General features: G+C 41.5%; 1 protein-coding gene and 2 non-coding genes across 3 annotated transcripts; all 3 read left to right on the forward strand.

Annotated features, from left to right (window-relative positions):
• Positions 1-13218: 13218 nt before the first annotated feature.
• Positions 13219-13325, forward strand: LOC131247708 (small nucleolar RNA R71). The gene has a single exon (XR_009171980.1). It is a non-coding gene; the product is annotated as a small nucleolar RNA R71 (small nucleolar RNA).
• Positions 13326-48193: 34868 nt separating this feature from the next.
• LOC131247668 (small nucleolar RNA R71) lies at positions 48194-48300 on the forward strand. Its single transcript, XR_009171943.1, has one exon. It is a non-coding gene; the product is annotated as a small nucleolar RNA R71 (small nucleolar RNA).
• Positions 48301-118055: 69755 nt separating this feature from the next.
• On the forward strand, positions 118056-232072 carry LOC131247046 (vegetative cell wall protein gp1-like). Its single transcript, XM_058247490.1, has 2 exons — positions 118056-118178; positions 231764-232072. Exons 1-2 carry the CDS (start codon positions 118056-118058, stop codon positions 232070-232072), a joined length of 432 nt encoding a protein of 143 aa, XP_058103473.1.
• The last annotated feature ends 56286 nt before the right edge of the window (positions 232073-288358 follow it).

Here is a 288358-nt window from a genome sequence, read left to right on the forward strand (position 1 = left end):
GCCTTATGGAGTACTTATGCACTCTATGTTGATTAATTCAACATGCGCTAGTACTAATCGCACTTGTCAAATAACCCGATTGCCTACTGTGTGTTTACCATGTATAGACACTACTGCTTGAATCTAAGGTACCACTTACCAATGTAAAACCCATTTCAACCATGGTACTAAGATCTACTAAGCCTCATGAGCCAGGCATGGTGGTGTATGGGACACTATGGTCGAGCTGTTGGCTTACGCTAGGGTGACGAACCTCCCCATAGTGTCCAATGAGCAACCCAACTCGTGAGCTAAATATGGTGGTGTATGGGACACTGTATTCGAGCTGTCGACCTATGCTGAGGTGACGAGCCTTCCTATAGTGACCTTGAGTATAAATTAGGCCTACGCCGAGGTGACGAGCCTCCCCATAGTGACCTCTAGTGTAAACTCCTAAATTTACCTACCACTGCTTTCATTAGGGGTGATACCCTATAACTTGCCTATTGTATGTGACTAACTCAGATTGATGACCCTAGATGGATCTGTATTTAGGTTAATGATATAAAGGGAGGTACCTTAGCTTCTCAAATTTACTGTATGAATAAGCCTAATTAAGTACTTGGCTAACACGATCATGCATCGCATTGCATGTGCTTTGGCGAGGAAGCGCGAGCTTAGGGAGTTTACCATGTGCGATCGTTTGATGAAGTCACTGAGGCAGTGTAGGTGAGGGCATGCATCATTACTGCATATCATTTATGCATTAACAAGAGTAATTAGGAAGTGATTGTTGTATTCTTTATCATTACTACTTGATTGAATTGATAACATGTTAACCTTTGCCTTATAGTACCATTGAGTTGATCACTCACTCCCACTCTAGGACAGTGTTTTAAAATACCAACCAGACTCTGATTTAGATGTAGGTTCCGATGAGGCTTACGCGATGGAGCTGAATTTCTTAGGTGAGGAGTTCTCCTATGTTCACTTATCAGGCGAATCTATGCAGACTTCATGCTGATTCGATGGGATTTATGGGATACTTGATTAGTTGTACATTCACATTTTGTCATTTTGTATATTTTGAAACAAATTATGTATATATTCAGCCCGGTACCACGTTCATACTCTAGAGGTTATGAAACATGTATATATACTTTATATATTTAGTTCAGTCTTTCGCTTAATTATTTACGTTAACTCTGGAGTATGATATGCTAACTTAGTGTAATCCCACTCATGTTTAATGCACTAACATGGATAACATTTAAATATCATTATCTATGTTGCAGAGGTGATACGTTGGAACTCAGGAGTTGCGCTTTGCTCAATCCCCAATTTTTAGGGCATTATAAGTTGGTATCAGAGCATGATTTAAATTAAATTGGACCTGGATTATGGTAACATGACACACACTGACGTACTTTGACTTAGGGTGGTCGAAAAATGTAGAAATGATCGTAGGATCCCAAGTTCCACCGACGGGAGAGATTGACAGTTGAAATGTGACTTGTACGTGTCTGAGATCATTTGAAATGATCTCAATTCCTTTTTAGACTCTCAATCGATGGGTTTAAACTATTAGTCAGCGAATCCCAAACTTAAATCACGTCAAAAGGCATGAATATGCATGAAATGGACCAAGAAAAGCCGTCACACGGATGTAGAGGCACAAAGTCCATTTTTCGGTGGGACCCAGGGGGTCCCCCGCACTTGTCCAACACCCTGGGAGGGGGAGGCCACCGCAACCAGTCCAGAGGACTGCGGTCGGTTGGGGGCGCGCCGCGCCCACCTCCAGCAAGTCACAGTAGGCCCATGGTTTCGGTGGCCCAGCGCCCTCCACACACACATGTGGGGCCCATTTTCATGTGAGACCACCCTATTTGGGTCCCCTTTACTCCGTTTTGTCCATTTCACCCCCTCCTAGCTCTCAAAACCCCTCCAAAACCCCATTTTCCGTCTCATATCTCCCTTCCATATACACCAAACTTCATCTTCTTCAATACCTTGCACCCACCTCTTCTATTCTCTCAAAACCCCTTTCTTACAATCCTCCATCTCCCCATTTCCTACCTATTTGAGCACAAAATCTCTCTTTTTGCCTCATAGCCCTCTAAATCCACAACCCATCTCACCTTTCAAGCTTTCTTTAACTCCATGGCTCTTATTAAGCTAGTTGCTACTATTTTCTCACGCTCAACGCTCCTTTCCCTTTTAGGAAAGAAGAGGGCATCCATGGATGAAGTCGGGCCTAGCCGCCCAACCCATTCAAGAAAGAAAATGGGTCCAAAGCAAGCATGAACACCGAGCAAGAGAGAAGGTCAAAATGGGATCTTGACCCACGGATCCCTATCGAAAGATCACTATCGGCGGGAGTCGAATTAGGTAGGTTCTATAACCAAAAAGTTATTTTCGAGGCTCATGTGGATGAAAGGCTTTTTGGGTTGTACCCAGTGATGGACATGCTCTTGGAAAATGGATGGAGTCCCATATTTGAGGGAAATACCCATGCGAGTGAAGGAGTAGTGCATGCCTTTTATGCTCATATACGGGACCCATTACTAGAGTCGCTGTAGTTTACTATCCCTTTGGGAAGAGAGGAGGTCATAGTCAATGTAGACATGAGAGCTCATATCATGGGTATGGAGCGTGGACTTGTACATGCTAGCAAGACAAACCTTGCTAGTGAACGAGAAAGGAATCGCCGCACCTGTTTTCTTTGCAGCCAACTTAAGCAGTGGAGATGAGGAAATAACCTTGCATTGACCAAATTGATGAACGACTTCTGCCTGCTCCATGACATAGTTACGTATAATGTATATTCTAGGTGGAGTAACTGCACGAAGTGTACTCAGCTCATGGTAGATTTCTTATACAAGATGGTCAGGGAGACAAGCTATGCTTGCCTACATTAGTTTTGTCTCAGATTGTGAGAACTGCACGGTCCATACGGGGAGATGTCTCACTTCCCTTTGGTCGACTTATTTGTAAAATTGCCTTCAGTTTCAAACTCCATATGGAGAATGTTGCCCCGATCCACATTATCAGTGAGAACATGCTCAACAATATGGGCATAGGCCTTAGGTAGCGACAAGCAAGACTCGATGAATATGGAGATGAGATAGAAGATGAAAGTGAAGAGGAAGATGAAAGTGAAGATGAGGAGGAATTTGAGGAGGAAGGAAGGGGAGAGGGAGAAGACATTGAGGATGAGGAAGAGCAGGGAAAAGAAGGGGAGGCCCAAGACTCAGATAGGGGACCTCCTGGTATAGAGGAAGACCGCCATGATCGGGACGCCCTGGAAACTTGCATGGCCAAAATTGAAGAGAATCAGGCTTACCTAAAACAAAAATTTAAGAAGATGTCTCGCACTCTAAAGGCCCTCCTGTGCTGTATGGAGGACAAGGGTGCGCCTCCGCCTTCACCAGAGTCGGTCGACTAGCTATATGTTGCAGTCATCTTTTGGGTTGCTTTGTTCCTTACTTTCTATATAGTACCCTTGGTAGGCTTAGTTTGTTGTTAGTGTGCTTAATGTTTAAAGCTTTTGTTAGATTAGCTTACATGCATCTTCTATCATGATCCATGTAAGATTACATCTCATGTATTGTGACAATTTTGGTTAAATGAAATGCATGAAGCTTCTTTTGACTTGGAATGTGTAGAATGCTTGGAAAATTGAGTGTTGTTCTTCAAAATCTTACACATGTTGCACCCTATGTTGTATATAGGGAATGCCACCAAAGACCACTCAGAGTACGACATGTCTTGCACTTGGCGAATCGATTGACAAGGCACCTCCCCTGAACGATAGCCAGTCAGACCCTAGCCTGGGCCTGAATTTTACGACGATGCTAGATTCTCAGGTGGCCACTGGCCACATTAATGGGCCAACACCTTGTGCACCACCGGTTCTGAAATAGAACCATCTATCTACATCGACGCCACACGTACCTCAGTCGGCTCCTCCTCCTAATAGGTTGGAGCAGATGATAAATTTGATGCAGCAGCAGCAACAGTTTTTTGCCATTATTGCGGGGGCCATTGCCCAGAACATGAATGTGGTCCCGCCTACACCACCTGTGCAGCTTGCTAGAAATATGAATACCAATGGCCTTTTTAAGCGCTTCCAGCATTTTCGTCCTCTCACCTTTATGGGCACTCATAGACATGAGGAAGCCAAATACTGGCTAGATTGCATCTCTAAGAGGTTGGAGCCGCTGCACTGCACTGAGGCAGAGCAAGTTGAGCTGGTCACCTATATGCTCGATAAGGAGGCTAGTCTATGGTAAGACAACATCCAATGAATAGTTCCCACATAACACATGTGGACGTGGGGCGCATTTGAGGCTCACTTCCATAGAAAGTATTTCCCCCTCACCGTAACGAAAAAGAGGGTGAGTTCCTTCGCCTCCGATAGTGAGGAATGATCATATCAGAATATGAGAACAAATTTACGGAGCTAGCCGGATATGCTCCTTTGATCCTAGCAGATGAGCCGATGAAAATGTGGCATTTTTCAGATGGTCCGCGGCTCAATATCCACACGAAGATGTGTTGCACTAGCATTCCCAACTATGCTGAGCTAGTGAACATGTCCCTGAGAGCTGAGCAGGATGGAAACAGACTGTCTCGCACACGTTTACCAGTGGGTTCGAGGCCTCGACCTAATTTTTTGAACCGACCGTTCCTCGGCAAGAGGCCACATGTAGATTCGCCTCCCAGACTTATAGCCCCACCGACCCAGCAGAGGCGATCAGATCTGTGGTGCACCTACTGTTAGAGGATGGACCATACAGACACCTATTTCTTTACTAAGATGAGGGACAATGGTTTTACACCACCTTAGAGGATCAACCGACAGCCATCACAAGCTATATCAGCTCTACCTCTACAATTGGCACCGACAGCACAACCATTTTATCGACCACTTGTACCTCGAAATAGGCCACCTCAACGACCTATGGCAGTGAAACCTAATCGTCCTCAACAGGTACGTGTACATGCACTAGCAGCTGGTGCATCTAAGACTGCAACTGTAGTACCTTTAGCCTTTGAAGTCATTGCCCACATCCAAGGTACACTCGTATTTCTGTTGATGGACACTGGGTCCACCATTTCAATAATATCATGTGTAGCAGTTAAGCAACTAGTGTTGAGAACTACTCCTATGATTGGGGTAAGACTCCTTACCTCCATAAGGACCTTCTCAGATGCTACTAGGATTTGTAAGGATTGCTCGATAGACTTAGGAAGCAGAACAGTGCTCGTTGACCTGATTGTTGTCCCACTTTGTCACTATGATGTCATCCTCAGTATAGTCTGTCTCACTAAGATGAAGGCAGAGATCGACTGTGATACCAGATTGGTGACAGCCCATGGACCTGAGGGTACGACCTTTACTTTCCCAGTGCAGGTTAGTTGGCCCTACCGTATAAGTTGTTACACTTCTTTATTGGATAATTTTGATGGTTCGACACTTGGGGACACGCCTGTAGTCTAAGATTTCATAGATGTATTTAGGATGATACCTGGACTACCTCGGCCTGAGATCGACTTTACTATCGACCTTGTGCCTGGTGCGACGTCCATTTCCTTGCCAACATACCACATGCCTCCATGTGAAATGGAGGAATTGAGGAGACAGATTGATAATCTGTTGGATTCAAGTTTCATACGGCCTAGTGTATCCCCTTGGGGAGCACCTGTTTTGTTTGTAAAGAAGAAGGATGGATCGTTGTGATTGTGTATTGATTATCGCAGGTTGAACCAAGTGATAGTAAAGAACAAGTATCCTCTGCCTAGGATAGATGATCTGTTTGACCAGTTGAAAGGGGTACAATATTTCTCTAAGATGGACTTATAGTCTGAATATCATTAGTTGCACATCAGGGATGAAGATGTGCAACAAACAACATTTAGAACCAGTTTTGGGCACTATGAGTTCCTTATGATGTTGTTTGGACTTACAAATGCACCGGTCGTATTCATAGACCTCACGAATCGGGTGTTTCAGTTGTATTTATATCAGTTCGTCATCGTATTTATAGATGACATTTTGATATACTCCAAGAGCCGAAAGGATCAAGAAGAACACCTACGGTAGTCTTCGATACTCTTAGGAAAAATCAGTTGTTTGCTCAATAAAGGAAATGCGACTTCTGAAAGGAAGAAGTCAAGTTTCTAGGGCACATGGTGTCCAAGGAAGGTATTGTCATGGACCTTGTTAAGGTGACAACAGTACAAGACTAGGAACAGCCCAGTTCGGTTACAGAAGTGAGGAGTTTCATTAGCCGTGCAGACTACTATTGTAGGTTTATCAAAGACTTTTCTAAGATAGCCAGACCATTGTCTCAACTCACTTGAAAGGATCTTAAGTTTGCTTGGAATGAGAAAGCAGAAGCAGCCTTTCAGGAATTAAAGGACAAGTTGATGTCCGCACTCGTGCTAGCATTGCCAGAGCAAGGGGTCAGATATAATATATACACCGACGCGTCTCGTGTTGGTTTGGGTTGTGTCCTTATGCAGAAGGACAGAGTGATTGCCTATGCATCGCGATAGTTGAGGAAACATGAAGAAAAATACCCTACATACAACTTGGAATTGGCAGCAGTTATCTTCGCATTAAAGCTCCTATGGAGAAGAGTTTGAGCTCTTTTCCAACCACAAGAGCTTCAAGTACATATTCACACAGAGAGACCTGAATATGAGGTAATGTCGTTGAATGGAAACCTTGAAAGACTTCAAGTTTGAGGTCTCTTATCATCCTAGCAAGGCTAACCTTGTGGTTGATGCGTTGAATAGTAAGAAGACAATAGAATTTGTAGCTCCGCTGATGATAGAAGAATGGAATATGGTAGAGTTTGTGTGAGACTTCGAACAGAGGCTTACAGTAGAGGAGTCATTCGAGAGCACCACACACATCCACGTACAGCCGCTTATTGATGACCAAATCATTGCGGCACAGAAAGAAGATGAACTGTTGATGAAGATGAGAAGGCGAGCAAGTGACAGTGAAGACTCTAAATGGAGGGTTGGCTTAGATGGAGGTTTGAGATATCGTGGCCACCTATGCGTCCCGAACCTCCATGACTTGAAAAGGGAAGTTCTAGAAGACGTACATAATTCAAGATTAGCAATGCATCCCGGTAGTACAAAGATGTATCGGGATTTGAAGCGTTTACACTGGTGGGACAACATGAAGGCCCAGATAACAGATTTTGTATCCCGTTGCCTCACATGCCAACAGGTCAAGGCCGAGCATCACCGACCTCCTGGTTTGCTTCAGCCCATGCCCATAGCTAAATGGAAATAGGATTTCATATCTATGGATTTCATTTTCAGGTTACCAAAGACGAGGAAGGGACATGACTCCATTTGGGTGATTGTGGACCAATTAACAAAATCGGCTCATTTCCTCCCAATTAAAGTTTTAAACTCAGCAAATGATTTAGCCAAGTTGTACATCAGGGAGATCGTACGTCTGCATGGAGTCCCTATGGAAATTATGTCAGATCGAAACACGCGATTCACCTCCATTTTCTGGACTCGAATCCAGGAAACAATGAGAGTGAAATTAAAGTTCAGTACCGCGTTCCACCCACAGACCGGTGGGCAGAAGGAACGAGTAAATCAGATACTTGAAGATATGTTACGAGCATGAGTGCTTGATTTCAAGGACAGTTGGGATGATTGTCTTCCCTATGCCGAGTTTGCTTATAACAATAGTTTCTAAGCAAGCATTGACATGGCTCCCTACGAAGCATTGTATGGGCGCTCATGTCGAGCACCACATTGTTGGGTGGAAGTTAGCGAGAAGAGCCTGATTGGCCCAGATTTGGTTCAAGTAACCTAAAAAAAGATTGATATTATTAAGCGTCGACTTCTTGCAGCATAGAGCAGACAGAAGAGTTATGCCGATACTCGACGACGACAGTTGAAATTTGAAGTTGGGGACCATGTATTCCTTAAGGTTTCCCCAATGAAGGGAGTCCTTCAATTTAGCAAGAAGGGGAAGCTTACGCCACGATTTATTGGTCCGTTCTAGATTCTAAGCCGAGTGGGTGTGGTAACCTACCGCCTTGCTTTACCCACACCACTCAAAGGCATGCACAACATATTTCATGTATCGATGCTGAAGAAATATGTTCCTGATCCTACTCACATTATCAAGTGGGAGCAGGTGGAGCTAAATGAGGATGCTACCTATGTACCACGACCAACATAAATTCTTGATAGGAAGGAACAGGTGCTACACAGTAAAGCGATCCCGCTCGTGAAAGTATTGTGGACTCACCACACTGAGGAAGAGGCTACTTGGGAAATAGAAGCCGAGGTCCATAAGAACTACCCTTAGATCCTTGAGGAGTACAAAAAGGTACTAATTTCGGGGATAAAATTTTTCTTTAAAGGGGGTAGATTGTAACATCTCAAAAAAATCTGTACAAAGACTCGAGTACCACCTCAGGCAGAAATCCCTAAAGACCGTATATTGTGGAAATTAGACGAAAATTAATTAAGTACTAAACTAAATTAATCAGTAAATTAACCTGAACCACTATCTATACAAGCTGCAAGACCCAAAATCATTAAAATCGCTAACTCAATATTACTTGAAAACCTCGAAGAATCCCATAACCCAGTTGCTCTTGGGAGCACATTAAAACTCTATATCGGACCTAGACCGCACGTTGAAAGTCTGATGACCGCGAAACCATAGGGTTACGACCGACATATTGGGTTTGACAACCATAGTGGGAATCGAGCTCAAATAGTATCTAGAAACGCATAACTTAAGCCTTGAGCAAAGTGTGTGAGAAACGCGAATATGTTTAGAAAGTGACATGAAACTTAAGTGATTTGGGCCATTCACTTACAAGCAAAATTGAAGGCTTTAGACTGTCAGATTCTGACCAGACTTTACCCATGGATCAAAGAAATTTCCCTACTCTTATCCGTATACTTGTGGCCCTGATCGAGGAATAACGACCGTTGATCTGAAGCAGGTCCTTCACGGCCGATCAATTAGTCAGATCGCACCATAAGCAAAGTCCTGGTATAGATCCATTGTCAGGGACCATTGATATCACTTATGGGCCTATTTAAAGACCTTAAACCACCCACTCTCTCTTTCATATGAATTTCACAAACCCTAGGTGAGAGAAGAGAGAAAAGAGGAGGAAAGAGTGAAGAGAAGAGAGAGAGGTAGGGAGATCATTGTTGGGATCATTTCGCACGACTCCATACGTCGTTTCGTCTCCCCGCCAACGCTACACCATCAGTTCTAACTGCGATTTGGGTAAGAAATCGTAACCCAAAATTTGTTTTAGAAGCCAAGATTGGGTAATCAGTGAAATAACTAACCTATTTAGATGTTTAGGTACTGTTATTCTATATACGGGGACGTAGGATTCGAACCGAGAAATCCAACAAAAGGTTTGGACTATAAATGTTTAAGTTATGGTTTTCAAGGCTTTCAATGTCAGTAATGATTTATGTCTGACTTGATTACTACCGTATGATCTTAGTTACGGTGTATTCGATAAACTATACATGTGTGTGAACTATGTGAATATATAATGCATTCCATGTGTTTGTTGAAATGCTTGAATGAAAGTGCAATTTTGATTTATGCTTGCCATGACTATTAATTTAGAATACATGTTTGTTGTATGTATGACAACTCCTTTGCGAAAGGATTTGCCATAATATATGCTATAATTAATTTAGCTCATGTATGTAGTAATGTGTAGTCTAAGTGTTTGATAAAATGCCCGAATGAGAAATTGTTCGACGAATCATTTTTAATAAAGGTGTTGAGATAAGATTTTCGACCACCCTATCCATATATATAATTTCTTTCATGTAATGTAAATTGCCACTATGTGATTTATGGATGAAATGCATATGTATATTAACATGTTCGATGTGTTTGATAAAATGCTCAAATGAGAATTACGTTTGAATTTTTTGTTAAATGTTATTATGATTAACATATGTGACTACCTATTGTTTGAGTATGATTGGGACTATTGCATAGTCCAGGCAATCGGTAATAGTTCTCGATTGAGTGGCCGAACTAGTTTCACCAAATTAGATACGTTCGATGAATCCAAGCTGTATGCTGATTGTCGATGGTGGTTAGGTCACGTGGAGTCCTTATGCGCTCCATATCGATTAATTCAACGTGCACTCGTACCAATCGCAGTTGTCAAATAACCCGATTGGCCTACTTTGTGTTTACCATGTATGAACACTACTGCTTGAATCTAAGGTGCCACTTAAAAATGTAAAACCCATATCAACTATGGTACCAAGATCTGCTAAGACTCATGAGCCAGGCATGGTGGTGTATGGGACACTATGGTCGAGCTGTCGGCCTACGTTGGGGTGACGAGCCACCCCGTAGTGTCCAGTGAGCAACCCAACTCGTGAGCCAAATATGGTGGTGTATGAGACTCTGTATTTGAGCTATCAGCCTATGCTGAGGTGATGAGCCTTTCTATAGTGACTTTGAGTATAAATTAGGCCTACGCCGAGGTGACGAACCTCCCCATAGTGACCTCGAGTGCAAACTCCTGAATTTACCTATCCACTGCTTCGATTAGGGGTGATGCCTTACAACTTGCCTATTGTATGTGACTAACTAAGATTAATGACCTAGATGGATCTGTGTTTGGGTTAATGATATAAAGGGAGGTACCTTAGCTTCTCGAATCTACTATATGAATAAGCCTAATTAAGTACTTGGCTAACATGATCATGCATCGCATTACATGTGCTTTGGCGAGGAAGCGCAAGTTTAGGGAGTTTGCCATGCGCGATCGTTAGATGAAGTCACTGAGGGAGTGCAGGCGAGGGCATGCATCATTACTACATATCATTCCTACATTAACAAGAGTAATTAGGAAGTGATTACTGTATTGCTTTATCATTACTGTTTGATTGAATTGATAACATGTTAACCTTTGCCTTATAGTACCATTTAGTTAATCACTCACTCTCACTCTAGGACGGTGTTTTAAAACACCAACCAGACTCTGATTTAGATGCAGGTTCCGATGAGGCTTACGTGACAAAGCCAGATTTCTTAGGCAAGGAGGAGGAGTTCTCCTATGTTCAGCTATCAGATGGGTTTATGTAGACTTCGTGCTGATTCGATGGGATTTACAGGATACTTGATTAATTGTACATTCACATTTTGTCATTTTGTATATTTTGAAACAAATTATTTATATATTCAGCCCGGTAGCACGTTCATACTTTGAAGGTTATGAACACGTATATATACTTTATTTATTTAGTTCAGTCTTCCGCTTGCTTATTTACGTTAACTCTTGAGTATGATATGTTGACTTAGTGTAATCCCACTTATGTTTAATGCACTAACATGGACAACATTTAAATATTATTATCTATGTTGCATAAGTGATGCGTTAGAACTCGGGAGTTGAGCTTTACTCGACCCCGATTTTCGGGGCGTTACACTTCATGCACCGACGCGGTATCCAGCATGGTCCCCATCTCCTTAATCATGTCATCATCAAAATCATGGGGTTGGGTCAGGCATGTCTATAGAGGGTCAGAGGATAAGGTCAAAAGTGCTTTATCTTCTATGAAAGAATTAATCATGTTAATGTCATGGAAATCATCATCATCCTCTAAACGTTTGCATGTGTTGAAAAAGATATTCAACTCCAATGTTATATTCTCGAAAGACATACTCATGAGTCCATTCTTGCAATTAATGATTGCGTTTGAAATGGCAAGGAATGGGTGATCAAGAATGATGGAAATTTGAGTACACATGTTACTGATGGGTTTCGTATCCAGGACGATAAAATCTATTAGGTAATAGAATCTATCAACCTGGACCAACACATCCTCAATTATCCTTCTCGGTATACGAACTGAGCGATTAGCAAGTTGTAATGTGGTTTGAGTGGGTTTCAATTCACCCAAACCTGACTGTTTGTAGACCGAGTAAGGAATCAGATTTATGATTGCTCCTAAGTCAAGAAGTGCGTACTCAATTTGGTAGTTCCCAATTACACAAGGTATGGTTGGGCAACCAGGATCTTTGAATTTCTGTGGCACATCTTAATTTAGGATGGCACTCACTTTTTTAGTTAAAAAGATTTTCTTGTGAGTATTTTTCCCTCTTTTGGTCATACACAAGTCTTTCAAAAATTTGACATATGAAGGTATTTGTTTTACGGCATCAAGTATAGGAATATTAACCTTCACTTGTTTCAACACCTCTAGAATGTCCTGAGAGTTAGAGAGAGGTTTTGGTGCAACCAACCGTTGGGGGAATGGGGCAATCGTCTTGCCTTGAAGTTCCGATTCTAATTCTTATAGAGCAATGCTAGCTCTATCATCATTGTCCTCTTCTGGGTCCTTAAGCTTTTTAGCCCTAACCGGAATAGATTTGTCAATTATTTTCCCACTCCTAAAAGTGGTGATAGACTTAGTTTGCTCCATCTGATTTGAAGAGCTTGGATTACTTATCTGATATTGCGGTTTGGGGTTGGGGAAATGTTAGGTTGAAAAAATCCCATTTTCCCCAATTGAATTTTTATCTCACGCCCTTGTATGGCATTTGAAATGTCTTGAAGGGTTTGCAATATACCCTGAATGATAAGCTCTTGGTTTTGAATATGTTTTAGAACCGGATCCTCTTGAGGTTTCACTTGATTTGGAATTTGAAAAAAGAAACCTTGAGGTGTAGCAATTTGTCCATTCCTACAACTGAAGTTTGAATGATTTCTCCAACTAGGATTGTATGTATTGGAGGTGGGTCCATTAAGAGGTCTTTGGTAATTATTCAGGGCATTGGATTGCTCATTCAACACCTCTTGAAAGGCAAGTATTGTTGGACAATTTTTAGTTGTGTGAACGTTGCAAGCACAAATACCGCAAACGGTTTCCTTAACCTTATCCTTCTTTAATTTCATGGCCTCGAATTTCCTTATAAGATTAGACACTTTAGCATTGATATCATCATCCTCTTTCAAAAGGTATAATCCGCCCCTCTCCTTTGATTGAGTTGGCCTAGAAGTGATGCTTGATTTTGGGTAGGTGTCCCATGATTGTGAGTTTTCAGCAAGTCTATCCAAGTAATCACACAAATCATCGAGATTTTTATTTATGAATTCCCCATTGCACATTGTCTCAACCAATTGGCACGTGGAAGGTGTCAGTCCATCATAGAAAAAGTGTATAATGCGCAATGTTTCAAAACCTTGTTGTGGGCATGAACTGACAAGATCCTTGAACTGCTCCCAACATTGGAAGAATGTTTCATCCTCCTTTTGGGCAAAGTTCATGATTGACTTTCTAAGGGTGTCTGTTTTATGATATGGAAAAAATTTCTTTATGAACTCCCTTATCATATCATTCCATGTGCTAATAGATCTGGGACATAGTGAATGCAACCACGTCTTAGCTTTTTCTTTCAAATAAAAGGGAAAGAGTTTCAGTCTGACCGTATCCTCAGACACGTTAGGAAAATATGAAGTGGCTATAATCTCATCAAACTCTTTCAAGTGCAAATATAGACTTTCAAATTTAAGTCCATGGAATTTTAGAAGGAGTTGGATCACCCCTGGCTTAATGTTCATATGTCCCGTATTTTCTAGAAAAACCATGCATGAGGGTGTGCTCATCCCCGCCGATTGTAAATAATCTTGCTAAGTACAAGGTGGGGGTACTTGATGCACCTCATTCTCATCTTAGACTTTAAAAAAGGCCGAGCTATATGTCCTAGATGGGGGGGGTTTGAATAGGACTATGCCAAATTAAAAAAAAATAATAGAGGAATTTAAATAAATTAAATACAGATAGCAATAGACAATCCCACAATGTTGAATTTAAAGACAACCTCAAAAGAACGAGTATTGAGAGGTTGATACGATGTTGTTCCAAGGACAACCTTATACCATAAAAACCAAGGGTTTATGGCAGGACAACCTTACTAGAACAATTTGTGTATCAAAAACTCAAAATTGATATAGAGGAATAAATAAATAAATAGTAATGAAAGAAATCTATGCTATGCTATTACAACATTCTCCACATTTGCATGAAAGAAATTATAACATTCTCCACAATGCAAAAAGGAAATTGCAACCATCCACAAAAAGAAATAAACAATCAAACCATAAGACTAGAAATTACAATGGTTCTCTTGTGTGTACACCAACTGTTTAGAAAAACAACCACACAACTACTCCACTCCTAATATCCTCACACAGTGGATATTAGCGTTCACAATGAAAATAAGTTTTTCTAGGTTTACCTAAAACCCTCACAATTGTATCTTTCAAGTGGGCTTACACAATTCAAAAAACCCCACACTCTTGAGTTTTCTAGATCACCTCAAACAAACCAAAACAGAGATTTTTCTAGCACAATCTCAAAAATAAAAAAAAATAAATTACAATAATGTAAAATACCTGGATATTCTCTTTTTGATGCCGCCTAAAAGAACCAAATCAGAGTAGAAATTCAACGTAGAAGTTCAATGTCCAAACTCACTTATGAAATGGTTATAGGTTCTAAATTAATTTTAAATTAAATCAAGTTGGGCTAGCTTTATTTGATTTTGATTCCTATAAAAGGGTAATCCTCAATCCATTCTTCAAATATGAATGGAATATAGAATACAAAATCAAATATAACAAAGCTAAATTAATAGAATATTAAATGAGCACAATATAGCTTTAAAAGAATACTAACTTATCCCTCAGAGTGGCGTATTGATTTATCTTAAATTGAATGTAAAACTTTAAAATTTGCACTCTATTTATAAGTGAAGAAATTGCATTCACGACTGGTCTTGACGACACTACGATTGGTCGTAGGACCAACAAAATTTTGAAATTTGGGCACGATAAGATAAAACCGTTCCACGACTGGTCGTAAGCCTTGCACGACCGGTCGAGGGACCTCCACGACTAGTTGTGACCTGTCCATGACTGGTCGTGTGGAACCTGAAATAGTTGTTGGACTTTGAGTCATAGCTGAAGGACTGGTCGAGAACAAGTCGAGCAGTGTTCACATGACCGGTCGAGCAGTCTCCAGGACTAGTCAAGGCTGAGCAAAAAATTCTGAAAATCTCTAATAAACTTAGGACTGGTTGAGGAATTTCTTGGACTGGTTGAGCCGGTGCTAGGACTAGTCGAACAGAGTCCAAGACTAGTCGAGAAACAGACTATTCACTTATAAAATGATATAATTGAATTATGTATTCAAAATGACCTACCCTATGGTCAATTTAGGGTCATTCATACCTTAAACATGATGTATGAACATTGAAACTTCTTTTTCTTCAGTTGATAGTCGTTCTTTAAAGTTCACAAAACTTGAGATCTTATCATGGAATGAAGCTTGAACTTGTGACCTTTCGAAGAATATTCAAACTTGAATTTGTAGCCTTCAGAAGCTTGAACTTGAAATATCTTGAATCTTGAGTTTGAGGTTCAAAGTAAAAAAAAAAAAAAAAAACTTTGTCTTGACTTGGAGCTTGAATTATGAATCTTGAATAGTGAACAATCACTTGATGACCATGTAATCTTGCATTTCTCAAAGTAAAGACCTTTATTCTTGAGTGATGCAAAGTCTTCATAATGTAGAAGAGCTGGATAAGACATAGATTCCAAGAGAGGTTTTGGCACTATAAAATTTGACAATTATAGGAGCTAGAAACTGTAGCACTTACAGACTTCCACAACCCTAGGTTGTGGTTGTCTTCCCGGTTGATTAACTGGTTGATTTGCAGCCATAACCTTAATTAATTCTGAGGATCTTGAGTGGTGTCTAATCCTATGATGGATAGATAACCCCTCAACCAATCCTCCTTCACTCAAAAGACGTCGGGTGTTATCACGGACCCACTCGGGCATGAAACACTCTTAGCCCTCAATTTCAAATTCTAACTTAAACCCAAAAGAGAGAAAGGAAATAGAAATCTAGAAATAGAAAGAGAGAGGGAATTGGGAAGAAGTTACTAAATTCGAAGTTCCTAATTAAAATCCTGCAAAACAAAACAAAACCGAGTTAGTTTCTAAAAATAGAAATCCTAAAATTAGAAAGTTCCTAAAAATAAAAATAGAAAGTAAACTAGTTTTTAAAAAGTGAAAAAGGAAAGTTTCTAAAAAATAGAAAATAGAAAGTTTCTAAAAACTGATTAAGAAAGTTCTAAACGAAGAATTAGAAAGTAGGTTAGTTTCTAAGAAATCTTAGAATTAGAACGTTTGTAAAAACAGAAAACAAACCCTAATCTAAAATAAAAAATAGAAAAACCATAATCTTAACCTAATTCTAAAACTAACTAATCTCATAAAAATGCAACCGTTAATCCCCCGGCAATGGTGCTAAAAAACTTATTCACAACCCCAAGTATAGGGCTGCGATGTAGTAATAATCTCGGTGAGACCGAGGTCGAATCCACAGGGACTAATCTCATGTATTTTCTGAAAGCAACTAGAAAAAGAACTAGAAAAAGATGAAAACCTAAACTTGGAATATTTGAGAGTAATTGTGAGAGATTTAAGGAAAAACTTAAGAAATTCAAAGGTGGGAAACTAGGGTTTCCAAGGATCCACTTATAGAGATCAAGGAGATCTATGCTTAATTCAAGTAATATGATTCGAATCAGAGTCCCATCCTATCCAATTGGAAGATATCTTAGTAAAATCAAACCTGAACTTCCTTTGGCCTAGTTCTCAATGGATGGGAGGTGTGAGAACTAGAAGTGATTTCGTCACAAAACCATGCCTAGGAGACAAGGTAAACAATAAGATTTACCAATCCCATAACCAAACTGGGAGAATTTTGAAAGTTAGAGATGATTCCATCATCCAACCATGCCCAAGGGACGATGGAGAACAATAGGATTTCCTAATTTCACAATCTTAATACATGAAAAGAACATACTTAAAGCTATCACAGATCTATTGTAATTTGCATCACAACAAACCATTAAAAAATGAAAGTATTCCTTATAATCAAACTAGAATCAAAGAGAGTTCAATATAAACATGAATCAAAGTAATAGAAAACATCCCATCACGCTACAAGCTTCACTTCTTTGTCCCTCTTAGTCTAGACCATGACAACCCTCGAATGGTCGAGGCTCACCTTTGACTGGTCGAGGATTACCTGATTTTAGCAATTTTAGTTGCTACATTTCAAGTGGAGACAGCTCGACTGGTCGAGCATGGACTGGTCGAGCAGAGTCCAGGACTAGTCGAGCGTACGCAGGACTAGTCGAGCCAGAGTTAGGACTGGTCGAGGGTCACAGAAATTCACTTCAAAACTTTGATTTTCTTTATTCTTGACTTAATTTTTTAAAAAAATCTTTATTATGTGCCTTCTTCATTCTTGGTCTTAGCGATTCTTTAGCATTAAATCTATGCTTTAAACATCCTTTTTAATCCAAGATCTTGAATTCACCTTACACCACAAACATGATTAAAATAGAACATTAAGCATTATCATATTCATAAAACCAAGGAATAAATGGGGTTCAATATGCAATATTTGACCCTCAACACAATCCAAAACCAGCATTTTGCTAGTCTCGAGCAAAGTATGTGAAAAATAAGTTTAATGCGCAATGTTCAAACCTTTACCAGAAAATAATCTTTTGTGTAATCAAGTATGAATAAGTAGACTCAAGATGAGAATTTGAGATTTTGAAAACCTAGAGTTAAATCAAATAAGCAACCAATCAAATAAGTCCTTTATCCATTAGGCCAGAGCATAGTTCACATATCAAGTTTTTCAAGTGCTCAGCGAAAATACTATCTTTTTGTAATGTTGGCCATGCTATCACTTCCAGATTGATTGAAAACACAAGTACTAATTCTGAACTTATCCCCTTTTCCTTCTTTTTCCAATTTTTGATTTTATATCGATGGTCATTTATATTTATTCCTCTTCTTTAGACATTACATTCTTTTTAAAGACATTTTTCATTCCCCTCAAAGATGTTGTCATTTTTCATTATTTATGACCTCTTTGTCGATCTCCTATTTTTCAACTGGTTCTTTCTTCTTTTAAAGTGAATAAAATTCTCCAGACTTGGTTCTCAATATCTTTCAATGATCATCATACTAACAATCAGAAAATCTAGTACTATTCATTAAAAACAATTTGAATAACATAATATTTAAACTTACTCTTAATCAGTTGAATGTAAGAACCATAAGTGATAGGTCACTTTGTTGCTCCAACTCCAACAATTCAGAATTTGATTTCTATCTTATCTTCATACTCTAAACATTCTAAATACACAACTTATCACTTTCCAAACAGATAAACATTGAAATTTTTTCAAAATTTTTGTAAATTTTGCTCAAAACTGAGAAAACACTGATTAGGTAACCTAATTTCCTATCCCCAACCTAAAATCTACATTGTCCTCAATGTAAAAGAAATAAGCATGATTTACAAAAGAGACAATGTCGTTGAAAGAGAAGTGATGGAAACATAGTACCTAATGAAGAGATTTTGCGGCTTTTTCCAAATGATCTCAACGTGAAGGTGGGTTAGCATAAGAGTTAATCAACAAAAAACAAACTATCCTAAAACGGTGGAAGAAAACTATCCTAAGCAGCATAAAGCCGACTATCCTAAAATGGCATAAAGCAATAAACCTAACTATACCTCCATTAGAATAAGAGATCAAGGGAAAAGTTGAAAGTGCCCTGGCTTGTCAATTAGCGTGTGTTGTTGAGCCAACTAGACAAAGAAGCTCTATAGGAAGATCATTCAATCATTTGCCTCAACCGGATGTGTGTCCGAACTCGCCACAGGTAAATCTAAGCCTCATGTCCCATGACCCAAAACACCAGGTAAATAAAACCTTTAAAACTGATTAGAATATCATAAGGTTTTTGGGTTAAAAAACTTTTTTCAAATTCAGAAAATCTCTAAGTTTTCTACCTCCATCGATTCATCGATAGACTGATCGATATTATCGAGAAACGTTATCTGTCTTCGAAAGCTCAATCGATAAAATCGAATGAGAACATAAAGTGTCCAGCAACTACATATACTTCTAGACGGAATGATCAATATATCGATAGCTGTATTGATATCCTCGATATTTGAATTTCGAGTCTATCGAAGTCAACTTGACGAGATCGTCAGCAGAGTTTATGTGTCCCTTTTTTTTATAGAAAAATTATGAAGACCTTCGATATATCAAAGTACCCCTCGATATCCTCGAAATTCAAATATCGATGATATTAAAAGGCCTTCAATGATATCGGTCTTGGACACAGTTTTCCAACAGATATTTTCAGGTAGTTTTTATCTTGTATCAACGGTCACTCAATAGAATCGATATTTAAATATCGATGATATCGAGGCCGTATCGATGGCATCGAGAATGGATATAACCTGTCCAGTAAGCTTACTGGAGAATCATTTGGATTTATCGATGCATCGACAATGTCTTCGATATCATCGGTATTCAAATTCTGATGATATCGAGTGTACCTCGATCATATCTATTGACCTGAGATATTTCAAAGCAAGTCTCTCTCATTTTCAAATGTCATGGAATCGAACCTCGTATCAATACTATCAGAGTTTGAAATTCGATGATATCGACACCTGTCCTCGATTTCCTCGACCAACTGGCAAAAAGTTTCAAAAGCATATGACATTGAGTTTGAGTCATCAAGCGGCTAGTTGATGCAATCGAGAGTATACACTCGATGATATCGAACTCTGTCATAAATGTGACCATTTTATATCTGTTGGAACTTTTTGCTTATATATAGAGAGCTTGTCTTCAGTTGTTAGTAGAGAAAGAAGAGAGTGCTTTTGTGTGTTTAACCTTAGATCATATACCCAAAGCCCTTTTCTCATGGAAGTTCATCCTCCAATCCACCCTCATTATTGACATTCAATAGAGTGGATTGGGGAATGAACTTACGCATTTAAGGATCCTCCAACTACCATCTTAATGATAAATCATTGAGCTATGATACCTTGAATGCATAGATGAATAGAATCACTCTATCTTCCTTATAAGAAAACATTTGAAGAGTAGGATTCCATCATAGCCTTGACCCAACCCGTTGCCATGTATTGGTACATCTTTTGAGTTGCGGATCAAGGAAGCTGAAGTTCTTCATCAAAGGAGGATATCTTTAACAATGCGCTGAAAGGGACTCATCTGCTTATCTGTAAGTTATTCGAGTCCAGAGGACCCTTGTGAACATTCCTATGTAGGATTGGGTCTAAGGTGTTCCTCACCCCTTACAAGTCCTCTAGGAGGCCTCCTGTGGGAGTGTATGTGGTGGGTGCATTGTGTTGACCCTTACTTTATGGAGAGCATAAACACTTAGGGACTTGTGGAAGATCCTTGGTCAGTGTGCCTAAAAGTGGGTGTTATGTGTTGACCATTGCTCATGAGAGCATAAATAGTCAGCCTAGGTGTAGGTTGTAAAGGTTAAAGGTGAACCTAATTTAAAACCTTGGGTTTGGGGTGAACCATGGGAAACCTCCTTAGTGAAATCCGGTACACTCAAGGGTGGAGTGCGGTTACCGGGAGCGGATTAGACAAGTAGTCGAATCACTATAAAAATGACTGTGTTTGAGATTGTTTTTGTCTTTCATTTGTTTATGTGATTTCCTTAAATACTTTCATATCTGATCATCTGAGATCACACCTCATACACACTTACAGTCATATCCATCATAAACTAGTCTGCATAGTGTTTATCTCTCAAATAGTTTGTGATTGGATCCTCTACCGGGCTTGGAAGCCAGTAGAGTTACTCTTGAGTAATCCTAATATATGCTTGTTGTTAAGATTAGAATGATAGGATTTTAAACTATTATAAAATTCTTAAAAAGTCCTATTCACCCCCCTCTAGGACATATTGGCATATTCTTATTTCAACTAAAGTGGTCTTTTCCGCAATTTCAATTTGGTATTAGAGCGGGTCTCTCTTTAAGGGCTTCACCGCCTAGAGAGTGATCTTAACTGAAGTTGGAATCATGATCAAAAGTGTCTAAGAGGGTTTGATAAACCACAATAATTACCTTGTAATTCATACTTCTTTGAAAGTCAGCAATAGTTCAAAATGGTACCTTGATAGTGGATGCTCCAAACACATGACTAGTGATCAAACTCACTTTTTTGAGTACTCAAACTTTGATGGAGGATCAGTCATATTTGGAGATGGTAGCTCAGCCAAAATTGTTGGACAAGGAACAATAGCTGTACCAGGCCTTCCAAAAATTAAACATGTCCTCTGTGTAGAAGGTCTGAAACATAATCTCCTTAGTATCTCCCAAATCTGTGACAAAGAACATCTGGTCATTTTCTGAAAGGATGTGTGTAGAATTTTAGATCATACAGGAAAATCTCTTATAAAAGGTTTACGCACTAATGATAATTGTTATGTCATTGAAAATACAAGTGAGAGTGTGTTATCTATAAAGTGTAATATGACTGTAAAGAATGAATCCAAATTATGACACTAAAGGTTGGGACATGTTCACTACCGAAATATAGCTAAGCTCAGTTCAAAAAATTTAGTTAGAGGACTTCTCAAGATTAAAAAAGAAGAAAAAGTTATCTGTGGAGAATGTTTAAAAGGAAAACAGATAAAAGTCCAACACAAAAAGACAACCACCATAGCAACAACAAAACCTTTAGATCTGCTGCATACGGATCTGGTTGGTCCAACCAAAGTGGAAAGCCATGGTAAGAAAAGATACTTCCTGGTGGTAGTAGATGACTATACCAGATTTACTTGGGTCGCATTTCTTCAAGAGAAATCAGATGCCTTTGAGGAATTTGTGATCATGGCAAAGTGACTTCAAAATAAAAAAGGATACGGCATCAATCGCATCAGAAGTGATCATGGTGGGGAATTTGAAAATGAAAGATTCAAAAAATATTGCAATGAGAAAGGAATTCGTCATGAATTCTCAGCCCCAAAAACCCGACCGCAAAATGGAGTCGTTGAAAGGAAAAATTGAGTATTGTAGAAAATGGGGTCAGTTATGCTAAATGGGAAAGATATGGAAAAAAGTTTTTGGGTAGAAGCTATCAATACTGCCTGCTACATCATAAATAGAGTATATCTTAGAGCAGGTCTGAACAAAACTCCATATGAACTATGGTATGGGAAACTGCCTAGTGTGAAATATTTTCGGGTCCTTGGTAGTAAATGTTATATCTTAAGAGACAAAGATCACCAAGGGAAATTTGAGTCTAAGAGTGATGAAGGTATCTTTCTGGGGTATGCCATGAATAGTCATGCTTATAGAGTATACAATCTAAGAACCCTTACTATTCAGGAGTCAGTAAATGTGGTAATCGATGATCAACCTCATGAAGAAGATACCCCTGTGAATGAATTCGAAGATGATGTAGATTCATGCATACTAGATAAATCGGATGACAAATCTCCATTGTCCAATGAATCCCAACCATCATCTAACATACCTATCATTAAGGATCACCCTTGAGAACAAATTATTGGGGATCCTAATGTCGGTGTAAGAACTCGATGGTAGATAGAACATATCTATAGTCATTTCTGTTTTACATCAAAGATTGAACTTAAAAATATTGTAGAAGCTCTTCAAGATGAACACTAGATTAATGCTATGCAAGAAGAACTTCAACAATTTCAGAGAAATGAGGTATGGCAATTGGTTTCCAGGCCACTCGATACTAATATCATTGGAACCAAATGGGTCTTCAAGAATAAATCCAATGAATCAGGAAATGTGATTAGGAACAAAGCGAGACTTATAGCTCAAGGGTACTCACAGATAGAAGGCATTGATTTTGATGAGACATTTGCCCCTGTAGCTTGCCTTGAGTCCATTAGAATTCTTATGTCTGTCGCATGAGCATTAAAGTTTAAATCATTTCAAATGGACATAAAAAACACTTTTCTTAATAGGGATCTTGCTGAAGAAGTTTATGTAGAACAACCAAAGGGATTCTTAGATCCTAAGTATCCCCATTATGTTTATCGTCTGAACAAAGCTCTTTATAGGCTCAAATAAGCACCTCGTACCTGGTATGAACGATTGACGAAATTTCTTTTGGACCATAAATTTTGTAGAGGAAGTGTAGATAAAACATTATTTACTCAAACAAAAAAGGACTCACTTCTTATTGCACAAATTTATGTGGATGATATAGTCTTTGGTTCAACATGTGAAGAGGCCGCTCTCAAATTTGCCAACCTCATGAAATCAGAACTTGAAATGAGTATGGTTGGTGAATTAAACTTCTTCATAGGATTACAAGTCAACCAGCTATATGATGGAATCTTCATCTGTCAAACCAAGTATGCTAACGATTTGGTGAAAAGGTTTGGTCTTGAATCTGGTCACTCTTATCACATTCCCATAAGCACCACACCCAAACTTTCCAAAGATGTAAATGGCAAGATTGTGGATCAACATCTCTACCGGAGTATGATAGGCAGCCTATTATATCTCACAGCTAGTTGTCCTGATATATCTTTTAGTGTGGGAGTATGTGCTCGATATCAGGCAGATCCTAAGGAATCTCACCTAACGGCCGTTAAGAGGATCATTAAATACATAGCAGGAACTACCTCCTTCGGATTGTGGTATCCATTTGAAACATCCACCATCATCGCTGCATACTCTGATGCCGGCTGGGTAGGAAATTTGGATGATCAAAAATCAACAAGTGGAGGATACTTTTATGTTGGAAACTGTCTAGTCTCCTGGCAAAGTAAGAAGCAAAACTCAATATCTTTATCCACTGTCAAGGCTGAATACATTGCCGCTGGAAGTTGCTGTGAACAACTCCTTTGGATGAAACAGATATTGTTGGACTACGAGATTAAACAACCCACGATGAGTCTTTTCTGTGATAACATAAGCGCAATCAACATTTCAAAGAATCCTGTCCAACATTCTCAGACCAAGCACATTGACATCCATCATCATTTTATCCGAGAACTTGTTGAAGACAAGATTATTACATTGGATTATGTTTCCAAAAAAAAGTAACTCGCAGATATCCTCACTAAACCTCTTGATACAAATAGGTTTAGTTATCTTCAAAAATCTATTGGAGTATGCACTCATTGAAAATATCCCAGTGACCATGATCCATATAAGTAAATCTTCACACTGGGTCATTCATGGTTAAGTATCAGCCACAAGTCTAAACCACATGAATTAACCATATCAGTTTTTGGGATGCCAGATTATGATCTTCTCAATGAAATCTAGACTGTGTTGATATCATCAATATTCAAATATCGATGATATCGATATTCACCATCGATGTAATCGACAGATCTGGGAAAGGTAAGCCTGTATCCATTGGAACTTTCAAGTGACTGCTAGTTTTTCCCAACAGTCATCGACATGGTCCTCAATGCATTTATGAGCATGTGTTGGATATCATCGAAATTATATCGATGACATCGACAAACCTGTTATAAAAGTCGACCGACAACAAGAAACAGATTCACTTGGCTTCCTTCCCTTTGGTTCACTCCATTATCTTGTTGGCTCCCAAACATTCAGTGGAGCAAAGAAGATGGTTAAAGGGAAAGGTAAGGACCTCTTGTCCTAAAAATCTTCCAAGGCTAAGAAAGTGAAAATTGTTAAATCACCTCAAAACCAATCCGATTGGGAACAAGTGACAATCGTCGATCGTATTATTCTCAAAAGTGCCATTGAACCCTATGGGGTAGATCTCCTGTTAGAGACTATTGGCTGGCAGAATGTGCTTAATATGGGTGGCTCGTACCAATTTGACATGATTCAACAATTTTTCAATTGTTGCCATATTGTTCGTCTAGAATTTATGCAACACTCTAAACTGATTACCCCAATGGTTCTTGGGTGTCTTCTAGACATTGGCGTAACCCAAATCCCAGTCATTGGTAGAAGTTTAAATGAATTAGGAATGTGGGGGGAAATCACTTGAGCACTATGCCAGGGTGCTACAATTCCTAGAAATGATGACAATATACTTCCTGTAAAACATCTAGGAACTTTGTTCAGAATCCTCCACAGCATCTTTAGTACGAATGTATACCCATGTGATGCCAATGACATCGGCCTGACTCCCTTTGCACTCAATGTCTTGTATGATGTATATCAAGAGGTTCCTAATATGTGTTTGCCAACTCTTATTCTGGAACAACTGATTAAGGTAGTCAAAAGGGGGACCATCTTGATACACTTCCATTTCCATCCCTTATCTGCAAGCTTACACACTATGTAGGATTGCCGGTAGCATCAGACAAAGTACATCCTAAAGTATGGTTAGACCATGATGTAGTTCAACAAGTGTATGTCTTAGCCTCTTCTCATGCAAAGAGTCCTCCACCTGTTGGTGTAAGCAGTCAGCAGCCAAATGAAGAAACACCTTGGGGATCTAATCAGACACCCCTCTATAGCCCTGCATCTGTCACAAATCATCAGCATCATGTACTTGAACGTCACCTATTGAACAGTCTAGCTGGAATTGACGAGCGGCTCCATAACTGTGAGTGACGATTGTCAGGGATAGAGGACAAGATATAAGCTCTCCAACCCTCTGTGCAACAGATTCTTGAACTGCTAACAACTGGCTGATCTAGTATGCTTTAGAAGGTGGTATCGTTAGTAGATTAAGTGTGGACACTGTGATTACTTTTTGACATGCCCTCACGGTTCTTTAAACTGACATGCTATGGGTTCTGATCGATGTTTTTTTTTTGGGATACCTTGAATGGGCTTAGTAAATGTTGGGATAACTGTTAATCTACTGCCAATCTTAGGTAGTACAGATATGTTTTTGGATAATTTTTAAAAATGGCAGATATGTAGAATGCATGTGATGGTTTGATCATTAGTCTATCTGCGTATATCATTGCTCTATTTGGGCTGCTATGCATACATAGTTTCTGAGAATAATGTCTGATTAATCAACTGTTTGACCTTTATATATCTATCTTTTATATATGTGTGCTCTCTGAATGATGGTTCTCCAAATTGCTTAAACTTCAATCAATATCAACTACTATATCCATCTTTGTCAATGACTGACAAAAAGGGGGAGAACAATCCCAACACCCCAAAAGGAAAATTGTTTATCTACTTGAATTATGATACAGGTGTTAGGGGGAGCAGCTGCATCAAGATAGGGAGAGAATGCTGTTAGGGGGAGCAGCTACTAAGTGTGTGTATGATTTTACTAAACATTGTAAAATTGTGTAAAATGCATGTACACACAATTTAGGATGTGTTTGTCTAGATACTGTTCTAGGGTGTTTTGGTATTTTGTCATGTAATTGACAAAGGGGGAGAATGAAAGTACCCTGGTTTGTCAATTAGCATGAGTGTTGAGTCAACTAGACAGAGAAGTTCTATAGGAAGATCAATCAATCGTTTGCCATAATCGGATGTGCGCCCGAACTCACCACAAGTAAATCTAAGCCTCACATCCCATGTCCCAAAGCACCAGGTAAATAAAACCCTTAAAACTGATTAGAATATCATAGGGTTTTTGGGTTAGAAAACTTTTTTGCAAATTCAGAAAATCTCTAAGTTTTCTACCTCTATCGATTCATCGATAGATTGATCGATGTTATCGAGAAATGTTATCGATGTCCTCGAAAACTCAATCGATAAAATCAAATAAGGACATAAAGTGTCCAGCAACCGCATATACTTCTGGATGGAATTATCGATATATCGATAGTTGTATTGATATCATCGATATTTGAATCTCGAGTCTATTGAAGTCAACTCGATAAGATCGTCAACAGAGTTTATATGTCCCTGTTTTTTATAGGAAAGTCATGAAGACCTTTAATATATCGAAGTACCCCATGATATCCTTGAAATTCAAATATCGATAATATTGAAAGGCCTTTGATGATATCGGTCTTGGACACAGTTTTTCAGCAGATATTTTCAGGTAGTTTTTATCTTGTATCGAATGTCACTCGATAAAATCGATATTCAAATATTGATGATATCGAGGCTATATCGATGGCATTGAGAATGGACATAACCTGTCTAACAAGCTTACTGGAGAATCATTTGGATTTATCGATGCATCAACAATGTCTTCGATATCATCGGTATTCAAATTTCGATTATATCGAGTGTACCTCGATTATATCGGTTGACTTGAAATATTTCAAAGCAAGTCTCTCTCATTTTCAAATGTCGAGGAATCGAACCTCGTATCGATACTATCAGAGTTTGAAATTTAATGATATCGACACCAGTCTTGATTTCCTCGACCAGCTGGCAAAAGGTTTTAAAAGCGTATGACATTGAGTTTGAGTCATCGAGCGCCCAGAAGATGCAATCGAGAGTATACGCTCGATGATATCAACCCTACTCGATGATATCGAACTCTGTCATAAATGTGACCGTTTTATATCTGTTGAAACTTTTTGCCTATATATAGAGAGCTTGTCTTTAGTTGCTGGTAGAGAAACGAGAGAGTGCTTTTGTGTGTTTAACCTTAGATCATATACCCAAAGCCCTTTCTCTCATGGAAGTTCATCCTCCAATCCACCCTCATCATTAACATTCAATATAGTGGATTGGGGAATGAACTTCTGCATTCAACGATCCTCCAGCTACCATCTTAATGGCAAATCATTGAATCAGGATACCTTGAATGCATAGATGATTGGAATCGCTCTATCTTCCTTATAGGAAAACATTTAGAAGAGTAGGATTACATCATAGCCTTGACCCAACCCGTCACCATGTATTAGTACATCTTCTGAGTTGTGGATCAAGGAAGTTGAAGTTCTTTATCAAAGGAGGAGATCTTCAACAATGTGTTGAAAGGGACTTATCTGCTTGTCTGTAAGTTATTAGAGTCCAGAGGACCCTTGTGATCATTCCTGTGTAGGATTGGGTCTAAGGTGTTTCTCACCCCTTACAAGTCCTCTAGGAGGCGTCTGGTAGGAGTGTACATGGTAGGTGCGTTGTGTTGACCCTTACTCTGTGGAGAGCATAAATAGTTAGGGTCTTGTGGAAGATCCTTGGCCAGTGTGCCTAAAAGTGAGTGCTATGTGTTGACCCTTACTCGTGAGAGCATAAACAGTCAGCCTCGGTATAGGTTGTAAAGGTTAAAGGTGAACCTGATTTAAAACCTTTGGTTTGGGGTGAACCGTGGGAAACCTCCTTAGTGAAATCTGGTACACTTAAGGGTTGAGTGCAGTTTCTGGGAGTGGAGTAGACAAGTAGTTGAACCATTATAAAAATGACTATGTTTGAGATTATTTTTATCTTTCATTTATTTATGTGATTTCCTTAAATACTTTCATATCTGATCATTTGAGATCACACCTCACACATACTCATAGTCATATCCATCATAACTAGTCTGCATATTGTTTATCTCTTAAATAGTTTATGATTGGATCCTCTACCAGGCTTGGAAGCCAGTAGAGTTACTCTTGAGTAATCCTAATATATACTTGTTGTTAGGATTAGAGTGATAGGATTTTAAACTATTATAAAATTCTTAAAAAGTCTTATTCACCACCTCTAGGACATATTGGCATATTCTGACTTCAACTAAAGTGGTCTTTACCGCAATTTCAAAAGTTACTCAGTCATGCTGCAAGGTTCCTCCTCTGGGCAATATCTTGATAAATTGCTCAGAAAGTTTCTCAACAAGATCATCCAAAAGCCCTTTTCATAATAGGCTTGGATGCCCTGGAGCATGAATTTTCAGAGAAATTTATAGACCTCAGCAAAAAAATTTCGTTGGGTCACCTGATGTATTCAAAGTATATATGTTTCACCTGTGACAGAAAAAGTTTCAATGTTAGTACTCCATGGTGTATCAGAGACTACAAGTAAATGAAATTCAGAAAAATTCTTAGCAGGTGGGGTACTCTCAACACACTTGAAGTTTTAGTCTTCGGTTCAATTTTTAGCTCATCCTCCTTTAATGGTAAACATTCAAGATCTGGGGAAGGAGATTCTTTAGAATAAGGGTTTTCTTGGTCAATAACAACTACCGAGGTATTGCCTTTCTAGGCATCCACTACATTTTGTATAATGTGATTATTTATATCCACAAAGTGTATCGGGCAATCTTCTAAAGAGTCGAACATTTAATTGAAAGGAGTTCATTCATCACATCGAGATCTGTGATGATATGCCCAATAACTCCTTTATCTTCTTCGAGAGTAGAAATGAGCATACTCTCTTACTTTTTCTCATGGTGGGATGAAATCACCACTGGGTATGTCTCTTCTTAACCTAAGTAAACCTGTTCAAGATCAGTGGGCAAAGGTTTTAGGTCAAGCTTCGGTGTCTTGAGGTTAGACGATAAAAGTATTACATCAGTTTGGGGCAATTCTTCAAATTGTGGCCTCTACTGGTTAACTTCAAGTACCGGCACGGTATCAAGCATGGCCCCTGTCTCCTTAATTATGTCATCATCAAAATCATGGGAGTGGGCCAGGCACGTCTCTAGAGGGTTAGAGGATAAGGTCAGAAGTACTCTATCTTCCGTGAAAGAGTCAATTATATTAATGTCGTGGAAATCGTCATCATCCTTTAACTGTCTGCTCGTATTGAAAAAGATGTTTAACTCCAAAGTCATATTTTCAAAAGAGATACTTATAACTCCATTCCTGTAATTAATGATTGCGTTTGAAGTGGCAAGGTGGCAAGGTGGCAAGGAATGGGGGACCAAGAATCACGGGAATTTGAGTGCTCATGTTAATGATGGGTTGCATATTTAGGACTATAAAATCTACCAGGTAGTAGAATCTATCAACTTGGACTAACACATCCTTAATTACTACTCTCGGTACATGAACTGAGCGATCGGAAAATTGTAATGTGGTTAGGGTGGGTTTCAATTCACCCAAACCTAGCTATTTGTAGATCGAGTAAGGAATTAGATTTACGCTCGCTCCTAAATCAAGAAGTGCATGCTCAATGCAGTAATTCCCAATTACACAAGAATCACGCCCCAAACTCAAAAACTGGGCTCACAAAATCCCCGATCGCCAAATCCAGTGCTGACAGCCTCCGTAGTACCCCATTCTCGGCTCCTAGTGCCCATACACCAGGTTCCGATCCTGGGATCCTACAAAGAGGATTTTTAGTATGAATTTTTTGTAATGAAGCATAACCAAGTCACAAAACAACATCACCACATATCCACTATATCAAAAACTTTAAGTATAATACGTATAAAAGGGAAATACAATATAATGAAAGTAAAAGAAACTCCAGAAGCTCGGCCACATGCTCCAAGCTCAACGCTGCTGCAACCTAACACCACCTGCACGCATCTATCGTGCATAAGCTCATAGAAAGCTTAGAGGGTGGTGAAAGTACGTGTAAGGCAAGTGTCAAGTATACATGTAATGACCCGAAAAAATTTTGTGTCAAGACCCGAGTACTACCTCTATTTTCCTTAGAAGCTTATTGGGGTAATTAGTGCTAAACTCGATTGCTTGTGAAATTAGCATCAATCACTTTAAATTGGATCTGCATGACTCATAACTTGTAGAATCATTAGCGCTAGGTTACTTTGAAATCTGGGATTCATCGCTAAATCCAGTTGCTCTTGGGAATTTTTAGAAGTCCTGGATCGGACCTGGACCGCGCGTCGAAAGTCCGATAGCGATGATCTTAGGCAGTATTGGTCACCATGTTGGGCTTGACCATCACCTCAAAAATCAAGTCCATATGATGTTCTGGGTCGATTTGATTGAGTCCGGAATGAAGAGTGTGAGAATGGTGAGAAATTAAATGTGATTTTATGAAATCTGAGTCATGTCGCTTGCGCGACGATTTTAAGCAATCTGACCGTTGGATTCTGACCCAATTTCACCCTCTGATCAGGAAAGATGGCCCAGGCATGTCATAGTGCTTGTGGTCCTGATCGAGTTTCGGTGACCGTTGAATTGAGTGTGGTCCGCCACGGCTGATCTGAAGATCCGATCGGTACGGAAACTCAGCCTGACCTAGATCCATGGTCAGTGAGCTTAAGTCCGACCTCTCATGGGAAAAGGCCCATCGAAAGTGTTCTATTGGATCGAGAGAAGCCTGCTTTGGTTATAACCTAAGTATACCTTGGCCCTGGGGTTATTTTCATCACTGTTAGGCCTATATATAGACCTTAAAACCCTAACTCTCTTTTCCATACGAATTTCCTAACCCTAGCTAAGAAAGAGAGAGAAAAAGAGAGAGAAAGTGAGAGAGAAGTTGGTGAATCATTCTTAGATTCTTTCCTGTTACTCTTCATCCTTAAACCATCACTTTTGAATCGTTCTTCCGGTGATTCTGAGTTCATCTTTGGGTAAGTTAACCTAACCCTAATCTGTTTTAGAGCTTAGAATAGTTTATGTGTGTTGTAGCTCATTTCTATTCTTGCCTTAGGTTACCTTGTCGCCGTTGACGAAGACATATCGTTTGAATCAGTTCAGTGTTCTATTTCTGGTTTAAGGTGCGGACTTTAATCGTATAGGTTATGGTTTTCAAGGCTTTCAATGCCAGTTAATGGTTTATTCTTGTTATGGATGAGATTTCACATGCTAAATAATTTTTTTATATTGTATTCCTGATATATATGCCTTGTGTAGAGATTTGTGTATTCTATGTATATGTAGGAACTACCGTATATGTATAAAATATGCACATGTGTTTGCCATGATTATTTGTCGTTTATTTATGCTAGATGTATGTGTGTCAACTCCTTGGCAAAAGGAATTGTCCAAATGTGTGTATTCCAACATACGTCATGTATGTTGACCTATGTATTCTAAGTGTTCGTAGAAATGTCTAAATGATCAGGTGTGTAATATATCAACCTAGTACAGGCATTGAGAAGCGATTCTCAACACTCCTATTGATGTGTATGATTTCCTACATGCAAGTCATATTCCTTGTTGTTTAATTTCAAGTATTACTTATGTGAAAATCCATGTTGAGTTGATATTCTTCAAATGCTTACATACCACGTGATTTAGTTGTTGTTCCATTACTATTCTAAATTGTTGATATGAATGTCTGTTGTAGTGGAATGTGTGTGGGACTATGAATTAGTCCAGGAAATCGGTAATCGGCCTTGAGATCGTGGCTGAGGGTTGCTTTCGCCACGTAAGACGCGATTTGACGAACCCGAGTCGTATTAGAGTTGTCGGCAGTGGTTTGGCCACATGGAGTGTTTGCACACTCTATGTCATTCAACCCAACGTGCGCTCGTGCTAGTTGAGTTCGTCAAGTAACCTGATTGTCCAATATTTGTTCACCATGTATGGACGATATTGCTTGAATCTAGGGTACCAAACTTACCAGTGCAAATCCTGTTAACCGTTGTACCTTGATCAGCTAAGACTCATGAGCCGGACATGGTGATATGGGACACCGTGGTCGAGCTGTCGACCTACGCTGGGGTGACGAGCCTCCCTATAGTGACTAGTGAGCAACCAAACTCGTGAGCCGATTATGGTGGTATATGACACTATATTCGTGCTGTCGGCCTACATTGATTGGTGACGAGCCCTTTGTAGTGGCCTCGAGCATACCTGGATACCGCAGTGAGGTGTCGAGCCTTATTGTAATAACGAAGGTATGATAGGCGTGCATTGATTGGTGTCGAGCCCTTTGCAACGACCTAAAAACATATGATCGTATGAGATTGTCTAGGACTGATGACCCTAGAATGGATCACTGTTTGGATGATGATATGAGGAAGGTACCTTAACTTCCCAATCCTGCTGTATGAAAAGGACTAATAACAATTGGTAATCATGTTCATGCACCGCATTTGCATGTGCCTGGAAGAGGTGGAGGACTTTGAGGCGATGTCATACGTAACGTAAGATGAAGACGCTGAGGGTGTACGCGCGAGGGCACGCATCATTCTATATACATCCCTGCATTAACAAGAGTACTTAGGACATGTTTGATTGTTCTACTTTATCATTACTGCTTGATTGAATTGATAACATGTTAACCTTTACTTTATTGTTCCACTGAGTTAATCACTCACTCCCACATTCTGGGACGATGTTTAAACACCCACCAGACTGTCTTAGTTGCAGATATTGATGCGACCTCTGAGGCAGAGCATGAGATCGAGGATGATGAGACTGCATTTTCTTTCATGCAGTTTTCAGGCGGGTTCTAGTGAGCCTTGTTCTGTGCGTGGGATTCTGGGATTTCTTTTGGGAATAGATGATGTAATTTAATGTCTTGTAATTTTGATAGTAACACTTATAAGTATGACCTGGTATGTATATGTATTTCAGGGATTTGCACATGCACACATATATTTCTTTAAGTCTTCCGCTTGCGTTCTTCACTTAACCCTGAATTATATTTACAGTTTGGCCTAATCTATTCCATGTTTTATGCACTCATATAGACAACATACATCCATCATTCAATATGTTGCATAAGTGATATTTTTAAACTCGGGAGCTGAGTTATGCTCGACCCCCAAATTTCAGGGCGTTACAAGTTGATATCAAAGCATGAATTGGATTAAACCAGACCTGGGTCATGGTCACACACCGCACGTTGTCGCCACTTTAGTGTATTTGGGTGCGAGTTTATCGTAGATTTTGTGTTTGTGTCTCGTTGCTTTTATCGGGGAAAGTTTACTGAAAACGATCACCGAGATCGAGTCTATCCGCACTCCTGATCACACACATCAACCCAAAATCTCTTCTAGACCATCTGTTAATGAGTCTAGATGGTTTATCTTCCCATCTCAACCCTTCAATTGTCAAGAAATCTATGTTTGTATCAGATTTCTACCCGAGTGGCCCGTTAGGCGTCAAATCAAGCAAAGGGGCCGATCGAGGCATTTCCAGGGGGAACCAGGGGGGCCCACCTCATTTTGGAGCTAAGGGGCCATGAGAACCTTACCCAAATGGTGAGCCATCGCCCGACGGTTCAGAGACCAGCGATGTCCTCGCTGGTTCGACCAGCCCTCGCCGCCCAACGGGCCGGCTCCGGCTGACGCCCATGGGGCCTAGTGTGGCCCACTCCTCCATGGTTGTTCAGTTATATCCCTTCCTAAACCCTATTCCCTTCACAAATCACCCTCCCTAGCTCTCATTTTCTTCAAGTTCCTCTCAAAACTCCACCAAAATCCTTCCCAAATCTTCTTCTTCTTCCATTTTCGTGCACACCCAACTAAACCATCTCAAAAACCCATCCCCATTGCTGATTTCACTCCCTTTTCTTCTCATTTGGGCTCTCAAATCCTCCTTTGGGATCTCAAGTGTGTGGAAGCTTCACCATTCTTCCTATTCTTCCCTTTCTCTCATTTTTCATGGCCCTCTTTGAGTTTATCACGGCCATATTTTCCATCTCTACCCTTCTTTCTTTGATAGGGAAGAAGAGAGCACCCGTGGATGAAGCCGGGCCTAACTGTTCAACCCGTGCATGGAGGCCAAGAGGTGCCACCGCGAGCACGACCGCCGCCTGTGAGTTTCAGACCAAGTGGGACCTTGATCCTCGAGCTCCCATTGAAAGAACCTTATTGACGGAGTTATCACATGGAGTCTATGAAGGCCGTAGGGTCCTTTTTGAGGCTCATGTTAATCCATGGCTATTTGACGAGTTTCTGTTATTGGAGTGCCTGGAAGGAGCTGGTTGGTGTCCCTTGTTTGAGGGCGAGTATCGTGCCAATGCAAGCACTGTTCGAGCTTTTTATGCCAACATTCATGATCCTTCACTGGAGCCTCTACAGTTCAAGATTCCTTGTGGTAGCGGTCGGGAGGCCACGGTCAATGTCACCATGATATCCCGACTCCTGAATGTGCCACTTGGTGAGGTGCATGCCAGTGAGAAGAATTTGAACTGTATGCGCGAGAGGGATCGTCGCACCCAATTCTTGTGTGGTCGTTTGGTCGAATAGCAGCCGAATAGAAGTCTTCTAGCTACCAACATGACGGACGACTTTCGCTTGCTTCACCACATGTGTACGTTCAATGTATATCCAAGGTGGAGTAATCGCAGTGAGTGTACGCGCCTAATGGTAGATTTTCTGTATCAAGTGGGGCAAGGAGCGAAGTTATGTGTTCCGACGTACATCTTGCGTCAGATTATCCTTATCGCTCGTTCGACTAGGAGGACCGAATCACTTCCATTTGGTCGCCTCATTTGTAAGCTTGCACATGAGTTTAGCTATCGGCTTGGGGCAGAAAAGTCGGTACCTATTCGTCATATTAATCTGACGACCCTTAAGCAGATGGAAATTGGTCCTGGTCGACAAGCCTCTAAGAGTGAGGATGAGTCAGAGAGTGATGAGGATGAGAGTTATGCTGAGGGTGGAGCTGAGATTGAAGAAAAAATAGAGCAGGACGAGGAAGAGGTTGAGGCACAGGATACGAGTGAGAGCTCTCCTCCTATGGCACCAGAGCAGATCGCAGATCAGGCTGCCAGGGATGCCCGTATCACTCAGCTTGAGGAAGGGCAGGCTACTCTATGCCAGGATATCATGGATCTTTGAGGCCTTGTGAAGCATAAGTTCAAGAAGGTGACTCGAGCTTTGAAGTTTATCCTGTGTTGCTTGTAGGATAAGGGTGCCCCGCCTCCATCTCCTGATTCCGACGAGTAGTTGTCGTTGTAGTCATCCTTTGCTTTGTTTAGTTATTTGCTCTTGTGTGTAGCCGTTATTGGCTTTAGTAGTTGGAAGTTGTTTGTTGTTGTTTGAAGTTTTAGATGTTTAGTTCACATGCTTCCCTGTCGTGATTCATGTAATGCTGCATTACTTGTATTGCGATAAATTTTGTTAAATGGAATGCATGTTGTTTATCATTGAAGTTGTGCTGTGATTGCTGTATGGGTGGATTTTGTGGTTGTTGAATCTTACAGGTTGCATCCTCTGTTGAATGTAGGGTATGCCTCCTAAGGGTTCGAAGACTTCGGCCCGTCTCTCTTTGGTTGAGTCGCTTGTCGGGGTTCCTCCCCTGAGCAATAGCCAGACGGATCCACAGTCGGGCCCGTCTCATGCTGGTGTTGGGCCGACACCTATGGCTCGCCCAGTCACGCCTTTGGTTCCTAAGCCGAACCGTGCATCTTCGTCTACTCCGCCTTCTGATAGGTTTGAGCAGATGATGCTGTTGATACAGCAGCAGCAGATTCAGCAGCAGCAGCACAACCAGCAGCAGTAGCACTAACACCAGCAGTTCCTGTCTTCCATGGCTGTCATATTTGCTCAGTCAATGGGGGCGACTCCACCTGCTTCACCTATGCCCTCATCTGGGAGCGTTAGTGCGAGCGGCACTTTTGAGCGATTCCAGCACTTACGACCTCCCACATTTGCGGGTTCTCATAGACCCGAGGAGGCCGAGTACTGGTTCGATCGCATCTCTAAGATGCTGAGACCGCTGCACTATTCAGAGGTTGAGCAAGTCGAGCTTGCCTCCTTCATGTTTGAGAAGAAGGCCAGTTTATGGTGGGACAGTGTTCTTCGCATTGTCAAGGAAGGATATGAGTGGTCGTGCCAGGCGTTTGAGGCACGCTTCCACGAAAAGTATTTCCCGGTTACGTACCGACATGAGCAGGAGAGTGAGTTCCTTCGCCTCCGCCAGGGAGGGATGTCGGTGACGGAATATGAGAACCGGTTCATTGAGTTAGGTCGCTATGCTCCCTTGATTCTGAGTGATTAGCCGATGAGGATGCGGCATTTTTCTGAGGGATTGAGGCCTAAGATTCGATCGAAGATGTGCTGTGCTAGCATTTCTTCTTATGTGAAGTTGGTGAGCATATCCTTGCGAGCAGAGTAGGACGGGGACAAGTCATCTCGTATGCGAGCACCTATGGTTCCTAGGCCGTGACCTGATTTTCAAAGTGCACCTTTTCTCGGCAAGAGGCAACGGGCAGATTCTCCTCCTAGGCGATCAGCGCCACCCGCTCAGCAGTTGCAAGCTGATCTTCGCTGTTCGTACTGTGGGAAGATGGGGCATTTGGATCATTTTTGCTTTTCGCGTATGCGGGCCAGTGGTTTTACTCCACCGTAGAAGATCAGCCGTTCGATACCTCAAGTTATATCACCTCTACCTCTTCGTTCAGCGCCAGCTCATCCATCCTTCAGACCTGCTGTACTTAGCTTCAGGCCACCTCAGCGGCCCATGGTTTCTCCGCCGAATCGTCAGCAGCAGGCTCGAGTTCGTGGGCTCTCAGCTGAAACGCCTATGTTTGACTTGGTGCCGAGATCCTTCGAGGTTACAGCGCACATTAAAGGTATTTCCGTTTCTATGTTGGTAGATACAGGGTCCACTACCTCTCTTATATCATATGCGGCAGTTAGGCGTCTAAGTTTGAGCACTGTTTCTATAAAAGGAGTGACGCTCACTACCGCTACGGGGATCTCCTCTGCTATGAATAAGCGTTGTTTGGATTGTTTGATTGATCTTAGAAGTGGATCGATTCTTGTTAATCTTTTTGTCGCGCCTCTTTTCCATTACGATGTTATTATAGGTATGGATTGGCTCACGAGGATGCGAGCAGAGATTGATTGTGAAGCAAGGTCGGTGACAATTCATGGACCTGAGGGCGAGACAGTTACTTTCCCTGCTCAGGTCAGTCTCCCTTTTTGCCTTGATTATTATACTTCTCTATTGGAGAGTATGGCTGAATCGGCGTTTGAAAGCACGCCTGTAGTTCGGGAGTTTGAAGATGTGTTTGAGTCGATTCCTGGATTACCTCCTCAGCGCGAGATTAATTTTACTATCAATCTCATGCCTGGTACGGCGCCCATTTCTTTGCCCACCTATCGTATGCCTCCGAGTGAAATAGAGGAATTGAGGAAGCAGATAGATGGTTTATTGGATTTGGGCTTTATTCGGCCTAGTGTGTCTCCTTGGGGAGCACCTATTCTGTTTGTGAAGAAGAAAGATGGTTCTTGCGATTATGTATTGATTATCGCAGGTTGAATCTGGTAACTGTGAAGAATAAGTATCCTTTGCCCAGGATAGATGATCTGTTTGATCAGTTGAAGGGGGCACGGTACTTCTCGAAGGTTGATTTGCAGTCAGGGTATCATCAGTTGCGCGTCAAGAATGAGGACGTGCAGAAGACCGCTTTCAGGACTAGCTTTGGTCACTATGAGTTCCTTGTGATGTCGTTCGGTCTTACGAACGCACCAGCCGTGTTCATGGATCTGATGAACAGAGTGTTTCGGCCATTCTTATTTCGATTCGTCATTATCTTTATCGATGACATCTTGATATATTCTGCCAGTCGGGAAGAGCACGAGGAGCACTTAAGAGTGGTCTTGGATACTCTTAGGAAGAATCAGCTTTTTACGCAGTTCAAGAAATACGATTTCTGGAAAGAGGATGTCAAGTTCCTAGGACATGTGGTGTCCAAGGAAGGGATAACTGTCGATCTTGCTAAGGTAGTTGCAGTTCAGGATTAGAAGCAGCTTGGTTCAGTTACTGAGGTAAGGAGCTTTCTGGGTCTAGCAGGCTATTATCGATGCTTCATACGAGACTTCTCGAAGATTGCTAGACCGTTGTCTTAGCTGACACGGAAAGATTTGAAGTTTGCTTAGAATGAGAGGGCGGAGGTAGCTTTTCAAAAGCTGAAGGACAAGTTGACGTCCACCCCTGTGCTAGTATTACCAGAGCAAGGGATTAAGTATATGATATATACTGACACCTCTCGCATTGGTCTGGGTTGTGTCCTTATGCAGAAGGACAGAGTGATTGCTTATGCTTCGAGACAATTGAGGAAACACGAAGAGAATTACCCTACACACGACCTGGAGTTGGTAGTTGTCATTTTCGCATTAAAGCTCTGGAGACATTACCTCTATGGAGAAGAGTTCGAGCTCTTTTGCGACCACAAGAGCCTTAAATATATTTTCACGCAGCGTGACTTGAATATGAGGCAGCGCCGATGGATGGAAATATTGAAAGACTTTAAGTTCGATGTTTCTTACCATCCGGGCAAGGTGAACCTTGTGGCAGATGCGTTGAGTCGCAGGAAGGCTATAGAGTTTGCGGCTCCGCTAATGATAGCAGAATGGGACATGTTGGAGTTTGTGCGAGACTTTGAGTAGAAACTTACGGTAGAAGAGCCGTATGAGGTTATCGCACACATTTGTGTACAGCCCCTCATTGATGAGAAGATCGTTGCAGCTCAGGCAGATGATGAGCTTTTGGCGAAGATGAGAAAGCGGGTTGGTACACATGAGAACTCCGAGTAGAGTGTTGATTCTGATGGGGGCCTACGTTTTCGTGGCCGGTTATGTTCCTAGACATTCCTGACTTGAGACAGGAGGTTCTCGAGTTAGCCCATAGTTCTAATATTGCGATGCATCCAGGTAGCACGAAGATGTATCAGGATATGAGAAGATCTTATTGGTGGGACAACATGAAGGTCCATATTACTGAGTTTGTATCTCGTTGTCTCACGTGCCAGCAGGTCAAGGCAGAGCATCGCCGACCTCCTAGGTTGCTTTAGCCCATGCCCATAGCAGAATGGAAGTAGGACGTCATTTCTATGGACTTTATTTCTAGGTTGCCGAGAACGAAGAAGGGACATGACTCTATTTGGGTGATAGTCAACCGATTGACGAAGTCGGCTCATTTCTTGCCAATCAGAGTCACAAATTCTGCAGACGAGTTGGCTAGGTTGTATATCAAGGAGATTGTACGTCTACATAGAGTTCCCTTAGAGATTGTATCTGATAGAGACATGTGTTTCACATCTATCTTCTGGACTCGTATCCAGGAAGCGATGGGTGTGAAATTAAAGTTCAGCACCACGTTTCATCCGCAGACAGATGGGCAGACGGAACGTGTGAATCAGATCCTGAAAGACATGTTGCAAGCTTATGTTTTGGACTTCAAAGACAGTTGGGATGATTATCTCCAGTATGCAGAGTTCGCGTATAATAACAGTTTCCAGGCGAGTATCGGCATGGCTCCCTATGAGGCATTGTATGGTCGCCCGTGTAGAGCACCACATTGCTGGGCAGAAGTTGGCGAGTGTAGTTTGATTGGCCCGGAATTGGTGCAGGCGACTTCAGAGAAAGTTGACATTATTCGACGTCGACTTCTGACAGCCCAGAGTAGGTAGAAGAGTTATGCTGATATGAGGCAGCGACCGCTTGAGTTTGAGGTTGGAGACCATGTATTTCTTAAGGTCTCTCCTATGAAGGGAGTTCTGCGGTTTGGTAAGAAGGGAAAGCTCACGCTGAGATTTATTGGTCCATTTCAAATTCTGGATCGAGTGGGAGCGATAGCATACCGCCTTGCTTTGCCCACACCTCTTGCAGGTGTGCATAACGTATTTCATGTTTCTATGCTGAAGAAGTATGTTCCTGATCCTTCGCATATTATCAGTTGGGAGCAAGTGCAGTTGAGCGAGGATGCCACATATGTACTGCGACCGACGCGTATTCTAGACAGGAAGGAGCAGGTCTTGCGAAGCAAGGTCATCCCTCTTGTGAAAGTTCTATGGACGCATCATAGTGAGGAAGAGGCTACTTGGGAGTCTGAAGCTGAGGTTAGAAAGAGCTACCCTCAGATCCTTGAGGAATATGAGAAGGTATGAATTTCGAGGATGAAATTTTCTTTAAGGGGGGTAGATTGTAATGACCCAGAAAAATTTTGTGTCAAGACCCGAGTACTACCTCTATTTTCCTTCGAAGCTTATTGGGGTAATTAGTGCTAAACTCGATTGCTTGTGAAATTAGCATCAATTACTTAAAATTGGATCTGCATGACTTAAAACTGTAGAATCATTAGCGCTAGGTTACTCTGAAATCTGGGATTCATCGCTAAATCCAGTTGCTCTTGGGAATTTTTGGAAGTCCTGGATCGGACCTGGACCGTGCGTCGAAAGTCCGATAGCGATGATCTTAGGCTGTATTGGTCACCATGTTGGGCTTGACCATCACCTCAAAAATCAAGTCCATATGATGTTCTGGGTCGATTTGATTGAGTCCGAAATGAAGAGTGTGAGAACGGTGAGAAATTAAATGTGATTTTATGAAATCTGAGTCGTGTCGCTTGCGCGACGATTTTAAGCAATCTAACCATTGGATTTGACCCAATTTCACCCTCTGATCAGGAAGATGGCCCAGGCATGTCATAGTGCTTGTGGTCCTGATCGAGTTTCGGTGACCGTTGAATTGAGTGTGGTCCGCCACGGCTGATCTGAAGATCCGATCGGTACTGAAACTCAGCCTGACTTAGATCCATGGTCAGTGAGCTTAAGTCCGACCTCTCGTGGAAAAAGGCCCACCGGAAGTGTTCTGTTGGATCGAGAGAAGCCTGCTTTGGTTATAACCTAAGTATACCTTGGCCCTGGGATTATTTTCATCACTGTTAGGCCTATATATAGACCTTAAAACCTTAACTCTCTTTTCCATACGAATTTCCTAACCTTAGCTAAGAAAGAGAGAGGAAAAGAGAGAAAGTGAGAGAGAAGTTGGTGAATCTTTCTTATATTCTTTCCTGTTACTCGTCATCCTTAAACCATCACTTTTGAATCATTCTTCCGGCGATTCTGAGTTCATCTTTGGGTAAGTTAACCTAACCTTAATTTGTTTTAGAGCTTAGAATAGTTTATGTGTGTTGTAGCTCATTTCTATTCTTGCCTTAGGTTACCTTGTCGCCGTTGACGAAGACATATCGTCTGAATCAGTTCGGTGTTCTATTTCTGGTTTAAGGTGCGGACTTTAATTGTATAGGTTATGGTTTTCAAGGCTTTCAATGCCAGTTAATGGTTTATTCTTGTTATGGATGAGATTTCACATGCTAAATATTATGTTTATATTGTATTCCTGATATATATGCCTTATGTAGAGATTTGTGTATTTTATGTATATGTAGGAACTACTGTATACGTATAAAATATGCCAATGTGTTTGCCATGATTATTTGTCGCGTATTTATGCTAGATGTATGTGTGTCAACTCCTTGGCAAAAGGAATTGTCCAAATGTGTGTATTCTAACATACGTCATGTATGTTGACCTATGTATTCTAAGTGTTTGTAGAAATGTCTGAATGATCTGGTGTGTAATATATCATCCTAGTACAGGTGTTGAGAAGCGATTCTTAACACTCCTATTGATGTGTATGATTTCCTACATGCAAGTCATATTCCTTGTTGTTTAATTTCAAGTATTACTTATGTGAAAATCCATGTTGAGTTGATATTCTTCAAATGCTTACATACCACATGATTTGAGTTGTTGTTCCATTACTATTCTAAATTGTTGATATGAATGTCTGTTGTAGTGGAATGTGTGTGGGAATATGAATTAGTCTAGGAAATCGGTAATCGGCCTTGAGATCGTGGCTGAGGTTGCTTTTGCCATGTAGGACGCGATTTGCCAAACCCGAGTTGTATTTGAGTTGTCGGCAGTGGTTTGGCCACACGGAGTGTTTGCTCACTCTATGTCGTTCAACCCAATGTGCGCGTGTGCTAGTCGAGTTCGTCAAGTGACCCGATTGTCTGATGTTTGTTCACCATGTATGGACGATATTGCTTGAATCTAGGGTACCAAACTTACCAGTGCAAATCCTGTTAACCGTTGTACCTTGATCCGCTAAGACTCATGAGCCGGACATGGTAGTATGGGACACCGTGGTCGAGCTGTCGACCTACGCTGGGGTGACGAGCCTCCCCGTAGTGACCAGTGAGCAACCAAACTCGTGAGCCGATTATGGTGGTATGGGACACTATATCCGTGCTGTCGGCCTACATTGATTGGTGACGAGCCCTTTGTAGTGGCCTCGAGCATACCTGGATACCGCAGTGAGGTGACGAGCCTTATTGTAATAATGAAGGTATGATAGGCATGCATTGATTGGTGTCGAGCCCTTTGCAACGACCTAAAAATATATGATCGTATGAGATTGTCTAGGACTGACGACCCTAGAAAGGATCACTGTTTGGATGATGATATGAGGAAGGTACCTTAGCTTCCCAATCCTGCTGTATGAAAAGGACTAATAACAACTGGTAATCATGTTCATGCACCGCATTTGCATGTGCCTGGAAGAGGTGGAGGACTTTGAGGCGATGTCATGCGTAACGTAAGATGGAGACGCTGAGGGTGTACGCGTGAGGGCACGCATCATTCTATATACATCCCTGCATTACAAGAGTACTTAGGACATGTTTGATTGTTCTGCTTTATCATTACTGCTTGATTGAATTGATAACATGTTAACCTTTGCTTTATTGTTCCACTGAGTTGATCACTCACTCCCACGTTCTAAGAATCTAGTTCCAACCCACCGGACCAATGTCTTAGATGCGATTAATCGACCTCCGAGGCGTGGAGGTCCAGGATGATGAGAACATTTTCTTTATGCGATTTTCAAGTGGGTTCAAATGTGAGCCTTGTACCTGCATGTGGAATCTCAGGTTTCTTTTGGAATAGATGATTTCATTTTAATACTTATTGTTGATAGTAACACTTGTAAGTATGAACTTGCTGATATGTATTTCAAGGATTTGGACATGTACACATATATTTCTTTAAGTCTTAAACTGCTCTTCACTTAAGTCTGAATTATATTTGCCGATTGGCCTAATCTATTCCATGATTTTATGCACTCATGGACAACATACATCCATCATTCAATATGTTGCATAAGTGATGTTTTGAAACTCGGGGCTGAGTTATGCTCAGGCATGGCCCGTCATAAAACATCATTACACAAACCATGGGTAACATACATTGAATGCCTTTAGCACTGCCTAAATATTATGCAATGGGTCATCACATGGCCTAACAAGTCATCAAGTTGGCACTCAATGGCCAATCAATGGGCAATAAAACAAGCGTGTCAGTACTCATCAAGTACACATATCAGTATAGTTCCTCTCTGGATATCACTGGGGTCTAGTACACTCACACTGACTGCCTCCTCCCTAGCTGCACAGCCAAGCAAGTGGAAGTGACCACACTATCCGCCTGACCAGTAGTCTACCAATACCTACCCGGCTCGTCGATAGCGGACTCATTTGCGAGCTGGTCAAACTCAGCCTAGCTTATAGCCCCCTCACTCGGGCGGATAAGGCCACACCCCCTTCCAACCGACCACGACACAGTGAGAGATGCGACCTACTGGTATTCGGCACTTGAGCGCTCGTGTATCCACTCGGTCTAGACGTTGGTGTAACTCATGGTACCAAAAAAGTTCTAGGATTTTCACCTAAGGACATCCTAAGTGCCCATAATGATAGAGCCAATATTTTCGATATCCGATACGACCATCCATGATGTGCCTGTGGAGGCCACGGCCCTGATGTCGCTAGGGCGTATAGTGAATCACGACACATAATGCGAAATGCATGAGTCAAACCGTCAGTCATGTAGCAATCTCACGGTACCACACGCTCATGGGGGGCACTTCGTCTCATAAGGAGTCCCGTAAATGTCTCAGCTCAACGGCTTATGCTATGATCAAACATTCCTCATATCAAACATTTATATGATGCATATGCGTATGAATCATGGGAGTGTACTAAGCATGTTATAAGGTAATGAACTATCCTTACACCAAAGATGGGCCTAGACGGCCTACACATAACCAGTATGGGCCTATCAATGGGCCCAAGGGAGAGTCATAATGCGGACATTTAACCAACATCATTACAATGTGGACGTCAAACCGATATTGCTCCCAAGGCATGGCCCATCATAAAACATCATTACACAAACCATGGAGGAATCATACATTGCAATGGACCTTTAGGACATCCCATTGGGCCTTAAATATATTAAATGGGTTATATCACATGGGCCTTATATTCATCAAGTGGGCCACATCAATGGACCGCACCAATGGGCCCTATATATATTACAATGGGCCATAACCCATAAGCCTTGAATATATCACAATGAGCCTTATAACATGGGCCTTACATTCATATTAAGGTGGGCCTCAACAACGAGCCATAAATATGACAAGATGGGCCTAATCACTTGGGCCTTATATATATACCAAGGTGGGGTCCTCTTGAATTATAGATCTGTCTTACTTTTAGTCTCAAGTCTTAAAATGGGCTTTCAAAATGATGGAGTGGATAACCGCTTAATTTAGTGTGAGGGTGTGATGGAGTGGATGGGTATGAACAAGGCGGTGTAGTGAGTTGGGGCTGATCCCTTAATCATGAGGTCATGTAGTATAAGTATGGCCACCTAATCTTGTACAAAGGTGGTGTATATGTAGCCATCTAATCGTACGATTGTGAAATATGCACAAGGCCACGTAATAGTATGAAATCAAGTGGCATTGGTAGCCACCCAACCACGTGACCACATTCTTATGGACATTTTATGGTACTCGAATCATGTACAATCAGATTGTATGTTTGGATTACCTAGTCATGATATGAATTGTGATGTGCAGTTGGATTATACAGCGTGATATTAGCATGACCCTTAATTCAGTGTAATATGACATAAATACGATTATTATATTATGCTCATTAATGAGACTGATTTGGGGACCACTAAAATATATGTGATGTGATGAAAGGTAGTACTTGGCCCTTAATCATGTGACACCGAATATGAGTCATTAGTTATATGACGTGTGAAATAGTTGTAGTATAAGACTTAGTATAATGTAGTGTAGCCATGAATGGCAGGTGCGATTGTGATTGTTCAACTAGGTTTGGATATTTTGAATTATTATGACAAGTAGAGTGACATTTGTGTGGCCACTCAACCATATGGACTTTTGATAACGGAGTGGCCATAAGACCATGTGGGCATATGAGAACTGTGTGATTACTTAGACTTGTGGACTATGCTGATGGTGTAACCTCTTGGGTATGTGAACTTAGGATGCATGTCAGATTAATTATGGATCCTACCTTGATGTAAGCATTGCATATTTCACTATTTATCCATTAGGCTGGCTAATTCTAGAACATGATTCCAAAATGACCTAGATCCAATTTCTAATTAAGTCAGATGATATGAAATAGTGTTAATTGAACGTATAACTTTCGAACACTTGTGAACCCACTCAATGTACGTATTTTATCCGCATTGTTCAATTGTTTTACCAACCAAGGAGTTTGATCATGGAGCCCGCAATCGTGTGCCTTGTACATCTGAACTGTTCTTCCTTGTACTACTTTAATTTATGTGAGATACCTATACTATCTACTTATTGGGAGTCATCATAATATTTGTGTGTGGACCCATCTACTTAAAGTACCACTTAGAAGTAGGATCCACTATGTCATATAAGACAAATCTGCATTAGCCAACCATAACTAACTCTTATGTGTATATTATATACCAAGTCATTCAACTTAGGGCTCATTATATCTTGTGAAGTTTACTTGTGCCTTCCAAACTATTGTAGAACTACTACAATAATTATTTGTAAATCCAATCTACTAACAACCCATGTGAAGATGAAGTCCACTACATTATATGAGTTTCATTAACACCATTCATCCTGTGGCTCATTTACTATATGTTATGTCTAAACCTTTCATCTCATAACCACTTGGTGCATATACTTTGCATCACCACCACTCATTAACCATAAGGCCCAGTTAGGGTATAACCATGTGGTCCCAATAGAAGAAAATCATATCGGGCCAAAGCCACGAATGGAATATCTATCTTGCGAAGGATATGGTGTAACTCTTATTATAATTAATGCTCGTAATTATGATAGTTATGGATGATATTAGTGATGTCAGTGATTGTAATTAATAGAAGCATGTGATTTAATACTTGATAAATGTTGCTCCACTCCCTAGCATACTAAATTCATCTACTTAACCATGTTAATATTGATCATACTCATGTACTATGGAATGATGGTATGTGCAAGTGTACTTCAATACATTTGTTCATGTATAAGCATGTCTTCTTCAGTTTAGTCACATGATCATGGATTGATATAGTTAATAGTGGCATATGATGATTATACGTCATTTTTGTCTTAGAACGTATGCCTTATCATGATTACTTGAATTCATGTATAATCATGACATACATGATGATCGAAATACCATAGTCGTGCCGTATAACATGAGTTGGATCTTGACAATGAAATGTATATCTATGATGATGACTTGGGTTATCCCTGAAAATGAACGGGACACCGAAAGTGTGGAAATAGCAGGGGATGATGTGCCCCTTGGGTTGAAAGTCCTTAAACCCTTATGCTAGCTAGGGTTGCCTCACCATTGGGTCGAGTGGATACATGGGTCATGGATTTGACTCCCACTAACGAGGTTGGGTTGAGAAGAGGATGGTCCAACCTCCTTAAGGGCTGAGGTGCAAATAGGGACCGGTCTAACTCGCCGGCGAAGAGAAGCGAGAATGAAGTCCGCTACTGGCATGCCGGGTGGAAGTCCACCGCAGGGCGGGTATGTGAGGTCGATTATTGGTGTCTGGTGCATGGGTATCAACCACGGTGTTTCCCATGATATACAGTTAGTGGAAGTCCACCACATGATTATTAGTGTCTGGTGCATGGTATCGACCACAATGCTTTCCGAGATATACAGTTATGATATGGTATGACAATATGATGATGATGATGTGATTACGGGTGCATGCAATACGGTTATGGCTGTAGTATAAGAGAAATGAAAATATGAATTGGTGATGCTGGTAGCATTGATTCAGAGTATTACTATGATACATATGCATTACATTGGCATTGACATCATACCTTATGTACTACATGCCTTTCACCATACATGATTTCTTTGTGGCATATTTATCTTACTTGCATATATGACACACTGCACACACATGTGTTCTCACTAGGCTTTTTGCCTAAGCTTCCTATTTTCCATTTTTCTCAGGGCTGGAGAAACTTGGAAGACTTAGCTTTCTCGATGCATTGCATCTATTTTTTGATTTGGCAATGTTGACGTTATATACCTTTTGGGAAGCATTGTACTTGTAACCATCAGGATTTATAATGGAGAGTGTTGCTTGGTATTTTGATCATGGATCTTCATGCTTAGGTGTATATATATATATGATTCAGTTAAAAATCTTCCTTATGGTGTGCCGAACTCGAGACTTGGTGTATGAAAGTTGAGTGCTGGATTCGAGGCATCATGGAAGTTGTCCGTCCCCGGATTTAGGGCGTGACAACATCATCGACATTTTTATTCATGAATTGCCCATTGTGCATTATCTCAGCCAATTGGCACATGAAGATGTCAGTCCATCATAGAAAAAGTGTGTAATGCGCCACGTTTCAAAACTGTGTTGTGGGCATGAACTGATAAGATCTTTGAACTGCTCCCAACATTGGAAGAATGTTTCATCCTCCTTTTGGGCAAAGTTCATGATTGACTTTTTAAGGATGTTCGTTTTATGATGTGGACAAATTTTCTTTATGAACTTCCTTATCATGTCATTCCATGTGCCAATAGATCTGGGATGCAGTGAATGTAACCACGTCTTAACTTTCTCTTTCAAAGAAAAGGGACAGAGTTTCAGTTTGACTACGTCCTTAGAGACGTTTGGAAAATATAAAGTGGATATGATCTCATCAAACTCTTTTAAGTGCAAATATAGACTTTCAGATTCAAGTCCATAAAATTTCTGAGGGAGTTAGATCACCCCTGGCTGAATATTCATGTGTCTATATTTTTTAGAAAAACCATACATGAGGGTGGGCTCACCCCCACCGGTTGTAAATAATCTTGCAAAGTACGAGGCAGGGGTACTTGATGCACCTCATTCTCATCTTGGACTTCCTCAACCCCAGGTTTAGGTTGTCTGCCCGGTTGATTAACCGGTTGATTTGTAGCCATAACCTCAATTACCTCTAAGGATCTCGAATGGTGTCTAATCCTGTGATGGATAGATAACCCCTCAACCAATCCTCCTTCACTCAAAAGACATTGAGTGTTATCACGGACCCACTTGGGCATGAAACACTCTTAGCCCTCAATTTCAGATTCTAACCTAAACCTAAAAGAGAGAAAGGAAATATAAATCTAGAAATAGAAAGAGAGAGGGAATTGGGAAGAAGTTACCAAATTAGAAGTTCCTAATTAAAAGCCTACAAAAAAAAACAAAACAAGTCAGTTTTTAAAAATAGAAATTTTAAAATTAGAAAGTTCCTAAAATTAAAAATAGCAAGTAAACTAGTTTCTAAAAATGAAAAAGGAGAGTTTCTTAAAAAACAGAAAATAGAAAGTTTCTAAAAACTGATTAGGAAAGTTCTAAACCTAGAATTAGAAAGTAAGTTAGTTTCTAAGAAATCCTAGAATTAGAAAGTTTCTAAAAACAGAAAACAAACCCTAATCTAAAATATAAAATAGAAAAACCCTAATCTTAACCTAATTTTAAAACTAGCTATTCTCAGAGAAACACAACCGTTAATCCCCTAATGGTGCCAAAAAACATATTTACAACCCTAAGTATAGGGTTGCGATGTAGTAATAATCTCGGTGAGACCGAGGTCAAATCCACAGGGATTAATCTTGTGTGTTTTCTTAAAGCAACTAAAAGAAGAACTAGAAAAATATGAAAACCTAAACCCGGAATATTTGAGAGTAATTGTGAGAGATTTAAGGAAAAACTTAAGAAATTCAAAGGTGGGAAACTAGGGTTTCCAAGGATCCACTTGTAAGGATCAGGGAGATCTATACTTGATTCAAGTCACATGATTGGAATCGGAGTCCCATCCTATCCAATTGAAAGATATCTTAGTAAAATCAAACTTGAACTACCTTTGACCTTGTTCTCAATGGATAAGAGGTGTGAGAACTGGAAGTGATTCTATCACAAAACCATGCCCATGAGACAAGGCAAACAACAGGACTTATTAATCCCATAACCAATTTGGGAGAATTATGAAAGTTAGGGATGATTCCGTCATCTAACCATGCCCATGGGATGGTGGAGAATAACAAGATTTCCTAATTTTACAATCTCAATACATGAAAAGAACATGCTCAATGCTATCACAGATCTATTGTAATTTTCGTCACAACAAACCATTAAAAACTGAAAGTATTCCTTATAATCAAACTAGAATAAAAGAGAGTTCAATATAAATATGAATCAAGGCAATAGAAAACATCCCATCATGCTACAAGCTTCACCTCTTAGCCCTAGCTAAGAGGTTTAGCCAACCATAGACATGATTGAACTAGAATCTCTTAAGAAAAGCATAAAAACAACTAAGGCAAGGGAAGAAAAACTCTTGGCGATGGTTTCTCCACACTTTTGTTCCATGCCATAAACCCTAGATGATGCCTAGGGGTGTCCTAGGGACCCCTATTTAAAGTATTAGGCCTTAGACTTTTGCATTGGGTTGGAAACTTTTAGAAACTGCTTCAAATTTATGCACTTTGTTTGCTGGTTGTGTAACCCAGGACTAGTCAAGGACAACCCTCGACTGGTCGAGGCTCACCTTCGACTGGTTGAGGATGACTTGATTTTAGCGATTTTAGTTATTGGAGTTCGAGTCGAGGCAGCTCGACTGGTCAAGCCAAGACTGGTCGAGCAGAGTTCAGGACTGGTCGGGGATCATGCAAATTCACTTCAAAACTCCGATTTTCTTCATTCTTGACTTGATTTTCCTATATCTTCAGTATGTGCATTCTTCATTCTTGATCTTGGTGATTCATGAGCATAAATCCATGTTTTTAACATCATTTTTAATCCAAGCTCTTGAATTCACCTTACACCACAAACATGCTTAAAATAGAACATTAAGCATTATCATATTCATAAAATCAAGGAATAACTGGGGTCCAATATGTAATATTTGACCATCAACACAATCACCAACCAGCATTTTGCTAGTTTCAAGAAAAGTATGCGAAAAATAAGTTTAATGCACAATGTTCAACCTTTTTCAGAAAACAATCTTTTGTGTATTAAGTATGCATGAGTAGACTCAAGATGAGACAATGGGATTTTGAAAACTTAAAGCCAAATCATATAAGAAATCAATCGAATAAATCATTTACCATTAGGTCAGAGCATAGTTCACATATTAAGTTTTTTTCAACGTGTACAGGGAAAATACTATCTTTTCATAATGTTAGCTATGCTCATCACTTTAAGATTGTTTGAAAACCCAAGTACTGATTCCGAACTTATCCCCTTTTCCTTCTTTTTTCAGTTTTTTGATTTTATATCGATGGTCATTTATACTTATTCCTCTTCTTTAGACATTACATCCTTTTTAAAGACATTTTTTATTCCCCTCAAAGATGTTGTCATTCTTCATTCTTTATGACCTCTTTGTTGATCTCCTATTATTTAACTAGTTCTTTTTTCTTTTAAGGTGGATAAAATTCTCTAGACTCGGTTCTCAATATCTTTCAATGATCATCATACTAACAATCAGAGATTATAAGACTATTCATAGAAACAATTTGAATAACATAATATTCGAACGTACTCTTAATCAATTGAATGTAAGGACCATAAGTGATAAGTTACTCAGTTGCTCCAACTCTAACAATTCAAAATTTGATTTCTATCATATCATCATACTCAAAACAGTCTTAAATACAAAAATTATTACTTTCCAAATAGATAAACATTGAAATTTTTTCAAAATTTTCACAAATTTTACTCAAAACTAGGAAAATAGTGATTAGGTAACCTAATCTCCCATCCCCAACCTAAAATTTACATTATCCTCATTGTAAAAGAAATAAGCATGATCTACAAAAGAGACAACATAGTTGAAAGAGAAGTGATGGAAAGATAGTACCTGATGAAGAGATTTTGCAGCTTTTTCAAAAGGATCTTGGCGTGAAGGTGGGTTAGCACAAGAGTTTATCAACCAAGAACAAACAATCCTAAAATGGCGGAAGAAAACTATCTTAAGCAGCATAAAGCTGATTATCCTAAAGCGATAGAAAGCAATAAACCTAACTACACCTCCGTCAAACTAGGAGATTAATCTTGATAAATAGGATCATTCAGAGGTATGGACATGTCCTTTGAATCAAATTTCTCAACAAATGGCTTTAATCGATGTCCATTTACTTTGAATTCTTTGCCATTGTTCAAATCTTGTATCTCGACAACCCCATGAGAATAAACATTCGTAACAGTGAAAGGACCGGTCCAACGAGATCAGAGTTTGCCCGAAAATAGATGTAACCCAGTATTATACAAGAGAACTTTCTAACCCGGTGTGAATGATTTTCAAAGAATGTGTTGGTTATGAAACACCTTCACCTCATCCTTGTAAATTGTTGAGTTCTCATACGCATCATTTCGGATTTCTTCGAGTTCATTCAATTATAGTTTATATAGCGAGCCAGCGTTGTCCAGATTCAAATTTAAATTTTTGATTGCCCAATCGGCTCTATGTTCCAACTCTAAGGGCAAGTGGCAAGCCTTCCCATAGACAAGTCTAAAGGGAGACATCCCAATAGGGGTCTTAAATGCGATACGGTAAGCCCATAAGGCATCGGTCAATCGGATTGACCAATCCTTACGGTCAGGGTTAACCGTCTTTTCTAAGATGTGTTTAATTTTCCTATTGAAAATCTCAGCATGCCCACTTGTTTGTGGGTGGTATGGAGTGCTCACTTTATGGGAGATGGCATATTTCTTTATTAAGTTCTCAAATGGCCTATTACAAAAATGTGAGCCCCCATCATGTAATGACCAGAAAAATTTTGTGCCAATACCCGAGTACTACCTCTATTTTCCTTAGAAGTTATGTTTGGGTTAATTAACGTTAAACTCAATTGCTTGTGAAATTTGCACCAATCACTTTAAATTTGATCTGCAGGACTCAAAACCTATAGAATCGTTAACGCTATGTTACCCTGAAATCTAGGATTCAATGCTAAATCTAGTTGCTCTTGGAAATTTTTAGAAATTTTGGATTGGACCTGGACTATGCGTCGAAAGTCCGATAGCGTCGATCTTAGACAATTTTGGTCACTATGTTGGGCTTGACCATCACCTCAAAAATCAAGTCCAAATGATGTCCCGGGTCAATTTGCTTGAGTCCGGAGTAAAAAGTGTAAGAAAGCTGAGAAATTAAATAAAATTTATGAAATCTGAGTCGTGTCGCTTGCGCGACAATTTTAAGCACTCTGACAGTTGGATTTTGACCCAATTTCACCCTCGGATTAGAAAAGATGGCCCAGGCATGTCCAAGTGTCGGTGGACCTGATCGAGTTTCGGTGACCATTGGATTGAGAGTGGTCTGCCACGGCTGATCTGTAAATCCAATCGGTATGAAAACTCAGCCTGACCAAGATCCATGGTCAGTGAGCTTAAGTCTGACCGCAGGTGGAGAAAGGACCACCAGAAGTGTTTCATTGGATCGGAATAGGCCTGATTTGGTTATAACCTAAGTATACCTTGGCCCTGGGGCTATTTTCAACTATTTTAGGCCTATATGAAGACCTTAAAACCCTCACTCTCTTTTCCATACGAATTTCCTAACCCTAGCTAAGAAAGAGAGAGGAAAAGAGAGAGAAAGTGAGAGAGAAGTTGGTGAATCATCTTAAGATTCTTTCTTGTTACTCTGTATCCCTAAACCATCACTTTTGAATCGTTATTCCGGCAATTTTAAGTTCCTTCTTGGGTAAGTTAATCAAACCCTAGTCTGTTTTAGAGCTTAGACTTGTCTAAGTGTTGATGTAGCTCATTTCTATTCTTACCTTAGGTTTTCTAGTCACCGTTGACGAAGAATTATCATCTGAATCAGATCTGTGCGCATTTTCTGGTTTAAGGTGCAGACTATATTCATATAGGTTATGGTTTTCAAGGCCTAATGGTTTATTATTGTTATGGATGCAATTTCACATGCCAACTGTGATGTTTATTTTGCATTCCTAATATATATGTGTTATATTGAGATTTGTGTATTCTATGTATATGTAGGAAGTATCGTATACGTATAAAATATGAACATGTGTTTGCCATGATTAATTGTCGTGCACTTGTACTAGTTGTATGTGTGTCAACTCCTTGACAAAAGGAATTGTCCAAATGTGTGTTATCGCCAACATACGTCATGTATGTAGGACCTCATAGTCTAAGTGTTTGTAGAAATGTCATGAATGGTTAAGTGTGTAATATATTAACCAATCATGGGCGTTGAGAAGAGATTCTCAACTCTCCTATTGGTGTGTATGATTTCCTGCATTCAATTTACATTTCTTTGTTATTTACGTTCAAGCACTACTTATGTTGAAATCCATGTTAAGTTGATATTCTTCAAATGCTCACACATTGTATGATTTGAATTGTTGTTCCATTACTGTTCTAAATTGTTATTATGAATATCTGTTATAATTAAATGTGTTTGGGACTATGAAATAGTCCAGGAAATCGGTAACAAACCTGGAGTTCGTGGTCGAGGTTGTTTTCGCTACGTAAGATGTGTTTGATGAAACCGAGTAGTAATAGGGTTGTCGACAGTGGTTTGGCCACACGGAGTGTTAGCGCACTCTATGTCGTTCAACTCAACGTGCACTCGTGCTAGTCGAGTTCGTCAAGTAACCCGATTGTCCGATGTATGTTCACCATGTATGGACGCTATTGTTTGAATCTAGGGTACCAAACTCACCGATGTAATTCCACAACCATTGTACCTTGATCCGCTAAGACTCATGAGCCAGGCATGGTGGTATGGGACACCGTGGTCGACCTGTCGGCCTACGCTGGGGTGACGAGCCTCCCCGTAGTGACCAGTGAGCACACCAGACTCGTGAGCCGATTATGGTGGTATGGGACACTATATTCGTGTTGTCGGCCTACATTGATTGGTGACGAGCCCTTGTAGTGGCCTTGAGCATACCTTGATACTGCATTGAGGCGACGAGCCTTAGGGTAGTAACTAAGGTATGATAGGTATGCATTGATTGGTGACGAGCCCTTTGCAGCGACCTAAAACCATATGATCGTATGAGATTGTCTAGGACTGACGACCCTAGAATGGATCACTATTTGGAAATTGATATGAGGAAGGTACCTTAGCTTCCCAATCCTGCTGTATGAAAAGGACTAATAACAACTTGGTAATCATGTTCATGCACTGCATTGCATGTGCGTGGGAGTTGTTGGCACTGTGGGAGGTTGTCATGCGTACCGTAAGATGAAGACGCTAAGGGAGTGCAGGCGAGGGCATGCATCATTTCTTTATATATCCTTGCATTAACAAGAGTACTTAGACGTGTTGTTTGTATTGCCTTATCATTACTACTTGATTGATTTGATACCATGTTAACTTTTACTGTATAGTTCCACTGAGTTGATCACTCACTCCCACGTTCTGGGATGGTGTTTCAACACCAACCAAACCCTGTCTTAGATGCAGATGTTGACGCGATCCCTGAGGCAGAGCAGGATTACGAGGATGATGAGGACGCATTTTCTTTCATGCAGTTCTCAGGCGGGTTCATGTGAGCCATGTCCTGTTATACGGGGATTCTGGGTTTTCTTTTGTAATAATGTCATTTTGATACTTGTATTTTTAAAAGCAACACTTGTAATTATGACCTGGTAGGTATACGTATTTCAGGGACTTGCACATGTACACATATGTTTCTTTAAGTCTTCCGCTTGCGCCTTTCACTTATCTTTGGATTATGTTTGCAGTTTGGCTTAATCTATTCCATATTTTATATACTCTTATAGACAACATACATCCATCATAAAATATGTTACATAAGTGATGTTTTGAAACTCGGGAGCTGAGTTATGCTCGACCCCCGAATTTCAGGGCGTTACAAGTTGGTATCAGAGCATGATTTGGATTAAATCGGACCTGGGTTATGGTCACACAACGCACGCTGTAGCCACCTTAGTGTAGGAGGGTGCGAGTTTATTGTAATACTTGTCTATGTTTTCTCGTTGCTCCTATCTGCGAAAGTTTACTGAAAACGATCGTCGAGATCGAGTCTGTGCTCACTCCTGATCACACACAGCGACCCAAAATCTCTTTTAGACCATCCATTGACGAGTTTAGATGGTTTATCTTTCCATCTCAGCCCTTAAAATGTCTGTAAACTCAAATCTGTATCAGATTCTATTCCTAGTGGCCCGGTATGCGTCGAATCGGATTAAGGGCCCGATCAGGGCAATTTTAGGGGGGGCTAGGGGGGGACCCACCTTATTTTCAAGCTTAGGGGCCACGAGGACCTCTCCAAATGGTGAGTCATCGCCGGACTGTCCAGGGACCGGCGATGACCTCGCCGGCTCGGGCCGACGCTCATGGGGTCTTGTGTGGCCCACTCCTCCATGGTTACCCGATTTTAACCATTTCTAAAACCCCTTTCCTTCACAAACTCACCCTCCAAGCTTTCCTTTTCTTGAAATCTCTCTCAAAACCCCACCAAAATACCTCCCCAAACTCCTTCCATTTTCGTGCACACCCATCCAACCCATCTTAAAAACCCATCTCCATTGCTGTTTTCTCTCTCTTTCCTTTCCATTTGAGCCCCCAAATCCTTCTTTTGGGTCTCAAAATCGTGGGAGCCTTATCATCCTTCCCATTTCCCTCTTTTCCCTCATTTACCATGGCCCTATTTAAGTTTGTAACAGCTATATTTTCCATCTCCACCTTTCTCTCTTTGATGGGGAAGAAGAGAGCGCCCATTGATGAAGCTGGGCCTAGCCACCCAACCCGTGCACGGAGATCGAGAGGTACCGCCATGAGCACAACCGCCACCCGTGAGTTTCAGACGAAGCAGGACCTTGATCCTCAAGCTCCCATTAGAAGAACTCTGTTGGCGGATCTATCTCATGGAGTCTATGAAGGCCATAGGGTCCTTTTTGAGGCTCATGTAGATCCACGGCTATTTGATAAATTTCTTTTGTTGGAGTGCCTGAAAGGGGCCGGTTGGTGTCCCCTGTTCGAGGGTGAATATCGCGCCAATGTGGGTACTGTTCGAGATTTTTATGCCCACATTCGGGAACCTTCACTGGAGCCTTTGCAGTTCAAGATCCCTTGTGGAAGAGATCGGGAGGCCACGATCAACGTCGTTTTGATATCCCGACTCCTGAACGTGCCGCTTGGCGAGGTTCATGCGAGTGAGAAGAATTTGAGCAGTGCGCGCGAGAGGGATCACCGCACTGTGGTTCCTGTGTGGTCATCTAGTTGAATGGCAGCCGAATAGAAGCCTTTTAGCTACCAATATGACGGACGACTTCCGCTTGCTTCACCACGTGTGCACATTCAATGTTTATCCAAGGTAGAGCAATCGCAGCGAGTGTACGCGCCTGATGGTAGACTTCTTGTATCAGATGGGGCAAGGAGAGAAGCTATGTATGCCAACGTACATCTTACATCAAATTGTCCTTATCGCTCGTTCAAATAAGAGGACCGAATCGCTCCCATTTGGCTGACTCATTTGTAAGCTTGCACATGAGTTTGGCTATAGGCTTGGAGCAGAAAAGTTGGTACCTGTTCGATACATTAATGAGACGACCCTAAATCAGATGGACATTGGGCCTCGTCGACGACAAGCCTCATTTGAAGAAAGTGAGGATGAGACAAAGAGCGATGAGGAAGAGAGTTATGGCGAAGGTAGAGCATAGATAAAAGAAGAAGAAGAGCAGGACGAGGAAGAGGTAGAGGCCTAGGACACAAGTGAGAGTTCTCCTTCTGTGGCACCAAACCAGAGTGCAGATCAGGCTGCCAGGGATGCCCGTATTGCTTGGCTTGAGGAGGGTCAGGCTGTTCTACGCCAGGATATCATAGATCTTTGAGGCCTCGTGAAGCATAAGTTCAAGAAGATGTCTCAAACTCTGAAGTCTATCCTGTGTTGTTTGCAGGATAAGGGTGCCCCTCCTCCATCTCCTGATTCTGATGAGTAGTTGCAGTTGTTGTCGCCCTTTGCTCTGTTTATTATTTGTTTTTGTGTGTAGCCGTTGTTGGCGAGTAGTTTAAAAGTTGTTTGTTATTTGAAGTTGTAGATGTTTTAGTTCACATGCTTTCTCTGTCACGATTCATGTAATGCTGCACTTCGTGTATTGCGACAATTTTGTTAAATGGAATGCATGTTGTTATCTTTGAGTTGTGATGTAAATGCTGTGTGGGTGGATTATGTGGATGTTAGATCTCACAGGTTGCATCCTCTGTTGAATGTAGGGTATGCCTCCTAAGGGATCGAAGACTTCAGCCCGTCTCTCTTTAGTCGAGTCGCTTGCCGGGGTTTCTCCCCTAAGCGATAGCCAGACGAATCCACAGTCAGGCCCGTCTCATATTGGTGTTGGGCTGGACTCTCAGCCAGCTACTGGCCCCGCTGCTGGGTCGACTCCTGTGATACCACCCATGACTACACCAGTCACGCCTTCAGTTCCTGAGTTGAACCGTGCATCTGTGTCAACGTCGTATGCATCTTCATCCGCTCCGCCTCCTGATAAGTTTGAGCAGATGATGCTGTTGATGCAGCAGCAACAAATTCAGCAGTAGCAGCAGCAGCAGTTTTTGTCTTCCATGGCTGGCATCTTTGCTCAGTCGATGCGGGCAACTCTACCTGCTTCCCCTATGCACCCATCTGGGAGCGCTAGTGCGAGTGACACTTTTGAGCGATTCCAGCGCTTACGACCTCCCACATTTGTGGGTTCTCATAGACCCGAGGAGGCCGAGTACTAGATTGATCACATCTCTAAGATGCTGAGGCCGCTGCACTGTTATGAGGTTGAGCAGGTTGAGCTTGCCTCCTTCATGTTTGAGAAGGAGGCCAGTTTATGGTGGGACAGTGTTCTCCGCACAGTTGCGGAAGGGTATGAGTGGACGTGGCGGGCGTTTGAGGCACGCTTCCATGAGAAGTATTTTTCGGTTACATACCGACATGAGAAGGAGAGTGAGTTCCTTCGCCTCCGTCAGGGAGGGATGTCGGTGATTGAATATGAGAACCGGTTTACTGAGCTGAGTCGCTATGCTCCTTTGCTCCTGGGTGATCAGCCAATGCAGATGCGGCATTTTTCTAAGGGGTTAAGGCCTGAGATCCAATTGAAGATGTGCTATGCTAGCATATCTTCTTATGCTGAGTTGGTGAGCATGTCTCTGCGAGCTGAGCAGGACGGGGACAGGTCATCCCGTATGCGAGCACCTATGGTTCCCAGACCACAACCTGACTTTTCGAGTGCACCTTTTCTTGACAAGAGGCCGCAGGCAGATTCTCCTCCGAGGCGTGCAGCGCCGCCCGCTCAGCCGATGCGTTTTAACTTACGCTGTTCATATTGTGGGAAGATGGGGCATTCGGATTGTAATTGCTTTACGCGGTTGTGGGACAGTGGATTTACTCTACTGCAGAGGATCAGCCGTCTGATGCCGCAGGTTATATCTCCTCCACCCCTTCGTTCAGCGCCAGCTCATCCATCCTTTAGACCTCCTGTACCTCACTTTAGGCCACATCAGCGGCCCTTGGTTTCACCGCCGAATCACCCACAACAGGCTCGAGTTCATACGCTTGCAGCTGAAGCGCATGTGGCTGACTTGGTATCAAGATCTTTTGAGGTTACAGCTCATATTGAAGGTATTTTTGTATCTTTGTTGGTGGATACAAGGTCCACTACTTCTCTTATAGCGTATGCGGCAGTTAAGTGCCTAAGTTTGGGCGTTGTTTATATGAAGGGAGTGATGCTCACTACCACTATAGGAATCTCCTCTGATATGACCAGGCGTTGTATAGGTTGTTTGATTGATCTAGGGAGTAGATCGATTCTGGTTAACCTGTTTGTCGCACCTTTATACCATTACGACGTCATTTTGGGTACGGATTGGCTCACGAAGATGCAAGCAGAGATTAATTGTGAAGCTAGGCTGGTGACAATCCATGGACCTGAGGGTGAGACATTTACTTTCCCTGTTCAGGTCAGTTACCCTTTCCGTTTTGGTTATTATACTTCTCTGTTGGAGAGTATTGCTAGTTCGGCGCTTGAAAGCACGCCGGTAGTTCGAAATTTTGAAGATGTGTTTGAGTCAATTCCTAGATTACCCCCTCAGCGCGAGATTGATTTTACTATCAATCTCATGCCTGGTGCGACACCCATTTCTTTGCCTACCTATCATATGCCTCCGAGTGAAATGGAGGAATTGAGGAAGCAGATAGATGGTTTGTTAGATCTGGGTTTTATTCAGCCTAGTGTGTCTCTTTGGGGAGCACCTGTCCTGTTTGTTAAGAAGAAAGATGGTTCCTTGCGATTATGTATAGATTATCGCAGGTTAAATCTGGTGACTGTGAAGAATAAGTATCCCTTGTCTAGGATTGATGATTTATTTGATCAGTTGAAGGGGGTACGGTACTTTTCGAAGGTTCATCTGCAGTAAGGGTATCATCAGTTGCGCGTCAAGAATGAAGACGTGCAGAAGACCGCATTCAGGACTAGTTTCGGCCATTATGAGTTTCTTGTGATGTCGATCGGTCTTACGAACGCACCGGCCGTGTTCATGGATCTGATGAACAGGGTGTTTCGGTCATTCTTGTTCCGATTCGTCATTGTCTTTATTGATGACATTTTGATATATTCTGCAAGTCGGGAAGAGCACGAGGAGCACTTAAGAATGGTCTTGGATACTCTCAGGACGATTCAACTTTTACGCAGTTCAAGAAATGTGATTTCTGGAAAGAGGAAGTCAAGTTCCTAGGGCATGTGGTGTCTTAGGAAGGGATAGCTATCGATCTCGCTAAGGTAGCTGCAGTTCAGGATTGGAAGCAGCCTGGTTCAGTTACTAAGGTGAGAAGCTTTCTGGGTCTAGCAGGCTATTATCGACACTCCATACGAGACTTCTCGAAGATAGCCAGACCGTTGTCTCAGTTGACACGGCAAGATTTGAAGTTTGTTTGGAATGAGAGGGCGGAGATAGTTTTTCAAGAGCTGAAGGACAAGTTGACATCCGCCCCTGTGCTAGTATTGCTAGAGCAAGGGGTTTAGTATACGATATATACTGACGCCTCTCGCATTGGTCTGGGTTATGTCCTTATCCAGAAGGACAGGGTGATTGCCTATGCTTCGAGACAGTTGAGGAAACACAAAGAGAATTACCCTACACACGACCTGGAGTTAGCAGCTGTCATTTTCGCATTAAAGCTCTGGAGACATTACCTCTACGGAGAGGAGTTCGAGCTCTTTTACGAACACAAGAGCCTTAAGTATATTTTCACACAGCATGACTTGAATATGAGGCAACGCCGATGGATGGAAACATTGAAAGACTTTAAGTTCAATGTTTCTTACCATCGGGGCAGGTAAACCTTGTAGCAGATGCGTTGAGTCGCAAGAAGGCTATAGAGTTTGCGGCTCCGCTCATGATAGCAGAATGGGACATGATAGAGTTTGTGCGAGACTTTGAGCTGAAACTTACGGTGGAAGAGTCGTATGAAGTTATCGCACACATTCGAGTACAGCCCCTCATTGACGAGAGGATCGTTGCAGCTCAGGCAGATGATGAGCTTTTGGCGAAGATGAGAAAGCAAGTTGGTACATACGAGGGCTCCGAGTGGAGTGTTGGTTCAGATGGGGGCCTACGATTTCATGGCCGGCTATGTGTCCCAGACATCCCTGACTTGAGACGGGAGGTTCTCGAGTCAGCCCATAATTCTAAGCTTACGATGCATCCAGGTAGTACGAAGATGTATCAAGATATGAGAAGGTCTTATTGGTGGGACAACATGAAGGTTCACATTGCTGAGTTTGTATCTCGTTGTCTCACGTGCCAACAGGTCAAGGCAGAGCATCGCCGACCTCCTGGACTACTTCTGCCCATGCCCATAGCAGAATGGAAGTGGGACTTCATCTCTATGGATTTTATTTCAGGGTTGCCGAGAATGAGAAGGGGACATGACTCTATTTGGGTGATCGTCGACAGATTGACGAAGTCGACTCATTTCTTACCGATCAGAGTCACAAACTCTGCAGACAAGTTGGCTAGGTTGTACATCAATGAGATTGTATGTCTTCACAGAGTTCCCTTGGAGATTGTGTCTGACAAAGACACGCGATTCATAGCTATCTTCTGGACTCATATCCAAGAAGCGATGGGTGTGAAATTGAAGTTCAGCACCATGTTTCATCCACAGACAGATGGGCAGACGGAACATGTGAATCAGATTCTAGAAGACATGTTACGAGCTTGTGTTTTGGATTTGAAGGACAGTTGGGATGATTGCCTCCCTCATGCAAAGTTCGCGTATAATAATAGCTTCCAGCCGAGTATCGGCATGGCTCCCTCCGAGGCATTGTATGGTCGCCCGTGTAGAGCACCACATTGCTGGGCAGAAGTTGGTGAGCGCAGTTTGATTGGCGCAGAGTTGGTACAGGCGACTTCAGAGAAAGTTGACATTATTCGACATCGACTTCTGACAGCCCAGAGTAAGCAGAAAAGTTATGCTGATACGAGGTGGTGACAGCTTGAGTTTGAGGTTGGAGACCATGTATTTCTTAAGGTTTCCCCTATGAAGGGAGTTCTGAGGTTCGATAAGAAGGGAAAGCTCACGCAGAGATTTATTGGTCCATTTCAAATACTGGATCGAGTGGGAGCGGTAGATACCACCTTGCTTTGCCCATACCACTTGCGGGCATGCATAACGTATTTCATGTTTTTATGCTGAAGAAGTACGTTCCTGATCCTTCGCATATTATTAGTTGGGAGCAGGTGCAGTTGAGCGAGGATGCCACATATGTACTGCGACCGACATGTATCCTAGACAGGAAGGAGCAGGTATTGTGTAGCAAGGTGATCCCTCTTATGAAAGTACTATGGACGCATCATAGTGAAGAAGAAGCTACTTGGGAGACTGAAGCTAAGGTCAGAAAGAGCTACCCTCAGATCCTTGAGGAGTATGAGAAGGTATGAATTTCGAAGACGAAATTTTTCTTTAAGGGGGGTAGATTGTAATGACTCGAAAAATTTCGTGCCAAGACCCGAGTACTACCTCTATTTTCCTTAAAAGTAATGTTTAGGTTAATTAGCGTTAAACTCAATTGCTTGTGAAATTTGCACCAATCACTTTAAATTTGATCTGCAGGAGTCAAAACCTGTAGAATCGTTAACGCTATGTTACCCTGAAATCTAGGATTCAACGCTAAATCTAGTTGCTCTTGAGAATTTTTAGAAATTTTGGATTGGACCTGGACCGCGCATCGAAAGTCCGATAGCGTCGATCTTAGACAATTTTGGTCACCATGTTGGGCTTGACCATCACCTCAAAAATCAAGTCCAGATGATGTCCTGGGTCAATTTGCTTGAGTCCGGAGTAAAGAGTGTAAGAAAGCTGAGAAATTAAATAAAATTTATGAAATTTGAGTCGTGTCGCTTGCGCGACGATTTTAAGCATTCTGACCGTTGAATTTTGACCCAATTTCACCATCGGATCAGGGAAGATCGCCCAGGCATGTCCAAGTGCCGGTGGACCTAATCGAGTTTCGGTGACCATTGAATTGAGAGTGGTCTGCCATGGCTGATCTATAAATTTGATCGGTATGAAAACTCAACCTGACCAAGATCCATGGTCAGTGATCTTAAGTCCGACTGCACGTGGAGAAAGGACCACCAGAAGTGTTCCGTTGGATCGGAATAGGCCTGATTTGGTTATAACCTAAGTATACCTTGGCCCTGGGGCTATTTTCATCTATTTTAGGCCTATATAAAGACCTTAAAACCCTCACTCTCTTTTCCATACGAATTTCCTAACCCTAGCTAAGAAAGAGAGAGGAAAAGAGAGAGAAAGTGAGAGAGAAGTTGGTGAATCATCTTAAGATTCTTTCTTGTTACTCTGTATCCCTAAACCATCACTTTTGAATCGTTATTCCAGCGATTTTAAGTTCCTTCTTGGGTAAGTTAATTAAAGCCTAGTCTGTTTTAGAGCTTAGACTTGTCTAAGTATTGATGTAGCTCATTTCTATTCTTGCCTTAGGTTTTCTAGTCGCCGTTGACGAAGACTTATCGTCTGAATCAGATCTGTGCGCATTTTCTAGTTTAAGGTGCGGACTATATCCGTATAGGTTATGGTTTTCAAGGCTTTCAATGTTGAGTAATGGTTTATTATTGTTATGGATGCAATTTCACATGCCAACTGTGATGTTTATTTTGCGTTCCTGATATATATGTGTTATATTGAGATTTGTGTATTCTATGTATATGTAGGAAGTATCGTATACGTATAAAATATGAACATGTGTTTACCATGATTAATTGTCGTGCACTTGTACTAGTTGTATATGTGTCAACTCCTTGGCAAAAGGAATTGTCCAAATGTGTGTTATCACCAACATACGTCATGTATGTAGGACCTCGTAGTCTAAGTGTTTGTAGAAATGTCATGAATGGTTAAGTGTGTAATATATTAACCTATCATGGGCATTGAGAAGAGATTCTCAACTCTCCTATTGGTGTGTATGATTTCCTGCATTCAATTTACATTTCTTTATTATTTACGTTCAAGCACTACTTATGTTGAAATCCATGTTAAGTTAATATTCTTTAAATGCTCACACATTGTATGATTTGAATTGTTGTTCCATTACTATTCTAAATTGTTATTATGAATATCTGTTATAATTGAATGTGTTTGGGACTATGAAATAGTCTAGGAAATCGGTAACAAACCTGGAGTTCGTGGTCGAGGTTGTTTTCGCCACGTAAGACGTGTTTGACAAAACTGAGTAGTATTAGGGTTGTCGACAGTGGTTTGGCCGCACGGAGTGTTAGCGCACTCTATGTCGTTCAACTCAACGTGCGCTTGTGCTAGTCGAGTTCGTCAAGTAACCCGATTATCCGATGTATGTTCACCATGTATGGGCGCTATTGTTTGAATCTAGGGTACCAAACTCACCGATGTAATTCCGCAACCATTGTACCTTGATTTGCTAAGACTCATGAGCCAGGCATTGTGGTATGGGACACCGTGGTCGACCTGTCGGCCTACGTTGGGGTGACGAGCCTCCCCGTAGTGACTAGTGAGCACACCAGACTTGTGAGCCGATTATGGTGGTATGGGACACTATATTCGTGTTGTCGGCCTACATTGATTGGTGACAAACCCTTGCAGTGGCCTCGAGCATACCTTGATACTGCATTGAGGCAACGAGCTTTAGGGTAGTAACTAACGTATGATAGGTATGCATTGATTGATGATGAGCCCTTCGCAGCGACCTAAAACCATATGATCGTATGAGATTGTCTAGGACTGACGACCCTAGAATGGATCACTATTTGGAAATTGATATGAGGAAGGTACCTTAGCTTCCCAATCCTGCTGTATGAAAGGGACTAATAACAACTTGGTAATCATGTTCATGCATCGCATTGCATGTGCGTGAGAGTTGTTGGCACTGTGGGAGGTTATCATGCGTACCGTAAGATGAAGACGCTGAGGGAGTGCAGGCGAGGGCATGCATCATTTCTTCATACATCCTTGCATTAACAAGAGTACTTAGACGTGTTGATTGTATTGCCTTATCATTACTAGTTGATTGATTTGATATCATGTTAACTTTTACTGTATAGTTCCACTGAGTTGATCACTCACTCCCACGTTCTGGGACGGTGTTTCAACACCAACCAGACACTGTCTTAGATGCAGATGTTGACGCGATCCCTGAGGCAGAGCAAGATTACGAGGTGATGAGGACGCATTTTCTTTCATGCAGTTCTCAGGCGGGTTCATGTGAGCCATGTCCTGTTATACGGGGATTCTAGGTTTTCTTTTATAATAATGTCATTTTGATACTTGTTTTTTGAAAGCAACACTTGTAATTATGACCTGACAGGTATACGTATTTCAGGGACTTGCACATGTACACATATGTTTCTTTAAGTCTTCCGCTTGCATCTTTCACTTATCCCTGGATTATGTTTGCAGTTTGGCTTAATCTATTCCATGTTTTATGTACTCTTACAGACAACATACATCCATCATAAAATATGTTGCATAAGTGATGTTTTGAAACTCGGGAGCTGAGTTATGCTCGACCCCCGAATTTCAGGGCGTTACACATCACTAATGATGACTCAAGGTGTTCGAAACCGGGAAAGGATGTTCTCTTTTAAGAATTTAATGACCATTTGATGGTCATTATTTCGGCACAGAATTGCTTTGATCCATTTAGTGACATAGTCTACGACGAGCAAAATATATAAAATTTTAAAAAATTGGGGGAATTGCCCTATGAAATCAGTGCCCCTACAATCAAATGCTTTAATGATCATAATACGGTTAAGAGGTATCATATTTTGACGGGACAATGCTCCCATCTTCTCACAATGCTCACAAGCTTTGCAAAACTCATGAGTGTCCCTGAACATAGTGGGCCAGTAAAAGCCACACTGTAGAATCTTAGCCATGGTCCTTTTAGCAGAAAAGTGACCAGCACAGGCCTGAGAGTGATAGAAGGAGAAGACACTTTGATGTTCATTTTCTGGCACACATCTCCTTAAGATTTGGTCTAGGTAATATTTAAACAAATATGGATCATCCAAGAAGAACTTACGAACCTTAGCGAAGAATTTATTCTTATCTTGCGCAGTCCAATATGTCGGCGTGATACCTGTGGCAAGATAATTAGCAATATCAACAAACCAAGGTGAATGGGAGACTTTGAATAATTGTTTGTCAGGGAACATGTCATCTATATGTGTCGTCTCAATGGAATCAGAGAGATCCAGGTAGGAAAGATGGTCAGTCATTACGTTCTATACTCCCTTTTTATCTTTTATTTCCAAATCAAATTCTTAAAGTAGGAGGATCCATCTTATCAGGTGGGGCTTAACATCATTCTTAAAAAGAAGATACTTAAGTGCTGTATGATCTGTGTAAATGATGATCTTAAATCCAATCAAGTAGGACTTAAATTTGTCTAAAGTGAACACTATGACCAAGAGTTCCTTTTCCGTAGTAGAGTAGTTCACTTGGGCAGGATTTAGAGTTCTACTTGCATAATGAATAATATAGGGCTTTTTGTCTTTTCTCTAGGCTAAAACCACTCTAAGAGAATAGTCAGACGCGTCATACATAAGCTCAAAAGGAAGGCTCCAGTCGGGTGGCTGCATGATAGGTATAATGGTTAACATGACCTTGAGCTTAGTAAAACCTTCTTGGCATTGTTCATTCCACTCGAATGGTGCATCCTTTTGAAGTAGATTATATAAAGGATGAGAGAGGTGACTAAAATCCTTCATGAATCTTCTATAAAAACTAGTGTGTCCTATGAATGAACGCACATCTCGTATGTTCTTGGGTGAAGGTAGGTTAGAGTTAACATTAATTTTTGCCTTATCTACCTCAATTCATTTGGATGAAATGATATGTCCAAGCACAATTCCCTTACGAACCATGAAATGACCCCCAATTGAGTACCAAATTCTTTTCTTTACATCTTTTCAGCACACATTTAAGATTCTCTAAGCAATCATTGAAAGATGGACCAAAGATAAAGAAGTCATCCATGAAGACCTCTAGATATTGCCCCACCATGTCATAAAAATACTCATCATACTCGCTAAAAAATGGCGGGGGCATTACACAGTCCGAATGACATCCTTCAATAAGCAAATGTGCCAAAAGGACATGTAAACATGGTCTTTTCTTGATCTTCAGGGGGCTATCTCTATCTGGTTGTAGCCCGAATACCCGTCAAGGAAACAGTAATAGGAGTGACCAGCTAGCCTTTCCAAAATTTGATCGATGAAGGGTAAAGGAAAGTGGTCCTTCCTTGTGACGGTATTCAATTTCCTGTAGTCAATGCACATTCTCCAACCAGTAGTAACTCTAGTTGGTACGAGTTCATTGTTGGCATTAGCTACGATGGTGATTCTGGACTTCTTGGGAACCACCTGAGTTAGACTCACCCATTGACTATCGGATATCGAGTATATGATACCCATATCTAATAGTTTAAGAACCTCGACCTTAACCACTTCCTTCATGTTTGGATTTAGTCTATGTTGTGATTGTAGAGAGTTCTTCGCATTATCTTCAAGATAAATGCGGTGAGTATAAATCGAAGGGTCAATTCCCTTGAGGTCCACAATTAACCATCCAAGGGCTCCCTTATGCTCAATGAGAGTAGAGATGAGCATACTCTCCTGTTCTTGCTCAAGGTGGGAAGAAATCACTACCGGGTATGTCTCATCTTGACTTAAATAGACATATTTCAAATTAGAGGGCAAAGGTTTTCGGTCAAGCTTCGGTGCCTTGAGCTTAGACGGTAGAGGCACTACATTAGTTTGGGACAATTCTTCAAATTGTGGCCTCCATCGATTAACTTCAAGTACCGACGTGGTATCATCATGGCCCCCATCTCCCTAATCATGTCATATTCCTGAAAGACATACTCCATTCCTGTAATTAATGATTGCATTTGAAGTGGAAACGAATGGGTGACCAAGAGTGACGAGAATTTGAGTTCTAATGTTATTGATGAGTTTCGTATCCAGGACGATAAAAATCTACCAGGTAGTAGAATCTATCAGCCTAGACCAACACATCCTCAATTATCCCTCTCGGTACACGAACTGAGTGATCTACAAGTTGTAATCTGGTTAGGGTGGGTTTCAATTCACCCAAACCTAACTGTTTGTAGACCGGTTAGGGAATCAAATTTATGCTTACTCCTAAGTTAAGAAGTGCGTGCTCAATTTTGTAATTCCCAATTACATAAGGTATGGCTGGACTATAGGGATCTTTGAGTTTTTGTGGCACATCTTGCTTTAGTATGACACTCACTTTTTCAATTAAAAAGATTTTCTAGTGAATATTTTGCGTCTTTTGGTCGTACACATGTCTTTCAGAAATTTGGCATATAAAGGTATTTGTTTTATGGCATTAAGTAGAGGAATATTGACCTTCACTTGTTTCAACACCTCTAGAATGTCCTGAGAGTTAGAGAGAGGTTTTGGTGCAACCAACCGTTGGGGGAATAAGGCAATCGGCTTGCCTTGAAGTTCCAGTTCCAATTCTTGTAGAGCAGTGCTAGGTTTATCATTGTTGTCCCTTTTTGGGTCCTTAGGCTTTTCAGACCTAACCGGAATAAATTTGTCAATTATTTTTCCACTCCCAAGAGTGGTGATAGACTTAGCATGCTCCATCTGATTTGAAGAGCTTGGATCACTCATCTCATATTGCGGTTTAGGGTTGGGGAAAGGTTGGGCTGGAAAAATCTCTTTTTCTCCAATTGATTTTTTTGTCTCACGCCCTTGTATGGCCTTTGAAATGTCTTGAAGGGTTTGCAATATACCCTGAGTGATAAGCTCTTGGTTTTGAATACGTTTTAGAATGTTACGTCCTGAAAACATCTGTACAAATACTTGAGTACAACCTCAGGCTGAGCAACCCACCGATTGCATCCTATCGTATAATTTAGACGGGATTTAGTTAAGTACTAAATAATTGGTGGATTAAGCTTTGGCCACCATTTTCACAAATGAGTAGGCCTAAAACCATGAGTACCATTGACTCAATGTCATCTTAAGACCTAGGAGAAATCCCAAGGGCCTGTGGTTGTCGGGAGTACACTAAAACTCGGTAATGGACCTAGACTGCACGTCGGGAGTCCGATGACGGCAAAATTATAGACCACACGTTGGGGGTCCGATGACCGTGAAATTATAGACCGCACATTAGGATAATGGCTACACGCCGCCTCAAAGGGTCAACCGCTAGCCCCCACACGCTATTTTAGCCCCTCCTTTATGATCTGTAGCACCGGAGCAACCATACAACCAACCTCCTGTATCCCGAAATAGGCTGCCTCAACGACCTATGGCAGTGCCGCCTAACCGCCTGCAACAAGCTCCCGTACATGTACTCGCCACTGAAGTAGCTGAAACAGTGGTTGTAGCACCACTAGCCTTTGAAGTCACTACCCACATCCAATGTACATTTGTATTCCTGTTAGTGGACACTGGGTCCACTATTTAAATGATAGTATGATCTATAGTCAAGCGATTAGGGTTGGACACTACCCCTATGATTGGGGTGAGAGTCATCACCGCAGTAGGGACCTTCTTAGATGCCACTAAGCTTTGTAAGAGTTACCCGATAGACTTAGGGAGCAGAGTGGTGTGCGTTGACCTGATTATAACCAAGATATATCATTACGACATCATCCTCTGCATGGATTGGCTCACTGAAATGAAGGCAGAGATTGAATGTGAAACCAGATTGGTGATAGCCCATGGGCACAAGGGCACGACCTTCACCTTCCCAATTCAGGTCAGTTGTCCCTATCGTATTCGTTATTACGCTTCCCTATTGAAGAATTTTGATGGTCAGTCACTTGGGGACACACCAATGGTCCAAGATTTCACAAACATATTCTGAACGACCCTGGACTACCTCCTCAGCATGAGATCAATTTTACCATCGACCTTATGCCAGGTGCGACACCTATCTCCTTACCGATGTACCGCATGCCTCTGTGTGAAATGGAAGAATTGAGGAAGCAAATTGATAATTTATTGGACTCGGGTTTTATACGCCGAGCGTATCTCCTTGGGGAGCACTTGTGTTGTTTGTGAAAAAGAAGGATGGATCGCTGCGGTTGTGTATAAATTATCGCAGGCTAAATCATGTCACGGTAAAGAACAAGTATCCTCTACCCAGGATAATGACCTATTTGACCAATTGAAGTGGGCTCAATATTTTTCTAAGATAGACTTACAGTCCGGGTATTATCAGTTGCACATCAAGAATGAAGACGTGCAGAAAACAGCTTTCAGGACCATCTTCGGGCACTACGAATTCCTCGTGATACCATTTGGACTTACAAATGCACCGGCCGTATTTATGAATCTTATGAACCGGGTGTTTCAGTCGTATCTTTATCGATTTGTCATCGTATTCATAGATGACATTTTAATATACTCAAAGAGTTAGAAAGATCACAAAGAACACCTACGAGCAGTCCTTGATACTCTCAAGCAGAATCAGTAGTTTGCACAGTACTGAAAATGCGACTTCTAGAAGGAAGAAGTCAAGTTCTTAGGACACACGATTTCCAAGGAAGGAATCGTGGTCGAACTTGCCAAGGTGACTGCAGTACAAGACTTGGAGCAGCCCGACTCAGTTATAGAAGTGAGGAGTTTCCTCGGACTTGCCGGCTATTATCACTGATTCATTAAAGATTTCTCCAAGATAGTCCAACCATTATCCCTACTCACTCAGAAAGATCTTAAATTTGCTTGGAATGAGAAAGCAGAGGCAGCCTTTCAAGAATTAAAGGACAAGCTGACGTCTGCACCCATACTAGTGCTGCTAGAGCAAGGGGTCAAATATACTATTTACACTGACGCCTCTCATGTCGGTTTGGGTTGTGTGCTTATGCAGAAGGATAGGGTGATCACCTATGCCTCACGATCATTGAGGAAACACGAAGAAAATTACCCCACTCATGACCTGGAGTTGGCGGCAATCATTTTCACATTAAAGCTTTGGAGACATTACCTCTATAGAGAGGAGTTCAAGATTTTTTTGTGACCGCAAGAGCCTTAAGTACATCTTTACGCAGAGAGACCTGAATATGAGGCAACGCCGTTGGATGGAGACATTGAAAGACTTTAAGTTTGAAGTCTCCTACCATCCTGGCAAGGCCAACCTTGTGGCCGATGCGTTGAGCAACAAGAAAACTATAGAATTTACAGCCCCACTGATGGTAAGAGAGTGAAATATGGTGAAGTTCGTGAGAGATTTCGAACAGAGGCTGACAGTGGAGGAGCCATTTGAGAGCGTCACACACTTCCACATGCAACCACTTATTGATGATCGAATCATTGTGGCTCAGAAAGAAGGTGAGTTATTGGTAAAAGTGAGACAGTGTGCAAACGACAGTGAAGAATCAGAATGGAGGATTGGCTTAGATGGAGGTTTGCGGTATCGCAGTCGTCTATGCGTCCCGAACCTTCACGACTTGAGGAGAGAAGTTTTAGAGGCCGCTCATAATTCAAAATTGGCGATGCATCCGGGTAGTATAAAATGTATCGCGACATGAAGCATTCGTATTGGTGGGACAACATGAAGGCCCAAATAGCTGACTTTGTGTCCCGATGCCTCACGTGCCAGCAAGTCAAGGCCGAGCACCCTCGACCCCTGGTTTACTTCAGCCCATGCCCATAGTTGAGTGGAAGTGGGATTTCATATCTATGGATTTCATTTCTAGGTTACTAAAGATGAGAAAGGGGCATGACTCTATTTGGGTGATTGTGGACTGGTTGACAAAGTCAGCCCATTTCCTCCCAATTGGAGTTTCTAATTTGGCAGACAACCTAGCCAAGTTGTACATTAAGGAGATAGTCCGATTGCATTGAGTTCCTTTAGAGATTGTGTCAGATCGAGATACACGATTCACGTCTATTTTCTGGACTCGAATCCAAGAGGCTATGGGGCTGAAACTGAAATTCAGTACCGCGTTCACGGAGCAGGTGAATCAAATACTTGAGGACATGTTATGAGCGTGCATACTTGACTTCAAGGACAGCTGGGATGAATGTCTCCCTTATGCCGATTTTACCTATAACAACAGTTTCCAAGCAAGCATTGACATGTTTCCTTATGAAGCCTTGTATGGACGCCCATGTCGGGCTCCGCATTGTTGGGTAGAAGTTGGCGAGAAGAGCTTGGTTGGCCCAGACCTGGTTTAGGTGACCTCAGAAAAGATCGATATTATTAAGCGTCGACTCCTTATAGCCCAGAGTAGGCAGAAGAGCTATGTTGATACGAGACAGACAATTAGAATTTGAAGTTGGGGACCATGTATTTCTTAAAGTTTTCCCAATGAAAGGAGTACTTCATTTTGGCAGGAAAGGAAAACTCACGCCGAGGTTCATTGGGCCATTCCAGATTTTAGACCAAGTGGGTGAGGTGGCGTACCATCTCGCCTTACCCATGCCACTCGCAGGCGTACACAATGTGTTTCATGTGTCAATACTGAAGAAATATGTTCCCAACCCCACTCATATTATAAGGTGGGAGAAAGTACAACTAAGGGAAGATGCTACCTATGTATTGCGGCCCCGCGCGTGTTCTAGATAGGAAAGAGCAAGTATTGTGTAGTAAGGTCATCCCACTCATGAAAGTATTATGGACACACCACACCAAGGAGGAGGCTACTTGGGAAACGGAAGCTGAAGTCCGGAAGAACTACCCACAAATCCTCGAGGAGTATGAAAAGGTACTAATTTCGGGGATGAAAATTTTCTTTAAGGGGGGTAGATTGTAACGTCCTAGAAAAATCCATACAAAGACCCGAGTACAACCTCAAGCAGAACAACCCATGGACTGCATCCTATCGTATAATTTAGACGAGATTTAGTTAAGTACTAAATAATTGGTGGATTAAGCTTGGGCCACCATTTTCATAAATGGGAAGGCCTAAAACCATGAGTACCACTGACTCAATGTCATCTTAAGACCTAGAAGAAATCTCAAAGGCCTGTTGCTCTCGGGAGTACATTGAAACTTGGTAACAGACCTACACCACATGTTGGGGGTCCGATGACCGTGAAATTATAGGAAGATGTCCGTCCTATTGGGCTTGACAACCATCGCGGGAATCAAGTCCAGATAGTGTCCAAAAATGTCCAACTTGAACCATGAGTGAAGTGCGTGAGAAACGCGAATATCTTTAGAAAATGATCCGAAACTTAAATGAATTGGGTCGTTCACTCTCACGCAAAGTTGAGGATTTCTGACCGTTAGTTTGTGATCAAAATTCACCCATGAGGAAAGAAAATTTTCCTGCACATATCCGTATAACCGTGGCCTCGATTGAACACATAAGACTATTGATCTGAATAGCCTCTCCACGGTTGATCGGCTTATCTGATCGCACAGAAATCATGTTCTGGCATGGATCCATTGTTAGGGAGCATACCCTATGACATAGATGAGTCGTGGGCCTCCTTATGAGCCATGTTCGTCATAAACAGCCGCCCATAAGGTATAAACCATGTATAAAGTGGCCCTAGGGCCATTTGCATCACATTTGAGGCTATAAATAGCCTCCCACACACCCCCCTCCCTCACAAATACCAATTTCAAACCCTAGATAGAGGGAGAGAAGAGAAAAGAGAGAAAAGAGGAAAGAGAGAAGGAGAAACTTTGGGAGATCGTTGCAGGAAACTTCTCCCACACGCCAAATCACTACCCCGTTATGCTACCAAATCTCTTTTGGCTATGATTTCGGGTAAGAAATACCAACCCTAATATCAAGGTAGAGCTCCAATATAGTTTTTCGTCAACTTAGCTAACGAGTTTCATCATTTAGGTGCCCGACGTTCCATTTTTGGAAACGTAGAGTTTGGACTGAGTCCGAGTCGAGCATTCTAGTGAAAGGTTTGGACTATAAATGCTTAGGTTGCGGTTTATCAATGCTTTCATGACAGTTAAAGATTTATGTCTGTCTTGATTGCTACCGTATTGTCTTAAATACATTGATTTCTGTATGAGATATGCCTATGAATTGTGATAAGTAAATGATGCAACCTATGTATTTGTTGAAATGTCTAAATAGGAAAAAGAGAATGATTAGTGCTTGCTATGATTCCTAATCTAGGATTCATCATCGTCATATGCATATAGATTTCTCTATATGAATAATTGATAAAACACATGTTGTAACTAATGTAGTTTATGTGTATGATAAATTGTTTAAATGAGGAATTGTTGATGATTTGTATTTACTATAAGTATTAAGATAGGATTCCCTGATGTCTTATGCATATGTATGTTTTCCTCTATGAAATCAATTGATAAAATTCAAGTTATATTTGACATGGTCTATGTGTTTGATGAAATGCCCAAATGACAATCCACTTGAATTGTTTTGTTGAATGCTGGGATGGATATCACACATGGTTGTAACAGCTTTTGAATAGGATTGAGGCTATAAATGTAGCCCAGGCAATCGATAAAAGTCCTTGTTCGGGTGGATGAATTAGTCTCACCATCTTGGGTAAACTCGATGAATCCGAGTCGCATGACAATTGTCGATAGTAGCTAGGCCACGAGGGGTGCTTACGCGCTCCATGTCAATTAAGTCAGCGTGCGCCCATACCAATCGAGCTTACCTAATGAACCGATTGACCTATTGTGTGTTTACTATGTATGGACACGACTGCTTGAATCTAAGGTACCCCTCACCAATGTAAAGATCCACTTTAACCATGGTACCACGATCCACTAAGGCTCATGAGCCGAGCATGGTGGTACGGGACACCATGTCCAAGCTGTTGGCCTACGCTGGGGTGATGAGCCTCCCCGTAGTGACCAGTGAGCAACTAAGACTCGTGAGTCGGGCATGGTGGTATGGGACACTGTGTTCATCCTGTCGGCCAACGCTAGGGTGACAAGCCTCCCCGTAGTAACCGCAAGCATAACTTTTTACAACTTGCCTATTGTATGCGTTTGACGAGGAGTGGCGAACCTACAACTTTCCTATCGTATGTGTTTAACTAGGAGTGATGGACCTAGATGGATCCAGAATATAGGAGTAGGACCACTACAATTGTCTAATCTCGAGTGTTCAATTTGGGTCAATGTTATAAAGGGAGGTACCCTAGTTTTCCAAACTTACTATATAAATGAGCTTAATTAATTACTTAGCTAACACGACCATGCATCGCACTGCATTAGTTAGGATGTGCCAAAAAGGTGTTGGAGTTACACCATTTTAAGGAAGTGTTGTCATATGCGAAATAGGTTGTCGGAGTCGCGTGTGAGGAAGCATTGATGTGAGGGCATGCATCATTACTTGTACCCTATTTCTGCATTAAAAAGAGTAGTTAGGAAGTGATTGTTATGATTACCTTATCATTACTACTTGATTGACTTGATAACATGTGTAACTTTTGCCCTATAGAAACACTGAGTTGATCACTCATTCCCACACTGGGGCGGTGTTTTAAAATACCAACCAGACTTTGATGTAGATGTAGGTACAGATGAAGTCTATGCAATGGAGTAGGACTTCTTGGATGAGGAGGAGGAATTCTCCTACTTCCAACTCTCGGGCAGGTTAATGTAGACCACGTGCCATTATGCAGGGACCACTGGGACACTTGGCCTTAGTTGAACACATTTACATTTCCCCATTTTGTTCGTTTTGGAATGATACATGTATATATTGGACCCGGTTACGCACTCATTCTCTGGAAGAGGTTTTGTGAAACACCTGAATACTTAAATAGATATGTTTTAGACTTCTGCTCTTGCTTAACTTAATTAAATCCGGAGTATGATGTGTTGTTTAGTATAATCCCACACATGCTTAACTCATTAACATGGAAGAAATCTGAATATCATCATCCATAATGCATAAGTGATGTTCTGAATCTCAGGAGTAGAGCTTTGCTCGGCCCTTGAAATTCAGGGCATTACATAGAACCAGATCCTCTTGAGGTTTCACTTGATTTGGAATTTGATTAAAGAAACCTTGAGGAGTAACAGTTTATCCATTCCTGCAATTGAAGTTCAAATAATTTCTCCGACTAGGATTGTATGTATTGGAGGTGGGTCCATTGAAAGGTCTTTGGTAATTATTCACTGCATTGGATTGCTCATTCAACGCCTCTTAAAAGGCAGGTATTGTTTTACAATTTTCAATTGTGTGAACGTTGCAAGCACAAATGCAGCAAACACTTTCCTTAACCTTATCCTTCTTTAATTCCATGGCCTTGAATTTCCTTATAAGATTAGACACTTTAGCATTAATATCATTATCCTCTTTCAGAAGGTATAATCCGTCCCTCTCCTTTGATTGAGTGGGCCTAGAAGTGGTGCTTGATTTTGGGTAAGCGTCCCATGATTGTGCATTTTCAGCAAGTCTATCCAAGTAATCCTACACATCATCGACAATTTTATTCATGAATTCCCCATTGCACATTGTCTCAACCAATTGCCGCATGGAAGATGTAAGTCCATCATAGAAAAAGTGTATAATGCGCCACGTTTCAAAACCGTATTGTGGGCATGAACTGACAAGATCCTTGAATTGCTACCAACATTGGAAGAATGTTTCATCCTCCTTTTGGGCAAAGTTCATGATTGACTTTCTAAGGGTGTTCATTTTATGATGTGGAAAAAATTTCTTTATGAACTCCCTTATCATATCATTCCATGTGCCAATAGATCTGGGACGTAGTGAATGGAACCACGTCTTAGCTTTCACTTTCAAATAAAAGGGAAAGAGTTTCAATCTGACCATATCCTCAGACACGTTAGGAAAATATAAAGTGACTATAATCTCATCAAACTCTTTCAAATGCAAATATGAACTTTCATGTCACGCCCCAGACTCGGTAACCAGACTCATAGTGAATCCGATAGCTGGTTCTGACCGCAATAACCTCCATAGTACCGCATTGTCGGCTCATGAGGCAGGTTCCGATCCTGGGATCCTACAAGGAGGATTTACATAATCACCTAACCATTCCAATACGAGCATACCCAAGATTATGGCAAGTATATCTCAGAATAACAAAGGCACACATCGCAAAATCCACTATAAATTTGAGCTTTTCAAGTACATAGCTGAAAGGAAATACATCTAATGATAAGAGAAGAAGGAATGAAGATCTACAACACTGTGCCCTTAGCTCAACCCCTATCTAAGCTTAGCTGCTACAATGCTGACCTAGGATCTCCTGCACGCATCAATCGTGCATAAGCTTATAGAAAGCTTAGAGGGTGATGAAGGTGTGTGACAAAGGTGCTTAGAAGAAGATAGAGAATGTAGAAAGGAAACATGATCAATGTCAATGCCACAAGCCTTACCAAGGCTATGCAATGCAACAAGGCTTATACAGTCGATACCACTGCAATGCGAAGTGATGTCAATGCTTATAACCAGTCCATATATCTCATATAGTTCCATCATAAGGAATATCACTAGGGTCTGATGCACTATAGGATGACTGTCGCTGTCAAGACCGCATAGTCAACGAGCGTAAGAGACCACACTACCTGCATGTGGACAACTATGGTAGCAAACTGATTCACGAGCCGGTTAGACTCAGCCTAGTCATACCCTCTCACGTAGGCGAATAAGGCCACATCCCATCTCAACTGACTACACAACAGTGGGAGACACGGCCTAACGGTGTAAGGCACTCGGGCGCTCATGATTTCCACTCGATCACGGTATTGAGGCATCTTCTAGGTACCTTGAAGGTTTAGGGGCTTTCACCCAGGGATATCTTATGCACCCCAATGCTCAAATGATATATTTTCGGTGTCCACATACAGCCATCCATGAATATAGCAGTGGAGGCAAGGCCCTGATGAAGCAAGGGCAATAATGTCCATGAGCTGCAATGCCAGATGCATGAGTCACGCATACCGATATGCACTAGCTCCAAGCACTCAATGTGCACAAGAGGGGAACTCCATCCCTCTATCATATCAGCCTAATGACCACACATAATGCAATCCAATCACTCAATGATGCATATGGGTCATGAGGGTGTATCATACGATGATTATGACTTAGAACATACTCCTTCCCAAGGAGGGAATCAAGTCTAGGTACTTAGATAATTAAATCTGAGGAACAAACCTCTAGTGGGGGCCCAGTACTTTGGGGTAGCCCACAAAGCTAAGAAGGGCCATATATAAGCCTAAAGGAATAAGTGGTCCTAACGAGGGCCTGTGGTGGGCCTTAAACCACCCATAGTAACCGATAGGCCTACCTTAGGGCCACCAAAGAGGACATCTAACCTTAAATGGGTCCCAAAAGATAGCCCGCCACTACTCGAATATGAAACAGGGCCCAAGGCCTAAGGCAATCCATGGCCTAGTGGGCTATACACGAAGCCCAACACATAGGAAATATGGTGGGCCCTTAAGCAAGGTTTGAGCCCAACCATAAAGTTCACAGATCCACATATTGTGGTGGGCCTAGTGGGCAGCCCGGTAATCCAACCATATGGGTAATTTCTATGCTTTATCCAAGTGAGTTGGGCCTCACAACTTGGCCCAAGTACAAGGTTATTTTGGTGGGCAACCAAGGGCCCAAATACTTGCCCATTATGGCCTACAAACCCATCACAATAAGTAGTGAGATACAGGCCCAAAGGTCAAGGGACTTAAGTAGAAGATTCCAAGATAAATGGGCTCACAAAGTCCAACCAAAACTATGAACATAGATCCAAAATAAAATCCAATTGAGGTAGGCCTCCAAGTGTGCACAAATGAAGCCCAAATGCACCTTGAAAAATGTCAAGCTTATGTGCATAATTCATCCTTAAATCAGGTAGGCCATGCTACCCCAAATCATGCCATTAGGGGTAGCCAATATGGGTCTATTATTAGAATGTCCTGCCCACCCATTTCTGGGCTTGCTGGAGTCCAGCAATAATAAATATAATTTAAGTTTATGTTCACTGGTGGCCCACATATATCCCTGTGGGTCCCACCATATGGGAGTAATGAATCACAACATAAATCAGGTGAACCATACTGCTGGACTGGAAGTCCAGCAACAGTCCAATGGGCCCGGGCGTCCCAAGGTGAAGGGTCCTATGGGCCCGGGCAATTGGCCCAAAGACACATTAAATTGGGTTCCATAAATGGATAAATCTTAGGGAGGTGGCCCACGTCCCACGTGGACCACAAATGGATGGATAGCGGGGATAAAAAAATATATCAAGATGGGCCCATAAAGGGGTGGATGGCCTAGCCATGGCTTGATGTCCGAGCCTGGGCATCCCTGCCTGGTGGGCCGGTCCAGCCTAGCCACCAAATGTACAGGGGTCCATTGGCCCCGAAACTTGGTAGGTGGGTCCTAACATGGGTGGGTCACCTCTCTATAAAATTTCAGAACTTTAGGAATAGCAGAAGTATTTTATTTAATTTAAAGAAAACTAACTGTCCAAAAAATCTGTTTAGTGCAATTTTTGAATAGGCCCTGATCTGAGCTTCGAATGGTGTGGATTAATGGCCTCAAAAAATTGGGAAAAATAGTTTTGTGTCCCCTCATATGTGTACCACAAGGTGGGCTCCACAGATGTGGCCCACCAATGGAAAATTTATTTTATATTTAAGAAATTCCAAACTGACATGTTGCTGGAAGCTGTGCAGAAAATTCGACTGTCCACCTCACTTGGGCCACACCTTTGGGACCTCAGTCAAGGTCAGATGGGGCTGAAATTTGGGGGACATTGATGGGATCCCAACCTTTCAGAAAAATATATTTGATGGGTATTAAAAGTCCCCCAAATAGTCCCAAAGTCAGGTCCAAAAACCACCAGAAAACTGTCCATAAAATTTTGGACAGCAACATACATTAGGATTAAATTAAATGTATGAGCCATAAAACAAATGATTATCCTAATAATTACATGTCATGGCACACCCTAGTGGTCCCCACAAACGTCTAGATCTAAACCCAGAATTTCTACACTTGCATGCAACAGTTAGGGTGGCAAATGGGACACCCAAGCCATGAAGTAGGTGGCTATGGGCGTCCCACCCTAGCTGGGCTCCCTGGACAATCCAGGCCCAATAAGTAGACCATACATATCATCATAAGAAATTCAAGAAAGAGAGCAAGCAAGAAGGACATCCGGCCATAGTGAGAAGGCTCCGCCACTATTGAACCTTCCCCAAAACAATCACAACCACATATACTATACATATACAATGTACAACATGGATTTCATTGTGTATGGTCTAGATTTAAGATCAATGGTTGAGATGCCATCCCAACCATGATGCAAGGGTCTAAATGACCCATCATGCCCAAAGTATTGGAAGAAATCCACCATGAAAGGGGTCCATCAAGGAAATCCCCATGCATGGACATGCATGTATAAGGTGGGCCCATTGGCCACATCTAGGAGGTTGTGTAGGATCTCCACCATTGATTGGTGGGTCCTACACATCCCAAATAAGAGAAAAGAAGGGATCTACACCATGAGGAAGGAATATACATGAAATGGGGAGCACCCACCTTGGATTCTCCACAAACTCTATATCTTCTAGCTCCTCTAGCTTCTAGGAAGGGGGATTGATAGGTGAGATGAGCTTCTAATGGAGAGATTAGGAGAGAGAGGGGAAGAATGTGGCTAGAATTAGTGAAGAGAGGTGGGGATGTTCCATCCTCTTACAGGGGAAGGAAAGGAAATGGGAAGGGAGAAATGAGAGAGAGAGAGAGAGAGAGAGAGAGAGAAGAAAGAGAGATGTTGTAGAAGAGGAATGATTGTAAAATGTCTGGGGAACAGAAAACTTCAGATTTTCTCTTGAAAATGGTGCTTGGGATAGAGGACTAATGATGGGCTAGCAAAAGAAAGCCTAATTGAGGCTATAGGCTAGGGGGTGGGTGGTGTTTGGGAGATAGGTGGTGTAAGAGATGGGGTTTTGGGTAGTGTGTGGGTAATGTGTGTTGAAAATTGTACCAAGGGATGGGACCACCTAGAAAAATGTGTGCACCACCCCTAGGTGGGCCACGTGATCATGATCAAGAGCTATAAGATTACATGTACATAACAAATGATCTATACATCGGATGGACACACATGACACATCATAGGAACAACAACAACGATGCGGACAAGATGGCATAGGTTTCAGATCGATCCAAGTCGGGTCTACATGACTAAACTTAAGGATGACCGTAAACACTATCTGAGGGTTGCGGGTCACAAGGATTTGACCGGTAGGACTGCGGGAACAAATGAAATGAAATTCACACTCATACACACACATACACACCCACACATTTAGGTCAAGTCTTACAACCCTCCCCACCAACAAAGAAATTTTATCCTCGAAATTAACTAATCCCGGGACAAAATGAAATGCAGAACACTACCATCATATAGTAATTATGAATGAGAAGGCAATACAACAATCATACATCAATCGATCATCAAACAAATGGGGATAACTCTCTCTAATCTCGGCCTCGCGTTCCCAAGATGCCTCGGCCTCTGAATGATGACCCCATTCCACTTTCACCAAGGGAATGACCTTAGTCCTGAGAACCTGCTCCTTCTGATCAAGAATATGAATCGGCTGCTCAATTAAGAAGCATCCTCACGGACCTCGAGGGGCTGTCATTCAATCACAGGAATGGTGTCTGACCCACACTTCTACAACATAGAAACATTGAATACATCATGGATCATGGACAACTCAAAAGGTAAGGCAAGCCTATAGGCCACAGTGCCCATGCACTCAGTAATCTCAAAAGGTCCAGTAAATCTCGGGGCAAGCTTACCCTTCACACCAAATTGAACTACGCCTTTCATAGGCGAGACCTTGAGATATATCATCTCCCCAACTACAAACTGAGGGGTCGACGCCGACGATCTGTAAAACTCTTCTACCGGCTCTGAGCTATGCGCATTCTCTGCCTGATAACACCAATAATCTCAAACGTCCGTTGCACAAGCTTGGGACCTAAGAGATGATGCTCTTCAACCTCGATCCAACAACTAGGAGATCTGCACAGTCTACCATAAAGTGCCTCGAAAGGAGTCATGCCGATGATCGCCTAATAGCTATTGTTGTATGCGAACTTGGCAAGACACAAATGCTCGTCTCAACTGTCCATAAAGTCAATCACACAGGCTCTGAGCATATCCTCAAGGATCTAGTTGACCCTTTCAGTCTGCCCGTCCATCTGCAGATGATAAGTAGTGCTGTGATGTAAAGTGGTCCCCATTGCTTGCTGGAAACTCCTCCAAAACTGAGACGTAAATTTGGAGTCTCGGTCAGAAATGATCAAAACTGAAAGTCGTGCAGTCTCTCTATCTCCTCAATGAATACCTTTGTAATCCAATCCATAGTCCAAGAAGCATGTATTAGAATGAAATGTGCCAACTTCGTTAGACAATCAACGACAACCAAATGGTATCGTGACCACACTGAGTCCTCGATAAACCTGTGATGAAATCCGTTAACACATGATCCCATTTCCACACTGGAATGCTCAACGGTTGTAAGGGACCAGGTGGTCTCTGGTGATCTGCCTTGACACACTGGCATGTGTCACACTCGGCCACCAAGCTAACAATCTGGCGTTTCATCCCCGACTAAAAATACTACCTCCTCATACCTCTATACATTTTCGTGGAGCCCGGGTGAATAGTAAGTCTCGATCGGTGTGCCTCGATCATCAGATCACGATGCAACTCTGACACGGCCGGGACACACAATCGGCCTCTGAAGCGTAATCCACCATTGGAACCAATCTGCCAGTCTGACTACTCCACGGATGTGGCCTCTACTCGGTACTCTTGAAGTGACTCGTCCGTCTGCTGAGCCTCGATCACCCAAGCCGCCAAAGAGGGTTGAATCGACCAGCTCAAAAGATGAATAATGGAAGACTGCAGACCAAACTCGAAGTCAAAATTTAAAACATCCTCAAGATTTGCCACTCTCACACCATCATCTAAGCCACTAGGCCTCGTAGCTGAAAGTTGAGCTCATCCGCCACCACGTTCGCCTTACCCGGGTGGTATTGAAGGTCAAAATTATAATCCTTCAACAGCTCCATCCATCGCCTCTGACACAGGTTCAACTCAGACTGTGAAAATAGATACTTTAAGCTCTTATGATTCAAGAAGAGCTCGAACCTAACCCCATATAAATAATGTCTCCACACCTTCAGTGCGAAGACAATCGCTGCTAGCTCCAAATCATGGGTGGGGTAGTTCAGCTCATGGACCTTAGTCTGGCGTGAGGCATACACCACTGGCTTCCCATGATGCATCAGGACAACACCCAAGCCAACTCTAGAGGCATCGGTGAAAAAATAAAACCCTCACTCCCATCAGGAAGAGTGAGAATAGTAGCGGATGTGAGGCGATCCTTCAACTCCATAAATGACTCCTCACAGGCGTCACTCCAGACAAACTCGGTGCCCTTCCGTGTCAACCTGGTCAGCGGTGCTGCACTACGGGAGAAACCCTCGATAAACTGTCGGTAATATTCCGCTAGACTAAGGAAGCTACGAATCTCGGATGCATTGGTGGGCTGGCCCCACTGACGCACTCGATCAACCTTCGAGGGGTCTATAGTGACACCCTCCCTCATCACCATATGACCGAGGAACTTTACCTCCTCCTACTAGAACTCGTACTTCTCCAACTTCGCATATAGCTGGTGGGCATAGAGGTCTCCAACACAATTTACAAGTGCTCAACATGTTCCTTCTAGGTCCTTGAATATACAAGGATATCATCAATGAATACCACCACGAACTGATCGAGGAATGGCCGGAAGACCTCGTTCATCAGCTGCATAAACATGGTGGGTGCATTAGTCAGTCCAAACGACATGACCAGGAACTCAAAGTGACCATAGCACATCCAAAAAGCCGTCTTCGGAATGTCCTCCTCTCAGACCCGAATCTGATGGCAACCAAAGCGTAAGTCTTTCTTGAAAAAATACTGTGCACCCTGCAGCTGGTCAAACAGGTCATCAATACGGGGAAGCAGGTATCATTTCTTGATGGTGACTCTGTTGAGCTCATGATAATCCACACAAAGCTGCAATGACCCATCCTTCTTCTTCACAAACAATACTGGAGCTCCCCAAGGTGAACTACTGGGATGAATATAACTCAACTCTTGAAGATCATCTAACTGCTCCTGCAGTTCCTCAACTCCATTAGTGTCATCCGGTAGGGGGCCTTCGAGATAGGTGCGGTATTGGGCACCAAATCAATTTGAAACTTCGCCTGCCGACGCGACGGCAAACCCGGGATCTCTTGGAACACATCCGGGTACTCACAAACAACTAGTAGCTGGTCAATACACCCTGCCACAGAATCCTCAATGACACAAGCCAACAAGCTCGACAATGGCTCTCCTCTGGGCTTAGCGATGAACTAGAACACTAGTAAGCCGGGAATGTGAAACATAACTGTCCTTGCAGCATAGTCCAAGATGACATAATACTCCAAAAGCCAGTCCATACCCAGGATAACATTAAAACTTGCCATCGACAACATGAACAGATCGGTGAGAAGGAACATCTCGCCCACTAACATCAAGCAAGAAGGGCAACGACAGCTCAATCTTACAGACTTCCCCAATGGAGTCGAGACTGCCAAGGCCTTAGACGTGGACTCTAATGGAATATCGGTCGATTGGTGAAATTGCTCAGCCACAAAGGAATGAGAAGCATTGGAATCAAACAAAACATGGGCAATGGAGGTAGAAACAAGAAGAATACCCTCGACAACTCCGCTGGTCAAAGACTGTGCGTCTTGGCCCAGTGCCTACTTCGTGGAATAGAATCTGCCCTGAGCTGGCAAAGGAAGCAAGCTGAAAAAATGTAGATCCTGAGTCTACCCCTGTTAATCTGCGATACATACTCGACTTAAGGACTGGACAAGTGGATATCCCCCTGCTGCTACTAATGTGGCTATTGGGGAGGCCTACCTGACTGCCTCTGCTGCTAAGGAGGAGCCCAAGGAGCGAGAGCTGGAAGTTACGCTCGTTGTTGATGCTGCTGCTGAGGAGGACGAGGAGGAGGCAATTGTGGTGGTCTTTGCTATTGCAAGGGGAGAGGGCAATCTCGCCTCTGATGCCTAGTCTGCCCACAACCATAATAAACACAGAAAAAAGGGCCGGAAGATGAAGCGGCTGGCTGCATTGATGATGACGAGGAAGTTGTTGTTTATGCCGCGGGCTACCGAAACTCTGATCTACCCCTCCATCTCTGCTGACAATGCTGCCTGAAACTACTAGCTAGTGCTCTCCTCTTCCGGTCTCCACCAGAACTCTGCTCACGAGATCTCTGGGTCATAGCCTAGTCCTCCTCATAAACCAAGGCTCTATGCACGACCTCATCAAACATCTTTAAACAATGGCCTACTACACGGCTACGGAGTGGGGGTTGCAAACCGTTCTGAAAATGGTGAGCTCTCATCTTCTCGTCACCAGTGAGATGAAGATAAAATCTAGACAACTCCAAGACATGGGCCTCATACTAGAACACCGACATATCACCCTAAACAAGGGTCCCAAACTCCATTGCTCTCTGCTCACGCACATGCTCAGGGAAGAACTTCTTGTTAAAGCGTACCACAAATTTCTCCCATGTCCAGACAAAATCTGGCCTAGGCATCCTAGATATAGACGACCACTAATGACGGGCCTCGCCTTGGAGAAGAAAAGTCACCAAGAAAACACATTGGTCAGTCGGACATTGCATCTTGTCAAAATCTCTATGCGCCAAGCCTCAACGGCAGATGGGTCTGGCTCACCCTTAAATCTTGGACCGTCATGCTTCCTGAACTCTCTAGAAATAACACCATCACACAGAAAATCAGTCTACTCGGGAACCGAAATGGCTGCAGGCTAATGAGTCTACAACGCAGCAGTGACAAGCTACATCAACTGCTAAAAATGCTCGGCACCGACTGACACTGTCGAGAATGCAGGAGTGGCACTCACCTCAGGCAAAGGCACGAGTGCGGCTAACAGAACTGGAGCCTCTGTAATCAGAACAGTAGGATCAGATGGGGGAACTTGAGCAACCGGTGGAACAGGTACAGTCGGAGGCTGAATCAGGACCTCAGGAATTGGATCCTCTAAGATGGGAGCTAGATGCGCTCGAGTCGAATGGGTCGGTGGAGCAAGATGAGAACCACGGCTAGGGGCACCACGACCATGGGTACCACAACCATGAACGCCCAGCTTAGGTGGCATCGTCTACAGAAAAACAAGGACGATGATGCATAAGGTTAAAACATTGCAGGCTCAAATGAAAGGAAGGTCCTTGGGACACTACTTGTCCTAGGCTTGTACCAGATATGCGATGTTATCCCAAGTTATTCCAGAATTACTTGCTATGCTCTGATACCAACTCCTATCATGCCCCAGACTCGGTAACCGGACTCACAGTGAATCTGATAGTCGGTTCTGACCACAACAGCCTCCATAGTACCCCATTCTCGGCTCCTTAGGCAGGTTTCGATCCTGGGATCCTACAAGGAGGATTTTCATAATCACATAACCATTCTAATACGAGCATACTCAAGATTACATCAAGTACATCTCAGAAATAGCAAAGGCACACATCACAAAATCCATTATAAATTTGAGCTTTTCAATTACTTAGCTAAAAGGAAATATATCTGATGACAAGAGAAGAAGGAAGGAAGATTTGCAAATTGGGTCCTCAACTCAACTCGTATCCAAGCTCATCTGCCACGATACCGACCTAGGATCTCCTGCACGCATCAATCATGCGTAAGCTTATCGAAAGCTTAGAGGGTGATGAAGGTGTCTGATAATGGTGCTCAAAAGAAGATAGAGAATGTAGAAAGAAAACATGATCATTGTCAATGCCACAAGCCTTACCAAGGCTATGAAATGCAATAAGGCTTAAACAACCGATACCAATGCAATGCGAAGTGATGCCAATGCTTATAACCAGTCCACATATCCCATACAGTTTCATTATAAGGAATACCATTGGGGTCTGATGCACCACAGGATGATTGCCGCTGTTAAGACCGCACAGTCAATGAGCATAAGAGACCACACTACCTGCCTGTGGATTGCCAATCACCACCAAGGCTCGATGGTAGTGGACCCATTCACGAGCTAGTCAAACTCAGCCTAGTCATGCCCTCTCACTCGGGTAGATAAGGCCACATCCCATCTCAATTGACTACGCAATAGTGAGAGATGCGGCCTAACGGTGTAAGGCACTCAGGTGCTCATGATTTCCACTCGGTCACGGCATTGAGGCATCTTTTAGGTACCTTTTAGGGGCTTTAACCCAGGGATACCTTATGCACCCCAATGCTCAAATGATATATTTCCAGTGTCCACATACAACCATCAACGAATATACTAGTGGAGGCAAGGCCCTCATGAAGCAAGGGCGATAATGTCCATGAGATGCAATACCACATGCATGAGTCATGCATACCAATCATGCACTAGCTCCAAGCACTCAATGTGCACAAGAGGGGAACTCCATCCCTCTATCATATCAGCTTAATGACCATACATAATGCAATCCAATCACTCAATGATGCATATGGGTCATGAGGGTGTGCCATAAAGTGATGATGACTTAGAACATGCTCCTCCTTCCCAATGAGGGAATCAAGTCTAAGTACTTAGATAATTAAATTTGAGGAACAAACCTCTAGTGGGAGCCCAGTACTTTGGGGTAGCCCACAAAGCTAAGAAGGGCCATATATAAGCCTAAAGGAATAAGTGGTCCTAATGAGGGCCTATGGTAGGCCTTAAACCACCCATAGTAAGCCATGGGCCTACCATAGGGCTACCAAGGAGGACATCCAACCTCAAATGGGTCCCAAAAGATAGCCCGCCAGTACTCTAATATGAAACAAGGCCCAAGGCCTAAGGCAATCCATGGCCTAGTGGGCTATACACCAAGCCCAACACATAGGCAATATGGTGGGCCCTCAAGCAAGGTTTGGACCCAACCATAAAGGTCACAAATCCACATATTGTGGTGGGCCTAGTGGGCAGCCCAGTAATCCAACCATATTGGCAATTTCTATGCTTTATCCAAGTTAGTTGGGCCTCACAACTTGGCCCAAGTACAGGGTTATTTTGGTGGGAACCAAGGGCCCAACTACTTGCACATTATGGCCAACAAACCCATCACAATACGTAGTGAGATACAGATTCAAAGGTCAATGGACCTAACTAGAAGATGCCAAGATAAATGGGCCTATAAAGTCCAACCAAAACTGTTGTAAGACCCGTATCATAGTCTGTACCATATCGTAGGCTTCCGCGATCATCCTGGTCAAATTCTGGCAACCCTCAACTTGTATCCGACGTTTGCGCGTGATCCTAAGCTGAGTCCTGCATACCAATGTTGGCTCAACCTGAGACTTGTACCAGTGCAATCATGTCGTCACCGAGGTTCCGATGTCGCGTCTTGCACGCCGATGTGACACCCTGGCCAGGAGATGTGGGCCCACGTTCATTTCAAGAAAAATGTCGTGCGTTGCGAATTTCGAGGGAATCTCTACAATGTGTCCCATCAATCAATTAACCACCTAAGTCAAGTCCAACCCATACCCTAAGTACATGGACCCATCCCTCTTTTTCCACAAAGACAACTCTCGCTCCCCTAACCATCCCTCTAACCATCCCTCTTTTATAATTTTCAACCATAACCATACCTTCCCATTCCCTTCCTTACAACACCCATCCCTTTTTAAAATATCATTTCTCTATTTCTCTCATTTCTAAGAAAAAAACACTCTCCCAAGCTCCAAACGTCCAAGCCCTCCCAAGCTTTCCCAAATCAACAAGTGTGGCCTACCCTCTCATCTCTCATCCCCACCATCAAGACTCCATCATCCACCGTTAAACGTTGAGCATTGGTGCATAGAAGACTAATGGACCAAGGAGAAGGCTAGAGGTGGGTGATGCACTGTTATTTCTCATTTTTTGGGCCACATGTGGTGGGACCTGTTTGAAGTATGTATGTAAGAAACGGAGGGCCCATCATGGCGGGGTCCCTCCTTTCCATCACCGTCTCTCTCGTTTCTCTCTCTCTCTCTCTCTTTATCCTACCCCTAGAATGATGTGGGCCCCATCGATTTGTGTTAAGCCTACTCCATCCATCAGACGGTGAGGGCCCACTGCATTTCAGGAGAGATCCACCATCTATATAATATATATAATATATTATATTTATATTATAATAATACTATATTAATATATATATATGCATGGTGGGCCACGTGCATGTGGGACCCATCATGGTGCTGTGTTATTCCACACCGTTCAGCGTCTCTGGGTGCTGGACGTGGCTCAGCAATGAAGTGTGAACTGGCATGGGTGCGGCTAACAGTGAAGTGTGAACTAACGTTAGGGTGTACTGAGCTTGGGTGTGGGCCACTCATGCAGGCCCCATCTTGATGTATGTATATAATCCACGCCTTCTATCTCGTTCCCCAGCCCATTTTAGGCGTTGAACCGAAAACTGAGGCCAATTGGATAATCAAGCGGGCCATACCATAGGAAATAGTAGTGTTTACCGTTAAAACCTGCCTTGATGTTTTTATTCACCAAAACATGCTGCATATTGGACTTGATGGGTTTGTAGTAAGCCATAGAGACTGATGGCTGGGTCGGATCCACGTGATGCGGGCCCCACATGGGAAAAACTATGAAAATTCTATTTAAAAAAAATGTTAGGCAAGAGACAGCAAGCGTTGTTGCTGGCACCAGCGGACGCTACACAGTGTCCTACTTCACTCCTGCGGTAGGTGCGAATGGCCAGGGACCCACGGTCCCAGCTGCGGGCCCCACCGTGATGTGTGATGCCATCAACACCATGCACTTTGTGGGTCCCTTAGGGTAGTCGGCTCCCCTCCCAAAAATCAGCCGTATACAATCTCAGGTAGCCCACATCACAGGGAACAGTGAGGATTAAATGTTGACCATTAAAATCCTTTTGGGTTGTAGAAGTTTTGGATCATATATGGAATTTGTTTTAGTCCTCACCCAGGTCCGTGTGACCACATCCACAGGTTGGGTGGGAATTAAACATTATGGTGGGCCTCAAGGTCCGTATGACCTTGTCAACAGGATGGGTGGAAAATAAACATTTTGGTGGGCCCCAGATCTGTGTGACCTTATCTACAGGTTGGGTGGAAAATAAACATTATGGTGGGCCCCACATGGGACCCACTGATGTATGTATGTATGGTATTCCACACCTTCCATCAGTGTGGACCCCACCTTGAGTTATGTAATTCATCTATACCGTCCATCCCTATGGGACCCACCATGATGCATGTGTTTCATCCAAACCATCCAATCATTTTAGAGATTATTTTAAGGCCTGTGATGGAATAAAAATTATATATATATATAAGACAGATCTAGGATCAGGTGGACCACATTATAGAAAACAGTGTGTTTGAACGTCCACCATTAAACCCTTAGGAATTCTAATGGTGGAAATCCTTATCACCACTTATATTTGAGTGTGGCTCATTTGATATACATGTGGCCCATGTGGAGTGGCCCACTTACCATATTTATGGCCCATTGTTGAGGCCCACCTTGATTTGTATGAGGCCCGTAGTTGAGGCCGCCTTAATAGATATGAGGCCCATGTTATAAGGCCCATTGTGACGTATGCAAGGCCCATGTGATTAAGCCCAACTTGACGTAATTGTGGCCCGCCCAGTGAGGCCCACTTTGATATATATGAGACCCATGGTATGAGGCCATTTGACGTATTGGAGGCACATGGGTCGAGGCCCAATGGGATGTACATAAGGCCCATTGTATTGTGTTTCCACCATGGTTTATGTGATGATCTTGATGGCAGGCTATGCCTTGGGAGCAATGATGGTTTGGCATCCACATTGTATGGATGATGTTAGTTAAATGTTCGCATTGCCACTCTCCCTAAGGCCCATTGTTAGGCCCATACTTGTAGCATGTAGGCCGTCTAGGCCCATCTTCATTATGAACAGAGCTCATAACCACATGACATATTTAGTATAGATCCATGATTAATGATCATACGCATCATATGTATGACTAATATGAGGGGTGACTAATCATAGCATATGTGGATACCGAAAATATTATTTCTAGCATCGAGGTGCCATAGATGTCCCTGGGTAAAAATTCCTAAACCCGATGGTACTAGAGGATGACTCCAACATCGAGACTGAGTGGATATATGAGCGCACGAGGGCTGTATACCAGGAGGTTGCATCTTCCACTGTATCGAGGTTGGTTGGAAAGGCGTGTGTATTTACTTGCCCGAGAGTAGGGAGCAATACTAGGCTAAGTTTGATCGGCTAGTGAATGGGTCCGCTATCGATGTGTCAGATAGGTATTGGCAGACTGTTGGCTAGGTGGATAGTGAGGTTTCTTACGCTAAGTTGGACTATGTAGCTAGGAGAGTGGTAGTGCCATTTGGAGTGTACTGGACCCTGGTGATTATTGAGAATGAGAACTGTGCTGATATATGATGAGGATTGGCATGCTTGAACTGCATCTCGCATCGCATGGTCTTGACATGGCCGATAGCATTCATATCTTGCACCGCATAGCCTTGGTACGACTGATTGCATTCATGTACTCATCAGCATGATTCTGCATTTCTCTGACCTTGCATTCTAAGCACACTTATATTGTGCACACACTTACACCACCCTCTAAGCTTTCTATAAGCTTATGCATGATTGATGTGTGCAGGTGATGCCAGGATGCAGCCGTAGCCTTGTCGCAGTTGGAGCGTGCAGTCCAGCTTTTGGAGTTTCTGTTATTATCATTATCTTGTATTTTCCTTTCATACGCATTGTACTCAAAAGTTTTTTTTATCATAGTAGATTTTGTGATGGTATTCTTATGGTTATTGTTCGTGGGTTATGCTTATGGTTATGCTTATTACGAATCAAATTGATATTTGAAATCCTCCTTGTAGGATCCCAGGATCGGAACCTGGTAAATTGGTGCCGGGAGCCGAGAATGGGGTTCTATAGAGGCTGTCGGCGCCGGATTCGGCAATAGGGAATTTTGTAAGCCCGATTTATGAGTTTGGGGCATGACAGAAGTTGGTATCAGAGCATAACTTGGGAATAACCAAGAACAACATCACATGTTTACTATGAGTTTAGGACGATTAAGTTCTGAGTGCGTAACCTTCCGATTGAGTTCTCTAACGTGTGATTCCCAAGGTTAATTGGCATCCTTGTTCTTTCTATAGGACATGTCGTGTAGGAGAGTAACCCGATCGACTCCCGCTCCACTACCTGAGGTTCTAGCTTTACCACCTGCAGCTTCCGTTCCACCCCCAGAGATCCCTGCTTCATAGCCTGAGGATATCGTTCCTCCACCCGAGGCCATTACGGATCTGACCGTACCTGTGAGTACCTCTTAGTTATAGCAGATGTTACAAGCTATGACAGCTGCACTTCAGGGATAGGGCAGGCACCCAGTTGTTTCTCCAGCCCAGGTAGAGCAGGAGCACATGAGCGCCCTTCTTTGTGAGTTCAGATAGCTCGATCCTCTGCGTTTCTAGGGCGAGCCAGATCCAACAGCAGCTGAGAGGTGGCGCTCCGATGTGGAGAAGATTTTTTACACTATGGCGTGTACAACCAAGCAGCGAGTTCAGTTGGCAGTATTTCTTCTCCAGGGTGAGGCCGAGCACTAGTGGACCTCCATTATCCATGTTGCAGGGACTGATTATGTCTGGACATGGGATGATTTATAGACCAATTCGAGCAGCAGTATTTCCCCGACCACATTCCTCATCAGAGAGCATTAAAGTTTGAGACTCTAGTGCAAGGGGACATGTCCGTGGCGTAGTACGCGACCCATTTTGTGGTGCTATCGAGGTTTGCACCGTATCTGGTTGACGATAAGGGTCGGAAGGCCCCCCGTTTCGAGAATGGCTTGCATTTCGGTCTTCGAGGCCATGTTATTAGGCATGAGCTCTCAACCTTTTAGGTGGTAGTATGAAGGGCCCAGATATACGAGACTGAGTGGGCCGGCTCACAGGGCGATTGAGATCAGATGAGAGGCCGGAAGAGGCAGGCCCCCTCCAGTAGCTCCTAGCAGCATCGACGCCCACAAAGGTACAGGAGCCACCCACCTGCTAAAGCACCAGCAGCCCTAGCAGCACCTCCAGCACCACCCCAGCAGCCATTTGTAGGGACCTGTTTTGGGTGTGGTGGGATAGGGCATCGCCTGTCTGAGTGCTCTCACCCTCATATGTAGTAGTCGAGAGGGCCAAAGTAGCCTCCAGTGAAACAGCGACCTCAGCAGCAGCTTCCAACACAACAGCGACCCTATCAACACCGACTGCAGTCACCTTAGTCTCCAAGGCCCTAATAGCAGCAGGGACAACAGTACAGGCCGCCGCAGAGGCAGCAGCACCACCAGGGACCTCAAAGGGGACAGGCACCTCCCCAGGCAGCTCAGGCTAGGTTCTACGCGGCTTAGTAGGACGTGTACTATTTGATTTTGGTGCATCACATTCATTCATGTCCGAGGATTTTTATCATTCGACTAGATTGCCGACAGAGTCTACCAGCGAGGGGTTGACCGAATCGACACCCTTGGGGAAGACTACAGTATTGAGCCGTTTCTGTTCATCTTACCTGGTTCTGGTCGGTGATATCTTTTTGCCCACTGATTTATTTATGCTTCCGATGTCAGATTTCGACGTCATCCTGCGCATGGATTGGCTTGCCGAGTAACACACCATGTTAGACTATTCTGCGAGCTCCGTTACATTTTTTATACCCGGCTTGCCATAATTCTTGTTCATTACCGAGCCCAGAGGAGAGTCGTTGTCTTGCGTCATGTCCTACGCAGTTGAGGAGCCTGTTGCCTTGTGTATCGATCAGTTGCTGGTGGTCTGTGATTTTTCCAATGTTCCATGAGATTCCAGGATTACCACCGCGTAGGCATATTGAGTTTTAGATCGATCTTGTGCTCGGTACCGCACCTATATCGAAGGCCCCGTACCGTATGGCACTAATGGAGTTGCGTGAGCTACAGCGATAGTTGGATGAGTAGCATGAGTTGGGATTCATTCATCTGAGCAGTTCTCCTTGGGGAGCGTCAGTACTCTTCTTCAAGAAGAAGGATGACACGTTAAGGCATTGCGTAGATTATCGCCAACTCAACTGGGTCACGATTAAGAACAAGTACCTGTTCTCGAGGATAGATGATTTGTTTGATCAGCTGCAGGGTGCACAATTCTTTTCGAAGATTAACGTGTGTTCCGGTTATCATCAGATTTGGGTCAGAGAGGAGGATATCCTGAAGACGGCTTTCAAGACTCATTATGGTCATTTTGAGTTTCAGGTCATGTCCTTCGGACTGACCAATGCATCCGTGGTCTTCATGTAGTAAATGAACGAGGTCTTTCATCCATATCTCGATCAGTTTATTGTGGTCTTCATCGATGACATTCTGATATATTCAAGGACCCATGAGGACCATATGCAGCATCTAGAGACCGCTTTGCAGACCCTTCATGCCCACCAACTATATGTGAAGCTGGAGAAGTGTGAGTTCTAACAGGATGAGCTAAGGTTCCTCGGTCACGTGGTGACGAGGGAGGGTGTCATAATGAACCCCTTGAAGGTTGAGGCAGTGTGTCAGTGGGGCCAGCCCATGAATGCGTCCAAGATATGTAGTTTCCTTGGTTTAGCAGGATACTATCGACATTTTATTGAGGGCTTCTCCCGTATTGCAACCCCATTGACCAGGTTGACTCGGAAGAGTGCAAATTTTATTTGGACTGACGCATGTGAGGGGGCATTTGTGGAGTTGAAGGACCGTCTGACGTCTGCTCCTATCCTCACTCTTCCCTCTGGAAGTGATGGATTTGTTGTATTTACCGATGCCTCACGTATTAGTTTAGGTGTTGTCCTGATGCAACACAGCAGGCCTGTAGCCTTCGTATCTCGTCAACTCAAGGTCCATGAGCTAAACTACCGCACACATGATTTAGGGCTGGTAGCAGTCATCTTCGCACTGAAGGTGTGGAGGCATTATCTCTATGGGGTCAGGTTCGAGCTCTTCTCTGACCACAAGAGCTTGAAGTATCTATTCTCTCAGTCTGAGGTGAACATGAGGCAGAGATAGTGGATGGAGCTCCTGAAGGACTATAATTTTGACCTCCAGTACCACCCAGGCAAGGCGAATGTGGTGGCGAATGCCTTCAGCCGTCAGCCATTAGGCCTGGTGGTACATATGATGATTCAGGAATGGAGGATACTCGAGAATATAGCAGAGTACGACTTCGAGTTTGATCTGTAGTCTTCTATCGTTTAGCTATCGAGCCTGTCAATTCAACCCTCTCTTGTCTCAAAGGTTATCGAGGCTTAGCAGGCAGATGAGTCGTTACAGGATTATCGAGCAGAGGCAGCATCAGAGAGTCAAACAGATTGACAGATTGGTGTTGATGGTGGACTTCACTTCAGAGGCCGATTGTGTGTCCTGGATATTCCTGAGTTGTGCAGAGACCTTATGATCGAGGCACATCGATCGCAGTTTTCTATCCACCCTGGCTTGACGAAGATGTATCATCATATGAGGAGACAGTATTTTTGGGCGGGGATGAAGTGCTAGATCGCCAGTTTTGTGGCAGAGTGTGACACATGCCAGCATGTCAAGGCCGATCATCAGAGACCCCCTGGTCCATTATAGCAGTTGAGTGTCCCAACGTGGAAGTATGAGCACGTATCTACTGATTTTATCATGGGTTTACCAAGGATTCAACGTGGTCATGACGCCATTTGGGTTGTCGTGGACCGTCTGATGAAGTCGGCACATTTCCTTGTGATTCGTGCGACTTGGCCTTTGGACCAGCTTGCGAGATTATTCATTGAGGAGATTATGAGACTACCCGGTGATCCAGTCTCGATCGTTTCTGACCGAGACCCGAGGTTCACGTCGTAGTTTTGGAGGAGCTTTCAGAGAGCAATGGGCACTGATTTGCAGCTCAGCACCGAGTATCACCCACAGACCAATGGCCAGACCGAGAGGGTCAATCAGATCCTTGAGGACATGCTTCAGGCCTGCGTGATTGACTTCGGGGGTAGCTGGGATGAGCTTCTGCGATTAGCTGAGTTCGTATACAACAACAGCTATCAGGCGACCATTGACATGGCTCCTTTTGAGGCATTGTATGGCAGACCGTGTAGATCTCTGAGTTGTTGGACCGAAGTTAGAGAGCAGCGTCTCCTAAGTCCCGAGCTTGTGCAATAGACGTCAGATACTATCGATATCATCAGGCAGAGGATGTGCACAGCTCAGAGCCAGTAGAAGAGTTTTGCTGATCGCTAGCATCGTCCCTTGGAGTTTGATGTAGGGGACCACGTGTATCTCAAGGTCTGGCCCATGAAGGGCATAGTTCGATTTAGAGCAAAGGGTAAGCTTGCCCTGAGATTCATAAGACCTTTTGAGATCAGTGAGCGCATTGGCACCGTGGTCTATCGGCTTGCCTTACCATCTCAGTTGTCTAGCGTCTAAAACATTTTTCACGTCTCTATGTTGAGGAAGTGTGGGTCAAACGTAGTTTTTGTTATCGATTGGCAGCCGTTGGAGGTTCGTGAGGATGCTTCTTACATTGAGCAACCAGTTCGTATCCTTGATCGAAAGTAGGTCCTTCGGACTAAGGTCATTAACTTGGTGAAGGTTCAGTGGGGTCACCATTCTGTTGATGAGGCGTCTTGGGAGCGCGAGGCTGAGATTCGAGAGCACTATCCTCATCTCTTTGATGATTGATTGTACGTTGTATCTTATATGTTGTCTCCAATTTTATATTTCCACATCCTTATGAGTTATGTTTACTTGCTATGATTATGTAAATTTTGAGGATGAAATTTTTATTTGGAGGGGAGAGTTATAAGACCTATATCATAGTCCGTACCGTTCCGTAGGCTTTCGCGATCCTCCCGGTTGAATTCCGGCAACCCTTAACCCATAGCCGATGTTTGCCTGCGATCCTAAGTCGAGTCCTGTATACCAACGTCAGCTCGACCCGAGATTTGTACCGGTGCAATCGTACCGTCGCCGCGGTTCCGAAGCTGCGTCTTACACGCCAATGTGGTACCCTGGCCAGGAGATGTGCGCCTATGTTCATTTCAAGAAAAATGCCGCGTGTTGCGAATTTCAAGAGAATCTCTACAATATGTCCCATCAATAAATCAACCACCCAAGTCAAGTCCAACCCATACCCTAAATACAAGTACCCATCTCTCTTTCTCCACAAAGTCAACTCTCTCTCCCCTAACCATCCCTCTTTTTACAATTTTCAACCACAACCATACCTTCCCATTCCCTTCCTTACAACACCCATCCCTTTTTAAAATATCATTTCTCTCTCTCTCTCTCTCTCATTTCTTAAAAAAAAACTCTCCCAAGCTCCAAATGTCTAAGCCCTCCCAAGCTTTCCCAAATCAACAAGTGTGGCCCACCTCTCATCTCTCATCCCCACCATCAAGACTCCATCATCCACCGTTAAACGTTGAGCATAGGTGCATAAAAGACTAAGTTACCAAAGAGAAGGCCTAGAGGTGGGTGATCCACCATTATTTCTCATTTTTTTGGGCCACATGTGGTGGGACCCATTTGAAGTATGTATGTAAGAAATGGAGGGCCCATAGTGGCGAGGTCCCTCCTTTCCATCACTGTTTCTCTCATTTCTCTCTATCTCTCTCTCTCTCTCTCTATCATATCCCTAGAATGAAGTGGGCCCCACCAATTTGTGTTAAGCCTACTCCATCCATCAGACGGTGTGGCCCACCGCATTTCAAGAGAGATCCACCGTCTATGTAATATATAATATATATAATATATTATATTTATATTATAATAATATTATATTAATATATATATACATGGTGGGCCACATGCATGTGAGACCCACCATGGTGTTGTGTTATTCCACACTGTCCAGTGTCCTGGGCGCTGGACGTGGCTCAATAATGAACTGTGAACTGGCATTGGTGCGGCTAACAGTGAAGTGTGAACTGACATTTGGGTGTACTGAGCTTGGGTGTGGGCCACTCATGAAGGCCCCATCTTGATGTATGTATATAATCCACGCCTTCTATCTCGTTCCCTAGCCCATTTTAGGTGTTGAGCTGAAAACTAAGGCCAATTGGATAATCAAGCGGGCCATACCATAGGAAATAGTAGTGTTTACCGTTAAAACCTGCCTTGATGTTTTTATTTGCCAAAACATGCTGCATATTGGACTTTATGGGTTTGTACTAAGCCAGAGAGACCGATGGCTAGGTCGGATCCACATGATGTGGGCCCCACATGGGAAAAACTGTAAAAATTCTATTTGAAAAAATGTTATGTAAGAGGCAGTAGACGCTGTTGCTGGCGCCAGCGGACGCTGCACAGCATCCTGTTGCGCTTTAGCGGTGGGCGCAAATGGCCAGGGTCCCACGGTCCCAGCTGTGGGCCCCACCGTGATGTGTGATGCCATCAACACGGTGTACTTGGTGGGTCCCTTAGGGTAGTGGGCTCCCCTCCCAAAAATCAGCCGTATACAATCTCAGGTGGCCCACATCATAGGGAACAGTGAGGATTAAACGTCTGCCATTAAAACCCTTTTGGGTTGCAAAAGTTTTGGATTATATATGAAATTTGTTTTACTCCTCACCCAGGTCCGTGTGACCTCATCCACAGGTTGGGTTGAAATTAAACATTAAGGTGGGCCCCAAGGTTCGTTTGACCTTATCATTAGGATGGGTGGAAAATAAACATTTTGGTGGGCCCCAGATCTGTGTGACTTTATCCACAGGTTGGGTGGAAAATAAACATTTTGGTGGGCCCCACATGGGACCCGCTGATGTATGTATGTATAGTATTCCACACCTTTCATTAGTGTGGACCCCACCATGAGTTATGTAATTCATCTATGCCGTCCATCCCTATGGGACCCACCATGATGCATGTGTTTCATCCAAACTATCTAATCATTTTGAAGATTATTTTAAGGCCTGCGATGGAACAAAAATTATATATATAAGACAGATCTAGGATTAGGTGGACCACATTATAGAAAACAGTGTGTTTGAATGTCCACCATTAAACCCTTAGGAATTCTAATGGTGGAAATCCTTATCACCACTTATATTTGAGAGTGGCCCATTTGATATACATGTGGCCCATGTGGTGTGGCCCACTTACCATATTTATGGCTCACTGTTGAGGCCCACCTTGATTTGTATGAGGCCCGTTGTTGAGGCCACCTTAATAGATATGAGGCCCATGTTATAAGGCCCATTGTGACGTATGCAAGGCCCATGTGATTAGGCCCAACTTGATGTCATTGTGGCCCGCCCACTGAGGCCCACTTTGATATATATGAGATCCATGGTATGAGGCCATTTGACGTATTGGAGGGTCATGGGTCGAGGCCCAATGGGATGTACATAAGGCCCATTTGTAATGTGTTTCCACCATGGTTTATGTGATGATCTTAATGGCGGGCTATGCCTTGGGAGCAATGATGGTTTGACGTCCACATTGTATGAATGATGTTGGTTAAATGTCCGCATTGTCACTCTCCCTAAGGCCCATTGTTAGGCTCATACTTGTAGTATGTAGGCCGTCTAGGCCCATCTTTATTATGAACTGAGCCCATCACCACATGACATGTTTAGTATAGATCTATGATTCATGATCATACGCATCATATATATGCCTGATATGAGGGGTGACTGATCATAGCATATGCTTTCGGGCAGATTGTTTATGGGCTCCCTGATAGGAGGAGTTGCCCTACATGAGCGCATGGTGTACGCAGGATTGTTGTATGTCTGGTAGAGTGATTCATGCACTTACATGTGTGTAATTATGATTATTGTATGCCTTAGCGACATCAAGGCCATAGCCTCCACATAGATATCGTGGATGGCTGGATTGGATACCGAAAATGCTGTTTCTAGCATCGGGGCGCCATTGATGTCCCTGGGTGAAAATCCCTAAACCTGATGGTACTAGAGGATGACTCTAACATCAAGACCGAGTGGATATATGAGCACAAGAGGGCCGAATACAAGGAGGCCACGTCTTCCACTGTGTCATAGTCGGTTGGAAAGGGGTGTGGCCTTACTCGCCCGAGAGTAGGGGGCAATACTAGGATAAGTTTGACCAGCTCATGAGTGGGTCCGATATCGACGTGCCGGATAGGTATTGGCAGACTATTAGTTAGGCGGATAGTGAGGTTTCTTATGCTCACTTGGACTGTGTAGCTAGGAGAGTGACAGTGCCATTTGGAGTGTACTAGACCTCGGTGATTATCCAGAATGAGAACTGTATTGATATGATGAGGATTGGCATGCTTGAACTGCATCTCGCATCGCATGGTCTTGACATGGCCGATAGCATTCATATCTTGCACCGCATAGCCTTAGTACGGCTGATTGCATTCATGTACTCATCAGCATGATTCTGCATTTCTCTAACCTTGTATTCTAAGCACGCTTATATTGCGCACACACTTACACCACCCTCTAAGCTTTCTATAAGCTTATGCATGATTGATACGTGTAGGTGACGCCAGGACGCAGTTGGAGCATGCAGTCAAGCTTTTGGAGTTTCTATTATTATCATTATCTTGTATTTCCCTTTCATATGCATTGTACTCAATAGTTTTTAATCATAATAGATTTTGTGATGGTGTTCTTGTGGTTATTGTTCGTGAGTTATGCTTATGGTTATGCTCCTTACGAATCAAATTGATATTAGAAATCCTCCTTGTAGGATCCCAGGATCGAAACCTAGTAAATGGATGCCAGGAGCTGAGAATGGGGTTCTATGGAAGCTGTCGGTGCCGGATTCGGCAATCGAAAATTTTGTGAGCCTGATTTCTGAGTTTGGGGCGTGACAACTATGAACATAAATCCAAAATAAAATCCAATTGAGGTGAGCCTCCAAGTGTGCACAAATGAAGCCCAAATGCACCTTGGAAAATAGCAAGCTTATGTGCATAATTCATCCTTAAATCTGGTGTGTCATGCTGCCCCAATTCATGCCATTAGGGGCAGCCAATATGGGTATATTGCTGGAATTTCCAGCCCATCCGTTTCTAGGCTTGTTGGAGTCCAGTAATAATAAATATAATTTAAATTTATGTTCATTGGTGGTCCACATATGTCCCACTAGATGGGAGTAATGAATCACACACATAAATCAGGTGGACCATGCTGGTGGACTGGATGTCTAGCAATAGTCCAATGAGCTTGGGCGTCCCAAGGTGAAGGGTCCTATGGGCCTGGGCAATTAGCCTAAAAACACATTAAATTTGGTCCCAAAAATGGATAACTCTCAGGGAGGTGGGCCACGTCCCACGTGGACCACAAATGAATGGACAAAGGGGATAACAAATACATCAAGATGGGCCCACAAAGGGGGTGGATGGCCCCACCATGCCTGGACGTCCCAGCCTGATGGGCCGGTCTAGCCCTGGCTACCAAACACACATGGGTTTGTTGCACTAAAACTTAGTAGGTGGGTCCAACTATGGGTGGGCCACATCTTTGTAAAATTTCAGACTTTTTGGAATAACAAAAGTATTTTTTTAATTTAAAGAAAACTAACTATCCAAAAAATTTGTTTAGTGCAGATTTTGAATAGGCCCTGATTTAAGCTTCCAATGGTGTGGATTAATGGCCTCAAAAAAATTGGGAAAAATAGTTTTATGTCCCCTTATATGTGTACCAGAAGGTGGGGTCCACGGATGTGGCCCACCAGTGGAAAAGTTATTTTATATTTAAGAAATTCCAAACTAACATGTTGCTGGAAACAGTCCAGAAAATCCAGACTGTCCACCTCACTTAGGCCACACCTCTGGGACCTCAATCAAGGTCAGATGAGGCTGAAATTTAGGAGACATCTAGATGGGATCCTTAAATTTCAGCAAAATATATATGATGGGTATTAAAAGTCTCCCAAATAGTCCCAAAGTCAGGCCTAAAAACCACAAGAAAACTTACCAGAAAATTCTGGACAATAGCATACATTAGGATTAAATTAAATGTATGAGCCATAAAACGAATGATTACCCCGATAATTAAGTGTCATGGCCCACCCTAGTGGTCCACACAAATGTCCAGATCTAAACCTAGAATTTTTACACTTGCATGCAACAGTTACGGTGGCAAATGGGACACCCAAGCCATGGAGTAGGTGGCTATGGGTGTCCCACCGTAGCTGGGCTCCCTGGATAATCTAGGCCCCTAAGTGGACCATACATATCATCATCAACAATTCAAGAAAAGAGAGCAAAGAGGAAGAACATCTAGCCATAAGGAGAAGGCTCTGCCACTATTGAGCCTTCCCCAACACAATCACAACCACATTGTAATGCCCCGAATTTTGAGGGTCGAGCGAAGGCTCAACTCCCAAGATCCTTTGCATCACTTATACAACATAGATAATGATGTTTAAATGTTGTTCATATTAGTGCATTAAACATGAATGGGATTATATTAAATCAGCATATAATACTCCATAGACAATTAGATTACGCAAGCAAAAGACTGTGATAAATATATAAAGCACATAAGTGGTTGTAAGTCCCCAGAGTATGAACATGTTGAAAAGGCCTAGCTATATGTCCTAGAGGGGGGGTGAATAGGACAATGCCAAATAAAACTTATAACAGCGGAATTAAAAAGAATATGATAGCTAAAGTAAATCACAATGCAGGAAAGTAAAACAGCCTCAAAATTCAGATCTTGAGAGGTTGATACAAATGTTGTTCTAAGGACAACCTTACACCAAAAACCAGAGTTTATGGTAGGACAACCTTATTTCTAGAAAGATCTTTGTATCAAATCTCAAACCGAAAATGAATACAGAAATAAATACAAACTGAATTAAAATAAATTGTAATCACAAATGTATTGTTCTAGGGACAGCCATACACCATAAAAATGGCAGGGCAACCTTGCTGGAACAACTTTTAAAGGAAATTGAATATCAAGCTGATAAAGGAATAGCAGAAAATAAATTTTAAACTATTACAAAATTATCACAATGCTTGAATTAAATGATTACAACATTCACCACCATACATACATCCCACAAAAGAATAATTAAATATCAGAAGTATAAATCATTCAACCACAACACAAGGGATTATAGTGGTTCGCCTGTGTGTTCACCAACTGTTAAACAACAGCCACACAGAATGCTACTCCACTCCTAATATCCTCACACAGGGGATATTAGCGTTCACTAACAAAATAGGTTTTCCCAGGTTCACCCAAAACTTTTACAATTGTGTCTTTGTCTGTGGGCTTACACAATTAAAAAAACCTCACTTCTGAGTTTTCCTGGCTCTCCTCAGATAACCAATACAACAAGATTTTTCTGGCAAATCTTGAAAGAAACCAAAACAGAAAGGAATTTACAATTAAATGTAAAATACCTGATTCTCTCCTTTGTTGTAACAGCCCGGTAGAACCAAATCAGAGTAGATGATTGAATGTCCAAGTTCAATGTCCAGTACTCAATTACAATGGTTCTAATTCTAATAGATTTTAAATTAAACCAAATAGGGCTTGCCTTAATTGATTTTGATTCCAAAGAAAGGGAATAACAATTCCTCTTATCAAATTAGATTGGAATAACAGAAACAAAATCAATTAAATAAAGCTAAGGAAAGAGAATATTAAATAAGCACACTTAGCTTAGATGGAGCACAGAATTATCTCTCAGAAGTTCGACGAAGATTGGCTTGAATGGATTAATTAATTCGATGATTTCTTCTGAGATTCGTGCACTATTTATAGGTGAGCAGATCGCGTCTTCAACTGGTCTAGGGAGCTCTTCGACTAGTCGAAGCAATAACAGATATTTGAAAAATCAGGCGCGATAAAATTTAACCGTTCTACGACTAGTCAAAGGTCTCCTTCGACTGGTCGTAGGTCACCTTCGACTGGTCGAAGGTTTCCTTCGACTGGTCGAAGAACCTGAAAAACATCGCTGGATTTTAAGTCGAAGATTTTCGACTGGTCAAAGATGCAGTCGACACTGTTCCTTCGACTGGTCGAATAGATTCCTGGACTAGTCGAAGCCTAACAGATTTTATCCGAAATTTGTAACAAACTCACGACTGATCAAGGAATTTCTTAGACTGGTCGAAGCAACTGTAGGACTAGTCGAAGAGGGCCTATGACTAGTCGAAGAACAGACCAAACTTATGTAAAATAAATATTCGATTTATGTATCCAAAATGACCTACTTCTAAGGTCAACCTATGGTCAGTCAAACCTCAACCATGAAGTAAGGACATTGAAACATTAGGAACTAGTGACCTTGAAGTATGAGCCTTAAAGTCTTGATGTAGTTGAAATCTTGAAATCTTGATGTAGCTTAATCTTGAAAGTGTCTTGAGTTCTTTACAAACTGCCTTGTACTCTTCTTGAAGTCTTGCAGCTTGAGTCTTGTCTTGTGAGCAGTTCTTACATTCAAGATTGATCCTTGTACTTGTGAGCTTTGCTTGTTGTGAGCTTAGCTTGTTCATGAATGTTGATCCTTGAGAGAGCTTCACTTATGCAAGATATATATAACAGTGATTTTGGCACCACACATTTGACAACAGACAGGGATATAAACTATAGCACTTACAATCTCCCCCTTTGTTAAATTAGTGACAAAACACATAACCAAGATAAACATAAAGTAAAACAACTGGTTAAAGAGTTATGAACTAGGTCATATCAACTGGCTTACCTGCAAATCAATATTCAATATTCAACATTCAACATTCAACCAGTTTCATTTAACTAGTTCAAACATACTCCCCCTGAGTAACATAACCAATGCTACTCCTCCTCTCACAATCACATCGTTAAGAACAAACCATTCTCCCCCTTTTTGTCACAATATAACAAAGAAAACAACAATAAAGGAGAACTAAATAAAGGGATATATGAGAGTAAACATGAGGAGTTATGAGAGTATAGCAAAACAGAGATAGAGATACTCAGCATAGCTTCACATAGAATAAATATCCAGCATAAAACATAGATAGTATCCAACTCAAAATCAGTCAACCAAGTGCTAAGTTATAAAGTTATTACAGACCAGAAGTCTCATATAAACTAGTCAGAACCAGAACCAGATGACGGAGCAAGAATAGAGGGATCAAGTTGGTGCATGCCTTTGTTCAATCGCCTAAGATATTTGCGCATGTACTTGAATTGTAAATCATGAGCAACAGACATGTTTTCCATCTTTACATTTATATTCTCAACTTTATCCTCTAATGCACTCAGACGAGTATCAACATCAGATGGTTCAAAATCTAGTTCATTTGTTAAGTCAGAATCCAGTTCCTCAAAAATGTCATCCATATTAATGTCATCACCAGCTTCTTCATGACCACCACCACCACCACCTTGTTCAGGAAGTAGATCCAGCTTCATCTTATTGATATTAGTATTGTTGAAGATCAGATGATGGATTAGTGCCTCATCAACCGGCATATCAACTAACATATGTGTAGCCAATACAGTCATTAAATAGGCAAAAGGAATGTCACTATGACCAGGATGGAGTCTAAACTGAAGAATGAAATGACAGATTAAGGATGGTAAATAAATCAGAGTACCATTGAAAATAGCATGGATACCACGAACCATAAACAAAGTCAAGTCAGATTTATTACCCGAACGAGGATACAGATTAGACACAAAGATTTTGTGGAGAATTCTGTATTTGGGTAATAAATACCTTGCGGGAAGCGCATTCCCTTTTTGTGTCCATTGAACATCCATGTTGCACAAATCTCTAGTGAGCATGCGTTTTTCAGACATTGAGGGTTTATCAGTTAAGTTATGGATAGGAATACCCTCATCATTCACAGGAATGTCCATAAGGGCTGAAATTAAATGACGATCAATGTCAAAAGGCCCTTCTCTAGTAGATATTTTAAAAGTTAAATTATCCTGTGAGAAAGCACCAATACATGTAAACATGGATTGGACAATGGACCGGTATGCAAGCCCACCCCAATGTAATAAGTTAACCCAACCTATAGCTTCAACCATAGGAAGGATGTCAAAAGGTGCAATATGATTAACATCAACAGGATGTTCAACAATAACATTACGTAATCTAATGTCGCTAACATATGATGGATCATTATTGGGAACAAGAAGATGACGCTTAGAGATCATGGTCGATCTGGAGGAAGAAGAAGGACCACGAGAAGTAGTTTTTCTGCCTCTAGAAGCCATTTGCAACAAGGATATCAAGGAAATAAGAAGTTACAAAGGATTGAGAAGTGGGTTTACACAAAACAGATTTTTCAAAACCTAAACCCCAAATCTCAATGAAATCCAAAATACAAAGCTTAAAGCTTGAAAAGAAAACAATCTAGACACAAATCTGCAAGAAAAACGTGATTTGGAACACTAACCTTGAAGAACATGAAAGATGGGTTCGACAAGTCGAAGCACGGCTCCTTAGAGAAGAAAACCGAAATGAGGAAGAAAGTAAAAATCTCCAAATTTTAAGTGATTCACAAGTTCTACGACTGATCGTGGATATCTACGACCGGTCGAAGGTCGACTGGTCGAGTATACTCACGACAGGTCGAAGAATGACCAAAAATTCATATTTCTTGCAAATTATACAAAAATTAGAATTCAATCTAGCAAATATATACACTATAATACAAGTAGGCATAAATAATCATTTTAAAATGCACATGCCAAGATCAAATTTCATCTTTTTGAACCTGCTTTTATCGAGAGGTTTTGTGAAAATGTCAACTCGTTGATCTTCGGTAGGAATATATTCTAGAGATATAACTTTTTCTTCTACTAATTCCCTTATATAATGAAATCTAATGTCAATGTGCTTAGTACGAGAATGCTAAATAGGATTTTTTGAAATATTTATCGCACTAGAATTATCACAATGTAATAACATAGAATCCTGTTTAATTCCATAATCACTCAGCATTCGTTACATCCAAACAAGCTGTGTACATGCATTACCAGCTGCGATATACTCTGCTTCAGCTGTTGAAAGTGATATAGAATTTTGTTTCTTACTAAACCATGAAACTAGACAATTTCCAATGTAAAAACAATCACCACTGGTTGATTTTCTATCATCTAGATTACCAGCCCAGTCAGCTTCCGAGTACCCAGCTAATTGGACACTGGTCTCATGAGATACTAGAGACCGAGATTTACAGTACTTGCGACATATCTAATAATTCGCTTGACAGCAATCAAGTGAGATTCTTTTGGATCAGATTGATATCTTGCGCAAATACCAACACTTAGAGAAATATCAGGTCTACTAGCATTTAAATATAACAAACTACCAATCATACTCCGATAAAGTTTTGAGTCAACATTTTTACCATTAGAGTCTTTTGAGAGTTTCAGGGTAGTACTCATAGGAGTATCGAAATTCTTGTCATTCTCAAATCCAAATCTCTTGATTAGATTCAAAACATACTTAGATTGAGAAATGAATATTCCTTCAGGTTGTTGCTTTACTTGCAATCCAAGGAAATAAGTCAATTCCCCAACCATGCTCATTTCGAACTGTGATTTCATCAAATCTGCAAACTCAGTAGTCAAGTCAGTACAAGTTGATCCATAAATGATATCATCAACATAAATCTGCACCATTAAGATATGATCATTATGTTTTTTAACAAACAGAGTTTTATCAACAGATCCCATTTGAAAATTAGGACTTAAAAGAAATTTCGTTAGTTTCTCATACCATGCCCTAGGTGCTTGTTTTAATCCATAAAGTGCCTTTTTAAGCCGATATACATAATCAGTATTTTTGGAATCTTCAAAACCCATTGGCTGTTCAACATAGACTTCTTCATGTAAATCACCATTTAGAAAAGCACTTTTCACATCCATCTGATAGATCTTTATCTTTCTAAAACATGCAATGGATATAAATAGTCTAATAGATTCAAGACGTGCTACTGGTGCAAAAGTTTCATTGAAATCAATCCCTTCAATTTGAGTATAACCTTGTACCACTAGTCTAGCCTTATTTCTAATTATATTTCCACACTCGTCAGACTTATTTTTGAAAATCCATTTTGTTCCAATGATGTGTTTATCTTTAGGTCTTGGTACGAGATACCAAACATCATTTCTTACAAATTGGTTGAGTTCTTCTTGCATCGCAACAATCCAGTTCTCATCAGCAAGAGCTTCTTTTACATTAGATGGTTCTATTTGGGATGTAAAACATACATAATTACATATATCCTCAAGTTGTCTACGGGTGCAAACACCAGTGAGAGGGTTTCCAAGAATTTGTGTGGTTGGATGATCTTTAACAGTCCTCAACTCAGAATCAGTCTGATTCGATGAAGTATCAGGTTTATCAATGATTAGTACTTCATCATTATCTGAATTAGAAATTGGCGTGTTTAAGTGATCATCAATGACAACATTAATGGATTCTTGAATCACACCAGTCCTTTTGTTCAGAACCCTATAAGCTCGACTGTTTAAGGAATATCCTAAAAAAATACCTTCATCACTCTTCGTATCGAATTTTCCCAAATTTTCACGATCACGTAAAATATAGCACTTGCTACCAAAAACTCGAAAGTATTTAACAGTAGGCTTTTTATTGAACCACAATTCATAAGCCGTTTTATTATTATCTTTGCTAGTGTAGACTCGGTTAATAATATAGCAAGCTGTGTTGACTGCTTCAGCCCAAAGATTTTTAGAGAGCTTCATGTTATTCAACATGACATTAGCCATTTCTTGAAGCACCCTATTCTTTCTTTCTACAATTCCATTTTGTTGTGGAGTTTTGGGAGCAGAGAATTCATGTAATATTCCTTGGTCGGTACAGAACTTCTCAAAATTGCTATTCTCAAATTCAGATCCATGATCACTACGAATTTTACTGATTTGAGAAGATTTTTTAGTTTGAATCCTTTTGAAAACTTTTCTTACTTCTTCAAGGGTTTCAGATTTATCCCTTAAGAAGACTACCCAAGTGAATCTAGTAAAGTCATCAACTATTACCAGGATATACTTTTTTTCACCACGACTTTCTGTTCTGGTAGGTCCTATCAGATCCATGTGGAGAAGTTCGAGTGGTCTTGATGTGATATTTGAATTCACCTTTTTGTGTGAGTTCTTTGTTTGTTTGCCTATCTGGCACTCACCACATATTTTATCTAATTTCTGAAGTTTGGGTAAACCTCTTATAAGTTCTCGTTTGCTCAATCTATATAAATTTCGATAATGTACATGTCCAAGACGTTTGTGCCATAAATCAGTCTCGTCTGTATGGATCATGTAACATGTTTGATTAGATGAGCTGGATTCGCTAATAATATAGCAATTTTTAGATGTTCTACGTCTAGTTAATATTACAGAACCCTTATTGTTTAGTAGCTCACAGCTTTGATTAGAAAACCGAACATTATGGTTATTATCACATATTTGAGATATACTAAGCAAGTTATGTTTTAAGCCTTCAACATATAAAACATTTTTAAACACAGGAAGATTAAAAAGTTGAACCGTACCTTGGCCTATAATCTTGCAGTTGCTACCATCACCAAATGTGACTGAACCATCAGTCATATCTTTCAGATCCGTGAATAAAGCTTTGTCACCTGTCATATGCCTGGAGCATCCACTGTCTAGGTACCACTTTGAATGACTTGTTGCTTTGAAAGCAGTGTGAGCAACCAAGCAGGTAACTTTAGGAACCCATTTCATAACTGTTTTGGGTTTAGGAACATAGTTGGTCTTCTTTTGTGTATTTTTGTAGGAATGACCTATAGAGTTAGATTTTAAGAGCTCCTTGAGTAAATCAACTATCTTTTCAGCTAGTGGATTTCGTTTCTGATTAAAGTTGACATGGCTGCTTCTAGGTTTTTGAAAAGTTTTTGAATTTCTAGAAAAATCTTGATAAGTACTTTTCCCTTTTGAGTTTGAGGATTCTCCTTTAACAAACATAGGAGGAGTATACTTTTGTTTAGGAGGTAGATTTTTATCATAGCCCAACCCAGATCGATCGCCACATTTTCTTGATCCGAATAAAAGTCTCTCTAACTTTGGATCACCTTGGGCATATTTCCATGTGTCCTTTAGACTCATAAGAGAAGATACTTCAGTTTTAAGTTTCTCAATTTCAGATTTTAAATCAATAATTAGGGAGTTTTTGAACTCCAAATCGCATTTTGATTTTTCAAAACAATCTAAAATTTGTGATTTTTCTAAGACAAGTGATTCAAAACATTTTTTCAGTTTAGAAAACTTTTCTTTTTGAAGTTTAAGTTTGACAGCAATTTTACAACTTTCCTTATATAGGGCATTGTAAGCGTCTTGAAGATCATCTTCATTTTCACATTCACTACTCAGATTTCTTCACTTGTTGAGTCATTATCTGAAAATGTGAATTTGGCTAGAGTCATAAGAGCTTTAACCTCATTGCCCGACTCAGTTTCAGAATCTTCTGATTCAGAAGAACCTTCAGAATCAAATGATTCATCCCATGTAGCCAACATACCCTTCTTCTTAGGTTTGTCCCTTTTAGGACATCTATTTGCTAAGTGCCCATATTCTTGACAGTTGTAACATTGACTATCTTTCAAAGATTTTTGAGATTTGGGTCTAAACTTCTTTTTATCATTTGATTTTTGAAAATCAACCCTTTTCTTGCTTTTGAAAATCTTGTAAAATTTCTTAGCTAAAAGAGCCATATCATCTTCTGAATTACATTTAAAAGATTTTATTACGATAGATTTACCTTTAGGAGCTTTAAAGTTTAACTCATAGGTTTGTAGAGAACCAACTAGTTCTTCTACCCTCATATTATCCGTATCACGAAGTTCCTGGATCGTGGTTACTTTAGAATTGAACCGTTCAGGAAGTGAGCGTAATATTTTTGCACACACTTTACTTTCTGGGATTTTATCGCCAAGACCCCACATTGAGTTTACAATGTCATTTAATCTAGTGTAAAAGTCCATAAACATTTCATTTTCCTCCATATGAATTTCTTCAAATCTGGTTGTGAGGAGTTGGACTTTAGATTTTTTTACAATTGTAGTACCCTCGTGTGTCATTTCTAATATATCCCAAGCTTGCTTTGCAGTATCACAGGAAATGATTCTTTTGAACTCATCCGGTGATAGTGCGCAAGTAATTGCATTTAGTGCTTTAGCATTTGCACTACTCTCACTTTTCTGAAGAGTGGTCCATTGGTAATATGGTGTGTCTTTCATAGATTTTGAACCATCAACCTCAGTAACTTCCATGATAGGAGGTTTCCATTCAATCACTGTGCCTTGCCACACATTTTCATCCATTGATTTGAGGAAGATCCTCATTCTAGCTTTCCAATAGGCATAGTTGGAACCATCAAAGGGTGGAGGCCTTGTGACTGAAAGGCTATCAAAATTTGACATCTTAAATAGCTTAAATCGTTAGCTCAGGAATTAAATCCAAGAATTAAAAAAGAACTATTAGGCTCTGATACCACTTGAAAAGGCCTAGCTATATGTCATAGAGGGGGGGGGGGGGGGTGAATAGGACAATGCAAAATAAAACTTATAACACTAACTTAAAAAGAATATGATAGCCAAAGTAAATCACAATGCAGGAAAGTAAAACAGCCTCAAAATTCAGATCTTGAGAGGTTGATACAAATGTTGTTCTAAGGACAACCTTACACCAAAAACCAGAGTTTATGGTAGGACAACCTTATTTCTAGAAGATCTTTATATCAAATCTCAAACCGAAGATGAATACAGAAATAAATACAAACTGAATTAAAATAAATTGTAATCACAAATGTATTTTTCTAGGGACAGCCATACACCATAAAAATGGTAGGGCAACCTTGCTGGAACAACTTTAAAAGGAAATTGAATATCAAGCTGATAAAGGAATAGCAGAAAATAAATTCTAAACTATTACAAAATTATCACAATGCTTGAATTAAATGATTACAACATTCACCACCATACATACATCCCACAAAAGAATAATTAAAGATCAAAAGTATAAATCATTCAACCACAACACAAGAGATTATAGTGGTTCGCCTGTGTATTCACCAACTGTTAAACAACAGCCACACAGAATGCTACTCCACTCCTAATATCCTCACACAGGGGATATTAGCGTTCACTAACAAAATAGGTTTTCCCAGGTTCACCCAAAACCTTTACAATTGTGTCTTTGTCTGTGGGCTTACACAATTAAAAAAACCTCACTTCTGAGTTTTCCTGGCTCTCCTCAGATAACCAATACAACAAGATTTTTCTGGCAAATCTTGAAAGAAACCAAAATAGAAAGGAATTTACAATTAAATGTAAAATACCTGATTATCTCCTTCGTTGTAGCAGCCCAATAGAACCAAATCAGAGTAGATGATTGAATGTCCAAGTTCAATGTCCAGTACTCAATTACAATGGTTCTAATTCTAATAGATTTTAAATTAAACCAAATAGGGCTTTCCTTAATTGATTTTGATTCCAAAGAAAGGGAATAACAATTCCTCTTATCAAATTAGATTGGAATAACAGAAATAAAATCAATTAAATAAAGCTAAGGAAAGAGAATATTAAATAAGCACACTTAGCTTAGATGAAGCACAGAATTATCTCTCAGAAGTTCGACGAAGATTGGCTTGAATGGATTAATTAATTCGATGATTTCTTCTGAGATTCGTGCACTATTTATAGGTGAGCAGATCGCGTCTTCAACTGGTCTAGGGAGCTCTTCGACTAGTCGAAGCAATAACAGATATTTGAAAAATCAGGCGCAATAAGCTTTGACCGTTCTATGACTGGTCGAAGGTCTCCTTCGACTGGTCGTAGGTCACCTTCGACTGGTCGTAGGTCACCTTCAACTGGTCGAAGGTTTCCTTCGACTGGTCGAAGAACCTGAAAAACATCGCTAGATTTTGAGTCGAAGATTTTCGACATTGTTCCTTCGACTGGTCGAACAGATTCCTAGACTAGTCGAAGCCTAACAGATTTTATCCGAAATTTGTAACAAACTCACGACTGATCGAGAAATTTCTTAGACTAGTCGAAGCAACTCTAGGACCATATGACATTTGAGTTTGTGTCATCGAGCGGTAAGTCGATGTAATGGAGAGTATACGCTCAATGATATCGACCCTTCTCGATGATATCGAACTCTATCATAAATGTGACCGTTTTATATCCGTTGGAACCTTTTGACTATATAAAGAGGACTTGTCTATTGTTGATGGTAGAGAAAGAAGAGAGTGCTTTTGAGTGTTTTACCTTAGATCATATGCCCAAAGCCCTTTCTCTCAGGGAAGTTCATCCTCTAATCCACCTTATTCAATAGAGTGGATTGGGGAATGAACTTCTGTATTCAAGGATCCTCCAGCTACCATCTTAATGGAAAATCATTAAGCTGGGATGTGTTGAATGCATAGATGATAGGAATCACTCTATTTCCTTTATAAGAAAATATTTGAGAGTAGGATTCCATCATAACCCTGGCCTAACTCGTCGCCATGCATCGGTACATCATCTGTGTTGCGGATCAAAGAAGCAGAAGATTCTTCATCTATAAGGAGGAGATCTTCGTCAAAGTGCTGAATGGGACTCATCCACTTATTTGTAAGTTATTAGAGTCTAGACGACACTTGTGATATTCCTTTTTAGGATTGGGTCTAAGGTATTTCTCACCCTTATAAGCCCTCATAGGAGGTCTCTGGTGAGAGTGTACGTGGTGGGTGCATTGTGTTGACCCTTGCTTTATGGAGAGCGTAAACAGTTAGGTTCCTTATGTGGATCCTTGGCCAGTGTGCCTAAAACTGGGTGCGTTGTGTTGACCCTTGCTCGTGGGAGCATAAACAGAGGTTCCTTGTGTGGATCCTTGGCCAGTGTGCCTAAAACTGGGTGCTATGTGTTGACCCTTGCTCAGGGAGCATAAACAGTTAGCCTCAGTGTAGGTAGTAAAGGTTGAAGGTGAACCTGATTTAAAACCTTAGGTTTGAGGTGAACCACTGTGAAACCTCCTCAATGAAATCCAGCACACTCAAGGGTTGAGTGCGTCTACCGGGAGTGGAGTAGACAAGTAATCGAACTACTATAAAAATGATTGTGTTTGTGATTGTTATTTGTTTCTTATTATTTATGTGATTTCTTTAAATGCTCGCATACTTGATCACACTTCACACACAGTCACATCCATCATAAACTCTAAACTGTTTTATGTTTATCATTCAATAGTTTTGTGATTGGATCCTCAATTTAGCTTGGAAGCCATTTGAGTTACTCTGATGATATCCTGATGCCTTTCATGCCTATTCACTCAGGATTAGATTAATAGGATTTTTAATAAGCATAAAATATTTAAAAAGTCCTATTCACCCCCCTCTAGGACTATTGGCATACTCCTTCTTCAATTAAAGCAGTCTTCACCGCAATTTCACTTGGTATCAGAGCGGGTCTCTCTTTAAGGGCTTCACCGCCTAGAGAGTGATCTTGACTAAACTTGGGAATATGGCCAAAAGAGAGGGCTCATCGGTCACTAGGCCTCTAGTATTTGATGGCTCAGATCACGCATACTGGAAGGCTAGAATGCATTACTTTCTGAGATCTTTAGATCATGCTGTTTGGGACATAATTGAAAGTGGATATGTGTCACCTTTTGAACAAATTGTAGTTGTTAATGGCACAACCATCACAAAACCCAAACTCAAAGAAAAGTGAACGGCGTTCGATAAAGAAAAACAAACTGCTGAAGCTAAAGCTATGAACGCCACTACTGTACCGTATCCCAAGATCTTCAATCAAATAAGTATGTGTGGGACATCCAAAGAAGCATGAGATCTATTGGAAACAACCCATGAAGGCACAAGCACTGTAAAGAGGTCCAAACTACAACAACTAACCTCACAGTTCAAAAATCTTAGAATAGAAGAGCATGAGACTTTCATGGAGTTCTTCACAAAGTTAAATATCATTTGTAACTCCATGGTTGGATTGGGAGAAAAAGTTCAGGTTCCTAAAATTTATAGGAAAATACTGAGATCACTGCCGGAACGGTTCAATCCTAAAGTAACAACTATTGAAGAGTGTAGGAACATAGATGAGATGAAAGTAGAAGAACTAGTAGGTTCCTTACAAACTTTTAAACTACACTTCAAACAGACCCCTAAATCCAAAAATACTGTCCTAAAAACTTTAAAGAAAACAACAAATGAGGACATTGAAAGTGAAAGAGAAGATGAAGATGAGGAAGTGACTCTATTGGCTCAACAGTTCAAAAAATTCTTTTAGAAAAATCATGGTTGTCCATTTAAAGGAAGAAAGATGAACAACAGACCTTCTACAGGCAAATTTGGTAAAAAGACTAAAGAATCACAATGTTATGCCTATCAGAAGTATGAACATCTGTCTACTGAATGCCTAAACAGAACAACTAAGGGCATGGCAATGGCTGCCACATGGGATGATACAGAAGAGTTAAACTCAGAATCTAGTGACTCAGAGAACGATGGTGACCAGAAATCCTTGAAAATTCTTATGGTCTCCACCACTCCAATCATTCCCATTGAAACTGAAAATGAGAAGGAACCACAAGCCACTGAATCATTTCCATCTGATAATGAGGAAACAGAGGAGGAAGAAGAGAAACAAAATAAACTACAAGATGCTTATAATCAACTCTATATTCATAGCATCAAAGTTGTTAAAAGACATGGAATATCTAAAAACAAAAAGGAATTGCTGCAAAAATATTTGGACAAAACCTTAAAAATTAGTAAACTTCTAATCAATGATTTACAGAAATATCATTTAGATAATGATAAGTTGAAAAAATAAAACCTATCCCTAAAAACAGAATCATCAAAGCTTACTAAACAAGTTGAATTATTAAAAGATGAAAATGACCATCTCCAGAATGAGAATCACACACTCCGTTTTGATTTAAAGAAACTTAGAAAATTTGCTGAAATAAACTATAAATTTTTCCAGAGTGGTGATAAGCTAGAAAAATTGTTAGGGATGGGTAGAAGAGGAAAAGACAAGAGTGGCCTAGGGTATGATAAAACTAAAATAAGAACTGGAAATGCGGCACCATTAACTGAAAAATCGGCTACTTCAGGAAGTAATACGAGAACTACTCCAGTTTGTCATTTATGTGGTTATTTGGGCTATTATAAGTTTGAGTGCTTGACACCTAGAAGGACTCCACATTACTCTGGTCAAAATCATATTAGTAAATTCAAACCGATCAAAGAAATACAGAATGTCAAAAGTCCACCTAGGAGACTGGTTAAAAGAAATACTCATCCATCACCACCTAGAATGAATGACAGAATGATGGAGTCAGTTGATCAAGCGGGTAAGATAAACATGAAAACTAAATCTACCATAGTAAAAAATTTTGTCTCAAAATGGGTAGTGAAAGAAAAGCTGAATTTTCTGATAACTCACTCTATACCCTGAAATAATAAGCATGAAAGGACAAGACCAGCTCATGCATCAAGATCTAGATATTTGCTAAATGATGCAATTTTACTGAGCTCTTAATGATATATCTCAGGTTCCTCACCTCAATCTTTTTGTATATAAACAGTCTAATGTTTATAATTTTGATTTGTACAATACATGTACAAAATTTTTGCAGTGTATACGTTGATTCATAGAAATACTGAAAGTATACATAAAGGGTTGTTTGAATGTTAAGAATTGAAAATTCTCATCTCTGATATGTCGGTTGATAACTCATGAGCATCATCGATCAAATTGATCAATAGTTGATATCATCGCTTCAAAATTTGGAAAGTCACTGAGACTGTTATTGAAGTCATTATCGATAACATCGAATGAGGATCATCAATATAATCAAAACTAAGTTCGATGATATCGAAAGATGGAGCCCAATAAAATACGGACGAGCTGAAAAAAATTCATTTTTTTCAAAAAAGCATTTCACTCTTTTCTGTTCATCCTCTCGGCCAGAAGTACATTGGTGAGTCCCGGAAGCTCCTTAAAACTGTGATTACCCTTCCATTCCTTCCATTACAGATTCTATCTTGCTTTTGCGTCGGGTATTTTCAGTTTTTTTGAAAGAGGAGTTTTGTTCGTTCTTCCCAAATCTGTCTTTATGGGTAAGGACAAAGAGAAGATGTCTGGTCCTGGGGAGTCCTCTGGAGTCTCTCAACGTAAAACCCTTGCTTTAAAAGAGACGACAACAACTCCTGAACGAGGGACCCCAACTCGTCAGAGGTCACGACAAACTTCACGTGGCGGGTCCCAGTTCGAGGCACCGACACCTCCACCGATTAAAGTAAATCCAGTCTTGGAGAAGTTCACTGAGAAAAAGGTTATTCAGGAGAGAAAAGTCAATAGGAGTTGTCTAATCCATATAACATGGAACCTCAATTTCGGATCCTGCATGGAATCTTTGCTTCGAACATCTATTCTAGAGGTTCCAATAAGGCCGATCTTACGGATTTCATGACTATGATAATTTATTCGGTAGCCTCTGGAGTTAAGATCTGCTTGCCTACTCTCATTGTGCACTAATTGGTCTATGCCTTTCATACAGCTAGGGATGTTCACCTGCCCTACCCCTAGATCATACACACAGTATGCAACGCCATTGGTTTTCTGACTACGAGTGATCCGGATCTTCCAATTCAAGTCTTTAACAAAAGCAACATTAGAAGAATGGACTTGAAGTTCCATAAGTATCCCGAGGATCCTCCAGAGGAAGGCATTCAAGCAGAAGGAGAAGGAGATGCAGGTGACACTCCTATAACAGAGACTGAGATGGCTGGAGATGACTCTCCTGTACCCCATCAAGCACTATCGACATCAACTCCCAGGCATTCTAAACGATTTAAGCTCCATCAGGATCGGATTGGACCGATTGAGCGGGATGTTTCCCAGTTCAGGAAATCGATGAATGAGCGGCTTACCGTCTTGAAATGGCTGGTCCACGGAGTGCAAAAGACTATACAACAATTGTATATGCCCATGGTTGGGCTAAATACTGATGGTTATTTTTAGGTGCCCATGAATGGGCTTGTTAAGTTGGTTGGGATAACTGCTTATCTACTACCAATCTTGGGCAGTTAATTTTTGGATATTTTTGCATATGGCTGATATAATTCACATATTTACTGCCATACTTATGCCTTACAGATCCCCTAGTTTATCTAGTCTCTGAATGCATGTGATTTTTTTTAATGATTAGTCCATCTACTTATATCACTGCTCTATTTGGTCTACTATGCATACATAGTTTCTGAAAATGATGTCTGATTAACCTGATTTGATCATTATGCATCTATCTTTTATATATATATGCTCTCTGGATAGTGGTTCTCCCAAATACTTCAAACTTCAGTCAATATCTAACTATTATATTTATCTTTGTTAATGACTGACAAAAAGGGGGAGAACGACTCAAACACCCCGACGAGAAATGTGTCCTTGCTTGTGTATGGTGTTGCAGGTGTTAGGGGAGCAACTGCACCAAGATAGGGGGAGTTTGAAGTCAGGGGGAGCAGCTTCTGTATCCTTCTGAATGATTATGTGTGTGCCTACTAGATTAAATTGTAAAATTGTGTAAAGTGTATGTACACACAATTTAGGATGTAAGTATAAAAGTTGTTCTAGGGTGTTTTGGTATTTTGTCACATAATTGACAAAAGGGGAGATTGAAAGTGCCCTAGTTTGTCGATTAGCATGAGTGTTGAGTCAACTAGATAGCAGAGCCTCATAGGAAGATCGACCAGTTTGTCAATTAACATGAGTGTTGAGTCAGCTAGACAGCAGAGCCTCATAGGAAGATCAATTCAAAGCATCTGCCTCAACTGGATGTGTATAAGCTCGCCACCGGTAAATCTAAGCTTCACATCCCATGTCCCAAAACATTAGGTATATAAAACCCTTGAAACAAACTAGAACATCATAGGGTTTTTAAGTTAAGAAAACTTTTTCAAAAATCAAAAAATTCTCTATGTTTTCTTGCCTTGTCAATTTTATCGATACACATCTTGATATGATCAACCTGTGTTGTCGATGTCCTCGATGCTTAAACGATATCATCGAAATGAGAACAAAATATGTCCAGCAACCACATATACCTCTGGACGAATTTATCGATGTATCGATATACCTATTAATATCATCGATATTTGAATCTCGAGTCCATCGAAGGTGACTCGATAATATCGACAGATAGATCTCTGGTGCCCCTGTTTTTACTTAAGAAAATCACTTGTGCATCGATATATCGAAGCCCTTCTCGATACTATCAAAATTCAAATCTTGATGATATCAGAATGCCTGCGATGTTATTGATCATGGGCGCCTAGTCTTCCAGCAATTATTTTAGGATAGTTTATCTATGATCGAGGGTCTCTCGATAGAATCGATATTCAAATATTGATGATATTAGTACGGTTTCGATGGCATCGAATAGGGACAGAAACTGTCCAGCAAGCTTAAACGAAAATCCCTTGGATTTATCGATGCCTCGACACAGCTATCGATATCATCGACATTCAAATTCCGATGATCTCGAAGGTCCCTCGATCATCCTTATAAACCTAAAATATTTCATAGCAAGTCTCTCATTTTTTAAAGTGTCGATGAATCGAACCTCTCATCGATGATATCGGAGTTCAAAATCCGATGACATCAACATGTGTTTCGATTCCATCGACCAGCTGGCAAAAGGGTTCAAAAGCGTATGACATTTGAGTTTATGTCATCAAGTGGCAAGTCGATGCAATTGAGAGTATACGCTTGATGATATCGACCCTTCTCGATGATATCAAACTCTATCATAAATGTGACCTTTTTATAATCATCGGAACCTTTTGCCTATATAAAGAGGACTTGTCTATTGTTGATGGTAGAGAAAGAAGAGAGTGCTTTTGAGTGTTTTACCTTAGATCATATGCCCAAAGCCCTTTCTCTCAGGGAAGTTCATCCTCCAATCTACCCTATTCAATAGAGTGGATTGGGAAATGAACTTCCGCATTCAAGGATCCTCCAGCTACCACCTTAATGCAAATCATTAAGCTGGGATGCATTGAATGCATAGATGATAGGAATCACTCTATCTTCTTTATAGGAAAATATTTGAGAGTAGGACTCCATCATAACCTTGACCCAACCCGTCGCCATGCATTGGTACATCATCTGTGTTGCGGATCAAATAAGCAGAAGATTCTTCATCAATAAGGAGGAGATCTTCGTCAATGTGTTGAATGGGACTCATCCACTTATTTGTAAGTTATTAAAGTCTAGAGGGCACTTGTGATCATTCCTTTTTAGGATTTGGTCTAAGTTGTTTCTCACCCTTGCAAGCTCTCGTAGGTGGCCTCCAATGGGAGTGTACGTGGTGGGTGCGTTGTGTTGACCCTTGCTCTGTGGAGAGTATAACTAGTTAGTTTCCTTGCGTGGATCCTTGGCCAGTGTGCTTAAAACCGAGTGCGTTTTGTTGACCCTTACTCGTGGGAGCATAAACAGAGGTTCCTTGTGTGGATCCTTGGCTAGTGTGCCTAAAATTGGGTGCTATGTGTTAACCCTTGCTCAGGAAGCATAAATAGTCAGCCTCAGTGTAGGTTGTAAAGGTTAAAGGTGAACCTGATTTAAAACCTTAGGTTTGAGGTGAACCGATGTGAAACCTCCTTAGTGAAATTCGGCACACTCAAGGGTTGAGTGCATCTACCGAGAGTGGAGTAGACAAGTAGTCGAACCACTATAAAAATGACTATGTTTGTGATTGTTATTTGTTTCCTATTATTTGTGTGATTTCTTTAAATGCTCCATACTTGATCACACTTCACACACAGTCACATCCATCATAAACTCTGAACTATTTCATGTTTATCATTTAATAGTTTTGTGATTGGATCCTCAATTTGGCTTGGAAGCCATTTGAGTTACTCTAATGATATCCTGATGCCTTTCATGCCCATTCACTCAGGATTAGATTAATAGGATTTTTAATAAGCATAAAATATTTAAAAAGTCATATTCACCCCCCTCTAGGACTATTGGCATACTCCTTCGACTAAAGCGGTCTTCATCGCAATTTTAGAGGCATGTGTGGTGTTGATGAAGACGCACAGTTCTATTGTGGAACCGGTGGTGCAAAAGGTGTCGGCCCATTTGTGAGGCCAGTGGCCGGCTGAGAATCTGACATAGTCTCACTACCCGGGCCCAAACTAGGGTCCATATGGCTATCGCTTGGGGGAGGTGCCCTGTCAATTGATCTGCCAAGTGTGAGATGTGCAGTGCTCCGAGTGTTCTTAAGGGGCATTCCCTATATACAATATAAGGTGCAGCATGCGTGAGATTTAGCATAATAACACTCAATTTCTCAAGCATTCCATAAAAAAAGAAGCTCCATGCATTTCATTTAGCCAAAATTATCACAATACATGAGGTTTAGTCTTACATGGATCATGACAGAAGATGCATGTGAGCTAATTTAAACAAAGCTTTAAATACTAAAACACACCAACAACTCTACCACACTACTAAGCCTATCAAGGCTATAACATATAAAGTAAGAAAATAAAGAAAACCCAATGACGACTACTACATATGACTAGTCGTCTGACTCTGGTGATGGAGGAGGAGCATCCTTGTCCTGCATGCAGCACAGGAGAGCCTTCAAGGTGCAAGACACCTTCTTAAATTTTCGTTTCATGTAGGCCCTATTCTCTTCAAGTTCGGCCCGGTTCTCTTTAACCTCCTATCGCAGGCCAACTTAGCCCTCCTCAATCTGAGCCAAGCAGGCTTCTAAAGTAGTCCGATCATGGTGGGGCTCATGTGTAGTAAGAGGAGAGCCCCCATTAGAGTCTTGGGCCTCCTCTTCTTCCTCTTCTTGTTGTCCCTCTCCCTCACTTCCTTCCTCTATTTCATTTTCGTCCTCTTCTTCATCACTCTCTTCCTCTTCACTTCCCATCTCATCCTCACTCTCATTGAGTCAAGCTTGACGTTGTCGAGGGCCAATTCCCATGTTGTTGAGCGTAGTTTCATTAATGTAGTAGATCGGCACAAGCTCTGTGTCAATTCAGTAGCCAAACTCTCAAGCAAGCTTGCATATGAGTCAGCCAAATGGGAGTGAAATATCTCTCCTAACAGATCGTGCGGTCTGTACTATTTGTAACAGGATAAATGTAGGCAGGCACAGCTTGTCTCCCTGCCTAGGTCTGTAAAAGAAGTCCACCATCAAATGCGTGCATTCGGAGTGATTGCTCCACCTAGGATACACATTGTGTGTGAATATGTGCTGGAGTAGGTGGAAGTCATGAGTCATCTTGGTCGCTGGGAGGCAGTTGCCTCGATTCTAGTGGATCAGTTGGCCACAAAGAAATAGCGTACATTGATCTCTTTCACGTACACTCCTGAGATTCTTCTCGCTAGCATCAACCTCACCATGTTCCATCCCCATAATCCGAGCTATCACACAAACATCAAATATGGCTTCCCGCCTTCCCATGGGAATAGTGAACTATAAAGGCTCCAGCAATGGTTCCCGTATGTGGGCGTAGAAGGCTCGGATAGTGCTTTCACAAGCACATGACTTGCCTTCAAATATGGGACCCCATCCGGCATCCAACATGAGGTTCATCACCGAATATAACCTAAATAGCTTTTCATCCATATGTGCTTCACAGAGAACTCTACGACCCTAGAACCTACCATGTGCGACGCCCGACGTTAGGGCCCTTTGGAATGGAATTTGGGGATCGAGATCCTGCTTCATCCTTTGCTCTCATGCAGCGCTTGTACTGGTTTCGGCACCTGATTTCTTCCTTAGACGGGTTTGGCAGCTAGGCCCAGCTTCATCTGTAGAAGCCCTCTTCTTTCCCATGAGGGAAAGAAGTGTAAAGAGAGAGAAGATCCTAGCCACTAGCTCAAAAACAGCCATGGAAGTCGAAAAAGCTTGGGAATAGGGTGGATTGTGAGGCTTGTGTGTTATGAGACACAAAAGCATAGGCTTTGAGCTCAAATAGGTAGGAAATAAGGAAAATGGGGAGTTGTATGAGATGGGTTTAAGGAATATGATGGAGGGTGGGTATGTAATAAAGAAGTTGAAGAAGATAAGAGATTGGAGGGAGACTTGAGAGAGAAAAATCAGATTTCTGAGAGCTTGGAGGGGTTTAAAAGCTTGGAAATGGAAGAATGAAGCAAAAGGGAGCATATAGAGTAGTCCCACACGTGTTTTGTGGCCCCCACACGAGTGCACACGGTCGGCCCACCACGGCCAGCTGGACCTGGACCACGAGGCCTCGCAGTCAGCGCAATGCCATCGCGGTTCACTGGACCCTTGGGCGATGGCTCACCCTGGGGGCGATGGCATCCCCCTCCCAGGGTGCCGAAAATGCACGGAGGTTGGTTCCCCCCAATTTGTGTCGTTTGGGCTCCCGAGTCCGTTTGAGACGTTTTCAGAGTCCATCTCGCGCATATTCACACGTTTCGGTCATTTGAGTGTGGAATATGCTAAATTATCATCTAAACCCATTGATTGATGGTTTAGAGACGAATTGGGATCATCTCACATGATCACAGATGCATACGGGTCCCATTTCAACGGTTAGTTTCGCCCGTCGGTGAAACTTAGAATCCTATATTCGTTTCTATGTTTTAACGCTCCCTCTTAAGTCAAAGTATATCAGTGTGCATCGTGTTACCATAACCCAGGTCCATTTTAATCCAATTCATGCTTTAATACTATAATGACCCAGAAATTTTTGTGCTAATATTTCCTTAGTAGTTTTTTTGGGGTAATTAGCACTATACTCGATTGCTTGTGAAATCTGCATCAATCACTTTAAATTTGATCTGCATGACTCAAAACCTGTAGATTAGTTAGCGCTATGTTACTCTGAAATCTGGGATCCATCGCTAAATCCAGTTGTTCTTGAGAATTTTTTTGAAGTTCTGGATCGGACCTGGACCGCACGTCGAAAGTCCGATAGCGATGATCTTAGGCTGTTGCGGTCACCATGTTGGGCTTGGCCATCACCTCGAAAATCAAGTCCAGATGATGTTCTGGGTCGATTTGTTTGAGTTCAGAGTGAAGAGTGTGAGAACGGTTGGAAATTTAATAAGAGTTTATGAAATCTGAGTCGTGTTACTTGCGCGACGATTTTAAGCAATCTGACTGTTGGATTCTGACCCAATTTCACCCTCTAATCAGGGAAGGTGGCCCAGGCATGTCCTTGTGCTTGTGGACCTGATCGAGATTCAGTGACCGTTGAATTAAGTGTTGTCCGCCACGGCTGATCTGAAGATCTGGTTGGTACGAAAACTCAGCTTGACCTAGATCCATGGTCAGTGAGCTTAAGTCCAACCTTTCGTGGTAATAGGCCCACCGGAAGTGCTTCGTTGGATCGTGAGAGGCTGGTTTTGGTTATACCCTAAGTATACCTTGGCCCTGGGGTTATTTTCATCAATATTAGGCCTATTTATAGTCCTTAAAACCTTAGCTCTCTTTTCCATACGAATTTCCTAACCCTAGCTAAGAAAGAGAAAGGAAAAGAGAGAGAAAGTGAGAGAGTAGTTGGTGAATCATCTTAGATTCTTTCCTATTCTTCTTCATCCTTTAACCTTCACTTTGAATCGTTATTTCGCCGATTTTGAGTTCATCTTTGGGTAAGTTAACCTAACCCTAATCTGTGTTAGAGCTTAGAATAGTCTTGGTGTTGTTGTATCTCATTTCTATTCTTGTCTTAGGTTATCTTGTCGTCGTTGACGAAGACATATCGTCTGAAATCAGTTCGGTATTCTTTTCTGGCTTAAGGTGCGGACTTTAAGTGTATAGGTTATGGTTTTCAAGGCTTTCAATACCAGTGAATGATTTATTCTTGCTATGGATGAGATTTCACATGTCAAATGTTATGTTTACTTTGTGTTCCTGATATGCATGCGTTATATTGAGATTTGTGTATTCTATGTGTATGTATAAAGTACCGTATGCATATAAAATATGAACATGTGATTGCCATGATTATCTGTCGTGTACTTATGCTAATTGTATGTGCGACAACTCCTTGGTAAAAGGAATTGTCCAAATGCGTGTATTTCAACATACGTCATGTATGTTGTATTATGTATTCTAAGTGTTTGTAGAAATGTCTGAATGATCTATAGTGTGATATATCAACCTAGTATGGGCATTGAGAAGCGATTCTCAACTCTCCCACTAGTGTGTATGTTTCCCTTCATGTAAGTTACATTCCTTGTTGTTTAAATTCATGTATTACTTATGCTTACATTCATGTTAAGTTGATATTCTTCAAATGCTTAAGTACCATATGATTTGGGTTGTCGTTCCATTATTATTCTAAATTGTAAAGATGAATATCTATTGTAGTGGAATGTGTGTGGGACTATGCATTAGTCCAGGAAATCGATAATTGACCCTAAGTTCGTGGCTGAGGTTGCTTTCGCCACGTAGGACGTGATTAGACGAACCTGAGTCGTATTAGAGTTGTCGGCAGTGGTTTGGCCACGCGGAGTGTTTGCGCACTCTATGTCGTTCAACCCAACGTGCGCTCGTGCTAGTCAAGTTCGTCAAGTAACCCGATTGTCCGATGTATGTTCACCATGTATGGACGCTACTGCTTGAATCTAGGGTACCGAACTTACCAATGAAATCCTATTGACCATGGTACCTTGATCCGCTAAGACTCATGAGCTGGACATGGTGGTATGGGACACCGTGGTCGAGCTGTCGGCCAACGCTGGGGTAACGAGCCTCGCCGTAGTGACCAGTGAGCAACTAAACTCGTGAGCCGATTATGGTGGTATGGGACACTATATTCGTGCTGTCGGCCTACAATGATTGGTGACGAGCCCTTTGTAGTGACCTCGAGCATACCTGGATACCGCATTAAGGTGACGAGCCTTAGTATAGTAACGATGGTATGATAGGCGTGCATTGATTGGTGACGAGCTCTTTGCAATGACCTCAAACCATATGATCGTATGAGATGTCTAGGACTGACAACCCTAGAATGGATCACTACTTGGATGGTGATATGAGGAAGGTATCTTAGCTTCCCGATCCTGCTATATGAAAAGGACTAATAACCACTTGGTAATCATGTTCATGCACCGCATTTGTATGTGCTTTGTAGAAGTGGCGCACTTTGAGGTGGTGTCATGCATAACGTAAGATGAAGACGCTGAGGGTGTATGCATGAGGGCACGCATCATTCTACATCCATCCTTGCATTAACAAGAGTACTTAGGACATGTTTAATTGTTCTGCTTTATCATTACTACTTGATTGAACTGATAACATGTTAACCTATGCTTTATTGTTCCACTGAGTTAATCACTCACTCCCATGTTCTGGGGTGGTGTTAAACACCCACCAGACTCTGTCTTAGCTGCTGATGTTGCAGATATTGACGCAACCTCTGAGGCAGAGCGGGAGATGGATGATGATGAGGCTGCTTTCTCTTTTATGCAGTTTTCAGACGACTTCTAGTGAGCCTTGTTCTGATGGGAGGGATGCTGGGATTTCTTTTGGGAATTAAATGATGTAATTTGATACTTGTAATTTTGATAGCAACACTTACTTTACGACCTGGTATGTGTATGTATTTCAGGGATTCACACATGTACACATATATTTCTTTAAGTCTTCCGCTTGCTTTCTTCACTTATCCCTGAATTATATCTGCACTTTGGCTTAATCTATTCCATATTTTATGCACTAACACAGAGAACATACATCCATCATTAAATATGTTGCATAAGTGATGTTTTGAAACTCGGGAGCTGAGTTATGCTCGAATTCCGAATTTCAATGCGTTACAAGTTGGTATCAGAGCATGTTTTGGATTAAACCGGACCTGGGTTATGGTCACACACCACACGCTGTCGCCACTTTAGTGTATTTGGGTGCGAGTTTATCATAGATTGTGTGTTTGTGTTTCGTAGCTTCTATCGGCGAAAGTTTACTGAAAATGATCGCCGAGATTGAGTCTGTGCTCTCTCCTGATCACACACAGCGACCCGAAACCTTTCCTAGACCATCTATTAATGAGTTTAGATGGTTTATCATCCTATTTCAACCCTTAAATCTTTAAAAAATCTCTGTTTGAATCAGATTTCTGCCCGAATGGCCCGATAGGCGTCAAATTAAGAAAAGGGGCTGATCGGGGCATTTTCAGTGGGGCCCAGGGGGGAACTACATCATTTGGGAGCTAAGGGACCAGGAGGACCTCACCCAAATGGCGAGGCATCACCGGATGGTCCAGAGACCGGCGATGCCATCGCCGGCTCGGCGAGGCCTCGCCGATCAGCGGGCCGGCGCGGGCCGACATTTGTTTGGCCTAGTGTGGCCCACCCCTCCACAGTTCGTTGGTTTAAACCCCTTCTAAACCTATTTTCTTCATAAACTTCCCTCCCTAGCTCTCCTTTTCTTGAAATCCTTCTCCAAACTCTTCTAAATCTCTTCCAAATCTTCTTCTTCCATTTTCATGCAAACCCCATCACCCCATCTCAAAATCCTCACCCCCATTGCTATTTATCCTTTCTTTCCTTCTCATTTAGGCTCTCAAATCCATCTTTGGGCTCTCAAGTGTGTAGAAGTTTCCATTTCTTCATATTTCTCTCTTTCTCTCATTTCTCATGGCCCTCTTTGAGTTTATCACGGCCATCTTTTCCATTTCCTCCCTTCTTTCTTTGATGGGGAAGAAGAGAGTGCCCGTGGATGAAGCCGGGCCTAGCCACCCAACCCGTGCACGAAGGCCGAGAGGTACCGCCGCGAGCACATCCGCCACTTGTGAATTCCAAACCAAGCGGGACCTCGATCCTCGAGCTTCCATTGGTAGAACCCTGTTGGCGGAGCTATCGCATGGAGTCTATGAAGGCCGTAGAGTCCTTTTTAAGGCTCATGTTGATCCACGGCTGTATAGTGAGTTTCTGTTGTTAGAGCGCCTAGAAGGGGCTGGTTGGTGTCCCTTGTTTAAGGGCGAGTATCGCGCGAATGCAAGTACTATTTGAGCTTTTTATGCCAATATTCGTGATCCTTCGCTGGAGCCTCTGCAGTTCGAGATTCCTTGTGGTAGTGGTCGAGAAGCTACAGTCAACGTCGCTTTGATATCCCGACCCCTGAATGTGCCACTTGATGAGGTGCATGCCAGCGAGAAGAATTTGAACAGTATGCGCGAGAGGGATCGTCGCACCCGATCCTTGTGTGGTTGTCTGGTCGAATGGCAGCCTAATAGGAGTCTTCTGGCTACCAACATGACGGACGACTTCCGTTTGCTTCACCACATGTGTACGTTCAATGTATACCCAAGGTGAAGCAACCGCAGCGAGTGTACGCGCCTGATGGTAGATTTCCCATATCAGGTGGGGCAAGAAGCGAAGTTGTGTGTGCCGATGTACATCTTGCGTCAGATTATTCTCATCGCTCGTTCGACTAGGCGAACCGAATCGCTTCCTTTTGGCCACCTCATTTGTAAGCTTGCTCATGAGTTTGGCTATAGGCTTGGAGCAGAGAAGCCGGTTCCTGTTTGTTATATTAGCCTGACGACCCTTAAGCAAATGGAGATTGGTTCTCGTCGACATGCCTCAGAGAGTGAGGATGAGTCAGAGAGCGATGATGAAGAGAGTTATGCTGAAGGTGGTGCTGAGATTGAGGAAGAAACAGAGCAGGACGAGGAAGAGGTAGAAGCACAGGATATGAGCGAGAGCTCTCCTCCTATGGCACCAGAGCAGAGCGCAGATCAGGCTGCTAGAGATGCTCGTATTTCTCGGCTTGAAGAAGGGCAGGCTGTTCTACACCAGGATATTATGGATCTTCGAGGCCTTGTGAAGCATAAGTTTAAGAAGGTGACTCAAACTCTGAAGTCTATCCTGTATTGCTTGCAGGATAAGGGTGCCCCGCCTCCATCTCCTAATTTCGATGAGTAGCTGTCGTTGTAGCCATCCTTTGCTTTGTTTGTTATTTCTTTCTGTGTGTAGCCGTTGTTGGCTTTGTAGTTAGAGTTGTTTGTAGTTGTTTGTTGTTGCTTGAAGTGTTAGCTATTGTAGTTCACATGCTTTCCTAGTCGTGATTCATGTAATGCTGCACTACTTGTATTGCGACAATTTTGTTTAATGGAATGCATCTTGTTTATCTTTGAAGTTGTGTTGTGATTGCTGTTTGGCTGAATCGGCGTTGGTTAGCACGCTAGTAGTTCGGGAGTTTGAAGATGTGTTTGAGTCGATTCCTGGATTACCTCCTTAGCGTGAGATTAATTTTGCTATCGACCTCATGCCTGGTGCGGCGCCCATTTCATTACCCACCTATCGTATGCCTCCGAGTAAAATGGAGGAGTTGAGGAAGCAGATAGATGGTTTGCTGAATTTGGGTTTTATTCAGCTTAGTGTGTCTCCTTGGGGAGCACCTGTTTTGTTTGTGAATAAGAAGGATAGTTCCTTGCGATTGTGTATTGATTATCGCAGGTTGAATTTGGTAACTGTGAAGAATAAGTACCCTTTGCCCAGGATTGATGATCTGTTTGATCAATTGAAGGGGGCACGGTACTTTTTGAAGGTTGATTTGCAGTCAGGGTATCATCAATTACGGATCAAGGATGGGGATGTGCAGAAGATCGCTTTCAGGACTAGCTTCGGTCATTATGAGTTCCTTATGATGTCGTTCGGTCTTACGAACGCACCGACCGTGTTCATGGATCTGATGAACAGGGTGTTTTGGCCATTCTTGTTCCGATTCGTCATTGTCTTTATCGATGACATCTTGATTTATTCGGCGAGCCGAGAAGAGCACGAGGAGCACTTAAGAGCGGTTTTGGATACTCTTAGGAAGAATCAGCTTTTTACGCAGTTCAAGAAGTGTAATTTGTAGAAAGAGGAAGTCAAGTTCCTGGGACATGTGGTGTCCAAGGAAGGGATAGCTGTCGATCTTGCCAAGGTAGCTGCAGTGCAGGACTGGAAGCAGCCTGGTTCAGTTACTGAGGTAAGGAGTTTTTTGGGTCTTGCAGGCTATTATCAATGCTTCATTCAAGACTTCTCGAAGATTTCCTGACCGTTGTCGCAGTTAACATGGAAGGATTTGAAGTTTGCTTGGAATGAAAAGGCGGAGTTAGCTTTTCAGGAGCTGAAAGATAAGTTGACGTCCGCCCTTGTGCTAGTATTGCCAGAGCAAGGGGTTAAGTATATTATATATACCGACACCTCTCGTGTTGGCCTGGGTTGTGTCCTTATGCAGAAGGACAGGGTGATTGCTTATGCTTCACGTCAGTTGAGGAAACACGAAGAGAATTACCCTACACACGACATGGAGTTAGCAGCTGTCATTTTCACATTAAAGCTCTGGAGACATTACCTCTATGGTGAGGAGTTCAAGCTCTTTTGCAACCACAAGAGCCTTAAGTATATTTTCTCACAGCGTGACTTGAATATGAGGCAGCGCCGATGGATGGAAACATTGAAGGACTTTAAGTTTGATGTTTCTTACCATCCGGGCAAGGCGAACCTTGTGGCAGATGCGTTGAGTCGCAAGAAGGCTATTGAGTTTGCGGCTCCGCTGATGATAGCAGAGTGGGATATGTTGGAGTTCGTGCGAGATTTTAAGCAGAAGCTTACAGTGGTTGAGCCGTATGAGGTTATCGCACACGTTCGTGTACAGCCCCTTATCGATGAGAAGATCGTTGCAGCTCAGGCAGATGATGAGCTTGTAGTGAAGATGAGGAAGTGGGTTGGTACAGATGAGAACTCCGACTGGAGTGTTAGTTCTGATAGGGGTCGTGGCCGGTTATGTGTTCTTGACATCCCTAACTTGAGATGGGAGGTTTTCGAGTTAGCCCATAGTTCTAAGCTTGTGATGCATCCAGGTAGCACGAAGATGTATCAGGATATGAGGAGATCTTATTAGTGGGACAATATGAAGGTCCAGATTGTTGAGTTTGTTTCTCGTTGTCTCACATGCCAGTAGGTCAAGGCAGAGCATCGCCGACCTCCTGGGTTGTTGCAGCTCATGCCCATAGCAGAATGGAAGTGGGACTTCATCTCTATGGATTTTATTTCTGGGTTGCTGAGAACGAGGAAGGGATATGACTCTATTTGGGTGATCGTCGACCGATTAACAAAGTCGGCGCATTTCTTACCGATCAGAGTCACAAACTCTGCAGACGAGTTGGCTAGGCTGTATATCAAGGAGATAGTATGTCTACATGGAGTTCCCCTAGAGATTGTGTCTGATAGAGACACGCGTTTCACATCTATCTTCTGGACTCTTATTCAGGAAGCGATGGGTGTGAAACTGAAGTTCAGCACCGCGTTTCATCCGCAAACTGATGGGCAGACGGAGCGCGTGAATCAGGTCCTGGAAGACATGTTACGAGCTTGTGTTTTGGATTTCAATGATAGTTGGGATGATTGTCTTCAGTATGCAGAGTTCGTGTATAATAACAGTTTCTAGGCGAGTATCGACATGGCTCCCTATGAGGCGTTGTATGGTCGCCCGTGCAGAGCACCACATTGCTGGGCAGAAGTTGGCAAGCGTAGTTTGTTTGGCCTGGAATTGGTGCAGGTGACTTCAGAGAAAGTTGACATCATTCGACGTCGACTTCTGACAGCCCAGAGTAGGCAGAAGAGTTATGCTGATACGAGGCGTCGACCGCTTGAGTTTAAGGTTGGAGACCATGTTTTTCTGAAGGTCTCTCCTATGAAGGGAGTTCTGCGGTTCGATAAGAAGGGAAAGCTGACGCCGAGATTTATTGGTCCATTTCAAGTTCTGGATCGAGTGGGAGCAGTAGCATACCGCCTTGCTTTGCCCACACCTCTTGCGGGCGTGCATAACGTATTTCATGTTTCTATGCTGAAGAAGTACGTTCCTGATCCTTCGCATATTATCAGTTGGGAGCAAGTGCAGTTGAGTGAGGATGCCACTTATGCACTGCGACCGACGCGTATTATCTACAGGAAGGAGCAGGTATTGCGTAGCAAGGTTATCCCTCTTGTGAAGGTGCTATGGATGCATCATAGTGAAGAAGAGGCTACTTGGGAATCTGAAGCTGAGGTTAGGAAGAGCTACCCTCAGATCCTTGAGGAATATGAGAAGGTATGAATTTCGAGGATGAAATTTTCTTTAAGGAGGGTGGATTGTAATGACCCAGAAATTTTTGTGCTAATCTTTCTATAGTAGTTTTTTTTAGGGTAATTAGCGCTATACTCGATTGCTTGTGAAATCTGCATCAATCACTTTAAATTTGATCTGCATGACTCAAAACCTGTAGATTAGTTAGCGCTATGTTACTCTGAAATCTGGGATCCATCGCTAAATCCAGTTGTTCTTGAGAATTTTTGAAAGTTCTGGATCGGACCTGGACCGCGCGTCGAAAGTCCGATAGCGATGATCTTAGGCTGTTGTGGTCACCATGTTGGGTTTGGCCATCACCTCGAAAATCAAGTCCAGATGATGTTCTGGGTCGATTTGTTTGAGTTCAGAGTGAAGAGTGTGAGAACGGTTGGAAATTTAATAAGAGTTTATGAAATCTGAGTCATGTCGCTTACGTGACGATTTTAAGCAATCTGACCATTGGATTCTGACCCAATTTCACCCTCTGATCAGGGAAGGTGGCCCAGGCATGTCCTTATGCTTGTAGACCTGATCGAGATTCAGTGACTATTGAATTGAGTGTGGTCCACCACGGCTGATCTGAAGATCTGATTGGTACGAAAACTCAGCTTGACCTAGATCCATGGTCAGTGAGCTTAAGTACGACCTTTCGTGGTAATAGGCTCATCGAAAGTGCTTCGTTGGATCGTGAGAGGCTGGTTTTGGTTATACCCTAAGTATACCTTGGCCCTAGGGTTATTTTCATCAATATTAGGCCTATTTATAGTCCTTAAAACCCTAACTCTCTTTTCCATACGAATTTCCTAACCCTAGCTAAGAAAGAGAAAGGAAAAGAGAGAGAAAGTGAGCGAGTATTTGGTGAATCATCTTAGATTCTTTCTTATTCTTCTTCATCCTTTAACCTTCACTTTGAATCGTTATTCCGGCAATTCTGAGTTCATCTTTGGGTAAGTTAACCTAACCCTAATCTATGTTAGATCTTAGAATAGTCTTGGTGTTGTTGTATCTCATTTTCTTGTCTTAGGTTATCTTATCGCTGTTGACGAAGACATATCGTCTGAAATCAGTTCGGTGTTCTTTTCTGGCTTAAGGTGCGGACTTCAAGTGTATAGGTTATGGTTTTCAAGGCTTTCAATGCCAGTGAATGATTTATTCTTGCTATGGATGAGATTTCACATGCCAAATGTTATGTTTACTTTGTGTTCCTGATATACATGCGTTATATGGAGATTTGTGTATTCTATGTGTATGTATAAAGTACCGTATGCGTTTAAAATATGAACATGTGATTGCCATGATTATCTGTCGTGTACTTATGCTAATTGTATGTGCGACAACTCCTTGGTAAAAAGAATTGTCCAAATGCGTGTATTTCAACATACGTCATGTATGCTGTATTATGTATTCTAAGTGTTTGTAGAAATGTCTGAATGATCTATAGTGTGATATATCAACCTAGTATGGGCGTTGAGAAGCGATTCTCAACTCTCCCACTAGTGTGTATGTTTTCCTTCATGTAAGTTACATTCCTTGTTGTTTAAATTCATGTATTACTTATGCTTACATTCATGTTAAGTTGATATTCTTTAAATGCTTGAGTACCATATGATTTGGGTTGTCGTTCCATTATTATTCTAAATTGTAGAGATGAATATCTGTTGTAGTGGAATGTGTGTGGGACTATACATTAGTCCAGGAAATCAGTAATTGACCCTAAGTTCGTGGCTGAGGTTGCTTTCGCCACGTATGACGTGATTGGACGAACCTGAGTCGTATTAGAGTTGCCGGCAGTGGTTTGGCCACGCGGAGTGTTTGCGCACTATGTCGTTCAACCCAACGTACGCTCATGTTAGGCAAGTTCGTCAAGTAACCCGATTGTCCGATGTATGTTCACCATGTATGGACGCTACTGCCTGAATCTAGGGTACCGAACTTACCAATGAAATCCTATTAACCATGGTACCTTGATCCGCTAAGACTCATGAGCCGGACATGGTGGTATGGGACACCGTGGTCGAGCTGTCGGCCTACGCTGGGGTGACAAGCCTCCCTGTAGTGACCAGTGAGTAACTAAACTCGTGAGCCGATTATGGTGGTATGGGACACTATATTCGTGCTGTCGGCCTACATTGATTGGTGACGAGCCCTTTGTAGTGACCTCGAGCATACTTGGATACCGTATTGAGGTGATGAGCCTTAGTGTAGTAACGATGGTATGATAGGCGTGCATTGATTGGTGATGAGCCCTTTGTAACGACCTCAAACCATATGATCATATGAGATGTCTAAGACTGACGACCCTAGAATGGATCACTACTTGGATGGTGATATGAGGAAGGTATCTTAGCTTCCCAATCCTGCTGTATGAAAAGGACTAATAACCACTTGGTAATCATGTTCATGCACCGCATTTGCATGTGCTTTGTAGACGTGGCGCACTTTGAGGTGGTGTCATGCGTAACGTAAGATGAAGACATTGAGGGTCTACCGTGAGGGCACGCATCATTCTGCATCCATCCTTGCATTAACAAGAGTACTTAGGACATGTTTAATTGTTCTGCTTTATCATTACTGCTTGATTGAACTGATAACATGTTAACCTATGCTTTATTGTTCCACTGAGTTGATCACTCACTCCCATCTTTTGGGGCGGTGTTAAACACCCACCAGACTCTGTCTTAGCTGCTGATGTTGCAGATGTTGAAGCGACCTCTGAGGCAGAGCGGGAGATGGATGATGATGAGGCTGCTTTCTCTTTTATGAAGTTTTCAGACGGGTTCTAGTGAGTCTTGTTCTGATGCGAGGGATGCTGGGATTTCTTTTGGGAATTAAATAATGTAATTTGATACTTGTAATTTTGATATCAACACTTACTTTACGACCTGGTATGTGTATGTATTTTAGGGATTCGCACATGTACACATATATTTCTTTAAGTCTTCCGCTTGCTTTCTTCACTTATCCCTGAATTATATCTGCACTTTAGCTTAATCTATTCTATGTTTTATGCACTAATACAGACAGTATACATCCATCATTAAATATGTTGCATAAGTGATGTTTTGGAACTCGGGAGCTGAGTTATGCTCGACCCCCAAATTTCTGGGCGTTACAAATACCAACTTGTAATGCCCCGAATTTTAAGGGTCGAGCGAAGGCTCAACTCCCGAGATCCGTTGCATCACTTATGCAACATAGATACTAATGATTTATTGTTATCCGTATTAGTGCATTAAACATGAATGGGATTACACTAATCACCATATCATACTCCAGAGACAATTAGATTATGCAAACGAAAGGCTGTGATAAATATATAAAGCACATAAGTGGTTGTAAGTCCCCAGAGTATGAACATGTCACCAGGCTAAATAATTACATGTATAGTTTCAAATTTTGGAAAATGATAAAATGTAATGGTCGTCTAATCCGTATCCCTGTAATCCTGGCGACGTAACTCCAGGTCTACATAGACCTACCAGAGAGTTGCATGTAGGAGAACTCCTCGTCGTCATAAAAGTCAGGCTCTATCTCGTAAGCCTTGTCATCACCTGCAGCTACAACAGAGTCTGGTTGGTGTTTTAAAACACCAACCCAGAGTGGGAGTGATTGATCAACTCAGTGAAGCTATAAGGCAAAGGTTAACATGTTATCAATTTAGTCAAGTAGTAATGATAAGGTAATACAACAATCATACCTAAGTACTCTTATTAATGCAAGAATGGTATGCGATAATGATGCATGCCCTCGCCTGCACTCCCTCAGCGACATCATCTCACGATCGTGCATGCACCACTCCGGACATGCGCGCTTCCTTGCCAAAGCACATGCAATGCGGTGCATGGTTGTGTTAGCTAATATTTAATTAGGCTTATTCATATAGCAGATTCAGAGAGCTAAAGTACCTCCCTTTATATGATTTATCCAAACAATTATCTATCTAGGGTCACTAATCCTATTTAATCACATACGATAGGCATGTTATAGGGCAACATCACCCCTTATTTAAAAGCAGTGTATAAGCAAGTTCAAGTCGCTACGGGAGGCTCATCACCTCAGCATAGGCCTGGTTTATACTGAGGTCACTATGGGAAGGCTCGTCACCTTAGCGTAGGCCGACAGCTTGAATACGGTGTCCCATACCACCGTATTTGGCTCACGAGTTTGGGTTGCTTACTGAACACTACGGGGAGGCTCACCCCAGCGTAGAATGATGGCTCGACCACGATATTCCATACCGCCATGCCCGGCTCATGAGACTTAGCGGATCGTGGTACCAAGGTTGAAACAGGCTTTGCAATGGTAAGTGGTACCTTAGATTCAAGCAGTAGCATACATATATGGGAAACACACAATAAGCTAATCAGGTTACTCGACAAGCTCGACTGGTATGAGCGAATGTTAAATTAATCCACTTGGAATGCATACGCACTCCTTGTGGCCTAACCACCATAGATAATCACCATATGACTCGGATTCATCGGATGTATCCGCAGTGGCGAAACTAGTTCGGCCACAGATCGTAAACTGTTACCAATTACCTGGACAACGTATTAGTCCCAATCATACTCAAATACAATAGGCATTCATATGTGATAGTTAAAATAGCATGTGACAACCAATTCAAATATAAATCTCATTTGAGCATTTTAACAAACACATAGTGCACATGTTATCATACATAGGCATTTCATCCATAAATCACATAGCAGCGAGATAGGTTACATGAAGGAAACTGTAACTATAGATATGGTAATTGAGAATCCTATCTCAATGCCCCTATTAAATACATTACAACAAGAAACTTCTAATTCAGACATTTTATCAAACACTTAGACTACACATATCAACATACATGTAATAAAATAGTTATAACATATATTATAGCAAATCCTTTCGCAAAGGAGTTGTCACACATACAAAAATCACGTATTCTCAATCAACAATCATGGTAAGCATAAATCATAATTCCATATTCATTCAAACATTTCAATAAACACATGGAATGCATTATATTCAAGATAGTTCATATATATGTGTAATACACGGAAAACATCGCATCTTAGTACATGTGACACCAATCAAGTCAGTCATAAATCATTAACTGATATTGAAAGCCTTGAAAACCATAACCTAAATGTTTATAGTCCGCACCTTTCATCGGTTTACTCGTTACGAACCCGGTTCGTACACTACGTCTCCGTCTACAGTGCAACGGCTACCTATATCATGAAATAGGTTAGCTATTCCCTGACTTCTCTATTTAGATTCCTAAAATAGATTAGGGTTAGTATTTCTTACCCAAAAATGGATTTGGATTCGATAGTGTAGCGACACGGGAGAGATGATTTGGCACGTGGAGTGGTGGGAGTGAATCCCAGCAACAAAGCACAAATCTCTAACATTTCTCCTCACTCTTTTCTCCTCTTTTATCTCTTCTCTCTCCTAGGGTTTTAGAAAATTCGCATGGAATGAGAGAGGGGTGGGTTTAGGGCATTATATAGGCCTGGAAGTGATGTCAATTGCCCTAGGGCCTTGGTATACTTAGGATATAGCCAAAAGGTGGCTGTTTTAGGCTAGCTCATCAAGAGGTCCATTACCTACATACGCTCTAGCGAAAGTTCCTTGACAATGGATCTATGCCAGGTTAAGATTTTGGTCTGATCAGATTAGTAGATCGATCATGAAGGACCCGTTTTAGTTCAACGACTATCGTCACCCGATCAGGGCCACAAGTACACTGACATGTGCATGGAAATTTCCCTGATCCCAGGGTGTAGTTGAGTCAGAATCTGACGGTCTGAAACCTTAAATTTGGCATGCAAGCAAACGGCCTAATTCACTTAAGTTTGAGTTCATTTTCTAAAAATATTCGTGTTTCTCACATACTTCGCTCTAGGCTCAAGTTATGTATTTCTAGATACTATTTGGACTTGATTCCCGCAATGGTTGTCAAACCCAGTAAGTTGGTCATAACTTTATAGTTTCGCAGTCATCAGAATTTTGATGCGCAGTCTAGATCCGATACGGAGTTTCAATGTGCTCCCAAGAGCAACTAGGTTTTGAGATTTCTCCTATGTTTTTAGGTAATGTAGAGTTAACGATTCTACTAGTTTTGGGTCTTGCAGTTCGTAAAGAAAGTGGTTCAAGATAAATTCCTGATTAATTTAACTTAGTACTTAACTAATTTTCGTCTAATTTCTAAAGAATTCGACCCTTAGTGATTTCTGCCTGAGGTGATACTCAAACCTTAGTGATTTCTGCTTGAGGTGATACTTGGGTCTTCGTATGGATTTTTTTCGAGATGTTACACACATATACTATACATATACAATGTACAACATGGATTTCATCGTGTATGGTCTAGATTTAAGATCAATGGTTCGGATGTCATCCCAACAATGATACAAGGGTCTAGATGACCCATCATGCCTAAAGAATTAGAAGAAATCCAACATGAAAGGGGTCCATCAAGGAAATCCCTATGCATGGACATGCATGCACAAGATGGACCCATTGGCCACATCTAGGAGGCTGTGTCGGATCTCCACCATTGATGGGTGGGTCCTACACATCCCAAATGAGAGAAAAGAATGGATCTACACCATGAAGAAGGAATGTACATGAAATGGGGAGCACCCACCTTAGATTCTCCATAAAATCTATATCTTCTAGCTCCTCTAGCTTCAAGGAAGGGGGATTGATGGATGAGATGAGCTTCTAATGGGGAGATTAGGAGAGAGAGGGGAAGAATGTGGCTGGAATTAGTGAAGAGAGGTGGGGACGTTCCATCCTCTTACAAGGGAAGGAAAGGAAATGGGAAGGGAGAAATGAGAGGGAGAGAAAATTGAAAGAGAGATGTTGTAGAAGAGGAAGATTGTAAAATGGCTTAGGAAGAGAAAATTTTAGATTTCCTCTTAAAAAATGATGCTTGGGATAGAGGACTAATGATGAGCTAGCAAAAGAAAGCCTAATGGAGGTTATAAGCTAGGGTGTGGGTAGTGTTTGGGAGATGGGTGGTGTAAGAGATGGGGTTTTGAGTAGTGTGTGAGAACTGTGTGTTGAAACTTATGCTAAGGGATGAGACCACCTAGAAAAATGTGTGCACCACCCCTGGGTGGGCCACGTGATCATGATCAAGGGCTATAAAATGAGATGCACATAACTTATGATCTATACATCGAATGGACGCACAAGATGCGTCATCGAAATCGTAACGATGATGCAGATAAGATGGCATAGGTTTGGGATCAATCCGAGTCGGGTCTACATGACCAGACTTAAGGATGACCGTAAATACTATTCGAGGGTCACAGATTGCCGGGATTCGACTGGTATGACCGTGGGAGCAAAAGAAATGAAATGCACACTCATAGACACCCACACATTCAGGTCGGGTCTTACATTTTAGATTCAAGTCCATGAAATTTTGGAAGGAGTTGGATTACTCCTAGCTTAATGTCCATATGTCCCGAATTTTCTAGAAAAACTATGCATAAGGGTGTTCTCACCCCCATTGGTTGTAAATAATCTCACAAAGTACGAGGCGGGGGTACTTGATGCACCTCATTCTCATCCTGGACTTTCTCAACCCTAGGTTTAGGTTTTCTTCCCGGTTGATTAACCGGTTGATTTGTAGCCATAATCTCAATTAATTCTGAGGATCTCGAGTGGTGTCTAATCCTGTGATGGATAGATAACCCCTCAACCAATCCTCCTTCACTCAAAAGGTGTCGAGAGTTATCACGGACTCACTTGGGCATGAAACACTCTCAGCCTCAATTTCAGATTCTAACCTAAACCTAAAAGAAAGAAAGGAAATAGAAATCTAGAAATAGAAGGAGAGAGGTAATTGGGAAGAAGTTACCAAATTAGAAGTTCCTAATTAAAATCTTACGAAACAAAATAAAACAAGTCAATTTCTAAAAACAGAAATTCTAAAATAAGAAAGTTCCTAAAAATAAAAATAAAAAGTTCCTAAAAATGAAAAAGGAAAGTTTCTAGAAAATAGAAAATAGAAAGTTTCAAAAAACAGATTAGGAAAGTTCCAAACCTAGAATTAAAAAGTAAGTTTCTAAGAAATTCTAGAATTATAAAGTTTCTAAAAACAGAAAACAAACCCTAATCTAAAATATAAAATTAACTTAAATATAAAACTAGTTAATCTCAAAAAAAATGCAATCATTAATCCTCGACAACAGCGCCAAAAACTTGTTCACAACCCCAATTATAGGGCTACGATGTAGTAATAATCTTGGTGAGACTGAGATCGAATCCATAGGGACTATTCTCATGTGTTTTCTGAAAGCAACTAGAAGAAGAACTAGAAAAAGATGAAAACCTAAACCTGGAATATTTGAGAGTAAATGTGAGAGATTTAAGAAAAAACTTATGAAATTCAAAGGTGGGAAACTAAGGTTTTCAAGGATCCACTTGTAGAGATCAGGGAGATCTATGCTTGATTCAAGTCACATGATTAGAATCAGAGTCCCATCATATCCAATTGGAAGATATCTCAGTAAAATCAAACCTGAACTTCCTTTGACCTAGTTCTAAATGGATGAGTGGTGTGAGAACTGGAAGTGATTCCGTCACAAAACCATGCCCAAGAGACAAGGCAAACAATAGGATTTACCAATCCCATAACCAATTTGGGAGAATTGTGAAAGTTAGGGATAATTCCATCATCCAACCATGTTTAAGGGACGATGGAGAACAACAGAATTTCCTAATTTCACAATCTCAATACATGAAAAGAACATACTCAAAGCTATCGCAGATCTATTGTAATTTGAGTCACAACAAACCATTAAAAACTGAAAGTATTCCTTGTAATTAAACTAGAATCAAAGAGAGTTCAATATAAACATGAATCAAAGTAATATAAAACATCCCATCATGCTACAAGCTTCACCTCGTAGCCCTAGGTAAGAGGTTTAGCCAACCATAGACATGATTGAACTAGAATCTCTTAATCAAAGCATAGAAACAACTAAGGAAAGGGAAGAAAAACTCTTGGTGACAGCTTGTCCATGCTTTTGCTCCATTCCACAAACCCTAGATGATGCCTAGGGGTGCCCTAGGGACCCCTATTTATAGTTTTAGGCCTTAAACTTTCACACCGAGTTGAAAATTTCCAGAAATTGCTTCAAATTTCTAGACTTTGTGTGCTAGATGCGTAACCCAAGATTGGTCGAGGATCACCTTCGACTGGTCGAGTGTTTCCTTCGACTAGTCAAGGATGACCTGATTTTAGCGATTTTAGTTGTTGGAGTTCGATTCAAGGCAGCTTGACTGGTCGAGCCAAGACTAGTCGAGTAGAGTCCAGGACTGGTCGAGGATCACACAAATTCACTTCAAAACTCCGATTTTCTTCATTCTTGACTTGATTCTCTTGGATCTTTAGTATGTGCATTCTTCATTCTTAGTCTTAATGATTCTTGAGCATTAAATCCATGCTTTTAACATCCTTTTTAATCTAAGCTCTTGAATTCATCTTACACCACAAACATAATTAAAATAGAACATTAAGCATTATCATGTTCATGAAATCGAGGAATAACTAGGGTACAATATGTAATATTTGACTCTCAACATCACTTACGCCACCCTCTAAGCTTCATGTAAGCTTATACACGACCGTTGCGTGCAGGTGACACTAGGACGCAACCGAGCTGAGGCAGGAGCGTGCGGCGATATTTCTGGAGTTGTGATATATACATGTATTTCCCTTTTGCATTATACTTAAACGCTTTGATTATAGTGGATATTTGGTGATGTTGTTTTATGTCTTGGTTATGCTTATGGTTATGCTTCTTTTTACAAAATTTTTTACTGAAAATCCTCCTTGTAGGATCCCAGGATCAAAATCCAGTATATGGGTGCCGAGAGCCGAGAATGGGGTACTACGGAGGCTATTGGCACTGGATTTGGAGATCGAAAATTTTGTGAGCCCAGTTTTTGAGTTTGGGGCATGACAGAATCTACTCTATTAAATATGAATCATTAAGATATAGAGTAATTCTAGGGTTTATGCATTCAAGAGATTCCAGCCTAATGATTTGCCATTAAGAGGTAGCTAAAGGATCCTTGTATGTTGAAGTTCATTCTCCAATCCAATCTAGAGAGTATTCAATGAATAAGAAGGGATTGGTGAATAAACTTCCATAAGAAGAAGGTTAATGATGGTAGGTAAGAATTTACCTCCTTGGAACTCTCTCCTTTTCTCAATCAATTTACTAGAGGTGAGCTTCTGTTTGTAAAGGCAAAAAGTCTAACGATAATATAATTGTCAGAATCTGACTATGTTCGATGCCATCGAGCCTGTTTCGATGTCATCGATATTTGAATCTCGATATCATCGAATCTAATTCGATTCCTCAAATTTCTTCTTGATTTATCTTCAAACTTTGCTAAACATTTTTGGGACCTTATTTGATGTCATTAAACCTGGTTCGATGTCATCAAGTTTTGAATCTTAATGTCATCAAACCTAGTTCGATTCCTCTAACTTTTTAAGAGTTTTTCCTTAGAAGCTCGTTGGGCATTTTCTTGTTCGTTTTCAATGTCATCGAACCTATTTCAATGTCATTGAAGTTTGAATTTCGATGACATCGAGTCTAGTTCAATTTCTCGAACTTTTTAGGGTAATTTCCTTGAAAGCTTGCTGGACAGTTTCTTGTCCTTTTTCGATGTCATCGAACCTATTTCGATGTCATCGCAGTTTGAATTTTGATGTCATCAAGTCTGGTTCAATTCCTCGAATTTTCCAGTGGATTTTCCTAGATGCTTGCTGGACTGTCACTCTTATTTCTTCGATGTCATCGAGGCACTTTGGATGTCATCAAATATCCATGTTCGATGCCATCGACAGTACGTTCGATGAATCGAATTTTTTACCCATATTTTCATTTGGTTGCTTGACATGTGGGAGTCACTTTCGATATCATCGTGATATGTTCGATGTCATTGAACATGAGTGTTCGATGACTCGAAGTGACATGCAGAGAACTTTAGAAAGTTTACCTATTTGTCCAAAGTTTTCAAACATTAAATTCCTTTGTTGTTCTACCATTTTAAAGGGAATTATATATGTGGGTGTTTTGGACATGGGATGTGAGGTTTAATTTACCTTTAACGTTCTTGAATCACATATCTAGTTGAGGCAGCATCTTGTATTGTCTTCACTTGGGGCTCACTTGACTTATCAACTTAACCATCATGCTAATTGACAAACTAGGGCACTTTCAATCTCCCCCTTTTTCAATTACGTGACAAAACACCAAGAATAACAACCTAAATTGTGCGTACATCAACTTTAAACAATTTTACAACAATTCTAACACATAACCATAAAGTCTTTTCTTGTAGCTACTCCCCCTATCATCTTACAATTGTTCCCCCTATCAACCTACATTACCATGTTCTTAAAACATATAACCATAGAGATTACATGGTGGGATGTATTCTCCCCCTTTTTTCAGTGATTGGCAAAGGGTTAGTGTATAGAAATATCATATAGTATGACTGAAGTTCTACTTGTAAAGAGGGGAACTAACAAAGAGGAGGACATTTAAACTTCATTACACAATATATAATCTGAAATCCAAGCATAGATATCATTCAAACACATGTGCAATATAAAGAGTTAGCATCATTTAACCAATATCATACTGCCCAAGCTTGGCAGTTATTTTGTTGAGGGTCAAATATTGCATATTGGACGTTTAATGTTCTATTTTAATCATGTTTGTGTTGCAAGGTGATTTTAAGAGCATGGATTAAAAAGGATGTTAAAAGCATGGAATTAATGCTCAACAATCACCAAAGACAAGAGTGGATCTGATGAAACCAAGAATGAAGAATGCATATACTGAATATCCAAGAAAACTAAGTCAAGAATGAAGAAAATCAGAATTTTAAAGTGAAATTTGGTGATCCTCGACTAGTCCTGGCTCCGACTCGACCAGTCCTGTGTACGCTCAACCAGTCGAGGCTCGACCGGTCGAAGGTGTCTCGACTCGAACTCCAACAACTAAATACTGAAAAATTCAATCATCCTCGACCAGTCGAAGGAAACCCTCGATCGGTCGAAGGTGACCCTCGACCAGTCTTGGGTTACGGAGCCAGCACACAAAGTGCGGAAATTTGAAGCGGTTTCTGAAAATTTCCAAATCGGTGCGAAAGTTTAAGGCCTAAAACTATAAATAAGGGTCCTTAGGGCATCCCTAAGTATCATCTAGGGTTTGAGGAGTGGAGCACAAGTGTGGAGAAGCTGTTGCCAAGAGTTTTTTCTTCCCTTTCCTTAGTTGTTTTTATATTTTTCTTAAGAAATTCTAGTTCAATTATGTTTATGGTTATCTAAACCTCTTAGTTAAGGCTAAGAGGTGAAGCTTGTAGCATGAAAGGATGTTTCTATTGCTTTGATTCATGTTTATATTGAACTTTCTTTTATTCCAGTTTGATTATAAGGAATACTTTCAGTTTTTAATGGTTTGTTGTGACTCAAATTACAATAGATCTACGATAGCTTTGAGTATGTTCTTTTCATGTATTAAGATTGTGAAATTAGGAAATCCTATTGTTCGCCATTGTCCCTTGGGTATGGTTGGATGATGAAATCATCCCTAACTTTCACAATTCTCCCAAATTGGTTTTGGGATTGGTAAATCCTGTTGTTTGCCTTGTCTCATGGGCATAGTTTTGTGATGGAATCACTTCCAGTTCTCACACCTCTCATCCATTGAGAACTAGGCCAATGGAAGTTCAGATTTGATTTTATTGAGATATCTTCTAATTGGATAGGATGGGACTCCGATTCCAATCGTGTAACTTGAATCAAGCATAGATCTCCCTGATCTCTACAAGTGGATCCTTGGAAACCCTAGTTTCCCACCATTGAATTGCTTAAGTTTTTCATTATATCTCTCACAATTACTCTCAAATATTTTAGATTTAGGTTTTCATCTTTTTCTAATTCTTCTTTTAGTTGCTTTCAGAAAACACACGAGATTAGTCCCTGTGGATTCGACCTCGGTCTCACCGAGATTATTACTACATCACGACCCTACACTTTAGGGTTGTGAACACATTTAAGCATCAAAATATTTTAAAACAAATATCCAGTCCATCCATGAGCACAACTAAACAACCAGAAATATTTGATAACATTTAGCCTTCCAAGGGCATGACACAATAACAAGTTAGCCTATCCAGGTCAGTGGGTCATCACATATACGCATATATGCTTAGGGCACTTAAAAAGATATACATGCCCTAAGCATCAATAGATAATCCAGTGTATGTGATGAGGTAAGAAAACATGCTATGGCGCCGAAGCCATATCTAATGGAGTAGTGTCGTCACGTATGCAAGTCAGCAGATCCACAATGTGTTGGGCAGTGCGCTGTAGTGCCGCAACCATCTGTTCTAGTCCAGAGAGCCTTTCCTCCTGTTTGTCAAATTGGTCCTCTAGTCGCGCCTGTCCACGTAGTGTTGTCTCAACACGATCCTAATGCCACTTGTGGTACTTTGCATGTCTGGAATCAGGGGTGGTTGGGATAATTGGTGGTGGCCATGCCTCGTCCTCTATCATTGCAGCTATCTCCCCCATATCTGTTTCAGCTTGCATTTCTTCTTCATCCGGAGCTCTCGGAAGTAGATGAAATTTAAGGTCCATCCTTTTAATGTTTAGTTTTGTGAAGCGTTACAAACGACGCTCAGGGTCATCCATTATGGGCAAGCCGAACTCATTACTCACCACATTGATAAGGTGTGGAAATGGGAGATGAGTGGGTCTAGAAGAGTGAATGACTACAACAAGTTGATGAACAATCAGGGAAGGAAGACATAACTTCGCACCAGACGCAATACTATATAGGAAGAGAAGCATGAACGGGGTTAAATCGACATGATTTGTCCCTCTTGGATACACATTTATAGAGAAGATACCATGAAGGACTCGATACTTCGGTAGCATGTATTTGGTCTTGAGAGTATTCCCTTGGTGCCAAGGGACGTCTCGACCATAACATGTGAATTTTGTCATTAAGGAGCGAACCATAGGATCATCAATATCTAGTTCAAACAGACCAATTGGGGATAGAGTGAGACCAAATTGATTTGCAATAGTTTCAGCAGTGATCTCTACACTAATGTCCCCGAATGTGACCGTTATAGAAGGTGGGTCCAAAATAGGAGAGTAACAGTAAGCAAGAAAATAGTAGACTCTCTCATCACGGCATGGCCCACCCAAATTCAATAGTGGCAACAATCAACATCCGATAAAAGGGGTTCATTCTCAAAAACCCGAATACATTCCCGATCAATCTACCTGTCATGCACAAGTTGCCTCCCTATGTATTTTTTCAATAGGTTGGCAGGAGGTGGAGGAATCAAAGGTTCGGTAAGAGGTGCAAGAACAGTAGGCGGAGCAGCACTCTGCGACGGCTATCGGGCAGTGTTGCCTCATTTGGGGGATGGAGACCCTTAATCTGATGCCCTAGCCCTTTCTCTTAAGGCTAGGGTTTTCTTCCTTGTTGGTCGTGAAGATTCCCCTTTGGCTGGGGCCTTGCCTTTATCCTTGGCCATGATTGATGAGACAGCGATCTCTTAAAAAGATGAGGGAAGAAGAAAAAGAAATTATTAAGATATACCCTGATGCAATACAATCTTCGATTCAACCTAACTGTACAAACTATAGTGAAGGGATGTGGGGTTTTTTAACAGGAAATTTCGATTTGAGCTCAGGACCACCACCACAGCTTCAATGGACAGAAGGGAAGTGAAGAAGATGACTTTTTGCCCAAAAATGAATTTCACACTTGCCCGATCTTTTATAAGTCGGGGATCTTCGATGTCATCAAAACTGATTTGATGACATCGATCAATCAAGGTAAGGTGTCATTGAAGAGGTGTTCGATGACAGCTGGCAGTTTCCGACGTTTCAGTTCTTGTTACTCCTTCGATGTCATCGAAGTGTCATTCGATTTATCGAATGTTCCATCGAAGCAATAGATTCAACATTATTCTGGGCGCTTTGATTAGTTCCAAAGAGATGTACAACATATCATTTGCTTCTTATCAATTTGTACACTCAACAAAATTTATACAAAAAGTGTGAGAGCCAAAATTATAAGCATTTCCTATGTTTATGTTCAAAAATAATTTGGAGGCTTAAAAATCCTCTAATATATCATTACGACCACAAAAAGCATCATTTCACACATATCCAAATCTTGATGCCATGACTTGGGCTTTATTGTTCTTGGTCTCATGGTATCAGATAGACAGATCATTCTCTCAACTACTTTCAATTACATAGCAGTTGTTACTTGTGCGAAGACCCTTCATAATGCATTTTCCTGATAGGTCTGAGATCTTGCACTCTTCATTGGAGAATATGACCATGTGTTCTTTATCACAGATTTGTGAGATACTAAGAAGATTGTGTTTTAATCCTTTTATGCAAAGAACATCTTCAATCATGGTCATCTTAGGGCCAACAATTGTTCCTTGCCCAATTATCTTGCCAGAGCTCCCATCTCCAAATGTAACCGCCCCACCATTAAATTTTGAATAGTCGTAGAAGTGGGATTGGTCACTAGTCATGTGTCTAGGGCAACCGCTATCTAGATACCACTTGTAACCATTACCTGTATTAGTATCAGAATGAATTATCAGGCAAGTGTTCTTATTTTTCACTACCCATTTGGTGAAAACTCTTCTTGGTGAAGGCACTTTGTCTTTACCATGGGCCTGTTTGGATTTTTTGGGCAATTGAATCAAATTTCCTTGTTTCATTAATTCTTCGATTTTCTGATTTAGTTGTGACACCTGATTCAAGAACTCCTCCATCATTTTTGTCATTTTAGGTGGGGTAGGATGTTTACTTCCTTCTTTTGGTATGTATTTTGAAGGACTCTTGACATTCTGCATTGTTCTTCCGGTTGGTTTGTATTTACCAGAAAAGTTCAAACCAGAAGTGGAGTGAGACCTTCCAAACGTAAGACATTCAAACCTATAATTTCCCAAGTCTCCACATAAATGACATATATGGGTGTCCCTAGTATTGCTTCCAGATGCCACATTTTTCTTAATCATAGGTGGTGCAGGAAAGGAGTTTGATTTACAAGATTCATAGCCTAAGCCTCTCCTATCCTTCTATGTTCTTCCCATTCCTAGAAGTTTTTCTAGTTTTTTGCTACTTGGGAGAATCTATGACTAAGTTCAACAGATTGTTTTGATTTACCTAAATCAAAAATAAGTTTATGATTTTCATTCTTTAGGTGCATGTTTTCAGATTCTAAGAGTTCAATCTGTTTGTTTAATTTTAGCATTTCAGATGTGAGGGAAGTAGTTTTCCTTTCTAGTTTGTCATTTTCAATGTGGTATTGCTGAAGATCATTTATCAAGTGGGTATTGATTTCTAGAGTTTTGTTCACCTCATCTTGCAAAAGTTTGTTTTTATTTTCAGCAACACCAAGTTTCTTAAGGACACTGATGATATGGATATAAAGTTGATCATAAGCATCATGGATATCATCCTTTTCTTCTTCTTTTACTTCATCCTCATCATCAGAGGGGTGTGTCTCTTTGGTTTGTGATTCATCTCTTTCCTCATTATCCCTTGAATTAGGAATGACTGTAGTGGTGAAGGCCATAAGTATTTTTAAGGATTTTTGATCTACATCACTTTCAGAATCACTGCTTTCAGAATTGGATTCATCTGTGTCATCCCATGTGGCTACCATAGCCTTTCCTTTTGATTTCTTGGTGGGACAATTCGTTGATAAATGGCCATATTCCTTGCAATTATAACATTAAGGTTCCTTAGACTTTTTAAATGATTTTCCTATTTGGTGCTTATTGTCCAGTTGTTTCCCTTTATTATTGTATGGTTTTCCATGATTCTTGTTGAAGAATTTTTGGAATCATTGAGCCAAGAGAGCTACCTCCTCATCTCCACCTTCATTTTCACTTTCCTCTTCCTCTATAACTGTTATGTTCTTAGAGGTCTTAAGAGCATTGTTTTTGGACTTTGTGTGTGGTTTAAAGTGTAGTTCAAAGGTTTGTAGGGAACCTACTAGTTCTTATACTTTCATTTCCTCAATGTTCCGACATTCTTCTATGATGGTGACCTTGGGGTTAAATCGTTACGGCAAAAATCGCAGAATTTTCCTACAAATTTTAGATATCGAAATTCTTTCCCCAAGTCCCCCCATGGAGTTACATATGATGTTTAACCTAATGTAAAACTCTATGAATGTCTCATGTTCTTCCATTTTTATATGTTCAAATTGAGATGTCAGAAGTTGGAGCCTTGACATTTTTACTATGGTAGTTCCTTCATGGGTAGTTTCTAATAACTCTCAGGCTGCCTTTGAGTTTGTAAACATACATATTTGATTGAAGACATCTAGTGAAACTCTACAGTAAATTGCATTCATGGCTCTGGCTTCACACATCCTCATTTCTTTGTCATATTGAGTCCACTTCTCCTTTGGTTTGGGTTTAGAAATTGTTGTACCATTTTCGATAACCACCTGTTCAGTAGGTGGAACATATCCATTCTCAACAATCTCCCAAACATCATGATCTAACGTTTATAAGAAGTAGATCATTCTTGCTTTCCAGTACGAATAGTTTAGGCCATTAAAGATGGGAGGACGCGAGACTGATGTTCCATCTCCTTTACCCATAATTCCAACTTCAGTTAAGATCTTCCTCTAGGTGATTAAGCCCTTCAAGAGGAACCTACTCTGATACCAATTAAAATTATGGTTTAGACTACTATAGTAGAAGTATGGAATAGGTCAAAGTCTTTTAGAGGGGGGTGAATAGGACTTTTATAAAATTTATGCCAATTTAAAATCCTAATTCCTCAGTCTTGATCTAATATGCAATTAATCAAGATGTTGCAATCTTAACTCTACAGGCTTCCAAGCCAAGTAGAAGATCCAAACAATAAACTACTTATGATAGTTTAATAAATCAATTAGTCTATGTAGAATGTATGAGTGTGTGGGATGTGATTCACATTAGTTCTAACCATTCACATGCATCATTTTAAGCATTCAAGATAAACATGATTAAATGAGTACTCAAATAGCAATCCCAAACACAATCATATATAGTGGTTTAGCTATGTGCCTACTCCACTCCCGGCGGACGCACTCAACCCTTAAGTGTACCGGATTTCACTAACGGAGATTTCAAATCAGGTTCACCTCAAACTGTTACAACCTACACAAGGTTGACACTAGGACCTACATAAGGCTCCTAAGGATGCCTACATAAGGACTCAAACATGCCTACACAAGGCAACATACATGTCTACACAAGGTAACCAAATGTGTCTACACAAGACAACTAATCATGCCTACACAAGGCAATCAGATGTGTCTACACAAGGCACTGAATTAATGCCTACATAAGGTAATCAATGCCTACACAAGACAACCAAATGTGTCTACACAAGATAACTAATCATGCCTACACAAGGAAATCAGATGTGTCTACACAAGACACTCAATCAATGCCTACATAAGGCAACTAGTCCTACACAAGGACTTTATACCTATTCTCTCGTTGGAGGCCTGTAAAAGGTCTTGATGATCTGTAACACACAACCTGAGGAATCAATCCAACACAAGGAAGGATCCCGAGGATTTGTGGAGTCTTAAACTTTACCTGAAAGTAGGTGAGCCCTATTTAGCACATGATGAAGACAATCTCCCCTGATGGCGGAGATTCTTCAACTCCCTTGACTCGTAACACTTGAAGATGCTCCAATATAAGTAGTCAGGGTTGGGTCAAGGTTTTTAAGGTGGAATATACTCTATTAAATATGAATCATTAAGAGATAGAGTAATTCCAGGGTTTGTACATTCAAGAGATTCCAGCCTAATGATTTGCCATTAAGAGGTTGCTAAAGGATCCTTGTATGCTGAAGTTCATTCTCCAATCCAATCTAGAGAGTATTCAATGAAGAAAAGGGATTGGGGAATGAACTTCCATGAGAAGAAGGTTAATGATGGTAGGTAAGAATTTACCTCCTTGGAACGCTCTCTTTTTCACAATCAATTTACTAGAGGTGAGCTTTTGTTTAAAAAGGCAAAATGCCCAATGGCAATATAATTGTCAGAATTTGACTGCGTTTGATGTCATCGAGCATGTTTCGATGTCATCGAGGTTTGAATCTAATTCGATTCCTCGAATTTCTTCTTGATTTATCTTCAAACTAAGCTGGACATTTTTGGGACCTTATTCGATGTCATCGAACCTGGTACGATGTCATCGAGATTTGAATCTCGATGTCATTAAACCTAGTTCGATTCCTAGAACTTTTTAAGAGTTTTTCCTTGGAAACCCACTAGGCATTTTCTTGCCCTCTGTCGATGTCATCGAACTGATTTCGATGTCATCGAAGTTTGAATTCCAATGACATCGAGTCTAGTTCAATTTCTCAAACTTTTTAGGGTCATTTCCTTGAAAGCTCGCTAAACAGTTTCTTGTCCCTTTTCAATGTCATCGAACCTGTTTCGATGTCAACGAAGTTTGAATTCCGATTTCATCGAGTCTGGTTCGATTCCTCATTTTTAGTTGATTTTCCTAAACGCTTGCTGGACTGCCACTCTGCTTTCTTCGATGTCATCGAGGCACTTTCGATGTCATCGAATATCCATGTTCAATGTCCTCGAGAGTACGTTCAATGAATCAAATTTTTTGCCCATATTTTCATTTGGTTGCTGGACATGTGGGAGTCATTTTCGATGTCATCAAGACATGTTCAATGTCATCGAATCAAGTTTGATGACTCGAAGTGACATGCATAGAACTTTAGAAAGTTTACATATTTGCCCAAAGTTTTTAAACATTAAATTCCTTTGTTATTCTACCATTTTTAAAGGGAATTATATACCTGGGTGTTTTGGACATGGGATGTGAGGTTTAATTTACTTTTAACGTTCTTGAATCACATATCCAGTTGAGGTGGTATCGTGTATTGTCTTCACTTAGGGCTCACTTGACTTACCGACTCAACCATCACGCTAATTGACAAACCAGGGCACTTTCAAGGACGAGTCGCCTTGTGTAGGCATTTAAGGGAACCTCATGTAAGTCCCTTAGTTAACCTTGTATAGGTTGTGAAGGTTCATGGTTAACCTGATTTAAAACCATTGGATAGTGAAATCTGGTACACTCTAGGAGAGTGTGTTTTCCAAGAGTGTAGTAGGCAAGTAGTGAAAAAGTCAAGCTATATGTCCTAGAGGGGGGGTGAATAGGACTATGCCAAATTTAAGCTTTAACAGCAGAATAAAAGAATATGATAGCCAATTAAAAGAAATCAATTCACAATGCTGAAAATGAAAAGCAACCTCAATAATCAAGAACTGAGAGGTTGATACAAATGTTGTTCTAAGGACAACCTTACACTATAAAAACCAAGGGTTTATGGCAAGACAACCTTATTTCTAAAACGTTCTTTATATCAAGAACTCAAACAAAAAGGAATGAATAAATAGCAATGAATTGAAATAAATTGCAAGAATTTAAATCTAAATTATTACAACATTCCCCACTGTACTTAAAATGTAAATATTACATCATTCACATCCACAGAAACATTCCACAATTCTGAATGATATAAGATAGGAAAAATTAAACAAACATTCAAACCACAAGACACAAGAAATTATAGTGGTTCGCCTGTGTGTACACCAACTTTTAAACAACAGCCACACAGCTACTCCACTCCTAATATCCTCACACAGGGGATATCAACGTTCACTATCAAAATAGGTTTCACAGGTTCACCTAAAACCTTCACAATTATGTCTTTTTAACTTGGGCTTACACATTTCAAAAACCCACTTTTTGAGTTTTCTGGCTCTCCTTAGATAACCAACATAATGAGATTTTTCTGGCTTAACCTCAAGCAAAACCAAAATAATGGAATTTACAATAAATGTAAAATACCTAGATTTCTCCTTTGTAGTAGCCCAGAAGAACCAATTGGAGTAGAAGTTCAAATGTAGAAGTTTAATGTCCAATACTCACTTTGAAATGGTTCTAGGTTCTATGATTTTAAATTAAACCAGTTGGGCTAGCTATATTTGATTTTGATTCCAAGAAGAAGGAATAAAACAATTCCTCTTTTCAATTTAGATTGAAATATAAAAACAAAATCAAATTAAATAAGCTAACAAAAGAGAATTTTAAATATGTACAATGTAGCTTAAAATAAACACAAACTTATCTCAGAGTGATGCCTTGATTTTCCTTAAATTGAATTATCAAACTCTGAAATTTGTCGTCTATTTATAGATACAAAAATCACATTTAAGACTGGTCTTGGGAACCTTTCGACTAGTCGTAAATGAAACGGATTTTTGAATTTTTAAGCGGGATTGAATCAGATAGTTACATGACCAGTCGTAGGGTGTCTACGACTAGTCGTAGGACCTCGACGACTAGTAGTAGAATACCCACGACTGGTCGTACTCAAAGATTGGTTGCTGTAGTTTAAGTGAAGAACTAGGACTGGTCGAATGACTAGTCGACACTGTTCACATGACCGGTCGAACAGAGTCCAGGACTGGTCGTAGATGAACAGAAAATTCTGAACAATTGCAACAAACTTAGGACTAGTCCTAGATTTTCTAAGACTGGTCGAGCCAGTGCTAGGACTAGTCGAACAAGGTCCAGGACTAGTCTTAGAATAGACCAAATACTTATAAAGTGATTCAATTTGAATTATGTATTCAAAATGACCTACCCTAAGGTCAATCCATGGTCTTTCATACCTGGAACATGAAGTATGGACATTGAAATACCATTTCTTCATATGGTAGATGACCTTGGAAGATTGTGAAGCTTAAGATCTCTATGCTTAATGTAGCATTGAGCTTAAGATCTTCTAGGGCTTATATTACACTTAATCTTGAGTTGTACTTCTTGTAGCTTGAATTTCACTTGACTTGGGTCTTGAACAAGATCACTTCTTTGTAGCTTGTACTTGCATTTCTTGAAATGGATTGAAATAGTTCTTCGTTCTTAACTTGAAGCAAAGTGTTTAGAGTGGTGATGCAATGTCTTGATCATATATACCAATGAGCTACACAAGACATAGATTGATGTTTTGGCACCATAAAATTTGATAACCAAAGGAACATAAAACCATAGCACTTACAATCTCCCCCTTTGTCAAATTTGTGACAAAACACACTCTAATAAAAATAAGATAAGCACAACATGCTCAATAAAGAATCATGCACCAGTTTGGTTAAAGAATCATGCACCAGTTGTATAAGAGAACTAGTTACAGCCTGGTTAAAGAATCATACACCAGTTGTCATTAACTAGCATAAATTCTTCTTTACTTATTTACTCCCCCTGAGTAGCACACATATAAAAAATTTAATGCTACTACCCTTTAATACATATTCCATTCCAATCAATACTTGAAATCTTCTCCCCCTTTTGTCACAATATGACAAAGGAAGAAATCAAAAGGATAATTAGCTGTAGAGTAAGAAATGTATGAACTAGTCAAGATATAAGCAAAAAAAGTTCACACAACATAAGCTAGTTCAAACAAAAACTTAAGGTTCACACAACACCAAAAGTAAAAGGAATAAAGTTAATATAGACGAATATAATCACTTAATTAGATCCTGAAGGAGCAAGAATAGAAGTATCAAGTTCATGAAGGCCTTTATTTATACACCTGAGATACTTGCACTTATATTTAAACCTTAAATCATGGGCAACATTCATATTTTCTACCTTCTCTTTCAGAGCACGTAAGTGAGCATCAAACTCAGATGGCACATAATCAGGATCATTTCAAGAGTCAGATTCTATCTCATCAAAAATGTCATCCATGTTAATGTCATCAGGAGGAAGATCACCAACATCTTCTTCATTCCCAGCTTCAGCTCCACTTCCACCAACATCCACTTGGCCAGGAGCAAATCCCAATTTCATCTTGTTTATATTAGAATTGTTGAAAATGAGATGATGGATAGGAGCCTCTCCAACAGGCATAGCCACTAGCATATGATTAGCTAAAACAGTCATAAGATATGTAAATGGAATATCACTATGACCTAGATGGAGATGAAACTGAATAATGGAATGACATATCAAAGAAGGCAGACAAACTTTAGTACCAGAAATGATAGAATGCAAGACCCGAACCATAAAAGATGTTAGCTCTGTTTTATTAGCAGAACGCGGATACAAATTTGAGATAAATATTCTATGGAGCACCCTGTATCTCGATAACAAATACCTTGCGGGGAGCGCATTCCCTTTATGAGTCCACTGCACATTCAAATTGCAAAGATCTCTCGTTAGCATACGTTTCTCTGATTCAGAGGATTTTTCAGTTAAAGTATGAATAAGAATACCCTCATCATTAACAAGAATATCCATTAGACCAGATATCAAATGATGATCTGCATCAAATGGCCCTTCTCTAGCATCAATCTTAAAAGATAAATTCTCAGAAGAAAAGTCTGAAAGACATGCAAACATGGCCTATGCAATAGATTGGAATGCAGGCCCACCCCAATGTAAGATGTTATCCCATACTACAGCTTGGAGTAAAGGTTGGATACCAAAATGAGCAATATGATTAAGATCAACAGGACGTTCAATAATGACATTGCGCATACGCAAATCCTGCACATATGAGGGATCATCTTCAGGATACCGAAGATGGCACCAAGTTAAGTTCAACCTAGAAGAGGAAGCACCACATGTTGTTTTCTTTTTCCCTCTAAAGTCCATTTACAACAAGAAAGTCTAGGAAACAAGAAGATGCAAAGAATGTAGAGTGAGGTTTTTTTAGATCAAATTTTTCACAAGAAAACCCCAAAATTGCAATAAAAGATCAAATAGATTACTCCAAGAGTGAAAATGAAGTGGTATAGACTAGAATCTACAAGAAAAACACAAATGACGCACTAACCTTGAAGATCTAAGTCGGTGGCTTCGACTGGTCGGGCGTCGGCTCGTTAGAGAGGGAATAGGAAATGAGGAAGATGAGATATTTTCCCAAATCTTAAAAGACCCAAAGCGCTCCACGACCGGTCTTGAGCTGTCCTCAACTGGTCGTACCATGACCGATCGAGAACATCCACGACTAGTCGTGTAAAGGAAAAAAACATCTATTTATCATAAAAATTTATAATTTAAATACATAAAGTATCAAATATATATACACTATGATACATATATGCATGAATAATCAATTTTGAATGCACATACTAAGATCAAATTTTAATTTATTAAACCTGCTTTTGTCAAGCGGTTTAGTGAAAATGTCAGCAAGTTGAGTCTCAGTCGGAATGTATTACAAAGATACTATCTTTTCTTCCACTAATTCATGAATATAATGATACCAGATGTCAAATGTGCTTAGTGCGTGAATGTTGGATTGGATTTTTTAAATATTTATCTCACTGGAATTATCACAATATAATATCATTGATTCTTATGCAATTCCATAATCGCTTAACATACGTTTCATCTAAATAAGTTGAGTACATGCATTTCCTACTGCGATGTATTCAACCTCAGCAGTTAAGAGCGATATAGAACTTTGTTTCTTGCTAAACCAAGAAACTAAATAATTTCCAATATAAAAACAACCACCACTGGTTGATTTCCTATCATCGATATTACCAGCCCAATCAGCATTAGAGTAACCAGCCAATTGAACACTAGTATCATATGGATACCAGAGACCCAATTTATCAGTACTTGCGACATATCTCATAATTCACTTAACCACAGTTAGATGTGACTCTTTAGGGTTAGACTAATATCTAACGCAAATACCAACACTTAAAGCAATATCAGGTCTACTAGCAGTTAAATAAAGTAGACTACCGATCATACTTCTATACAGTTTAGGATCCACATCTTTACCTGTAGAGTCCTTTGAGAGTCTTAAAGTTATACTCATAGGAGTATCAAAATTCTTACCATTCTCAAATCCGAACCTTTTAATCAAGTTCAAGGCATACTTGGATTAAGAAATAAAAATACCATTAGGTTGCTATTTTACTTGCAACCCTAGGAAATAATTTAATTCCCCAATCATGCTCATTTCAAACTTAGATTTGATTAAATCTGCAAACTCAACAATCATGTTAGTACATGTTGATCCATAAATAATATCATCAACATAGATTTGAACCATTAAGATATCACTGTTATATTTCTTAACAAAGTGCGTCTTATCAACACTACCCATTTTAAAATTATGACTTAGCAAAAACTTACTCAATTTTTCGTATCATGCCCTGAGAGCTTGTTTTAGACCATATAGAGCTTTTTTAAGACGGTATACATGATCAGTTAATTTAGGGTCTTCAAACCCTGCAGGTTGTTCAACATATACTTCTTCATGTAAATCACCATTCAAAAAGGCACTCTTTACATCCATTTAATAAATTTTAAACTTTCTAAAGCATGCAATGGATATAAAAAATCTGATTGACTCAAGGTGAGTAACTGGGAAAAAAGTTTCATCATAATCAATGCCTTCTATTTGAGTGTACCCTTATACAACCAGTCTTGCCTTGTTTCGAATAATATTACCAAATTTATCAGACTTATTTTTGAAAATACACTTTGTTCCAATAATATGTTTATCTATAGGTCTAGGAACAAGGTACCAGATATCATTTCGAACAAACGGATTAAGTTCTTCCTACATAGCTACTATCTAGTTTTTGTCAGAAAGAGCTTCTTTTATATTTACCAGCACAATCTGGGATGTGAAGCACATATAACTCCATATGTCTTCTAGTTGTCTACGAGTGCGCACACTAGTGAGAGGGTTTTCAAGAATTTGAGTAGTTGGATGATCTTTAGCAGTCCTCTGTTTAGAATTATTTTGACTTAATGAAGTATCTGGTTTGTCAATGAAAAGAACTTCATCATTATCTGAACTAGGGGTAGGTGTATTCAAGTGATCATTAATGACCACATTAATTGACTCTTGAATCACATTGGTCTTGTTGTTTAGAACACGATATGCACGACTGTTTAAAGAATATCCTAAAAAGATCCATTCATCACTTTTTGTGTTAAATTTTTCCAGATTTTCACAGTCACGTAAAATATAGCACTTGCTGCCAAAAACTCAAAAGTATTTAACAATAGGCTTCTTATCAAACCAAAGTTCATAAGCAGTTTTATTATTAGATTTACATCTATAAACTTGGTTAATAATATAACATGCAGTATTTACAACTTCAGCCTAAATATTTCTAGGGAGCTTCATACTATTCAACATTACATTTCCCATTTCTTGAAGCACTCTATTTTTCCTCTCCACAATTCCATTTTGTTGTGGTGTTTTGGGAGCAGAGAATTCATGCGATATTCCCTGATTGCTACAGAATTTCTCAAAACTGTTATTCTCAAATTCAGATCCATGATCACTACAGATTTTACTGACTTGTGAACCTTTTTCAGTTTGAATCCGTTTAAGCACTCTTTTTACTTCATCAAGGGTTTCTGATTTATCCCTTAAGAAGGCTACCCATGTAAATCTGGTATAATCATCAACGATCACCAGAATATATTTTTTCCCACCTCGACTCTCCTTCCTGGTTGGTCCTATAATATCCATATGGAGAAGCTCGAGTGGTCTCGATGTGGCATTAGAGTTCACCTTTTTATGAGAGCTCCTTGTTTGTTTGCCAATCTGGCATTCGCCACATATTTTATCTACTTTCTATATTTTAGTTAGACCTCTTATTAGTTCTCTTTTGCTCAGTCTATATAAATTACGGTAGTGTACATGTCCAAGACGTTTATGCTATAAATTAGTCTCATCGGTGTGGACCATGTAACATGTTTGACTAGATGAGCTAGATTCACTAATAATATAGCAGTTTTCAAAAGTTTTGTGACTAGTTAATATTACTGAACCCTTATTATTTAGAATTTCACAACCTTGGTTAGAAAATCTTACACTATGATTGTTATCACATATTTGAGATATGCTTAACAGGTTGTGTTTTAGTCCCTTAACATATAAAACATTCTTAAATAAGGGAAGGTTATAAAGTTGAACCATACCTTGGCCAATAATCTTCCAGCTGCTACCATCACCAAATGTGACTGACCCATCAGTCGTATCACTAAGGTCGGTGAATAAAGCCTTGTCACTTGTCATATGCCTAGAGCACCCACTATCAAGGTACCACTGTGAATGGCTTGTAGCTTTGAAAGCAGTGTGGGCAACAAAGCAAGTAACCTTAGTAACCCATTTCATAACTGTTTTGGGTTTAGGAATATAGTTGGTCTTCTTGTATTTGTAATTGATGTACAAGTGACCCATTGAGTTAGATTTTAAGAGCTCTTTAAGCAAATCAACTATTTTTTCAACTAAAAGGTTTTGGTTTTGAGTTTTATAGTTGACATAATTGCTTTTAGATTTTTGAAAAGTTTTAGCATTTTTAATAAAACTTTGATTAATACTTTTCCCTTTTGAGTTAGAAGTTTCTCCTTTCACAAACTTAGGAGGAGTATTCTTCTATTTAGAAGGTATATTCTTATCATATCCCAACCCCGATCTGTCGCCACATTTTCTAGATCCGGATAGAAGTTTTTCAAACTTTGGATCTCCTTGGGCATGCCTCCATGTATCCTTTAAACTCAAAAGTGAAGAGTTTTCAAGCTTAAGTTTATCATTTTCAGATTTAAGTTTTTCAATCAAGGAGGTTTTGAATTCTAAATCGCATTTAGTCTTTTCAAAATAATCTGAAATATGAGATTTTTCTAAAACAAGAGACTCAAAATTTTCTTTAAGCTTTGAAATTTTTTCTTTTTATAGTTTAAGTTTGACCGTAATTTTACAACTTTCCTTGTATAAGGCATTGTAGCCATCTTGAAGATCATCTTCATTTTCACAGTCACTATTCTGATTTTCTTCACTTGTTGAATCATCGTTATCTGAAAAAGTGAATTTGGCTAGAGTCATAAGGGCTTTAACTTTATTGGCCAACTCGTTTTCAGAATCTTTTGATTCAGAAGTAGCTTCAGAATCAGAGGATTCATCCCAAGTAGTCAATATGCTCTTCTTTTTGGGTTTGTCCCTTTTAGGACACTTGTTTGCCAAATGACCATATTCCTGGCAGTTGTAACATTGACTATTTTTTAAAGATTTCCAGGTTTTAGTTTTGGATCTTTTCTTATCATTTGATTTTTGAAAATCAACCCTCTTTTTACTTTTGAAGATCTTGTAAAACTTTTTTTGCTAAAAGCGCCATATGGTCTTCAGAATTTTCTAAATCAGAATTTTCTTGAGAAATATATTTAGAGGATTTAAGAGCGATAGATTTACCTTTAGGAGCTTTAAAGTTTAACTCATAGGTTTGTAAAGACCCAACTAGTTCTTTTACCCTCATATTGTCCGTATCACAAAGTTCTTGGATCGCGGTTACCTTAGAGTTGAACCGTTTAGGAAGTAAGTGTAGTATCTTTGTACACACTTTACTTTCTGAAATTTTATCGCCAAGACCCTACATAGAGTTTACAATGTCATTCAATCTTATATAAAAGTCTATAAACATTTTATTTTCTTCCATATGAATTTCCTCAAATTTGGTTGTGAAGAGTTGGACTTTAGATTTCTTGACAATTGATGTACCCTCGTGTGTCATTTCTAAAATATCCCAAGCTTGCTTTACAGTATGGATATAATTCTTTTGAACTCATCCGGTAATAGTGTGCAAGTGATTACATTTAGTGCTTTTACATTGGCACTACTCTCATTTTTCTGAAGAGTAGTCCATAAGAAATACAGTGTTACTCTCATCGATTTTGAACCATCTTCAGTGGTAGGTGGGATCCATTCAGTCACTGTGGATTGCCACACACTCTCATACATTAATTTGAGGAAAATCCTCATCCTGGCTTTCCAATAGGCATAGTTGGAGCCATCAAATGGTGGAGGACTAGTAACTGAAAGGCTATCAAAAATTGATATCTTATATATAGCTTAGATCGTTATCTCAGGAAATGAATCCAAGAATAAAGAATTAAAAACGAGCTATTAGGCTTTGATACCACTTGAAAAGGCCAAGCTATATGTCCTAGAGGGGGGGTGAATAGGACTATGCCAAATTTAAGCTTTAACAGCGGAATAAAAGAATATGATAGCCAATTAAAAGAAATCAATTTACAATGCTGAAAATGAAAGGCAACCTCAATAATTTAGAGGTTGATATAAATGTTATTCTAAGGACAACCTTACACCATAAAAACCAAGGGTTTATGGCAGGATAACCTTATTTTCTAAAACGTTCTTTGTATCAATAACTTAAATAGAAAAGGAATGAATAAATAGCAATGAATTGAAATAAATTGTAAGAATTTAAATCTAAATTATTACAACATTCCTCACTGTACTTGAAATGTAAATACTACAACATTCACATCCACACAAACATTCCACAATTCTAAATAATAAAAGATAAGAAAAATTAAATGAACATTTAAACCACAAGACACAAGAAATTATAGTGGTTCGCCTGTGTGTACACCAACTGTTAAACAACAGCCACACAGTTACTCCACTCCTAAAATCCTCACACAGGGGATATCAACGTTCACTATCAAAATAGGTTTCACAGGTTCACCTAAAACCTTCACAATTGTGTCTTTTTAACTTGGGCTTACACAATCCAAAAACCCACATTCTGAGTTTTCTGGCTCTCCTCAGATAACCAACACAATGAGATTTTTCTGGCTTAACCTCAAGCAAAACCAAAATTATGGAATTTACAATAAATGGAAAATACGTGGATTTCTCCTTTGTAGCAGCCCAGAAGAACCATTCGGAGTAGAAGTTCAAATGTAGAAGTTTAATGTCCAATACTCATTTTGAAATGGTTCTAGGTTCTAATTGATTTTAAATAAACCAGTTGGGCTAACTATATTTGATTTTGAGAAGAAGGAATACAACAATTCTTCTTTTTAATTTAGATTGGAATATAAAAACAAAATCAAATTAAATAAGCAAACAAAAGAGAATTATAAATATGCACGACGTAGCTTAAAATAAACACAAACTTATCTCAGAGTGATGCCTTGATTTTCCTTGAATTGAATTATCAAACTCTAAAATTTGTCGTCTATTTATAGATGCAAAAATCACGTCTACGACTGGTCTTAGGAACCCTTCGACTGGTCGTAGATGAAACGGATTTTTGAATTTTTAAGCGGGATTCAATCAGACAGTTACACGACCGGTCGTAGGACCTCTACGACTGGTCATAGGACTCAAAGATTGGTTACTGTAGTTTGAGTCGAAGAACTAGGACTGGTCGAATGACTAGTCGACACTGTTCCCACGACCAGTCGAACAGAGTCTAGGACTAGTCGTAGATGAATAGAAAATTCTGAATAATTGCAACAAACTTAGGACTGGTCGAGCCAGTGCTAGGACTAGTCGAACAAGGTCCAAGACTAGTCTTAAAACAGACCACATACTTATAAAGTGATTCAATTTGAATTATGTATTCAAAATGACCTACCCTAAGGTCAATCTATGGTCTTTCATACCTGGAACATGAAGTATGGACATTGAAATACCATTTCTTCAGATGATAGATGACCTTGGAAGATTGTGAAGCTTGATATCTCTATTCTTGATGTAACGTTGAGCTTGAGATCTTCTAAGGCTTATATTACACTCAATCTTGAGTTGTACTTCCTGTAGCTTAAATTTCACTTGACTTGGGTCTTGAACAAGATCACTTCTTTGTAGCTTATACTTGCATTTCTTGAAATGGATTGAAATAGTTCTTCATTCTTGACTTGAAGCAAAGTGTTTAGAGCAGTGATGCAATGTCTTAATCATATATACTAATGAGCTACACAAGACATAGATTGATGTTTTGCACCACAAAATTTGACAACCAAAGGAGCATAAAACCATAGCACTTACAAGTAGTCGAACCACTAAACACGATTGTGTTTGGGATTGGTTTGAGTACATTTATCTAGTTATGCTTTTATTTATCTTATGATCACAATGATGCATGATTTAGTTAATGTATAAGTATTGAGAGAAGTCACATCCCATACACAACATACACTATCCTTATAGGCTTTGTTTTTATATACAAATCTTGTATAAGCCTTTGTGAATTGGACCCGGTATTGGCTTAGAAGCCATAAACTTACTTTGCCTTACTTCCTTTGTTTTTGAAGTTAGGCATAGTTTGCTATTAATTGATAACTAGTTTTGAAAAAGTCTTATTCACCCCCCTCTAGGACATTTAGTCATACTTCATACTTTAGTACTAGTGGTTCTACCGCAATTTTAGACAGCGGGTGCTCAAGTCATATGACTGGTGATAGGACCCATTTCTACAACTATACCGATTTTGATGGTGGATCAGTCACCTTTAGAGATGGAAGCACCACTAGGATAGTAGGGTGAATGACAATTGTTGGGCTAGGAATGCCTAAAATTGAGAATGTTCTCTACATGGAGGGATTGAAACACAACCACTTAAGTATATCGCAGATTTATAACATGGAACATTCAGTCAAATTCTCCAAAGAAATGTGAGAGATCTCAGACTCCATAGGTAAATTAATTATGAAAGGTCTTCTTATCAGTGATAACTGTTATGTTATTGAATGCAGTGGATAATTTGTCTCTCTAGTAATATGCCACATGGATAGGGATAATAAGTCTGAATTTTGGCACCAAAGACTCGGCCATGTCCACTACAAAAATTTGTCTCGCCTGACCTCAAAGAATCTAGTAAGAGGGCGTCCCAAGTTTAGGAAAAAGGTAAGATTTATCTATGGAAATTACTAAAAAAGAAAACAAATCAAGGTCGCTCACAAAAAGACAACCACTGTGGCTACCTCTAACCCCCTCGAACTCTTACACATGGACCTTGTTGTTCCCACCAGAGTCCAAAGTCAGGGCGAATAGAGACACTTTCTGGTTGTAGTGGATGATTACTCCAGGTTTGCCTGGGTTGCCTTCTTAAGGAAAAAAAAAATCAAATACTTTTGATGAATTTAAGAAACTTGTAAGGTGACTCCAGAACAAAAAATGATATACAATAAATAGGATCAGGAGTGATCATGGCGGTGATTTAGAGAATGACCAATTCCAAAAAAAATTGTGATGAATACGAAATTCAACATGAATTCTTAGCACCCAAAACTCTATAACAAAATAAAGTTGCTAGAAGGAAAAACAGGGTGCTACAAGAAATGGCCTCAGTAATGTTAAACAGTAAAGAGTTGTCAAAAACCTCCTATGCCGAAGCTATTAATACAGACTGCTACACTATCAATAGAGTTTACTTGAGAGCAGGGTTGGATAAAACAATATATGAGTTGTGGCATGGAAAGCCACCAAGTGTCAAGTATTTCAAGGTCTTCGATAGTAAATGGTACATCCTTAGAGACTGGAAAAACTTAGGTAAATTCGAATTTAAGAGCGACAACGAAATATTTCTAGGATACACTTTAAATAGTCGATCTTATAAGGTGTATAATCTTAGGACCCTATATATACAAGAATCAATCAATGTGGTTGTTGATGACCAACCACATGACAAATCTAGTCCTGAGATGGATATGGATGAAGATATGGGTCTGGGAGAAATATGTAAATTTGATGAAAGACCCGCTTCTCCCCGAGTGTCTCAATCTTTGTTTGACCTTCCGGCTATCAAGGATCATCCCCTTAATCAAATAATTGGAGATCCTAGTACCAGTGTGGAAGCTCGAATGCAACTTAGGGCCTGTTTGATTTTGAGGGAATAGGGAAATACCCTTGAAAAAGGTCATTATTACCTTTTCCCCTGTTTGAAATTTCAAATGCATTATTGCCTCGAAAAATGGTCCAAAAAAGCTGACTAGCATTTGTGGACCCCACTGTGATGTGCATGACATATCCATACCGTCCATCTATTTTATCAGAAGATTTTAGGGCCTAAGTCCAAAATTGAGACAAATGCATCCAATGCTCAAGTGGTCCATATCACAGGAAACAATGGCCTTCAACGTCCGCCATTAAAAGTTATTTTGTTTATTGGGCCCACATTAATGTTTATTTGTCATCTAACCTGTTCATGAGGTCATAAAAACATTGATAAGGGGTAAACACAAATATCAGCTTCAGACAAAACTTCTAAGGGCCATAAAAAAATTTTTACAGCAAACATTAAATTTCCATTGTTTCCTATGATGTGGTCCACTAGAGCTTTGGATCTGCCTCATTTTCGAGTTCATGGCCTAAATGAGGCTGACGTATAAGATGAACGATGTTGATACATCACAGTGGGCCCTATATTCATTTGGCAGCCATCCTCGATTTTAACGCCAAAAAGCTACGCAGTCAACATAGGCACAAGAAACGATGGGGTAATTCCCTAACAAGTAATTATTACTTATCTACCGAGTAATTACCATGTACTTTAAAAATCAAACCGGCCCTTAAGACCATAAATAATCATCTCTGCTTCACCTCTAAGATTGAACCGAAAAATGTTGTGGAAGCTTTATAAAATGAATATTGGATAGCAGCTATGTAAGAAGATCTACAACAATTTAAGAGAAATGAAGTATGGCAGCTCGTTCATAGACCACAAAACACAAATATCATCGAGACCAAATGGATATATAAGAACAAATCCGATGAATCTGGGAATGTGGTAAGAAACAAAACTAAACTAATTGCCCAGGTCTACTCTCAGATTAAGGGTATTGATTTTGATGAAACATTTACCCCTATAGCATGACTTGAGTCTATTCGAATCCTTATGTCCATAACTTGTGCCTTACAATTTAAATTATTTCAGATGGATGTAAAAGTGTCTTCTTAAATAGTGTACTTGAGGAAGAAGTATACATAGAACAATTAAAGGGATTTTTTAATCCCAAATATCCTCATCAAGTGTACAGATTGAGGAAAGCACTTAACAGACTTAAACAAGCCCCATGTGCGTGGTCGAAATGATTAACTCAATTTTTTTATTTACCACAAGTTCACTAGGGGGAGTGTGGATAAAATACTCTTTGTTCAAAAGACCAGGGATTTCTTACTTGTTATGTAACTTTATGTGGATGATATAGTGTTTGGTTCCACATGTGAAGAAATGGCTCATCAGTTTGCCCACTTATGCAATTCGAATTTGAAATGAGCATGGTGGGAGAACTGAATTTCTTTTTAGGATTACAAGTCAAGCAGCTCGAGAATGACATTTTTATAAGCCAGACCAAGTATGCAAAAGAATTAGGAAAATGTTTTGGTCTTGAGTCTGGTCGTACACATCATACGCTTATTAGCACCACACTAAAGCTATCTAAGGACATATCTCACAGCGAGCAGGCCTGATATAGCCTTCAATGTAGGAGCATGTGCTCGATTTTAGGCTGACCTAAAAGAATCGCATATAACCGTTATGAAGAGAATCATTAGATATGTGGCTGGGACCACAGATTTTGGCCTCTGGTACCCATTTAACACCTCAACCAAAATTTTCGGGTGCTAAGATGCCGACTGGGCTGGAAACATGGACGATAGAAATTTGACTAGCAGTGGGTGTTTTTATATAGGGAATTGCTTAGTGTCTTGGCATAGTAAAAAGAAGAATTTCATTTCATTATCCACCATCGAAGCCGAATATATTGCAATAGTTAGTTGTTGCACCCAGCTTCTGTGGATGAAACAAAAGTTGACGAATTATGAGATTGAACAAACTATAATGACACTATTTTGTGATAATACAGGTGCCATAAATATCTCCAAAAATCAGGTGCAACATTTTAGGACAAAACACGTAAATATCTAGCATCATTTCATTTGAGAGCTTGTTGAGGAGCATATCATATTGCTAGACTGTGCCAACTAAAAAATAATTGGCTAATATATTGACTAAAAATAAATCGCAAATAGATTTGGAGATCTCCAAAAGTCCAATGGGGTATGTGCTACTTACTTAATTATTTATTTTTAATGGCTTATTAACAAATATAAGGATTTAGAACCTCATTTTGTAAAATTCTTTATGGATATATATATATATTTTTTAGTCTTGTATGAGTGTACAATTATAAACCTTAAACATCAAAATTTATATGCACCCCAAGCCGAAAATTTTCCCTATACACAACTGAACGAACAAATTCATCATATGTTCTTTGATGCCATCGAAGTGCCATCGATGATCAAATTTCGATGACATCAAAGCTGCCTCGATGCTATCGAACTATCGAGTCTACACTTAAAAGAGGTGTGCCAATTCATTTTTCAAATCAACATTTTGGGATTTTTGAGCTCCAAACATTCTTATGCTCTATCTGAAGTGGATTTTAGGGTTCCCAAGTGCTCTGGATCTTCTCCATTTCCTTCGGTCACCATCGTGTATCCCTGAATTGTGTTTTGCTCCAAGTCATCCTTGTGTGGTATGTTGGCTCTCTCATTACTTGTTTTTGTTTCATCTTGTTCATACACACTCTTATTTAAATTCATATGTATTTTAGTCCTAGATTCCTATGTCAAAACCAAGCAAATCAGTCGTGTTGTCCTTGAATGTTCAAATCTATCTTGAAATGCTGAAAGACAACAAGGGCAAAGCCCTGGTAGTCAGTGAAACTTCTCACCCCACTTGGGTCAAGAAGTTGGCACCGCAACGTTCAAATCATGCCACGCGCTACTCGTTGTCACCTCCACCATTGCCAACCCAGTCCACCCATAGTGAGGAACCTGTTGTACCTGCGACACCAACGACTAACAAATTATTGGAAAAATATAAGGGTTGCAAAATTATATTCGAAAAAAATGTTGATCTCACAAATGTACAACCTTACAGAATAGATAATATGTCAAAATTGATAAGGTGGTAAAATGTATTAAAATTTGGCGGTATAACTCAAAGGAAGCAAGTATACAAGTTTCTATCCAAGTGTAGAAATCCCACACTTCACCCTCCTTCTGAAGTTAATATAGGTAATCATCTCGTCAAAATAACACCGGCCCGCATTGCCACACTCATTGGTGTCCCCTTATCCCTTGAGACCCAGCCTAACCATGACCTCACCTCCCCTGCAGTACAGGTCATGATAAGTAAATTTTTGTGCAATGGGAGGGATAAGTCATGGATTTACAACAATGCACTATGGTCCTCTACTATGTCAAGTCAGTTATGCCTCCTTCACTTGATATTTTCTACAAATGTCTATCCATGGTGGACAAACAGAGTCAATCGTACCCCATTCATGGTTGACATCATATATAATGTGGGGATAGGAGTCCACTTATTCCTTTTAACCATTATTCTACTTTTGAGGGGTAGTTGGCCCACATATCTTCCATTTAACCACCTCCTATGTCTCCTGGCTCAGGAGTGCGGGTTCTCACCGACCTCAGACACGCCTATTCCATCATCGCGAATCATTATAAAAAAAATAAAGAAGATGCTCATCCTTGTGCCAGCAGTAGCACCACATGACGAGGATGTGGATATTCTTTCAACTAGAGGAGAGGAGGAGAAAGGCACTAGAGTTGCACCAGCACAGGAGCCATCACAACATACCACACACAATGCGGCTACTTTTATGCATACCACTCAGCCATCTGATCACTTTGAGGAGATATTTGTAAGTGCCCTAATTTGTCAATTAGTGTGAGTTAGTCTTAGAGTCTGGAGAACCCCAAAGAAGATTCAAGACTTCAGACTCAAAGATCGAAGGTGTCTAAAACACTGAAAAAGTAAGTAAATGGCAAAGTTTTGAGACCTCTTGAAAAACCTGTACCAATCTCACAAAACTTAACTTTCCATCTAGCTTAAACCCCTTAGGAAAAATCAACTTAAAGAGTGTTAGTAAGAAGTGTGGGAAAAAGCTGTTTACAAAGAAAAATGATTATTCATTGGATCCCCCTCTCCTCATTGCAGCATCCATCTTCTAGAACTCATCCACCCACACCTTGTTCTTCGATTGTGGCCATATATGTCTATAATCTTTGACATATGTGCACTCACCCAACTTCTTCTCTTCAGCAAGGTAGTTTTTCCTAGCTTCGCTAACAATGAAAAGAGATACTTCAGTAATAAGGTTGGTAAGTCTTATTCCCATTTCATGCTCACCTATTAAAAACATGAAGGCTTGGTCGAGTATGAAGAACACATGGCCTTCTTATTATTGTGGATCTATCGGCATCTACTCTGTGTGAACACATTCAAATTATCTATAAGGCCCGTATCCTAGTAGTGTACCATTCCACCAACTGCCGCGATCCTCACCGTTGAATTTTGGCAAACCGCGACCTTTAGACAGCGATTGCGCACGACCCTAAGTCGCATCCCGAAGACCCGAGTCGACTCAACCTGAAACTTATACCCCCGCGACCGCACTGTCACCACGGTTCCAATGTCTTGCACACCAATGTAATACCCAGGCTAGGAGTAGTGGGCCTGCATATATTTTGAGGAAACACCATGCATTGTGAATCCCGAGAGAGGAATCTCTACCCAATCTATCACATACTAGTCAAGTACAACCCATACCTAGCCCATCCCTCTCTTACTAACAAGGCATGACAACCCATTCCCAAAGTCAACTCTCATGTCACTCCTCTTCCACCACCATACCTTTCACCCCATCCTTTCTTACACACCCATCTCTCTCTCCTTACATCTCCCATCTTTCACTCATTCCATTCTCTACCCAATTCCCTAGCAACCAAGAGAAGAAAATCCTAAGGAGAGAAAAAGAAGACCTAAGCAAGACCCATCTCCCTACCACCCAGTCTCACCATCCAGCCATCTAATCTTCATCATCCACCATTAAAGTGAAAACTTAGGAACTAAGGATTCCAAGGAGCCAAGAAGATAAGCTATAGGTGGGTGTTTATAGGATTAGAATGTAATTTTTAATGATGGGCCAAGTGGGGCCTACCAGTTAATGGTATGGATCCTACTTGGGACATAAGGTGTGGCCAATGGCCCACCATGATTCATATATGTAATTCATGATCGAGCCATTCTCCATGGACCCCACCATGATGTTTATTTGATAATCAATATGTAGAGGGTCATCTAGACCTTGATTTTATGGTGGGGATGGTATCCCCACCTTGATTTGTTGTTTTGAGGGTCCACATGTTTTGGGACCCACCTTGATGTATGTAATATATCTCAAGGGAGCTCATAGTGGTAGAGCTCCCTTCCACCACGCATCTCTCTCTTTCCCTGTTGATGGCCCACCATCATGATGCATGATTTTTATCCACATTGTCCATTCAGTGAACCAAACTGCTGTCCACAATGGGCCCACCTTGCTGCCCGGATTGTGGCCTGCATGACCGGTCAGTCACACAGGCCCAAATGAAGGGAAAACACTAATATCAACTTGATCCCCATTTGGTGGGGCCCATCCGTGGACTGCACCATGTCGTGTATCTCATCCACGTCGTCCGTACAGTAGGTAGGGCCTACCATGCTGTTGGACTGACCATCTAGCGGCCCACCCTATTGTCTATTTTCAAGCAAGCTTGGACGAAGGGAAAAACACAAATATCAGTTTGATTTGGGTGGGGTGGCCCACTCACGTGGACCCCACCTTGATGATGTGTTGTATCCACACCTTCCATCACCATCCAGCACGTGGGACGGTCGGACCCACCTGATGTATGTCGTATCCACACCATCCAGTATGTGGGACAGTGGGACCCACCTGATGTATGTTATATCCACACCGTCCAGCACATGGGACGGTGGGACCCACCATGATGTTTTATCCACACCGTCTAGTTGGGCTAGGGCCACGGTGCTGGACAGTAATGGACTGACGCCCATCGTTGAAGTCTTCTGGGCCCACTGTGATGATTATTGGAGGCCCAGCAGTAGGCCCATCTTTCTGGGTGGTCCACATGCATGTGGGACCTACCACGTGTGTGTTTTATCTATGCCATCCATCAGTGGGCCACCTAGCAGGCCCAGCCGCTGGTGGGTTGGCCATTCACCAGATAGCCCATTGTAATGTATGCAGGCCCATTGTAATGTATGAGGCCCACTATGATGCATGTGGCCCACTTATTGTATGAATGAGGCCCACTGTGATGCATGTGGCCCTCTTGTTATATGAATGAGGGCCATTGTGATGCATGTGGCCCACTTATTGTATGTATAAGGCTCACTGTGATGCATGTGGCCCACCTGTTGTTTATATAAGGCCCATTGTGATGTGTGAGGCCCACCATGATGTGTGTTGTATGCACACTATCCACTTATTTATACGGACCGCCTTATGCAGGCCCACCATGATGTATGAGTTATACGCCCAATAAGGGGTTGCGTTGAGAGGCCTACTATGATGTGTGTGTTGTACACGCACTATCCATTTATTTTCTAGATAGTATAAGGGACATGCCCCCCCCCCCCTCCCAATTATGGGTTAAATCCTAGCCCCAAATGGGCCGCACCTTAGGAGCAGCGGTGGTTAAATGCCCACTGTTGTAAACTATCCTAGGGCCTGTTGTTAAGCCCATTTCCACCCTACCCTTGTTGGGCTAACCCAAACCGTTGGGCCCCCATTGATGATGGTGCTTTCCACCATACCTCGTAGGATTACCCAAACCTTGGAGCCCACCTTTTATGCCTGTTTGACTCACTCATGAGGCCCATTCTTGATGTATGTCATCTAGGCCATCCACTATCTATAGGAGAGTACATCATCACCCGTTGCCATAAATGGATGAATATGTGGTACCAGATTTGGTATATCCACTATTGAAGCCTAGCTCGATTTGTGGGTTAGATCAACCGTCCTTTTAGGGGACCCTGCCTTAGGATATATGATATGCTAGTACCTTGATAGATCATGATAGTCTAACATTGACAATTCCATATAGACTTCTATATGTCTAGTGGGGCATATCGTTCAGCTCCAACTCTTGTATGTGACATACCGGTTAAGGCCGATCATCGCCTACTATATCTGATAATCATACTAGTGTACTTAGTCTAGTAGGACACACTGAGAACATGCTTGGTATAACATCATGATACATGCCCATATGCATCATTTTGTATGCATGTTATGAGGAGTGATTGATCATAGCATATGTCATTGGGCTGAGATATTTATGGGACTCCCTGTGAGACGGAGTTGACCCACACAATCGCGTAGTACGCGCAAGTTTGATGCATGATGAGATGGTATGACTCACGCATCTCGCATTTTGTGTAACATGATCACTTGGTACCCTAGCGACATTAGGGTCGTGGCCTCCACAGGCATATCGTGGATGGCCAGATTGGGTGCCAAAAATATTTGAGACTCGGGATATGGGTACTTTAGATGTCTATGGGTGAAGCACCTAAACCCTTATGGTACCAAAAGGTTGCTCCAACGTCAAGACCAAGTGGATACATGAACGCCCGAGTGGCCAATACCAGTAGGCAATGTCTCCCACTGTGTCGTGGTCAGTTGGAAGGGGGTGTAGTGGCAAAGTTAGGCTGAGTCTTACCAACTCATAAATGGGTCCGCTGTCGATGAGCCAGTAGATATTAGTTGACTACTGGCTAGGCGGGTAGTGAGGTCTTTTTCATTTGCATGGTTGCGCATCCAGTTTGGGTGGCAATCTAGTGTAGAGTGTACTAGACCTCGGTGATATTCTATAGATGAACTGTATTGACATGTGGACTTGATGAGGACTGGCATGCATGCGTTGCTTCTTATATATGACATTTGGCTATGTAGGCCTTGCATCGCATAGCCTTGGTATGGCTGATAGCATTCGTGGACTTGGCAGTATTTCTGCTTACTCTGATATTGTATACTTGGAACATGCATTGCGCACACACCCTCTAAGCTTCATTATGAGCTTATACACGACCGTTGCATATAGGTGATGCTAGGTCGCAACAGCGTTGAGGCAAGAGTTTGCGGCAGATCATTTTGGAGATTTTTTTATTTATGTATTTCCCTTTCCACATTGTACTCAAATGATTTATTATAGTGGATATGTTGTGATGTTGTTTTATGACTTGGTTATGCTTGCGATTATGCTCCTTTACAAAAATTCATATACAAAATCCTCTTTGTAGGATCCTAGGATCAAAACCTGGCATATGGGTGTCGGGAGCCGAGAATGGGGTACTAAGGAGGTTGTCGGTGCTAGATTTTTGTAGGATCCCGATTCTTGGATTCTTCTTGTTCTTCTTCATCTTTGAATCTTCGCTTTGAATCGTTCCTCTGACGATTCTGAGTTCTTTTGGGGTAAGTTAACCTAACCCTAACCTGTGTTAGAGCTTAGACTAGACTTGGTGTTGTTGTGTCTCATTTCTATCCTTATTTTAGGGTATTCTAGCGCCGTTGACGAAGACAACTCGTCTAAATCAGTTCGGCGGTTCTTTCTTCGCTTAAGGTGCGGACTTTAAGTGTATAGGTTATGGTTTTCAAGGCTTTCAATCCCAGTTAGTGATTTATTCTTGTTATGGATGAGATTTCACATGTCAAATGTTATGTTTACATCGCTTTCCTGATATGCATGTGCTATATTGAGATTTGTGTATTCTAAGTGTATTTATAAAGTACCGTATATGTATAAAATACGCACTTGTGTTTGCCATGATTAATTGTCATGTATGTATGCTAGATGCATGTATGACAACTCCTTGGTAAAAGGAATTGTCTAAGTGCATGTATTCCAACATACGCTATATATGTTGTTCCTTGTATGCTAAGTGTTTGTAGAAATGCATGAATGATCTAAGTGTAACTGATTACACTAATTGTGGGCGTTGAGAAGTGATTCTCAATACTCCTATTGATGCGCATGTTTTCCTTTATGCAGTTACATTCCAAGTTATTTAAATTCAAGCATCTCCTATGCTTACATTTATGTTAAGTTGATATTCTTCAGATGTGTATGTACCATGATTTGAGCTGTTGATCTATTACCGCTTTACATTCCATATGAATATCTGTCGTAGTGTAGGATGTTTGGGACTATGCCTTAGTCCAGGAAATCGGTAATTGACCCTATGAATCGTGGTTGAGATTGCTTTCACCACGTAGGACGTATTAGACGAACCCGAGCCGTATTAGAGTTGGCGACAGTGGTTTGGCCACGCGGAGTGTTTGCGCACTCTATGTCATTCAATTCCACGTGCGCTCGTGCTAGTCGAGTTCGTCAAATAACCCGATTGCCCGATGTATGTTAACCATGTATGGATGCTACTGCTTGAATCTAGGGTACCGAACTTACCAGTGGAATCCTAATAACCATGGTACCTGATCCGCTAAGACTCATGAGCCGGACATGGTGGTATGGGACACCGTGGTCGAGCTGTCGGCCTACGCTGGGGTGACGAGCCTCCCCGTAGTGACCAATGAGCAACTAAACTCGTGAGCCGATTATGGTGGTATGGGACACTATATTCGTGCTTTCGGCCTACATTGATTGGTGACGAGCCCTTTGTAGTGACCTCGAGCATACCTGGATACCGCAAGGAGGTGACGAGCCGATCTGTGGTAGTAAGGGCATGAAAGGCGTGCATTGATTGGTGATGAGCCCTTTGCTACGACCTCAAATATAAAATCGTATGAGATGTCTAGGATTGACGACCCTAGTATGGATCACTGTTTGGATGGTGACATGAGGAAGGTATCTTAGTTTCCCAATCCTGTTGTGTGAAATGGACTAATAACAACTTGGTAAGCATATCCATGCACCGCATTTACATGTGCTTTGTAGATGTGGCGCACTTTGAGGCGATGTCATGCGTAACATAAGATGAAGACGCTGAGGGTGTACGTGTGAGGGCACGCATCATACCGCATTCATACTTGCATTAACAAGAGTACTTAGGATTTATTTACTTGTCCTGCTTTATCATTACTGTTTGATTGAACTGATAACATGTTAACCAGTGCCTTATTGTTCCACTGAGTTGATCACTCACTCCCACGTTTCTGGGGTGGTGTTACACACCCACCAGACTCTGTCTTAGGCCCTAATGTTGCAGATGTGGATGCGACGTCTGAGGCAGAGCGGGAGCTGGATGACGACGAGGCTGCCTTCTCCTATATGCAGTTTTCAGACGGGTTCTAGCGAGCCTCGGTCTGATGCGCGGGATTCCTGGGATATTTTTGGGGACTGAAATGATGTAATTTGATACTTATAATTTTGTTAAATAACACTTTTACACGATCTGGTTGTATATGTAATTTAGGGATTTACACTTGTACACATTTTACTATAAGTCTTCCGCTTGCTTTATTCACTTGTCCCTGAAGCATATCTGTGTTTGGCTTAATCTATTCCATGTTTTATGCACTAATACAGTCAACATACATTCATCATTAAATATGTTGCATAAGTGATGTTTTGGAACTCGGGAGCTGAGTTATGCTCGACCCCCGAATTTCAGGGCGTTACAGTGATGAAAGAGGCCCATCATATGTGTGAGGACCATTATATGCGTGAGGCCTATTGTATGTGTGAGACCCACCATGTGTAGGTGATTATTGCACACCACCCATTCACCTATACGGGCCATGGGCCGTCTTATACCGGCCCACTATGCTGTATGTGATAATAAGCATGCTTGGTATACTTCATGATACATGCCCATACACATCATCCGCATGTGTGTTATGAGTGATTGAGCATAGCATGTGTCACTGGGCTGATTGTTTATGGAACTCCTTGAGAGACGGAGTTACCCCACATGACCAAGCGGTATGTGCAGGTTTGATGCATGATTGGATGGTATGACTTATGCATCTCATATTTTGTGATATGACCACCGTATGCCCTAGCGACATCAGGGCCGTGGCCTCTATAGGCATGTCATGGATGGTCAGATGGGACACCAAAAATATTTATTTCTAGCATACCGGCGCGATAGATGTCCCCGTGTGAAGATCCCTAAACCCCCGAGGCCAGGGGACACCCCAACATCTAGAACAAGTGGATATATATGAGCACATGAGGGTCATATACCAATAGACCGTGTCTCCCAATGTGTCGTGATCGGTTGGGAGGGGGTGTGGCCTTACCTGCCTAAGGGAGTAAGCAATGTTAGGCTGAGTCTGACCAGCTCATAAATGGGTCCGCTATCGATGAGCCGTGTCGATATTGGTAGGCGGATAATGAGGTCTCTTCCACTTACCCAGTTGTGCACTTGATGGGGCGACAAGCTGGCATAGAGTATATTAGACCCCGGTGATGATCCTAAAGATATATGGTACTGATATGTGGACTTACTGAGCGGGAGTTGTATACTCATTCATTCATTCATTCACTATCCACTCGAGCTGGTGGTGTACAATTAATTTGTTATGTGTACCTTCGCAATGGCCGGGATTTCGGTTGGGTCCGCGAACAACCTAAGATTAGGAGTTTACTGCATTAAGTCTAGCTATCCAAATATAAGTATGAGACTGGTTTAGATAGAAGTCCCTTGTGATGGATCCCAAAGCTTGCGATGCTACGTATTATCATCCTGACTTCACACTTCAGTTTGGTCATTTCTTTCGCACCGCATATTGCATTGCATCCTCATCACATAGCATTTGGTTTATTGTGCTTCTGTATTGCATAGCCTGAATAAGGTTGATGGTATTATGGGCTCGCCAGGATCTGCATATTGCATTACATCCATGGCATTTGGTATTTGGGTTGCTATGTTTCTACATTTATGTGGCCTAGATGAGGCTGATGGTATTCGTGGCTCTTCAGAATTGCATATTATTTTGCATCATCGGTATATGATATTTGGCTCATTATGACTCCGCATCGTGCTGAGGGTCAAATATTGCATATCAGACCCAATTAAACATGATACTGTTTAATGCCTGATTTTAATCGTGTTTATGATGGAAGGTATATTTAGGAGTCTAGACTAGAAAATGGTACTAAAAGCATGGATTTAATGCTCATAAATTACTAAGGCAAGGGATGGACCCTAGGGGACCGAGATCAAAGACATGCCAGAAATTCGAGAAAATCAAGCCACTCACATTAAACGGGCCCGAAAATCGTCCAGAATGTAAGATCACAGGGTTCTCACCATCTGTTCGGATCAAAATTTCATATATGGCCTGAGGACTATAAATTAACCATACACGTCAAAGTTTATCCATTGGATCCTTGTGGAAGTGGCCCAATGGACAGATCATCCCCTAAAATCCTAATTTGGGGCCCACCTGACATCTGGATATGCTTCAAATTTAGTTTCAACCCTTAAATGATGTGACAAAATGGATGGTCGGAACAGATCTCCCACAAACATCACAATGGACCCCATAGTGTAGTGTGTGTACACAATGTACACAAGTCCCGGCCGTGTACCATTACACCTAAAGTCAGTCAGCGCATGTTGACTGACTTAACTCGCTCAAAAATTCTAAAACATTCAGGGATGGACGTGTTTCTGCTTGGGTTTCGCTCGTGGACCACACCCATCATACGTTATGATGATCAGAGTCGTCCATTACATCTCTAGGGTAGGCAAGACCCTCGCCTAACTTTCCTTTTTTGCTCATACACATGTACACACGTGGTTCATCAGAAAATGCAGGATGAACGATGAGTTGAGTTGGTATAGTGGGCCACGCAAGAACCTACCAAAATCGCCCCTTCCCAACTAGTTCTTCTCATGGAATCCAATAAATGGGGTGGATTCTTCCAAAAACTTCACTGCAGGGCCCACTGACCTTCGCAGTGCAAGAAAATCACAGGTTTATGTCCGAGCAATGCCCGACCATTATGGACCAGTAAAGTGATCAAGATCACGTTCAAAGTGATGATCTGGACCATCCAGATTCCAGTCAGGCCCATTTCACTCGCTACTATGTGGTCTGATCTTCTTAAATATGCAATCTTTCTTCGCAATCTTAGTTCAAGCATAAGAAATTCCTTGCTTTCGTTGCTGCTGCGTAAAGAAAACGCATGTATGAAGTTTTCTTCCACCAACTGTTCTCTACTATAAAAGGAGAAGGAGAGAGGACATATAAGGCATCCATCTTTGGATGTGAGCAGCCGTGGAGGCGTGGAGACGGTCGGACGCTTCTTCTTTGGTTCTTCTTTCTTTGGTTCTTCTTTCCTTTAATTCTTTCCTTTAGATTCTAGTTAACCATGACTATGGCTAGCTAAACTTCTTAGCTAGGGCTAAGAGGTGAAGCTTGTAGTGAGATGGGAGACTTTCCTTTATGCCTTTTGATCTAATTTTGATTTTTGAACTATTTTTTATCCTAGTTTGAATATAAGGAATGCTTTCAGTTTTTAATGGTTTGTTGTGACTTAAATTACAATGGATCTGCGATAGCTTTGAGCATGTTCTTAGCATTATAGGGATTATGAATTTAGGAATCCCTGTTGTTCACCATCGTCTCCTAGGCATGGTGGGATGATGGAACTCATCCTAACATTCTTACATCTTTCAGATTGGTTGTGGATTGGTTTAATTCTGTTGTTTACTTTGTCTCATAGGCATGGTTTTTTGATAGAATCAATTCTAATTCTCATACCTCTCATCTCTTGAAAACTAGATCTAAGGAAGTTCATATTATTTTTCAATGAAATATCTTCCAACTAGATGAAGATAGGACTCTGATTCTAGTTGTGTTCGTGAATCAAGCATAAATCTCCTTGATCTCTACAAGTGGATCCTTGGCACCTTAGTTTCCCACCTTTGAATTTTACATATTTTAAATAATTGTTTCACCATTATTCTCCTAAATTTACCTGATTTAGATTACATCTTTGCCTAGTTCTAGTTTGAATTACTTTTAGATTACGTACAAGGTACAGTCCCTGTGGATTCGACCTCGGTCTTACCGAGATTATTACTACATCACAACCCTATACTTGGAGTGTGAATACATTGCATAACCGATTTGCATTGCATACTCTAATATTGAATGATTTATAGCCTTGCCATTATTCCGCTACATTGATATTTGAGTGCATGGCACTTATCTTTCGCACACTCATACACCATCCTCTAAGCTTTCTATAAGCTTATGCACGATTGATGCATGCAAGTGATGATAGGACGCAGTCGAGCTGAGACAGGAGCGTGCGGCAAAGCTTCTAGAGCTTTTAGCATTTATCTTGTATTTACCCTTCATGTATTGTACTCAAGATTTTAATATTAGTGGATATGTGATGATGATGTTGCCTTTGTGATTTGGGTACACTTGTGGTTATGCTTCTTTATTTACAAAAAAAAAAATCACACTGAAAATCCTCCTTGTAGGATCTCAGGATCGAAACCTGGTGTATGGATGCTGGGAGCTGAGAATGGGGTACTACAGAGGCTTTCGGCACCGAATTCGGCAATCGGGAATTCTGTGAGCCCATTTTTCGAGTTTGGGGCGTGATAAGTTAGGTTCGAGCTCTTCTCTGACCATAATAGCTTGAAGTATCTCTTCTCGTAGTCAAAGTTGAATATGAGGCAGAGACGCTGGATGGAGCTCCTGCAGGACTACGATTTCGATCTTCAGTACCACCCTGGTAAGGTGAACGTGGTGGCAGATGCCCTTAGCCGTCAACCATGGGGCCTGGTGGCGCATATCATGGTCCAGGAGTGGAGGATACTCGAGGATGTAGCTGAGTACGACTTCGAGTTTGGTCTGCAATCTGCCATTGTTCAGTTATCGAGCTTGTTGATTCAACCCTCTCTTATCGTAAGGGTAATTGAGGCTCAGTAGACAGATCAGTCGTTGCGGGATTACCGAGAAGAGGCTGCATTTGAGGAGTAGCCGGATTGGCAAGTTGGGTCTGATTGTGGACTTCATTCAAGAGGTCGATTGTGTGTCCCAGATGTCACAGAGTTATGCAAAGATCTGATGACCAAGGCACATCGATCGAGGTTTACTATCCACCCCGGCTCCATGAAGATGTATCGTGACATGAGGAAGCAGTATTTTTGGACAGGGATGAAGCACTAGATTGCCAGTTTTGTGGCCAAATGTGATATATGCCAGCGTGTCAAGGCTGATCATCAGAGACTCCCAGGTCCTTTGCAGCCATTGAGCATCTCGTTGTGGAAGTGGGAGCACGTATCCACAGATTTTATCATAGGTTTGTCGAGGACTAAGCACAATCATGACGCCATCTGGGTTGTCATCAATCATCTGACGAAGTCAGTATACTTTCTTGCAATTCATGCGACTTGGCCTTTTGACCGTCTTGCTAGATTATTCGTTAATGAGATTGTAAGACTACACGGTGTTCTAGTTTCAATCGTTTCTGACCGAGATTCGAGGTTCACATCTCAGTTTTAGAGGACCTTTTAAAAAGAGATGGGGTCCACTTTACAACTCAACACTGAAACTACGGTATAAACCGCTATAGTAGAAGTAGGAATAAGTCAAAGTGTCCTAGAGGGGGGTGAATAGGACATTATAAAATTTTATGCCAATTTAAAATCCTATTATCCTAATCTTGATCTATTATGCAACAATCAAGATATACTTATGTTAACTTTAATGGCTTCTAAGCCAAGTAAAGGATCCAAGCACAAGACTACTAAATATTAAGTAGAGTTAACAATTAGTCTATGATGGATGATGTGTATGAGTGTGTGTGGGATGTGATTCTTATCAGTTCTAGATATTCAAATAATCATGCTTTATGTGAACATTCAAGATAAACAAAATCAAAGGAATATGCAAGTAATAATCTTAAACACAGTCATGCATAGTGGTTCAGCTATGTGCCTACTCCATTCCCGACAGACGCACTCAACCCTTGAGTGTACCGGATTTCACTAATGGAGGTTTCAAATCAAGTTCACCTCAAACCTTTACAACCTACACAAGGTTAACTCTAGGACCTACACAATGTACTTAAGCATGCCTACACATGATAGTTTATGCCCTACACAACAGCAAAGGTCCTACACAAAGCACCTAGGTTTTAGGCCATACAGGCCAAGGATCCACAAAAGGAACCTAGGTTTTAGGCCACATAGGCTAAGTATCCACACAACGAACCTGGGTTTTAGGCCACACAAGCCAAGTATCCACATAAGGAATCCGGTTTAGGCCACACAAGCCAAGGATCCACACAAGGACCTAAGTTTATGCCCTACACAAGAGTAAAGGTCCTTCACTAAGCACCTAAACGTACTCTCCCGTTAGAGGCCTCCACTGAGGGCTTGAAGGGATTGAGACACACCTGTGACCCAATCTTACAGAATTTTCGATCGTCGAATCCGGCACCGACAGCCTCCCTAGTGCCCCATTCTCTACTCCTGGTCCCCATATGCCATATTCCAATCCTAGGATCCTACAAGGAGGATTTTCAATATGAATTTTTTTAATGAAGCATAACCACAAGCATAACCAAGTCACAAAACAACATCACCACATATCCACTATATCAAAATCTTTGAGTACAATACGGAAAGGAAAAACAAGATGATCAAAAGAACACTAAAATAATTTGTCACGCACTCCTGCCTTAGCGCTGCTACGATCCAACGTCACCTGCATGCAACGGTCATGCATAAGCTTACGAAAAGCTTAGAGGGCGGTATAACTGTGTGCGCAAGGCAAGTGCCAAGTATGTAATATCAGAGTAATACAAAAATATGCTAGTAAGTCCATGAATACTATCAGTCGTACCAAGGCTATGCGATGCAAGGCATGAATGCTATTAGGCATACCGAGGCCATGCGATGCAAGGCATAAATGTTATTGACCATACCAAGGCCATGCGATATGAGGCCTACGTAGCCAAATGTCATATGCAAGATGCAACGCAAGCATATCAGTCCTCATCAAGTACATATATAGTACAGTTCCTCTTTGGAATATCACCGGGGTCTAGTACACTCCACACTTACTACCGCCTCCCTAGCCACACAGCCCAGTGAGTGGAAGAGACTACACTATCCGCCTGACCAGTAGTCTGCCAATATCTACCCAGCTCCTCTATAGTAGACCCATTTACGAGCTGGTCAAACTCAGCCTAACTTACAGCCCCCTCACTTGGGTGGATAAGGCCACACCCCCTTCCAACCGACTACGATACAATGGGAGATGCGGCCTATTAGTATTCGACACTTATACGCTCATGTATCTACTCGGTCTAGACGTTGGAGCATCTCTTAGTACCAAAAAGGTTCTGGGACTTTCACCCAAGGACATCCTATGTGCCCACAATGCTAGAGTCAATTTTTAGTAACCAATCCGGTCATCCACGATATGCATGTAGAGGCCATGACCCTGATGTTGCTATGGCGTATAAGAATCATGTCATACAAATACGAAATGCATGAATCATACCATCCAGTCATGCATCAGTCCTGCGCGTACCGCGCGATTATGTGGGGCACTCTGTCTCATAAGGAGTCCTTTAAATGTCTCAACCCAATGGCATATGCTATGATCAAACACTTCCATATCAAGCATACATATGATGCATATGGGCATGAATCATGGAGTTATACTAAGCATGTTATATGGTGATGAACTATCTTCATAACAAAGATGTGCCTAGATGGCCTACATACAACAAGTATGGGCCTAACAATGGGCCCTAGGGAGAGTTACAATGCAGACATTTAACCATCATTACTCTTACAATGTGGACGTCAAACCATCATTGTTCCTAAGGCATGACCTACCATAATCATCATTATAAACATCATGGTGGAATCACACATCACAATGAACCTCATATACATCACATTCGGCCCCACACAAAGGCCTCACATAAGTCTCATTGGGCCTCACTCATGGTCCTTATATACATCACATTGGGCCTTAGCCTATGGACCTAAAATACACCACAATGGGCTTCATATATATTAAATGGGCCACATCACATGGGTCGCTGTAAGTGCTATGTTTTCTAGCTCCTATAATTATCAAATTTTGTAGTGCCAAAACCTCTTGGAATCTGTGTCTTGTGTAACGCATCTACATATTCAAGACTATGCATATCATGTACAAGAACAAAGGTCTTTACCTCAAGAACTTCAAATATAAGATCAAGAGATATACATGCTTAAGTACAAAATCATGTGATAGTTCATTCCTTCAAGCTTCAAAGTTCAAGGTTCCAAAGCTTCATCTAAAGGCAAGACAATAGTCTTTACTTTGGTACTCAAAGCTTAAGATGAAATACAAGTCAAGTACATCAATTTCAAGCTAAAAAAAGTCTCAAGTTCAAGATTCATCATATGTCAAGATCTCAAGCTTCATGAACTTCGAAGAACAACTATCAACTGAAGCAAAAGAAGATTCAATGTTCATATATCGCTTACAAGGTATGAATAACCCTAGATTGACCATAGGATAGGTCGTTCTGAATACATAATTTAATTAGGTCATTTTATAAGTGCATAGTCTATTTTTCGACTAGTCTTAGACTAAGTTTGACTAGTCCTAGTACTGGCTCGACCAGTCCTAAGTATGTTACAAATTTTTGGAATTTTTTGTTATTGCCTCGACTAGTCCTGGAGACAGCTCGACCAGTCGAGTGAACATTGCTTAACCAGTCCTACAGGCTCGACTCAAAGTCTAGCAATTAAATTGAATCCCACACGAGCAATCATGGACAGGACTCGACCGGTCATGGAGGCCACTCGACCGGTCGAGCAGGTCCTTCGACCAGTCATGGAACGGTCTAATTTTATCGCGCCCAAATTTTTAAAAGTTTGTTAGTCCTTCGACCAGTGGAGCTACCCTCAAGACCAGTAGAAGGAGAAATTTTTGCACTTATAAATAGAGCACGATTTTCAGAGTTTGATATCCAATTCAAGAAAAATCAAGACACCGCTCTGAGAGATAAATTAGTGATATTCTTAAGCTATTTAGTGCTCATTTCAAATTCTCTTTAATTAGCTTTTTGCATTTGATTTTGAGTTTCTACATTCCAATCTTATTTGAAAGAGGGATTGAAGTTTTTCCATTTCTTGGAATCAAAATCAAATCAAGCTAGCCCAAGGTGATTTAATCTAAAATCAATTTAGAACCTAGAACCATTTCATAAGTGAGTGTGAACATTGAACATCTGCGTTAAACTTCTACTCCGAATTGGTTCTACCGAGCTGCATCAAAGGAGAATATCCAGATAAGTATTTTACAGTTTTGTAAATTCATTCTTTTGGTTTCTTTGAGATTGTGTCAAAAAAATCTCTTTCATTTGGTTTATCTGAGGTGATCCAGAAAACTTAGAGTGTGGGGTTTTTGAATTGTGTAAGCCCACTTAAAAGACATAATTGTGAGGGTTTTAGGTGAACCTTGAAAAACCTATTTCATAGTGAACGTTAATATCCACTGTGTGAGGATATTAGGAGTGGAGTAGTTGTGTGGTTATTTTTCTAAACAGTTGATGTACACATAAGCGAACCACTATAATTTCTGGTCTTGTGGTGATTGATTGATTATTTCATTTTATAGATATTGTAATTTCCATTTATACAATTGTGGAGAATGTTGTAATCCTTTTTATGCAAGTGTGGGAATGTTGTAAGAGCTTAGTTTCCTTCTTTGCTATTTTATTTCTTTATTCCTCTATATCAGTTTGAGTTTTTAATACACAGACCGTTCTAAGAATCAGGTTGCCCTGCCATAAGCCATCGGTTTTTGGTGTAAGGTTGTCCTTAGAACAACATTGGTATCAACCTCTCAATACTTGTACACTTGAGGAGGTTGTTATTCATTTATGCATTGTAGGATTGTTTAATTGCTATCTTTATTTATATTTGTTTAAATTTCACATTTAATTTTTAATTTGGCATAGTCCTATTCACCCCCCTCTACTACTCTTAGCTCGGCCTTTTCAAGTGGTATTAGAGCCTAATAGCTCGCTTTAATTATTATTTCTTTTAGATTAATTTCCTAAGCTAATCGATTTGAGCTTTTTAAGATGTCAAATTTTGATAGCCTTTCAGTCACTAGGCCTCCACCATTTGATGGCTCCAATTATGCCTATTGGAAAGCCAGGATGAGAAATTTCTTAAAATACATGGATGAGAGCGTGTGGCAAGCCACAGTGACTAATTGGACCCCTCCTACCACTGAAGTAAATGGTACCGACAGATCCAAAACTATGAAAGTCACACCTTATTTCTCTTGGACCACTCTTCAGAAAAGTGAGAGTAATGTCAATATAAAGGCTTTAAATGCAATTACTTGCACACTATCACCAGATGAATTCAAAAGAATTATATCCTGTGATACTGCAAAGCAAGCCTCAGATATTTTAGAAAAGACACACAAGGGAATAATAATTGTCAAGAAATCTAAAGTCTAAATCCTCACAACTAAATTTGAGGAAATACGTATGGAAGAAAGTGAAACATTCATGGACTTTTATATAAGATTAAATGACATTGTCAACTCTATGTGGGTTCTCGGTGATAGAATCCCAAAAAGTAAAGTCTGTGAAAAGATACTACACTCACTGCCTGAACGGTTCAATTCAAAGGTGATTGCAATCCAGGAACTTTGTGATACGGATAATATGAGGGTAAAAGAATTAGTTGGCTCATTACAGACCTATGAGTTAAAATTTAAAGCTCCTAAAGGTAAATCCATCGCCTTTAAATCTTCTAAAAGTATTTATGAAGAAAATAGTAATAATTCTAATATAGAAAATTCTAAAGATGATATGGCCCTTTTAGCTAAAAAGTTTTATAAGATTTTTAAAAGTAAAAAAAGGGTTGATTTATAAAAACCTAATGAAAAGAAAATATTTAGATCTAAAAATTGGAAATCTTTAAAAGACAATCAATGTTACAACTGCCATGAATATGGGCATTTAGCAAACAATGTCCTAAAAAGGATAAACCTAAAAGAAAAGGAATGTTGGCTACTTGGGATGAATCTTCCTACTCTGAAGCTTCTTCTGAGTCAGAAGATTTTAAAACTGAGTTGGGTAATGAAGTTAAAGCCCTTATGACTCTAGCCAAGTTCACTTTTTCAGATAATGATGATTCAACTAATGAAGAAAACCTGAATAGTGATCATGAAAATGAAGAAGATCTTCAAGATGGCTACAATGCCCTATACAAGGAAAGTTGTAAAATTGCTGTAAAACTAAAACTTCAGAAAGAAAATTTTTCAAAACTTAAAGAAAATTTTGATAGTCTTGTTTTAGAAAAATCTCACATTTCAAATTATTTTGAAAAAACTAAGTGCGACTTAGATTGCAAAACCTCCGAAGTTGAAAACTTAAAATCTGAAAATGAAAAACTAAAACTTGAAGTCTCTTCACTTTTGAGTTTAAAAGACATATGGAGGTATGCTCAAAGTGATCCTAAGTTAGAAAAACTCTTATTCGGATCTAGAAAATGTGGCAATCGATCTGGATTGAGCTACGACAAAAGTATTCCTCCCAAATATAAGAATACTTCACCCAAATTTGTGAAAGGGGAGTCTTCAAACTCAAAAGGGAAAAGTATGAATCAAAACAATTTTAAAAAGGCTAAGACTTTTTAAACCTTAAAACCTAAAAGCAACCATATCAACTATAAAAATCAGAATTGTAATCCTTTAGCTGGGAAAATTGTTGATTTACTTAAGGAGCTCTTAAAATCTAACTCGGTGGGTCGGTCTTATAACAACTACAAACAAAAGAAGACCAACTATACTCCTAAACCCAAGACTGTAATGAAATGGGTTCCTAAGGTTACTTGCTTAGGTGCCCACACTGCTTTCAAAGCTATAAGCCATTCAAAGTGGTACCTAGACAATGGAAGCTCTAGACATATGACAAACGACAAAGTTCTGTTCACCAATCTTAAAGATATGACTGATGGTTCAGTCACATTCGGTGATGGTAGCAACGGTAGAATTGTTGACCAAGGTACGGTTCAACTCTTTAACCTCCCTCTATTTGAGAATGTTTTATATGTAGAAGGGTTAAAAGACAATTTATTAAGAATCTCTCAAATATGCGATAATAATCATAGTGTAAAATTTACTAATCAAGATTGTGAAATTTTAAATAAAAATGGTTCCGTAATATTAACTGGTCACAGAACTTCTAAAAACTACTATATTGTTTATGATTCAAGCTCATCTAATCTATCGTGCTACATGGTCCATACCAATGAAACCGAGTTATGGCATAAATGCCTTGGACATGTACACTACCACAACTTATATAGATTGAGCAAAAGAGAGTTGGTAAGAGCTTACCCAAAATATAGAAAATAGATAAGATATGTGGTGAATGCCAGATTGGCAAACAAATCAAGAGTACTCACAAAAAGGTGAACTCCAATGTCACATTTAAACCTCTCGAACTTCTCCACATGGATCTTATTGGACCAATTAAAATGGAGAGTCGAGGTGGCAAGAAGTACATACTGCTAATCGTTGATGACTTTACTAGATATACTTGGGTAATCTTCTTAAAGGACAAATCAGAAACTCTCGATGAAGTAAAAAGGGTCCTTAAACGTATTCAAACAGAAAAAGGATCTCAAGTCTATAAGATCCATAGCGATCATGGATCAGAATTTGAGAATAGCAGTTTTGAGAAATTTTATAGTGATCAGGGAATATCACATGAATTCTCTACACCCAAAACACCACAACAAAATGGTATAATAGAAAGAAAAAATAGAGTGCTTCAAGAAATGACAAATGTAATGTTAAATAGTTTGAAGCTCCCTAAAAATCTTTGAGTCGGAGCCGTAAATACTGCTTGTTATATAATTAACCGCATTTATACTAGAAAATCAAATGGTAAAATGACTTATGAAATATGATTTTGTAAGAAGCCTACTGTCAAATACTTTCGAGTTTTTGGCAGCAAGTGCTACATTTTACGTGATCGAAAAAATCTGGGTAAGTTTAACACTAAAAGTGATGAAGGGACATTTTTAGGGTATGCTCTGAATAGTCAAGCGTATCGAGTTCTTAACAAGAGGACTGATGTAATTCAAGAGTCTATTAATGTGGTTATAGATAATCACTTAAATACATCTGTCTCAAGTTCAGAAAATGATGAAGTTCTTCTAATTGATAAACAAGATTCTTCATCAAGTCAAAATAACTCTGAATTGAGGACTGTTAAAGACCATCTAACTAATTAGATTCTTAAAAACCCTCTCACTGGTGTGTGCACTCATAATCAGCTAGAAGATATGTGTAATTACGTGTGCTTTACATCTTAGATAGAACCAGCTAACGTAAAAGAAGCTCTTACTGACAAAAACTGGATAGTTGCGATGCAAGAAGAGCTCAATCAATTTATCAAAAATGATGTTTGGTACTTAGTTCTTAGACCGAAAGATAAACATATTATCAGAACAAAATAGATTTTTAAAAATAAGTCTGATGAATTTGGTAATATTATTAGAAAGCAAGGCTGGTTGTACAAGGGTACACTCAAATTAAAAGCATCGATTATGATGAAACCTTTGCCCCAATAGATCGTCTTGAATCAATCAGACTATTTATATCCATGCTTTAAAAAGTTCAAAATATACCAAATGGATATAAAGAGTGCTTTCTTAAATAGCGATTTGCATGAAGAAGTGTATGTTGAACAACCAGCGAGTTTTGAAGACCTTAAGAATGTTGATTATGTATATAACCTAGAAAAGGCCCTCTACGGTTTGAAACAATCTCCCAGGGCATGGTATGAAAAGCTGACTAAGTTTTTACTAAGTCATAACTTTATAATGGGAAGTGTTGATAAGACATTGTTTGTAAAGAAACATAATGATCACATTTTAATAGTGTAAATTTATGTTGATAATATTATTTATGGATCTACTTGTGCTAACATGACTTTTGAGTTTGCAGATCTCATGAAATCTAAGTTCGAAATGAGCATGGCTGGAGAATTGAATTATTTCATAGGGTTACAAGTAAAACAGCAACCTGATGGTTTTTTATCTCTCAAACTAAATATGCTCTGAACTTAGTTAAAAAGTTGAGATTTGAGAGGGAAAATTTTTGATACTCCTATGAGTATTACTTTAAAACTCTCAAAGGACTCTACAGGTAAGTGTGGATCCTAAATTATATCACAGTATAATAGGTAGTTTGATTTATTTAACTGCGAGTCGACCTGATATTGCGTTTAGCGTAGGAATTTGCACTAGATATCAATCTAACCCTAAAGAGTCACATCTAATTGCTATTAAGTGCATTTTACGATATGTCACTAGTTCAACTAGTCTTGGTCTCTGGTATCCACATGATACTAGTGTGCAATTAGCTGGTTACACGAATGCTGATTGGGCTGGTAACATTGATGATCAAAAATCAACCGGTGGTGGTTGTTTCTATGTTGGGAACTATTTAGTTTCTTAGCAAAGTAAGAAACAAAGTTCTGTATCGCTCTCAACTATTGAGGCTGAATACATTGCAACAGGTAATGCATGTACTCAGCTTGTATGAATGAAAATATGCTAAGTGATTACGGAATTACTCAAGATTCTATGGTTTTATATTGTGATAATTCCAGTGCAATTAATATATCTAAAAATCTAATCCAGCATTCTCGAACCAAGAACATTGACATTAGATATCACTACATTCGTGAATTAGTGAAAGAAAAGACAATTTCTTTAGAATATATTTCGACCGGACTTAACTTGCTGACATATTCACAAAACCGCCCAACAAAAGCAGGTTTGCTAAATTGAAATTTGATCTTAGTATGTGCAATATGAATTGTTGATTCATGTATTTCTATATCATAATGTATGTATTTGTTATTTTAAATGTTTAAATTTTAAATTTTGTGTAAAATTGCATATTTTGGGCTGTACACGACTAGTCGAGTATAGGCTTGACCAGTCGTGGCACAACCAGTTGAGCATGTACTCAACCAGCTGCGAACCGCGGGTTTGGTGCTTTATTTGGGGGAAAAATAACTTTTTCCTCATTTTGGTTGTCTTCTCCAACAGCTCCTAGGTCAACCGATCGAACCCATCTTCTATTTCTTCAAGGTTAGTGCATTGTTTTCATTTTCCTTGTAGCTTCAAGTTCTTTGCACTCCCTTTTCATCATTTGTGTGGTTTATTTCTTGATTAATAGTTGTTTTTGGGGTTTTCTTCTCAAAAATCTGATCTATTGGAAACCCACTCTACCTCTTTTACAATTTCTTTATTTCTTAATATCTTTGTTGCAAATGGAAGGTAGAACCAAGAAGAAAGGATCTCGCGGTCCCTCTACTTCTCGGTCGCCCGATGATGATCTCTCTTATGTGCGGGATATTCGATTGTGCAATGTTATAGTAGAACGACCTATTAATGTTGATCGTTTGGCTTTGTTTGATATCATTCCTCTCCTTCAGTCTATAAGATGGGATAACATACTACATTGGGGTGGGCCGGCATACCACTCCATTGCACAGGCTATGTATGTTTGCATTACTGATTTTTATATTGAAACTCTGACCTTTACTATAATAACTAGAGAAGGTCCAATTGATGTGGACCATTATCTTATCTCTAGCTTAATGGATTTACCTGTCAATTATGAAGGTATTCCCATTAGCACTCTAGTAGCAAAACCATCTGAAACTGAGAAACGAATGCTTACTAGAGATTTATACAATATAGATGGAGAATGGAATACTGCTAAAAATAAGCTTGCCTCAAAGTTTTTTTACCCAGATACAGAATCCTTCAAAGGATATTCATTTCGAATGTTTATCCTTGTTCTGGTAACAAAACCAAACTCACTACGTTCATGGTTCGTATTCTTCATTCCATCATTTTTGGTACCTTTGTATGTCTTCCTTCTTTGATTTGTCATTGCATCATTCAGTTCTGTCTCCATCCAGGACACAGTGACATTCCCTTCGCTTATTTTATGACTGTGTTGGCCACCCATAGTTTAGTAGCTATGCCTGTTGGAGAAGCTCCCATTCACCACCTACCATTCAACAACTCCAATATTAACAAGATGAATTTGAAGCTGGCCCCAGGCCAAGTTAATGTGGGTGCTGGTGGAGCTGATGCCGCAAATTAAGAGGAGGGTGATTTGCCTCCAGATGACATCAATATGGATGATATTTTTAACAAAATCGAATCCAACTCAGCAGATGATCCTGATTATCAGTCATTTGACTTTGATGCGTGGTTGCGTTCACTTGAGAAGAAGGTAGAAAACATGAATGTGTCCCATGACTTACAGTTCAAATATATGCGCAAATATCTAGGCGTCTTAATAAGGGACTTCATCAAATTGATCCTACCATTCCTGCTCCTTCATCAGGTTCAGATTAGTATTTGAATATCTATTTTGTAATAACTTTTAAGATTCTTGGATTTCTTTTATTTTATGGGGTTGAACATGCATGCTTATGGATTTGGTTATCTTGGTAATCTAGATCATATACTTTCTTCTTCCTCATTACTCTTCTTGTTCTTCCTTATTTATCTACTTCTATTATCATTCATAAGTTCCTTTGTCATATTGTGACAAAAGGGGAGAGAATTTTATCATGCTTGTGACATGTGGCATGTGGATTGTGGATAGGTAGTCATCCATTATTTTTTTGTAAGGGGGAGTAAGTAAGGGGGAGTATTGTTGGGGGAGTAGATGCAAATTGTTTTGACCTATTTATAACTAGTGCATGATTCTTTAACTAGGTTGTACCTGGTTTATATTGATAACTGATGCATAATTCTTTATTGTACATATTATGCTTATTTTTAACGAAGTGTGTTTTGTCACTAATTTGACAAAGGGGGAGATTGTAAGTGCTATGTTTTCTAGCTCATATGATTCTCAAATTTTGTAGTGCTAAAACTCTTGGAATCTGTGTCATATGTAGTGCATCTACATATTCAAGACTGTACATCTCATGTACAAGAACAAAGGTCTTTACCTCAAGAACTTCAAATGCAAGATCAAGAGATATACATGCTCAAGTACAAAATCATGTGATAGTTCACTCCTTCAAGCTTCAAAGTTCAAGGTTCCAAAGCTTCATCTAAAGGTAAGACAATAGTCTTTACATTGGTACTCAAAGCTCAAGATGAAATACAAGTCAAGTACTTTAATTTCAAGCTTCAAAAAGTCTCAAGTTCAAGCTTCATCATATGTCAAGATCTCAAGCTTCGTGAAGTTCGAAGAACAACTATCAACTGAAGCAAAAGAAGACTCAATGTTCATATATCGCTTACAAGGTATGAATGACCCTAGATTGACCATAGGATAGGTCATTTTGAATACATAATTTAATTGGATCATTTTATAAGTGCATAGTCTGTTTTTCGACTAGTCTTAGACTAAGTTCGACTAGTCCTAGTATTGGCTCGACCAGTCCAAGAAATCCTCGACCAATCCTAAATCTGTTACTAATTTTCAGGATTTTTTGTTATTTCCTCGACCAGTCCTGGAGACTGCTCGACCAGTCGAGTGAATAGTGCTCGACCAGTCTTGTAGGCTCAACTCAAAGTCCAACAACTAAATTGAGTCCCACACGACCAGTCATGGACAGGACTCGACCGGTCTTGTAGGCCACCCATCTGGTCGAGCAGGTCCTTCGACCAGTCGTAGAACGGTCAGATCTTATCGCACCCAGATTTTCAAAAGTTTGTTGGTCCTTCGACCAGTCAAGCTGTCCTCTAGACCAGTCGAAGGAACGATTTATGCACTTATAAATAGAGCACGATTTTCAGAGTTTAATATCCAATTCAAGCAAAATCAAGACACCGCTCTGAGAGATAAGTTAATGATATTCTTAAGCTATTTAGTGCTCATTTCAAATTCTCTTTAACTAGCTGTTTTACATTTGATTTTGAGTTTCTACATTCCAATCTTATTTGAAAGAGGGATTGAAGTTTTCCCATTTCTTGGAATCAAAATCATATCAAGCTAGCCCAAGGTGATTTAATCTAAAATTAATTTAGAACCTATAACCATTTCATAAGTGAGTGTGAACATTGAACATTTACGTTGAACTTCCACTCCGAATTGGTTCTACTGGGCTGCATCAAAGGAGAATATCCAAATAAGTATTTTACAGTTTTGTAAATTCATTCTTTTGGTTTCTTTGAGATTGTGCTAGAAAAATCTCTTTCTTTTGGTTTGTCTGAGGTGATCCAGAAAACTCAGAGTGTGGGGTTTTTAAATTGTGCAAGCCCACTTAAAAGACATAATTGTGAGGGTTTTAGGTGAACCTTGAAAAACCTATTTCATAGTGAACGCTAATACCCACTGTGTGAGGATATTAGGAGTGGAGTAATTGTGTGGCTGTTTTTCTAAACAGTTGGTGTGCACACAAGTGAACCACTATAATTTCTGGTCTTATGGTGATTGATTGATTATTTCATTTTGTGGATGTTGTAATTTCCCTTTATGCAATTTGGAGAATGTTGTAATTCTTTTTATACAAGTGTGGGAATGTTGTAATAGCTTAGTTTCCTTCTTTGCTATTTTATTTCTTTATTCCTCTATATCAGTTTGAGTTTTTGATACACAGACCGTTCTAGGAATCAAGTTGTCTTACCACAAGCCATTGGTTTTTGGTGTAAGGTTGTCCTTAGAACAACATCTGTATCAACCTCTCAATACTTGTACACTTGAGGTTGTTATTCATTTCTGCATTGTGGGATTGTTTAATTGCTATCTTTACTTATATTTGTTTAAATTCCGCATTTAATTTTTAATTTGGCATAGTCCTATTCATCACCCCCCCCCCCTCTAGGACTCTTAGCTCAGCCTTTTCAGTCGCACCAATGGGCCTGATATATATCAGGTGGGCCACATCCATAGGCCACACCAATGGGCCTCATCTACATCAAGTGAGCCGCATCAATGGGCCGCACCAATGGGCCTCATATACATCAAGTTGGCCGCATCAATGGGCAGCACCATCTACACCATTCATCAATTTTAGAGATCATTTTAGAGCGTTACCCAAATGATTCATAACGAAAGATCATCTGGACCAAACTACAAATAACAATGGAGATAATGATTTCCGCCGTTTAAAATTCCCAAGGCCCATCGTAACATTTATTTTCCATCCAGTCTGTTCATAAGGTCAAAAAGACCTGAATTTAAGGGGAAAAACAAATATCATATTGATCCAAAACTTTGGTGATCCAAAAAGGATTTTAATGGTAGGCGTTCAACTCTCCATTGTTTTCTGCAGTGTGGTACACCTAATAGATCTGCCTCATTTTTAGTCTCGAACCTTAAGATGAGCTTGCCAATTGAATTGGCAGTTTAGATATAATACATACATCATGTATGGACAACATAGGTGGGCAGTGTGGTTGCAACCCATGCACATCAAGTGGGGTCCATGTCCAGCTGGATGGTGGAGACCCCACACATGCAAGGTGAGTCCCACATCCAGCAATGGACGGACTGGACATACAACGCATACATAAGGTGGGTCCCACCGTCTAGAGTATTGGACGGTGTGGATTGGACCCACAGATGTACTATAGGATATAACACAAATCATAGTGGCCCCCCCTCCCCCTTACCGTCCAGCCTATTTGGACAGTATGGATACAACATATACCACATGGGTGGGTCCACATGCATGGCCCACCAGAGATTTGAATCTACTTCATTTGCACCACACATGAACAATCAAGTGGGGCCCACAATCTAGACGGTGTGTTGCACCTGATATTTGAATTTGTCTCAATATTTATGGGTGGACGGTGTGGATCAAAACCCACACGCGTTAAGTGGGTCCCATGGAACTTGGTGACGTCTCTTGTATGAGGTGCACCAGCCAATCTGCTTCCATTTAGCAGGTGGGTCTGACGTGGGGCCCACCATAACATACATATATGATATGTATCATATATTATAATATTATATATATATATGTGTGTGTGTGTGTGTGTATGTATTTATTTATTTACTATTTTTTAACTAACTGTTGTGTTTTCCCTTTATACAGTCTAGTAGCAGAGGCTGCCGGACGTCCCACAACTAGACGTTATGGATGTAATACATTTGTCAAGGTGGGGTCCATGTACTCGTGACTCACCAGCCACATACATCAAGATGGTCCCACGTTCATGTGGCCCACTTATGGACGGTGTGGATCTAATCCATTCATCACTGTGGGGTCCATACGTCCCAAAATGGATGGTATGGATAAAATACGTACGTCATAGGTGGGCCACTCACATCATCATCATCGCCAAAAGAAGAGAGAGAGAGAGAGAGAGAGAGAGAGAGAGAGAATAATAGAGGGACCCCGACACTATGGGACCTCCCTTCCATGAATTACAACATACATTAAGTGGGTCCCATTACATGTGGGCCCACCAATCAAAATCAACGGTGGAGATCCCATCTCCACCAAAATGCAAGGTCTAGATGACCTTTTCATACTAGGAAAATAAACATCATGATGGGGTCCATGGAGAATGGCCCCATCATGGAATGATCATGTGGATCATGGTGGGCCATCGACCACACCTATGGTCCAAAGTGAGATCTATACCATCAATCGATAAGCCCCACTTTGCCCATCATAAAAAAAAATAAGCCTACCAAAACACCCACCTAAGGATCTTCTTGGCCCGATGAAATGTCAAACTCCTTGGCTCTCTCTTTGATTGAGGTTGATGAGGACTAAAGGGCTAGGATGAGGGATCTTAGGGTAGGAAGTGGGCCACAAACAAAGTTCTCTCTCCTTAGGATTCTTCTCTCATGGTTTCTTGGAAATGGTGGAGAATGGTGTGAAATGAGAGAGGAGTAGGGTTGTGTAAGATGGGGTGAGAGGAATGGGTAGTGTAATAGAGGGATGGGTGTGTGTAAGAGAGAGTTGACTTATGGGGGATGAGGAGGCATGGGGTATGGGTTGCTTGTCTTTGTTGGTAAGAAAAGGATGAGAGAGGCATGGGTCGTAAGAAGAGGATGAGAGAGGCATGGGTTGTGTACTTGACTTGTGATTGATTGATTGATGTGATGGGTTGTAGAGATTCTCTCAAAATTCACAACGTGCGGTGTTTCTTCAAAAAAATACACGGCCCACAACTCCTGGCCTGGGTAATTCATCGGTACGCAAGACACGGCGTTGGAACCGAGATGACGGTGCGGTCGCGATGGTATAAGTTTCAAGTTGAGCTAACTCAGAATCACAGGATGTGACTTAGAGTGGCGCGTAAATGCCGATTACAGGTCGCGGGTTACCGAAATTCGACAGGCAAGATCGCGGGAGTCTATGGAACGGTACAGACTAGGATACGGGCCCTACAGCTCTCCCATCCTAATAAAAATTTTATCCTCAAAATTTACACTATCATCGCAACTAAGCAAAACTCATAAAAGGAGAGAAGTCATGGCATCATATATAATCAAAGACAATACAAAATATAATCAATCATCAAAGAGATGGGGATAACACTCATGAATCTCAGCCTCGTGCTCCCAAGACACCTCATCTGCGCTATGATGGCCCTACTGAACCTTCACCAAGGGGATGACCTTGGTCTGGAGGACCTGCTCCTTCCGATCAAGGATACAAACTAGCTGCTTAATATAAGAAGCATCATCACAAACCTCCATCGGTTGTCAATCAATAATAGGAATAATGTCTGACCCACACTTCCTCAACATAGATACATGGAAAATGTTGTGGATGCCAGACAACTGAGATGGCAAGGCAAGATGATAGGCTACGGCGCCAATGCGCCCAGTGATCTTGAAAGGTCCAATGAATCTCGGGACAAGCTTTCCCTTCGCTCCAAAATGAACCATGCCCTTCATGGGTGAGACCTTGAGATACACAGTCCCCAACAGCAAACTTCAAGAGACGATGCCGACAATCAGCAAAACTCTTCTACCGGCTCTGAGTTGTGCGCATCTTGTACCTGATGATGTCATTAACCTATGATGTCTGGTGCACAAGCTCGGGACCTAGGAGACGCCGCTCTCCAACCTCGGTCCAATAACTCGGAGATCTTCACAGTCTGCCATATAATGCCTTAAAAGGAACCATGTCAATGGTCGCCTAATAGCTGTTGTTGTACGCGAACTCAGCCAATCGCAGGTGCTCATCCCAACTACCTGAGAAATCAATCACGTAAGCCTGAAGCATATCCTTAAGGATTTAGTTAACCCTCTCGGTCTGTCCATCGGTCTGCGAATGATACGCAGTGCTGAGCTGCAAAACAGACCCCATCACCGTCTGAAAGCTCCTCCAAAACTGAGACGTGAACCTCGAGTCTTGGTAAAAAACGATCGAAACTGGAACGGCATGCAGTCTCACAATCTCTTCGATGAATAACCTTGCAAGCCGGTCCAAAGTCCAGGTAGCATGAATTGTAAGAAAATGCACCGACTTCATCAGACAATCGACAACATCCCAGATGGTGTCATGACCACGCTGAGTCCTCGGAAAATTCATAATGAAATCTATGGATACGTGCTCCCACTTCCACAACAGGACGCTCAACGGCTGCGAGGGATCAGGGGTCTCTAATGATCGGCCTTAACACGCTGGCATGTGTCACACTTAGACATAAAATTGGTAATCTGGCACTTCATCCCCGCCTAAAAATACTGACACCTCATATCGCAATACATCTTCATCGAGTCAGGGTGGATAGAAAATCGCGATCGATATGCCTTAGTCAAAAGATCGCTGTGCAACTCAGGAATATCCGGGACACATAATCGGCCTCTAAAGCGAAGTCCACCATCAGAAGCAATCTGCCAATCTGACTGACTCTCAGATGTTGCCACTGCCTGATAGCTTTACAACAACTCATCTGCCTGTTGAACCTCGATCACCCTTGCGACAAGAGAGGGTTGAATCGATAGGCTCGATAACTGCATAATAGAAGACTACAAGCCGATCTCGAAGTCGAATGTTGACACATCCTGAAGCATCTTCCACTCGTGAATCATCATGTGCGCCACCAGACCTTGCAGCTGATAGCTGAGGGCATCTGCCACCACGTTCGCCTTGCCGAGTGGTACTGAAGATCAAAATCATAATCCTTCAGGAATTCCATCCAACGTCTTTGCCTCATGTTCAGCTTGGACTGAGAGAATAGATACTTCAAGCTCTTGTGGTTGGAGAAAGCTCGAATCTAACCCCATAGAGATAGTGCCTCCACACCTTCAGTGTGAAGACAACTACTGCCAGCTACAAATCATGCATGGGGTATTTTAGCTCATGTACCTTGAGCTAGCGAGACGCATAAGCCACCGACTTCCCATGCTGTATCAGGATAGCACCCAAGCCAACTCGCGAGGCATTGGTAAATACAACAAATCCATCACTCCTAAAGAGAAGAGTGAGGACAGGAGTGGACATGAGATGCTCCTTCAGCTCCACAAATGCCTGCTCACAAGCGTCGCTCCATACAAACTCGGTGCCCTTCCAGGCCAACTTGGTCAACGGGGTAGTAATACGTGAGAATCCCTTAATGAAATGTCAGTAGTAGCCCGCCAAACTAAGGAAACTGCCGTGTTCGTGGGCTGGCCCCACTGACGCACTGCCTCAACCTTTGAGGGGTCTACTGCGATGCCCCGCCTCATCACTACATGACTGAGGAACTTCACCTCCTCATGCCAAAACTCGCTCTTCTCCAGCTTCGCGTAAAGTTGGTGTGTGCGGAGGGTCTACAAAGTAATCTCCAGATACCGCTCATGCTCCTCATGAGTCCTCGAATATATTAGAATGTCATCGATGAACACCACAATAAAATGATCGAGATATGAACAGAAGACCTCGTTTATCAATTGCATGAATACGGCAGGTGCATTGGTCAGTCTGAAGGACATGACTTGGAACTTAAAATGAATGTAGAGCGTCTTGAATGTTGTCTTCTGCATATCCTCCTCACGGACCCGAATCTGATGATAACCAAAACGCAGATCAATCTTCGAAAAGAACTATGCATCTTAAAGCTGATCAAACAAATCATCGATCCTCGGGAGTGGATACTTATTCTTAATCGTGACCTTGTTGAGCTTGCGATAGTCCATACAAAGCCTCAACAAGCCATCCTTCTTCTTCACGAAGAGTACCAGCGCTCTCCATGTCAGACTGCTCAGATAGATAAAGCCTAACTCGTGCAACTCATCCAACTGCTTTTACAGTTCCCGTAACTCCAATGGTGTCATACGATATGGGGCCTTTGAAATAGGCGCAGTACCGGGCACGAGATCAATCTAAAACTTAGTCTGTCGATGAGGTGGTAAACCCAGAATCTCCTAGAACACATCTGAAAAACCACAAATGACCAGCAGATGGTCGATACTTAAAGCAACTGACTACTCAATGACACACGACAATAGGTAAGAAAGCTGCTCTCCTCTAGGCTTGGCAACAAACTGAAACTATGGCACACCGGGCATAAAGAATGTGACTGTCCTCGCAGAGCAATCCAATATGGCATGGTACTAGCGAGCCAATCCATGCCCAGGATGACATCAAACTCGAACATTGGCAATGCAAATAGATCAGCAGGCAAAAAGATATTCCCAACCAGAACTGGATAACATAAACAAAATCAGCCCAACACTCCAGTTTCCCCAAGGGTGTCAATACTGACAAACCCTCACGAGTAGACTCTAACAATAAACCAGTCGATCGGTAAAAATCCTCAGCCACAAAGGAATGCAATGCACTAGAGTTAAACAATACACATGTTATGCATGCAAAAACAGGGAGAGTACCCTCGACGACTCCTCCTAATAACTGAGGGTCTTGCTGGGCGGCAGGTCCCCTCTGAGGTCTCTGCTGCCACTGCGGTGACCTGATCTGATGCCTCTGTTGCTATGGGGGAGGTCTCGGAGGCTGGTGTTGCGGTCACTGCTGCTGCTGTGGAGGCTGATGTGGTGCCCTCAACTGCTGCTACTGCGGATGGGGACACTCGTGCCTATGATGTCCTATCCAACCGTATCTAAAGCAAGCACTTGGGAACGATCCTAGAGGTAGTGTTGGAGGTGCCACTGGTGCTTGGAATGCTGGGCGGGTCGTGTGTCGATGTCATGGAAGATGGTGCTGCTAGTGGGAGCTACCGGAGGACACCTTCCTCTTTCGATCTCCTCTCTGGTCACGGGCCCTCTGAAAACTAGCCCAATATGCCTCTTATACCTGGGCCCTCTGCACAATTTACTCAAACGTCAAAAGCATGTGTCTGACCACACGACTCCTTATGGCAGGACACAAGTCGTTCTCAAAACGACGGGCCTTCCACCCCTCATCATCGACAAGATACATCGCAAACCTTAATAGCTCGATGAAATGTGCCTCATGCTGCGACATGAACATCTCCCCCTGGACCAGAGTCTCGAGCTCTAATGTACGCTGCTATCGAACATGCTTAGGAAAGAACTTCTAGTCGAACCGGTCTACAAAGTCCTCCCAGGTCCACTCGAAGTCAGTTGTTACCACTCAGGTGACTGATGCCCACCAATGTTGAGCCTCTCTCTGGAGAAGAAATACAGCTAACGGGACCCACTACTACGTCGTACATCTCATGGTGTCAAAAATCTTCTCCACCTCAAAGCACCATATCTCTGCTGTAGTAGGGTCTGGCTCACCCTAGAAGCGTGGGGGATTGTGCTGTCGAAACTCTCTGAGAAGGGCGCTCGCGCGCTCCGTCTCCGCCTAGGCTGGCATAACAGTGGGATGCCTACCCTACCCCTTAAGAACAGTAGTCATTGTCAAAAAAATTTGCTGAAGTTAATTTGTAGTCATGGGTGCTGTCGGGGCTGCGCTGGTCTCAGACGGGGAGCGGGAATCGCTTGGGTCTCTCTCCTAGGTGGCATATCCTATAAGAAGGAACAAGGGCCTATTAGCCTTGAGAAGCCTCGAAGGCACATACGTTAAGGGTCTATGTTTAAAAATCGCTAGGTTATACAGACTCGGAACCTATCATTCTAAGTTCATAGCAAATATGTGATGTGATCCTCAGGTATTTTCAAGTTATGCTCTGATACCAACTTCTGTCACGTCTCAAACTCTGAAACCAAGCTCACAAAATTTCTAATCGCCGAATCCGGTGCCGAAAACCTCCTTAGTGCCCCATTCTCGGCTCCTGGCCCCCATATGCCAGATTCCGATCCTCGGATCCTACAAGGAGGATTTTCAATATATATTTTTTTAATGGAGCATAACCAAGTCACAAAACAACATCACCACATATCCACTATATTAAAATCTTTGAGTACAATGTGGAAAGGGAAATACAAGATGATCAAAAGAAAACTACAATAATCTACCACACACTCCTGCCTCAGCGCTACTGCGATCCAACGTCACCTGCACGCAACGGTTGTGCATAAGCTTAGAGGGTAGTGTAAGTGTATGCACAAGGAAAGTGTCAAATATGCAATATTAGAGTAATGCAGAAATATGCTAGTAAGTCTATGAATACTATCAGTCGTACCAAGGTTATGCGATACAAGGGATGAATGTTATCAGCCATACCAAGGCCATGCGATGCAAGGCATGAATGCTATCGGCCATACTAAGGCCATGTGATGCAAGGTCTACGTAGCCAAATGTCATATGCGAGATGCAACGTAAGCATTTCAGTCCTCATCAAGTACATATATCAGAACAGTTCTTCTCTGGGATATCACCGGGGTCTAGTACACTCCACACTGATTGTCGCCTCCCTAGTCGCACAGCCCAGCGAGTGGAAGAGACCACACTATCCATCTGACCAATAGTTTACCAATATCTACCTGACTCATCGATAGCGGACCCATTTGTAAGTTGGTCAAACTCAGTCTAACTTATAGCCCCCTCACTCAGGCAGATAAGGCCACACCCCCTTCCAACTAACCACGACACAGTATCCACTCGGTCTAGACAAATGCGAGTTGTATGAACGCAAGATGCATGAATCATACCATCTAGCCATGCATCAGTCCTACGCATACTGCGCGATCATGTAAGGCACTCTATCTCATAAGGAGTCCTGTAAATGTCTTAGCCCAATGGCGTATGCTATGATTAAACACTCCTCATATCAAGCATACATATGATGCGTATGGGCATGAATTATGGAGTTATACTAAGCATGTTATATGCTGATGAACTATCTTCATAACGAAGATGTGCCTAGATGACCTACATACAACAAGTATGGGCCTAACAATGGGCCCTAGTGAAAGTTACAATGTGGACATTTAACCATCATTGCTCTTACAATGTGGACATTAAACCATCGTTGCTCCCAAGGCATGGCCCGTCATAATCATCATTACATACATCATGGTGGAATCACACATCGTAATGGACCTATATACATCACATTCAGCCCCACACAAAGGCCTCACATACGTCTCATTGGGCCTCACTCATGGTCCTTATATACATCACATTGCGCCTCAGCCCATGGGCCTCAAATACACCACAATGGGCCTCATATACATCAAATGGACCCATCACATGGGTCGCACCAATGGGCCTCATATACATCAAGTGGGACGCATCCATGGGCCGCACGAATGGGCCTCATATACATCAAGTGGGCCGCATCAATGGGCCACATCATCTGTAAGACCCGTGTCCTAATCCGTACTGTTCCGTTAGCTTCCGCGATCCTTCCGGTCAAATTCCGGCAACCTTCGCACCGTATTCGGTGTTTGCGCACGATCCTAAGCCAGGTCCCGCGCACCGACGTCGGCTTGGTCCGAAAGTTATATCATAGCGACCGCGTCGTCGCCGCGGTTCCAACGCCGTGACTTGCGCACCGAACCGATAACCAGGCAAGAAGATGCCGATCAGCGTTTATTCCGAAGAAACACCGCGCGTTGCGGATTTCGAGGGAATCTCTACTATTAGTCCCATCAATCAACCATTAAAGCATCCCATACCTCAAGTACATCAACCCATCCCTACCTTTTTCAAAAGTCCACCATTCTTTCCACCTCACCACTCCTCTTTTCCAAATTTCAACAACAACCATACACCTTTTCACAATTTTCAAACCAAACCATCCCCCATCACTCCATCACCCATCTCTTTCTCTCTCTCTCCCTCCCTTTACAACTATCTCTCTTATTCTTTTTTTCAAAAGAAAAAAATCCAAATCCAAGAGAGAGCACCATGAGTCCCCCATGGTGAGAAAACTTCATTTGTGAGGTCCACCTTTCCCACCCCTTCATCTCTCATCTCAACCATCCATTTCTCATCTTCCTCCATCAAAGGGTAGCCCAAGGAGCCAAGGAAGCCTAGGGAGCAAGAAGATCAAGTGGTGGGTGCCTTGATAGAGTAGATTTTCATATTTTTAAGATGGGCCAAGTGAGGCCAACCGATCAATGGTTTGGATCTCACTTTGGACCCTAAGATGTGGCCGATGGCCCACTTGGATCATCATGATCATTCCATGATGGGGCCATTCTCCATGGACCCCATCATGATGTTTATTTTCTTGTATGTTTAGGGTCATCTAGACCATTTAATTTGGTGGAGAAGGGATCTCCATCGTTGGATTTAATTTTAATGGGCCACATAAGATGGGACCCACTTGATGTATGATTTAGTGCAAGGGAGGGCCCATAGTGCCGGGGTCCCTCCATCACACTCTCCCTTTTTATTTTTATTTTATTTTATTTTATTTTTATTTTTATTTTGTTGTATGATGGTAAGGTTGTATGGCCACTTGAATGGACCCCACCATGTAGTAAGCATTTTATTTGAGTGGGGCCCACCTTATAAGGATAGTACCCACGCCATTCATCAGTGGTGGCCCACCTGAACAGGCCCACCTCAAATTGCAAGACCGTCCAGCGTCCCTGGACGCTGGACGTTTAAATGGGAAAACACAAATATCACCTTTTGTCCCAAGCCTTGGGGTGGTCCACTCATGTAGGCCCCACCTTGATGTATGTATTAAATCCATGCCGTTCATTCCTTTCCCAAGATGATTTTAGGCGTTGAGCCCGAAGGTGGGATCCATCAGACCTTCAGGCGGGCCATACCATAGCAAATGGTAGTTCTCACCATTGAAACTTTTCCCGATTATTTATACATTGTAATATGTCCAATATTGGACTTGTTTTGCTCGTAGTGAGCCATGGAAGAACATTGGATGGTGGATTCGGATGGATTCCCCCAAAATAAAAATTTTAAAAAAAAAAAAAAAATATAAAGGAAAGAGGAGACAACCAGAGAAGAGAAGAGTCGGGTGGATTGAAAATCGGCCTGGCGTGGCCCCACTGATGTTTATTGCCATCTAACCGTTCATGGGTGGGCCACTATCTGACATGGGCCCACCCCAAAAATCACCTGATCCAAGACTCGGGTGGCCCACATCAAAGAAAAATAGGTGTCTACCGTTGGAACCCCTTTTTGGGCCCACGAAGTTTTGGATCGGGGTGAAATTTTTTTCACCCTTCATCTGGGTACTTAATGGATCGGATGGAATATAAACATTATGGTGGGCCCCACATGGAGCCCACATGATGTAAGTGTTTTATCCCACCGTCCAGTGGGTGCAGGGACGATGTGTGCGTGTACGTGCGTGTGCGGGCGTGTGCACGTGTGACGTATATTATATATTTATATACAATATTATATTACATATAATATATGTTATATGTATAGATATAATGTTATATTATATATATAATATCATATGTTATATATATATATAATATTGTATTATGTATAATATATGTTATATATATATATATATATAATGTTATATTAAATATAATATATATATGTGTGTGTGTGTGTGTATATATATTATATTATATATAATTTATTGATGGTGGGAGGCCCACCTCAGTACTCATGACCCATGGTTGAGGCCCACTTTGATGTATATATAAGGCCCATGGGTCGAGGCCCATTTGATGTAATGGGACCAATGAGTTGAGGCCCATTTGATGTGCACATGGGGCCCAATTGGTGAGGCCCATTTGATACATATAAGGCCCAGGTGAGTAGACCCATTTGATGTACATATGGAGCCCAACTATCGAGGCCCATTTGACACGTGTAAGGCCCATAAGCTTAGGCCTATTTGATAGGTTCTGAAGCCCCCGGGTTATAGCCCATTGCAATGTACATAAGGCCCATTGGTGTGGCTCACTTAATGAATATAAGGCCCATATGACTTGGCTAATTTGATGTATTTAAGGGCCCAATGGATGTACCTAAGGTCCATTGCAATGTGTGATCACAAAATAACTTATGAAATGATATTTGTGGCAGTCGTGCCTTGGGAGCAATGTTGGTTTGACGTCCACATTGTAAGTGTAGTGTGGTTAAATGTCCGCATTATGACTTTTCCTAGGGCCCATTGATAGGCTCGTACACCTGATATATAGGCCGTCTAGGCCCATCCTTGTTATGATTATCATCCATCCCATATAACATATTTAATTCCATGATTCATAATCATATGCATCATACGTATGCTTGATATGAGAATGGATCATAGATATGCCTTGGGCGGATTGTTTAGGGCTCCGCCGGGGTGTTGCCCTACATGAGCGCACGATACGCGCGAGATGGATTGTGTGATTCATGCATTCGCATTGTGTGATATGGTTACTCTACGCCCTAGCGACATCGGGCCATGCCTCCACGACGCATCGTGGTGGCCAAATGGGACACTGAAAAAATTTTTCTACATGGGGTGCGATAGATATCCCCGGGTGAAAGTCCCTAAACCCTTATGGTACCGGAGGTTGCTCCAACGTCTGCCCGAGTGGATGCATGGCGGATTGCCGATTACCGCGGGCGTTTTCCCCGTGTCGTGGTCGGTTGGAAGGGGGTGCGGCCTTACCCCCCGAGAGTAGGGGCAATGCTAGGCTGTTCGACCGGCTCGAGGAATGGGTCCGCTATTTAGAGCCGAGCCCGATATTGGCCGGGGATAGTGAGGTCTTTTCCACTCACCTTATTGGCGCGATGGGGCGGCAATCGGCTTGGAGTGTACTAGACCCGGTGATATTCATTTGAGCCGTATTGACATGTGGACTTAGATGAGGATTTGTATGCTTGACTTGCATTTCTTGCATGGCCTTGGTATGGCCGACATCATTCTTTACACCGCATGGCCTTGAACGGCTAATGGGATTCTTAGCATTCATTAGCATTTTCCGCATTACTCTCCGCATGACTACATTATCACCTTGAGCATACACTTTCACCACCCTCTAAGCTTTATAAGCTTATGCCCCCGTTGCGTGCGGTGACGTTGGATCGCGGGAGGCTTGGACGCGTGGTGATCTTCTTTTGGAGTTTTGGTCTATCTTCATTGTATTTCCCTTATGCTCATTGTACTGTAAAGTTTTTGATTATAGTGGAAATGTGATGGAGTTTTTGGTTGTTGTTTGTGGGTTATGCCTTTGGTTATGCTATTACGAATCAAACGATGTACAAATCCTCCTTGTAGCATCCCGGGATCAGAACCTAAGGGTGCGGGGAGCCGAGAATGGGGTTCTACGGAGGTGTCGGGCCGGATTCGGCGATCGGGAATTTTGTGAGCCCGGTCCCGAGTTTGGGGCGTGAAGTTGGTATCGAGCATAACTGGGAATAACCAAAAACAACATTACATGTCTACTAAATTTAAGTCCTAAGTCCGGGTAGCCTAGCGATCTTTTATTATCGACCCTTAAGGCTGCCTGAAGTTTTAAAGTTGATAGGATTGTTTTTGTGGAATGGCCCGGGGATGCCCATCGATCCGCTACCACCTCGGCTCCCGATTAACCTCGATTGCCCTACCCGAGATCCCTCTTGCCCCTTTTGAGGTGCCCCCATTGGGGGATTTGGCCCTATGGGTCACCTCCACCAGAGACCAGGGGAGCCTACCGATCTTATTTCCCTTACGGGGCGGCCCCAGAGCGGGAACCCCGTCTTTCTCGGCCAGGCGGCGGGAGGCCGAGTCCCTCCCAGGTTTCCGCCTTACCCCGATTTCCGGGGTTACCGGACCCAGGGCGAGGGTGGCCCCCTAGGGATTTTAGCGATGGGTGCGCCCGGGCGGTCCGAACCGTATTTCCCCATGGTGGGGGAAACCTTTGGGGAGTCATCTCTCGGCGGCACGATTTTGTTTCTTGGGAGGATTTTTGGGACGGTTTCCCATTTTCCGTACATCCGACCGTGGCGAGGAGGTTGGGCGGGGGATATGGGTGGGATGCCGCCGGGCGTCCGATTTGCATTCTTATGGTGAGGGAGCGGGAGCCCCCGACGGGCTTGGTTGGCTTGGGGTTTTTGGGCGAGCTCCCACCTTCGAGGAAGTGGGGGAAGGCCCGTTTTGGGGTGAGTGGGGAGGTCTCGGTGATCGGGTGAGAGGAGGGGGCCGGAAGAGGCGGCTCCTTCCCGGTGTAGGGCGACCCCCCGAGGGAGGCCCGCCTTTTGAGCCCAGCGGGCCCCACATCGGGAACCTAGACAGCTCCCTTGTTTTATCGGGCGGCGAAACACCGAGGGGAGTGTCCCCCCCGGGGTCCCCAGCCCCCAGCCAGAGACCCCACGGCCGAAGCCCCCAAAGGGGCCCCCACCCCCAGGCCCCGGCCAGGGCGGCCGCTGCCCAGCGGCCCGGCACCCCAAAGATCCCCCTGGCTCGACGCGGCCCAGCCCGCAGGAGGAGCGGGGGATTTCGCCGCATTGCACGTGTGTTGTTTGATTCGGTGCATCGCATTCTTTCGTGGCCGAGAGTTTTTGCCGATTGATGGTTTACCGTTGGAGTCTGCTCATGAGGGGTGATGTCGACTCCCTTGGGGAAGGCAGTGTTGGGCCGATTTTGCTTGTCTTGCCCCGGTTTGGTTGGGGATATGTTTTTGCCTGCCGACCTGCTTTGCCTATGTCCGAGTTTGATGTCATCCTGGGCATGGATTGGCTTGCCGAGTATCACGCCATATTGGATTGCTCCGCGAGGACAGTCACGTTCTGTATAGTAGTTCCAGTTCATTGCTGAGCCCAGAGGAGAGCCGTTGTCTTGTTTGATGTCTTGTGCCATAGAGGATCCCTTAGTGGTGAGCGTCGAACTGCTTGTGGTTTGCGATTTTCCCGATGTGTTTAAGGACATGGATTACCGCCTCGTCGACTCACCGAGTTCCAGATTCCTGGTATTGCGCCTATTTCAAAGGCCCCATATCGAATGGCACCATTGGAGTTGCGGGAACTGCGGTTGGGCGAGTTGCGCGAGTTAGGCTTTATCCGTCCGAGCAGTTCGGCGTGAGCCGGTACTCTTCGTGAAGAAGAAGGATGGCTCGTTGAGGCTCTGCGTAGATTACCGGGAGTACAAGGTCACGATCAAGAACAAGTACCCGCTCAGGATTGATGATTTGTTCGATCACGGTGCCGCTTCTTTTCAAGATTGACTTGCGTTGGTTATCATCGATTGGTCGAGAGGAGGACATTAAGCGGATTCGGGACGTTATGGTCATTTGAGTTTGGTCATGTCCTTGAGACCAATGCGCCAGCAGTCTTCATGCAGTTGATGAACGAGGTCTTCCGCCCGTATCTCGATCAGTTTGTTGTAGTCTTCATCGACGACATTCTGATTTATTCGAGGACTCGTGAGGAGCATGAGCAGCATTTGGAGGTTACATTGCGGACCCTCCGCGCATACCAGTTGTATGCGAAGCTGGAGAAGTGCGAGTTTTGGCAGGAGAAGGTGAAGTTCCTCGGTCACGTGGTGACGAGGGAGAGTGTCGCAGTAGACCCCTCGAAGGTTAAGGCAGTGTGTCAGTGGGACCAGCCCACGACTACGTCCGAGATCCGTAGTTTCCTTGGTTTAGCGGGCTACTACCGGCATTTTATTGAGGGCTTCTCTCGTATTGCAACCCCGTTGACCAGGTTGACTCGGAAGAGCGCAGAGTTTATTTGGAGTGACGCTTACGAGCAAGCATTTATGGAGTTAAAGGACCGTCTGACGTCCGCTCCTGTCCTCACTCTTCCCTCTGGGAGTGACGAATTTATTGTATTCACCGATGCCTCGCATATTGGTTTGGGTGCTGTCCTGATGCAGCACGGCAGGCCTGTAGCCTTCGCGTCTCGCCAGATCATGAGCGGAACTACCCCACGCATGATTTAGAGTTGGCCGCAGTCGTTATTGAAGGTGTGGAGACACTATCTCTAGGGGTTAGGTTCGAGCTCTTTTCGATCATAAGAGCTTGAAGTACCTCTTGAGTTGAACATTAGGCAGAGATGTTGGATGGAACTCCTGAAGGACTATGATTTTGATCTTCAATACCACCCAGGCAACGTGAACGTGGTGGCGGATGCCCTTAGCCATCAACCACGAGGCCTAGTAGCACTCATGATGATTCGAGAGTGGAAGATGTTTGAGGATGTGACAGCATTCAACTTCGAGAACGGCTTGCAGTCTTCGATTGTGCAGCTATCGGGCTTGTTGGTTCAGCCCTCTCTTGTCGCAAGGGTGATCGAGGCTCCATAGGCAGATGATTCATTACAGAGTTATCGAGCAGAAGCAGCATCTGAGAGTCAGTCAGATTGGAAGATTGGTTCTGATGGTGGACTTCGCTTCAGAGGCCGATTATGTGTCTCAGATATTCTTGAGTTGCGCAGGGATCTTGTGACCAAGGCACATCGACCGCGGTTTACTATCCACCCTGGCTCGACAAAGATGTACCGTGATATGAGGTGAAAGTATTTTTAGGCGGGGATGAAGCACCGGATTGCCAGTTTTGTGGGTCTGACACATGCTAGCGTGTCAAGGCCGAGCATCAGAGACCCCCTGGTCCATTGCAACTATTGATCTTCCCAACGTGGAAGTGGGAGCATGTGTCAACAGATTTCATTATGGGCTTGTTGAGGACTCAGTGCAGTCATGACACCATCTGGGTTGTTGTGGATCGCCTGACAAAGTTGGCACACTTTCTTACGATTCGTGCTACTGTGAGACTGCATGGCGTTCGATTGTTTTTTGCCGAGACCCGAGGTTCACGCTCTTTTGGGGAGCTTGAGAGCGATGGGTTCGATTTGCCCGGCCGCGTACCATCCGCAGCCGATGGCCGGGCCGAGAGGGCCCGATCCTTGAGGATATGCTTGCTGCGCGATTGATTTCGGGGTATGGGATGAGCATCGCGATTGGTGAGTTTTCATACAATAAGTATCGGCGACCATTGGCATGGCTCCTTTTGAGGCCTATATGGCGGACCATGCAGATCTCCGAGTTGTACCGAGGTTGGAGCGTCGTCTCTTAGGTCCCGAGCTTGTGCGGGAAAGCAGAGGCTATTGATATCATCGGGCAGAGGATGCTCAGAGCCGGCGAAGAGTTTTGCTGATCGCCGGCGCCGTCCCTTGGAGTTTGATGTAGGGGACCATGTGTATCTCAAGGTCTCGCCCATGAAGGCGTAGTTCAATTTGGAGCGAAGGGCAAGTTTGCCCCGAGATTTATTGGACCTTTCGAGATCACTGAGCGCATTGGCGCTGTAGCCTATTGGCTTGCCTTACCATCTCAGTTATCTGACGTTCACACTGTTTTCCACGTCTCTATGTTGAGGAAGTGTGGGTCAGACATAGTTCATGTCATCGATTGGCAGTCGTTGGAGGTTCGTGAGGACGCTTCTTATATTGAGCAGCTAGTTCGTATCCTTGATTGGAAGGAGCACTCCCACCAAGGTCATTCCATTGGTGAAGGTTCGGTGGGGTCACCATTCCATTGAGGAGGCTTCTTGGGAGCGTGAGGCAGATTCGAGAGCGTTATCCCCATCTTTTTGATGATTGATTGTGTTGCATGTTGTATGTTATCTCTGATTTTATAGTGATGTTATGTTTCTTCTCCCTCTTGAGTTTTGCCTAGTTGCGATGATTGTGTAAATTTGAGGCGAAATTTCTATTAGGAGGAGAGTGTAAGACCCGTGTCCTAATCCGCACTGTTCCGTTAGCTTCCTTGGCAAATTCCAACCTTCCGTATTCGGTGTTTGCGCCGATCCTAAGCCGGCCAGGTCCTGCGTCGGCTTGGTCCGAAAGTTATATCATAGCGACCGGTCGTCGCCGCGGTTCCAAGGTGACTTGCGCACCGAACCGATAACCAGGCTAGAAGATGCCGATTATTTTGAAGAAACACCACGCGTTGCGGATTTCGAGGAATCTCTACTATTAGTCCCATCAATCAACCATTAAAGCATCCCATACCTCAAGTACATCAACCCATCCCACCTTTTCAAAAGTCCACCATTCTTTCCACCTCACCACTCCTCTTTTCCAAATTTCAATAACAACCATACACCTTTTCACAATTTTCAACCCAAACCATCCCCCATCACTCCATCACCCATCTCTTTCTCTCTCTCTCCCTTTACAACTATCCCTCTTATTCATTTTTTCAAAAGAGAGAGTCCCATACGTATGGTCCTCCCATGGTGAGAAAAACTTCATTTGTGAGGTCCACCTTTCCCACCCCTTCATCTCTCATCTCAACCATCCATTTCTCATCTTCCCCCATCAAAGAGGAGCAAAGGAAGCCTAGGGAGCAAGAAGATCAAGTGGTGGGTGCCTTGATAGAGTAGATTTTCATATTTTTAAGATGGGCCAAGTGAGGCCAACCGATCAATGGTTTGGATCTCACTTTGGACCCTAAGATGTGGCCGATGGCCCACTTGGATCATCATGATCATTCCATGATGGGGCCATTCTCCATGGACCCCATCATGATGTTTATTTTCTTGTATGTTTAGGGTCATCTAGACCATTTAATTTGGTGGAGAAGGGATCTCCATCGTTGGATTTAATTTTAATGGGCCACATAAGATGGGACCCACTTGATGTATGATTTAGTGCAAGGGAGGGCCCATAGTGCCGGGGTCCCTCCATCACACGGTCTCACTCTCTATCCCTCTCTCTTTTTATTTTATTTTATTTTTATTTTGTTGTATGATGGTAAGGTTGTATGGCTACTTGAATGGACCCCACCATGTAGTAAGCATTTTATTTGAGTGGGGCCCACCTTATAAGTATAATACCCACGCCGTTCATCAGTGGTGGCCCACCTGAACAGGCCCACCTCAGATGTCCAACCGTCCAGCGTCCCTGGACGTCTAAATGGGAAAACACAAACATCATCTTTTGTCCCAAGCCTTGGGGTGGTCCACTCATGTAGGCCCCACCTTGATGTATGTATTAAATCCGTGCCGTTCATTCCTTTCCTAAGACGATTTTAGGCGTTGAGCCAGGAGGTGGGATCCATCAGACCTTCAGGCGGGCCATACCTTACCAAAAGGTGGTTTTCACCATCGAAACCTTCCCTGATGGGTTGTACATTGAAATATGTCCAATATTGGACTTGTTTTGCTCGTAGTGAGCCATGGAAGAACATTGGGGGTTCGATTTTCTGGATGTGGACCCCACTGCAAAATCAAGAAAAAAAAAAAAAAAAAAGAAAATCTTTTTGGCGGCCGGGGGCCACGGCCGCCGCGGCGGGGCGTTGACCACCCACGGCCCTGCGTGGGCCCCCCTTGGTTTATGAAAATCCAACCCGTTCATCGGGTGGGCCCCTGACATGGGCCCACCCCAAAAATCGCGATCCAAGCTGGGCCCACATCGAAAAGTGGAATTGTGTCTACCTTTGGAACCCCTTTTTGGGCCCACGAAGTTTTGGATCGGGGTGAAATTTATTTTCACCCTTCACCTAGGTCTGCTTTGGGTGGGATGGAATATAAACATTATGGTGGGCCCCACATGGAGCCCACATGATGTAAGTGTTTTATCTCCACCGTCCTTTGGACGGTGGAGCCCAGACGTGTGTGCGTGTGTTGGTGCGTGTGCGTGGCGTGTGTGGGGTGCATGTGTGTGCTAGTGTTATATATATATTTATATACAATATTATATTACATATAATATATTTATATGTATAGATATAATGTTATATTATATATATAATATCATATTTATATATATATATAATATTGTATTATGTATAATATATGTTATATATATATATATATATAATGTTATATTAAATATAATATATATTGTGTGTGTGTGTGTATATATATTATATTATATAAATTTTGGAGTAAAGAATAGTTGACCAGGGGGCCCACTTTGATGTATATTAAAGGCCCATGGGTGAGGCCCATTGAGATGTAATGGGGTCCGTTGGGCCCATTTGATGTGCACATGGGGCCCATTGGTGAGGCCCATTTGATACATATAAGGCCCGGTGAGTAGACCCATTTGATGTACATATGGAGCCCAATTCGAGGCCCATTTGACACGTGTAAGGCCCATAAGCTTAGGCCTATTTGATAGGTTAAGCCCCGGGTTATAGAACAATGCAATGTACATAAGTACCATTCGTGTGGCTCAATTAATGAATATAAGGCCCATATGACTTGGCTAATTTGATGTATTTAAGGGCCCAATGGATGTACCGAAGGTCCATTGCAATGTGTAATCCCGACATGATTTATGACAGTCGTGCCTTGGGAGCAATGTTGGTTTGACGTCATTGTAAGTGTAGTGTGGTTAAATGTCCGCATTATGACTTTTCCTAGGGCCCATTGATAGGCTCGTACACCTGTTATATAGGCCTTCTAGGCCCATCCTTGTTATGATTATCATCCATCCCATATAACATATTTAATTCCATGATTCATAATCATATGCATCATACGTATGCTTGATATGAGAATGCCCGATCATAGATATGCCTTGGCGGATGGTTTAGGGCTCCGCGGGGTGTTGCCCTACATGAGCGCACGATCTGCGCAGGATCATGATTGAATAGTGTGATTCATGCATTCGCATTGTGGATATGGTTACTCTACGCCCTAGCGACATCGGGGCCATAGCCTCCACGGGCATCGTGGTTGGCGGGATTGGATACCATCTTGTTCTACATGGGGTGCGATAGATATCCACGGTGAAAGTCCCTAAACCCTTATGGTACCGGAGGTTGCTCCAACGCTAGCCAGTGGATGCATGGCGATTCCGTTTCCGGCGGTTGCGTTTTCCACTGTCGGGTCGGTTGGAAGGGGGTGCGGCCTTACCCCCCCGAGAGGAAGTCTGACCCGGCTCGAGGAATGGGTCCGCTATTGGCGGGCCCGATATTGGCGGCGGATAGTGAGGTCTTTTCCACTCACCTTATTGCGCGCGATGGGGCGGCAATCTGGCTTGGAGTGTACTAGACCCCGGTGATATTCCAGATTTGAGCCGTATTGACATGTGGACTTAGATGAGGATTTGTATGCTTGACTTGCATTTCGCATTGCATGGCCTTGGTATGGCCGACATCATTCTTTACACCGCATGGCCTTGGTACGGCTAATGGGATTCTTAGCATTCATTAGCATTTTCCGCATTACTCTGATACTGCATGACTACATTATCACCTTGAGCATACACTTTCACCACCCTCTAAGCTTTCTATAAGCTTATGCACGTTGCGTGCGGTGACGTTGGATCGGGCGGGGGGCTTGGACGCGTGGCTGATCTTCTTTTGGAGTTTTTGGTCTATCTTCATTGTATTTCCCTTATGCTCATTGTACCTGTAAAGTTTTTGATTATAGTGGAAATGTGATGGAGTTTTTGGTTGTTGTTTGTGGGTTATGCCTTTGGTTATGCTCATTACGAATCAAACTGATGTACAAATCCTCCTTGTAGCATCCCAGGATCGGAACCTGGCGAATGGGCGCTGGGAGCCGAGAATGGGGTTCTACGGAGGCTGTCGGCGCCGGATTCGGCGATCGGGAATTTTGTGAGCCCGGTCTCCGAGTTTGGGGCGTGACATCATCTACACCATTCATCAATTTTAGAGATCATTTTAGAGTGTTACCCAAATGATTCATAACGGAAGATCATCTGGACCATACTACAAATAATAGTGGAGATAATGATTTCCACCTTTTAAAATTCCCAAGGCCCACCGTAACGTTTATTTTCCATCCAGTCGGTTTATAAGGTCATAGAGACCTAAATTTAAGAGGAAAAACAAATATCATATTGATTCAGAACTTCGGTGATCCAAAAAGGATTTCAATGGTAGGCGTTCAACTCTCCACTATTTTTTGTAGTGTGGTACACCTGATAGATCCGCCTCATTTTTAGCCTCGGGCCTTAAGACGAGCTTGCCAATTGGATGAACGGTTTAGATATAATACATACATCATGCATGGGCTACATAGGTGGGCAATGTGGTTGCAACCCACGCACATTAAGTGGGGTCCATGTCCTGCTGGACGGTTGAGGCCTCACATGTACAAGGTGGGTCCCACATCCAGCAATGGATGAACTGGACATACAATGCATACATAAGGTGGGTCCCACCATCCAGAGTATTGGACGGTGTGGATCAGACCCACAGATGGATGGCAGGATATAACACATATCATGGTGCCCTCCTCCTCCTTACCGTCTAGCCTATCTGGACGGTATCGATACAACACATACCACATGGGTGGGTCCGTGTGCGTGGCCCACCAGAGATTTGAATTTACTTCATTTACACCACGTGCACAATCAAGTATGGCCCACAATTTGAACGGTGTGTGCTCCACCTGATATTTAAATTTATCTCAATCTTTATGGGTGGACGGTGTGGATCAAAACCCACACGGGTCAGGTGGGTCCTACGGAGCTTGGTGACGTCTCTGGTATGAGGCGCACCAGCCAATCCACTTCCATTCAGCAGGTGGGTCCCATGTGGGGCCCATCATAACATACATATATGATATGTATCATATATTATAATATTATATGATATTATATATATAGGTATGTATGTATTTATTTTTATTTTTTTACTGACTATTGCATTTTCCCTTTATATAGTTAAGCAGCAAAGGCTGCTGGACGTCCAACGGCTTGACATTATGGATGTAATACAGTCATCAAGGTGGGGTCCATGTACTCATGACTCACCAGCCACATACATCGAGATGGTCCCACATTCATGTGGCCCACTTATGGATGGTGTGGATCTAATCCATTCATCCCGGTAGGGTCCGTACATCCCAAAACGGACAGTATGGATATAATACATATGTCATAGGTGGGCCACTCACATCATCATCATCGCCAAAAGAGAGAGAGAGAGAGAGAGAGAGAGAGAGAGAGAGATAAAGCGAATGATGGAGGGACCCCGGCACTATGGACCCTCCCTTGCCTGAATTACAACATACATCAAGTGGGTCCCATTACTTGTGGGCCCACCAATCAAAATCAACGGTGGAGATCCCATCTCCACCTAAATGTAAGGTCTAGATGACCTTTTCATACTAGAAAAATAAACATCATGATAGGGTCCATGGAGAATGGTGCCATCATGGAATGATCATATGAATCATGGTGGGCCATCGGCCACACCTAGGGTCCAAAGTGAGATACATACCATCAATCAGTAAGCCCCACTTGGCCCATCATCAAAAACAAAATCTAAGCCTACCATAACACCCACCTAAGGACCATCTTGGCCCGATGGAATGTCAAACTTCTTTGCTCTCTCTTTGATGGAGGATGATGAGGATTAAAGAGCTAGGATGAGGGATCTTATGGTAGGAAGTGGGCCACACACAAAGTTCTCTCTCCGTAGGATTCTTCTCTCATGGTTGCTTGGAAATGGTAGAGAATGGTGTGAAATGAGAGAGGAGTGGGGTTGTGTAAGAAGGATGGGATGAGAGGAATGGGTAGTGGAAGAGAGGGATGGGTGTGTGTAAGAGAGAGTTGACTTATGGGGGTGAGGTGGCATGGGGTATGGGTTGCTTTTCTTTGTTGGTAAGAAAGGGATGAGAGAGGCATGGGTTTTGTACTTGACTTGTGATTGATTAATTGATGTGATGGGTTAAGAGATTCTCTTGGAATTTGCAATGCGCGACGTTTCTTCAGAAAATACATGGGTCCACAACTCCTGGCTTGGGTATCGCATCGGTGCGCAAGATGCGGCGATGGTATGGTGCGATGGTATAAGTTTCGAGTTGAGCCGACTCAAAATGAGAAGATGCGACTTAGGCTCGCGTGCAAATGCTGATTATAGGTCGCGGGTTGCCAAAATTCGATAGGGAGGATTGCAGGGGTCTAAAGAACGGTACGGACTAGGATACATGCCTTACACCAATTGTAGCTTTCATAAATCTAAAAGTTTCCATCATTGGCATGGCAATTCACAGACTACAATTCTAAGTACTGTATTTTACTAATCATTGGAGAAAATGAAGAGCCTTATCTTAATTGTGAAAATTGTCTTCATTGATGATCAGTCTCGGTGAACAGCACGTTGGTTATTGTCATTTGGATTTTTCCACATTAAAGCTCAGAGTTGTTGGTGGACGCCCATTTTCTTGTGGGGGAGATCAGTTATTTCGGAAAAGGCTTCTTTCTGCAAAGTTAGTAGAAATAATAGATGATTGAGTCACATTTCAAAAATGTGGGTTTTAACGGATTACAGCCACAAGCAAGGGAAGATGCTTGGCATTCCAAGAAACTCATATTTGTCTTCCATTAAGGAATTTTGTTGCTTCTTGAAGCTTTCACGAGTTGACCATCTTCCTAGGTAATCTAAAATACCTCACTATTATTCTAGTTTATAGATCTAATTTAGAAGTGAACTATTTGAAGACCATGTTGAATGCTTAGGCTATGTCTAGATCAACATCTCCATGAGTGCCTGAAACCATTATTCCAGTTTTCTGCTTCATTAAATACATTTATACAATAAAGGGAGCTGATCAAACTAGAAGGATGAAAAAACTAATTATGCCGGCCTATTCTACTGTCTTGTATGTTGTTTTTCAAACACCCTGAATAGCTAATGATCTTGGACGAGTTTTTTTTTTTTAAATGTCTTGTATGTTGTTTGTTAAATGCATTGGAATAGGGAGCTGTAATTCTTTGTCAAATGCATTAGAATAGGGAGCGATCTTGTGTCACATATGGCTTATATGCAAATGGACAATTTTGCACATTTGAGGCTCTTGTAGATTAATAGTGGCACCTCCAAGGTACTTTTAGATGTATGGTAACAAATGTAGGCTAGGGTGTGTGTACACTTTTTCTTAGTTGCATGTGCGATGCTTGAAGGTTGAATGTTGCATGCAAGATGCTTGAAAATGTATAGTAGCTCATGTTTTTTTTTTTTTGTTTTTTTCTGTATTATTAATAATAGAAGATTAATAGTTTTGTAAGTTTCATTGTGAATTTTCTCTGAAAAATGAGTCTGCAAAGTTCCAAGCAGCTTATGAGAAGATTGGCAAGGAAAAAGAAGCACATTTACAAGCTTTTAAATTTTTACAATCTGACACTGAACCAGACTGGGAAACCATCACTCACAGTAATGGGAGCTTAAATTTTTATAAGTTGATCTAAGAGTTCCATCTTGATCATTATGTTTAACTTCTTTCTTCAACAATTTTAGATGGATTTTTTTTTCCATCAGCTGCACATGGTATTCTTCCATCTGTGTTAACCAACTTTAGACAAATTTATTTATTTTTTCTTACAAAGAGAATGCTGATGGAGATATTTAACTGTTACATATTCAGCATTACCGCCACTACTAGAACAAGATTGTAGTGCTGGATAATCAAAGAAATAAACTCAAGAAACCGGTACTTACAAAGTATTAATAGATCAAATGTTGTAGTTTGGCTTCAGAAAATAAGCTCAAAAACAAGAGAAATCTGCCTTATTTATGAAAGTGGGGATCGTTGCTCTTCTATTTCAAATCCTTAATACATATTCCTTCTTTCTCATTTTCCTTATTTTCATTGTTTCTTGCTTATATCAAGCCTTTGAGCCCCCCCTTGGAAATGGAACTATGTATCCCTTTACAAGGAGAAGTCTGGCCATAGAGGTCTTAATCTTTCAATATGATGCAGCCCTTATGTAAATCCGCTTATGGAAATGCCATACCTGTAATTTTGAAACAAAAAATATCTCATGAGTTCCTTTCTAGTAAAACCTGCAATTATCATTATCATCATCTAAGCCTTACCCCAAGTAATTGGGATGAACTACATGAATCTTGTTCCACCATTCCATTCAAGGGCTTGTCCTTCAGTTAGACTGTAGATCATCAAGTCTTTTCTTGCTACTCCATCCACCTCCTTTTGAGCCTTCCTCTTACCCATTTAGAGCCTTCAACTTATACCAACTCACCCATCCTAGCCTACATGGTTCTTGGTCTCCGTTGTAGTAAAGCTCATGTGTCGGCATGGAATGATAGATCCGAGATCCAAACAAATGTACATCTCTGAAAATCTTGGCTGAAGTTCTCTAACACATCCACCTATTTCCAATCTTGGCATAGTTCTTTTCTTCTTTTTTTTTCCTTTTGGATCTTTCAAGTAATTTGAATAGGCATGATAAATAAATGCATTGTAAATCAAATAAAACAAGTATTCTAGGTTCCACCTGGTCATGATGTGCAGGTTGGGTGAGACCCAGACTTGGAATGAGGGTTGATATTAAGCATCCCATCATTGAACTTTGAACTTTTGCCAGCCCAAAAAAGCAAGGAGAAGGCGATGATGATGGGACCCAAGTTGTGTGTATCCCCTGTTACATGATGCCCATGTAACCCAAAGCGTATAACTGATTTTAAGTATCATTTGAAACCAGTACGTATCACCTGATGGAACTAGTTTCATCCATCGTATTGGCCTGATACAGGGAGATATGACCCAATTTTAGTGGTGACAATATGTTACATTGAAATTGATTTTTAAACCTTGTATACATTTTTTTTCTTAATTAGACCCATTATAAATGGTTAATGTGTTTGAAATCTACTGTCATCAGTGCTCACAACTAAGAAAGAAACTAAATAAATGAACATCTCATCTAATAGAAGTTGTGTGTTGTGTAATTGCATCTTTGTATCTATTTAAAAGCTACATTGTGTGAAAGTTTCTAGATTTTCTCTGTATTTCTTGAAGTTCGGCACAATAGATAACCTGATCTGATTGAACTCATTCTTGCATAAACATTCTCCTCATTACTTTTCTTTTGTTATTTGTCATGACAGATGAAATATTTTGTGTTTAATTTGCTCAATTGTTCTGGATTTTGGGTGCATTGAGGACCGGTGTAGATGTGAATGATTGAGCTATTGCATTGGTGACAGGTGCTAAGGATGGATTTGCAACTTTACACGTTCCCTATGCATATGGATTTGGACTCATTTCTTGTAGTGTGAGGGTCCTTACTGTATATGGTTTGGACTCATTGCCCCAGCAGCTGATAGTATCTGATGCATAAAGGTTTCCATCAGTAAATTGCTGAGGTGGCAATTCAAATCGGCAAATAACCATGCAGTCTTGATAGTTTCCCGGTATGCTCTTCCAAATGCATACATTTTCATACACTGCACCCTTTAGGCAGATGTTCTTTGGTTTGGTGAAACTAAACGATTGCTGGATATATTTGTTTAGATGCATTTTTCTAGTGTGGTTTACATGTTATATGTACTTAGGGGTTGAATGGGTCTCAGTTTATTTATGGTCCATGTGGAGATATCATTTTTTTTCCTGATGTGTCATTATCTTATGCATAGTTTCTATTCGAGTTTGAAAGTTGATGTACATGTTCATAGATGCATGTGCATGCTTTCCAACTCTTATATGGTTTCAAACATCTAGTTTGAATCAATCTGGGTGTTTATTCTGCATTATCAGATGGGAAAGACTGAATCTCCTAAGTGCTGATTTCCATACAAACTGTGTTGCTTCCATCTAAAATCTTGTAAACAAGCCTGAACCCATGTGAATTGTATTATTTAACTGTATTCTGCTTACTTCTCTGTGTAGCTTGTTTTATGTCATTCGCATAACTAAGTCGATTTTATCCTTTATTACAGGGGAAAAGCAGCCTGTGCCATGGGAAATGCATTTGAGAGTTGCATACTATATACCACAGGCACTCGATCATTGCAACACCAAAAATCAGAAAATCTATCATGATTTGAATGCGTATAGAGTTCTTTTTTATGATGTATCTTAAATTTATTTGAATCAATGGTTTTCAAAAAGATCTCTCATTTGAAATATCTTGTTATCGCTTTTTGTTTAAATACCAACTGTTAGATCCTTTGTTACCATTATAGAATAAAGAATTGAATGGTATGACAGCTATTGCAATTTGTTGTGACAGAATGGTTCCTCTAATGTTTTCTTATTCCGTCAAGGCCTAATCAATCATACTAAACTTCAATTGTAGTTTTAGTAACCTTCAACCCCAGGTTCCACTCCTGTTTTTAAGCCATGCCACCATTTCACTATAACCATTACTAGATATATTTGTCTTGTACTTTTTGTAGTTCTTTAAAGATCTTTCTGAATCTGGATATTCCAAGTAAAATCAATTTCTGAATGTACTAATTTCTAAATCTAAATGTACATTTTCAATTATTTATTACCTTAAATTGATGTTTCCTAGTGCTCCATCTCTTTTTTCTTTTTTGGTTATTGCATCTTTGTTGTTCCTGCTTCTGTATTGTCTCATTTCCCATTTCATGTGATGAGGGTTTAAATTATATCTGTATATGTTTTTAGTTCACAATCTCACAAGCTGCTACTACTAATTAACTGCTCACATGGCAAGGATATAATTCAAATAGTCACTCTAGTCTGTTTAAATCATCAGCTCTAATTTTGAACATGGCCCAAAAGTCTGATTTAACAAACTATCACCATTAATTGGAAGGTCACAAAGTTTGCTTAACAGTGCTAGGAACCAGAATTTTTTTTATTTTATTTGTTATATTAGATATCTTGATTGTTTATCAGACTTCTCAGACTTACTCATCCATGTAATATTACTCTTTACATGCACCTTTACACATAACATGTAGACGTGTTACTCTTATTCCACTCATCATGCGTGCCTTCAATGGATGCCATCAATAGGGTTAGACTATTATGATAGTTCACCATCATTTTAAAAGTATCAATGGGTCCCCCTCATATGTAGTGCTCGTGTACAGCTACTTGGACCGTCCAAATTTTAGGATCCAGTATATCTTAAAAACTACACCAACAAAGCAATCCTAACTGATCCATTTGATGGTTAACAAATGAACGGGTAAAAGTAAAATAGTGAGTGACCTAGATTCCCTGTGCATTAATGGAGGCTTTTATGTTTTCAAGAGCCTACCCACACACTATTTTACACTAGTCATAGGCAACTTTTATTATTATATTATGTCCTTATTTCTTGGTCATACCTACAAGAGTTCATCCAGCCATATATCATGAGCCTTGCATCTATGGAAGCCACCCATATTTTTGAAGCTGCAAAAGGTGTTGGGGGAGGCCGAGTTATTGAATCTTTTCTTTATTCTAACGCTTCTATGAAACAAAAGTACAAAGTGATTGTCCAGTAAGTTACAAAATTACATTTTGAAGTTTATTTATTTTTACCCAGTCTTTAGAAACATATTTATTATGAAGCAATATATTCTTTTGAAAACATCTCAAACATTCACTCTTTAATTCAGTTTCTTATTAAGGCTTACTGACCATCCAAACACAAATTGATATTTAGTCCAGTTTCATATTCAGCCCAATATTTTGAATTTTGTGAATGTGATTTTTATTAAACATTCATGTGAAATATATTTTTTAATGACTATCAAGTGTAAGATTCAAAAATAAAATAAAATAAAATAAATCTGATGATATTTTTTTTATTCACAGATATTTTAGTGACGGACCAAATCCATCGCTAATTTCTGAACAAGTCAAAAATCAACGATGGATAACAAGATATTTCGAGTGGGTTTTTTCGCTCTCCTCATATTAGCGACGAACCTTATCTGTCGCAAATATTTTTAATGACGACTAATTCGGGTAGGTTTTTTCGAATTTAAGCGACATTTTTTTTTTATTTTTGCAACGGATCTTATCCGTCGGTAATCTGTGATGGACCTTATTCATCACAGATTAATGACGGATTTTATCCGTCGTAAAAAAATATGACCCAGTAAACAGCCATGGACCAAGCAATGGACGAAATTCATCGTTTATTTGGTTTTACAACGGATTTGGTATGTTGTAAATTCACGATTTTGGCATAGTGTCTATCATGGGTTCTATGTCCGAAGATGAAGAGGAGACAGGCGAGTGTTTCTCATTTTTCTTACGTTTAGACGACTCACCTTATGAAGAGGTCAGACCCTTGTCTTTGGCCATTGTGCTGGAGAAGAAGAAGAAGAAGAAACTAAGCATAAGGACCACAAATGAAGAGGATGAGTTTGAGAGATGGATCCTCTTGTATATTTAAGCACAAGTACACGTCTTACGATAGTATAGTAGTCAAGCACGAGTACATGCACTACGAAAGTATTCAATGGAGAGGGCAAGGAAGACGAAGTAACAATCCATTTTGGGTTTCTCGCGCCCACTCAACTTATATAAGTCAGAATACTTCGATGACATCGAATCTAATTCGATGACATCAGAGTTCAAATTTCAATTTCATCGACCGGATTGTTCGATGTCATCAAAGGCGTGTTTGACGGTTCAAATTCTTTACATACTTCGATATTATAGAAGTACGTTCGATGTCATCGAACATAGTTCGATGTCATCGAATGGTCTATCAAATCGATAAACTATAAGAGTTAATTACATGATTCGACTAGATAGACAGAATGCATAAAAGAATTTACATACATGCTCTGCATTCTCATCATATCATATGTATATAAGAAAAATGCAGGCCCACAGTCCTCAAATATAACAATAACCGCTCATGAACCATTGATTATGTCAGATCGCACATATCCCAATAGACTTTTGAAATCTCCAAATCTATTGGCATCCAGGGGCTTTGTTAAGATATTAGCCAGTTGTCGCTCATTAGGAACATGATCCATCATAATAATCTTATCTTCGACCAGTTCTTGGATAAAATGATGTCGGATGTCTATGTGCTTTGTTCTTGAATGTTGGACTAGATTTTTAGAAATATTAATGGCACTTGTCTTATCATGAAAAAGTGTCAAATCCCAAAATCCATTAACATTTGTTTCATCCCCAGAAGTTGTGCGCAATAACTACCAGCGGCAATGTATTCGGCCTCAGCGGTAGACAAGGATATGGAGTTTTATTTTTTGCTTTTCCATGATACAAGACAATTTTCGATATAAAAACACCCACCACTAGTTGACTTGCGATCATCTATATTTCCAGCCCAATCGGCATCATAATACCCGACAATGATAGTAGATGTGTCAAATGGGTACCATAAGCCAAATGTGGTAGTCCCAGCCACATACTTGATAATCCTTTTAACCACAGATAGATGAGATTCTTTAGGATCAGCATGAAATCGTGCACATGCACCAACACTAAAAGCAATATTCGGCCGACTTGCGGTTAGGTATAGTAAGCTGCCTATCATACTACAATACAAGTGTTGATCCACACTCTTGCCATTTACATCTTTGGAAAGTTTGAGTTTGGTGCTCATAAGAATATGATGAGTACGTCCAGATTCAAGTCCAAATCTCTTGACTAGGTCTTTTGTGTATTTGGACTAACATATAAATATCCCATTATGCATTTGCCTTACTTGTAATCCTAGAAAGAAACTCAGCTCACCTACCATGCTCATTTTGAATTCATATTTCATTAATTCAACAAATTGATGAGTAGCCTCTTCATAAGTGGTTCCAAAAACAATGTCGTCCACATAAATCTGAGCTACGAGCAGAGAGTTTTCAGTCTTTTGCATGAATAGTGTTTTATCAACACTACCCCTGTAGAAATGATGGTCTAGTAAAAATTACGTCAAGCGCTCATACCATACACGGGGTGCTGGTTTAAGACCATAGAGTGCTTTGCTCAATTGATATACATGATGAGGTTACTTGGGATTTTAAAATCCTTTTGGTTGTTTAATGTACACTTCTTCCTCAAGTACACCATTGAGAAAGGCACTTTTGACGTCCATTTGAAACAATTTGAATTGTAAAGCACATGCAACAGACATGAGAATCCTTATCGATTCAAGACAAGTTACCAAGGCAAAAGTTTTATCAAAATCGATGCCCTCTATTTGTGAGTATCCTTGCGCCACAAGCCTCACGTTGTTTCTCACCACATTACCAGATTCATCGGATTTGTTTTTGAAGATCCATTTAGTTTCGATGATATTTGTATCAGGTGGTCTAGAAACTAGTTGTCATACCTCATTTCTTGTAAATTGTTGCAGCTCGTCCTACATAGCTGTAGTTGAATATTCATCTTGGAGATCTTCTATAAAAATTTTAGGCTCTATCTTTGAGGTGAAGTAAAGATGACTGCTAATGTCCTCAAGTTGGCGTCGAGTTTTCACACCCTCAGTAGGATCTCTAATGATTTGATTGAGAGGATGATCCTTAATGAATGGAATGTTGTTCAATGATTGAGGTTCATTGGGGGAGATGGATTTGTTGTCAGATTTACCTATTATGCATGAATCCATATCACCCTCTATATCAGTTGATGGACTGTTTTCTTCATGAGGTTGGTCATCAACAACCACATTAACTGATTCTTGGATAGTAAGAGTTCTCAAGTTATATACTTTATAAGCACGACTGTTTGGGGAATATCCTAGAAAAATACCATCATCACATTTAAAATGAAATTTACCCATTTGCTCTCTGTATTTAAGAATGTAACATTTGCTACCAAAGACGCGAATATATTTCACACTTGGCTACTTACCATACCACAACTCATATGGTGTTTTATTCAATCCTGCTCTATGGTAAACTATATTGATTATGTAGCAGGCAGTATTGACAGCTTTGGCCCAGAAGCTTTTGGCCATATCTTTACTATTTAGCATAACAGAGCCCATTTCTTATAACACCCAATTTTTTTCTTTCAACCACACCATTTTGTTGTGATGTTTTTTGGGGCTGAAAACTCATGTCGAATTCCATTTTCATTACAGTATTTTTGGAATCGATCATTTTTAAATTCACCACCGTGATCACTCCTTATCTGATTTATGCAATATCCTTTCTCATTTTGGAGTCGTTTTGCCAGGATCAAGAATTCATCAAATGCATCAAATTTTTCCCTAAGAAAAGCAACCCATGTGAATCTGGAGTAATCATTTACCACTACTAGAAAATATCTTTTTCTACTATGGCTTTCAACTTTTGTGGGGCCCACAAGATCCATATGCAACAAGTCAGGTGGTTTGGAAGTTGTTACGGTGGTTGTCTTTTTATGTCCAACCCTTATCTATTTGCCTTTGAGACAATCCCCGCAAATAATCTTCTCTTCCTTTCTAATCTTAAGTAGGCCTCTAACCAAATTTTTTAAGCTTAGCTTTGCCAGGTTCCGGTAGTGGGTATGTCCAAGTCTATGGTGCCACAACTTGGATTCATTATTCATAGCCATGTGGCATTTTGTAGAAGTGAAATTCTCCCTACTACTTTCAATTATGTAGCAGTTGTCACTTGTGTGAAGACCTTTCATGATGAATTTTCTTATATAGTCTGAAATTTTGCACAATTCTTTGGAGAAAGTGACCATGTGTTCTTTGTCATAGATTTGGGAAATACTCAAAGGATTGTGTTTTAGACCTTCTACATAAAGAACATTTTCAAACTTGGGTAGCCCTGGGCCAACTATTGTTACTTGCCTAATTATCTTAGCGGAGTTCCCATCTCCAAATGTAACCGACCAACCATCAAATTATGAGTAATTGCAGAAGTGAGTTCAGTCACCGGTCATGTGTCTGGAACATCCACTATCAAGATACCACTTAGAACTACTCCCTACTTTGAGAGCTATATGAATTACAAAGTAGTTGTTCTTTTTCTTTATTACCCATCTAGTGATAATTTTCTTTGAAGATGATATCTGATCTTCACAATATATGTAAGACCAGACCCGAATTCCTGTGTATGCATGTGTGTGTAGGTATGTATTTTATTTCTCTTGGTCCCGCGGTCCTATCGGTCGAATCCTGGTGACCCGCGACCCTTGGATAGTGTTTTCGGTCATCCATAAGTCTGGTCACATTGACCCGACTTGAATCGGCCCGAAACCTATACCATCTTGTTCACATCGTCATTGTGGTTCCGGTGACGCGTCTTGTGTGTCCATTTGATGTATAGATCATAAGTATTGTACATTTCATTTTATGACCCTTGATTATGTGGCCCACCTAGGGTAGTGCATGTGACCCCACTCTTAGCACAAGTTCCAATGCAACACTACACACACCATATAAAAACTCCATAACTTACACTACCCACCCCACACACACCACCCAAAACCTACCCTACTCTACAAGCTTTAGTTTCTCCTCCCATAGGTAATCATTTCTTTTTCTTACAAACTCATCATTTCATTGCTAGAAATCTCTCTCTCTCTCTCTCTCTCTCTCTCTCTCTCTCTCTCTCTCTCTCTCTCTCTCTCTCTCCTCCCTCATTTCTCTCCTTCTTTCTCTCTTGCAAGGGTGGAACGTCCACCTCCCTCCCAAAAATTCAGCAACCTTCTACTCTTCTTCCTTCCAATCTAACCTTCCTAACACCATCACCACCATTAGAATCCCACCTTTGGAGCCAGGGAGTCTATGACTTGAAGTTGAAGGTGGATCTTGAAGGTGGGTGCCTACAACTTTCTGACCTCTTTTCTATATCTTGATCCTCTTATTTATTCATGAATGGAACATGTGGGACCCACCAATTCATGGTGGGGATCCCATTTGATCCCTTGGATGTGGCCCTTGGCCCATCCTGTATGTATGCATTGTTCTATGATGGGGTCATTCTCTATGGAACTCATCATGATGTATCTCATGATCTACACCATTCTAAGATCATATAGACCTTAAAACCATGTTAGGATGACATCCCAACCATTCATTGTGATTATAGGCCATGCATGTGATAGATTCATGTTGTAATGACAAACCAATGAAGATGTATGGGTGTGATTTCTCTTGGGAGGACTCATTAGCAGCGGAGTCCTTTCCCTATGGCCGGATTGTTCTCCTCCCTTCCTTTTTCTCTTATTTTCTCTGATGGTATGTGTGGCCCACTCAGTGGGCCTGGGACGTCTAGAAAATCCAGCAATGGTGGGACGCCCCTACCATCCATTTCGTGATTTTGGGTATATTATTTGATGCATATAAGTTTTTTGGCTTGAGGCCTTGATCTGGACATTTGTGGGGCCCACTAAGGAAGGCCACACCTCTCTTTATTTGTTGTATTTATCTAGATATGGGCTGGTATATCCAGCCTTATATAGCCATCCAGAAATCTGGACTATTTGCGTAGACTGCTGTAGTTGATATTTGGCATGGGATTGGTCCATGATTTTCACTCCTTTTCTTCTTGTTGAGGGGTGCCTTTTGAAGGAGTGGACCCCACCTTGAAGGAAGATGGACCACACCTTAGATTTGTCCATGCAATGGCACCCAAAAAGGAGGCCCATAGGGGGCGGGCGGTCCACCTTGCTAGACCGTCCAGCCCTATAGAATGAAGGAAAAACACAAATTTTAGTTTGATTTTCTGAGGGGTGGGCCACTTTTATGGACCCCACCTTGTTGTACTTTGTGGGAAAAATATCATCCATTCATCCCTCCCCTCCTAGATAAAGTTTGGTCTCACCTTATTGGGTGTACATTGTATGGACAATAACATTTTGTATAGCAGAATTTTAATTCCTACCTTGTTGTCCATGAAACTCCTTCATGAATTACTTGGATTTATGACTTCCCTAATAGCCCATCTTGTGGCCCATCATTTTGGGACCCATCTTGGTGACGTGGGCCACCACTTTCACCTCAAAAAAATGATGAATGGTTGTTGGAATGGCTACCCATAGCTGGGCGTCCAGCCATGGGCTGGTCGTCCACTCTTTTAAGGCCCACTATGATGTATGTTTTATCCATGCCATCCTCCGCATTGTGGACCCCGTGCATGTGGCCCATCTCCCATGTGGGACGTCCACTTGTGGGATCCACTTTGATGTGTTTATGGGGCAGCCATCCCAGCCCCATGGACTGCCCACCAGGGACGCCTAGCCTATGGGCTGCTGCTGGACATCTAGTCCAGCAGCTGGCCCACCTGATTTATGTGTTTTATCCACTCCTTTCAGCTGTGGGACCCTCTATGACATGTGTGAGTCACCAAGGACTAAAATGGTTGTATAAATTAATTAATATTGAATTTCCAGCAAGCCCAGATAGTGGGTGGGCTAAAATTTCAGCAATAGGCCCATAGTTACTGCCCATAAATGCATGTTTTAGGGTGGCATAGCCCACCAAATTTGGGAATGTTTTTATGCATATCCTACCCTTTTCCTAATCAGGCTTTGGGCTTAATTAGTGCATATTTGAGGCCCGCCCCAGTTGGGTTTTATTGGGTCCATGTTTCTGGCTAATTGTTGGACTATTTAGCCTTTTTGGGTTGGAACTTTCTTGATAGGCCATTGGGCCTTTGGGTCTATATTTATCACGCTATTGTGATGGGTTTTATGGGCTAAAATACTCAAGTAGTTGGACCCTTGGTTGCCCATTAAATTAACCCCATACTTGGGCTAAGATGTGAGGCCCAACTCACTTGTTTCAAGCATAAGAATTGCCCACCTGGTTGGAATAACGTGCTGTCCATTAGGCCCACTACAATATGTGAGCTCATGATCTTTATGGTTGGGCCCAAACCTTGCTTGAGGGCCCACCATGTTGCCTAAGTGTTGGGCTTAGTGTATAGCCCACTAGGCCCATGAATTGCTTAAGCTTAGGGCCTTTTTCTTATTTGTATAGTGGCAGACTACCTTTTGAGACCTAATTGAGGTTGGATGTCCTCCTTGGTGGCCCTAAAGTAGGGCCATAGGGTTGTTATCGGTGGTTGAAAGCCCACCTTGGACCCTTATTAGGATCGCTTCTTCCATAGGGTTTTATAACCATCTTTGCTTGTGGGCTACCCCAAAGTATTGGGCCCCCACTAAAGGTTTTCTTCTTAAAGTACCTGTCTATGTATCTAGACCTAGTCCCTCATTGGGAAGGAGGAGTATGTTTCACGTCATCATCGCCGAGTGGCGTACTTACACCCTTATAACCCATATACATCATTTGCATGAATGGATTGCATTGGTGTGGTCATTGGGTTGGTATGATAGAGGGATGGAGTTTCTCCCCTTGTGCACATCGAGTGCTTGGAGCTAGTGCATGATCTGTATACGTGACTTATGCATTGGCATCGCATTTCATGATAATACTACCCTTGCTTCACCAGGGCCCTGCCTCCACAGGGGTATTCGTGGATGGCCGTTTGTGGACACCAAAAATGTTACTTGAGCATATAGGGTGCATAGGATGCCCATGATGAAATTCTCAAAGCTTCCATGGTACCAAGGATCTATCCGAACGCCGTAACCGAGTGAAAACTATGAGCGCACGAGGGCCTTACACCGTTAGGCCGTGACTCCCACTGTCGTGTAGTTGGTTGGGATAGGGTGTGGCCTTAACCGCCTAATGTAAGAAGGCATTGCTGGGCTGAGTCTGACTAGCTCATAAATGGGTCCGCTGCCATCGAGCCTTATTAGTGATTGGCTGTCCACAAGCGGGTAGTGAGGTCTCTTATGCTCATTTGACTGTGCGAGTCTGGATAGCGGCAGTCATTCAGCAGTGTACTAACCCCGGTGATTTCCTTATGATGGAAATGTATTTGATATGTAGATTAGACAAGAGGACTGGCATCAGTTCGCATCACATTCGTATCGACTGTATAAGCCCCTTTATGCATTGCCTTGGTATGACGCCCAATACTCATTACACTCATTACATTGTATTCATGACAAGCCTCAGTAAAGCTAATGATATTGTCATTGATCGTGTTTCCCTTCCTGTATCTCCTATTATTCTTCTGCACACCAATGTCACACACTTTCACCACCCTCTAAGCTTCTATAAGCTTATGCACGATTGATGTGTGTGGGAGATCCTAGGTTGGTGTCGTAGCAGCTGAGCTTGGATAGGTGTTCAGCCGAGGACCCCCAGTGTTGCAGATCTTCCTCCTTCTCCTTTTGTTATTTGACGTATTTCCTTTCAGCTATGTATTTATAAAGTTTAAATTTATAATGGATTTTGTAATGTATCCCTTTGTTATTTTTGAGATTTACTTACTATGATGTTAGGTATGCACGCATTTAGAATGAAAATACGGATATGGAAATCCTCCTTGTAGGATCCTAGGATCGGAACCTACCTCAAGAGCCGAGAATGGGGTACTATGCAAGCTGTTACGGCCAGAACCATCTATCGAGTTCCTTGTGAGTCCAGTTACCAAGTATGGGGCATGACAGGAGTTGGTATTAGAGCATAGCAAGTAATTCTGGAATAACTTGGGATAACATCGCATGTCTACTGAGAGCATAGGACAAGCAATGTCCCGAGATCCTTCCTTACGGTCCATATTGAGCCTGTAATTGTCCTGATTCCTTGCACATCATTATTTTGTAGACGATGTCACCTAGACATGGCACCCGTGGTCCTAATACCTATGACCGTGGTGCCCGTGATACTCGTTCTACCCGAGCGCATCCCACTCCCGACGTAGAGGATCCGATTCCCGAGGTCCCGATTCAGCCTATTCCTCCTGTAACACCTATCCCTTCAGTTGCTCCAGTTCCCTTGCCGATTTCCCCTTCTCAGCTTGTTGTTCCGGTTACAGAGGCTCCCACCCTGTCAGCCGCACCCATGCCTTCACCCGAGGCGAGTGCCACTCCTGCTCTCCCGACAGTGCCAGTAGGTGCCGAGCATTTTCAGTAGCTGATGCAGCTTGTCGCTACTACATTGCAGACTCATCAGCCTACAACCGCTCCAGCTTCTGAGCAAAGTGAGTCCAGCTGATCAGAGGATTTCCCTTGTGACCTTTCTTCGTTAAGGCGAGGCCCATCATTGGTGGTCGTCCGTATCCAGGATGGCCGGGCCAGATTTTGTTTGGACATGAGAGGAATTCGTGGTCCACTTTGACCAGAAATTCTTCCCCGAGCATGTTCAAATACAGAGGGTGATTGAGTTTGAGACCCTAGTTCAGGGCGATATGTCGGTGTCATAGTATGGGTCTCGTTTCTTGGCCTTGTCTAGATTTGCTCCTCATCCAACCAGTGATGAGAAGATGAGGGCTTGCCATTTTGTGACTGGCTTGCGTCCTGCTCTTCTTAGCCGTGTGGTGGGACATTGTTTGGAGACGTTCGATTAGGTTATCCATCGAGCATTGGTTTATGAGTAGGACTGGGCTATAACTCAGAGATCGCGAGAGCAGAGTTCCGGTGGAAACCGAAAGAGGAGAGCACCAACTAGTAGTTCTAGGCAGCACCATCAGTAGAGATGGAGGGGCAGATCAGAGTTTTAGCAGCCTGCAACTCAGTCAGCAGTTTCATCATCATCATAATACAGCCGGCCGCTCCATCTTTTGGCCCCTTTTTTATGTTTATTTTGGTTGTGGGAAGGCTGGGCATCGGAGGTGAGATTGCCCTCTCCCCTTGCAGCAGCAAAGGCCACCACGGTTGCCTCCTCCTCAGTAGCAGCGAGCGCAGCTTCCAGCTCCCGCTCCTAGGGCTCCTCCTCAATAGCACAGGCAGTCAGGTAGACCTCCCTAGAAGAGACAGCACTAGCAGTAGTAGCTGTAGAGGGGATATTCACATGTTCAGTCCCTATGTCGAGTATGTATTGCAGCTCAGCAGGCACAGACTCAGGATCCGCAGTCTTCCGGCTTACTTCCCTTGCCAGCTCAGGGCGAATTTTATTTCACGCAGTAGGTGCCAGGCTAGGACCCGTAATCATCGACCGACAGAGTTGTTGAGGGTATTCTTCTTGTTTCTGCTTACATTGCCCATGTTTTGTTTGGTTCTGGTGCAACCCATTTTTTATGGCCGAGTAGTTTTGCAGATCAACCAGTATTCCTTTAGAGTCCGTGTCTGAGGCCTTGGCCGTTTTGATTCCCATGGGGAAGTCTATTGTGTTGACCCGTCACTGCCCTTCTTGCCCGGTGTTAGTGGGTGAGATATTCCTTCCCACCAATCTGCTCGTGATGCCAATGTCAAGCTTTGATGTTATCCTAGATATGGACTGGCTTGCGGAGTATTTTACTGTCTTGGACTATGCTGCGAGGACAGTTACGTTTCACATTCCCGGCTTGCCAGTGTTTCATTTCGTCGCTGAGCCCAGGGGAGAGCCGTTGTCTAGTTTCATAGCTTCTATCATCGAGGATTTTGTGGCAGGGTGTATTGAGCAGCTGCCAGTTGTTTGTGAGTATCCGGATGTGTTCCAAGAGATCCCGGCTTTGCTACCGTGTCGTAGGTGGAGTTTTAGATTGATTTGGTGCCCAGTACCACGCCTATCTAGAAGGCCCCCTACTGGATGGTACCGTTGGAGTTGAGGCAACTGCAGGAGCACTTGGATGAGCTCTGGGAGTTAGGTTTCATTCATCCCAGCAATTCGCCTTGGGGAGCCCCAGTATTGTTCGTGAAGAAGAAGGATGGCTCGTGTGGATTATCATGAGTTCAACAGAGTCACCATCAAGAACCGATCCCCGCTTCCTCGTATTGATGATCTGTTCGACCAGTTGTAGGGTGCACAGTATTTTTTTAAGATAGACTTGCGCTCCGGTTACCATCAGATTCGGGTCCGATAAGAGGACATTTCGAAGACAGCTTTCCAGACGCGCTATGGTGACTTTGAGTTCCTGGTCATGTCGTTTGGGCTAACCAATGCGCCTGCCGTATTTATGAAGCTGATGAACGAGGTCTTCTGGTCGTTCCTCGATCAGTTCGTGGTGGTATTCATTGATGATATTCTTGTATATTCGAAGACCCGAGGGGACTATGTTGAGCACTTATAGATTGTGCTGGAGACCCTCCATACCCACCAGCTTTATGCGAAGTTGAAGAAGTGCGAGTTCTGGCAGGAGGAGGTGAAATTCCTCGGTTACATGATGACGAGGGAGGGTGTCGCTGTGGACCCCTTAAAGGGTAATGCAGTGCGTTAGTGAGGTCAGCCCATGAACGCATCCGAGATCCGTAGCTTCCTTAGTCTAGAGAGATATTATCGACAGTTTATTGAGGGTTTCTCTTGTATTACAACACCAGTGACCCGGTTGACGCGGAAGGGCGTCGAGTTCATCTGAAGTGATGCTTGGAGGAGGCATTTATGGAGTTAAAGGATCACCTCACGTCAGCTCTTGTTTGGTGCGGGGTGCATATGGTGGAGTATGTGCAGATGTTATTTGGTCTGAGAGACTGCGGGCTTAGTCCCTAGGTTGAAGTCCCTAAGTGAATATATCGGGCACGGTCCCTGGGTTGAAGTCCCTAAAGCTCAGTTGATACTACATTGTAATTTATGTTTATGTTGATGCTAATATTACACGTATATTATTTCCACAATGAGAATGGATTGAAGATCAGATGTGGTTGGCAAAGGAGCCCAATTTGGTATTAGGGTTGCCTTGTATGCATATGTGGCTTACATGCATAGCATTGCTTGAGTGCAATTATACTGCATAGCGTGCTTGTGGATTATCATTGCATTTTGCATGGCATCCTCATGAGATGGATTGAACTGTCATGCCCCAAACTTGGAAACTGGGCTCACAAAATTCTCAATCACTGAAGTCGGCGCTAACAACCTCTGTAGTATCCCATTCTTAGCTCCTGACACCCATATGCCAGATTCCGATTCTGGGATCCTTCAAGGAGGATTTTTCAATGTGAATTTTTTTTTAACAGATAATATATTTAGGAGGTTACACATTTTGTACATGGTATCAACGCATATCGAAGAGACGAACCTGTTCGACATGTCACCATTGATATGGTGCACCAGCTCAACAGTAATGAAGGAACAATAGCAAACTCCAACAGCTCTTGTATGTATCATAAAAAGTGTAAGTCATATGTATGAGCAAACCACAGCTCATGAGTCTACTATGTGTTAAGAGTAAAACACGTCTTATCAGGGTGCTCCCGTAAAGACATCCAAAATAACCATAGGCATATTATCAACAAATCATATTATCATAGGTGAGTAGGTTATCAATCAAGCATGTCGTATCACTATACAGGTTATCATGAACACGACATCAATAATAGGCATGTCACTCAACAACCGACCATGAATCATTAAAATAGCTAATCATCATGAACAAGATAATCAAATTTCATTTTCTATTATATGGCATACGATGGAAAGGCAATGGCAAGGCTGATATGTAATCGTTCGAGTACAAGGACATAATAAACCAAATGTCATAAGCTGAGGATGTAATGTAATATGCAATCCTGACGAACCTATGAATATGTGGGACAAGGTCCTGCCTGTGTGCACAGTAGCTTGCCAACCACTGGTAGCTCGCCCAGGCCCGCTAGGCCCCGTCGACATCAGCGTCCGCCTACATGTGCCCACCCACATGTGACCACAGTGATGGGGCATCACAATATGTCATATGCAGAGGATGTAATGCAGTATGCAATGCAAAAAAAATGATAAGGCTGGAGTGTGTACTAGGGATGATAGTACATGGCATCACAAGATGTGGGGTTCATCACAAGGGACTTCTATCCAAATCAATCTCATACCTAAATTTGGATAGCTAGACTCAATGTGGTAAACTCCTGATCTCAGGTTGGTTGCGCACCCCAACTGAAATCCTGGCCATTGTGAAGGTACACAATGATTTGGTTGCGCACCACTAGCCCGAGTGGATAGTGAATGAATGAATGAATGAGTCAAATGCTAAGTATGCAACTCCTGCTCAGTAAGTCCACATATCAGTACCGTACATCTCTGGGATCATCACTGGGGTTTAGTATAATACTGTCAGCCATACCAAGGCTATGCGATGTAAGGCCTACATGGCCAATGTCATATGTAAGGTGTAATCACAAGTCATGCCAGTCCTCATCTGAATCTACATATCAATACAGTTCCTCTCTGGACAATCACCGGGGTCTAGTACGCTTCAAATGGCATTGCCCCCCAGGCGCGTAGTCCAAGTGAGCGTAAGAGACCTTACTATCCACCTGGCCAATAGTTTGCCAATACCTATCCGGCACGTCGGTAACGGACCCATTTACGATCTGGTCAGACTCAGCCTAGCATTACCCCCTACCCTCGGGCGGGTAACGCCACACTCCTTTCCAACCGACCACAATACAGTGGGAGATGCTACCTAATGGTATTTGGCACTCATGCACTCCTACATCCACTCAGTCTTGACGTTGGAGCATCATCGTGATACTATAAGGGTTTAGGGACTTTCACTCAAGGACATCTATGGCACCCCATGTAGAACCAAAACATTTTCGGTGTCCAATCATGCCATCCATAATATGCCTGGGGAGGCCTCAGCCCTGATGTCACTAGGGCGAATAGAAATCATATCACACAAATGCAAGATACATGAGTCAAACAATCAGTCATGCATTAGTCCTGCTCATACCACGCGCTCATGTGGGGCAACTCCATCTCTCAGAGAGTCCCGAAAACAACCAGCCCAATGCCATATGGTATGGTCAATCAGTCCTCATAACAAGCATGCAAATGATGCATATGGGCATGAATCATGGTGAATGAAAGTGCCCTAGTTTGTCAATTAGCATGAGTGTTGAGTCAGCTACACAAAGAAGCCCCATAGGAAGAATGATCAAGCGTCTACCTCAACAAGATGTGTCCCGAACTCACCATAGGTAAATCTTAGCCTTACATCCCTTGTCCCAAAACACCAGGTAATTAAAACCCTTAAAATTGAACAGAACACCTTAGGGTTTTTGGTTAGAAAACTTTTTCAAAATTCAGAAAAATCTTTAAGTTTTCTACCTTTATCCATTTATCGACAAGTGGTTCAATAAAATCGAATACTGTTGTCGATGTCCTTGAAGCTCACTCGATCTTATCGATATGAGGACCAAAGATGTCCAGCAAGCACAAAAATATCTGGACTGAATTATCAATGGATTGATGGACTCATGATATCATCAATGTTTGAATCTCAAGTCCATCGAGCCGACTCGATAAAATCGACATCAGGTCTGGTGTGTTCAAAATGCTACTAAGGTAAATCATGTAATCCTTGATATATTGAAGTGTTCCTCGATATTATCAGAATTCAAATCTCGATGATATCGGAAGCCCTTCGATGATATCGGATTGGGACACATATCTTTCCAGCAAGTTTTTCAGGTTGTTTTTTCTTGGATGCTCCAGACACATGACTGGTGATCAAACTCATTTTTGTGAGTATTCAGACTTTGATAGTGGATCAATCACTTTTGGAGATGGTAGCTCCGCTAGAATTATTGGCCAAGGAACAATAGCTATACCAGGTCTTCCAAAAATCAAACATGTTCTCTTTGTAGAAGGTCTGAAACATAATCTCCTTAATAGCTCCCAAATCTATGATGAAGAACATTTGGTCACCTTCTCAAAGGATGTGTGTAGGATCTTAGACCATACAAGAAACTCTATCATAAAAGGCTTACGCACTAGTGATAACTGTTATGTTATTGAAAGCACGAATGAGTGCTTTCAATAAAGAGTGAATCCAAATTATGGCACTAAAGGTTGGGACATGTTCACTACCGAAATTTAGCCAAGCTAAGTTCAAAAAATTTGGTTAGAGGACTTCCCAAGATTAGAAAAGAGGAAAAAGTTATATGTGGTGATTGTCTTAAAGGAAAATAGATAAAAGTTGGTCACAAAAAGACAACCACCATCGCAACAACAAAACCTTTGGATTTGTTACATATGGACCTAGTTGGTCCAACCAAAGTGGAAAGTCATGGCAAGAAAAGATATTTTCTGGTGGTAGTAGATGATTACACCAGATTTACTTGGGTCGCATTTCTTCAAGAGAAATCAGATGCCTTTAATGAATTTGTAATTGTAGCAAAGCGACTTCAAAATGAAAAAGGATATTGCATAAATCGCATTAGGAGTGATCATGGTGGTGAATTTGAAAATGAGCGATTTGAAAGGTACTGTGATAAGAAAAGAATCCGTCATGAATTCTCAGCCCCAAAAACCCCACAGCAAAATGGATTTGTTGAAAGGAAAAATCGCGTACTGTAGGAAATGGGGTCAGTTATGCCAAATGGAAAAGATATGACAAAGAGTTTCTAGGCTAAAGCTATCAACACTGCCTGCTACATCATCAATAGAGTTTATCTTAGAGCAAGTTTGAACAAAACTCCATATGAACTATGGTATGGAAAACAACCTAGTGTGAAATATTTTCATGTTTTTGGAAGTAAATATTATATCTTGAGAGACAGAGATCACCTAAGGAAATTTGAGTCTAAAAGTGATAATGGTATCTTTCTAGGATATGCCTTGAATAGCTGTGCCTATAGAGTGTACAATCTAAGGACCCTGACTATTCAAGAATCAGTCAATGTGGTGATCGATGACCAGGCCCAGGAAGAAGTTTGCCTCTTGAATGAATTAGAAGATGATGTAGACTCATGCATTATAGATAAATCAGATAACAAATCTCCATCATCTAATGAACCACAACCATCATCAACATACCCATTATTAAGGATCACCCTTGAGATCAAATCATTGGAGATCCTAATGATAGTGTAAGAACTCGATGACAGATAGAAAATATCTATAGTCAGTTCTACTTTACCTCAAAGATTGAACCCAAGAATATTGCGGAAGCTCTTCAAGATGAACACTGGATAAATGCTATGCAAGAAGAACTTCAACAATTCCAAAGAAACGAGGTATGGCAATTGGTTTCCAGGCCACTCAATACAAATGTCATTGGAACCAAATGGGTCTTCAAGAACAAATCTGATGAATCTGGCAATGTGATCAGGAATAAAGCAAGGTTAGTAGCTCAAGGGTATTCACAGATAGAAGGCATTGATTTTGATGAAACATTTACTCCTGTAACTCGTCTTAAGTCTATCAGAATACTCATGTCTTTTGTATGTGCATTGAAATTTAAACTATTTCAAATGATGTAAAAAGTGCATTTCTTAATGGGGATCTTGATGAAGAAGTCTATGTAGAACAACCTAAGGGATTTTCAGATCCTAAGTATCTTCATTATGTTTATCGTCTGAATAAAGCACTTTATGGACTTAAACAAGCACCACGTGCTTGGTATGAATGATTAACAAAATTTCTTTTGGACCATAAATTTTATGGAGAAAGTGTAGATAAAATACTATTCACTCAAAAGACAAAGGATTCATTACTCATTGCACAAATCCATATGGATGATATAGTTTTTGGTTCAACATGTAAAGATACTGCAAACAAATTTGCTGATCTCATGAAATCAGAATTTAAAATGAGTATGGTCAGCGAATTGAACTTCTTTTTAGGCTTACAAGTGAAGCAGCTAAATGATGGAATTTTTGTATGTCAGATTAAATATGCAAACGACTTAGTGAAAAGATTTGGGATCGAATCTGGTCATACTTATCATACTCCTATGAGCATCACACTTAAACTCTCCAAAGATGTTAATGGCAAAAGTGTGGTTCAACATCTTTATCAGAGTATGATAGGAAGCCTACTGTATCTCACAGCCAGTCGTCCAGATATATCTTTTAGTGTGGGAGTGTGTGCTCATTATCAGGAAGATCCCAAGGAATCCCACCTAACGGTTGTTAAAAGGATCATCAAATACATAGTAGGAACTACCTTTTTTGGTCTATGGTATCCATTTGAAACATCCACCACCAGTGCTGGATATTCTTACGCAGATTGGGCTGGAAATTTGGATGATCGAAAATCAATGAGTGGATGATGTTTTTATATTAGAAATTTCCTGGTCTCCTCGTAGAGCAAGAAGCAAAATTCAATATCCCTGTCCACTGCCGAGGCCGAATATATTACTGCAGGTAGTTGTTGTGCACAACTCCTTTGGATGAAACAAATGTTGTTGGATTATGGGATTGAGCAACCACAATGAGTCTTTTCTGTGAGAACACAAGTGCCATCAATATCTCAAAAAATCCTGTTCAACATTCTCGGACCAAACATATTGACATCCATCATCATTTTATTCGAGATCTTGTTGAAGATAAGATTATTGTGTTAGAATATGTGTCTACAGAAAAACAACTTGCTGATATCCTAACTAAGCCTCTTGATACATACAGGTTTAGTGATCTCCAGAAATCAATCGGAGTTCGTACAAATTGATGATAGTCTCAGTTAAAATAATCTACATAGGAAAATCTTCATCAACTGAGAAACTCATGGTCAATTAAAAGGAGTCGAATCTTCAATGTCAACTGACATACTGAATCTTAATGTTCTCGATGATATCCAGTCTTCTTCGATATCATCGAGATTCAAATATCGATGATACCGACGTCCATTATCGATGTGATCGACGGTTCTCGGAAAGGAAAGCTTGTGTCTATAGGAAGTTTCAAACTACTGCTGGGTTTTCCCAACAGTCATCGACATGGTCTTCAATGCATTTATGAGCTTGTAATTCGATATCATCGAAACTACTTCAATGACATCGATAAGCCTGTTATAAAAGATGAACGAAAACAAGAAAGGCACTCACACTTGTCTTCATTTCCTCTAGTTTCTCTTATCACCTTGCTGGCTACCAAACATCATAAGGAGAGAAGAAGATGGTTAAAGGGAAAGGTAAGGATCTCTCTTCCTCAAAATCTTCCAAAGCCAAGAAAGGGAAAAATGTTAGATCTCCCCCAAACCACTTAGATTGGAAACAAGTCACGATCATAGATCGTATTATTCTCAACAGTGCCATTGAGCCTTATGGGGTAGATCTTTTGTTAGAGACTATTGGCTGGCAAAATATGCTTAATATGGGTGGTCCGTACCAATATGAAATGATTCAGCAATTCCTAAATTACTGCCACATTGTTCGGGATTATCCACCCTATATTCATCTAAAATCTGTGCAACAAACCCAGCTTATTACTCTAATAGTTCTTAGACATCTCCTAGACATTGGTGTGACTTAGATTCCAGTCACTGCTAGAAGCCTAAATGAATTAGGAATGTGGGGGGGAAATCATGCGAGCACTGTGCCAGGGTGCTACAATTCCTAGAAATGATGAAAATATACTTCCTATTAAACATCTAGGAACTCTGTTTAAAATCCTCCACGATATCTTTAGTACAAATGTGTACCCATGTGGTGCCAAAGACACCAGCCTGAATCCCTTTGTACTCGATGTCCTGTATGATGTATATCAAGAGGTTCCTTTGTGTCTGCCAACTCTTATCTTAGAGCAACTGATTCGAATTGTCAGGGGGATCACATTGATACTCTTCCATTTTCGTCCCTCATCTGCAAACTCGCACATTGGGTAGGACTGTCAGCCACATTAGATAAAGTATATCCTTAAGTATGGTTCGACCATGATGCAGTTCAACAGGTGTATGTCTCAGTCTACTCGCATGTTGATAGTCCACCTGTTGGGGCAAGCAGCCAGCAGCCTAATGTAGAAACACCTTGGGGATCCAATCAGACACCCCTCCGCAGTCCTGAGTCAGTTACAAATCTCCGACGTCATGTACTTGAACGTCACCTGCTGAATGGTCTAGCTGGAATTGACGAGCGGCTCCACAACTACGAACGGCGACTATCAGGGATAGAGGACAAGATGGAGGCTCTCCAGTACTCTGTGCAACAGATTCTCGAACTGCTAATGACTGACGGATCTAGTGCGCTCTAGAAGGTGGTGGCGTCGATGTATAGATGTGTCCGAGCATGAACATTGTGATCACTTTTTGCAACACCATCACTTTTCTCTGATCTGGGATATTTTAGGTTTTGATCAGTTATTTTTGTCTTGTATGCCCATGGGTGGGCTAGATACTTGTGTTTGTTTTTGGGTGCCCATGGATGGGCTTGGTTTTTATTTTGTTTGGGATGAAGGTTATTTTACTGCCAACCTTAGGCAGTACATATTTTGGATATTCTGCTTAATGGATGTTTGTAATTCATATCTATTTACTGTCATATTTTGCAATCCCCTATTTTATCTAGTTTATATTGGCTATGATGCATGTGATGTTTGATCTTTATCTCAATATAATCTATTTATTTCACTGCTCTTCTTTATCCTAATATGCCTACATGTTTTATGTAATGAGATGTTCTTTTATGCTTATTCTATCTAACTTTTGCTTCTCCCATATGCTTCAACTTCAGTCAAACCCATTATTTCATTATCCTTTGCCAATGACTGACAAAATGGGGGAGAACAAATCCACACCCCAAAGGAAAATTGTGTATATCTACTTGTGGATGGTGGTCCAGGTGTTAGGGGGAGCAGCTACAAGGAGATAGGGGGAGATTACTGTTAGGGGGAGCAGCTACTGAATGTGTGTGTGTGCTCAGTAGATAACTTTGTAAAATTGTGTAAAGTTCATGTACACATAATTTAGGGTATTTATATAGAAGTTGTTCTATGGTGTTTTGGTGTTTTATCACGTAATTGAAAAAGGGGGAGATTGAAAGTGCCCTGGTTAGTCAATTAGCGTGAGTGTTGAGTCAGCCAGACAAAGAAGCTCCATAGGAAGAATGATCAAGCGTCTGCCTCAACAGGATGTGTGCCCAAACTCACCACAGGTAAATCTTAGCCTCACATCCCATGTCCCAAAACACCAAGTAATTAAAATCCTTAAAATTGAACAGACCACCTTAGGGTTTTTTGTCAGAAAACTTTTTCACAATTTAGAAAAATCTTTAAGTTTTCTATCTTTGTCGATTTATCGACAAGTGGTTCGATAAAATCGAACACTGTTGTCGATGTCCTCGAAGCTCACTTGATCTTATCGATATGAGGACCAAAGATGTTCAGCAACCACAAAGATATCTGGACCGAATTATCGATGGATCTATGGACTCATCAATATCATCGATGTTTGAATCTCGAGTCCATCGAGCTGACTCGATATAATCAACATCAGGTCTAGTGTGTTCAAAATGATACAAAAGAAAATCATGTAATCCTCGATATATCGAAGTGCTCCTCGATATTATCAAAATTTAAATCTCGATGATATCGAAAGGCCTTCAATGATATCGGATTGGGACACATATCTTTCTAGCAAGTTTTTCACGTTATTTTTTCTTGGATCGAGGGTCACTCGATAAAATCGATATTCAAATATCGATCATATCAAGGCATGGTCGATGTCATTGAAAGTGGACATAAATGTCCAGCAAGCTTATAGGAAATTTCCTTGGAATTATTGATGAATCAATACTGCCCTCGATATCATCGATATTCAAATTCTGATGATATCGAGTGATGCTCGATCATATATATACCTGAAATATTTCAAAGGCAAGTGCTCTCACATTTTCAAATGTCGAGGAATCAAACCTTGTGTCGATGAAATCGGAGTTTGAAATCCAATGACATCGACGCTTGTTCGATTTCCTCAACCAGTTGGCAAAAAGTTTTAAAAGCGTTTGACAGTTGAGTTCGTGTCATCGAGCGGCCGGTCGATGTTATCGAGAGTATACGCTCGATGATATCAACCCTGCTCGATGATATCGAACTCTGTAAAAAATGTGACCATTTTATATCCGTTGGAACGTTTTGCCTATTTAATGAGAGCTTGCCCTTGGTTGTTGGGAGAGAAAATAGAGAGTACTTTTGTGTGTTTAACCCTAGATCACATACCCTAAGCCTTTTCTCTCATAAAACTTCATCCTCCAATCCACCGTCATCATTGACATTCAATAGAGTGGATTGGGGAATGAACTTTCACATTCAAGGATCCTGCAGCTACTACCTTAATGGCAAATCATTAAATTGGGATTCCTTGAATGCATAGATGATTGGAATCGCTATATCTTCCTTATAGGAAAGCATTTAATAAAGTAGGATTCCATCATAACCTTAACCCAACTCGTCGCTATGTATTGGTATATCTTTTGAGTTGCGGTTTAAGGGAGCTGAAGATTCTTCGTCATCAAAGGAGGAGATCTTCATCAACGTATTGAATGGGGCTCATCTACTTATTTGTAAGTCATTAGAGTCCAGAGGACCCTTGTGATCATTCCTTCTATAGGATTGGGTCTAAGGTGTTTCTCACCCCTTGCAAGCCCTCATAGGAGGCCTCTGACGGGAGTGTACGTGGGGGTGCTTTGTGTTGACCCTTGCTCTATGGAGAGCATAAACTGGTTTGAGGTGAACCTGATTTGAAACCTCCGGTTTGAAGTGAACCTGTTGTGAAACCTCCAGTTTGAGGTGAACCTGTTGTGAAACCTCCGTTGAGGTTCCTTGTGAGGATTCTTGGCCTATGTGGCCTAAAACTTGGGTGCTGTGTTGACCCTTGCTCCTGTGTGGGGCATAAACTGTGTCATGTAGACACGTTGTGTCAGCCTAAGTGTAGGTTGTACTGGTTAGAGGTGAACCTGATTTAAAACCTCCAGTTTGAGGTAAACCTGTTGTGAAACCTCTGTTAGTGAGATCCAGTACACTCAAGGGTTGAGTGCATCCACCGGAAGATGAGTAGACAAGTAGTCGAACCACTATAAAAATGACTGTGTTTAAGATTGATATTATCTTCCATTACTTATGTGATTTCCTTAAATACTTTTATATTTGATTATCTGAGATCACATCTCACACACGGTCACATCCATCATGAACTATGATTTGCATCTTGTTTATCTTTCAAATAGTTTTATGACTGGATCCTCTATTTGGCTTGGAAGCCATTAAAGTTACTCTGAAGAAATCCTGATACATGCATATTTACTCAGGATAAGATTGATAAGATTTTAAATAACCATAAAATATCAAAAGTCATGTTCACCCTCCACTAGGACATATTGGCATATTCCTACTTCAACTAAAGCGGTCATTACTGTAATTTCAGTGTATGTCATGCATGATATCAATCATAATAATGATCGGCTTCACACAATCACAATGGGCCTCACACATCGCAATGGGCCTCATCCAGTCACAATGGGCCTCGTACAATCACAAGGGGCCTCGCACAATGGGCCTCATACAATCACAATGGACCTCATACCATCACAATGGGCCTCCTACAATCACAATGGCCTCATACATTCATAATGGGCCTCTTAAAATCACAATGGGCCTCATACAATCACAACGGGCCTCGCACAATGGGCCTCATACAATCACAATGGGCCTCGCACATTGAGCCTACTTATCACAACGGGCCTACATATCATGGCCACAAGATGGGTTCCAAGGTTTGAGTAGTACTACAGGGTATGGTGGAAAGCATTATTCTCAATGAGGGCCCAATAAGGGGAAAATAGAAATGGGCTTAACAATGGGCTCTAGAGAGTTTGCAACATGGACATTTAACCATCATTGCTCCTAAAGTGCGGCCCGCCTTAAATTCTAACTTACAATGGGGAATGGGCTTAGCAATGGGCCTTAGGGAGTTTACAATGTGAACATTTAACCACCATTGTCTCCTAGAATGCTGCCCGCTATAGAGACTATCTCACAATGGGGCCATGGCCCTTAAACTAGCTAGAAAAATGGATGGGCATCATAAACATTATCATACACATCATGGTGGAATCAACATCATAATTGGGCCTTGCACAAGAGTCTCATATATTACAATGGGCCTCATCACATGGGCCTCACATACATCACAATGTAATCACATCGCAATGGGCCTCATCCCATAGGCCTTATATACATCACAATGGGTCACATCATATAGGCCTTATATACATCACAATGGGTCTCATCACATGGGCCTCATCCCATAGGCCTCATATACATCACAATGGGCCTCATCACATGGGCCTTATATATATCACGATGGGCCTTATACAAGGGCATCACATACATCACATTGGGCCTCATCACATGGGCTTCATATTCATCACAGTGGGCCTCATACAAGGGCCACACATACATCTCATTGGGCCTCATCACATGGAAGGTAAGGCCCATACAAGATAAATAAAAAAAAGGCCCATACAAGATAGCCCATACTAGATGACCCACTAAAGGTTTTGAGCCCAACAACACCTGAGAGTTATTTTTCAGAGTTTAGATACTGCATGAAATGCTTTGGGAAGGTGGTGGACCCCACTAACGTGGCCCTACATAAATTTTACATCAAACAGATTTTTGTGCAATGTTGGTTCTGGGCCATTTTAGAGTCAGATTCATAATCACGTGGAGCCTACATATGATGAAAGAGAATACCCACCTAGTAGCTCTATGTATGGGCTTTACAAATTATAAAGTAAGCCTCATTGGTTGGGTGAGTACAATTTACGGTGATGTCCCAAACATGGATACTTGGAGAAACTGTGCAGGAAATATAGTGCAGAATTAGTTTTGGCCCAATTTTAAGTATATCCCATGATCACAAGGGACCACATTTTAGTGTGCCGTAAGGTGCCCTTGATTGTACTATATATGCACTTCAAAATTTATAAGTTGGGACCAACTGTTTATGCACACGTAATATTCGGTATAGGGCCAAACATTGGCACTTTGATTTTCTGCACATAATTTTTCTGCACAACCATGCCTAACCACATTTTGGAATCCACTCCCTGATCACGTGGGGTCTGATATGGCCCAATTAAAATATTATTTATCTATTCATTAGAGTAGGTTAGAGGTTCTAAGTGGTGTCCTACTCAAACCTCCAACGTGTGGTCCACTATAGAGGCCCAAAGTTGGTACAAAACACAAATAATCAGACAGTTTTCAGAAATGGGGTCTGTCACAACTTAAGGCCCAATTTCCAAACACTTAGGAATCATTCCTGACAAAAAGGTGGAACATCCCAGCTCACTTATATAAGGATTAAACATCCCCCAAAGTGGGACCTTTAACTGTAGAGTGTGGGGCCCACTACAAGGTGTCAATGAGGCCTACATGCAATATAGTTAAGTACCTAAAAAATTTTCAGCAAACAGAAAGTGTAAAGGGAATGAAATAGATCCAATGGCAAGTGGGGCCCACATACTAGCAAATCATAGATAAGAGACACAAAAGTATACATGGGTTCCCAGATTGGATGAACTAATAAAATGCATCAATCACAAGTGATCCCACACCCAAGTGGGTCAATGAGAGGATAACTATTATGTATAACATAGATCCAACATATTCATTAAGTAACACATGAAATATATATTGATGAAATCTCTATGATCAGATTCTCTATTGGAAGATCTGATCCAATGGATGGTTTAGGAACAAGTCATTCAGGCCGTTTACAGGTTTCCAACCATATAGAGCCTTGGATCCATCTGGACCACACATAGAAATTCTAGATTTGTCCTTACAGAAGTATCTATCAGTCCAGAATTTTCTAAATTTATCATGAAAAAATCTGACCATAGGGACCATATATATGATTATTAACTATCTTAACTAAGTTGAGAGCAAATATCAAATACATCTGACCGTTGGAATCACAGATATGGCCCAAATAAGAATGGTCATAATAAGCTCCCAAGTACATCTTTTGTATAAGGCCAAGATCTCAGCCATTCGAACTCCGATTGAGGCTTATTATATATCATTGGAAAGATAGTTCGATTTTCTATGAATCCAACGGAACATATATTTTTAATAAATTCATTAAAAGATTTAAAAATGGGTCCATTTAGGCAAATCGGAATCCTACATGTGCTGCTGGACAGCAACCAAGTAAACTTGATGTTACGGATAATTGAACCATTGGATGGCTACGAAATTTGGTTCAGAATTATTCATATTGTGATTCATAATATCCCCAAGTTTCAATGTCGATCTTAGCATCATTGATTTTATATGATTTTTAGAACTTACTGTCCAGAAACAAAAACAAGATTACAAATGAAGGGTGTAGATATGATGTTCATCATGCAGGACCATACTGACATGGGCCACTTTGCTGACCACCATAGATATAAATACATGCACACAAGAACTCACACCAGTGGGGCCCACACATATCAAGAAAATAAAAAGGGGAAGAAAGAGGAGGATGAGGAAGATGGAAGGAGGGGTGTAGACTCACTTCAATGGATGGATGGTTGGATGATAATGTGTGGTCCACTCCCTCTTGATCAATGGTGGGCCACACCTTGGCTCCACTCTCTCTCAATCTCTCTTAAAATCTTAGAATTTTTTTAAGTATAGGAAAAGAATAAGTGCAAGAGAGCTCCTACTCTTATATAGGGAATTGGGAGTTAAGGCGGCAAAATGATGTGGCAAGTTCATGGGATCTCATTGGTACTAAAAGTGAGGTGGAATGTGATGTATGGCATGGGTAGTAGATGGATAAGGTGGATGGTGATAAGCATACATTGGCTAAGGTAAAAAAAATCTAGACATACATTAGCTAATGGATGAATAAGGGTTATGGGTTGTAGGTGATGCATGGTGGATGATGAAGTGGAGTGTTGCAATTTGCTATTTGAAGTGATGTGGCACAAATCAAGAAATGCATTGGATACATGTATAGGATGAGGTGGACATGAGCCATGATTAGTTTCTAAGGTATGGAGAGAGAGAGAGTTAATGATGAGTTTTGGGATAGAATCCAATTTTGTCTTATAGTGCTTGTCTTATATGTACTAGGTTCTTATTTTGTCATGAAGCAATTGTCCTATTTGTTGGTAATTTTCATGTTCTAAGAGTGGGCTTTAGGCCCACATGGGCTCAAGTCTAATGGGCCTAGCATAATAAAGGTTACTTGTATTACTGGAAACATAATTTAGGCCGTACATTCGATGGGTCATATCTGCCTAACGGAGTGTCGAATTGACACACAGTTTTCACAATTGCGACCACAACGACGATGCAGTCCACATGATAGAGGTCTCAAGGTCATCTAGAATAAATCACTTTTATGAGTTTTCTAGGTGCACTAGGGCACAGTGTAAGGTCTATCAACGGTGTGAGTTGGGACACGAGTGCACACGAGCGATGTTGTAAAAGACCAGGATCCCACATGAACACCACAGCAATAATATGGTTATATTGATGAGACCACCACAGTGGCATCGTGGTTAGTATTTATGGATAAAAAAATTTGGGTTTCTTATACTGGGTCACAGACCCCTAGGTGAAATTCCCTAAACCTCGAGTGGTACCATCGAGCCTCATCGTCAAGATCGAGCGGATGTCATTGGTCACCTGGTGCTAAAGACCATAGTAGGCCTGACTCTCGTCGATGCGGTTGGGTGAGAAGAGGTTCGACCACGCCTAGCTGAAGAGTTGGAGCAAATGTGGTTGAGTTTGACCAGCCCCCGAAATGGGTCTGCTACCGGCGTGCCGGGTGGGTATTGGCATGGCTATAGGCCACCCACTGACAAGGCAGGTATGCGAGGCCTCTATTCAACAAGTTTCAAACTTGCTCTAGATACCAAGCCCCGATGATTCCCAGTGATGATAACTATATTGTGATGTGGACTTTTAAAGGAGGATTTGCATGCATGCATACACCCGACATACTTTTGCATATCATCTATTGCAATGCATCATGCCCTCTTGGATTTATGTAGCATTACTTGGTCACTATGTGTCACGCCCCAGACTTGGTGACCGGATCCACAAGGAACCCGATAGCCGGTTCCTGCCGCAACAGCCTCCGTAGTACCCCATTCTTGGTTCCTGGCTCAGGTTCCGATCATGGGATCCTACAAGGAGGATTTTCATATCACAATTCCAATCCAATTGAGCATACCCAAGATCATAGCAAGTAAATCTCAAAAAATATACAAGGAACACACTGCAAAATCCACTAAGAATTTAAACTTTACAGGTACAAGGCTCAAAAGAAAATACATAATATGGAAAGAAGGGAAGGAAAGATCTGCAACAAGTCCTCAGCTCGCGCCAATGCAATCCACAACTCCTCCACTACTACACTGACCTAGGATCTCTTGCACGCATCAATCGTGTATAAGATTATAGAAAGCTTAAAGGGCAGTGTAAGGTGTGTGACAATGGTGCTCAGAAGAAGATAAGAGAGAATGCAGAAGGAGAAATGAATGATACCAATGCCACTAGTCGTACCGAGGCTAAGCTTATGAATGTAATAAGCCATACCAAGGCTATGCAATGCAATACATGAGTACTGGATGCCATACCAAGGTGATGCAATAGAAGGCATCTACAGCCAATGCAAATGCAATGCGAAGTAATACCAGTCCTCTTATCCAATCCACATATCAATTACAATTCCATCACAAGGAATCCACCGGGGTCAAGTACACTGCAGGATGATTACCGCTTTACAGATCCACACAGTCAAACAAGCGTATGAGACCTCACTATCCGCTTGTGGACAACCAATTACCAGCAAGGCTTGACGGTAGCGGACCCATTTACGAGCTTGTCAAACTCATCCTAGCTATTGCCCTCTCACTCAGGCAGATAAGGCCAAAACCCATCTCAACTGACCTTGCAATAGAGGGAGTCGCGGCCTAACGGTATAAGGCACTTGGGTGTTCATGTTTTCCACTCGGTCTCGGCGTTGAGGCGTCTCCTCGGTACCGTGGAAGTTTAAGGGCTTTCACTCAAGGATATCCTATGCACCCCAAATGCTCGAATAATATTTCCGCTGTCCACACATGGCCATCCACGAATATACCTATGGACGCTACGACCCTGATAAAGTAAGGGCGAAGTCCATATGCTATACAATGTCAGATACATGAGTCACACGGTCATCTATGCATCGATCCCAAGCATCTATCATGCCAAGAGGGGAGTACTTTGTCCCTTAGGGGATACCAACATGTCCTACATAGTGGCACAATCATGGCCAATCACACTTCAACCAAGCATGCATATGATGCATATTGGAGTGGGCCATGAATATAAGGGTGCCGATGAGGTGAATGAAAAGGTGCACTCACTATCTAACCAACAGGGTCTCGGTACTTAACCATAACCCCAAGTGGGGGCCCAATTATCTAGGGTAGCCCATGAGACTAAATATACAAAGCTAGGGCCTAGATAATATGGAAACGGGCCTAGTAAGGGACTAAGGTGGCATTCAACTACACTTAGCAACTAATGGGCCTAGAGGGGTCCAAATGGAGACTTTCAACCACTATTGCCCCAAGGCATCTAATCCACAAACCACATAAACATAAAGCCCAAGGCCCATATCCAAACCATATGCACATAGGTCCCACAAAAGGCATAAGGAAGTATGCCCAATACTACCTCTAACAATCATGGCCCAAGGAGGGGAACCAAGGCCCAAAGCCCAAGTCCTAAGGGCCATAAAGTCCAAGCGTTTAGACGGACTTAGTGGGCAGCCCATGTATACAAATACATAGCCCAAAACAAGTCTTTTTGGTAGGTGGAATGGGCCCCATTACATCAGTACAATACTAGTCATTTAAGTGGGCATTCAAGGGCCCAAATCCACCTTTTCCTCGACCCATATGTCCAGCAAATGGTGGAAGGTCAGCCCATCATTTGGCTGGCCAAGGTGAGACATTTCAGCTTGACCTGGGCTCACAAGAAAGTCCTAAAATCTGGTATAAGTTTGGGTCCCACAAATGGTCATAAATGGTGGCCCAAAACATGCACCAATTAAGCCCAAAAATTATACTAAGGTATAGGTGAGGAACAAGTACCCAATTTATCAATGTAGTGGGCCCCCAATTTTCAATAAAATTTCAGCCATACATTGTGTATTAAAATGGCCATGGCTGGACCTTTAGTCCACCAAATCTTCTAGGCCTATTGAGGCCCAAAAACATGTCAAAATGCTTGGGAGTTACTCCCCCAGTGTCCATCAATACATCATAGGGCCCCCACCAATTTGGAGATAGGGAATTTTTCACTTAAAAAGGTGGGCCTGTTGCTGGACTACAGGCCTAGCAGTAACCCCAAAAGGGCAGGGTGTAACGCCCTGAAATTCGGGGGTCGAGCATAACTCAGCTCCCGAGTTTCAAAACATCACTTATGCAACATATTTAATGATGGATGTATGTTGTTTGTATGAGTGCATAAAACATGGAATAGATTAAGTCAAACTATAAAAATAATTCAGGGATAAGTGAAAGTCACAAGCGGAAGACTTAAAGAAATATATGTGTACATGTGCAAGTCCCTGTAATATGTATACTCTGCCAGGTCATAATTACAAGTGTTGTTTTCAAAATATAAGTATCCAAATGAAATCATCTACTCCAAAGAAAACCCAGAATCTCCGTAGATCAGGACACGGCTCACATGAACCCGCCTAAGAACTACATAAAAGAAAACACGTCCTCGTCATCCTTATACTCCTGCTCTGCCTTAGGGGTCGCGTCATCATCTACATCTAAGACAGAGTCTGGTTGGTGTTGAAACACAGTCCCAGAATGTGGGAGTGAGTGATCAACTCAGTGGAACTATACAGTAAAAGTTAACATATTATCAAATCAATCAAGCAGTAATGATAAGGCAATACAATCAAACACGTCCTAAGTATTCTTGTTAAAGCCAGGATGTATGCAGAAATGATGCATGCCCTCGCCTGCACTCCCTCAGCATCTTCATCTTACGGTACGCATGACAACCTCCCGCAGTGCCAACGACTCCAACCCACGTGCAATGTGGTGCATGAACATGATTACCAAGTTGTTATTAGTCCTTTTCATATAGCAGGATTAGGAAGCTAAGGTACCTTCCTCATATCAATTCCCAAACAGTGATCCATTCTAGGGTCGTCAGTCTTAGACAATCGCATACGATCATATAGTTCTAGGTCGCTGCAAAGGGCTCGTCACCAATCAATGCATGCATTTCATACCTTAGTTACTAGCCTAAGGCTCATCGCCTCAATGCAGTAGCAAGGTATGCTCGAGGTCACTACAAAGGGCTCGTCACCAATCAATGTAGGCCGACAACATGAATATAGTGTCCCATACCACTATAATCGGCTCACGAGTCTGGTGTGCTCACTGGTCACTACAGGAAGGCTCGTCACCCCAGCGTAGGCCGACAGCTCGACCACGGAGTCCCATACCATCATGCCCAGCTCATGAGTCTTAACGGATCAAGGTACAATGGTTAACGGGATTGTATTGGTAAGTTTAGTACCCTAGATTCAAACAATAGCGTCTATACATGGTGTACATCCACCGGGATAATCGGGTTACTTGACGAACTCGACTAACACGAGCGCACGTTGAGTTGAACGACATAGAGTGTGCAAACACTCCGTGTGGCCAAACCACTGCCGACAACCCTAATACGACTCGAGTTCGTCAAACGCGTCCTACGTGGCGAAAACAACCTCGGCCACGAAATCAAGGTTTGTTACCGATTTCCTGGACTATTTCATAGCCCCAAACACATTCAATTAGAACAGATATTCATATTAACAATTTAGAACAGAATGGAACAACAATTCTAATCATACAATATGAAAGCATTTGATGAATATCAACTTAACATGGATTTACACATAAGTAGTACTTTAAGTTAAACAACAAAGAATGTAAATTGCATGTAGAAAATCATACACACCAATAGGGTAGTTGAGAATCTCTTCTCAACGCCCGTAAACAGGTTAATATATTACACACTTGATCATTCAGACATTTCTACAAACACTTAGACTACAAATCCCAACATACATGACGTATGTTGGTGATAACACCCATTTGGACAATTCCTTTCGCCAAGGAGTTGACACACATACAACTAGCACAAATACACGACAATTAATCATGGCAAACACATGTTCGTATTTCATACGTATGCGATACTTTCTACATATACCTAGAATACACAAATCTCAATATATATCATATGTATCAAAAACGCAATATAAACAACGCAGTTAGCATGACCCACAACAATAATAAACCATTAACCGACATTGAAAGCCTTGAAAACCATAACCTATATGAATATAGTCTGTACCTTAAACCAAAAAAAGCGCACAGATCTGAGTCAGACGATAAGTCTTCGTCAACGGCGACTAGATAACCTAAGGCATGAATAGAAATGAGCTACATCAACACTTAGACTATTCTAAGCTCTAAAACAGACTAGGGTTTGATTGACTTACCCAAGAATGAACTTAGAATCGCCGGAATAACAATTCAGAAGTGATGGTTTAGGGATGCAGAATAATAAGGAAGAATCTCAAGATAATCCACCAACTTCTCTCTCACTTTCTCTCTCTTTTCCTCTCTCTCTCTCTCTCTCTTAGCTAGGGTTAAAAAATTTGTATGGAATTGAGAGTGAGGGTTTTAAGGTCTTTATATAGGCCTAAAATGGATGAAAATAGCCCCAGGGCCAAGGTATACTTAGGTTATAACCAAATCAGGTATATATTGATCCAATGGAGCACTTCTGGTGGTCCTTTTTCAATGTGCGGTCGAAATTAAGCTCACTGACCATGGATCTAGGTTAGTTTGAGTTTTCGTACCGATCGAATTTACAGATCAGCCGTGGCGGACCAATCTCAATTCAACGGTCACCGAAACTCGATCAGGTCCACCGGCACTATGACATGCCAGGGCCATCTTCCCTGATCCGATGGTGAAATTGGGTCAGAATCCAACGGTCAGAAAGCTTAGAATCGGCGCGCAATCGACATGACTCAGATTTCATAAATTCATATTTAACTTCTCAGCTTTCTCACACTCTTTACTCCGGACTCAAGCAAATCAACCCAGGACATCATCTGGTCTTGATTTTTGAGATGATTGTCAAGCCCAACAAGGGGATCATAATTGTCTAAGATCATCGCCATCAGACTTTCGATGCACGGTCCAGGTCCGATATAAAGTTTCCAAGTACTCCCGAGAGCAACTGGATTTAGCGTTGAATCCTAAATTTCAGGGTAACATAGCGCTAACGATTCTACAGGTTTTGAGTCCTGCAGATCAAATTTAAAGTGATTGGTGCTAATTTCACAAGCAATCGAGTTTAGCGCTAATTAACCCACATTTAACTTCTAAGGAATTTGAGGTAGTAGTCGGTTCTTTGCACGAAATTTTTCGGGTCATTACAATCTAACCCCCCTTAAAGAAAAATTTCATCCTCGAAATTCGTACCTTCTCATACTCCTCAAGGATTTGAGGGTAGCTCTTTCTGACCTCAGCTTCAGTCTCCCAAGTAGCCTCTTCTTTACTATGATGCGTCCATAGAACTTTTACAAGAGGGATGACCTTGCTACGCAATCCCTACTCCTTCCTATCTAGGATACGTGTCGGTCGCAGTATATATGTGGCATCCTCGCTCAACTGCACCTGCTCCCAACTGATAATATGCGAAGGATCAGGAACGTACTTCTTCAGCATAAAAATATAAAATACGTTATGCACGCCCGCAAGCTCTCTCATCTTCGCCAAAAGCTCATCATCTGCCTGAGCTGCAATGATCCTCTCGTCAATGAGGGGCTATACTCGAACGTGTGCAATAACCTCATACGGCTCTTCCACTGTAAGTTTCTACTCAAAGTCCCGCACAAACTCCATCATGTCCCATTCTGCTATCATTAGCGGAGCCACAAACTCTATAGCCTTCTTGCGACTCAACGCGTCTGCCACAAGGTTTGCCTTGCCTGGATGGTGAGAAACATCAAACTTAAAGTCTTTTAATGTTTCCATCCATCGGCATTGCCTCATATTCAAGTCACGCTGTGTGAAGATATACTTAAGGCTCTTGTGGTCATAAAAGAGCTCGAACTCCTCTCCGTAGAGGTAATGTCTCCAGAGCTTTGATGCGAAAATGACAGCTGCTAACTCCAGGTCGTGTGTAGGGTAATTTTCTTCATGTTTCCTTAACTGTCTCAAGGCATATACAATCACCTTGTCCTTCTGCATAAGGACACAACCCAGACCAATGCGAGAGGCGTCAGTATATATCATATACTTAACCCCTTGCTCTGGCAATACTAGCACAAGGGCGGACGTCAACTTGTCCTTCAGCTCCTGAAAAGCTATCTCCGCCTTTTCCTTCCAAGCAAACTTCAAATCTTTCCGTGTCAACTGTGACAACAGTCTGGCTATCTTCGAGAAGTCTCTATGAAGTGTCGATAATAGCCTGCTAAACCCAAAAAGCTTCTCACCTTAGTAACCAAACCAGGCTGCTTCCAGTCCTGAACTGCAGCAACCTTAGCGAGATCGACAGCTAACCCTTCCTTGGACACCACATGTCCTAGGAACTTGACTTCCTCTTTCCAAAAATCACATTTCTTGAACTGTGCAAAAAGTTGATTCTTCCTAAGAGTGTCCAAGACCGCTCTTAAGTGCTACTCGTGCTCTTCCCGACTCGTAGAGTATATCAAAATGTCATCAATAAAGACAATGACGAATCGGAACAAAAATGGCCGAAACACCCTGTTCATTAGATCCATGAACATGGCCGGTGCTTTCGTAAGACCGAACGACATCACAAGGAACTTATAATGGCCGAAACTAGTCCTAAATGCGGTCTTCTGCACGTCCTCATTCTTGACGAGCAACTGATGATACCCTGACTGCAGATCAACCTTCGAAAAGTACCGTGCCCCCTTCAACTGATCAAATAGATCATCGATCCTGGGTAAGGGATACTGTTCTTCACAGTCACCTGATTTAACCTGCAATAATCTATACATAATCACAAGGAACCATCCTTCTTCTTAACAAACAGAACAGTGCTCCCCAAGGAGACACACTAGGTCAAATAAAACCCAACTTCAACAAGTCATCTATCTGCTTCCTCAATTCCTCCATTTCACTCAGAGGCATACGATAGGTGGGCAAAGAAATAGGTGTCGCACCAGGCATGAGATCAATAGTAAAATCAATCTCGCGCTGAGGGGGTAATCCAGGAATCGACTCGAACATATCGTCAAAATCCCAAACTACAGGCATACTTTCAAGCGCCTAACTAGCAATACTCTCCAACAGAGAAGTAAAACAACCAAAACGAAAAGGGTAACTAACCTGAACAGGGAAAGTAAATGTCTCGCCCTCAGGTCCATGGATTGTCACCAGCCTAGCTTCACAATCAACCTCTGCTCGCATCTTCGTGAGCCAATCCATACCCAAAATGACATCATAATGGTATAGAGGTGTGACAAACAGGTCAACCAGGATCGATCTGTTCCCTAGATCAATCAAACAACCCATACAAATCTTGGTAATATCAGAGGAGGTCCCTGTAGCGGTAGTGAGCATCACTCCCTTCATAGTAACAGTGCCCAAACTCAGGCGTTTAACTGCCGCATATAATATAATAGAGGTAGTGGACCCTGTATCCACAAACAAGGAAACGGGAATACCTTGAATGTCAGCTGTAACCTCAAAAGATCTCGGTGCCAAGTCAGCCCCAGGTGCTTCAGCTGTAAGCGCGTGAACTCGAGCCTGCTGTGGACGATTCGGCGGTGGAACCATGGGCCGCTGAGGTGGCCTGAAGCGAGGCACAGAAGGTTTGAAAGATGGGTGAGCTGGCGCTGAACGAAGGGGTGGAGGAGATATGACCTGAGGCATCGGACGGCTGATCCTCTGCGGTGGAGTAAATCCACTGTCCCGCATTCGCGTAAAGTAATTACGATCTGAATGCCCAATCTTCCCACAGTACGAACGGCATAAGTCAGAACGCATCGGCTGAGTGGGCGATGCTGCATGCCTCGGAGGAGAATCTGTCGGCGGCCTCTTGCCGAGAAATGGTGTACTCGAAAAGTCAGGTCGCGGTCTGGGAACCATAGGTGCTCACATATGGGACGACCTATCCCCGTCCTGCTCAGCTCGCAGGGACATGCTCACCAACTCAGCATAAAAAGATATGCTAGCACAGCACATCTTCTATCGGATCTTAGGCCTCAACCCCTCAGAAAAATGCCGCATCCGCATCGGCTGATCACCTAGAAGCAATGGCGCATAATAACCCAGCTCAGTAAACCGGCTCTCATACTCAGTCACCGACATCCCTCCCTGACGGAGGCAAAGGAACTCACTCTCCTTCTCGTGTTAGTACGTAACCGGGAAATACTTCTCATGGAAGTATGCCTCAAACGCCTACCACGTCCACTCAAAACCCTCCGCAACTGTGCAGAGAACACTGTCCCACCATAAACTGGCCTCCTTCTCAAACATGAAGGAGGCAAGCTATACCTGCTCAGCCTCAGCACAGTGAAGCGGCCTCAGCATCTTAGAGATGCTGTCAATCCAGTACTCGGCCTCCTCGGGTCTATAAGAACCCACAAATGTGAGAGGTCGTAAGCGCTGGAATTGCTCAAATGTGCCACTCGCACTAGCGTTCGCAGATGGGTGCATAGGTGAAGCAGGTGGAGTCGCCTCCATCGACTGAGCAAAGATGCCAGCCATGGAAGACAAAAACTGCTGCTGCTGCTGCTGCATCAACAACATCACCTACTCAAACCTATCAGGAGGTGGAGCGGACGAAGATGCATAAGGCGTCGACGCAGATGCACGGTTCGGCTCAGGAACCGAAGGCGTGACTGGTGTGGCCATAGGTGGTATCACAGGAGTCGGCCCAGCAGTAGGGCCAGTAGCTGGCTAAGAGTCCAGCCCAACACCAAAATGAGACGGGCCCGACTGTGGATCCGTCTGGCTATCGCTTAGGGGAGAAACCCCAGCAAGCGACTCGCCCAAAAAGAGACGGGCTGAAGTCTTCGAACCCTTAGGAAGCATACCCTACATTCAACAGAGGATGCAACCTATGAGATTCAACATCCACATAATCCACCCAAACAGCATTTACATCACAACACAAGGAAAAACAACATGCATTTCATTTAACAAAATTGTCGCAATACAAGAGGTGCAGCATTACATGGATCGCGACAGAGAAAGCATGTGAGCTAAAACATCTAAAGCTTCAAACAACAAATAACTTCCAAACTACTACGCCTATAATGGCTACACACAAAAACAAACAATAAAACAGAGCAAGGGACGACTACATTTGCAACTACTCGTCAGAATCAGGAGATGGAGGAGGGGCACCCTTATCCTGCAGACAACACAGGATAGACTTCAGAGTTCGAAACATCTTCTTGAACTTATGCTTCACGAGGCCTCGAAGATCCATAATATCTTGGCGTAGAACAGCCTGACCCTCCTCAAGCCGAGCTATACGAGCATCCCCGACGGCCTGATCTGCACCCTACTTTGGTGCCGTAGGAGGAGAACTCTTACTCGTGTCCTAGGCCTCCACTTCTTCCTCGTCCTGCTCTTCTTCTTCTTCTATCTCTGCTCCACCTTCACCATTACTCTCTTCCTCATCGCTCTCAGTCTCATCCTCACTTTCTTCAAGTGAGGCTTGTCGTTGACGAGGCCCAATATCCATCTGATTAAGGGTTGTCTCATTAATATAACAAAAAGGTACCAGCTTTTCTGCCCCAAGCCTATAGCCAAACTCATGTGCAAGCTTACAGATGAGTCGGCAAATGGGAGTGATTCGGTCCTCCTATTCGAACGAGCGATAAGGACAATCTGACGCTAGATGTACATTGGCACACATAGCTTCTCTCCTTGCCCCACCTGATACAGGAAATCTACCATCAGGCACGTACACTCGCTGCGGTTGCTCCACCTTGGATAAACATTGAATGTGCACATGTGGTGAAGTAAGCGGAAGTCATCCATCATGTTGGTAGCTAAAAGGCTTCTATTAGGGTGCTATTCGACCAGACGACCACACAAGAACCGCGTGCGGCGATCCCTCTCACGCGCACTACTCAAATTCTTCTCACTAGCATGAACCTCGCCAAGCGGCACGTTCAGAAGTCGTGATATCAAAGCGACGTTAATCATGGCCTCCAATTCTCTTCCGCAAGGGATTTTGAACTGCAAAGGCTCCAGCGAAGGTTCCCGAATGTGGGCATAAAAAGCTCGGACAGTACCCACATTGGCGCGGTATTCACCCTCGAACAGGGGGCACCAACCGGTCCCTTTCAAGCGCTCCAATAAGAGAAATTTGTCAAATAGCCGCGGATCTACATGAGCTTCAAAAAGGACCCTACAGCCTTCATAAACTCCATGAGATAGCTCCGCCAACAAGGTTCTTCCAACGGGAGCTTGAGGATCGAGGTCCCGCTTTATCTAGAACTCTCGAGTGGCGGTCGTGCTCGCGGCGGCACCTCTCGGCCTCCAAGCACGAGTTGGACGGCTAGGCCCAGCTTCATCAACGAGCGCGCTCTTCTTCCCCATGAAAGAGAGAATGGAGGAGATGAAAAATATGGTCGTAATAAGCTCAAATAGGGCCATGAAAAATGAGAGAAAAGAGGGAAATGGGAAGAATGGCGAGGCTTCCATGAATTTGAGACTCAAAGGAAGGATTTGAGTGCTCAAATGAATAGCAAAGAGAGGGAAAACAGCAATGGAGATGGGTTTTGAGATGGGTAGGATGGGTATACACGAAAATGGAAGAAGAAGAGGTTTGGGGAGAGATTTTTGTGGGGTTTTGAGAGAAATTTCAAGAAAAGGGAAGCTTGGAGGGTGGGTTTGTGAAGGAATGAGGGTTTAGAAGGGGTTAAAATCGGGCAACCCTGGATGAGTGGGCCACACTAGACCCCACATGCATTGGCCCGAGCCGGCTCGCCCGGCCTGGCCCACTGGGTGGCGAGGGCTCACCGAACCGGCGAGGTCATCGCCGGTCTCTGGACAGTCCGGCGATGACTCGCCATTTGGGGGAGGTCCTCCTAGCCCCTAAGCTCTAAAATGATGTGGGGCCCTCCTGGGTCCCCCTGGAATTGCCCCGAATGGGCCCTTAGTCCGATTCGACGCTTATTAGGCCACTAAGAATAGAATCTGACACAAATTAAGGTTTATAGACATTTTAATGGCTGGGATGGGATGATACACCATCTAAACTCATCAATGGATGGTCTAAAAGAGATTTTGGGTCGCTATATGTGATCAAGAGTGTGCACAGACTCAATCTCGGTGACTGTTTTCAGTCAACTTTTGCCGATAAGAGCAACTGGAAAACCTACACAGATTCTAAAATAAGTTCGCACCCTCCTACACTAAGGTGGCGACAGCATGCGTTGTGTGACACACATACAACTAGCACAAATACACGACAATTAATCATGGCAAACACATGTTCGTATTTCATACGTATACGATACTTTCTACATATACATAGAATACACAAATCTCAATATATCTCATATATATCAGAAACGCAATATAAACATCGCAGTTGGCATGTAAAATTACACCCACAACAATAATAAACCATTAACCGACATTGAAAGCCTTGAAAACCATAACCTATACGAATATAGTCCGTACCTTAAACCAAAAAAAGCGCACAGATCTGAGTCAGACGATAAGTCTTCATCAACGGCGACTAGATAACCTAAGGCATGAATAGAAATGAGATACATCAACACTTAGACTATTCTAAGCTCTAAAACAGACTAGGGTTTGATTGACTTACCCAAGAATGAACTTAGAATCGCCGGAATAACAATTCAGAAGTGATGGTTTAGGGATGCAGAGTAATAAGGAAGAATCTCAAGATAATCCACCAACTTCTCTCTCACTTTCTCTCTCTTTTCCTCTCTCTCTCTCTCTCTTAGCTAGGGTTAAAAAATTTGTATGGAATTGAGAGTGAGGGTTTTAAGGTCTTTATATAGGCCTAAAATGGATGAAAATAGCCCCAGGGCCAAGGTATACTTAGGTTATAACCAAATCAGGTATATATTGATCCAATGGAGCACTTCTGGTGGTCCTTTTTCACGTGCGGTCGAAATTAAGCTCACTGACCATGGATCTAGGTCAGTTTGAGTTTTCGTACCGATCGGATTTACAGATCAGCCGTGGCGGACCAATCTCAATTCAACGGTCACCGAAACTCGATCAGGTCCACCGGCACTATGACATGCCAGGGCCATCTTCCCTGATCCGATGGTGAAATTGGGTCAGAATCCAACGGTCAGAAAGCTTAGAATCGGCGCGCAAGCGACATGACTCAGATTTCATAAATTCATATTTAACTTCTCAGCTTTCTCACACTCTTTACTCCGGACTCAAGCAAATCGACCCAGGACATCATCTGGTCTTGATTTTTGAGGTGATTGTCAAGCCCAACAAGGGGATCATAATTGTCTAAGATCATCGCTATCGAACTTTCGACGTGCGGTCCAGGTCCAATACAAAGTTTCTAAGTACTCCCGAGAGCAACTGGATTTAGCGTTGAATCCTAGATTTCAAGGTAACATAGCGCTAACGATTCTACAGGTTTTGAGTCCTGCAGATCAAATTTAAAGTAATTGGTGCTAATTTCACAAGCAATCGAGTTTAGCGCTAATTAACCCACATTTAAGTTCTAAGGAATTTGAGGTAGTACTCAGGTCTTTACACGAAATTTTTCGGGTCATTACACAGGGGGTCCCAGGCCTGGGCGATCTAAGGTGTGGACAGCCTGAGCCCCATACACATGCAATAAGGTGGGCTCCCACGCCCCAAGTGGGCCCCACATGGGACGTCCACCTAGGGTGGACCCAATCCACATGGGCCCCACATATATGGAGGGACGGCGTGGATGAAAGACATACATCATGGTGGGCCTGGCCAAGGATGGCCAGCCCATTGTGAACGTCCACCACCTGGACGTCTATTATAGATGGCTGGTCCAATTGGTTGGCCCCACAAAAATGGCCCCTTGTGCCTCTGGATCATCACAAGGTGGGCCGCATAGATATACACAAAAGCTCAATTATCTCCACAAACACAAAAATACAGCAATGCAAAAAAAATTCAGCAATGTTCATGTTACTGTATCAATTTAGGCTCCCAAAAGGACTGGGTCCAGGGTCTCCAAAAATTCTAAAATTGGGGGCGAAGGTCCCTTATCAACTCTAGAAAAAGGTGGGACCTAGAAAGGTGGCCCACCATCAGAGAAGATATTTTTTAATTATGAGTTACAACAGCCAGTATTGCTAAATTTACACCAGAAATCTGGTTGTACACACAAGTTGGCCCACTCTTATGGAGGCTCAAATGGGGTCAGTTGGGGCTGAAATTTGGTAGGCTTATAGGTGGGACATACACCTTCAAGAATCAAATATTGGATGATATCAACATCCCCACCAAATGACCAAACATCAGGCCCCAAGATGGCCTAAAATCTGTCCGGGCAGTTTGGACAGCAACATATGTCTGATAAAAATAATTTGCAAACATTATTTAAATGGGGATTTAACCCCAAAAAATCATGGTGTGGTCCACCCAAGTGGGCCCCAAAAACATCCAAGCCATCCCACCATCCAAAACATCCTAACATGCACCCCTTTTTTGGTGCATTTAGGGGTCACACGTCCAAGGGATGGACTGTCCAAAAACGTCCTCCCACTTGGGACGGTTTGGATCTTGTTGGTCCACAAGGTGGGCCACACACTCATGATCAAAACTTTTAACAAGAAAGGAGAAGAAAATGGCCACAAGAGAAGGGTCTTCGCCTCAATAAGGCCCTTCCCTTCATCACACACATACATAGACATTTCATTATCATAAGATGTATAATCTACATGATCAAGACTATCCATTGAGATCTATGGTGGAGATCCAATCTCCACCAAGGATCGAGGGTCTAGATGACCCAAAGATCCCTGATCTAAGGAAGAAAGGAGCATGAAGGGATCCATGGAGAATGGTCCCTTGCATGCACATGCATGCAATGTAGGATAGGATACAAGCCATGTCCATGGAGACTTGGGGCCACCATCATCACTTGATGGGTCCCACAAGCTCCATCAATGGAAGAAGAATAAAGATCAAGAAGTAAATAAAAGAAATCTGAAATTTTAGAATGTAAGCACACCCACCTATCCAAACAACTCCAAAGATACACCACAAGCATCAAGAGGCTTCAAGGATCATGGTTCAATGGTTGAGATAGGTTTATGATGGGTGGATTAGTGGGGATTAGAGGGAGAAGGGGCTGGAAAAATGAGGGGAGGTGGGATGGTTTGGAGTTGCTAGGAAGAGAGGAGAAGAGAGAGAGAGAGAGATGAGAGAGAAATGAGAGGGAAAGAGAGAGAGAGAGAGAGAGAGTTTTAAGACAAGTCATGATTGCCTCTCTCACCTAGGGTAGAGAAATGCAATCATGAGGGTAGGGAGTTACAAACAAGGCTCATAGGTAAGTAGGCTTTTTAAAAATCTAGCCTAGGCATGACATTATTGCATGGGAGAACGTGAAAGGCCATGGTGGGGTCCACTAATCACACATCAATGGCCCAAATCGAACATTGCCCATAACTTGTGATGTACAGGTAGGATTTACATACAAGATGCAGTGTTAGAACCGCGGGGCTGATACGGACAAGATGGCATAGGTTTTGGGTCGATCCGATTCGGGTCAACATTACTGAACTTGGGGACGACCGTAAACGTTAACCGTAGGTCGCGGGTTAACGGAATTCGACCAGTAGCACCGCATGACCCGAAGGAACGCCGTGTACACTTGGGTTAGGGTCTTACACTATACTTTAACTTGTGTACTCTGATATTTGATTGTTACTGTATGTTTGTACACTAGCACACATGAGTGTACTCACTAAGCTTTTTACCTAAGCTTCCAATTTCTCATTTTTCAGGGCAGGAGTAACTTGGAGGACATAGCTTTCTTAATGCATTCTATCTATTTTTTGATTTTGCAATGTTGACATTGTGTACCTTTTGGAAAGCATTGTACTTGTAGTCGTCTGGATTTATAATGGAGACTGTTGGTTAGTCTTGTGATTACGAATCATCATGCTCAGGTATTGGTATTATAATATAAAAAATCAGTCAAAAATCTTCCTTGTGGTGCACCAAACTCGGGACTTGGTGTATGGAAATTGAGTGCTAGATTCGAGGCATTAAGGAAGTTGTCCATCCCCGGATTTGGGTTGTAACAGAGGGTGGTATCAGAGCATAAGATTTGAGATCATTTATGAGCAAAGTCAGCAGCTGGAAAACATAGAAAAACTTAAACTAAGTCTCCCACCATCATTGATCGAGAACCTTGATGCTATTACTACCCCTGATTTGAATGAATCTAGAGACATGAATCTAGTATTCCTGGTTTAAGAACTTAGTTAAAACAGGGTTCCCCACTAGAGATCCTAGAGACTATACTTAGCACCTGGGCATGAGGGAGATAGCCGAGAGCAATACCCACACTTGTGTGATCGATGATTGTATTGTATGTGTATGATAACTTGTTTGGCTTTCCATGTTATGAGTTTGATAATGTATTTGTGACTAGAAATTTCGAGGACAAAATTTTTATTAGGAGGATAATTTGTAAGACCCCGTCCATTCCATACCACTTTCTATGCTTATGTGCATGATGATTGATGCCCTTGGCGACACCTGAACTAGTCGTGCATAGTGCACACCCGACTAACCAAAAACCCAAGACTTCGAAACCTATTTCATATCGACCACCCCATCGTCACGAGCGCAGAGGTACCACCGGTGCATTTATACGACACTCCGTTAGTGAGATACCCCGCGAAGAATCATTGGTGTATCATGTGCGCATGACACCATATATTTCATTTCACATATGTGCACAACACATGCTAAGCACACATGCACCATGCCACACATGGGTGAGAGAATCACTACCCATGTGTGTGATGTCACACAACCATACCACCCTTCTCTCATGTGTACCCCAAAGTCAACCCTTCTTTATGCAACACCTTATGTATGATGTCATCATGCCATGCCACCCCATGTCTCATTTAATCCACCGTTAAGTCCTAATCATGCATTACTTGCCATAATCATTGTCTAAGCTAATCATAACCACTTTAATCTAACCTAACCACAATTTTAGCAAATTCTCTACAAATACCCCTTCAATCTTCAACATTTTCACCATTTTCCTACCATAAGGGAGATAGAGAGAGGAGTGATCTTGGTGGGCCATCAATCTCATCCCTTCCATCCATCTCAACCATCCATTTAATCCATCAAGGTGAGTACACCCTCCTCACTCATTCTTATTTTTTTTCCTTGTGTTTATGTATGGTGGAGATGGTGTTGATGATAATGATATGATTAATGGTGTGGATGCATAAGAAAAGATATAAAATTAATTTTTTTTATAGACCTCATGTGGACCTATTGATAGTGGGCTCATTGTAATGTTTGTACGTCATCCAAACCGTCCAAGTGTAGCCCATTGGGCTGGCGAACTCACACACACACACACCCATGCACCCACGTGCACACACATAGAAATAAAATAAAATAAAATAAGGATTGGACACTGCGGCTAGCGTCAATCCTAGTTGCTTGTTGAGAGGAAAAAGGCAGTGGGACCATAACCCCCCCCCCCCCAATGATATATGTATTTGATCCATGTCGTCCATCCAATTTCCTAGCTCATTTTAGGCCTTGAGCCAAAAATGAAGCGAATACAAATCTCTGGTAGGCCACACCATTAAAAAAATAATTTTTATACTGATATCTACTATCAAAACTGTTAAGGCCCACTGTGATGTTTCTGCATGCCTAAACATATTGAATATTGGGCTCATTGGAACCGTCATGAGCCATAGAACCCGACAAATGAAGTGGATCGTCCTGATGTGGGCCCCACCTATGAAAAACTTCAGAAACAAATAAAAAATAAAAAAAATAACAAAGGGGTTGGACGCCCAAGCTGTCAGCGTCTAGAGGACGCTGCAGCAAGCAGCGTCCTACTGCTTATGAGATAGGCAGGGGTGGTAGGTCCCACCACAGGCCCAACCGTGATGTATGTCGAGCATCAACACCGTGCATTTGATGGGTCCCCTTTTTAAAATGAGATACCCCAAAAATTAGCCTTACACGGAAATCAAGTGGCCCACACCATCTAAAATCATGTGGAGATATGGCTTAAACATAAAAAAGCACTTGATGGGGTCTACCTAAATTTTGGATTCATCTGAAACTTAGAATGACCCCTGAACCAAGTGAGACACACATAATGGATGGGCTAGTTCGTGAACCACATCTTGGTGGCCCAACAAATAATTATGAATGTTTTCATGGAAGGTAACCATCTCAACTTTTGTGTGTGGTGTGGCCCACATGAGCCACGGATTGACCTGATTTTAAGCCTTAGGCCCACCATGGATTGGTGCATGTGTAGCCCACTTAGGTGTACGTGTTACATATCTACACCGCTCATCATTTTATAGCCATTTGGGAAGTGGACCCCACCATTTCAGTGGACCTAACCCTTCATGTTAACTCAAAATAAATTAGATGCAAATCTAAGTATACCATGTCCACGAGACAATAGCATTTACATTTAAAAGGCATTATCAGGTCCAATGTACTCCTTATGTGTCTAGATCATGGGTTCGTCGTAGATTCCATGTGAGGCATGTGCTTCATATCAACGTCATTCATCCACATGTCTGCTTGTTTTAAAGTATGGTGCAAAACTTAGAGCAGGCCCAAAGCTAGTAGCCCTCATTGTCCAGTGGGTGGGCCTGCAGTGATGGTTATTTGTCTTTCGACTTGTTCTTAAGGTGACGTATCTGGATGGAGAGGATATCAAGACTTTTGTGGCCTTGAATTATGGGATCTAGTAATTTTATGTGGTCCACCTTGCATGTGCAAACTTGTGACTGTATGTGGCCCAAACTACATGATCATGGATGATTTGGCAACTACTAAGCTATGTGAACTTGTGGTGCATGAGTCGTCCCTGATCCACGTGAAATTGTGCAGCATGAGTGGTCTACCATTACATGATCATGTGATGTGCCATCTGCCCTAAAGCGTGTGGGATTGGGTTGCTACCTTAAATTAGATAATTATATAATGAATGGACAGCCCTTGACCACTTGGCACTTTGGCTGGAGTGCGGCCCCAAGTAATAGAATCATGTGACTTGTGTTTAAACCCTTAAACATGTTCAATTATAACAAATATGTAGACTCTAGTGGTGTGAGGGTGTGATATACATGTTTGGCCCATTAATCATGTGGGTATTTGATGTATGTACGGCCACCTAATCATAGGCAATGGTGGAGTATATGTAGTCATCTAACTGTATGAATGTGAAATGCACACAAGGCCACCTAACCTTATGAAATCAAGTGGCATTGGTGACCATTCAACAATGTGGGTTTGTGCTTATCGATATAGACATGGCTACTTGAATCATGTATGACCAAGTTGTACATTAGACTGAGTGTGATGTAGGGTTATGTTACCCAAGCTAGTGCTATCAAGGTCCTGGTTTGTCACGCCCTAAACCCGCAAATCGGACTCACAAAATTTCTAATTGCCGAATCCGATTCCGACAGCCTCCGTAGTACCCCATTCTCGACTCCCAGTGCCCATACAACAAATTCTAATCATGGGATCTTACAAGGAGGATTTTTAAACTTACATTTGTCTCATAAGAAGCATAACCACAAGTTTGCCCAAATCACAAAGGCAACATCATCATCACATATCCACTATTATGAACAGTTGAATACAATGCTGAAAGGGAAATACGTATATCGAAAATCAAAGCTCAAGAAGACCGTTGCACTCTCCAAGCTCAATGCTGCTGCAACCTAACGTCACCTGCATGCAACTATCGTGCATAAGCTTATAGAAAACTTAGAGGGTGGTGTAAGTTTGTGCACAAGGTAAGTGTTAGGCATATAGATATCAGAGTAAGCAGAAGTACTGGAAATCCATAAATATCATTAGCCTTATCCAGGATATGCGATGCAATAACATAATAAACCAATATCATATACTGAGGAAGAAATGCAGATCAGATATGCAATACGGAGACATAGTAAACCAAATATCATATACTAAGGATACAATGCAATACGCAAATCCTAGTGAGTCCATGAATGCCGTCAACCTCATCTAGTCCATATAAATGCAGAAATGTAGCAACCCAGAATACTATATGCCGTGCATGTAATGCAATACGTAGTGCAAATGAAATGACCAAGCTGGAGTGTGAAGTCGGGATGATAGTACATAGTATCGCAGGCTACGGGGTCCATCATAAGGGACTTCTATCTAAACCAGTCCCATACCTAAATTTGGATAGTCAGACTCAATGTGGTAAACTCTGGATCTCAGGTTAGTCGCGCGCCCTAACCTAAATCCTAGCCACTGCAAAGGTACACATAACAAATAGTTGTGTACAACTAGCCCGAGTGGATAGTGAATGAATAAATGAATGAGTAAAATACTGAGTATGTAACTCCTACTCCACAAATCAGTATTGTACATCTCTGAAATCATCACTAGGGTCTAGTACACTCCAAGCTGACTACCGCCCCAGCCGGCCGCGTAACCCAGCGAGTGGGAAAGACCTCATTACCCGCCTGTAGCAGTATACCAATGCCTACACAGCTCATCGATAGCGGACCCATTTAGGAGCTAGTCAAACGTAGCCTAGCATACAGCCCCCTCACTCGGGCGAATAAGGCCACACCCCCTCCCAACTGACCACGACACAGTAAGAGACAGCCTACTAGTATTCGGCACTCGGGTGCTCATGTATCCACTTGGTCTAGACGTTAGGGCGTCTCCTAGCCACGGAGGTTTACAGACTTTCACCCACAGACATCCAAAGTACCCAGATGCTTGAACCAAACATTTTCGATGTCTCATTTGGTCATCCATGACATGCATGTGAAGGCCATAACTGTGACGTCGCTAGGGCATACAGTAATCATAATCACACAATGCAAGATGTAGGAGCCATGTAGCCTAATCATGTATCAATCCTGCACATACCGTAGGTGGCTGAATTTTAATGATGTTCTTTGACTAGTCATAGGTGGCCAAATTTCAACGCCGTTCTTTCAGTCGTAGGTCTACGACTGGTCGAAGATGTAGTCAACACTATTCCTACAACAGGTCGAACAGTCCCCAGGACTAGTCGAAGCCTAATAGAAAATTTTTAATTTTTGTAACAAACTTACGACTGATCTAGGAAATGTTTAAACTGGTCAAAGCAGTACTAGGACTAGTCGAACAAAGTCCGGGACTAGTCTTAGAACACCAAACTCACTTATATAAAACATATGAATTATGTATCCAAAATGGCCTACTCTAAAGGTCAACCTAAGGTCAGTCATACCTCAATAGTGAAGTAAGGACATTGGAACGTTAGAGACGAGTGACCTTTGAAAGTAATGGAGCTTGAAGTCTTAATGTCATTTAAACTTGAGAGCTTTTTAAGATCTTAAGATTGAACTTGAAAGCTTCTTGAGATCTTGAGGTTGAACTTGAAAGCTTCTTAAGATTCTTGACTTGTGAATAGTACTTGTCAACCTAAATTCATCTTGAGTAGAGCTTTGTTCTTCACAGATGCGGGGTTCATAACAGTGTCTTTGGCACCACAAATTTGACAACAAACAGGGCTATAAACTATAGCACTTACAATCTCCCCCTTTGTCAAATTAGTGACAAAACACACTTTCAAGATATGTTACATAACACAAAATATCTGATTAAAGAATCATGCACTAGTTGTTATCAACCGGCATCCTACAGACTTGTAAGTCAATATTATTCAACATACAATCCACCTCTGCACACCTCTGCACATACTCCCCCTAAGTAACATACTCATAAAACACCATACAATACAATGCTACTGTACTCTCTCCTCATGACAACATCCATATTCATATACATATCCATAACATATCCATACTCCCCCTTTTTGTCACAATAGGACAAAGGAAGCACAAAACAGATGGCTGAGGAGAAATAATTAATGAGAAATATGAGAGGTAACTTAGTCAAGATATGAGAACATAGCATAAGCAACACACATAATTCATAGACTGAGCTAAGTTAAAGAGAGTGACAAACTCAAAAACTAGTTAAGAGTACTAAAGTTATTACAGACCAGTAATCTTAAAAATTCTAATCTGACCCAGATGGAGCAGGAATGGAAGGATCAAGTTGATGCATGCCTTTGTTCAAGTACCTAAGATATTTGTGCATATATTTGAACTGTAAATCATAGGCAACAGACATGTTTTCTGTCTTAACATTTAGATTCTCAACTTTATCTTCCAATGCACTCAGACGTACATCAAATGAAGAAGGCTCATAATCTGGATCATTTGTAGAATCGGACTCAAGTTCTTCAAAAATATCATCCATGTTAATATCATCAGGAGGAAGATCACCAGCTTCTTCCTCATGTTCAGCTTCAGCACTGCCAACACCAACACCTTGACCAGGAAGGAAATCCAGCTTCATCTTATTGATATTGGAATTGTTAAATATCAGATGATGGATAGGGGCCTCTCCAACCGGCATGTCGACTGACATATGTGTAGCCAACACAGTCATCAAATATCCAAACGGAATGTCACTGTGACCAGGATGGAGTCGAAACTAAATGATGAAGTGACAAATCAAGGATAGTAAACAAATGTTAACACCACTGACAACAGAATGAAGAATACGAACAATGAAGGACGTCAATTCAGATTTATTACCCGACCGAGGATACAAATTAGATACAAAGATTTTGTGAAGAACTCTGTATTTGGGTAACAAATATTTTGAAGGAAGCGCATTCCCTTTATGCATCCATTGTACATCCAAATTGCATAAGTCCTTAGTCAGCATATGTTTTTCAGTGACAGAGGGTTTATTAGATAAAGTATGGATAAGAATACCCTCATCATTCACTGGAATATCCATAAGGGCTGAAATCAAATAATGATCAATTTCAAATGGCCCTTCTCTTGTGGAGATAGAAAAAGTTAAATTTTCAAGTGAGAAAGCACATATGCATGCAAACATGGATTGGGCAATGGACCGGTATGCTGGCCCACCCCAAAGCAATAAGTTATTCCAACCCATAGATTGGAGCATAGGAAAAATATCAAAAGGAGCAACATGATTAATATCTACTGGATGTTCAATAATAACATTACGCAATCTTATGTCCCGAACATAAGATGGATCATCCTCAGGAGCCCTGAGATGACGCTTAGTGATAGGGGCTGATCTGGAAGAGGAAGACGGACCACGGGACATTGATTTTCTTCTTTTAGAAGCCATATGCAACAAAGATTTTAAGAATATAGAGAGTTGCAAAGGATTAAGAAAAGGTTTTCTCAAATTAGATTTTTCAAAAGAAAAACCCCAAATCTCAACTAAATTCAAAATAGACAACTCCAAGAGAGAAATAGAAGCAATCTAGACACAAATCTACAAGCAAAATGCAAATGGAGGACTAACCTTGAAGATTTTGGAAGATGGGTTCGACTAGTCGTGGGTCGGCTCGTTGGAGAGTGAAGTTGAAATGAAGAAGAAAGTGATTTCCCCCATATTTTAAGTGAATACACGCGATTCATGACTGGTCGTGGGTATACACGACCGGTCATAGCACGACTGGTCATGGATACTCACGACTAGTCGAGTACAGGCCAAAAAATCTAATTTTTACAAATTTTTCAAGATTCGAAAACTAAACTAGCAAATATATACAATATGATACAAATAGGCATAATTAATCATTTTAAAATGCACATGTCGAGATCAAATTTCATTTTGTTAAACCCGCTTTTGTCAAGCGATTTAGTGAAAATATCAGCACGTTGATTCTCGGTATGGATATATTCCAAAGATAAAACCTTTTCTTCTACTAATTTTCGAATATAATGAAATCTAATGTCAATGTGCTTAGTACGAGAATGCTGAATTGGATTTTTTAAAATATTTATGGCACTGGAATTATCACATATAATAACATAGAATCTTGTTTAATTCCATAATAACTTAGCATACGTTTCATCCAAAGAAGCTGTGTACATGCATTACCAGCTGCGATATATTCAGCTTCAGCTGTTGAAAGTGATATAGAACTTTGTTTCTTACTAAACCAAGAAACTAAACAGTTTCTGATATAAAAACAACCACCACTGGTTGATTTTCGATCATCAAGATTACCAGCCCAGTCAGCACCCAAGCACCCAGCTAATTGAACACTAGTCTCATGTGGATACCAAAGACCGAGATTAACAGTACTTGCAACATATCGTATAATCCGCTTGACAATAGTCAAGTGCGATTCTTTAGGTTCAGACTGATATCTAGCACAAATACCAACACTTAGAGCGATATCTGGTCTACTAGCAGTTAAATACAATAGACTACCAATCATACTCCGATATAATTTCGGATCCACATTTTTACCTGCAGAATCTTTTGAGAGTTTCAAGGTTGTACTCATAGGAGTATCAAAGTTCTTACCATTCTCAAATCCAAATCTCTTAATCAAGTTCATAGCATATTTTGATTGAGAAATGAACACTCCATCAGGTTTTTGTTTTACTTGCAACCCAAGGAAATAATTCAATTCCCCAACCAAGCTCATTTCAAACTGAGATTTCATCAAATCTGCAAACTCAATAGTCATGTCAGTACAGGTAGATCCATAAATGATATCATCAACATAGATTTATACTAATAAGATATGATCCTTATGTTTTTTAATAAACAGAGTTTTATCAACACATCCCATTTGAAAATTATGGCTTAATAGAAACTTTGTTAGTTTCTCGTACCATGCCCTAGGAGCTTGTTTTAAACTGTAAAGTACCTTTTTAAGACGAAACACATGATCCGCATTTTTGGGGTCTTCAAAACCCATTGGTTGTTCAACATAAACTTCCTCATGCAGATCGCCATTTAAAAATACACTTTTCACATCCATTTGGTAAATCTTAAATTTTCTAAAACACGCAATGGATATAAAGAGTCTGATTGATTCAAGGTGTGCTACTGGTGCAAAGGTTTCATCATAGTCAATACCTTTAATTTGAGTGTAACCTTGTACCACTAGCCTAGCCTTGTTTATAATTATATTGCCAAGTTCGTCAGACTTATTTTTGAAAATCCATTTGGTTCCAATGATGTGTTTATCTTTAGGTCTAGGTACGAGATACCAAACATCATTTCTCACAAATTGGTTAAGTTCTTCTTACATCGCAACAATCCAATTTTCATCAGCAAGAGCTTCTTTTACGTTAGATGGTTCTATTTGGGATGTAAAACATACATAATTACATATATCCTTAAGTTGTCTACAGGTACGAACACCAGTGAGAGGGTTTCCAAGAATCTGTGTGGTTGGATGATCTTTAACAATCCTTAGTTCAGAATCAGTCTGATTAGATGAAGTATCAGGTTTATCAATTACAAGAACTTCATCATTATATGAACTTAAGACAAGTGTGCTTAAGTGATCATCAATGACCACATTGATAGACTCTTGAATCACACCGGTCCTTTTGTTCAGAACCCTATAAGCTCGACTGTTTAAAGAATATCCTAGAAAGATCCCTTCATCACTTTTCGTATCAAACTTTTCCAGATTTCCACGATCTCGTAAAATATAGCACTTGCTGCCAAAAACTCGAAAGTATTTGACAGTACGCTTTTTATCGAACCACATTTCGTAAGTCGTTTTATTATTACCTTTACTAGTGTAAACCCGGTTAATAATATAGCAAGCTGTATTGACTGCTTCAGCCCAAAGATTTTTAGAGAGCTTCATATTATTCAACATGACATTGGTCATTTCTTGAAGCACTCTATTTTTCTTTTCAACTATACCATTTTATTGTGGAGTTTTGGGTGCTGAGAATTCATGTAATATTCCCTCATCACTACAGAACTTCTCAAAATCGCTATTCTCAGATTCAGATCCATGATCACTATGAATCTTACTGACTTGAGAACCTTTTTCAGTTTGAATACTTTTGAGAACCTTTTTTACTTCTTCAAGGGTTTCTGATTTGTCTCTTAAGAAGACTACCCATGTATATCTGGTAAAGTCATCTACAATTACCAAGATATATCTTTTACCACCTTGACTTTCCGTCCTTGTAGGTCCTACTAGGTTCATATGGAGAAGCTTGAGTGGTTTTGATGTGGTATCGGAATTCACCTTTTTGTGTGAGTTCCTTATTTGTTTGCCAATCTAGCATTCACCACATATTTTGTCTAATTTTTGTAGTTTGGGTAAACCTCTTATAAGTTCCCGTTTGCTCAATCTATATAGATTTTGGTAGTATACATGTCCAAGACGTTTGTGCCATAAGTCAGTCTTGTCTGTATGGACCATGTAACATGATTGATTAGATGAGCTGGATTCGCTAACAATATAGTAGTCTTCAGACGTTCTACATCCAATTAATATTACTGAACCCTTGTTGTTTAGAATCTCACAGCTTTGATTAGAAAACCGTACACTATGGTTATTGTCGCATATTTGAGATATGCTAAGCAAGTTATGTTTTAGACCTTCAACATATAAAACATTTTTAAACAAAGGTTATAGAGTTGAACAGTACCTTGGCCCATAATCTTGCAGTTGTTGCCATCACCAAATGTGACTGAACCATCAGTCACGTCTTTGAGATCAGTGAATAAACCTTTATCACCAGTCATATGCCTTGAGCATCCACTGTCTAGGTACCACTTTGAATGTCTTGTAGCTTTGAAAGCAGTGTGAGCAACCAATCAGGCAACTTTAAGAACCCATTTCAGAACTGTTTTGGGTTTAGGAGTATCGTTGGTCTTCTTCTGACTGATGTTGTAAGAATGACCTACTGAGTTAGATTTTAAGAGCTCCTTGAGTAAATCTACTATCTTTTCAGCAAGAGAGTTTTGGTTCTAATTTTTAAAGTTAACATGGCTGCTTTTAGGTTTTTAAAAAGTTTTTGTATTTTTAGAAAAACCTTGATAAGTACTTTTCCCTTTTGAGTTTGAGGACTCTCCTTTCACAAACTTGGGATGAGTATACTTTTGATTAGGAGTTGTATTCTTATCATAGTCCAATCCGAATCGATCGCCACTTTTTCTTGATCCAGATAATAATTTGTCTAACTTTGGATCTCCTTGGGCATACCTCCATGTATCCTTTAAACTCAGAAGAGAAGATACTTCATTTTTAAGTATCTCATTTTCAAATTTTAGATTTTCAATCACCGAGGTTTTGACTTCTAAATCGCATTTTGATTTTTCAAAACAATCTAAATTTTGGGTTTTTTCTAAAACAAGTGATTCAAAACATTCTTTGAGTTTAGAAAACTTTTCTTTTTGAAGTTTAAGTTTGACAGCAATTTTACAACTTTCCTTATATAGGGCATTGTAAGCATCTTGAAGATCATCTTCATTTTCATAATCACTATTTATATTTTCTTCGCTAGTTGAATCATCATGATCTGAAAAGGTGAATTTGGCTAAAGTCATAAGGGCTTTAACTTCACTGCCCAACTTGGTTTCAGAATCTTCTGATTTAGAAGAAGCTTCAGAATCAGATGATTCATCCCAAGTAGCCAACATACCCTTTCTTTTTGTTTTGTCATTTTTAGGACATCTGTTTGCTAAGTGCCCATACTCTTAGCAATTGTAACATTGACTATCTTTCAAAGACTTCCAACTTTTAGATCTAGGTTTAGATCTTTTCTTATCATTTGATTTTTGAAAATCTACCCTTTTCTTACTTTTGAAAATCTTGTAAAATTTCTTCACTAAAAGAGCCTTATCGTCTTCAGAATTTTCTAAATCTGAGTTTTCTTGAGAAATAACTTTAGAAGATTTGAGAGCAATGGATTTACTTTTAGGAGCTTTAAAGTTTAACTCATAGGTTTGTAAAGAACCAACTAGCTCTTCTACCCTCATCTTATCCGTATCACGATGTTCCTGGATTGCCGTTACCTTAGAGTTGAACCATTCAGGAAGTGAGCGTAGTATCTTTGCACACACTTTACTTTCTGGGATTTTATCGCCATGACCCCACATTGAGTTCACAATGTCATTTAATCTAGTGTAAAAGTCCATAAACATTTCATTTTCCTCCATATGAATTTCTTCAAATTTGGTTGTGAGGAGTTGGATTTTAGATTTTTTGACAATTGTAGTACCCTCATGTGTCATTTCTAATATATCCCAGGCTTACTTTGCAATATCACAGGATATGATTCTTTTGAACTCATCCGGTGATAGTGCACAAGTAATTGCATTTGGTGCTTTTGCATTGGCACTACTCTCATTTTTCTGAAGAGTGGTCCATGAGAAATATGGTGTTACTCTCATTGATTTTGAACCATCAATACCAGTCACTTCAGTGGTAGGTGGGTTCCATTCAGTCACTATGGCTTGCCACACACTCTCATCCATTGATTTGAGGAAGATCCTCATCCTTGCTTTCCAATAGGCATAATTGGAGCCATCAACGGGTGGAGGCCTAGTGACTGATAGGCTATCAAAATTTGACATCTTATATATAGCTTAGATCGTTAGCTCAGGAATTAAATCTAAATAAAAAACAATAAGAGTGAGCTATTAGGCTCTGATACCACTTGAAATGGCCAAGTTATATGTCCTAAAGGGGGGGTGAATAGGACTATGCCAAATTAAAAATAAATACAGCAGAATATAAAACACGGAATAGATAGCACTATACACCAATCACAGTATAGGAATGGAAAGCAACTTAAAATAGAGAAATTTAAACAAAAATTGTTCTAAGGACAACCTTGCACCAAAAACCAAAGTTTATGGTAGGACAACCTTATTTCTAGAACAAATAGAGAAACTGAAGCTCAACGTAATAAAGAGATAACAAAAATATAATGCTGAAATGTAAATCTAAATTATTACAACATTCCTCACTGAGCTTGAAATGAAATGATTGCAGCATTCACATTCACACATACATTCCACAATTCTGAATGATAAAAGATAGGAAATATAAATCACACATCCACAACACAAAGAATTATAGTGGTTCGCCTGTGTGTTCACCAACTGTTAAACAACAGCCACACAGAATGCTACTCCACTCCTAATATCCTCACACAGAGGATATTAGCGTTCACCATCAAAAAGGTTTTCACAGGTTCACCCAAAACCTTCACAATTGTGCCTTTTTCAAAGGGCTTACACAATTCAAAAACCCTCACTTCTGAGTTTTCTAGCTCTCCTCAGATAACCAACAACTTTGAGATTTTTCTAGCTTAACCTCGAATAAAACCAAACAAAGTAAATTACACAAATTATAAAATACCTGATTTTCTCCTTCGTTGTAGCAGCCCAGAAGAACCAAGTCAGAGTAGAGATTTGAATGTCAAAGTTCAATGTCCAATACTCACTTTATAATGGTTCTAGGTTCTAATAGATTTTAAATTAAAACAAAAGGGCTAGCTCTAATTGATTTTTATTCCAGAAAAAGGAAAACAACAATTCGTCTTTTCAGATTAGATTGAAATGCAAGAAACAAAATCAATTAACAAAGCTAAAGAAAGAGAATATTAAATATGCATACTTAGCTTAAATGGAGCACCGACTTATCCCTCAGAAGACTGAATTAAATTAACTTCAACTGCTTAATTTATTCTGAGATTCATGCTCTATTTATAGGTGAACAAATCACGTCTTCGACTGGTCTAAGGACTTCTACGACTGGTCGTGGAACCAACAGATATTTGAAAATTCGGGCACGATAAGATTTGGCAGTTCCACGACTGGTCGTAGATGGCCAAATTTCAACGTTATTCTTTGTGTCGTAGGTCTACGACTGGTCGAAGATGCAGTCGACACTGTTCCTACGACTAGTCGAACAGTCCCTAGGACTAGTCGAAGCCTAACAGAAATTTTTCGATTTTTGTAACAAACTTATGACTGATCCAGGAAATGTTTAGACAGGTCAAAGTAGTGCGAGGACTAGTCGAACAAAGTCCAGGACTAGTCTTAGAATAGACCAAACTCACTTATATAAAACATATGAATTATGTATCCAAAATGGCCTGCTCTAAAGGTCAACCTAAGGTCAGTCATACCTCAATAGTGAAGTAAGGACATTGAAACTTTAGAGACGAGTGACCTTTGAAAGTAATGGAGCTTGAAGTCTTGATGTCGTTTAAACTTGAGAGCTTTTTGAGATCTTGAGATTGAACTTGAAAGCTTCTTGATATCTTGAGGTTGAACTTGAAAGCTTCTTGAGATTCTTGACTTGTTAACAGTACTTATGAACCTAAATTCATCTTGAGTAGAGCTTTGTTCTTCACAGATGCAAGGTTCATAACAGTGTCTTTGGCACCACAAATTTGACAACAAACAGGGTTATAAACTAAAGCACTTACAATAACTCCACCTATCAGAGAGTCCTAAAGACCACCTGCCCTATGGCATATGCAATAGTCAACCACATCTCATAATAAACATGCAGATGATACATATGGGCATGTATCATGATGCTATGTTGTCACATAATCATAATCGAAATCGACAACTGGCACCGATAATCGGCATCAATAATCAACCTCGATAATCGGCCTATACAATCAACCTCGATAATCGGCCTCAACAATCAGAATTGGCCTCAACAATCGGAATCGGCATCGATAATCAGAATTGGCCTCGACAAAGGGCCTAAGGGAAGGTCACAATGTAGACAATTAACCATCATCGCCCATCAATGTGGACATTTAACCATCATTGTACCCAAGGAGTAGCCCACATAGAGCCAAACGTATCGTGGGCCCATGGCCTCGCACAAGGGCCTAAAATACATCACTATGGGCCTCTCTCAAGGGCCACATATACATCACAATGGGCCTCGGCACATGGGCCATAAATACATCACAGCGGGGCTCACTCATGGGCTACATTGCATCACAACGGGCCTCGGCACATGGGCCATAAATACATCACATCGGGCCTCACTTATGGGCCGCATATACATCACAATGGGCCTCGACACATGGGCCATAATACATGGCTCATATACATCAAGTGGGCCGCATCACATGGGCTTAATACATGTCACGATGGGACGCATCACATGCGCCTAATATGCATCATGATGGGCCGCATCACATGGACCTCGAATACATCACAATGGGCCACGACATATGGGCTGGGAGTACATCTCAATGGGCTACGACCCATGGGCTTCAAATACACAATAGGTGGGCCCCATCACATGGGGCCTTGCCCATCGGCCTCGAATACTTCACACTGGGCCTCACCCATGCACCTCGAATACATCACATTGGGCCTCACGCATGCGCCTCGAATACATCACATTGGGCCTCGTCCATGGGCCTCAAATACATCACAATGGGCCACAACTTATGGGCTTCAAATACACAATAGGTGGGCCCTACACATGGGCCTCAATACATCGCATGTGGGCCTCAAATATATATCATAGGTGGGATTTCCATGTGAACCGTATGGATATACACACATCTCAAGGTGGACCCCACCCGTCCATTATAAGTACGGAGTGAATATAGAATAGATACATCAAGGTGGGGTTGTTCAAGGCATGGTCCAGGTGGACGGTGCAGATGAAACACATATACATATATAGTGGGTAATACACAACACCGTCCAGATGGACGGTGCAGAAGATATACAGCAAGGTGAGTCCCACGTGGGGCCCACCATATACATATATGTATATGATATATATAATATAATATTATTAATATTATATTTTATTATTACATTATATATTATTTTTTTATTTGAAAAGGGGGTCTAGCATCCTTGTCCGGCTGGATAGAATACATTCATCAAGGTGGGCCCACCCCACTCGTGTGGCACGTGTGGGTGGGTCCCATGAATGCCATAAAACGATATCTTCAATTGGCTGGACGGTATGGATTTAATACATTCATCATGGTGGGTCCCACAAGACCGCCCAGGCACGGACAGCCTAGATAAAACTTATATCATGGTGGTCCCATGATTTGGACGGTGTGCATCACCACAAAATTACAGCAGGCCCCACACATCTTATGCTATTTTGAACGGTGGGGATGCATACATGCATTAAGGTGGCACCACGTGGATGGGCCACTAGGAATTGAATCAAGCTGATATTTCTGCCTACCTTGGTGCAGTCCAGCAGCCTTTGCTGTTGGACACTCCACAGCTTAGACGGCCAGAGTGTGCTACGTCCATCAAGGTGGGGTCCACGTACACGTGGCCCACCAGCCACACATATCAAGGTGGGTTCCATCTCGTGGATGGCATGGATCAAGTGAGGCATACAATCATCATCATCATTAAGAACAAAAAGAAAAAAAGAAAGAGACATCGGATGGTGGAGGGACCCCACCACTATGGGCCCCTCTTTAAACAATGCATACATTAAGATGGGTCCCACTATATGTGGGCCCTCTAATCATCAAAATCACACAAAAATCACCCACCTTTGATCTTCTTGGACTTCTTCTTCCACCAATGTGCCCTAGAGCCCCATGGAATGCATTTCAACGGTGGAGATGAACTTTGGATGGTGGAGATGGGAGGTAGGAAGGTGGGCCACATCTAGCTCTCCCTCATGGAGCTTGGACGTTGGACTCTAATGGGGTTGCTTGGAAGTAATGAGAGAGAAATGAGAGAGAGAGAATGTGTGTGTGTGATGTAAGAGAAGAGATGGGAGAGACGGATGGTGAGTGATGGATGGGTTTACTTGATGGGTGGAGAGAGAAAGAGAGTTGACTTTAGGGGTTGCTTGGGGATGGCTGTTGTACTTGACAAGATGGGATGGAGTACTTGACATTTGATGTGATTGATGAATATTCTCTTGAGATTACAACATGCGGCATTTTTCTTGAACTGAAAGTGGGCTCACATCTCCTGGCCTGGGTATTGCCTTGGCGCGCGAGGCATGGCATCGGAACCGCGGCGACTGCGTGGTCGCAAGGATACAACTCTCGGGTCGAGCCTACTCAGATCGACAAGATGCAACTCAGGGTCACATGCAAATGCCGATTACAGGTTGCGGGTTGTCAGAATTCAACCGGGAGGACCGCGAAAGCCAACAGAACGATACGGGCTAAGATACGGGTCTCATAACTCTCCCCTCCTAATAAAAATTACATCCTAGAAATTTACTATCACACAGGACTAAGCAAGGGAAGAGGAAGCATCGACTTACACATATATCAATCAATACCATACAAGGCATAATCACTCAATAAACAAATAGCGCTCTCTAATCAGAACCTCACGCCCTCAGGATGCCTCATCAACGCTATGATGACCCCACTGATCCTCGGATTCCAGATCAGAAACAATCGAAACTGGAATACTATGCAGCCTCATAATCTCAATGGTAGAGAGCTATATTAGAAAATCTCAAAGTTATTCGAACTCTCTAAGTTCTCAACAATCATAGAGTGTACGGTATCTATCAGCAGATATGTGATGTTATCCTTGGGAATTTCCAAGTTATGCTCTGATACCATCTTCTGTCACGCCCCAAACTCGAAAATTGGGCTCACAAAATTTCCGATTGCCGAATCCTGTGCCAACAGCCTCCGTAGTACCTCATTCTCGGCTCCCAGTGCCAATACGCTAGATTTCGATCCTGGGATCCTATAAAGAGGATTTTTCAACGTACATTTGTCTCAAAAGAAGCATAACCACAAGTTTACAAATTACAAAGGTAGCATCATTATCACATATCCACTATTATGAACAGTTGAATACAATGCCGAAAGAGAAATACATATATCAAAAATCAAAGCTCCAGAAGATCGCTGCACACTCCAAGCTCAATGCTGCTACAACCTAACGTCGCCTGCACGCATCTATCGTGCATAAGCTTATAGAAAGCTTAAAGTGTGGTGTAAGTGTGTGCACAAGGTGAGTGCCAAGCATATAGATATCAGAGTACGCGGAAATACTAGCAATCCATAAATATCATCAGCCTTATCCAGGCTATGTGATGCCAAAACATAATAAACCAATATCATATACTGAGGAAGCAATGTAGATCAGCTATGCAATGTGGAGACATAGTAAACCAAATATCATATACTGAAGATACAATGCAATACACAAATCCTAGTGAGTCCACGAACGCTGTCAACCTTATCTAGTCCATATAAATACAGAATGTAGCAACCCAGAATACTATATGTCGCGGATGTAATGCAATATGCGGTGCGAATGAAATGACTAAGCTGGACTGTGAAATCGGGATGATAGTACATAGTATCGCAGGCTAAGGGGTCCATCTCAAGGGACTTCTATCCAAACCAGTCCCATACCTAAATTTGGATAGTCAGACTCAATGTGGTAAAATCCTGATCTCAAGTTAGTCATACATCCAAACCAAAATCCTAGCCATTACGAAGGTACACGTAACAAATAGTTACGCACCACCAGCCCTAGTGGACAGTGAATGAATGAATGAATGAGTAAAATGCTGAGTATATAAGTCTTACTCCATAAATCAATAATGTACATCTCTGGGATCATCACCGGAGTCTAGTACACTCCAAACTAACTACCGTCCCGGCCGGCCGCGTAGCCCAGCGAGTGGAAAGGACCTCACTACCCACCTACTAGCAGTATACCAATGCCTACCCAGCTCATCGATAGCGGACCCATTTGGGAGCTGGTCAAACTCGGCCTAGCTTACAGCCCCCTTACTCGGGCGGATAAGGCCACACTCCCTCCCAACCGACCATGACACATTAGGAGACGCGGCCTACTGGTATTCGACACTCGGACGCTCTTGTATCCACTCGGTCTAGACATTGGGGCGTCTCCTGGCCACAGAGGTTTAGGGACTTTCACCCACGGACATCCAAAGTGTCAAGATGCTTGAACCAAACATTTTCGAAGTCCCATCTGGTAATCCATGACATGCCTGTGGAGGTCATAGCCATAACGTCGCTAGGGCATACAGTAATCATAATCACACAATGCAAGATGAAGGAATCACGCAGTCTAATCATGCATCAACCCTACGCATACCGTGCACTCATGTGGGATAACTCCACCTATCAGGGAGTCCTAAAAACCACCTGCACTATGGCATATGCAATGGTTAACCACATCTCATAATAAACATGCAGATGATTTGTATGAGCTTGTATCATGATGCTATGCTGTCACATAATCATAATTAGAATCGACAACCAGCACCGATCATCGGCATCGATAATCGGCCTATACAATCGGCCTCGATAATCGGTCTCAATAATCGGAATCGGCCTCGACAATCAGAATCGGCCTCAACAAAGGGCCTAAGGGAAGGTCACAATGTGGACGTTTAACCATCATCGCCCATCAATGTGGACATTTAACCATCATTGCTCCCAAGGAGTGGCCCACATAGAGCCAAACGTATCGTGGGCCCATGGCCTCACACAAGGGCCAAAAATACATCACTATGGGCCTCTCTCAAGGGCCACATATACATCACAATTGGCCTTGGCACATGGGCCATAAATACATCACATCGGGCCTCACTCATGGGCCGCATATACATCACAATGGGCCTCGGCACATGGGCATACATGGCCTCATAAACGTCAAGTGGGCCGCATCACATGGGCTTAATACATGTCATGGTGGGCCGCATCACATGGGCCTAATACACAGCATGATGGGTTGTATCACATGGACCTCGAATACATCACAATGGGCTACGACATATGGGCCGGGAATACATCTCAATGGGCTATGACCCACGGGCTTCAAATAGACAATAGGTGGGCCCCATTACATGGTGCCTTGCCCATGAGCCTCGAATACATCACATTGGGCCACGCCCATGGGCCTCAAATATATCACATTGGGCCTCAACCATGGGCCTCGAATACATCATAATGGGCCACAACCCATGGGCTTTAAATACACAATAGGTGGGCCCTACACATGGGCCTCAATACATCACATGTGGGCCTTAATTATACATCACAGGTTGGATTTCTATGTGAACGATATGGATATACACACATCTCAAGGTGGACCCCACCTGTCCGGTATATGGACAGAGTGAATATAGAATAGATACATTAAGGTGGGGCTGTACAAGGCACCATCCAGATGGACGGTGCAGATGAAACACATACATATATGGTGGGTAATACATAGCACCGTCCAGATGGAGGATACAGAAGATATACAGCAAAATGGGTCCCACGTGGGGCCCACCATATACATATATGTATATGATATATATAATATAATATTATATATTATTATTATATTATATATTATTTTTTTAAAAGGGGGTCCAGCGTCCTGGACAGGACGCTGGACGGACGACTGGATAGAATACATTCATCAAGGTGGGCCCACCCCACACGTGTGGCACGTGTGGGTGGGTCCCATGAATGTCATAAAATGATCTCTTCAATTGGTTAGACGGTATGGATTTAATACATTCATCATGCGTGGGTCCCACAGGACCATCCAGGCATGGACGGCCTGGATAAAACTTATATATGGCGGTCCCATGATTTGGACGGTGTGGATCACCACAAAATTACAGCAGGCCCCACACATCCTATGCTGCTTTGGGTGGTGGGGATGAATACATGCATCAAGGTGGCACCACGTGAGTGGGCCACCAGGAATTGAATCAAGCTGATATTTCTGCCTTCCTTGGTGCAGTCCAGCAGCCTTTACTCCTGGACACTCCACAGCTTGGACAGTCAGAGTGTTATACATCCATCAAGGTGGAGTCCAGGTACACGTGGCCCACCAGCCACACATATCAAGGTGGGGTCCATCTCATGGACGACATGGATCAAGTGGGCCATACAATCATCATCATCATTAAGAACAAAAAGAAAGAGAGAGAGAGACATCGGATGGTGGAGGGACCCCGCCATTATGGGCCCCTCTTTAAACAATGCATACATCAAGATGGGTTGCACCATATGTGGGCCCTCTAATCATCAAAATCACACAAAAATCACCCACCTTTGATGTTCTTAGTCTTCTTCCACCGATGCGTCCTAGAGTCCCATGCTACATCTAGCTCTCCCTCATGGAGCTTTGATGCTGGACCCTCATGGGGTTGCTTGGAAGTAATGAGAAAGAGATGAGAAAGTGAGTGATGTAAGAGAAGTGATAGGAGAGAGGGATGGTGAGTGATGGATGGGTGTACTTGATGGGTGGAGAGAGAGAGAGAGTTGACTTTAGGGGTTGCTTGGGGATGGGTGTTGTACTTGACAAGATGGGATGCAGTACTTGACATTTGATGTGATTGATGAAACATTCTCTTGGGATTTTAACATGCGGCGTTTTCCTCGAACTGAATACAGGCCCACATCTCTTGGCCTAGGTATCGCCTCGACGCACGAGACACTGCATCAGAACCGCAACAATGGCTCGGTCACAAGGATACAAGTCTTGAGTCGAGCTGACTCAGATTGGCAGGATGCAACTCAGGGTCACTTACAAATGTCGATTACAGGTCGCGGGTTACTAGAATTCGACCGGGAGGACCGCGGAAGCCTACGGAACAGTACGGGCTAGGATACGAGTCTCACATGGATTCTTTGCGATGTGATCTCTAAACTGTAAATGGTATGATGAAATGTATCCCTTGACCCTTAACCATATGACACTGAATATGAGTCATTAATTATGTGACGTGTGAAGTGATTGTAGTATAAGACTTAGCGTAACGTAGTGTAGCCATCAATGGTGGGTATGATTGTGATTGTTCAATTATGTTTAGATATTTTAAAATGTGGACACTAGATCATGATAGTAATTGTACATATACTAATCTATGTGAAATTGTGGTACTGGCCGCCTGATCATGAGAAAGTTTAATAATTGGCCCATTATGCGAGCTATGGTGTAGTAAAAATAAGTAACCATCTGACCTTAAATCCTTTATTGTGGCAAGTAGAGTGACATTTTTGTGGCCACTCAACCATATAGACTTCTAATAATGGAGTGGCCATGGACCATGTGGGCATATGAGAATTGTGTGGTCACTCCAGACTAGTGAACTATGCTGATGGTGTAACCTCTTGGGTATGTGAACTTAGTAAGTGTGTCAAATTGATTGTTGGACCCATCTTATTAATAGCATTAGGCTTGATTTGTGGACTCCACTAATATGTTCACAATGGCATTAGAGTGGTGGGCCTATTAGCCTTAAAGCCCACCTTGAGTGGACGCCTTGTGGGCCCATTAGGGGTAAACCTATCGAGCCCATAGGTCACTTCCTCTTACTAAGAACGTAAGACTCCATGAGCAGTGCATATTGGGCCTATGTTTAGGCTTCTTGGTAAGTACATGAGACTCCTTGTGATGTATGTATGCCAACTCCCATTTGGGCCTTGTGAATGAGTTATGATTGAGTCCTCGAATGAACCATTTGTGGTAATCAAATGGACCACCCAACAAGCCAAAAGAATGGGATGTAACAACTCACTAACCAGCCAATTCAAGTGTGCTAATGAACTGGGCCTTAGTCCACTAGAAATGATAGCTAGACATGTTGAGGTGTTGGATTGAAAATCTAATTATGCATGTGGTGATGGCACATGTGCAGTGATTGTGTAATGTGATACTTATGGTGATGATGATGCGTGTATGGTTAAATGTGATGATTGTATTGTATGGTAATGTTAATTGATATTTATATGCTTGGATGGTGTTCAATTGGATGTAAGGACTAAGTGGACCACCATATGTATTACCTCGAGTCATAGATAGTGCACTTAGCCCTGTATAATGACGTGACACTTATGCACCCACTTTCTACAGAACTGATAAGGTGAACCACTTAACTCTTAACTGTGAATGAGTATGTTGGTGATACGAACTAGCTTTCGAATAGCTATGGATCTTTACATGTGGAATTGAGACATGTTATGGTATGTGTGCATCACTTGCATGTGTTTGATATAAAACTTGTTCTGGTGCCACGGTATGAGGTTTTGGCCATGCGATTGGTGCCGAGTGATGGATTGATCCTAGTTGGGATGTTGTGTGGTTAGTGCACACTTGTGACGTGGAAGTGTGGACACTCGTATAACCCCATGATCATGAGGGAGAGTGCACATTATACCACTGTTTTGCCATGTTGGTACCGTGATAATTTTAACTGGTCTTATGATATTTGTGCATATTGCATCTACACGCACATATACATATGCATGCATCATGGATGAGGAATCCATGGTGTGCATAGTTTGATCATGTGGATACCATATGCATGTGATAGAGGATATTAGTGCGACGTGCACATGATGGAGTATGTGGTAGAGGATGTTGGTGCGGGGTGCACATGATGGAGTATGTGGTAGAGGATGTTGGTGCAGGGTGCATATGATGGAGTATGCGCGGATGTTATCTGGTCCGAGAGACCG

The sequence above is a fragment of the Magnolia sinica genome, chromosome 5 (assembly GCF_029962835.1).
Source record: "Magnolia sinica isolate HGM2019 chromosome 5, MsV1, whole genome shotgun sequence".
In the NCBI taxonomy this organism is placed as follows: domain Eukaryota; kingdom Viridiplantae; phylum Streptophyta; class Magnoliopsida; order Magnoliales; family Magnoliaceae; genus Magnolia; species Magnolia sinica.

Excerpts from the sequence above, each read along its gene's own strand:
- LOC131247046 (XM_058247490.1), top strand. The coding sequence starts at position 118,056 with ATGGACTTGAAGTTCCATAAGTATCCCGAGGATCCTCCAGAGGAAGGC. Across the intron at positions 118,179-231,763 it reads TGGCTGGAGATGACTCTCCT|ACGATGTCACCTAGACATGG; the intron begins GTACCCCATCAA and ends ATTATTTTGTAG.